The sequence below is a fragment of the Macaca fascicularis genome, chromosome 8 (genome assembly GCF_037993035.2).
Source record: "Macaca fascicularis isolate 582-1 chromosome 8, T2T-MFA8v1.1".
NCBI lineage: Eukaryota > Metazoa > Chordata > Mammalia > Primates > Cercopithecidae > Macaca > Macaca fascicularis.
The window spans coordinates 151,888,073-152,095,360 of NC_088382.1; the positions used below are offsets into that span (position 1 = coordinate 151,888,073).

Here is a 207,288-nt window from a genome sequence, read left to right on the forward strand (position 1 = left end):
AGGCTCTAGATGCTTACGTTAGAAAATAAGAAAGGCTGAAAACTCATGGGCCAAGCATCCAACTTTAGAGGGAAGAACTTTTCTTCCAAGATCAGGAACAAGACAAGGTTGCCCGCTCTCATCACTTCTCCTCAACACAGCACTGAAAGTCCTCACCAGTGTAATTAGGCAAGACGAAGAAGTAAAAGGCATCCAAATTGGAAAGGAAGAAGTTAAATTGTCTCTCTGTTTGCAGAGGACATGGTCTTACCAACAGAAAACCCTAAGGACTCTGCACAAAAATTATCAGAAGTAACAAATGAATTCAGAAAAGTTGCAGGATACAAAATCAACATACAAAAATCAGTAACATTTCTATACACTAACAATGAACTATCCACAAAAGAAGTCAAGAAAACCACCCCATTTACAATAGTATAAAAAGTTACTTAGGAATACATTTAAGGAAGGGGTGAAAGATATATACAATGAAAATTATAAAACCTTAATGAAGAAATCGAAGAAGACACAAATAAATGGAAAGATATACTGTGTTCACGGATTGGGAGAATTTATACTGTTACAATGTCTATACTATGCAAGGCAATATGCAAATCAAACATAATCCTATCAAAATTCCAACATTTTTCACAGAAATAGAAAAAAAATCTAAAATTTGTATGGAACCACAAAAGAACTCAAATAGCCAAAGCAATCCTAAGCAAACAGATGAAAGCTGGAGAGGTCACATTAAATAATCTCAAAATCCACAAAGCTATGGTAACCAAAAGAGCAGTCAGTGTACTGGCACAAAAACAGACATACACACCAATGAAACAGAAGAGAAGGCCCAGAAATAAATGCATACATTTGCGGTTAACTAATCTTTGGCAAAGTTGTCACCAATACATCACAGGGATATAACAGTCTCTGCAGTAAATGGTGCTAGGAAAACTGGGTATCTACACATAAAAGAATAAAAATGGATCTGCATCTCATGCCATATACAACAATCAACTCAAAATGGATGAAAGACTTAAATGTGAGACCTAAAACTGTAGAACTACTAGAAGAAAACATAGGGAGACTTTTTCTTTTTCTTAACACTGGTCTTGGCGAACATTTGTTAGATATGACCCCAACACCATGAGCTACAAAATCAAAAATAAACAAAAGGGATTGCATCAGACTAAAAAGCTTCTGTCCAGCAAGAGGAATAGTCAGCAGAGTGAAGAGACAACCTGCAGGATGGGAGGAAATATGTCCAAACCACACACCTGATAAGTGGCTAAAATTTAAAATCTATGAGGAACTCAGATAACTCAATAGCAAGAAAACAAATAACCTGATTTTTAAAGTGGGCAGAGGACCTGAATAGACATTTCTCAAAAGAGACATACAAAAAGCTAACAGGGCCAGGCGCGGTAGTTCACGCCTGTAATCCCAGCACTTTGGGAAGCCAAGGCGGGTGGGTCACCTGAGGTCAGGAGTTCGAGACCAGCCTGGCCAACATGGTGAAACCTCGTCTCTACTAAAAATACTAAAATTAGCCAGGCGTGGTGGAGGGCACCTGTAATCCCAGCTACTCAGGAGGCTGAGGCAGGAGAATTGCTTGAACCTGGGAGGTGGAGGTTGCAGTAAACTGAGATCGTGCCACTGCACTCCAGCCTGGGCAACAAGAGTGAAACTCTGTCTCCAAAACAAACAAAAAAAAAAGCTAACAGATATACGACAAGGTGCTCAACAGCACTATCCATCGGGAAAGTGCAAATTAAAACCAAAATGAAGTATCGCCTCACACCTGTTAGAATGGCTTTTCTGTACACATACACATATATGTATAAGATCAATGTCGGTGACAGCGTGGAGAAAACGGAACCCTTATGCAGTTGATGGGAATGTAAATTAGTGCAGCCATCATGGAAAACAGTACGGAGGTTCCTCAAAATATTAAAACTAGAACTACCATATGTTCCAGCAATCCCACTACTAGGTATATATTCAAAGGAAATAAAACCAGTATGTCAAAGGGGACATTGGCACACCCATGTTTATCGCCGCACTATTCACAATAGCCAGGACATGGAATCAGTCTAAGTGTCCATCCAAAGTCGGATAAAGAAAGTGTGGTACATATACACCAGGAAATACAATTCAGCTTTTTAAAGAAGGGAATCCTGTCATTTGTGACAACGTGGAGGCACCTGGAAGACATCGGGCTTAAGTGAAGTAAGCCAGGCACAGAGAGACAAATGCTGCATTATCTCACTTATACGTAAAATCTAAAAAAAAAAAAAAAAAAAAACCTGACTCACAGAAGCAGAGACGGGGATGGTGGTTAGCAGGGGCTGGGGGAGCAGTGGAGGAGGTGGGGAGATCTGGGTTAAACGGTACAAAGTTCCAAACAGACAAGAGTCATACGTTCTGGAGCTCTACCGTAGAGCATGGTAACTAGAGTGAATAATAATGTATAGTGTACTTAAACATTGCTAAGAGAATGTATTTTAAATGTTCTCATCACAAAATAAGTATGTCAAGGCATAGGTATGTGAATTCACTTGATTTAATTTTTCCACAATAATACTTATGTCAAAACATCACATTGAATACCATAAATATATGCAATTTGGCATTTGTCAATTTAAAAATATAAAAATAAGAAAAGGAGAGAGTAATCCCTAATGCAGTGTCTGAGACGGATATAACACTGATACCGAAATCAGACAAGGCCAGAACTGGGGAAACACAGAGACCAACAGAGATGCAAGAATCCTAAATGAAGTATTTTCACACTGGATTCATCCATCAGGGAACGTGGATGGTTGTTGCCCTTATTCTTACAGACGCTGGTCAAGTTGAGTTTACCCTAGAAATGAAAGGGTGGTTAATGTTAGAAATCTGTACCTGTCGGCCGGGCACGGTGGCTCACACCTGTAATCCCAGCACTTTGGGAGGCTGAGGTGGGCGGATCACGAGGTCAGGAGATCGAGACCATCCTGGCTAACATGGTGAAACCCCGTCTCTACTAAAAAATACAAAAAACTAGCCGGGCGAGGTGGCGGGCACCTGTAGTCCCAGCTACTCGGGAGGCTGAGGCAGGAGAATGGCACAAACCCGGGAGGTGGAGCTTGCAGTGAGCTGAGATCCGGCCACTGCACTCCAGCCTGGGCGACAGAGCGAGACTCCATCTCAAAAAAAAAAAAAAGAAAAGAAAAAGAAATCTGTACGTGTCATCCACCAGATTAAAGGAGAGAAACCAAGTAATTATCTCAATAGATGCAATAAAAGAAAAAGAATTTGATGAAACTGAACACCCGACCCAACCAGGATTAACAACAACAACAGAAACCTCTTAGCAAACCCTTAGCAGACTTCCGGTAACCTACAGATTATCAGAAGATTAAGATAAAGAGTATCTACAATAAACTTGAGATTAATATTCTTAATGGGGAAATGTTGGAAGCATTTATTTTAAAATTAGGAGCACAAGACGGGCGGCCACCCCCACGCCTAGTCTGCACTGAACTAGGGCTCCAGGCCACAAGGCAACAAGAAAGAGATTTTAAAGGGATCAGGATCTGGAGGGAAGACATTACACTGTCATGATTGGTAATAACAGAATTATCATCACAGGAAACCTAAAAAATTCTTAGGCAAATTATTAGAGATAATGAGAAATTAACACTTGGCTGACTATACACTCAATTTACAAAAATCACACACATTTCTATATATCAGTCACATCCAATTAGAAAATGTGGTTTTAAAATGAGACATCATTTATAGAAGCAAACAAAATATATGTTTAGGAATAAGTCAAAAAAAGAATGATACATAAAGAAAATCATCACTTAAATGTATTTTAAAACATTAAAGAGGGCGTCAGTAAACAGTGATACACTATGTTTGAAGACAAGAAGACTCACCATCGTGAAGATAAGATTGACCACATTGATCCACAGATTCCATGCAATGCCAATAAAAATGCTAACAGGGTTATCTATGGAACTCGACAAGGTGATTCCAAATATTGCATGGAAGAGCGAGGGCCACCGTCCCCAAGACACTCCTAGAACAAATCCGGGAGGTGGAGGCCAGCCCAACCAGGTCTCACTGTTTCATACAGAAGAGTAGCAACTAAGTCAGTGAGCGGGACGCAGGGAGAGAGACGCTCACGGCGGCCCACAGAGCAGAAAGGGAGCCTGGCACAGAACCTGCCACCCGCAGGGGAGCAGGGGGAGCAGGGCAGACCTGCAGGGGGCCTTACGGCACCCGCAGGGGGAGGCATCGGCCAGAGAGGAAATTTGCAACACGTGTAGACTCAGAGAGTGTTGGCATCGACGTCGGAGCCCACGCACGTGTGCGCAGACGCTCCACCATCATTACCACGGAAAAAAACCAACAATCCAATTTTGAAAATGGGCAAGAGGCATGAACAGACTTTTCGCAGTGAACAAAACACAAATATAAACACATGAAAAATTCCAGCCTCGTTAGTAATCAGGGAAATGCAAATTGAGACCACAATTAGTTACTATTTTATACCCAGCAGACTGGCAAAAATTGAGGAGTCTGACAATATCCGATACAAGACAGCCAGTGAGCGGATTGAGAGGAGCTCGTCTACTGCTGGTGAAAATGCGGTAACCACGTGGCTGGAAAGCAATTCAGTCTCAGCTGGCAGAGGGGAAGCACCCACATCCCTGAGACCCAGGGATCACACTCACTAGAGAGCCGGAGACACCCTTGTCGGAGCAGCAGCTGACACAAGTGTGCTCAGAGCAGTGCTGGTTTTTCACCAAAAACGCATCCACTGAGAGGAGAACGGATATAAATCATGATACAGTCACGCAATGTCATCTTCTGCATCAGTGAAAATTACGAACCGTAGCTATGCATAAGCACATGGATGAGTCTTCAAAACAAAGCTGGATGACAAAAGGCCAGTCTCGGAAGAATACTAATAGTGTGGCTCAATTTTTATGAGCTAAAAAATAAGCAAAACCAAACAATACATTGTTTAGTAGTGAATACATCTTACCAACGTTTCCTGCATAAAATAAGACAAAACCATTTAAAACTACGTAAAAGGAATGGAATGACAGACACGCCATTTGGGGACAAGATTAGGTTGGGGTGAGGGCAGAGGGTGCAATGGGGCAGAGCTGCTCCCTTGAGCAAGCAGTGGTCCTGTCGGTTCTGGGTTAGGAGGTGGTTCACAGAAACTCATTACATCACTATCCTTTATATCCTGAATACACGCTACACACAACCTTGTGTGGCTGTTGAATAACAGATCAGGAAAATCTCATGCAACAATACTGAGACAAGCTAGGAGTTTGTACAGACCACCTCTAACCCTCTCCACAATTCCGAAATTCCACTGCTCTAAGATCCGAACATGCTAATTCCACAATTCCAATTATCCGAAGACACGGCACAGTAGGGCACGGAGCTAAGGCCCTGACTTCCCAGCAGGAGAGTCCCTCACTCTTCGGTTCCACAGCCCCCGTCCCATAAGGGTCCCAAAGGGGGTGTCCACTTGCCAAGGGCACTCGGGTCCCGTCCTCAGTGGCCAGCCCTGGGAGGGCAGAGCAGCACCTTGTAGCCACCTCTACCCCCATGAAGGCAGGGCTGGGCTGAGGGTCCTCTCGAGGGCTCCACACTGTGCTGGTGGGCCAGGTCCCCTCTTCCAAGTTACACTAGGGCCCATTTCTTGGGCAGAACCACAGTGCTCCTGCTGCTGGCTCTCCCTGCCCCCACCAGCCTGCTCCCATCTGAGGACTCAGGAGCCAGCCTCCACACCTCTGCCCACCCCGTCCCTGGCATGCCCTCTCCTCCCCTGGGCACAATCCCAGCTTCATTCACTCATTCATCCCTGGAGAAGGAGGCAGCCTGGACTGCTTAAAAAGTTGGCTCTTGGACTTAGGGTCAAGCAGACGGGGTGCAAACCTGGCGTTGCCACCTGCAAGCGTAGCTTTGGGGAAGCCTCTTGGCTTCCCTGAGCCCTGGACCCCTTCTCTTCCCCACGGAGGCTGGGAAAATGCAGGGCTGACCGAGGACTTGGGAAGTAAGATGCACAGACACAGGAGAGCCGTCCAGGGCTGCAGAGGCTGGGCCTGAGCCCAAACGCCTGCTGTGCCTCTGCCTTCTGGGTGGCCAGACACACTCCTCCTTCCAGTCATCCCCACCAACCTGTGTTAGACCTGCCACGCATCAGCACCCTGAGAATGTGTGAGGCAGCGATGAGCAAAGACCGTCACGAAGGCTGCCTTCTGAAGTGGCCGCAGCAAGCACTGAGTCATTCCTTTGTCTCTCCAATCCTTCCCCTTCTCCATGAACACACGTTTGTGCCCACCAGGTACTGTGACCAGCTGTGGCCAGACGATACCCTGTACATGTAGCTCTCTCCTACTGGAGAAACCCCAGTGCTAGTCCTGAGCCAAATGTGACAGCAGAGCCCTGAGCCCGTGCAGGTGTGGGCTGCAGGGAGGAGCGGCAGACAGGTGCCCGCCCCGAGACTCCAGACCTATACAGCCAGCCCGGGAGAGCTGCGGGCATGAAACTTCAGCCCATGAGAAAGGCTGCCTGGGCTGAGCCCAGCAAAGCTGAAGGGGCCATGCTGCCCGAGGTTCGGGGCCCAGCCCCCGCCCTGGTGTGTCTAGAAGGTGGGACATGGAGTCAAAGAGATTATTCTCAAGGCTTCAGATGTAGTGTTGTCTGCCTGTTGGGTTTCGGACTCTTCCTCGGGACCAGTGACCCCTTTCTTCTTTCCTGTTTCTCTCATTCGAAGTAGAAATGTCTGCCCTGTATTTGGAAGTGAATAACTTGCTTGATTTCACAGCTCACAGTGGGGGGTGGGGGAATTGGCCTCAGCACAAATCATACCTTGAGTCTCGCCCACATGATATTCTTTTTTTTTTTTTTTTTTTTTTTTTTTTTGAGACGGAGTCTCACACTGTTGCCCAGGCTGGAGTGCAGTGGCGCGATCTCGGCTCACTGCAAGCTCCGCCTCCTGGGTTCACGCCATTCTCCTGCCTCAGCCTCCTGAGTAGCTGGGACTACAGGCGCCCGCCACCGTGCCCGGCTAATTTTTTGCATTTTTAGTAGAGACGGGGTTTCACTGTTGTCTCCATCTCCTGACCTTGTGATCCGCCCGCCTCGGCCTCCCAAAGTGCTGGGATTACAGGCTTGAGCCACCGCGCCCGGCCGCCCACATGATATTTTAAGAGCTGGGATCTCACCGTGTTGCCCAGGCTGGAGTGCGGTGGCTGTTCACAGGCGTGATCCCATGACTGATCAACACGAGAGTTCTGACCTGCTGTTTCCCACCTGGGCCGGTTCACCCCTCCTCAGGCAACCTGGTGGTCCCCCGCTGCCAGGAGATCACCATATAGATGCCAAACTTAATGTGGACACCTGAAGGGCTCAGACTTCCTGCACTCAAGTGATCCTCCTGCCTCAGCCTCCCGAGTAGCTGGGATTATAGGCACCCGCCATGCCCGGCACCCCTGTGGTGTTTGGATGGGACTTTAGACTTAAGACTTTAAGGTCGGTGCTGGACCGAGCTGATGTGGGGGCTACTGGAATGGAATGATGCTGTTTTACACGTGACAAGGACATGAATTTTGGGGACCAGGGACAGAATGCGAAGGTATGAATGGCCCCCTCCAAAATCTAGGTGTTACCACCATGACCATATCGAGAGGTGATGAGGCCTGGGGGCTGCTCCCTCGTGACAGGGACCAAGGCCCTTACGAGGCTTCACGCAGCCTCCTCCACCTCGCCCTCTGCCTTCTGCCACCTGAGGGTGTAGCCGGGAGACCCTGCCCAGACAACACGTGGCACCCGGACCCTGGACTCCCAGCCTCCAGTGCTGCGAGAAGTAAATCTCTGCTCCTTAGAAATTATAGTCTCAGGTATTCTGTTGAGCAGCATAAATGGATGAAGACACCCAAGTTCAGAAGAGGGCTCTGAGGGCACCCACATGGCAGCTCCAGGACAGCTCCCCACGGGAGGCAAAGGCACTGAGAAACGGGGCAAAGAGCCCCAGCCAGAAACTCAGCACCCACGGGGCTCCTGGTGTTCTCTCTCTCAGACTCATAAAGATTGCTCTTGCATCACTGATCTCTGTCTGGCTCCCAGGCGGAAAACGCAGCCACCAGACGCCAGGAAGTGCTTCCCAAATGCCGCCTTGTGGGACCAGCTCTGGACGGAGCAGGTTGCTGGCGCTGCAGATGGTCTCGAACCCGGGGACTCGTGGCACTGAGAATGGGCTCCCTAGGAGCAGGCCTGGGCTGGGATCTGGGTCTGGTTTACGGAGGTGGAGCTCCTGGGAAGCCTGGAGGGAGGGGAAGCAGGGCATCCTGGGCTCCAACAGTGTCTGCCCTGAGCCTGACCCACCGGGGCTCCATGTGGTAGGGGCTGCACAAACTGCACCAGTCATCCCCGACCTGGAGGCACAGAGGCCAGCCTCCCGCGGCCCTGTATCACTCGGTTGCAGGCTCCTGCCAGCCACGGATGGTTCCCGGGAGCAGGGGCAGCTGAGGGCCTCGTTCACAGGGCTGGGTGCTCAGCACGGAGGGCACTGCTGTGCCCACTACGCACGCCTCCTCCACCTTTAGAAGGGCCATGCCTTTGGAGGGAGCCAGCGTTGTGGCCTTGGGCAGGACATCCACCTCTCAAAGCCCAAGTCCCCATTCGTAATGCTACCTCCCCCACAGGAACTAAACCAAGGCAGACACTGGGCCCCCACCAGGCCACATATAGTCAGTCGCCCAACGCCCCTTCCTCATGGGGCCACACTACGACTCTGCCATTGTCTTGACCCTGATTTATAACATGAGGAAGGGGCTTAAGACCAGACGCCTAGATGTGCCCAGCAAACCCCAGGGACGTCATCTGGATGGGGTGAGGACGGTGGACCCAGGCCCCAGGGAAGTCATCCGGATGGGGCAAGGGCGGTGGACCCAGGCCTATGCCAGGCAGCTTCTCTCCCTGGAGGAGCGCTGTGTGCAGAGGGTGGGCTGGGCAGCCGGCGAGGAACAGGAAGGGCCACCGGGAAATCTGCTGAGGTCAGCATGTATGTGAGGTGGGCCTGGGGCCCAGCCCTGACCCAGGAGGAGGCGACAACTAGGAAGGGGGACAGCCGACCTGGAAAGTGGGGGTTGGATGGCGATTCCCAAGATCCCCGAGGAGGGTAGGTCCTGGGCAGAGGCCAAAGGAAGCAGGGAGGATGGGAGCCGAAACAGAGAGGACCGGACCGAGGCGGAAGCAGCGGTTTCAAGGACACGGTGGGTTGGATAATTGTTCACAAGCCTGTGCTGCCTTCTCAGGGCGCCTCTCCCTCCTCCAGGCAGGGTGCTGCACAGCAGGCCGCCGGCGTCAGGACCGGCTGGTGAGAAATGCTCTGGTCAGTGCGGTGGAGCAGCAGTGACATGTGCTGTTTCCAAGCAGACCCCTTCAGGCCAACCGTGGGGCTCCTCCTCGCTCTTCCTCTTGACCTAGAGCCCGTGATGTCTTCAAGAGAGCCGCCCTGTCAGCCGGGGTCCCAGAGTGGGGGCCAGGGGACTGCTGAGCTCTGCCGAAAACCTGCCGGGGGGCCCTGGGCAGCTCCAGAGACCTCTCTGGGCCTCCCACGCCCTTCTTCAGAGTGCACCGCATGAGGCCTGCAGGAGCGAGGCTGGCAGCACGGCAGTGTGCTGGAGTCATTAATGCAGGCAGGCCCTGAGCTAACGAAATCCACACGGCAGCCACTCACACTTCCAGCCATGTGCTCCTCTCGGATTTTTACAGCCATTCTCCTGCCAGCGGCAAGAGCATTTTGAGGGAAAAATGCAAATTTGGGGGACATGGGGGAGCTCTTCACCAGGCTAAAAATGGCGCTCTAATGAGGCCTCCTCCCCTGGAGTAGGAGCGAGTTAGAGCTGCTCAGGGTGCGAGGTTGGAGCAGTGGGTGCCAAGGCATAATCCCTGCTTATGCATAATCCCAGATTCCTTTCCAAGCAGTGGCGTGGGGGCGAGCCAGGGGAGAAGGAAAACAGCCGCAGCGCCCTGGGCTCCTCGGTGAGGCGGATGCTCGCCCGCCAGTGAAGGCATCTGGAGCAGGTTCCAGGCCCGATCGCAGATGCCCGCTGCTGCTTTTGTTTTCCTTCGGAGTGTTCTCATCTGTCTTGTTGATGGCAGCGTTAATGAACCCTCACTGGATGCACCTGAAGCAGCAGCTAGGGCCCAGGCGCTGGGGAGCGTGGAGCTGCGGCCCCAGGCACTTGGAGACATTGGGGAGGCAACACTGAGGGCACGGCAGCACAGGCAGCTGACCCCGAGGCTGGCCAGCCCCGCTTCCCAGACCTGCAGTCAAAGCCGCCTGCTCCAGGAGCTGCCGTGGTGATGGACGCAGTCCACGTGCAGAATGCCTCGAACACAGGAGCCAACCAACAAAGGGCTAGCCTTTCCCTGCCTGTGCCTCTCGGAGAGGGATGAGCGTGAATCACCACTGCCCCAGGCCCAAGGTCTGACCCAGTAAAGGCCAAGGAGACCCTGTGAGGGCGGCTCAGGCTCCCGGGAGCAGCCGGCTGTCATGGGAGCTACCCGTGGTGCTGGAGCTCAGAGCTGGGGTGCAGCCCGCCGGCTGGAGGGCTTTGCTGGAGATCATGTGCCCATTTAAAAGATGAGAATGCTGAGGCCCAGGGTCACCCGGCAGGCAAGTGAGGAGTTCCAGCCCAGGGCATTTGGGATCAGATCCAGACTCTCCCTACAGGCCCCCGTCGCCTTCCACCAGATTACCAGTCTCCAGAACCCCAGCCCCCCTGCAAGCCACAGCCTGCCCCCCGTGCCGCACACCACTGGCTCAGGCCATGTCAGAGCTTGAGATTCCCATCAGCTAGGGCTGAGAAGGGAGAAACTAAACCCTGCCCTGCCCCCCGTGCCGCACACCACTGGCTCAGGCCATGTCAGAACTTGAGATTCCCGTCAGCTAGGGCTGAGAAGGGAGAAACTAAACCCTGCCCTGCCCCCCGTGCCGCACACCACTGGCTCAGGCCATGTCAGAGCTTGAGATTCCTGTCAGCTAGGGCTGAGAAGGGAGAAACTAAACCCTGCCCCCCACCCCCCGCAAAACCCACAGTCAAGAAAGGAGACTTGGTTCCTCCTACTTCTGAGGGAAGTTGACAGAAAGGGCTGCAAAGCGTGGCCCTGCCGCTCACGCCCCTCCTGCGGGTCTCGACGCCTCCCATAAGCAGTGGGCCCATGAGCAGCTCAGGGCAGGGGCTGTCCTCCCGGTTAAGGTGGGGCAGGCACCTGTCCGTACGAGCGGCGCTGCCCTGGCACCCTCTGTCTTCTGAGAGCACCCATCAGGCCCTCGTCGTGTTCCTGCCTGGAGACAGGGCCCGGCTCACGAGAGGAGCCTTCGACCCCCTTCAGTGAGTGCTTCCTGCCAGGGCCCGGGCACCATGTACCCGCCGCCCGCGCTCTCTATCTGCAGAGCACGCACGTTGAGGGAGCTTGTTTGATGTCTGGGCGGTTTGTTTGGTTTAATTTTGTTGTTTTCCCTTTCTGCTGTCAAGAGGTAAACAGACGGCTGCTTCATCTTCCTAAGCAGGCCTGCATTCATAATGCACGGGTTGCGGGTGGGAGGAGGAAGGGCCGGGCCCGGGTACCAGGGCACCAGCTCTGTCCTGGCTCTGCCGCCTACTGGCTGTGTGTCTCAGGCCAAACCTTGGAACCTCTCTGAGCCTCTCTTTCCTGCATCTGTAAATGAGACTGGAGACCCCATCCTGCCCTGAGGTTTGAGGTGGTGCTGCCAGTGACAGTGCTCAGGGGAAGAAGCGGCAGCCACCTGTGCCCAGCACCCCGGCAGAAGCTACCCGCGTGGTGTCGCTTAATCTTCCTAAAGCTCCAGGTGAGGAAGAAACGGCTCAGAGACAACACGATTTGTCACAAGTCACACAGCAAGCAAGTAACACAGCCAGGAGCCAGGCCAGGGCACTTCCAAGCATTGCTCCTTCCCCAGCGGTGCCAACAGCACCTTGAGGGCCGCTGTTTAATTCCCACCATGCCTGCTGTCTCCGTTCCAGTGTGCGGCGGTTTGGAAGCAGGCTGCCACAGTGACCTCCGCCCCGAGCCCCCATCCTGGCTCCCCTGCGGACCTGGCAGGTCCTCCCCTCCCCACCCCTCAACCATTTACTCTGCACAATGGGACGCTGCTTCCTGGCCACTGCCCTAGTGGGGCAGATATGAGGCTCGGCTGAGTCACAGCACGGACACGCCTGCTCTCCGTCCGCTCTGGCCCAAGTGTGGGGATGCTCAGAGCAGGGCACAAGGTCCAGCCTCCGCCCTGTCCTGCCCACATCCCCTCCCCAGGCCTGTAGGAGGGCATCTGCCTGTTCACAGATTGGATGTGCCCACTCCCAGGTGCAGTATCTGGGGTAGAAACCGAATGGGCAGCCTGGCAAGGAGACTGGGCTCTGCCACGGGTGGGAGTGCGGAGGTGGACAGGCTGGCGACAGCCCAGGCCGGCACTAGGGGTACGGGAAGAGGGCCAGTAGCAGTGGATTCACAGCAGTGGTGACGGCAGTGCCTGCAGAAGCAGGGCCGCTGGGGCCACCTCCTGAGCACAGGCAACAAGCAGGGTACAGACCAGTGCACGTGCCACGTCTGCACCGGGTCACAGGGCCCAGTCCAAGAGAGGCACGGACAAGGTTCCGGGCATGAGGCCTTCCTGATCGTCACCGCCCCCCCAAGTCATCAGCCCCAGCGGCCGTTCTGGGCCCATTGCAAGTAGGACGGTCACCCCCTGGTCACCAGCCCCAGCGGCTGTTCTGGTCAGGGACCAATTGAAGGTAGGACAGTCACCCCCTGGTCACCAGCCCCAGCGGCCGTTCTGGGCAGGGACCACATTGCAGGTAGGACGGTCACCCGCTGGTCACCAGCCCCAGTGGTCATTCTGGGCAGGGACCCACTGCAGTAGGGCGGTCACCCCCTCGTCACCAGCTGGGCTCTGTGTTTGCCGCTGTCTCGAGGTCACTCTGCCCTGACATCACCAACTTCCTTGCAATGCCTCAGGCAGGATGGGTGACCTCGCTGAATCTCCATCGCTCTATCCCCACGTGGCAATGATGCCTCCCACAGGCCCCTGAGGCAGGTCAGTGGGAATGTGTGGCCAGCCTTTTCCCGGGGCCTGGTACGTGGCCCCTGCTGTGAGTCGCCACCCTCACGGACTCCCGAGCCCAGAACGGGACAGTGAGTGAAGGAGGTGGGAGGTGGAGCCCTCCAGTTCCCCCAATCCAGGGCTGCCCACTGATCCCTCCAAACCCCATCAGACCCAAGACTGGACTAGGACGGCGGCAGGGCTGAAAGAAGACGCCAAGCCTTTTCCGGAAGACAGAAATCAATTCCACGCAGAGGTATTCTTGGCTTTCGTTTAGAGAGCAATAAAACGCTCTGTGCCTCCCTTCCACCTTCTTTTTGGCAGAAGGCACCAGAGAGCCGTGGGCTCTGGCCCCAGGAGCCCGGCCGGCTGGAAGCCTGGCAGTGTGTTAAGGCTTTTTAATGAAACCGATCTGTATCTGTTTGCGGGAGGCAGCGTACAGCCAGCTGAGTTCTGCTGTGGCTTCCAGGAGTCGGAGGCTGCAGCTGGCTTCCCCAGTGCCCCGTGGGGCCACGCTTCCTGGCATGGAAGGCCTCCCTGTGCCCTGGCCTCGCCCTGCTGCCTGCTGCTGCCTGCAGAAGACGTCCCATCCACCAGCCCAGAGGAAGGGTCCAAGCCCACCTGGCCAACACTCCAAACCACCTGGAGCCCGCAGATGGACAGAAATGCTTCCTGAGTTCCCAGAAAGCGACGCACCTTTAAACAGCCCCTCTGTGCACGGCGGCGGCGGGGGCTCCCTGTGGGACCCGTCTTGCTTCACCTCTCATGTTCTTCCCAGAGCAGCCCCTTCTCTGGCTCCTCCCCCTCCCTCCAGCCCCCCTGGCAGAGAACACGCTTCCTCCCCCGCCATGCTGGCTGCGGGAGAGGTGTTCCGGGGTATGGGGAAGGGGGGGGTGTCAGAGAGGCCTGGACTCAAACCCTGGCCTCACCACCTGCCAGCTGTATGGGGGCAAGTCCCAGCCCCCGCCCCAGTTTCGGTCTCACATCTACAGAATGAGGACAACACAAGACAGTGCCTCGGGCGGTTGCTGGGCTGAGAACAGCTGAGGGGAGGAGAGTCTCTCACAGGGGTGGTGCCGCACCCGGGGCTCTGGTGCTGGAGCTGCACACCCCATGCCCTCCCCTGGCTGCCACTCCCTGGGCTGGTCCTGGACACTCACTCGCAGCCCAGCCTTGCGCTGACTGCCTGGGTGGTTTGAGGGGACAGACTTGCGCCACTCTTGAGGATCTTGAGGCCAGGTGGGGAAGGGAGATCCCTGTTGCATGACTGAGAACAGCAGGGGGCAGGAGGAGCGGTCTCGGAGACAGAGACTCCCAGCTGTTGAAGGGGAGTGAGGCAGGTGGGGCCTCTGTCCCCAGCCCCATGAGCCTGTCAGTAGGAACTCAGCACTCAAAGACAGAGGTCACTTTCTTCATCCCACTCTGCCAGTGCCCTACGCAGTGCCTAGTATGGAGAACTCAACACCATCACCCTAACACCTACCACCACCAAGAGCCACCACCAGCACCATCCCTACCAGACCAGCCACCACCATTATCACCACCATCACCACGATCACAGCACCATCACCATCACCACCACCACAGCACCATCAGCATCACCACAGCACCATCACCATCAGCATCACCACAGCACCATCACCATCACCATCACCACAGCACCATCACCATCACCATCACCACAGCACCATCACCATCACCACCACCACAGCACCATCAGCATCACCACAGCACCATCACCATCACCATCACCACAGCACCATCACCATCACCATCACCACAGCACCATCACCATCACCATCACCACAGCACCATCACCATCACCACCACCACAGCACCATCAGCATCACCACAGCACCATCACCATCACCATCACCACAGCACCATCACCATCACCATCACCACAGCACCACCATCACCACAGCACCATCACCATCACCATCACCACAGCACCATCACCATCACCATCACCACAGCACCATCACCATCACCATCACCACAGCACCATCACCATCACCATCACCACAGCACCATCACCATCACCACCACCATCACCACCACCATCACCACAGCACCATCACCATCACCATGGCACCGTCACCATCACCACCACCACAGCACCATCACCATCACCATAGCACCATCACCATCACCACAGCACCAACACCATCACCATCACCACAGCACCATCACCATCACCACAGCACCATCACCATCACCACCACCATCACCACCACCATCACAACAGCACCATCACCATCACCACAGCACCATCACCATCACCATCACCACAGCACCACCATCACCACAGCACCATCACCATCACCACAGCACCATCACCATCACCATGGCACCATCACAATCACCATCACCATCACCACAGCACCATCACCATCACCACAGCACCATCACCATCACTACCACCATAATTCCTACCACCACCAGTACCACCAGCATCAACCACCATCATTATCACCACTACCACCACCATCACCATCACCACCATCATCATGGCTATCACCACCACCATTACCATCAATCACCACCACTGTCACCATCACCACCACCATCATCACAACCATCACCACCACCATCACCACCATCACTATCACCACCACCATCATCACCATCACTATCACCATCACCATCACCATCATCACTATCACCACCACCATCACCACCACCACCACCACCACCATCACCATAATTCCTACCACCACTAGTACCACCAGCACCAACCACCATCATTATCACCACCACCACCACCATCACCACCATCATCATGTCTATCACCACCACCATTACCATAACAACCACCACCATCACCACCACCACCATCGCCATCACTGTAACCATCACCACCACCACAACCATCACCACCGTCACCACCATCACCACCACCATCGTTACCATCACTGTCATCACCATTACCACCACAATCAGCAGAAGTAACTGTGCCACATGATTTTGCAGGCAATCCTGAGGCATTCCTGGTATTATATTTTAGAGGACAGCACAATGAGGGGCAGAGATTAAGCAATTTGCTCGAAGTTGCACACAACTGGTCACTGGCAGAGCTGGGATTAGAACTGGGTTCTGCCTGACTCCAGGGACAATCTTCATTTGTTAAGCAAACAGTGGCAGCCACTGCTACTCAGCACAATTTCTGAAGTAGGGGCTTTTCTTGGTGAATGAGGACCAGGGTCAGGGGCTGCCTCAGGGGTCCTGGGGAACATTGTTGCTCTGAGCCACAGGTACTGGAAGGAAAACAGGCTCATTTGCATTCCATTTGCATACAGCTGCTGAAAAGGAGCCACAATTCCCCACCACTTTCAAACTGCTTTGTTCTGCCTTGAAAGGGACCTTCCCACGCACACATACCCATCCCCCAATCACCATAGACACAGACACCCTGACGTGGGGCGGTGTCCCTCATCACCTCTCTCCAAGGGAGGCAAGTCTCCACTTTTAGCACGGTGCCCACTTCAGGGGTGACCTTAGACAGGGAACTTCCTCTCCCTGACTGCAGCTCACCCAACTGGAGCAGCCCGGGGTTCCCAGACCCTCCCAACTGAGCATGCAAAGATGGAGGGGGCAGATTGGACAGAACAAGGTCCCCTGCAGGGCCGGTACTCAGGAGGGGCCCTCAGAGGGCAGGAGCCCCTGGGCCTTCTGCCTTCCTTCAGTTGGGACCCAGTCAACTGCAGAACTTGTGCTTTTGTTTTTTTTTTTTGAGACAGAGTCTCACTCTGTTGCCCAGGCTGGAGTGCAGTGGCGTGATCTAGGCTCACTGCAACCTCAAGTCATTCTCATGCCTCAGCCACCCAAGTAGCTGGGATCACGGGCATGTACCACCACACCCAGCTAATTTTTTTGTAGGTTTATTAGAGACAGGGTTTTGCTTTTTTTTTCATATTTTTAGTAGAGACAGTTTTGCCATGTTGGGCCATCACTGTATCAGTTGATCTCAAACTCCTGACCTCAAGTGATCCACCTACCTTGACCTCCCAAAGTGTGGGATTCCAAGTATGAACCACCACGCCCGGCCGGAATGCATGCCTTTCTGTTTCTCATCTCAGAGACCCCAGAACCCACCCAGCTCAGAGTCTGGAAGAGCCCCAGACGCAGGGCATGGCACCAGGACAGAGGGAGCCACAGGTGTGTGTGGGTCCAGCATCCCCGGGGCCCTGCTCCCACTGCCAGCCCGAGAGGCCTCTGAGCCACCGCCTTGCACCGTCCGGGGAGCTCAGGCGAGACATCCGGCCACCGTCATGCTGCAGCTGAGGCGTGGCGTAGCCCGCCTTGAACCCAGGCCTGTCTGACTCTGAAGTTGCTCCTGAGTCACCAAGGACACTCCCAGGTGAGGTGAGGAGGACGGGCACGTGGTCTGAGGACAGGCACATGGTCTGAGGATGCGCATGTGGTCTGAGGATAGGCACGTTGTCTGAGGTTGGGCAAGTGTTGTCTGAGGACAGGCACACTGAGGATGGGCACGTGGTCTGAGGACGGGCACGTGGTCTGAGGTTGGGCACGTGTTGTCTGAGGATGGGCACACTGTCTGAGGACGGAAACGTGGTCTGAGGACGGGCACACTGTCTGAGGATGGGCACGCGGTCTGAACACAGGCACGTGGTCTGAGGACAGGCACGTGGTCTGAGGACAGGGCCACGGGCGGCAGGGCGACAGCACCCCACCTCCCATGGCTGCTCTCTCTACCCTTCCCTCAGCTGTGAGCCTGGTATTTATTAAACGCGGCAGATTGATTTAAATCTTTGCCTAGGGTTATTTTTCTGCTCAGCATTCTCCCAGAGAAGGACTGGTCAAGTGGGCACAGCCAGAGCCTCTGTAGACAGGAAAGGGCACGGCCTCTGGGGCCCCAGGCCTGAGAGGGCCGAGTTCAGACCAGGTCACCCTCCCTGCACCCCATCCCCTACAGGCTACGCTTTACAGCGCCTGGAAACACAATTCACATTTACATTTCTCAGCAGACTGGGGAAAGAATCTATAACAATATGATCAGGAAAATGAGATTCTCCAGTGTTCTCTGCACCCAGGGACATTGCAGGCAGCTCAGGCCTCAGCAAAATCCAATTGCTGTTTATTTAACCCGCATGGCCTCCAAATTAAAAGGCAGCCTCCTTCGCCCCCGACACGGGCCCATCTCCCCCACAAGCAGCCGCTCACAGGGCTGCCAGCCCAGGACCGGCGCAGGCCCCTTCCCCTACCGTTCTGTGACTTCCCGCCGGCAAGGTGGCTGCTCCCGGCTCTCAGCATTAAAATCCCAAGTTGCTAAGAATGCAACTAAGGGGTTCTGGAAGGAGACTTGGTGGCATGCCTTCCCTCGGGGGCACCTAGAGGATGCCTCGCAGCAAACCCTGAAGGCCGTTGTGGCAAAGGAAACTTGGCCTTCAGGAACAGGACCGTGGTTCAGGGCCTGGTGCACCTTCCCAACCCAGCCCCGCCCTGCCCAGGTGCCCTCCAGCTGCAGAGACCCAGGACTCACCCTCTGCACTCCCCCCACCCGCCTCTGCTTGGGCCTGGCTTCCAGGCACAGTTAAGTGTCTCTTCCTCCAGGAAGCCTCCCTTGATTCCCCAGAGCCAATGGGCCTTCCTCAGGTCTCCACAGCCCCGAACCCAGAGCCTGCCACCTGGAAGGCACCTCAAAAAAGTGTGCAACATCTTACCCTGGTGCAAGCCCCTAATTTTACAGGGAAGAAAGTAAAAAAAGTCAAATCGTGATCTCAGGACAGCTAGCTCAGAGCCTGAGAGCCACAGAAATACATCTGTTTAGAGATGGAAAGAGAAAGGAAGGAGGGAGGAAAAGTGAGTCGGAAAGTTGAGGGCCAGATGAGCAAGCAGGTGCACTGGGGCCGGGACTGGCAGCCCACCCTCAAGGGACTCAGCCCTCCCTGTCCAGGTTCCCTCCGTCCTCCCTTGGGGCACACACTGGCCGGGGCCCACGGCCAGGGAGGCCAGGTGGGTTATCAGCTAACCTTGCCCTTTGCTGGCCTTGGATTAACTCAGAAGCCCAAACTCTTTAGCCACCATCTGACCCAGTCTCACTTCTCGGAACCTTGAGCCGTGTTCTCCTGGAAAGCTTCAGTGTGGCCAGAGACCTCCCTACATGTCTTCATCTCACCCCAACAGTTGGCTGAGTCCCCCGGGAAAGACCCTGACACCCCAGCCTCACCAGCTCCTGAGGGAAGCACAGAGGGCACGTGCACTCTGTGATCTGCCTTTACTGAGCACCTGTTGCATGCAGAGCTCTGCCTCAGGCACCAAAGCCCTGCCCATGGAGCTGATGTTCCGCAGGGATGGAGACCACAGGGCAGAGCCTCCGCAGCTGGGTCAGGGAGGGAAGGGAAGGTGAGGGTAGACCCTCTGATAAGCACGTATCTGAGACCTAAGGGGAACCAGCAAGGCAGGATGCAGAGAGGACAAGGAAGGCAAGGAGGGAGGGAGGAGAGAGGGAGGAGAGAGGGAAGGGGGAGGGAGGAGAGAGGGAAGGGGGAGGGAGGAGAGAGGGAAGGGGGAGGGAGGAGAGAGGGAAGGGGGAGGGAGGAGAGAGGGAAGGGGGAGGGAGGAGAGAGGGAAGGGGGAGGGAGGAGAGAGAGAGGAGGGAGGAAGGAAGGAGGGAAGCAGGAGGGAAGGAGAAAAGAGGGAGGAGGAGAGAGGGTGAGGGAGAGGAGAGGGAGGGAGGGAGGGGAGAGGGAGGGAGGGAGGAGAGAGGGAGAAAGGAGGAAGGGAGGAGGGAAGCAGAAGGAAGGGAGAAGAGAGAGGAGGAGGGAGGGAGGAGAGAGGGAGGGAGGAGAGAGGGAGGGAGGAGAGAGGGAGGGAGGAGAGAGGGAGGGAGGAGGGAGGAGAGAAGGAGGAGAAGAGAGGAGGAGGGAGGAAGGAAGGTGGGAGAGAGAAGAGAGGGAGGGAGGAGGGAGGGAGAGGGAGGAGAGGAGACAGGGAGGAGACAAAGGAGGGAGGAAGGAAGGAGGGAAGCAGGAGGGAGGAGGGAGGAAGGGAAGGAGGGAAGAGAGAGGGAGGAGGGAGGGAAGGAGGAGAGAGGTAGGAGGGAGGGAGGAGAGAGGGAAGGATGAGGGAGGAAGGAGAGGGGAAGGGAGGGGAGAGGGAGGAGGGAGAGAAGAAGAGAGGGAGGAGGGAGGGAAGGAGAGAGGGAAGGAGAGAGAGAGGATAGAGGGAGGAGGGATGGAGGAGAGAGGGAGGAGGGAGGGAAGGAGAGAGGGAGGATAGAGGGAGGAGAGATGGAGGGAGAGTGGTGAACACCTACTGAGAACTCAGCACACGCCGGGATGCTGGCACTCCCTGCTTTCTGTAGTTACTCGAAGATTGTAGCAGCTCCCACTGCACAGGTGCTGTGACACCTCAATGCACTGACCCAGGTGAGCCCCAGGATGTTCCTGGCGGAGGAAGGATCTGTGAAGGCGGCAATTCTCCTCGCCCCTCATCCTGGCCACAGCCCCGGGTTGGGGGTGCAGGGGGTTATCATTATTCCTATTCTCCTTTAATGATTGTGTTTTCCTGGCCTTCCTGCCAAACTATGAGCTCCGACAAGACAGGTCATGGGTACAGAGGAATCTGAGGCTGCCTTCATTGTACCCAGCAGAGCCTCCTCCAACATGCTGTGAATCTGTCCTTCAGACCTGCCCTTGGGGCACAGGTCACGGTGCCAGATTCTAGCCAAGTCCAACCTGGGCAGCGGGGCTGATGCCCAGGAGAGTCCTGCCGGCCACAGGTGCCCAGGGCATCTCCCCCATAGCCACTCCTTCCATCCCATGGCGGGGCCAGCCTGCTCCCAGCCCCATCAACTCTTGCCTGGCGTCCCTCTCACAGACTCATGAAGCCGTTCACGCCCACCTGCTCATAGTAAATAACGAGACAAGGCCCAGCCCTCCAGCCAGGCACTCAAGTCCCCTTCAGGCCTGCGGTGACTCCATGGTGGGAGAGCAGTTTCTCTACCTCGTCCTTCTCGTTCCAGGTGGCATGGCCATTTTTGGGCCTTCATTTGCTCACAAACTATAATCAGCCAAACTCCTTGAAAAACACGATCAGAATTTTGATTGGAATTGCATTGGGCCTATAGATTTGGGAATTGGCAGCTTTACAAGACCAACTCTTCTTATCCATGAACATGGTGTGTGTGTTCATTTATTTAGAATTTTTTTAATGTCTTGTAATTAAGCTTTATAATTTTCTCCACAAATATTGCCCTCATGTTTTGTTATTTTACAGATGGTATTTTTGTTGGTATTGTAAATGGTATGTTTTAAAATGCAGCTTACTTATTACTATGGTTTGGATGTGTGTGCCTGCCCAAATCCCATGTCAAACTGTCATCTCCGGTGTTGGAGGCCTGGTGGGAGGTGCCTGGATCATGGGGGCGGTTTCTCATGGTTTAATGCCATCTGCCTAGTGCTGTCATGGCGATAGTGAGTTCTCACAAGACGTGGTTGTTTAAAAGTGTGTGGCACCTCCCCCCCTCTCTTGCTCCTGCTCCAGGCATGTAAGACATGCTTACTTCCCCTTCGTCTTCCACCATGATTGTAAGTTTCCTGAGGCCTCCCCAGAAACAGAAGCCGCTATGCTTCCTGTTCAGCCTGCAGAACCGTGAGCCAATCATACCTCTTTGCTTTATAAATTACCCAGTCTCAGGTATTTCTTTACAGCAAAGCAAGAATGGACTAACACACTTATTGACTATGTATGGAAACGCATTTGATTGTAATAATATGTGGACTTTAGACAAGCCACCTCACAAACTCTCTTATAAATTCTGCTAATTTGTCCAGGAGTTCTCTTTATGAATAAAGACAGTCGTGTTTCCTCTTTTCCAGTCTTTATATATGATTGCATTTCCTTTCTAACTGAGGCAGCTAGCACCTCGACTTTCTCTGTTTTTAAAGGAGGGCACCTCATGTTTCACCATGAATGTTTGCTGTTGAGGTTTTGGTAGATAATCCTGGTCAGTTAAGAAAATTCTTGCCTTTTTATTTTGATAAGTTTTTAAAATATGAATGGGTATTCAAGTGTAACAAATACTTTCTCAGGATGTCTAGAAATGGCAATCACATGCTTTTTCTTATTTCTTCTGTTCCAGTGGGGTGAATTCTATTTATAGGTTTTCTATTGATTAAATGAATAAATAAGCAGTGTTAAATCCACTTGCAGCATAAATCCAACCCGGCGAGGATGGCGTATCTCTAAACACTTCTGGTTGCAGTTTGCTAGTGTTTTCTTTGGAATCACCACGGTTTAGTTCAAGGGGTGGACTGGACTCTAACATCCCCTTCTCACATGCTTGTTCCTCATAGTATGCATTTAGGAACTTCCCCTCTTTGTCTTTTTCCTTAAAAGGTTTGTATAAGACTGGATTTCTTCCTTGAAAATTCAGTAGAACATGCTTTAAAAATCATCTGGGTTTAGTGTCTTCACCATGGAAAGAATTTTTCCTTCTGATTCAATTTCTTTAAAGAATGACTGAGGCTATTTAGTCTTGAGTTGATGTTGGCAAATTGGACTTTTCTAGGAATCTGTCTATTTTTTAGCTGAGTTTCCCCATGTGTTGGCATAAGATGATTCATGGACTCCTCTTGTTATTTTGAAATGTCTGCTCTTTCTCTTCTGGACTGCTGTTGCTAGTAGTTCATCTATTTGAATGGTTTTTCCTAAGAACTGGCTTTGGACTTTGTAGAGTCTTCCATTAAAACTTTAACAAGTTAAAGTTAACTCTGCTCCTGTCTTTACAAGGTTCTTCCTTCTATTTCTTTGGGTTCATTCCGTTGTTCCTTTACTTAAAAAAAAAAAGTATTTTTAATGTCTATTTTAATTTTCAGCTTTCTTTGATAGTATAAGCATTGAAGTCTACTAAGTTTCACTTAAGTATCCCACAAATTTTGATATGCAGTATTTTCATTATTATCCAATCATGTCTTTGTACCTAGCTATTAATTTACATACCCCTTAATGATTTCTTCTTTGGCCTCTGAGTTATGTAGAACTGTTTTAAAATTTCCAAACATACAATGACCTTTTTATTTTTTGCCACCAAGATCTAATGACTGCATTTTTCTAACCACATTTTCTAATGATTGAAGTGTTCTATGCATTACTGATCCTTTGAAATGTTTTGACTCTTACTTTATGACCCAGTCCATGGTCAAAATCTGGAAATATTCTGGTTGTACCTGAGAAAATGAGCGCCCTCTATCTGTGTAGAAGAGGGTTCTGTAAGTATCTGTGAAGCTCAGTGTTGGTCGTCAAATTTTTAGGTTTCCTGCTGACGCTCCCCATCAATCTCTAAAACGATGTGCTGAAACCTTCCACTGTCCTGACAGATTCATTGATTTCCTTCTGTAATTCTACCCACTTTTGCTTTATGTATTTTACTAAGTGTATAAGGGTTTAGGATTTTTCATCCTCCTCATGAGCTGAACCTATTCTGGAGTGACTCCAGTATATCCTTAATAAATACTTTTTGTCTTAAAGTCCATTTGTCTAAAATTAACATTACTACTTAAGCTCTCTTCTGCATTGCTTTTGATTGGCAAATCTTCACACCTTTCCTTCCAATGCCCCATGGCCTTGTGTTGGAGTGTCTCTCTTGTCAATAGCAGAGGTGTTATTTTTTCCTCCAACTTGACAGTCCTTAACTCTGATGAGCCCTTTTCATCTGTCTGCATTTATTTTGCTCACTGGACAATTCCAAATGTTTATTTGTGTTCTCACCCTGTCCTGCATTTTTCTTCTGTATTATCTGCTTCTCCTTTTCTTTTTGTTGCTTTTTTCCCCTTCTCCTTTCTATTCAACATAGGTTTTTCTTTAACTGTATTCTTATTCCATTTTTACTGATTTGGAAGTTATATGCTCTAATACTCTTCTTTTAGGTTACCTTAGCCTTAAGTTTCTTATTTACTTTCTACTCGGTTTTTGTGTGTGTATAGTTCTATGAAATTTTATCATGTATGTAGATTCATGTCACCAGCACCATGTTCAAAATACAAAACTGTCCCATCACCACAAGGCTCTCCTGCAGCCTTATACAGCTGCACCCCACCCCATTCCACTTCCCTAACCCTTGACAACCAGCCACCGCTCTGCCCTCCATCCCTATAATCTCACCCTTTCGAGAATGTTACAGAAATGGAGTCACAAAGCATGGCCTTTTCGAGACTGGCTTTTTCACCAAGCACAATGCCCTTAAGAACCATCTGAGTTGCTGGCATTTCCGAGTGGGTTCCTTTTGTTCCTGGGTAGAGCTCCACTGTGTGGCTGTGGCAGTCTGTTCACCTGCTCACCTACTGAGAGGCACAGCAGGGCTTTTCCACTCTGGGGCTACTGCAGATAAAGACACGATGAACATTTGTGTGCAAGTGTTTGTGTGAACATGAGTTTTTATTTCTCTAGGATAAGTGACCAGGAGTGAAACTGTTGGGTTGTATAGTGTTATGTTTACGTTTTTAAGAAACTACAAAACTGTTTTTCAGAGTGGCTGTAACATTGGACATCCCCATCAGCAGTGCATGAGTGAGCCATTTCTCTGTATCCCTGTACCTCTTAGTCACTTTAGCGGCAGGCAGTGGCATCGCGGTGTGGGCTTAATGTGCATCTCCCTCATGGCTACTGCTGTGGGGCATCTTTTCATGAGCTTACTTGCTACCCGTATATCTACTTTGGTGAGTGTTGGATCAAATTGTTGTGCACTTTCTGATTGAATTGTTTTCTTTCTGTTGAAATTAGACAGCTTTTTATATATTCTGGATACATCCTTCATCAGATATGTGATTTGCAAATATATTCTACTAGTCAGTGGTTTCTCCTTTCATTCCCTTAACAGGATCTCTTGCAGAGCAGAAGTTTTCAATTTTGATGAAGGAACCCTTGAGCTTTTTTATGATGTACAGTTATTAGCACAGGCTAAAATTAATCAGTATTTAACTTCCCTGCAAATAATACAGAGAGCTCAGAATATTTGAACAATTCTTCACATTTAAGATACTATCATTGTCCAGTAGTTCTATCCTTTATAAAAATTCAATTCCACAAATTAGACATTCTAGTAATTATGGACTTTTTAAAACCTTAATGAGTATTTGGATTTACTTATATATTTATCAATTTCTTGGTTCACTATTCTTCTTGCATTACAGATACTCTTTCTTGGATTCCAGTCCTTCACCTTGAAGTCCTCGCAGTTTTTATTTGGATAGAATGTCTGTATTTTGCCTTTGTTCTCTTAAAGGTAGCCTTGTGGCCTTGTCGGTTGCAGAATTCTAAGTTGACACTGACTTTCTCTCAATACTTTGTAGATACTACCATTTTCTGGCTTCTTCTGTTGCCAAGGTAACATGAAACGTCAGCAAAATTGTCATCACTTCTCTCTTCTTTCAAATTGCTCAAGGCTTTCCCTTTCTTTGTTTTGTGCTGTTCTGCAGTTCATCCACAATGTGTCCAGGAAGGTCTTTCTTTCTTTTTTTTTTTTTTTTTTTTTTGAGACGGAGTCTCGCTCTGTCGCCAAGGCTGGAGTGCAGTGGCGCGATCTCGGCTCACTGCAAGCTCCGCCTCCTGGGTTCACGCCATTCCCCTGCCTCAGCCTCCCGAGTAGCTGGGACCACAGGCGCCCGCCACCATGCCCGGCTAATTTTTTGTATCTTTAGTAGAGCACGGGGTTTCACCGTGTTAGCCAGGATGGTCTCGAGCTCCTGACCTCATGATCCGCCCGCCTCGGCCTCCCAAAGTGCTGGGATTACAGGCGTGAGCCACCGCGCCCGGCCCAGGAAGGTATTTCATTTATGTATTCCGTATACATACGGAATACATGGTGCTTCCTGTGTCCATGGAATCACAGGTCACATCAACAACCTCTTCACACATTGCTTTCCTCCATTTCACTGATCCTCCTCTTCTGGGACTCCCAGATGACGTATGCTGCATCTCTGGTTCCACTATCCCCATCTCTTCATCTGTCATAGTTTCTATTATCTTACCTCTCTTTGCAATATTATTATTTCTTTAGAAATCTTCAAGTTTGCTATTATTAACTTCATCTATGTCGACTATGCTGCTTAACCCATCCGCAAAGTTCTTCATTTCTAAAAGCTATACTGATCTTTCACAGATTGGCCTAACCCCTTTTTAGAATCTTATTGCTCATTTTTGTGATTTCATCTTTTTATTTTAAAAACTATTTCACAGAAATCATATTCTGTCTGATTAATTCCAACAGCTGAAGTCTTTTTGGGTCTAAACTTGGTATTTTTGCTCTTGCTGGTTCTTCCTCCTGCTTTTTTCCCTCAACGGCTTGCCCCATTACAGACTAAGTGATTTCCAACTGGAGGCCCAAATGATTCTTCTTCTTATGTGGGTATCCCAAAGGCCTGACTAGGGGATCTTTTCTCCAGAACCTTCTGCTTGGATCCAGGATCCACAGGTAGACCTGGTGCTTATTTGGGCTCAGGGCGAGCCTGCCTTTCCTTAGCTTCCCACGCTGGCACGTTAGGCTGGGGAGGAGAGACGGAGTGAGGGGCAAGACCTTGGCTATCGGCTCATCCCTTAAGCCAGCAAAACATCTAAGACCATGGCTTTTTCCAAGTTAAGTTGTTGTATCATGGAACAGCCCTTCCATTGTCCAATCCACCATTCCTCAGGAGCAGATCTGCAGAAACTTCCTCGTTTCCTGAGATCCTCCAGGGCAGGCAAGCTGGCCATGCTCATTTGAGCCAGATGGATGAGGCACCTGAAAACCATCCTCACTCACCTGGAACGCAGCACCGCATAGGGAAGGGGCATGAACTTGGAATCCAGACACCTGGTTCAAGGCCTGCCTCTAGCACTCTCTGTGAACCTGGACATGACCCTGCAGCTTCACCACCACCCCTCCTCCACCACCATGGGCTCTCAGTCTGTCTGTAAAATGGGGGACCTAGTGAGGGGACCCGGGCTCCCTAGCTCTGACGGGAACCATCCCTGCCACTCCTCCAGCCTCTTTTCTAAAACATGCCTCAGAAGACCCTGTAGGCAAGCTCTGCCACAGAATGCCACATCCCGTTTCTCATCACAGACTCACCATCCTCCCAATCTCTCCTGGTAAACATTTGGGCTGCCTGGGGGATGGAATGCAAGAAGCACAGCCCCCGAGGTGAGCAGTGTGGGTGTGAATCCCGCTGAAATCCCATCCGGGACAGGTCGGCAACCTCGAGGTCCTCCTGGCTGCCTCTGTCTCACACGCTTGCTAAGAGCATTCCTTCCTCAAAAGCTCTGATCCTGACAGGCTCCCGTTGAAGCCAAGACCAGAGTCTCCTTCCTGGCAAACCTCAGGCCCCCCCCGGCCCACATCCAAGAGAAGGGGTTTCCAGGCCCAGGTCTGAGGGTGACACTCCTGGACCCTTCTGGTTCCCCTTTCATCCAGAAACACGCTGCCCTCAAGATCAGGCATGGCCTCTGCCCTCCCTGCGTGCCGCCTGCCATTCTGTACCCTGGCTGGATGACGGAGCCTTACGGACAGCCATCTGCTGTCCTGGCCATGCTCCTGCCTGGCCTCTTGGCATCTGAGCGGCTCTTAGGAAACTGTCCTAGAGTGCAAAGGGCACGCGTGCACTGTGGAGACACATGGACCAGGACTCGCCCATTCTGCCCCTAAGTTCTCGAGTCTCTGCTCCTCAGCCACAAAGCAGAGGTGGAGCCGGCTCTCCCTGCCCCTCACTGGCTGCAGTGATTACTGCCAAATCACCTTGGAGGCCTCTGCTGTCCATCCTGCAGGGAAGCCCCTGACACTCTAGACTGTGCAATCCCAGCTCTTTCAGTGCCCCAGCCTGGCAGATTGCACGCCAAGCATCCGGTCTCACACTGCTCACCTCGGGGGCTGTGCTTCTTGCATTCCATCCCCCAGCATCCAGTCCCTTCCGTTTTAGTAACAAAATCCCCATTTGGGGCTGAAGCTGTGTTTTCCAGCTTCTAAGGCAACGAAATGTGGGCATCTAACTCCCAATCAGTGGGCTGAGATGCAGGCAGAGATCTCCTTCAAGGGAGTATGTGTGACCTTCCTCCATTCCTTCCCTACACCCTGCTACCTGGAACACGAGTGTGACGGTGGGGAGTTCTGCAGCCATCCTGGGCCATGAGGGCCATGGCAGAGAAGGGAGCAGAAAGACAGCTGGACCTCTGAGGACTGTGGCCCTGCCTTGCCAGCTCCAGGTCACCGATGTCCGTGACACAGGAGCCATGACGCCTGTCCACTCTAAGACACACTATTCTCTGTTTCCTACCAAATGCAGTTATATCGATTTTTAACTGATACACAAAATAACTTTCATCAAATATGTATTGACTTGCTTAGTGTATGTTTTCTGTAGCACACGCTAAGCTCGGGAAGGAGAGGCCCCAAGTCTGACTTGGTTGCTTCTGTATCCTCAGCACTTAGTAAGGGCTCAGCCCAGAGGATACTCCCAGAAGATGCCTGGACTGACCAGGGTCAGGGCTGGGGCCAGAGCTTAGTGTGTAATTAGGATCAGGCTCAGTGTGTGATCAGAATCAGGGCCAGGTCTGTCACCAGGATCAGGGCTAAGTCAGTGACCAGCACCAATGCTCCATGTGTAACTGGGGTCAGGACATAGTCCAGGACCAGAATCAGGGCTCAGTGTGTGACCACGGTCAAGGCTCAACATGCAACTGCAGTCAGGACACGGTGGGGTGAAGGTTGGGGCTCAGCTAGGACCAGAGTAGAGGCTGTATCCAGGTTAAGACTGTAACGCAAGACAGAAAATACACACGACCATACGAGGCCACCGTTAGCCGTGCTGGGTATCTTTATTTATTGAACTTTATTTTTTGTAGAAGCAAGGTTTTGCTGTTGCCCAGGCTGGTCTCGGACTCCTAGCCTCAAGCGATCTTCCTGCCTCAGCCTCCCGAAGTGCTGTGATTACAGGCATAGCCGCTGTGCCCAGCCCATGGTGGGTATTTTTAGTGGACAAGAACTCAGAACGAAGATCTACAGAGGCTTCTTGGAGGTGGAGGGACTGAGGTCAGCTGGTTTTGCAGGATAAAGCCAGCTTTCCCGAGTGGAACCATCAGAGTGGAGGCCCCGCCTAGAACCAACAGCAGAACCATGTGCACCTACAGAGGGGGTAGCCTGGAGGGAGGTCAGGTGTGCGCGGAAGGCAGCTGGACATGTGGCTACACCTCAGGTTCTCTCACAGACAAGAGTTACTGACACACCGCTGGCTCCACGGAAAAATGCGGAGTGAGGAAAAGGCCCCTCCCTGCTCTCAGGGACGCTGTAGTCTTGACTCCTGGCTGTGCCAGAGCTTCCCCAGAAGCTGCTGGGACCAGCATGCTTCCCACTCAGGCCAGTCAGCCAGCATCTTGCTCCTGGGACAGGCTTTGGGCCCTGGGAGCCAGGCAGGGGCCGCAGAGGACGCGGCTGGAGGCCCCAGACCAGTCAAGGCCCAGGCTGGTCCCGCCTCCTGCTCCTGCTCGCTCCCAACAGCTGCCCAGGCTGGGGGGGCTGCAGACTGTGCCCTGCTGTGCAGGGACTGGAGATGGGGCAGCCCCGCCGAGGGATCTCCCAAGAGTCAAAGGAAGTCATGGAGGAAGAGGATCTGAAGATGCAGGGACGTGCCCGGACCCCCGCAGGGAGGCTGAAAGCAGCGGGGCCTGCCAGGCCCGAGGAGCAGGCTCCAACTCATGTACTCCTCGGCAGCCGCACTGCTGCTGCTTTGTTATTTCATGCTTATGTAAAAAAATACTTTTTGCAAGAAAAATCTACAAGTACAAAACATCATCCCAGCCCCATACAGTACCAAGTAATATATGGGCATAGATATATATATAGCTTTATGTATTTATAATAACATAGAAAATCGGAGAGAAATTATTCCAGGCTCATGGGATGCGGTTCCCCTGGGCCAGAATCAGGTAGGACACAGGAGCCCTGGCCTCCGAGTGTACACGCCCATGAAGGGGACAGGGGCTTTCAGGAGTCACGCCAGATCACAGTCGGGACCTTTTTAGAGCCTGGCCAAGCCACCCTTTCCAGAGCTCCGGTGAGCAGGGGGCCCCGAAGTGCATCTTCCCCACCTCCCCTGCCTCCAGCTGCCTGCTGGGGCGCTGGCTGCAGACTTCACAGCCACTGCCACACGGGGTTGGAGCCTCCAATAGCATCATCCCTGAGTAGACCTGGTCCACTGGGCCCCACAGGTCGGCTCTCTGCAGACTTTCCCTGCAGGTCACCACACTCCACAGGCAATGGCAAGGACGCAGCACCACAGGTACACAGCCCACGTCCTCTCATCCTTCTGGTCTCCTGGACTCGAGCTGTCCCGGCGCCCTGGAGACCCAGTCACTGCACCTCTCCCCTGCCTGGACTCAGCAGGGGAAAGACCGGAGGCCCTGCTCCTGCCCTCTGGCTCTGCTAGCACCCCCGACTAGCCCTATATCTCCTCCTCCACCTTCAAGATCATCCCTGAGAAGACCTCGAGCCCCGAGTGGGCACCCTGGGGGCTGTCCTGGGAGCCTCCAGCAGGCCCCTGGGCCACTCCACCGGCAGGACCAGCGTCCCGGAGTAAGGGTGAGGCTTCCCTGGCGGGGCGTGCTTCCACCAGCCTCTCGAGGGTCCGGTTGAGGGCCTCCACACCATCGGCCAGACGCTGGCTCTGCTCAGCCAGCTGCTGCAGCAGCAGGTTCTGCTGGGCCATGAGTGTGCTCTGCTGCTGGGCCCAGGAGGACAGCAGGGCACCCTGCCGCCGGTGGGAGTCCAGTAGTCGCTGCTCAAACACGGACGTTTCAGATGCTGCCACTGGGGTCCTCCTGGAGGGCAAGGGAGGTGCTGGCGCTGAAGAGGGCGGGGAAGGCTGGAAGGACCCCATGAGTGTGGTTGCTGGTGGGGTGGAGGCTGGGGAAGCAGGTGGGGAGGGTGAGGAGGTGGGTGCATGGAAGACTCCTCGTAAGTCCAGGGGGTCAGGTTCAGGTGGGCTGGGCCCTTCCAGGGTCCGCAGGGGCAGCCACAAGCAGCTGGGGGTCTCGTCCTCCTCATCGGCTAACAGGGAGACAGGGAAATGTCAGCCTGCATGTCCAAAACCCAGTGATCTGGGGGGTGAGCAGGGCGCAGGGACAGTGCCCACGTGAGGCCTCTGCACTCGGAGCTGTTTGGGTCTCACGATGCTCCATCTGCAGTGGGAGTTGCACCCGTTGTTTGAGAGATGAGGAAACAGACCCAGAGACGTGGGCACATTTACTCTAGTAGTGCTGGGACTGAAGCCACAGCCTGTCCAAGTGCAAAGCCTACGTGCCCACCCACCACAGCACCACTTGTATGCATCCTCCCACTGACTCCCTTGTGCTCCATCCGCTCGTCCGCCTGCCCTCTGGTCTACCCGCCATCCTGCTACCCAGTGTCTATTCCTCCACATGGACGGGCCTGCCTTGTCCACTCATCTATCTGTCCACCTATCTGTTCATCACTGTCCAGCCATCCCCCTCCAACCTCCTCTTCCTTCTATTCATCCATCCATCCGTCTACTCACCCATTTATCCATGCTGTCTGTCCATCCACCCAGCCACCTGCCCATCTGTATCTTCCTCCTTCCACCTATCCACTCTCCCATCTACACCTTCCTCCTTCCATCTACCCATCCACCTGCCCGTCTACACCTTCCTCCTTCCACCTAGTCACCCGCCCATCTACACCTTCCTCCTTCCATCCACCCAGCCACTCGCCCATCTACACCTTCCTCTTTCCATCCATTTACCCACCCATCTACACCTTCCTCCTTCCATCCACCTATCCACCCTCCCATCTACACCTTCCTCCATCTACCCATCCACCTGCCCGTCTACACCTTCCTCCTTCCACCTGGTCACCCGCCCATCTACACCTTCCTCCTTCCATCCACCCAGCCACTCGCCCGTCTACACCTTCCTCTTTCCATCCATTTACCCACCCATCTACACCTTCCTCCTTCCATCCACCTATCCACCCTCCCATCTACACCTTCCTCCTTCCATCCACCTATCCACCCGCCCATCTACACCTTCCTCCATCTACCCATCCACCTGCCCATCTACACCTTCCTCCTTCCACCCAGCCACCCACCCATCTACACCTTCCTCCTTCCATCCACCCAGCCACTCGCCCGTCTACACCTTCCTCTTTCCATCCATTCACCCGCCCGTCTACACCTTCCTCCTTCCACTCAGTCACCTGCCCATGTACACCTTCCTCCTTCCATCCACTTATTCACCCTCCCATCTACACCTTCCTCCTTCCATCCACCCAGCCACTCGCCCGTCTACACCTTCCTCTTTCCATCCATTCACCCGCCCGTCTACACCTTCCTCCTTCCACTCAGTCACCTGCCCATGTACACCTTCCTCCTTCCATCCACTTATTCACCCTCCCATCTACACCTTCCTCCTTCCATCCACCCACCCAGCTACACCTTCCTCCTTCCATCCACCCGCCTGTCTACACCTTCCTCCTTCCATCCACCTGCCCATCTACACCTTCCTCCTTCCATTCATCCACCCATCTACAACTTCCTCCTTCCATCCACCCGCCCATCTATACCTTCCCCTCCTTCCATCTACCCACCTGTCTACACCTTCCTCCTTCCATCCACCCGCCCATCTACACCTTCCTCCTTCCATCCACCCACCTGTCTACACCTTCCTCCTTCCATGCACCCGCCCATCTACACCTTCCTCCTTCCATCCACCCACCTGTCTACACCTTCCTCCTTCCATGCACCCGCCCATCTACACCTTCCTCCTTCCATCCACCCACCTGTCTACACCTTCCTCCTTCCATGCACCCGCCCATCTACACCTTCCTCCTTCCATCCATCCACACACGCATCCATTCTTCCAATCATCCGTCTGGCCATGCCCTTGTCCATCAGGTACCCATCCACCGGAGTGAATGTCCCCAGGAAGACAAGAGGGTCAAGCTTCCCTAGGGCAACACGGAGAGGCCTGAACGTGAGACACAGCAGATGTGGGCTCCAAGGCCAGCTCGGCTTGGTCTCAGCAGCTGTGCGGCCCTAGAAAACACCGTCCCTTCTGCAGGCCTCAAATTCGCAGTCTGCAAACCAAAGGCCTGGCTTCACAGTCTCTGGGTTTGGGGTCTCTGACCCTCCCAGCTCCCTGGGTGTGGAGAGTGGGTGAACAAACGTCCCTCCCTGACAAACCGTGGGGAGGGCCCCTTGCAGGCGGGAGCAGGACACTCTATGCAGAGGTGACTTCACAGACACCTTGTCCCTCCCTGACGCTCCCTGGTGAGTCCCCCGGGGGCAGGAGCAGGACAGTCTACACAAGGGTGACTTCATGGCCGCCTCCTGGGCCTGTGCCCTGCCCACCTCCTCTGCAGTGTGGAGGGTGCCTGCTCTGCCAGGACCAAGCCCACAGGCTCACTGGGAATGCAGCAGGGCGTCCACGGCACAGGTGGCTGGTCCAGTTGCCACCGCCCTCCTTTCCTCCTCCTCCTCCTCCTCTTCCTCACTGTCCCATCGTCCTCCTGCCGTCCCAGGCATCAGCGCTGCTTCTGACCAGGTGGTCCCAGGGTGCTCAGGAGGGGTCATCTTGCTGGCTGGCTGCTTTCCTCTTGAAACGAGGCCCTCTGCGTGGTGTGGCCCTGAGTTTCTGGCGAGTCCGCCTAGCCCATCACCAGAGCCTCCACCTTCTGCCTCCTGGAGGCCCCTGGGCCTAGCTGCCCTCAACGGCTAAAGGTGGCGGGCCAAGGGCCAAGGTCAAACAGCCCAGAGCTGGCGCCAGGAGACCCAGCCCCAGCCCTGCCTCTGACACCATCCTGCAGATGACCTTGGCACAGCTTCTCCAGGTCTTGTCTCCCGGCCTGGCGTTCACCAGCTGTCACCAGGGGCCAACCCTTAGTGACCCCGACCTGAGTCTGATGGCCCCCGACAGAAACAGGGAGGCCCGAAGTAGGCCCAGCCTCGCCGTTACCACACACTCCCCTGGCAGTGGTGCCCGGACTGGGCCCCATTAGGGAAGCTCAAGGCGGCCCTAGCCTTTCCCTTCATTCTCCACCCAGTCAGGCCCTTGCGTGGTTCCAGTCAGGACCTCTTTCCCTCTTGCACCCCGAGGCAACTGAGGACCCTCTGTGGGCACAGCCGTGATATCCCAGCGTCCTGGGGATGTGGCTCCTCTCTCATCACACCTGCCTGTGATGTCCTGGGCTCGTCAGACTCTCCCGGACCCCGGCCTCACACACTCCACCATCCCGTCTGCCAGTACTGCCCCTGCTTCGCCGTCAAGAGTATGTGCTCTCCTGGCCCCAGCTGGCCCAGGGCCTTCTGCGCTCCCACGGTGACCCATGCCACCCTCACCTTGCTGGACTTAATGTCCAGCCTGCCTGGCCCCTGGGACTCCTTGAGGAACAGGTTCTGGTCATCTCTGCCTGTCAGGGCCAGTGGGGAGCACCAGGCCACAATGGGGACAGAGACGGTGAGGGGAAGACAGTGGCTGGGCCTCCATCTCAGCTGGGCCACAGTCGCCAGCCAGCCTGATCTCTCAGGTCCTCCTGTGGTGACCACAAGTCAGCAACAAGGCCCAGTGAGTGGCTGGTCCTCAAGGCAGCTCCAAATCCCACTTCAAGAAAATAAAGGCCTGAGCTTTCTTGTTCTCTCTGAGCCACTGACATGCCCCAACCACAAAGTCCCCTCCGCAGTCCCCGGCCCCAGGATGGACACTGAGCCGCATGCCAGCATCAGCATGGGAGGTGGAGCGGGAAGGCCCCAAAGGCCCTCCCCCCGGCTGCACCCAGGATTCACGGGAGAGGGCGGCGTGGGGCACACAAGAGAGGAGACGGTGCCGACTGCTGTGGGCACCACGCAGACCACTACTGCCGCAACCCCGCCACTCCCAGAGCCCCCAGGGCACGGGTAGTGGACTGGTTCAGAGGAGGCCTGTGGACAGGCCTCTCCCAGGCACAGGGCAGGGCCTGGGCCCCTCCAGACAGACAGAGGGAGGGTTGGAGGACAGGGGACGGAGGCCGGGCCGGCCGGGCACTGTGGCCCTCACACGGACTTACTTGGTGCCGGCTGGCTCCAGCCAGGAGCTGGCGGGCTGCCTCCGCATGCGAGGACGCAGCCTCAAGGCTGGCTTCAATACTATCTGCAAATCAAGACAACAGAAGGCAATTACAGATGGAGGCCCAGCCGCCCCTGCCCTGAGGGCACCCCAGAAAGGCGAGCCCAGGGGAGCCTGAGCCCAGGGCCTCCAGAGGAGCGGAGGCTGCAGGGATGGGTGCTGGGCTGCCAGACTTGCCCTGAGGGCTCTGCGTGGTGTGGGCAGTGAGTAGCAATGACATTAGAACGGAAACCTGGAGGTGGCCCAGGGAAGGGGACTCCTCAGTGCCCACACCGGGTGGGGCAGGAAGAGCCCACCCCGGAAAGGGTGGGAGTGGCAAGGGGAGGTCAGGGCTGGGGTCAAGTCCTGCTCGGTCATGACCCTGACTGGGCAGGCCCCTCCACTGTGGCCACGGCCCTCTCTGAAGGGGCAGAGCCCCTGCCTTAATGTCTGTGGAGCTGTGACTGGGCTGATGGAGACTGGGTCTGCAAGCACAGGGCTCTGGTTGGCCACACACACTGGCCCTTGACTCAGCTCAGGGAGCTGATCAGAAAGTTGTGCCACCGTGCGGGGCTCACAGGAGCCGGCGCAAAGCCGAGCTAGGGCTGCAGCAGTGCCGCCCGGGGCAGCCACATTAGCAGGGCCCACAGGAGACACCAGACCAGGACCGGGGCAGCCCCAGGGATCCGGAAGATTCCACACCACCCCGCCAGCAGCAAAATGGCAGTACCAGGTGCTACACGCACCTAAGCCGTCCTTGCCCCACAAGGAATGCAGGGCTGGCTGTGGGCTCGCAGCAGTGAGCGGCGAAGGCATCGCCCCCCCGCAGGAGCAGGGCCTGAACACAGGTGCTCAACCTGGGCAGCCCCTGGTGCTCTGCATTCTCTTCCACCCAAGGGAAGGACACGTGCCACCTGGGCACCAGGACTGCGGGTGCAGCCCGGGTCTGCAACAGAGCCAGATGCAAACACAAGCACGGGCAAGCCTTCTTCCCGGAGGGAGGTTCCCTGCAAGGCCTGCCTCCAATGAGGCAGCTGGAGAAGAGCCTGGGAGGCAGGACACCTAAAGAAACTGTGCACCTGCAATGCCCACCTGGGCACGGGCCTGAGCTGACTGAGCCTTAGGAGTCTTAAGGCCTGGAATAGAGGAGCCGTTACAACCACAGGGACTGCTGCCAGGCACAGCATCGCCTCCGGCCTGGCAGAACTGGTTCTGAGGGAGGAGGGTCCTCAGAAAGACAAGGCCACTGCCCACCATCCCTACTTTCATCACGGAACTGTGGCTCCATCTCTGCAAGCCCCCCGGGCAGGAGGTAGAAGCCACGAGCCCTGCCTTCAGAAGCCCCCACCCAGGCCTCACAGGGATCATTGATCCCTTGGTCACCAGCTCCACCCCACCCTCTCCCCCAGCCCAGGGCCCTAGTGGAGCCGCAGGCACTCACAGACATGCCCTGATCGCCGCATCTGGGGGCTCCTGCCCCAGCCAGGGAGGGGAGAGCCAGGCTCCTGCACAGGAGCCAAAGCCCGGAGAGGGTGGGTATGGGTGACGCCCTCAGCCACTCCTGGAGCAGAGCACCCCTTTGCTCACATGCAAACAGCCCCCAAATGAAATCGGCTCTCTATGTCCTGCCACATTAGGGTCACAACCCTCTCGGCCAATGGAGGAGGAGAGGGAAGGAAGATGGGGCCAGAGGTGGGACAGATCCCCCTACAACTGCCACCCAGGAGGGACCAGCCTGCCAGGGAGGAGGTGCTAGCCTGGGCCCGGGCAATGCCCTGCTCACATGCAAAGGATCCACTTTACACCTGCAGGGGCAACAGCCTGGCCTCGCTTCTGTCGCTGAGAGGTGAATGTGGACACTGGAGAGCATTTGCCAGCAGAGACAGGAAGGCCATGGTGGTCTGGGCTAACACAGCTGGTGCTGGACAGGCCACGTGCCCTGGCTGGACACTTTCTCTGCCCCGTGACCACAGGCAGCCTCAGCCAAGCCCTGGATCCCACCCTTGGACTCAGTCGGTGCCCAATCCTGCTCTACACCAAGCCCTGGCCCTGGGGACTCTGATCGTAGTATGTGACCTGGAGACCCACCCTCAGAACGCGGCTGACGTCCTGCTGCTCCAGGGCTGCATGTGCGGGCCACAGACCCAGGGCGGTCCAGGGAGCATTCTTAGCCAGCGTGGCACTGCCCACATTCAAGACACATCACACAACCACTGCCCAGCTCCGCAGCCAGCAAACATCTCCCTTAGCGCCCAGGCTGCCAGGTGGGCACGCCATGTCCCGCCCCAGGGTGGTGTGCAGAGATGACAAGGGGAGGGAGGCTGCTCCTGTGCTCCTGGCGCTGTGCAGCCCTGTGTTGCTTGTGGGGTGAGGACAGGTTCGGTGCGTGGGCCCTGTGGTACTGAGCGACACTCCAATACTTCATCGGCCATCAGCCCTGGGCCCGGTGGCTTTGCCAGGTCTTGGGAGACTCCCGGTCTGTGGGGTCAGCCCTGCAGAGCCACAGGCCCTGGGCACCTGCCCCTCCCAACACAGGGGGTGCTCCACGGGGGCCCCTTGCAGATCCCCGAGATCCAAAAGTCCAAGGGATACCCAAGCACTAGACCAGGCCTCCAGGGGCCAAAGAGAGCAGCCTTTGGTGCCGCCCTTCCCAGACGCTCGCAGAGCAGGACACACACCTCAAAGGAAACTGCCTGCCCAGCGGCCTCAGGGCACAGGGACCCCTGTGGAAGACCCCCATGCACTGTGTCAAATTGCTGCCCCCAGCCCCACAGCCGTGATCAGCCCTGCAGGCCTGGCCCTGCCCAAGCCCCGGGCAGTGCTGCTGCAGAGCGGAAAGCATGGCCAGCTCAGGACACCTGGGCCTGCAGCTGGGATGCCCCTATCCTGCCATCAGGCTTGGCAGCCACTTCCCTCTCCCTGCCTCGGCGCCCACAAGGGGAAGTCCAGCCCTGTCCCAAGCACTCTCTCGCTCAGGAATTCAACACATGTCAGTTGCTGTCAGCAGCAGGGCAGGTCACTCAGAGCAGCCCACAGGCACCAAAGACTCCCGTGATGGAGGTGAGCCCAGCGTCCAGCGGACCTGGAGTGGCTGATCCATCAGGGGTCACAGAAGTTGAGGCTGGGCCTCAGTCTAGGGCAGGGAACCACAGGGTGAGCAAACCTGAGTTCCTGCAGCCTCCAGGGCTGGGGACTTGCAGAAAAGAACTAAGCACCCGGGCCACACCAGTGCTACCCCTGCTAGGCCCTTCCTTCTCAGTCCCATACCACATGTCCACCCTTGCTGTGAAGCACCCCCAAACCAGGTCTGCCTCTGCCCATAGAATCCTGGGCTGCAAGAACCTGCCCTGCAGGAGACAATGTGGCCTCCCTGGGGGTGGATGCAGCCACCCCTGGCCTGCACAGGCCTGAGAGGAGGACCCAGGTCCTCCTCCAGCCCCACCCCATCACGAGGCCCACTGACCAGGCCCATCCCCCAAGCCCCATCACAAGGCCCACAGCCCAGGCCCCTTGTCCAAGGCCGGCCACAGGGTTGGTGGCACCCTGGGTCTACATGCATCTCCCAACCAGCCCGGCCCACTCTGCCCATGGGTGTCCCAACCTCAGGCACCGCTGTGAGCAGGAGCAGCTGAGATGCCCCAGAACTCCAAGTTCTACCATGGCTGCCAGTGGGGGCATTTGAGGCCAGCCCCTGCCTGTCCAGTGAGGCTGAGTCCTTCTGTCTACTCTGTGGCCCTCAAGAAGGAGCTGGTCCTGCTTCCAGGGCTTCGTCCCCCAAGTCCTTCCAGCAGCTCCCAGGAAGGGGAGAGTCCAGCGCGGCTCTGCTTTGAAGGCTGGGCCACCATATGCGGAGGACGGCGAAGGAACTCCTGGCGCGGTGTCTTGAGGAGGAGAGGAGGTGCGGCGGGAGGAGGCACGGAGGCGGCAGGAGGAGGCACAGAGCCAGCATCACCCTCGGAGCCAGCGTCACCCTCAGAGCCAGGGGCAGCTGGGGGCTGCAGACAAGGCCCAGCCAGACAGAAATGCCTGGCTTCCGGTGGTCCCTGGAGTGGGCCCGTGGGCTCAGAAGGGGGCACAGCGTGTCCTGAGAGGCTAAGAGTCACTGGATAGCACCGCACGTGGGGCTTCCACGTGGGCCCAGAGGTAAGGGCCTGCAGAAGGAGGGGGAGGCCACTGCAGGCCAGAGCGAGGCACAGCATGGGGGAGAGGGTGGGGGAGAGTCAAGCTGGGGCCCAGGCTCCTCCCTGGCTCTGCCCAAACTCCTCAACAGTGACCAATGAATGGACAGGTCACCTCCTGCTCCCTGGGGGTTGTGGCAAGGGCCAATCGGCTGGAGGTGCATATGGGCAAACGATCCTCCGGCCTGCTGACTGACCTTGCCTTCTCATGGCAGCCATACCCTGGGGCTCCGGGGCTGGGGGAGAGTGGAGGGAAGCCCTTCTTCCCAGACACCCCTGTCTTCAGACCCTGGGGCCAGCCGGGCCCTGCTGCCCTGCCCGGGAAAGTGGGGCCTTCTCCCTGCTGGGACCCACTGGTTTGGAAGACCTGGCTGCCTAAGGACAGCTGTGCCCACTGCTGGACTGCATTCGGGAGGGGAGGGCTGCCTGTGGAGAAGAAGGCCAGGCTGGGACCCAGGGCCAAACAGGCCTCCTGGCCACAGGACATCAGGCAGGAATGGCAGAGGCCAAGATGGGGGCCTTGGAGGGCACCAGGGCACCCAGGGCTGCACCCGCTGCTGCTGCTCATCGGGGAGCTCTGCCCTCGCCTCTGTCCCCACCAGGCACTGGTCCCAGCGGCCACCTTGTGACCCCTCCCCACGGTAGTGCTCCTCACTCAACAGTGATGTGGAACTAGGCCCCAGCGTCCCATCTGGACACCCGGTGGGCGTGGCTCGAGGTGGCGCCTATGGTTGAGCCCCTTGGCGGCACATGCTTGGCAATGCCGGGAGGACCCTGAGCTGGGACCCCAGGCGTGAGCCGCAGCCCTTCCACTCCAGAGACAGGCAGAACCCCCCCGGCCCCAGCCCTTGGCTTCCCCACCTAAAAGAAGAGAGGCCAGGAGGGTGGTGGGCCATCTCCATGGGCCTCTGGGTCTCCCTCAGAGGGTCTCCCTCTTGGGAGCTGGTGCGGAGAGCTCACAGCCCACTTGCCGGCCCTGCTTGCCCCAGGGCAGGGTGGTCCCGGGGAGGCGGGCTGTAGGGAGGCCACTTACTTGGCAGGGGCTCCGTGGCTTGGCCCTCGCCCTGGGGACCGTGGGCAGAAAACGTCTCCGCCACCATGTGCTCCACCGGCGTGAGGACGAGGCCGGGGGCGGGGCCCCCCTCCGCCAGCTTCTTGCGCACAGCGCCTCGCAGGTCCCGCCACTTGTGCTTGAGGTCACCCAGGTCGCGGCGGCAGTAGCCCAGCGCGTTCACTGCCTGCAGGATGCGGCTCCACACGCGGTGCTTTCGGGCAGGCGTGCCCCGCAGTGCCCCAAACAGCAGCGGGTAGTGGCGCCTCACCCTCTGCACCAGCACCTCCGTCTCTTGGGGGCTGAAGTTGGGCTTGCGTGTCTTGGTGCGGGAGTGGGGGCCTGGCCGCAGGGGCGTGGAGCCCGGCCCGGCACCCGGCAGCAGGGCCACCGTGGCCGGCTTGGGGCTGCAGCTCTGCCGGCACATAGCTTTGCTGCTGCTGGACCCTGGAAAGGCACCAGAGGCTGAGCAGGGGGCAGAGACCTTGGGGAGAGCAGCCAGGTTCGGGGTCACAGGTCATCACAGGCCTGCATCTGTGCACAGCGGCCAGGCCTCGCGTCGGCACCCAGCACAGGCAGCCTGCATCCATTGTACTGGGCCCCTTGTGTCTCAGCCACTCTCTGGGCCTCCCGCCTGTCCACCCGGCAGGTGCCCTCTGGCCTCCCTGGAGCCCTGACCACGTGTGGTGGGTCAGCCCTGGTTTGTCCCTCTCCCCACGACTGCTCCCTTCCCTGAACTGCTGGCATGAGTGCCCCCTCAATGAACCCGTCACTGGGACTGGGTAGGCACCTGGAGTGGACAAAGCACTCCACACGCTCAGCATATCCCAGCCTGCGACAGCTGGCCAGGGGCAGAAGCGGCTACAGCCACCTCGGGAAGCTGACAGTGGGGAGAAGGCAGGAGGGCAGGGAGACAGGAGGGTCCTGGGGAGAGGAAGCAGTAAGAGACTGATAGGGCAGCCCAGCAGGCGCCATATGGGGCCACGGAGCAGCTGGTAGCCCGGGCTCCAAGGGGATGGAGGGGCGAGCCTGGCCCAGCCCCGCCCCAGGGAGCAGCAGGGTGCTTGAGCCTCAGTCCCTCTTCTCCTGGGGACACAGCACAGCACCCGGGAAGAGGACGCCAGCTGCATGAGGGTCTCCGGACACACTGCCAGTTGTCAGAGCAGGAGGGACCGGGAGGCTGGTCTCGGCACAGGCCCCAAGGTGAGGCCACAGCTTGGCCAGGGCACAGAGGGAGAGTAGGTGGGTGGGGCGGAGCCCAAGAGTCCTGGTGGGCAGCAAAATGCTTTAACCAAAGGCCTGTGGGCACCAGGGGCAGCCTGTGGGCACCAGGGGTAGCCTGGCTCTTCCTCAACTGAGGAAGAGAGACACCCAGCCAGAGCCGGGGGCCCCTGCCCTGCCAGCCTGGGAGCCAGGTCCTGGCAGCAGCAGGTCTGGACAGGGCGGGATCAATGGGTCAGAACCCTCGAGTGGGAGCGGGGAAGACACCAAAACACAGTAGGGGTGGGGTCCCTATGGGAGGGGGGCAAGGTCAGCATCCCCTCGAAGGCCCCTGCAAACCTCGAGCCCCACCATGGTTGGGGGCTGCACAGGCAGGCCAGGGCCACTGTGTGACTACAGCAGGAAGAGGACATGAGGAACCCTGGCTGTCCACGAGCACAGGAGGCTAGAGCACATGGAGTCAGAACCGGACGCGGTCATCCCGGGGTTAGGGTCAGGGTTAGGGGGACCCAGAGCTTTTAGACCTCATGGTGAGGATCTCTCTAGGGAGGTCCATGGGCAACCCATGGAGACAGAGGGCAACCAAGGCAGGTGGGGGCGCTGGGGAGCTGGCGGCCTGGGCGGAGTCACTGGGCACTGTGACCTCTGTCCCTTCTGTCTGGGAAAGCCCTTCCCTCGCCCTGGGTGAAGGTTCCTGAATGGAGCCTCCAGCCTCCCTGGCTCCATGCTCAGCCCCTTCATCCCGACCTCTTGCCTGTCAGGTCCTCAGCTGGCGGCCTCCAGCGGCAAACGGGTGGGGCTTCTCCGGGGACTCAGAGACAAGGGACAAGGCTGTGGGCCTCCCACTTCATGCCCCACATAGAGCCCGGCGCTAAGGTAGGGCCTGACCCTGGGCACCCGGGAGGCCCTGCTGCTTCACTTCCTTTTCCAGAGGACGCAGGGCTGAGGGCCCACAGTTCTGGCCGGGAGGTGTCCTGGCTTGTGGTGCATCCCATCTTCTCGTAGATGCAGGGAGTTCAGGACACCGTGCCCTGGCCGGGCCTGCACGTTCCCACGCCGCTCTCCCCACACCCTTCCCAGCACGGGCACATCCACAGCAGAACCAGAGCTCTGGCCTCCACATCTCTGCAATCTCACAACCCTACCCACCCCAGAACAGCCTCACTGTGGGGAGTCTCTGGGCAGAGGCCCAGGACGAAGGCGTGGAGGCCAGTATCTGTCAATGAGCGGAGCAGGGGCCAGTGTCTGTCAATGAGCAAGGTGAGAGCTAGTGTCTATGAATGAGCGGAGCAGGGACCAGTGTCTGTCAATGAGCAGAGGCGGGACCAGTGTCTGTCAATGAGAAGAGGCGGGGTCAGTGTCTGTCAATGAGAAGAGGCGGGGTCAGTGTCTGTCAATGAGAAGAGGCGGGGTCAGTGTCTGTCAATGAGAAGAGGCGGGGACAGTGTCTGTCAATGAGAAGAGGCGGGGTCAGTGTCTGTCAATGAGAAGAGGCGGGGTCAGTGTCTGTCAATGAGAAGAGGCGGGGTCAGTGTCTGTCAATGAGAAGAGGCGGGGTCAGTGTCTGTCAATGAGAAGAGGCGGGGTCAGTGTCTGTCAATGAGAAGAGGCGGGGTCAGTGTCTGTCAATGAGAAGAGGCGGGGTCAGTGTCTGTCAATGAGAAGAGGCGGGGTCAGTGTCTGTCAATGAGAAGAGGTGGGGACAGTGTCTGTCAATGAGAAGAGGTGGGGTCAGTGTCTGTCAATGAGAAGAGGCGGGGTCAGTGTCTGTCAATGAGAAGAGGCGGGGTCAGTGTCTGTCAATGAGAAGAGGCGGGGACAGTGTCTGTCAATGAGAAGAGGCGGGGTCAGTGTCTGTCAATGAGAAGAGGCGGGGTCAGTGTCTGTCAATGAGAAGAGGCGGGGTCAGTGTCTGTCAATGAGAAGAGGCGGGGTCAGTGTCTGTCAATGAGAAGAGGTGGGGACAGTGTCTGTCAATGAGAAGAGGTGGGGACAGTGTCTGTCAATGAGAAGAGGTGGGGTCAGTGTCTGTCAATGAGAAGAGGTGGGGTCAGTGTCTGTCAATGAGAAGAGGTGGGGATAGTGTCTGTCAATAAGCAAAGCGGGGGCCAGTGTCTGTCAATGAGCGGGGTGGGGGCCAGTGTCTGTCAATGAGCAGAGATGGGGCCAGTGTCTGTCAATGAGAAGAGGGGAGGCCACTGTCTGTCAATAAGCAGAGGCGGGACCAGTGTCTGTCAACGAGCAGAGGCGGAGCCAATGTCTGTTAACGAGCAAAGGTGGGACTAGCGTCTGTCAATGAGCAGAACCAGGGCTAGTGTCTGTCAACGAGCAGAGGCGGGGACAGTGTCAATGAGCAGAGGTGGGGCCAGTGTCTGTCAGTGAGGGGAGCAGGGACCAGTGTCTGTCAATGAGCCGGGCGGTGGGGGTACAGTGTCTGTCAATAAGCAGAGTATGGAGCCAGTGTCTGTCGATGAGCAGGGTGAAGGCTAGTGTCTGTCAATGAGTGGAGACCAGTGTCTGCCAATGAGCAGAGGCGAGACCAATGTCTGTCAATGAGCAGAGCAGGGCCAGTGTCTGTCAATCAGCAGAGTAGGGGCCAGTGTCTGTCAATGAGCAGAGTGGGTGGGCCACCCTGTGTGGGCCTCCCCATGCCCTTAGCCTTCCTGAGGGGCTGGAGGAGACAGGGCGGGTGGGGAGGGAGCAGAAGCTCAGACCTGGACTCCAACCTGGGCCTGGCTCCTCTTAGAGGCTGCTCCACCCACCCTTAGGTGAAGGGGTGAGGACTGGGGGCTGGCAGGCAGGCCCTCGGGGCAGCAGGTGGCCCGAGGCTGGGGCGGGTACCCACCGACAGCTTCTCCTTGCTCTGACACCATGGAGGCCAAGTCTTTGATGATCTGATTCACATCCAGCAAGTTGCTCTGTGGAAACAAGACAGCCACGTCAGGAGCAGGGCTGTGGGGCAGACACCAAGGGCACCTGAAAGTTCCCATGGAGCCTGGGGCAGACCCGGGCGGCACCTGCAGAACAAGGAACCAGAGAACAGCCGGGGACCAGCTGGTCTGTCCAATTCCTGTGAGAGAAGGCATGACTGGGCCCAGAAAGGGCAGGGGCAAGCCCAGGGTCACCCCAAAAGCCAGAGACAAGGCAGGGATCTGAGTGCTCCATCTCCTGACTCTTGAGGCCAAACCCCAAGCTCTCCAGGTGTCCCAGGGGCTGTGAGCTGCTTCCCTGGGTCTCAGGGCCTGTCTCCAGGATGTGCAGTCTAGCAAAGGATGGCATCCCAGCACCATAAAGGCCTGACCGCAGGAGAGCAGAGAATGTCTAGGGCAGATACGCCATCCCCACTTGCCTGAGGGCTCCTGGACAGAAGGTCTGCCTTTCCCTCTCTGTGTAGCAGCACTGAGCACGGGCCAGCACACAGGCACTGCTCAGCAAATCCTAAAGAAGTGGGATAGATGGACGAACAGGTTCAGAGAAGTGGACAAATGGGTGGATAGGTAGATGGAAGGATGACAGACAGATGGGTGCATAGGAGGGTGGACAAATGGAATGGTGGATGGGTGGGTGGATGAATAGATGGGTGGGTAGATGGATGTGTGGGTGGGTGGATGGATGGGTAGGTAGGTGGATAGGTGGTTGGACAGATGGGTGGGTGGGTGGGTGGGTGTGTGTGTGTATGGATGGATGGGTGGATGGGTGGATGGATGGATGGGTAGATGGATGGCTGGGTGGGTGGGTGGATGGATGGCTGGATGGGTGCATGGGTGGGTAGATGGGTGGATAGGCGGGTGGGTGGGTAAATGATGGATGGATGGATGAGGGATAGATGGATGATGGGTGGATAGATGAGTGGGCGAATGAATGGAAGAGTGAATGCACAATATGTGGACGGACGATGGACAGGTGGGTGGGTGGGTGAGTAGGTCAATGAGCTGCTAGGTGGATGGTTGCTCCACTGCTATCCAAGGACTGAGTGGCTCCACGAAACTAGTGAACACAGTAAGGAACAGAAACATGGGCCAGGAGGACTCTGGGGTATCCCTCCATCCCGGCATACTATGCTGGCCTCTTCCATCTTCCATACTGTCTACCTTCACCCTAACTCCTTTTGCCCAGTAAAGTGGCCCTGATGATCCTAAGGGATGTGGTCACGCCACTCTCAGAGCACACACTGGGGTTGTGCTTCAGGCAGGGCACATACCATCCCTTCACACCTGGCACCCACCCAGGGGCATCCTAGCATCCATCTAACAGAGCAGGGAGTGGGGGCTCAAGTGGTCCCATGGCCTCCAGGGCCTCTCAGAAAGGGGAAGAGTTGGGACTCAGACCCCTGCTCACTGACCAGATGCCCACTCCTTCCCTGACTGCCACGCTGCACCTAGGATGGCTCCTTAGTTGGCCTGATGCATGGCCCTGGGCAAGCCTGGTCACCTCAAGCCAGGTTTGCTCACTTAACACCTGAACAAAACCAACCCTCCTCACACAGTGCCTGGCACATGGCTGGATTCCAGCCAAGTCCCGGGGAAGCTCCTTCAGGCCTGCTGTGACCCCTGCCCTGGCACACCCATCCAGTCAGCAGCTCATTCCAGAGCTGGGATTCATTTCCATGAGGGTCATTTCACCCCACTGCAAAATGTTACAAGGGAATTCATTTTCTCTTTAGGAGTATTCTGGGAAATGAAACCATTAGCATGATCTTAAACTGACACATGGTATCAACCGCAATTCAATTATGGGGCTTAAATGTGCTACAGAGGCAGGCGGTCACTCTGCAGGGACTGGGCAGTGGCTGCGAAGGTAGCGAGAAGGTGGCCCAGGGGTCATGGCTTCGGTGTGCATCTGCGGCGGCAATGGGGGCAACAGCAAATGGAAGGATGGGCGTGGGTTGGCCCGAGCCGGTTTCCGTTCTCATCACCACCACCTTCTGCTGCAGTGAGGCCACCGGCTCTGGAGACCAAGCCTAGGCTCCATCCTACGACGGGGACAGCAAGGTCATGAAGCATGGCTCAGCCAGGCGGGTCCCCATCTCCATAAGCTTCCTAGTTACAGACCTGACCCCGTCAGAAGCCAGGCATGACCCCACCACCACCAACTTCGACCCTGGCCACTGAGCATACCCAGGCCTGGTGCACCCTGAGTCTGGTCTTGGTGCCTCATGGCCTTAGGGACTTGCAGGGGTCTTCCCAAGGGCTTCACAGGCAGAAGCATCTCCCCACACGGCGTGTGACTCACTTGTTATTGCCCCATTTGACAGGGAAGACGGAAACTGAGTCACTGAGAGGGTTAGTGACTGCCCAATGACACGCAGCTGGAAAATGCTAGAATCCGCATCCAACCCACATTGAGACAGCCTCCAACCCAAGTCACTACCACCACCAACACGGGGCGGCAACCAAGGCCGCCCTCCAGGACGTGGAACCCAGGACCCTGGCCAGATCTCAGGCACGGTGGGCCGCCCTCCAGGACGTGGAACCCAGGACCCCGGCCAGATCTCAGGGACGGTGGGCCGCCCTCCCGGACGTGGAACCCAGGACCCCGGCCAGATCTCAGGGACGGTGGGCCGCCCTCCAGGACGTGGAACCCAGGACCCCGGCCAGATCTCAGGGACGGTGGGCTTCCCTTGAGGACCTCCCATGCTGCAGCCACCAGCATGGGATGGGCCTCAAATGTGTGCACCAATGATTCAGCTTCCCACGAGCAGGAGCAGAGAAGGGCCGCACTGGCACGATGCTGTGTCCCTGGGGGGAAGCACGGCTCCAAGCCCCTGCCCTGGCCTGTGGGGAGGCAGCTTTGGTAAGAGATACCAGGCAGGGGTGTGGCTGAGCAAGGCCGAGTCCAGTGCCTTTCAGGGGCCTGGGACACCCAGCTGCTGGGGCAGGGTGGAAGACAGGCAGCTGTGAGTCCCTGAGGCTCCGCCTCATCGTTCCAGGCACGCCTCTGTGCGTACATGGCCACTGCACTGGGCGTTCCCTGATGACATCAGAGTCAACTTCCATAACCCCGAAAGCATGGGCTGGGACATGGTGTTCCCAAGATAGGCAGAGACGCTGTGGCACCCACAGGGCACAGATGGCCTGCGTTCTAGATTTTGGGGGCGGCGCCCAGAGACGCAGTGGCCGAAGTGATTTTCTGTCCCGTTGCCGACACTCACTGCCGCTGCCTGGCTTCACAGGGGGCTTTTGCTCCTCCAGGGCCCCAGGTCCTCCTGGGCAGAAGCGTTTTGTAGTCAGTGCTGGGGCTGAGGGTGGCTGACAGGAGCCGGCACTGGCAGGGCCACCTGCGATCCCCACCAACCTTACCAGAAACATGTCAGGCGCACAGACAGAGGAGACGGTGGGGGGCGTGTTCTCTGGGCTGGGGCTGCTGCCGGGGCTGCTGCCGGGGCTCCCGCCCACTCGTTGCTGGACTCAGAAGAGAAGCAGCAGGAACAGTGATAACTGCCCATTGGGATGAGCTAAGACACAGAATGTTAATCTGCACCACAGCACAGCCAGCTCGCGGGACACACAGACTCCAAGCCTTCAGTGAGAGGGACCATGGCTGCTGGCACCACGGGCTCATGCAGCCCAGCTTTAAGAGGCTCGGCCGGGCCGGCAGGGCTGGCAGGGCCTCAGGGCTGCATGCCGAAAGGTTCCCACTCCCTGACCTCTTAGGAGCAAACGCAGCATTTGTGTGAAGTCTGCTCGTTCTCATTTTACGTGCCCCTCTCTTTAAGACGCCTGGCACTCACACATCGACCTGGTCCCACTTCCCAGCAGACGGGTGAGCTGCCAGCCGGCCCAGCCCACTCGGAGGCACCTCGTGCCGAGGCGCTCAATGATGAGTGAACGTCGTTCACCTCGAACAAAGCGGGAAGCAAAGCCTGAACATAAGCTTGGGCTCCAGGCACGCAGCCACAGTTAAGAAACCCCTGACCCTTGTTTCTGGAAAATGGCTCACCACGGAGAACCACTGCCCACAGGCCCTGGGAAGGGCCAGCCGTACCCAGTCCTTCACTGTATAGAAGGGAAAGGATGCTGAAGTCGGGTAGCGAGCCTGGGGCCCTTCCCTGCTCCCCAGCCTGAGGCTGGAGACCACAGCTCCGCTATCCCTCCTGGCAACCGGGCCGGGATCTCACAGAACCCGAGAGAGCTGCTCAGGGCCCAGGCAGCCCCAGAAACCCAGGTCCTGCCACATCAGCCACATGGGCTGTGGGCTACGCACACACACTGTGCTGTCTCAGGATGGGGCAGGGTGCATCCTGGCCCTGAGGCCTGCCCTACAGGCCCCGGATGTGAAGGGATGGGCCACTTCCAGCACTTCCACCAGGCAGCCCCAAGCCCTCTGCATAGGAGCTTCCTGAAGGGAGCAGGAAGCCTGAGGCACTGCCTGCCTTTGTGTCTCTTCCTCCGTCACCATCACCAGAGCAGCCGGGACTTACTGGGGATTCTCCTTCGTCCTGGCCCAGTGCTGGTCTCAGAACGAACAGAGGAATAAAGAGCTGAACACACCCTGTGGCTGTGAGACAGCCAGGTAGGCACAGTGGGGCTGGGACCTGCAGCTGGGCCTGTCGCCGACAGTGCAGGCAGATCCCAAGGATGGGCCCAGAGAGGGCCCACCGTAAGAGCCAGAGGAGGGCCTCTCTGGCAGGCAGCTAGCATGGGTGGGACCCCTCAGGCACTGTGGGCCCTGGGCAGGCCCCAGCTGCTGAGAAGGAAGCTTGAGGCAGGCGCAGCTCCACCCCCAGGCACACCTGGGGGACTTGCCAGAGATCTGGGCTCCCCCATGGGCCTAGGTGGGAGCCAAGTTCTAGGCGGAAGCCCAGTCCTCAGTCCTGGGGTGACGGAGAGGCCAAGGCCAGGCCTGAGGAGGGTGGGGCTGGCACGAGGGGCTGGGGCTGCCCGGGATGCAGCCCTCCAGGGCAGCGGCAGTCCTGGTGCTGTTCTCTGGGGACAGGCAAGCTATGCCCTGGCACGGCAGCCAGAGAGCGGGAGAGCGGGGGAGAGACCCAGAACTTAGTAGATGGTTAAATCATGCAATTATTTTTCAGACTGCTTCTAAAACTAGAACTCATTAAAAGCTCTCATGGAATTTTCTTTCTCTTCTTTCACTGGCACAGTGGAAAAAGTCCCTTGCACGAGACATCATAAAACCTTGGTGTGTGTATGCCTGTGTGTTCCCTTCACTTTCCAGAACGAGAAGTCAAAACATCACTGCATTTTTCTCTATCACAGCATCTCTTCTTATAATCAGGATCTTGGCAACCATCCACCTACAAAGACGACTATTCCAGTTAATGGAGTTACCAAACCGTATGCATCTATTTGTCCACTCTCTCATTTACAGCTAGAGATCAGCTAAGTCAGTCACCTTCAGGCTGTGCAATGCCAACCGCAGGGCAGGTCTGCTGGGCTCTGCCTGGAGCCTTGGAGCCCCGCCTGGGCCATCTCCGCATCCCATCCTCCACCCTCCTAGGCCTGCCAGGTAGCCATGGCAACAGAGCAGCTGGCGTATTCTGAGCTCTGTACCTGGGTCAGGTGATGCCTGCTCAGGAGCTCCAGCAGGTGAGATGGGCTTGGCGAGGGGAGCCCAGTGCAGACACGGAGGGGCAGGTAGGCAGAGCTGGTGGGAAGCAGACGCCAGCTCTGGACCAATGCCCCGGTGAGCCTGCTGTACGCTGGCAGTGGACTGAAGGGCACGCGCCTGTTCCCTCCGACCTCTCCAGTCCAGGGAGACAAATCACTGCCCGCCGCCCACTGCTCAGGACTGGTGTCCTCAACTGGGGATTAAGTCACTGGCTCCTGGGGTGCTGGCTCTTTCCATGCCTGGCTCTGGACCAGCGGGTGGCCTCGGAGACAAATCCCACCATCCTCATCTCAGAAAGGCCAAGCAAGAGTCGGCTCTTGAGCATCGCGGTGAGGACAGCCTCGTGCTGGAGTTGGGCACCTGGGCTCGAATCCCAGCTCCGTGGCGTGTGAGCTGCGTGACCCTGGGCAAGCGATGGGCCTGCTCCAAGCCACCATCATCTCTGACAGAATCAGAACGTAGGAGTGTTCACTCTCACAGAGCTCTGGTGTGGGCTGAGACGTATATAAATAATGGCAGCAGGACCCTGTCGTTAAACACGGAGCCTCCACGGAGTCCCAGGAAAGAAACACACTCACCCAGCCCCCAACCCAGCCCTCCTCCACCCACCCCACCCAGCACCGCCACCCACCCATTTGTTCATTCAGCAGCCACTGGGTGCCAGGCAGCGTCAGGCCGGTGAGCTGCCGCAAACACAGACGTGACCAGAACAGGAACGCCGCTGCCTCCACGGGCTTCCGTTCGAGTGGCGAGATGAATCCTAACAAGAGAACCCCACAGTGTGTGGGGCGAGCGCAGGAGCAGCGGAGGTTAGAGGGCGCCCCTGGAGTCAGGGCCTGCAAGCGAAAGGGAGCCAGCGGCTCAGGCGTTGGGTGTCGGGTTCTCTGGGTCTTGGGCAACAGGAACGAGGAGCAGGGGTGGCTGGGCCTGCCCAGGGAACTGTGAGACGTGCGGTGAGGAGAGAGGGAAAGGACAGTCCGTTGGGAGTCCAGGGTCAGCTGCCTCTCCTGCGGACGGTCACAGCAATGCACGTCCCCCCCTCCCGCCCCCTCACCCCCTTCAAGCAGAACATGATAGAAGGGACACTAGAGGGTTTCTGAGGCTCGGCTTCCTTCTGGCTCTGCCGGGTTCCTGGCAGCATCCTCCAGGGCCCAGCCTCCATCCCGGGAGGAAACCAGGCCATGGAAAAGGCCAAGCGTGGAACTCCGGCCCAGAGCCCAGCCCACGTCCCAGCCAATAGCCAGAACACCAACACGAGACGGGCACATGAGCCTTCCCGAGAGACTCCACCCTCAGCTCTCCAGGCTAGTGGACAGGCAAAGCGTCTCAGCTCTGCCCCGCTGGAAGTTCTGACCCACAGAACCCCCAGCTTCCCTGTGGAAGTGACGCGAGGGGCGGAGAGGAGCGGAGGAGTGTGAGAACCAGTGGCGGGCGGGCAGTTGTGGCCCCCTTTTTCATGGGAGCTTTTGAAGATGGGCATGACTGCAACATGCTTGCTGATGGTCTGTGTCAGAATCGGAAGAGGGAGACGTGAGGGCCCAAGATGGGCGTGTGGAGGCGGCGGCAGGGGGAGGGCACAGCCAGGGCGGGAGCCACAGGCTAGCTGTGGAGCAAGCAGCTCACCCACCGCCCTGGAGAGGAGGCAGCCAGGCCCCAGGAGGCTGTCGACGTGCTCTTCTAAGGGCTTGTTTCTCCGTGGAATGAGAAGCAAGGTCAAGGTCATCAGTGGGGTGAGGACAGGGAAAGAGAGCAGACGTGAAACAAACCACGGGAAGACTGTTCCAGGCCCCCAGGATGCCACCTAAGCCCCAAAGCACATTGAGCATGGAGCCCTACTCCCGGCTGCACCAGACCCACCGAGGGCCCTTCAGAGCCCCCAAAGAGCCAGTTCCCAGCCCTATCCCAGACCAACGCGGGCAGAACACATTTCACCGGGTGCCCCGCCATGGTGGATCCACAGCCCCACACCACCACAGAAACACAGCCCTGTCGGTCGGGCTCTTCACGGGGTGCAAGCTCCACCTCCCCCACGCTCAGCACACAGCATGTGGGGGGCCACGGCTCGTCTTTCCTGCCCCAGAAAGCCCCAGGACCCCACATGAAGAAATCCCAGGACTCCAGCACTTCCTAGGCTTGAGTGCTTTCCGTCCTCAGAAGTCCCCAAGAAAATGCAGACCCCCTCCCTCGAGCAGCCGCACCGCAGGCCATCAGCAGCATCTGCTGCTGTTCTCAGTGGCACCAATACCCCGGCTGGCAGCAGTGTGAGGCTAACCCCTCAGTGGACAGTGAGCTGCTGAGCCAACAGCAAAGCCCAGGGTTCACCTGCTCACCCCAGAGCTCGGCTGCATTCCCGAGGGAGAGGGCTGGGACGCTTGAAGGAGGGAGGGGCAGGTGAAGATCCCCAGCATGGCAGGAGGGTGGGTGTGAGGCACATGGACAGCCACGGCCACACCTCCCGGCCCAGGTTCTTCCCAGGCCTGAGTTCTCACCAGGCAGTTCCACTCCACCGTGGCACTTTCACCCTGAGGCCAGCAAAGGCTGGTGTCATTGTGTCCATTTTACAGATAGGTAAACTGAGGCTCCAGGAAAGACCCGCCCAGGGTCATGTGGCCCAGTGGTATGGCTGTGCCTGAGCCTGGGATCCTGGACCACCTTGTATTTCTCCTTGGCTAGAAGACACCTCAGGCCTGCCGGCTCCCCTCCCCAGGGGACAAGGAAGCTTCCTGGAGACCTGGCTGTCATCCCTGCCACCAGTCTGCCAGTCACACAGCTCTGGCCACCTCGGATCGAGGGTCATCTCCTGCTAACTGGGTGCTATTGGTGTTCAGACGCCACCTGTTGGCTCTGCCCTGGAGCATCTGCCCACACACTGCAGGGATGCATTTCAGCCCCACGGGGTCCTCAGCAAGCAGGAAGTGGGGCTGCAGTGGGGGCAGCAAGCAGGAAGTGGGGCTGCAGTGGGGGCAGCAAGCAGGAAGTGGGGCTGTAGTGGGGGCAGCAAGCAGGAAGTGGGGCTGCAGTGGGGGTAGGAGAGCAGGGGCCACACTGGATTAGCTTTAGCACTCAGCTTCCCCTGGCCACTGTGGCCACCCTATTCTCCATCTTGGCCAAATAAAAAAGACCTAGGCCCCACCTGGAGGGGCAGGGACAGGGGTAGTGGCAGGGGCAGCCCACCCAGGGCGCAATGAGGAGAGGGAGTAAGGGAGGCTGGGGCGAGGAGGAAAGAGCGAACTGTTTCAGGGTCTGCAGAGGGCCAGGACCCCCTGGGGACCTCAGAGGATGCAGAGTGGCCAGAAGGAAAGTGGAGGGCAGTGTGAGGAAGGGCACTGGAGGTGAGAAACAGCGAACGCCAACAGGGTGCCCAGGGCCCCTGGGAGAATCGAAGGGCCCGAGTTTGCAGGGACAAGGAAGAATCAACCACCTCGCTAACACCTGGGGCAACAGCAAGGGCCCAAATACCACGCTGACGGCTGCCCTTGGTCCTTCATGCCCTCATTCACAGGGTCACATGGACTCCTGGTTTGCAAAGCACCTTGCAGCCACTACCTCAAGGGCCTTCTCATTCCCAACCATTTGGCAGGAGTCGGAGACCCAGGGCTCAGAGAGTGACCTGGGAGGCACCGGGCATGGTTCTGGCCTGGGCTCCTGGCGGCAGCTGGCAGTCTTGCTGTGTGGACGTGGGCACCCTGCCTCCTCTGGGAGTCCCGCAGCTCAGTGCAGAGGGTGGAGGCAGCTGTCCTGGAAGCCCGCTCTCTCCCAGCCAAGGCCAAGAGGAGGTGGGGCTGGTCAGCAGGGTCCATACAGGGTGGGCACAGCTGCGGGCGCTCAGAGGGCCTGGCTGGACAGGCAGACAGCTGAGGGCCAGCAGACAGCCCTACGGAGGAGCTGCTGCTGTGGGAACAGGCAATGGCTCCTGGACACGACCTAATTGGATGCCCAGACACCTCCTCGCCCACGCCTGGGCTCGCACTGCTGCTCAGACACAATTAAAGCTCACACTCCCGGTGATGAGATGGGAATGGCCTCTCCATCTTCTCCCCCATCCAGACAGGGTCGCTGGCCAGGAGGCTGCCAGCCGCCAGCACTCGCCTCCGCGGCACGTGGATGCCCGACACCCAGAGTCCTGGGAGGCTTTGGGGCTCCAGGCTGGGACCAGCACCAGGGCTGCCCAAGGCTGGAAGGCCAGAGCCGGGCTTCCTCAGCTCAGGCAGGGAGGGGAGCCCCAGGGAAGGGAGTACACAGTGGAGACAGGCAATGCTCTGGGACCCCTTGAGCCTTCTCCCATCCGAGCAACCCATATGCAGACTCAGCTCCCACATGTGACTGGCACGACCCCTCCTCACTACGACCCTCAGCTGGGAGATGGTGGGCAGCCCCAGGTGAAAGGTTCAAATGCCAGGGCTGCCAGGCCCTGCACCCTTCAGAGACAGATGGCACTTGGGTCAGAGTCAGACTGCCTGGGTTCCAGCCATGTGGCCTCCCCCACTGGGAAGTGGGCATAGCGTCCTCCCTGTAGGGAGCTTGTGCACTGAGCCGGCCCCAGGTCCTGCTCACTCTCGGGTGGCCGCTCTGCCCCTCTAACACTCCGTGTATGCAGTTGGAGCAGGGCCTGTCTGGCGGAGACTCCCGGCACCATGCAGAGGGCCAGGGCCCCATGGAGGCCAAGGACAGCTGCACTGCGGCCATTGAACAGGCCATGGAACACACAGGGGACAGGCCCCCCTCACTGGCAACCCTCAGCCTCCACCGGCCCCTGGGTGGCTCCACTTCTGCTCTCGGATGAACTTCACTGTATTTATCAACTCCATTCTCACACAGGAGAGAAAAAGGAAGATGCCCAACATAAACCAGCAAAGAGAAGCATGGCCTGGTGTGCTTCTGGCTGGGCCACCATCGCCCAGACTCGCGCTGGCAAAGAGAAACATGGCCTGGTGTGCTTCTGGCTGGGCCATCCATCGCCCAGACTCGGGCTGGGAATGTTCCGGGGCTGGCCTAGCCTCTCCCTGCACCTCCAACCCCCTGAACTCACCACACAGCCCTGCAGCATGGCTCTGCAGGACACCCTGTGTGCAGGGCTGAGATGCTACCTGTGGGACCTGAGTCCATCCTGGAGGCCAGCAGTGAGGGCTCAGGACAGGCCTAGCACTGGGGGCTGGCATGCTATCATCAGGGAAGGTCCGGCCACTGTCGTGGGAGGGGGGAGGTCACTCATGGGAGAGAGGTGGTGACTGCCATGGGGGAGGAGTGGTCATTGTGGGGGAGGGGGTGGTGACTGTCATGGGGCGGGAGGTGAGTCATGGGGGAGGGGGATGGTCATTGTTGGGGAGGGGGTGATGACTCTCATGGGAGAAGGGGGTGGTCATCGGGGAGGGGGTGGTCACTGTCGTAGGGGAGGAGTGGTGATGCATGGAGGAGGGGTGGTGACTGTCATGGGGGAGGGGTGGTCACTGTCATGGGGTAGGGGGTGGTCATGGGGGAAGGAGGTGGTCATTGTCATGGGGGAGGGGTGGTCATTGTCGTGGGGGAGGGGTGGTCATTGTCATGGGGGAGGGGTGGTCATTGTCGTGGGGGAGGGGTGGTCATTGTCGTGGGGGAGGGGTGGTCATTGTCATGGGGGAGGGGTGGTCATTGTCGTGGGGGAGGGGTGGTCACTGTCGTGGGGGAGGGGTGGTCATTGTCGTGGGGGAGGGGTGGTCACTGTCGTGGGGGAGGGGTGGTCATTGTCATGGGGGAGGGGTGGTCACTGTCGTAGGGGAGGAGTGGTGACGCATGGAGGAGGGGTGGTGACTGTCGTGGGGGAGGGGTGGTGACTGTCGTGGGGGAGGGGTGGTCATTGTCATGGGGGAGGGAGGTGGTCATTGTCATGGGGGAGGGGTGGTCATTGTCATGGGGGAGGGAGGTGGTCATTGTCGTGGGGGAGGGAGGTGGTCATTGTCATGGGGGAGCGGTGGTCATTGTCATGGGGGAGGGGTGGTCATTGTCATGGGGGAGGGAGGTGGTCATTGTCATGGGGGAGCGGTGGTCATTGTCGTGGGGGAGGGGGTGGTCACTGTCGTAGGGGAGGGGTGGTGACGCATGGAGGAGGGGTGGTGACTGTCGTGGGGGAGGGGTGGTCACTGTCGTGGGGGAGGGGTGGTCACTGTCATGGGGTAGGGGGTGGTCATGGGGGAGGGGTGGTCATTGTCATGGGGGAGGGGTGGTCATTGTCGTGGGGGAGGGGGTGGTCATGGGGGAGGGAGGTGGTCACTGTCGTGGGGGAGGGGTGGTCACTGTGATGGGGTAGGGGGTGGTCATGGGGGAGGGGTGGTCATTGTCGTGGGGGAGGGGTGGTCATTGTCGTGGGGGAGGGTGGTGACTGTCGTGGGGGAGGGGTGGTCACTGTGATGGGGTAGGGGGTGGTCATGGGGGAGGGAGGTGGTCATTGTCGTGGGGGAGGGGGTGGTCACTGTCGTGGGGGAGGGGTGGTGACTCATGGGGGAGGGATGGTCACTGTCATGGGGGAGGGATGTGGTCACTGTCATAGGGGAGGGAGGTGGTCACTGTCACGGGGGAGGGACATGGTCACTGTCATGGAGGAGGGAGGTGGTCACTATGGGGGAAGGGCAGTCACTGTCGTTGCAGGCACTGACCAGTTTGACACGTTGGTTCCACAAGTACCGGCAAGTTGCTGTGGAGCCCACTACTCCAGGCTCTGGGTATGGGGCTGACCCCAGGCAGGCAAGGGCCACTCACCGTCTGTCGGGGCAGGGACCAGCCAGAGACTCCCCATGGGAGGCGGACAGGGAGCTGGGGCAGTCGAGGGCAGTGCGGAGGGTCTCCCTGAGGAGGGCACGCCATGGAAGCGGCAATGCTCAGATCGGGGCAGGGTGCTCAGGGGCACATGGAAGCCAGCAGGGGTCCTCAGGGTGGGTCCCGGCGGTCCCGACAGGCTCCCCAGGATGGGGCAGGACACCCTAACTCAGAATCCGATGGCACCAGGCCTGGGGGGGCCACAGTGCCAAGGTCTCTGCCCAGAACTGAGGCTGGCCCACTCTCCACTGTCTCCTGCCCAGTCACTGTTGGGCCTCTCAAGCCAGCCACACAGCACCCCGCGGGTCCTCTGACGGGCTGTCACCTCCACAGGGCCTGCAGATGCCCCACAGGGCCTGCTACACTCTGCCTACGCCATCCCAGCTGGCTACACTCTGCCTACGGCCACACGGGCTGTCCCAGCTGGCAAGTCCCTGAGGACAGAGAGCGTCCTTCCACCTGCCCACTTCACAGACGAAATGACCAAGGCCAATAGGAGTTCAAGGTCACCCAGCCAGTGAGTGGACACGGGCCTAAAGCCCGGACAGCATATCCCCAGCCTGGCCCTTTGTTTTGTCCCAAGGACGATGCTGGGAGGAGGACAAAGGAAACGGATGCTGGGCGGGGCCATCTGTCCCAGTGGACAGGAGCCCCCAACACGACCCCGATCCGCACCCTGCCTGACAGGAGCCGCGGACACTCAAGGAAACCAGGAGCAAGGCGGAGGGTGGGCACCAGGAATGGCGCAACACTGGCCCACCGCTGTGACACTGCTTCCCCTCCCTGGGCCTCAGCTGCCCCACATGTTCACAACCCCACTAGCCACCTAGTCATTGAGGGCTGGCCGCGAAGGGGGCTCTCTCTCAGACCCCAAGTCTGCCCTAGGGGACTTCTGAACCTATAATATCTTGCAAATCCCAAAGCCCCCAGTGAATGTGGCAGGAGAGTTGAGCGGACGAGGGTGCCAGCTTCCACAGGAAAGGGCTGCAGCCAGCCGAGGTGCGTAACACGGTTCCACAAAACTCTGCCGCCCACCCCCCGAGCCCTGTGCAGGCTGCAAAGATGGCCCCAAAGCAATCGGGCCTGCAGGGCCTGGCACGTGGGACCTCCGCTGCGTCACAGCCTCTCACGCATCACGCTGGAGCTCCTGTCACCGGGACCTGCTGCAGACCCGGGGGAGGGCTTCCTAAAGGCTAATGACAATTTGCGTTTTGTTTTTCCCGTTTTCAGAGACCAAAGGGGGGGAGTGATGCAGTGAGATGTGCGGATGCCTTCCAAGAACGACTCCCACCCCGTCACCCTCCGTCCTGCGCCTGCTGTTTGCTGGCACAAGGATCCACATCCGCTGTGTCACCCCCATGCTGCAGACAAAAAAACTGAGGCTGGGAGGGCCAGGCTGGCCATGGGGCCTTCCCACTCCGCACCGCTCCTAGTCCCCCCTGCCACCCGCCCTCCACACAGTGCTGAGCTGTGAGGGGCCCCGAGGGCCACAGGCAAAGCCCGGGCCACCTGGGTCTTCTGGTCTAGACACAAGCCCAGGCTCTTGAGTGAATTCAGTTCAGCCCAGAGCACCAGCTTTTCTCCCGCCCTGACCCAGGCCTCTCCATCTCTGAGCTGGACGACTGCAGTGGCCTCCACGTGGGGCGCCCTTGCCCCAGGAAAGGCCGCTGCTCGGCCCACACTCACCACACAGAGCGCCAGAGGGAACCTGGGGACAGGACTGCTGGATGGACAGGCCCTCACACAGAGGATCACAGGAGGGGCAGCCAGCCCCAGCCTCCACTCCTCTGAACCCCATCCTGGGGTGGCTGCACCGGCACGAGCCCTCACCAGGCCCTGGGAGCGGGACTCCCAGGCCAGGACAAGGAGAAGCCAGCCCCTTGGGTAAAGGCGCCACACAGGAACCCCGAGACCCGTTCCATAGATGCTGCGGAGCGAGCTCCAGGAGGCTGGAGGTGGGCCAGTTCCACTGTGCAGGAGCCACGCCTCTCTCGGGATGCTGCCCTCTAATGGCCTCCTCACGCCCGCAGCCCTATGTGGGGGTTTGGGCTCTCTGGCAGAATGAGCTTCTGTGAACGGCCTCCACTCCTTGGACTTAATCAACAAGCAGTGCCTCCTCTCTCCTCACACCACTCTATGCCCCACAGGGAGGGCTGAGACTGGACCTTCCCAGGAGGATCTGATTCCAGTGCAAAGGGGAAGCAGGTCCATCTGCCTCTCTGGATGTGAAGCCTTCGGGGTAGTGCTTCTGGAAGAGCTCCTGAGCGCCCGTTTCTCTGCTTCTCTGGGAACAGTGGGCCTCGCTGCACCAGCAGAGAGGGATGGAAACCATCTCTGTGCTTCAGGCGGTTCTCTGGAGCATCTCAGCAGGAGCAAAGGGCTCGTTCAGCCCGAGAGAAGCCCCCAAAGCAGCCACAGGCCCAGAGCTGGCGCCTTCCTCTCTGGGGAGCCCGAGAACAGGAAAGGGTGAAGGGGAGGACACTCACAGAGGTGGCGGGGGCCCCGAACACAGGTCTTGAGAAATGGGCGCTCCTCCATCAGGCCAAAGTAGGGGGTTGCCACAGCAGAGGCAGGGAGGTGGGGGGGCCACAGAAGTAAGGGGCAAAGGGAGAAGGGGACTGAGCCCCAGCACTGTGGGGTATTCCCTTCCCTTGAGAGTGGATGGCCTGCTTCCTGGGAGAGCAGAACTAGCCACAGGTCCTAACCCAGTGACTTAGCTGACTTACTGCCAGGCCTCCACTTTTCTAGAAGAGTCAGCTCTTAGGCAGATATTTGCTCCAGAAACCCAGCCCCTGGGAGCTTCAGAGTGGGCAGGCCCTAGCACCTTCTGCAGATGAGGAGGCCAGAAGAAGGGAAGGATGTTCAAGGTCACACACAGAGGCTCGGATCCCAACAGAGCGTGTCCCCACCAAGCTGCCTGACTGATGTGTTCTATGTACACTCAGGCATCAAGGGAGAAGAGGCTCACTCACACATGCACGCACACACACACACATATGCATGCATGCACACACACACACACGCATGCACAATACATGCACGCACACACACATATGCATGCATGCACATGCATGCACAATACATGCATGCACACATGCATTCACACATGCATGCACTCATACATGCACTCATACATGCATGCATTCACACACATGTACACACACATGCATACATGCATGCACACACGCACTCACACATGCATGTACTCATACATGCACGCACACACACATTCACACATGCACGCACACACACATACATGCATGCACACACACATGCACTCACGTGCATCACACGCACTCACACAAGCATGCACTTATGCACACACTCACATGCATGAACACACGTGCACACACACATGTGCACACATGCAGACCCAGACTCAGGTGCCTCTTGGGATACTCTGTTTTAGCAACTGTCTCAAGGAGATTAACCATGGGCTAGAGATACATTTGGCAGCAGGTATTATACATGTGTAAACTTTAAAGAAATGAAGAATAAGCAGCATCCAATGTCCACACCCTACAGTTGCACCCCGACAGCACACCCCACCACCTGCTGGTAGTACCACCAAATTGCAGGTTCAGTTCTGAGCAATCTATTCAACCTTTCAAAAAAAAGTTACAGGGAACTGCATTAAGCACCAAATCATTTTCATTAGAGCTAAACAGCCTCCTGGAAGTCTAACCACACAGCAAAGGAAGTGACCATGGTGATTGAGAGGCTACCCCAGCATATACCCCGGCTCCTGGCCAGAGGGCTGTGCCCTATTAGGGAAACCCGGGAAGGAGGGAATGGGGATGGGGTTCCCAGACTCCCATCTCTCCCTTATTGGACCAGATGGCCAGAGAGAGGTGGTTAGAATGGGCAAGGCCATGGAGGCCTAGTTCCAAGGCCACCAGGCCGAGGGTAAGCAATGGTGCAGCAGGGCTGGCACCTGGGCTCCCCTGGTCCCTGGCCTCCGCATGTGGAGCGTGGAGAGTGAGCACGCTTGCCCAAGCCAGCCTCACCTCCATCTGCAGGATGGCCTCCTCTCGCAGTCGGATGGCCTCCAGGTCCTCCTCGGTGATGTCCGGGAGCAGCGCTTGCTCCTGGCCCTGCCACATGTTGTCACTCCCATTAAAGATCTTCTCATCATCAGCCAGCTCGGCAAACGGGGCCTGGGGACTCTGCTGATGACAGACAGACCTTGTTAGCACTGACCCCTCCCATTACTACCATGCCCCAGGCCCAGATCTTGTCAGTACTGACCTCCCCACCCCATTACCAGCACGCCCCAGGCCCAGACCTTGTTAGCACTGACACCCCCCATTATCACCACGCCCCAAGGCCAAGTCTCCCCATGGCTCCCAGCAGGCCACTCAGCTCTGTCTCAAGAGGAGATGAATCACAGATGCTAGGCCCTGGCCTCCCACGCCTCTGGGAGTTGCGGGCCCCCAGAGCTCTGGGCAGCGCCGTGCACACTGTGGGGGCAGGAGAGGAGCTGGGGCTACTGTGAGCAGTGGGCCAGGGTCACAGGTGAGTGGACACTGGTTCCCACCTTTTGGCACATGCCCCCCACTCTGATCATCCCAGGCCTGTCTGCAAGAAGAGCTCGTGAGCCCTATGACCCCCATGCCAAGCCAGGGCTACCCTGTCCTTGGCCAGATAGAGGACACGAGAGCAAAACGTGGCCCTGACCCCAGAGAGAACACAGTCTACCTCGTGTTCCCAGCTTTTGGGGGTCACAGGCCCCTTTGTAGACCCCCAGAAAAGTGCCCCTATGCACATAAACACAAATTCTACCTCTTCATTTTGGGGGCTGTGAGCCCAACACAGGCCCCATCAAGGAGCCAGTTCCCAAGCCAGGGACAGAGGCTGCAGCGTGGGGCTCAGAGATGAGGTGGGACTGCAGGCAGGGCACAGATGCACCCGGAGGAACCCACAGGAACCTGCCCTGCCGTGACAGCCTTGGGGAGCAAGCCTGAGAGGTTTTTGGAATTTGTTTTCATTCCTTGTTAATTTATTTGCCTCATTTTGAAATTCAACAAAATGGTGCTCTCTGAGGGCACGATCTAGGTCTGAGGTGGGGGCCTTCTACGGCCATGAGCCTGTCACTGGGCATCAATCTGGGCCTCCCTGGCACCGGTCACCTGGGAAAGACTGCAGACGTCAGTCCCTGGTGTCATCAGTCCCCTGCGCCAGGTCCCAAGTGGAGGTGTAGGGGCCTGGGAGCACCTGGCAGAGGGGAGGGTGGGCGGGAGGCAGGAAGGGTCCATGCTGCAGCCGCCACCTCCCGGTGCACACGATCATACTGAACTGAAAACGCGACAATAGTGGCAATCCCACCCCGCAGCCCTTCCTTCCCCTCCCGTCAGGAGGCCGCAGTGCCCCCCACCTGCCCTGCCCATGCCAGCGGGGCTGCCTTCACCTTAGGAAGGTGTGTGTGTGACTGTGCCTGTGTGATTGTGGGATGTGTGACCATGTGACATTGTGTGTGTGAGAGGGAAAAACGGAGATGGGAAAAGGCACCAAGAATGAGCAGAGCAGAAAACCGAGGGGGCGGCCTGGTCAGGCCCAGCCTCACCACGAACACCTGCTCCACTCAGCCACGCCCCCGATCTTCCTGGAAACCCTGCAGGGAGGAGGCGGGGCCTTCACAACAGCCGAGTACACCGAGGCAGAGCGAGGCAGGGAGCTGGCGCAGTGCTCAATCAGGGCAAGCCCGTGGGGCTCTGCAGCAGCGCCTGCTCTCAGACACACATCAAGCTTCGGAGCGCAAGGACAAGGCAACAGCGGTGGGGACGGCCGACAACGAACAGGGCCACGCTACCTTTACTTGCTCCTCATGCTCCTGAGGCACCATAATGACCCTCCCACTTACATCTGGGAGACTCAGGGAGTTCACAGCCACCTAAGCCACTCTGCAGCGAAGGGGCAATTCAGCAAACCTGGCCAGGCTGCTGCCTCCTGAAGCCCTCAGGAGCAGACCCATGGCAGCCTTGGTCTCGCCCCCAGATCCAGCTCCCCTCAGCTTCACACATGCTGTGCCCACACACACTCCCCGGCACAAATTCCGGGACCACCCTCCCTGCCCAGGCAGGTGCTCTCCCAGCTGACTTGCTCGGCCACTGGTCTTCGCCCAGTGGGTGTCACCACGTGTTTGGAGAGGAGGATCTGACAGAGGCGGGGACTGTGCCTGTCCTGATGCCTCTGGGCCTTCTGTGGCGGTGAGGCAGCGGGCATAGTGGCTGGGCCTGGATCGGAGCCCCTGCAGGGACAGGACTCTCAGGATGGGGCCACCCAGCTCACACCAGAGCCTGGGACTCAGTCACAGGCCCCCTCCCTTGCCTGTCCCCACCCATGTCTCCCCAGCCCTCTGTGGGGGACACAATCAAGGTCCCCTCCCAGGTCTGGGAAAGGCCCCCGCTAAGTATGGGGTCCCAGCCAGACTGCACCTCTGCTCATCAGGGCCCTCAGGCAGTGTGGACAGCTTTGCCAGTTCCTAGCCTCTGAGGGCACAGGGCCCTGCCTAGGTGTCATCCTAGGCATGAGATCTGGGTACAATGTGTGGAACTGACTGGGAATGGGAATCCAGGCTAGACCTGTGGGGTGCAGGCAGCCTCTCTGCTTCATCTCTCCCCACTGGACCCTGCCGGCCTCCACCGTGCCTAGCGACAGCACTGTCCACCAAGAGCAGCTGGCCATGCAGGCCAGTAGGCAAGGCATGGTGAAGGATCCTCTGGCAGCGCTAGGCATGGAGGGCAGCAGGGGTACAGCTGCCACCCCAACCCATCCCACTCACGTCCAGAGCTCTTGCCGTGCCCCTCCCGCGTGTGTGGGCATCTGGGGACATGGGCTGCAGGGCAGCCTGGCTCACGGGACCAGCTCTGTCGGCTCCCCGTGCTCGGGGACTATAACCTCAGTCGCCCTGCAAGGAAGCTGCAGAGGCTGAGACTTGCTCATCTTCTGCCCTTTCCCAAACTGAAAGCCACCTCACCACGCCGTGCAGCTCAGGGTGGGCACGTGCAGAGACCCCCAGCCAGAGGAAGTGTCCTGGGGAGGTTTCTCGCAGAGGAGAGGGGGTGCCCACCTCTGGAGCAGTCACTGGCCCTGCCTGGCTTCCCAGCAGGTGCTGCTCCCACAAACCGCCCAGGCTGGGTCACATTTATGTCCAGGGCCCAGTGAAGCGTCCCCACCTCCTGAGGCCCGAGAACCATCGGGACTGGGGCTGGAGCAGATGCACAGGTGACAACCAAGTACAGAGAGATGGACCCCGCCTGGGCACCGAACCAGTGGATCCACAAACAAGCACTTCATTGCGTTTCTGGCAGAAGCCACCCCAGGTGGGCGCGAGGCTAGGAGGGCTATGCTGGTGCGACTGCATCCAGGACGGGACGGCGGGGCTCCTCACTAGTCCCCACAGTTCTGCCTGACACGACTGACGACAATAGGAACAACAGCCACAGCACTGGCCACCTCTGGAGGGATGCGGCATGAGGTTAGGTGCTACTTCCTTTCTCCCATTTCCTCAGGCCCCTCCAGGGTGGGCATGGCCACCCTCGTCTAAAGGGGCAGCTTGTCCACATCCTGCAGGTGGGAAGATGAGGCTGCCCTAGGCAGGTTCTCCTTCGCAAGCCAGCTTCATCCCACACACCACCCTGACACGGGTAAAAGCTAGCACAGGCCTTTAAATAAATAAATACGTGGATAGATGAATATAAAATAAAAGATCTAAAAAATCTGTTGACAAGCGCAACTCGTCCAAGGTGGTAATTATCACCTCCCCTTCCTGGAGTGGGTGGGAGGAAGTGAGCAGTGCCTGGCGGTGGGAGCCCAGGGAGGCGCTGGCCTCGCGCCAAGCCCAGCAACCCCAACGCCTCCTTCCTAAGGCTCCAGCCCCTAGGCTTCCGGGGTGCTTGCATAAAGAGCCTGGGCTCAGGTTCCGGCCCCAGCACTGGTGCCGGCTGTGAGGCCCCAGGCGTGCCACGCACTTCTCTGGGCCTCACTGTCCTCATCTGTAGAATGGCAACAGTGGCACTCACAGCCCAGTGGTCTATGCCCCTCAAGCTCCACCCACACGGTCTGACCCCTCACGTCTGCAGAGCACAGCAGGCACGCACCTCACTCCACCAGGAGCCCCTGAGCACGAGGCTCTCCTGAGGCGCGAGGGCTCAGGAACACTACCCCTCACTTCCTGGGGGCCTGGGGAGGGTCCTCAGCTTCCCTGAGCCTCCAGCTTCACTTCCAGGGAATGGAGCTGACCTCACCACGTGCTAGTGTCGCCCAGAGAGCTCGAGGTGAAGCACGTGAGGCCGCAGCGTACAGCAGAGATGCTGCAAGATGCCGTACTCTGACTCAGGTGGGAAACCAGGTTGAGCTGTGCTTTTCCCAAGTGCTATAAGCTACAGGGCAGAGATGCTCCCCCAAGGGGAACACGGCCATACACGCCCCCGGAGAGCAGCATGAGGGTTGAGCACAGCCTCCCGCTTGCCAACAGTGACAGGCTCTACAACAGCCCCACTGACTAGGATCCCATGGCCTGGGTAAAGTCAAAGGCTCCAGGTAAACATAGTAAACTGTTGAGGTAAGAGGTCCCTGGGGCAGCCCAGCTGTGTCCGGGGATGGAGATGCAGGGACATGCCCTCGGCCCTGACAGCAAACAGCCACAGGCGAGGGGGCCGGAGGAAATGTGGTCCCTCCTACAATGAAATCCTCTAGGCCAGCTAATGTGGGCCAGTGAGACGCCTGGGTGGAGAAGGCACCACGGGACGTTCTGTGCGACGTTCCCTGGACTTGGGGGTTTCAATGACAGCTCCCCAGGAGCTGCGGGCAGAGGGTGCTGGGCACCAATGGAGACCTGCCTCGGATCTGTGCCTTGGGATTGCTGCCACCTCCCGCATGTGGAGAAGGGGGAAGCTCGGAAGGATGGGGAGGGTGCAGGGGCGGGAGGGGGGTGCAAACAGGGCTCCATGTGGACGCCCAGGAAGGCAGCCAGGCTGGGATGGGAGCCCCGTGGACGCCCAGGAAGGCGGCAGGGCTACGGTGTGAGCCGTGTGGATGCCCAGGAAGATGGCCCGGCTGGGGTGCAAGCCGTGTAGATGCCCAGGAATGTGGTAGGGCTGGGGTGCGAGCCATGTGGACGCCCAGGAAGGCGGCAGGGCTGGGGTGAGAGCCGTGTGGACGCCCAGGAAGGTGGCAGGGCTGGGGTACGAGCCGTGTGGACGCCCAGGAAGGTGGCAGGGCTGGGGTGCAGGCCAGAGGAGACCCCACAGGTGCTCGGTCTCCCTCACCTCTGCAGCGGGAGGATCGGGGGCCTGGTGCTGCTCTCCCCAGCAGTGCAGGACAAAAGCCAGGGGAGGAAGAGATGGCTTAGATGCCCGGGTGCCTCTGCGGCCTCCTCCTGAAAGGCTCACAAAGCGCTCCTTTATTCTCCGCACAAAGGCCCAATTTGGGTCTTGAGCTCCGAGGCTGGGATTAGGGATTTGCTGGCAAGGTGCTGGGGCCAGCGCAGAGGGGACGGCCCTGTGATAGTTTTCCAGCTCAAGAGGCAGACACACAAAGGAGGCTTTCTCCTCCCCACAGGGCTCAGGGCCTGGGTCCCTGTTCCGACAAGCAGGGAAGACACGCTCTAACGTGAGTGCTGGAGACAGGGCGCACGCGGTTTCCCGTGGGAAGAGACTCCGCTCTGCTGGCATTCAGAGAGCAGGGACCTGAGGCCGGCGCCCGGGGCTCTCGGAGGCTCTGGGAAGTAGACCACTTTCTCATGCACTCCGAACCAAGGGCGGGCAGGGGCCAGGGCGAGAGGCGCCCACACCGGGAGCAGCAGTGTCTTCTCAGGAACCCCCAGTAGTTCACTGTTTCCTCCAAGCAGCAACAGACTCTATGTTTATAACGTCAAATTTATCGATGTTTATAAAGTCCCTACGCTTTTCTTTTTTTAACATGTAGCTGGTGGAGTCTCTGGAGGCAAAGCCCAGGATGTCAGGACAGACATGGCTGTGGCAATGCTTCCCCGAGTCCCACATTAAATCAAAGGGAACTGGACCCAGAGACAAGGGGTGACCCCCAGCCCTTTACCCCAGACAGGGAGGCGTGTCTAGGGAATTTCCAGCCAGCCAGTGAGAGTGAAGCGCATCTTCACTTCTGCAGCCTGGCTGGGGACACACAAAGTCCTGGTGGAAATTTAGGCTGAGGTGGCCGGTGACGGCACAGAGACAGAGCGTGATCTGCCACTGGGGCCGTTCCCGACGCTGCCCCAGGTACTGGGGTGCTGCTCACTGGTTGAGCCCAAGCTGGGTTTGAGGCTGACCCTCGACCCAGCTGGAAACTACTGACCACAGCCAGGATCTCCAACTCCAGACAGGCTGAGCTGCCCACCGCACACCCAGGGGAGACAGGCAGGGGACAGGGAAGGCAGCCAGTGCCCCTCGCCCCTGCCAGGGCTGCCCAGCCTGTGAGCAGCAGCCCCCAAGTCCCCCCACGTCAGCCCAGCATCAACTTGGCAACAGGCCTTTTGCTGAACAGGGTTGCATATCATCTCATCATTTATAGTTTGCAAATTCCTAGAAATAATCTAACCTTCCGTGATTTCTCAGAAGCACTACTGGCCACTCCCCACCTTTTTAAAAGAAAATTATTCCAAAAGGCAATACGTCTATGTTTCAATGCCAGGTGCAAAGAGTATAGCTCTATGACTGCTTACAAAGGAAACATGTCCCAGCCAAGACACAGGACACTGGCCAGGACCCCCGAGGCCTCCCTCCAGCACCTGTCATCCCATGCCCCCAACAGAGGAGAACCCAGCTCCGACTTCTAACACTGTCCACTGGGGGGTGGTTCTGAGCACTACAGAAATGGTATCCCACAATCTATCCCCTTGGGTCTCAGGCTTCTTGGACTCAGCATTATGTCCAAGGCATCACCAGTGGGCGTGGTGGCCACAGTTCACTCTTTTGGTTGCTCTGCAGTCCTCGGTGGCATGAATTCAGCAGGTGCCGCTTCCCTGTGCTGGGGAAGACCGGGCGGGGTTCCAGGCTGCACCACTGTATGGGGTGCTGCTATGAGCATTCTCCCACATGACTTCTGTCAACACACACAGTTGTCCTGTCTCCACGGAGTGGCCGAGGACTCCCACAGACACCAGAATCTGTGGGTGCGCAAGTCCCTGATATAAAATGACTTGGTATTTTCATACAACCTACGTACATCCTCCCATATATTTAAATCACCTCTAGGTTGCCTATAATATTTAATATGATGTAAATGCTGTGTAGTAAATAGCATAGTTGCTCTACTGTATTGTTTCAGAAACGAGAAGAGAAGAGGCTGTACATGTTCAGAACAGCTGCCATTCTTTAAAAAATATTTTCAGTCTGTGATTGGTGGAATCCATGGATGTGAAACTCATGGATATGAAGGGCCCGCAGATATGCATGTCTGTTGGGCAGAACTGCAAGACCCTAGGTAAGAAAATGCTGGACTTGACAGATATTTCCCAACAGTGTTCAAAGTGGTGATGCAGAGGCACACCCCACCGGTAAGGGATGAGAGTGCAACGACCTGCATGCAGGCCCACACCCGGCTTTTGCAGGGGTTCTCACTCGTGTTTGCTCTAGTTATTTGTGTGGGTGTGGTGTGTGGTGATACACCGCCACGGGTTTCTTTGCCATTTTCCTGATAACTCATGTTGCCAAGTACACGTTCACAGGCTTATGAGCCACCTGGAATCCTCTTCTGAGGTGCCAGTGGAAGGCTGCTGCCCTTTTATTGTTTTTCGATAGAGCTGTCTGCCCTTTCCTTATTGATCTGTAAGATATCTTTATATATATTAAGGATGTAAGTCCTTTTCACACGTGTTGTGCACACACCCTCCCCTGTCCTGTGGGCTGCACTCTCTTAGTGGGGTATAATTTTAACAAAGTGTGTCGACCTTCTCCTTTGTGGGTGGCACTTGTGCGTCTGTGTAAGAAATACTTGCCCACCATGAAGGCATCAACGGAGCCTCCCATGGTGCCTTCTGGATGTGCTACTGCCTTATCTTTCACACGTGGGTCTGTGGTCTGGCTGGAAGTGCTTTCTGCACAGGGTGAGTTGTTTGTGAAGGGTCCTTTTTTCCAGTTCAAACATCCGAGTGATCCGTATCAAGCCCTGAACGAATCACCCACCTCCCGTGGCAGGGCAGTCCGCCTCGGCCGCAAACCCAGCCGCCACGTATCTGTGGTCTGTGTCCGGTCTTCACTCTGTCCCACGGGCTGATGTGTCCACAGGCTGGTGTGTCTAGCCTCGCACAAACACCACACTGTTTTTATTTCTGTGTTTTATAGTGTGTTCCAATACCTGACAGTATAAATCTCTTTCGTTGTTCTTCAAAATTGTCTTCACTATTTTGGGTCTTTCCTATTTCCATATACATTTTGGAATCAGCTTGACAGTTCACACACACACACACACACACTGAAAACCTGCTGGAACTTTACTGGGATTATATTGAGCCTACAGATCCACTGGGTGAGAGCTGACATCTCCGTAAACACAGCATCCCCTGCATGGTTCAGGTCATCCACTGGGTGACAGCTGACATCTGCGTAAACACAGTATCCCCTGCATGGTTCAGGTCATCCACTGGGTGACAGCTGACATCTCCGTAAACACAGTATCCCCTGCATGGTTCAGGTCATCTGTCATTTCTCTCAGTAATGTGGCATAGTTTTTAATGTAGAGGCCTTAACCGCTCTTCATAGAATTTTTTGAAGAAATTTATTGTAATAAATTATGATATCAGTTTTTAAATTTCCTCTCCAAACTGTCTTTTGCCAGCACACACAATGTCTTCTTGTCTACTGACCTGTCCTGCCGCATTCACTGATGAATTCTAACAGCACGCTGCAGATGCGTCCGGATTTTCCATGGACATAATCGTGCTGTCTATGAAACAGTTCCTTCTCAATCCTACTTTTTTTTTCATGCCATACTGCGTTGGATACGACTTCTGGCACAATGGGGAACAGAAACAATAGTACTAGATGCCCTCGTTTTATCCTCTATCTTAGGAGAAAAGATTTTAACATCTCCTCAGTAAGTATAACGTTAACTGTAGGGTTTTTGAAGATACCTTTTGGCAGATTAAAGGCATTCTTATCTATTCCTAGTTTGCCAGGATTTTTTTTAGCCTCCTTGAGTGTTGAATTTTATCAAGTGCTTTTCCTATCTGTTGAAATAACCTGTACAGATTTCCTCACTTCTTCTGTATTCCGTGGTGAATCATACCCAGACTCTGAATGCAAATCAGCCCTGCATCCCTACAATCAACCCCACTTTATAATGATGTATCATCCTTTTACACGTTGATTGATTGAAGTTACTAATATTTAGGATTTTTGTCTCTATGTTCGTAAGAGAGACTAGCATGTTATTTTCCTTCCTGGGATCCTCGTAAGAATCTGGAATCAAGCTACTGGGGCCTCGTGAGGCAGACAAGGTGTGTTCCTCCCCGCCGTATTCTCTGTGTGTGTGTGTAAACTGCTGCTAGCTACTGCTCAAATATGGGACCAAATTCACCCATACAGCTATTGAGGTCTAGAGTTTTCTTTGCGGGATATTTTTAAATTATGGATTTAATTTTTTAATAAATATTCAACATCCCAGATAAGTTTTCTTATGCCCTGCCTTCTAATTCACTAATCCTTTTTTCTGCTTTGTCTATGTGGAGAGTTAGCTAACCCACTAAATTCTTAATTTTAGTTATGGTATTGTTCAATACCAGAACTCCCTTTTTAAAATAAAATGTAAGTTCTCTGGTAAAAGTCTATACCATTTCCTATTTCCTTTCACATGTTAATAAAACGGATTGAGTGTCACTCATCTGGAACGCTTGGGACCAGAAGTGTTTCAGATTTTGAACTTGTTTTCAGATTTTTTATTTTTTTTCCCAGATTCTGGAATATCTGCATTGTACTTATTGGATGAACATTCCTCATCAAATATCCAAAAACCTAAATGTTCCAAAGAGCATTTCCTTTGTGCATCATGTTGGCACTCAAAAAGTTTCCGATTTTGGAGGATTTTGGATTTTGGAGTTTTAAGTTAGGGATGCTCAACCTGTAGGTATTTTAAGCTGAGTGTCCGACCAACCATTTGATTATCTGCATCACCTGTTGGTCAGTTTCTACTTCCTGTTTTTCCTTGGCTTTAGTCATTGGATCCTGGTCCCTGTGATGCCTAATGACTTTGGCTTAAATCCCAAACACTGTATGAAAAATTGCAGAGATTCTAGATGATGGAATTGTCCTCTATCTTTGGAGAGACCACATAGACATGATTCCTGGCTATGCTTTAGGTTTGGTTGGTCAGGGCTGGTCTGCTTCTGGTTTACCGTCATCTCTCATTGTCTCAAGCGGAACTTGTGTTTACAAGAGTCCCTCCTCCTGGGTGGGCCTTAAAATCCAACTTTTGTCTTCTTAGTACTCTGAGGGCACTCCGACTTCTGTTCAGCTTTTCCTGTGAAGTACTTGTTGCTTGGTGTCTTAGACTCTCACGTCACGCACACACCAGCGAGTGTGGATCAGCAAAAGCCTGCCTCCCGGGGAAAACCTGAGGGCTGCAATCCCCTCCAGGGTTTTATTCCTAAGGGTCCCGGGCTCTAATTTGTGACTCTCCAGCCCAGTAAGACCACTAAAGCTATAAGCCACCATGGCTGTTCAGTCTCGATAAGCTGAGACACAAGCTGCCAAATGTCCTGGGGGTGAGAAGGAAGTGATGATGAGCCTGAGTGATCTGGGAACACGTGCCTCCCTGGGCCTGGTTCCCAGCTGCTCTGACGCTTCCCCCATGTTGGATCCATGTGTCTCTGCATGTCTGTGTCTATCTGCGTGTCTCTGTGTGTCTGCATGTCTGTGTTTTTGTGTCTGTGTGTGTCTGCATGTCTGTTTTTGTGTCTGTGTGTGTCTGCATGTCTGTGTCTATCTGCATGTGTCTCTGCACATCTGTGTTTGTCTGTTTATCTGTGTCTCTGTGTCTGCATGTCTGCGTTTATCTGTGTGTCTGTGGGTCTATGTTTATCTGTCTCTGCATGTCTGTGTTTATCTGTGTCTCTTCGTGTCTGTGTATCTGTGTCTCTTCGTGTCTGCGCGTTTATCTGTCTGTGCATGTCTGTTTATCTGTCTCTTCGTGTCTGCGTGTTTATCTGACTGCGTGTCTATGTTTGTCTCAGTTTGTCTGTTTATCTGTGTCTCTTCGCGTCTGTGTGTCTGTGTTTATCTGTGTCTCTGCGTGTCTGTGTTTATCTGCATATGTGTCTGCATGTCTGTGTTCATCTGTGTCTCTTCATGTCTGTGTGTCCGTGTTTATCTGTGTCTGCATGTCTATGTTTATCTGTCTCTGCATGTCTATGCTTATCTGCATGTGTGTCTGTGTTTATCTGTGTCTCTGTTTATCTGCATGTTTGTCTGCGTGTCCGTGTTTATCTATGTGTCTGCGTGTCTATGTTTATCTGTGTCTCTAGGTGTTTATCTGCATGTGTGTCTGTGTTTATCTGTGTCTCTTCATGTCTGTGTGTCTGTGTATATCTGTGTGTCTGCATGTCTATGTTTATCTGTCTCTGCATGTCTATGCTTATCTGCATGTGTGTCTGTTTAGCTGTGTCTGTTTATCTACATGTGTCTGCGTGTCTGTGTTTATCTATGTGTCTGCGTGTCTATGTTTATCTGTGTCTCTAGGTGTTTATCTGCATGTGTCTGCATGTCTGTGTTTATCTGTGTCTCTGTGTTTATCTGCATCTCTGCATGTCTGTGTTTATCTGCATGTGTCTCTGCATGTATTTGTGTGTCTGTGTGTCTGTATTTCTCTGTCTCTGCATGTCTCTGCATGTCTGTGTCTCTGTTTATCTCTGTGAATCTGTGTTTATCTGTGCGTCTACATGTCTGTGTGCATCTATGTGTGCATTTTTCTGTGTGCATGTGCCTGTGGTTTTTCTGTTTTTGTTTTTGAGACAGAATCTCACTCTGTCACCCAGGCTGGAGTGCAGTGGCGTGATCTCCGCTCACTGGCACCTCGGCCCTGCCTCCTGGGTTCAAGCAATTCTCCTGCCTCGACCTCCCATGTAGCTGGGATTACAGGTGCGTGCCACCATGCCTGGCTAATTTTTGTATTTTTAGCAGAGATGGGGTTTCTCCATGTTGGCCAGGCTGGTCTTGAACTCCTGACCTCAGATAATCTGCCCACCTCAGCCTCCCAAAGTACTGGGATTACGGGCGTGAGCCACTGCACCCGGCCACGTGTGCGTGTGTTTTAACGCAGGTTTTACAGTGGCTCTCAGCAAGAGGGCTGGTCTGACCAGTGAGTCCTGCCCAGCACATGGAACCCTCCACAGTCATTCTTTGGGAGCTGAGCCCTTGTCAGGCACTGTGCCAGGGCCCAAAGGTCAAAATGCCCACGTTTTCAAGGCTGTGCCTCATGGCACCCCTCAGAGGAGACCCCTCCTTTGGCCCTCCCCGCCCTTCCATGGAGCACAGATGGCAGTGGATTCTGAGTGTCCCCTAACAGTCACTGACCCACGGTCACTACTTGGCACCCACCTGTTTACTGCCCCTCTGTGCCATGGGAAGCAGTGCTCTGGACTTTTCTGCAATTTTCTGTTGGAAAAAGGACAAGAGAAGAAACACAGGAAGAGCAAAAAAGGTGGGGAAGAGAGAAGAAATGATCAGCTGAGTGCAGGGTTCTGGACGATGGTGCAGCAAAATACGCCTGCCACTCCCAGAAGAGGCTGCCGGGGCCGGGGCTGAGCTCTGCCAGCGAGACGCTGGATGGCCTCTGTTCACGCATGGGAGCTCTCTGGGCCCCCGTTTTCTCACCTGTCAGAGTCGGGTGAAACCTGTTCTTCCTGCTTCCCCAGAGCTGACGTGGGTAAATGTCCTCTAGGACACAAGCCCTGAGGCACAGTCTGGATCCTGGCTGCCTAGAAACTGTGCAAGGATGACCCCCTTCTCTGCCTTTGGGGATGGGGCTGTACCAGGCCCACAGGGACAAGACAGCCATGAGGGTGCTCTGGGAACCGAGGCCCAGCCTACCTGGCCTGCAGGCCCCCGCGGCCCCCCTGCACCTCACCTTCTGCACCACTCCATAGTGCTGAATGGCATCCGAGAGCTGGGTTTTCAGCCGGTCCAGCTGAGGACGCTCCTGCTGCAGAAAGAGGGCACAGCTGGCACGACATGGGAGGTTTGGCCCTGCCCCAGCGGCCCCACCACCCTCACCTCCTCCCGCACTGATGTCCCACCTTCCCACACTCAGAATGGGGCTCGCCATCAACTACATCCCCCTGGTGTCACCGCTGTCTCCACAAGCACACCCAGGGTCCCCAGGGACACCAGCACCACAAAATCCAGCTCAGGGGTCAACACCACCTGCCGGAGCCAGGAGCTACTCAAGGCACATAAACCTGGCCCCGCACCACCTCCGCGAGAAGCACTGTGACTCCCCTTCCACAGCACAGGACACCGCGGCCCTGAGTCCCGAGTCACTTGTCTGTGACTCCTTCCTCTTCCACCACAGCACAGGACACCGCAGCCCTGAGTCCCGAGTGGCTTGTCTGTGGTCACATAGGTGGCGGGGTCACTGCCAGAACCATCCCCCTCCCCAGCATCTCGCCTGTACCTGGGCTCCCCATGGCCTCCAGGATCCAGGCCGTTTGCCACCACACCTCAGCGCCCACCAGGCACCTGCTCCAGAGCTGGAGCTGGAGAAACACTGAGCCAGGGTGGGGCTGGACAAGCAGCCCTGGGGTCAGCCCCATTGCTCTGGCTCACCGTGGGCGTCGCCCACCAGCAGGAGCACCAAGGAACCCACAGCTTCCTTCCAGCACCCACCCCATGGCTATCAGAAGATTGGAGAGAGCTAAGGCTCAGGTGGGCTGGTCTGGGGTAAACCTCTGATGACCGAGGGGCACTGGGAGCAGCCGATCACAGCCTTGACCTCTTCCCACGATCGAAGGTACTACATCTCATCGAAGCGTCCACGGCCCACAAAGTCAAAGATGTGGTAGGCACCGACTGCGCCCACCAAGCCGTGTGAAGGAGCCATTCACTTCACGAGGAAACGGCCTGTGCGGACCACCCGAGCCTGCTCTCACCCCACAGAAACACCTCTCAGAATCGCAACCCTCCACCATGTGGGGCCTTGCTCAGCACCTCCCATAAGAGGGCCCAGAGTGTATTCTCAGATGAATGAGTAAATGAGTAAGTGACTCAGGCACACCTGAGTCAGAGAATGAAGAACAAAGCTACAGAGGAAGAGGTCAGACACAGGAGTCAGTGCTGGCCATGATGCTGCTGACATCACCGCCCGAGGGCACAGGCCAGGGCAGCACCCAGTCCCCACAGAGTGGTCCCCGCAGGGCAGCCATGGCTATGAGGAGTGGCCCGAGCACAGAGACGCTCCAGGCCGCTCAGCACAAAGCTCCCAGCGCTCCTGTCATCTGCCTTTAGGGAGACTCCGGCCGCCCCATCACTGGACAGGGGACTGCTGCCTCTGTCACACGCTTTTTTAGTGTAACTAACTTTTGAACTAGCTCTACATTTTTAAGTACAAGTTTTATTACTGTATAATTGAGATCTGATAAAATTCACCCGCTTTTACGTGTCAAGTTCAGTAACTCTTAGTTGTACAGCCATCCCCACAACCCAGTTTTAGAACTTCCCCATCACGCCAGAAAGGGCCCCGCGCCTGCCTGCAGGCACCCCAAAACCAACTCCTGCTCCCAACCCCGACAACCGCTCGTCCACTTTTGGTCTCCAGAGATTGCATTTTCTGGATGTTTCACACAAACAGAACCACACACTGTGTGTTTTCTTGCATGGGGGCATGCGGTCTTTGAGCCCCACCACATTGTGGCCTGCCTAACTCTCCGTTCCTTCTCACTGCTGACCACACCCAACGCAGCACTGTCCACGTCACATGTATTTTCCACAGGGAAGGCGGCATGCGTTTCCCCTGCAGGACTGCTAATCCATGCTGCTGGCTCTGCAGCAGGTTGAACCTGCAACCCCAGCCCTCCCAAAGCAGTGAGAGCAGCTATGGGCAGCACCTACAGCAGGGGCAGGTTGGCGTCTCACTCACACTGTGCACATGAAGCAGGTACAACCAGCGGCTCACACTGTATGCATGAAGCAGGTACAGCCAGCAGCTCACACCGTGCACATGAAGCAGGTACAGCCAGCGGCTCACACTGTGTGCATGAAGCGGGTGCAGTATGAAGCGGGTGCAGCCAGCAGCTCACACCGTACTCAAGAAGCAGGTATGGCCAGCTGCTCACACTGTGCACATGAAGCAGGTGCAGCCAGCAGCTCACACCATACACATGAAGCAGGTGCAGCATGAAGCGGGTGCTGCCAGCGGCTCACACTGTACACACGAAGCAGGTGCAGCATGAAGCAGGTGAGGCCAGCGGCTCATACCATGTGCATGAAGCAGGTGCGACCAGTGGCTCACACCATACACATGAAGCAGGTGCAGCATGAAGCAGGTATGGCCAGTGGCTCACACTGTACACACAAAGCAGGTGCAGCATGAAGCAGGTGCAGCCAGCGGCTCACACTGGACACATGAAGCAGGTGCAGCATGAAGCAGGTATGGCCAGTGGCTCACACCGTATGCATGAAGCAGGTGCAGCATGAAGCAGGTGTGGGCCAGCGGGCTGCAGCTTGCTCACTCCTGCCCCGTAAAATCTTAGGGTTTGGCAGCATTTAATCTTTTGTGACAAGTACCCTCCAATCTTCAGTGACTGGGCACTGACCTGGTGTGGTGGAGCGGAGGGTGTCGGGATGGTTAGAAGTGGGGACAGGGCCAGGAGTGGTGGCTCACACCTGTAATCCCAGCACTTTAGGAGGCCAAGGTGGGTGGATCACTTGAGGCCGGGAGTTCAAGACATAGCCTGAGCTACATGGTGAAACCCCACCTCTACTGAAAACACAAAAGTTCACTGGGCATGGTGACGGGCACCTGTAATTTCAGGTACTCAGGAGGCTGAGGCATGAGAATCACTTGAACCTAGGGGGCAGAACTTGCAGTGAGCCGAGATCATACCACTGTACTCCAGCCTGGGAGACAGAGCAAGACTCCGTCTCAAAAAAAAAAAAAGAAGTGGGGACAGGGTGGAGATGAGGGAGGGAGCGGCCCTGGGGCAGCTGAGCCGGGACAGTGGTGATGGCTGTGGCAGTGGGTATGGTGATGGCCACTGCCACAGCCATATGTCTGGCCTGGGGCCCATGCGTCTGGTAAGGCACCAGGGAAGGTGAGGGGATAGGGAGGGTGTACACGAAGGTGGTCTTGAGTGGCGGATGCGGCAGACGGGCAGGGGAAGCAGGGCGGGGGAGAGGATGGTGAAACAAACAATGGCGGGCCATCAGCTTCCAGTAAGGCCTGGCCAGGAAGACCCAGGGTGCTCTTGTCCCCACTACTGGATAAGCCAAGGAGAGCAAGAGTGCGGGCAGCCACGCCAGCTCCCAGCAGGTGGTCGGCACACGGCTGCTACCCGAATGACTGAACGCAGGTTCTGAGCCGTGGAGCCACGTGAAGCTGGGTGCCAGGCCAGTCTGTGCCCATCCACACATATCAGCCTCCCTGTATCCTGCCTCGTGTGACGTCCCCGCTCCCATCACAGGCACAAGGGTCCGTTCCTCTCCTCCCCCCCAGCCCGAGCCCCCAGGAACGTACCGGGCAGGAGCTGCGCAGCAGCTCGGCCATCTGCTTCACGGTGGTGGCGCTGGCTGCGATGGTCTTGTTGGTCTCCTGCTGTGCTGTGTGCCTGGGGGCCAAGAAGGAGCCAGGAGCGAAGGCAGGGGAGGAAGGCAGCAGAGAGCAAGGGCCCAGAAGGGCGCAGCGAGCAGGGATGCACGGGCAGAGTGGGGGAGACAGAGACAGACGGACGGACAGGTGGAGAGAGGACCGAGAGACACACAGAGACAGAAAACAGCAAAGAGGAAACAAGAGTAGGGAAAGAGTAGCAAACAGAAAGAGGCAAAGGCTCAGAGAAAGAAGGGAACAGAGACAAGAGCAGCAGTGACTCCCACAGAGAAAGAGGAGGGGGCCCAACAGCCAGGACAGGGAGGGACAGGCAGACGCCCAGCAAGAGGCCGGTGGGGAGGGGAGGCGGGGGCAGAAAGGCAGGCGGAGAGAGACGGCGCAGGTAAGCTCTGGCTGGGATGGGTGGCAGCCGGGCCCCACCAATCAGCCACTGTGAGGACCACCTTCCTCCCCCGCTGCAACCACCCCCAAATACCCCACAGACAGGAGGCCCAGCCACGAGCCCCCCCTGCAGAAAGGCCCCTCTCGCGGTCAGCTCTCCTCAGAAAGCCAGCAGGAGAATCAAGGCAACAGCGCCACGGCCCAGGGAGGCCAGCGATCCTCACCCCCTGCACACATCTGAGGGGCCCCGGGTGAGACAGTTCTCACACCCAGGCCCAGTGAGACACAAGGAGGCCAGGACAGTCCCAGGTTACAGTTCCAAGCATGACCTCGAAAGCATCTGGGAAGACCAGCCCGTCTCCCACTAGGGGTTCGTCACCCCCATCCCTGGAGAGAGAAGCACCAGGGCAACCGTACCCCAGCCTGGCCGCAGGCACACACAGTAAGTGCAGGGAGGACCCTGGCCTGGTGGACACTGGGGAGCCACAGTGACCCTTTCAAGTACAGCCCACATGGCCCCTGCAGGCCCCTCAGGCACCACCTAGGGCCTGCACCAAGCAGGCCTCGGGGCCGACACATGGGAGCAAGCCTGGCACCACCGGCCCAGGCCAAGCCTACAGGAGCAGGGCCCATCTCCTGATATCCACCCTGGGTGGGCAGAGCCTGTGGCACACAGAGGAGTAAGAGCACCCCTCAGAACAGGCACCCAGCAGGCTAGAGAGGGTGTGGGCAAAGGAGGGCAAGGAGCCATAAGGTTACCGCAGACTGCGGGGAACCGCAGGGACAGGAGCTTTCTTCCCCGGGGCCTTGGTCAGCGCTGCCTCCTGCAGCTGGCCTCTGAGGCTTTGAAGAGCCTCCAGTGCCTCCAGCTCGCAAACTGCCTCTTCGGCCAACCACTGGCTTAACACTGTGAGAAGGATGCGGAAGCAGTGTGCCCCTCACCCCCGCTCCCACCAGTCCTCTCCTCACCCTGGGTTGCCACGCAGCCTCCTGTCCCTCTCCCTGGGCTTCCACTCCGCCTCCCGTCCCCGGCCCACTCGCCACTGCATCCCATCACATTTTGTACACAGCAGGCTCGAGTGATCCTGCTAAAGACGCTTCAGATCTTGCCAGTCCAAACCTCAGAGCTCACCAATGGTTCCACATCTCATTCTGGTCAAAGCCAAAGTCCCTCCAGCACTGCTCTAGGCCCACGTGGACGGCCTCCCCACGCCGCCCTCCTGCACCTGCAACTTCACCTCCCCACGCCGCCCTCCTGCACTTCCGACTTCACCTCCCCACGCCGCCCTCCTGCACCTGCGACTTCCCCTCCCCACGCTGCCCTCCTGCACCTCCGACTTCACCTCCCCACGCCGCCCTCCTGCACCTCCGACTTCACCTCCCCACGCCGCCCTCCTGCACCTGCGACTTCCCCTCCCCACGCTGCCCTCCTGCACCTCCGACTTCACCTCCCCCCACGCCGCCCTCCTGCACCTCCGACTTCACCTCCCCACGCCACCCCTGGGCTCTAGGCCCACATGGGCAGCCTCCTGCACCTCCGACTTCACCTCCCCACACAGCCCTCCTGCACCTCCGACTTCACCTCCCCACGCCGCCCTCCTGCACCTGCGACTTCCCCTCCCCACGCCACCCTCCTGCACCTCCGACTTCACCTCCCCACGCCGCCCTCCTGCACCTGCGACTTCCCCTCCCCACGCTGCCCTCCTGCACCTCCGACTTCACCTCCCCACGCCGCCCTCCTGCACCTCCGACTTCACCTCCCCACGCCGCCCTCCTGCACCTGCGACTTCCCCTCCCCACGCTGCCCTCCTGCACCTCCGACTTCACCTCCCCCCACGCCGCCCTCCTGCACCTCCGACTTCACCTCCCCACGCCGCCCTCCTGCACCTGCGACTTCACCTCCCCACGCCGCCCTCCTGCACCTCCGACTTCACCTCCCCACGCCGCCCTCCTGCACCTCCGACTTCACCTCCCCACGCCGCCCTCCTGCACCTCCGACTTCCCCTCCCCACGCCGCCCTCCTGCACCTGCGACTTCCCCTCCCCACGCCGCCCTCCTGCACCTCCGACTTCACCTCCCCACGCCGCCCTCCTGCACCTGCGACTTCCCCTCCCCACGCCGCCCTCCTGCACCTCCGACTTCCCCTCCCCACGCCGCCCTCCTGCACCTCCGACTTCCCCTCCCCACGCCGCCCTCCTGCACCTCCGACTTCACCTCCCCACGCCGCCCTCCTGCACCTCCGACTTCACCTCCCCACGCCGCCCTCCTGCACCTGCGACTTTCCCTGCCCACGCCGCCCTCCTGCACCTCCGACTTCACCTCCCCACGCCACCCCTGGGCTCTAGGCCCACATGGGCAGCCTCCTGCACCTCCGACTTCACGTCCCCACACCGCCCCGGGTTAACTTCACTCCTGGCCCACAGGTCTCTGCTGCTCCTGAATGAGCTGGACAAAACTCTGCCTTAACGCTTTCCTAGGCCAGATGCAGACAACGAAGCCCTGGTTGCTGACCCAGGAGCAGCTGTCTGGTCACCCTGCCACCATGGGCGACAGCCCCAGCACCAACACCTGCCCAGGTAACTCCCCTGGGAGGGCCAGGCAGGTCACGGCCCACACTGTTCTCTGCTCCGAGCTGACCTCTCCACTCCTCTAGACTCCCATGTGTCAGGGGCTCTCACTCACGCCCCCGCTGAAACATCCTCGTGGAGCCATTAGTGCTGGAATGAAGGCAGCCCGTTTCCTGTATGCGGTGGGTCAGGCTCTTCTCTTTCCAGGCAGGATCTCGTCTCATTTGCGCCTCTCTCACAAACTGTTAGCACCATGCAGGATCAAAGCGAACAAGGCCTCCTTACCCAACCTGGCAACCCCCCAGGCATCAGATCCCCCTGCCAAGTCCATCGTGGGAACAGGAGGTTGCCAGCCAGAAAACCCAAGACGTGATGAAGGGAGTGGGGAACGAGAGCCGCCAGTCAAGGAAGGGCAGCCAGGCGGAAGGGCACTGCAGAGGGGCCACCTTCCACGATGCTCGTCCCAGTAAAAGGCCCAGAGGAGACCTCTACTTACAGCCATGGTACCAGGTAGTACCTCCTACCTCAAACAAGCAGAAAACACATTTAAACAAACACACACACAAAGCTAAGGGATGCAGCTAAAACAGTACTTACAAGGAAATTACTGCTTTAAATTCTTGTATTAGAAAAGAGAAAACAACAAAATCAATGTCTAGAAAGTCCACCTAAAGAAGCCAGTAAATTAAACACAAAGGAAGTAGAACAGAGATAATAAAGGTTAAGTTCAACAATTAATAAAATAGCAAACAGACCAATAATAGAAACAATAAAATTTAAAAGCATTCAAAACATTACACAACTCTGCCTAGACAGGTCAAGAGGAAGAAAAACCACACTAGCAAATTACCAAGGTCAAGAACGAAAGACTGAACCTGACTGCAGATCCAGCATTAAAAGAACGTTAAGGAAATACAAAATCCTATATTTGACAACTAAGATGAAATAGAAAAATTCCTTAAAAGACATGAATTATATCAAAACTGACTCAAAAAGAAATAGAAAACCTAAATAGCTCTATAAGTATGGCAAGAATTCAATTTGTGCTTAAAAACATTGCTGCAAATATACAGGCGCAACAGGCTTCAAGATCAGTATCACGCAATCCCCTAGAAAATAGACAGGAGACACACATTGTATGAGGCTCGCACTACCCTGATAACAAAACCCAAACAGATCATCTAAAGGAAGGAAGCCCACATATCACTCACAAGCCCAGCAGCAAAAATCTTCAATACAATTTTAGAAAAATGAATTCAACTATATATGAAAGAGATGGTACACCATGACCAAGAGGCACTCACCCAGGGGATACGAGGTTGGTTCAACATTCAAACATTGGTGAGTGTAATTCTTGTATCAACAGAGCAAATTTAACAAGGAGAAAAACATCTTAATAAATTCTGCAGAAAAAGCATGTGACAAAATTCAACACTCACTCTAGACTAAAACTTCCTTGAGTTTAGTTCCTAGTTTCCTTAACTAGAAAAAAGAAGGAGACTCCCTCAACCTGATACAGAGAGTCTGTTAAATAAAAAACAAAACAAACATCTAGGATACTTACAGCAAAAGATGGAATGCTTCCCCCTAAGATGGGGAATGAGGCAGGTATGTGTGCTTTCACTACTTTTACTCCTCATATTATAAGTTTACCTAGGAATAAGGGGGAAAGACCTAAGAAGCATAAAGATTGAAAATGAAGAGTAAAACTGTCTTCAGTCACAGAGACGTGAACATCTATATAGAAAATCCTGGCCACGCGCAGTGGCTCACACCTGTAATCCCAGCACTTCAGGAGGCTGAGGTGGGTGGATCATGAGGGCAGGAGATCGAGACCATCCTGGCTAACACGGTGAAAGCCCGTCTCTACTAAAAATACAAAAAAAAAAAAAAAAATTAGCCGGGCGTGGTGGTGGGCGCCTGTAGTCCCAGTTACTTGGGAGGCTGAGGCAGGAGAATGGCATGAACCCAGGAGGAGGAGCTTGCAGTGAGCCAAGATCACACCACTGCACTCCAGCCTGGGCAACAGAGCGAGACTCCATCTCAAAAAAAAAAAAAAAAAAGAAAAGAAAATCCCAAGGAATCTACAAAGAAGCTCCAGAAGCTAATCAGCGAGTGAATCTACGCAGGTCACAGGATACAAGGAAGTACACAGAAGTCACATATTTCTATGGAGTCGCAGCCAACAAGAGGAGAAGAACACCAACAAGAGAAAGGCCAGCCTGGCTGTGTCCGTGGGCTGGACGACGACGTTGTTATGGAAGTCCAGCCTGGCCGTGCCTGTGGGTTGGGCGATGATAATGTTTTGAAAGGCCGGCCTTACCGTGTCCGTGGGTTGGACGACAATACTGTTATGAAAGGCCGGCCTGGCCGTGTCCGTGGGTTGGACGACAATACTGTTATGAAAGGCCGGCCTGGCCGTGTCCGTGGGCTGGACGACGATACTGTTATGAAAGGCCGGCCTGGCCGTGTCCGTGGGCTGGACGACGATATTGTTATGAAAGGCCGGCCTGGCCGTGTCCGTGGGCTGGACGATGATATTGTTATGAAAGGCCGGCCTGGCCGTGTCCGTGGGTTGGACGATAATACTGTTATGATAGGCCAGCCTGGCCGTGTCCATGGGCTGGACGATGATATTGTTATGAAAGGCCGGCCTGGCCGTGTCTATGGGCTGGACGATAATATTGTTATGAAAGGCCGGCCTGGCTGTGTCCATGGGCTGGACGACAATACTCTTACGAAAGGCCAGCCTGACCATGTCCATGGGCTGGATGACAATGTTGTTATGAAAGGCTGGCCTAGCCGTGTCCGTGGGCTGGATGATGATACTGTTATGAAAGGCCGGCCTGGCCGTGTCTGTGGGCTGTACGATAATATTGTTATGAAAGGCTGGCCTGGACGTGTCCATGGGCTGGATGACAATACTCTTATGAAAGGCCGGCCTGGCTGTGTCCATGGGCCGGATGACAATATTGTTAAGATACCAGTTCTTTAATTTACCCACAGATTCAAGGTAATCCCAAAAAATTGCAGAAAGCTTTTTTTAAAAGAAATAATAATTGACAAGCTGATTCTAAAATGTATATGGAGTTAGAAAGGGGCATGAGAGGAGGAGCAGCACAGGGGGCAGCACCGGGGCGGGCGGCTGAACGCCGTGGCATGGGGTGGGCGAGGGGAGGGGACAGCTCATGGCCACCTCCTGGGTCTCCAGAGTGGACAGTGAGTCATCAGGGACTCTCTGGAACTTCTGCCTCTCGCCGAAGTATGAGAGGCATCCTAAAGAGGCACTTTCAGACAGACTCCTGCTGGCACGGGGAGGCCTCCTCGGGGGCAATGGGGCAGCAAGGCTGAGTGTGGGTCCCACTGGAGGGGGCTCCTCCGGGAAATGGCGACTCCAATCTGAGGCCACTGCTCCAAAGGCCGAGGTGCCTCAGCAAGGGCAACAGAGCAACGCAGGACCAGCAGGGCACTTGGCCCAAGGACACGGGAGCTCACACTGTCAGAGCCAGGGAGTCGCCATCCTCACTAGAGAATGGACTGATGATGTCAGCACTCCCACTCGCCATCACCGGGCAGTTGCCACAACAGCAAATAGAGGGCACCTCCCGCTTGTGTCTCACTTCCCCATCCATCCTCACAGCCACCGAGGGAGGGGTCCCACTCCGTCACCGCGGCACGCATGGCTTGGGGAATAGCAGTGGATCGAGTGCAGGGACAGGGATGAGACTGCACCTGTCTTACGACCCCAACACCACAGTGAGGCCCATGCCAGTGAACCTGTGGCCCTCGCCTGCCCTGGACTGCTTCAGCCAGGAGCCAAGTGAGGCAGAGAAAGCTGGAAACGCTAGCTGTATGTTGAGAGAGAGCGAGCCCATCTCACATTCAATGTGGAGTACAGATGCAATGCCCGGAACCATAACACCCGTTTGTCGCCTCAAGAGAAGCTGGCCTGAGGTTGAATCTGATGCATCAGCAGAACCAAAAGAAACCAAGTGAACTGGAGCCTTCATCAAACTGCACCTGAAGCCCCGTGACCGCTTTACAAAACCCACGTATCCCCACAAAGCCAGCTCTGCACGGTTCTGCTGAGAGGCGAGGCAGGCGGCTACAGGGTGCAGGAAACCTGACCCAAGCATCCCCCTCCCAGCACTCCGGTGCGAGGCCTGCACAGCTGCCAGCTCGGTGGCTCCTGCACCACCAGCCAGGTGGTGCCGTTGCTGCCAGCAGTCAGGTGACTGAGGAGGCCGCCTGGGGGGTGTGTCACCTAAGGCCCATTTGCCCTAGCGCCCTGCCCTAGTCTGCCGGGGCCAGAACTGACCTGAGCACAGAGGCTCTCTCATTTGCTTGTCATTATTTAAGATGTCATTTAGAAGCACCTCTGTCCTGCCTATCTCATACCTGCTCATTTACTCCCATGACCACCCGTGTTTTACAGATGAGGACACAAGGCCCTGAGTCACAGCACCTACAGGCCGGAGCTGGTGAGCTGGAGTGGGCAGAGGTAGGGTCAGGACCAGCCCAGGTTCCCTGATAGCGGGCCCTGAGCTCTCCCAGCTGCCATGCCAGCTCCCAGATGACACACTTGCTCTGGAAGGCACCCTGCCACCCACTCCAGACCCAAGTGGTTAATCCGCGCTCCTGCCCCTCTGCCCGTGTTCCTAGTGACTGCAGTGCCCCTGCTGGTCCCTCGGCTGAGGGGGCTCGTGGGAAGAGCCTGTGGTTGGGCTGCTTTGATTTCCCGGTTCCTGCCCTTTCCCAGTAGGTGGACTGCCCCATCCTAGACCCGGCAACGCCCCAGGAGTGACTCCAATGTGGACCACGGCTCAGCTTCATGAGCAGGTGACACCCAAGTCAACACAATGCAGTGGTGTTGATGCACAGACCCAGGGACCGCCCACGGTGGAGGAGGTGACCACCAGGGCAAGCGGGCCAGCAAGACCTGGCATGAGAGCGCCTGGAAGTGAGGCGGGCAGAGTGGGCAGAAGTCTGAGGCCATGTGGCTGGAGCAGGTGGTGTGGCCATGAGACAGGTCTACAGTAGCGAGGGTCATGCTGGGCAGACCTGAAAGGCCACAGCCCAGACTCTGGGTTTTACTTTACTGGGAGGCAGGCCACTGGAGCCTCCTGAGCAGGAACCGATGTGATCAGATCCACACTTTTAAAGATCACTTTGAGCTCTACATATAGAATCCACTGTCAGGGGCAAGACCAGGGGTGGGGAGGCCAAGAGGAGAAAGTGCAGGAGCCCAGAGGCCAAGGCTGGGCCTGACCGGGACGTGGAAAGGAAGGTGAGAAGCGCGTGGACACGGGACAGCTCAAGAGGAGTGGACAGGCCAGCCCATGACCAGTGAGGGCAGGGGTAGGGTGGGGTCCTGGAGGTCCCTTCTTTGGCCTAGGACTGACAGGGAGACCCCAGGTCAGTCTAGAAGGACCCTAAGTTAGCAGGCGAGAAGGTGGCAGCGCTGGAGGGACACCTAGGGTTCCAATGCTCCACTGAGGAGGGATTCTGAGCTGTGAGATATGCAATACCACCAAGGGAGGGGAGGAGATCAGAGAGGAAAAGAGGCTGGAGCAGATGGATGAAGAACCAGCACCAATGAAGGCCAGGGCCCCAGAGAGCATGAGACAGATGACGAACCAGCACCAGTGAAGGCGAGGACCCCGGAGAGCATGAGACAGATGAGGAACCTGCAGCAGCGAACGCCAGGGCCCAGGAGAGCATGAGATGGATGAGGAACCAGCACCAGTGAAGGCGAGGGCACCGGAGAGCATGAGACAGATAAGGAACCTGCAGCAGCAAAGGCCAGGGCCCCGGAGAGCACGAGACAGATGAGGAACCTGCAGCAGCAAAGGCCAGGGCCCCGGAGAGCATGAGACGGATGAGGAACCTGCAGCAGCAAAGGCCAGGGCCCCGGAGAGCATGAGACGGATGAAGAACCTGCAGCAGCAAAGGCCCCAGAGAGCATGAGACGGATGAGGAACCTGCCAGGGCCCCGGAGAGCATGAGACGGATGAGGAACCAGCACCAGTGACGGCCCTGGAGAGCATGAGATGGATGAGGAAACAGCACCAGTGACAGCCCTGGAGAGCATGGGCTGCACAGGAGGAGAAAAATTCTAGAAGGAATCAACTCAACAGTAAAAAGAAAAATACCCAATCAGGACATGGGCAAAGGATCTGAATAGACATTTATTCCAAGAAGATATGCAAATCAAAAGATGCTTGAAGCTATCAATTATCAGGAAAATGCAAATGAGATCACCACAAGACCCCACTTCGCACCCACGAGGAGAGCCACATCCAAAAGACATATAACAACAAGTGCTGACAGTGAGGTGGGGAGATGGGAACCCTCCAGCACTGCTGGTGGGGGTGTAAAATGGGGCAGCTGCTTTGGAAAGTCCGGCAGTTCCTCAAAGGGTTAGACAAAGAGCCACCGTATAACCCAGCAAGTCCAGTCCTGGGGATCTATCCAAGATAGGTGAAAACCTACACCCACGCAAACACCTACACACCTACATTCACCACAGCTTTATTCATCATGGTCAAAATGAAGTCACCCAAATGCCCACCAGCTGGTGAATGGGTCCGTCCTTCCAGTGGGACAGAGGGGTGCAGTTCTGTACCAGCTGGCAAATGGGTCCATCCTTACAGCAGGAGAGGAGCACGGTTCTGTACCAGCTGGCGAATGGGTGCGTTCTCAGTGGGACTGAGGGGCACAGTTCTGCACAAGCTGGTGAATGGGTCCATCCTTACAGAGGGACAGAGGGGTGCAATTCTGCACCAGCTGGCAAATGGGTCTGTCTTTACATATGGAGGGCACTGTAAGCCCTCTCTGGCCCCCTCACAGAGCCCTCCATCGGGCACTGCAGGAGGTCAGCTCTTCACACCCTGCTGGCCACCCCTCTGCCACAGGGACTTGCCTTCAATCCGGTGGGATGGGGTGAACCGCACACATGGATCATGGCCCTGCCCTGCTTAAGCTCTCACTGTAGGAGGCGGGCTGTTAGGACTAAGCCCCTGAAAGAGCTGCCAAGCACGAGCCTGCGGTGCTGAATGAACGTCATCCAAGGCTCCTTGAGCCCTTCTGGTGCTGATTCTGACATAAAAATCCCGGGCCGGGAAGAAGAGCACACCTCACGTGGAGTAGCAGCCCAGCTCACCCAGACCCCACTCCCATCGCTGCATGCTGGGCAGCGGGCCAGCAGACCCTCAGCAGCCACCTCTAATGCACCCCCACTAGGGCCACTCAACCTACACCTTCACCACAACCAGGGAGGTGAGAGGGAGGCATCACTGCGTGCCCCAGGCAGATCAGAGAACACGCGTGCCCCAGGCAGATCAGAGAACACGCGTGCCCCAGGCAGATCAGAGAACACGCGTGCCCCAGGCAGATCAGAGAACACGCGTGCCCCAGGCAGATCAGCGAACCCCCGCATGCCCCAGGCAGATCAGAGAACACGCGTGCCCCAGGCAGATCAGAGAACACGCGTGCCCCAGGCAGATCAGAGAACACGCGTGCCCCAGGCAGATCAGAGAACACGCACGTCCCAGGCAGATCAGAGAACACGCGTGCCCCAGGCAGATCAGCGAACCCCCGCATGCCCCAGGCAGATCAGAGAACACGCGTGCCCCAGGCAGATCAGAGAACACGCGTGCCCCAGGCAGATCAGAGAACACGCGTGCCCCAGGCAGATCAGAGAACACGCACGTCCCAGGCAGATCAGAGAACACGCGTGCCCCAGGCAGATCAGAGAACACGCGTGCCCCAGGCAGATCAGAGAACACATGTGCCCCAGGCAGATCAGCAAACCCCCACGTGCCCCAGGCAGATCAGAGAACACGCGTGCCCCAGGCAGATCAGAGAACACGCGTGCCCCAGGCAGATCAGAGAACACGGCCCACAGGAACAAGTCCAAAAGCTCCAAGGGGAGCGGGTCCTCTGTGCCACTGTGGAAAGTAAAAAATGTCCCCTTCAAAGTTTCCCTTCTTACTAAAGAATAAATCGTAAGTGTTACAAATAATAGTTTTTTAAAAAAACTAACTTCCTTCAAGCCTCCTTGCTTTTATACTAATAACTCTTTGCCAAGTCCTATTCTATGTAGCTGTTAGATATAAGGGAATAAGTACATCCTATGTCCTTGTACTTTAACCAAGATACTTGTTCTAAACATGCTCAAACACGTCCCGGCTCACAGCCTACACGCCGTCCTTATTTGGAAATGTGACTACTTTTCTAAGTTCTTTCACAAGCAACTTCCTCTTTTCCTTTTGTTCTCCTTTGCCTTTACCTATTCAGGAAAGTTTTAAGCTGTTAGCCAATCAGGTCTAAAGGACCCAATGCATAAGGGATAAATATTCTTGCCTTTCTTTGTTCAACTGTGCTCTCGTGGCAGGATTGCTAACAGGCAGCACTCCTTCTGCAGAAAGTAAAATTGCCTTGCTGAGAAAATTCTTTGTCTGAACACTAGTTCTTCTTTTCGGCACCAAGGAACGAGTATTTCTGACAGCCACACACCATGGGGTGACCTGGCCCACACACCACCTCCACATGGTGACGGCCCCCAGGGTGGAAGGGAATAGAGCCCAGACAGGAGTGTGTGAGCCGAGCTGCCACTGAGCCCCGCCCACGGGATTGCAATGTGGCCACTGGACTCCAGTGTGGGGGTCTGTGACAGGGAGGCCTAGGGTGGGGTCTGCAGGCAGGTGACAGAAATGACCTGGCCACATCAGCCTTGCATGGGATGAGGGAAATGGGCCCTACCTGGCGAGGTTTTTCTGAAGCTGAATGTATTCAGGTGGAAGGACCACCCTCCCTCCTGAGACTAGGTCCCTCCTACACTGCAGGGCTGGAAAGCCTCTTCCCTGATGAAATGATGGCGGCCATGGATGAAGGTATATCCTTTAAATGTCCTTAGTTGGCGACTTCGTCAATGTGGAGGAAATACAGAACTGGCAATCATGTCGGTCTCAAAAGTTATTTTTAAACATTAACAGTCCATGATATGGGAGCATCCGAGGGGCCACAGAAGGCTCTAGATAAGCCATGACAAGCAGGCTAGGACCACAGCCGGCCACACAGGGAGGACTAGAAAAGTACTAAGGCAAGAGTGTCCAGACCTGACAGCTGAGGCTGGCCCAGGGGAGGGCCACGGTGCTGGGATACTCGGTCCTCAGACCAGGACAGTCTCCTCCCCCACGCTGGGGCCCTCTCTCCTCTCCAAGGCCCACAGCGGGTGGTGTCGGTCTTCGGCTAACCAGGCCGGGCGGCCCAGGATGCGCACATGAGGGCCAGGGTCCCGAAGTGCCCGTCCCACTTGGCCCTTGTGACCTAACCCAGGAGCCGGGCAGAGGCACAAAGACCTGAACACAGCAGTTTCACCGGGAACTCGGCTCACCACACTGAAGAGATGGGCGAGCCACAGACCTGGCCCAGGGTTACACGAGTTACGTGCATCCACACGGCCCTCTGAGAGGCTACGCGTTTCCTGAGCCCGAGGACCCCAGAGCCCGGGTGTGACCAGCAGGTCCAGAGTCCCTCGCTGAGCTCTGACTCTGCGAATATGCACGGGTGTGAGGAAGGCTGGCAAGGAACATTGACATGCTAACAGTGGTTCCCAGGCGTCCTGTGTCCAAATTCCTCATCACAAGCCTACGTCACTGTCACATCAGAAAACAGTAAGTTTCAGTTTCATAAAAGGGCTTTTAAAAAAAAAGGCTAAGAATAGAATTGCCCTGAACATCTGCAAAGGGTGCTCTGCAGCTGGAGCGTGAGGCTGTGTGGCAGGGCGCCTATGTATATTGAATGGAGCCACTGTGAGGAGGAGCAGAGACTCCAGCACCCTCCACCCTTGTGGGAGCCGTGGCCCTCCCAGTCTCCTCAGTTCTGGCCCTTTCAGGGCGCGAGGCTGGTGTGGCCACCAGCTCTGCACAGGGGAGTCTGAGGACAACATCCCAATGCAGTGGCCTGGGGCTGGCTGGGGTCCTTGGGGCTGCAGGCATCCTGCTCACTGCAGGGCGAGACACAGGCCAGCATGGGAGGTCACAGCAGCAAGTGCAGCGGGGACCAGATGGAGGGCAAAGGTATAGACTGCTAGGGTCCCCTCGGACCCCAGAGTGCCACTCTCACCACACCTGGGACAGATGCTCCCTTCCCTCCCCTCCCCAGCCCAGCCAGGGCTCAGGCTTAGCAGACAGCACTCAAGGCACCTCTCCCCATCCCAGACCAGCCCAACCCAGGGCAGGCTGCTAGGCACCCCTCAAGGAAAGTCCAGTGGGAGCCCGCCAAGGCTCAGCTCCCCGAAAGGGCAGAAGCAAGACAGGACGCCCCACTCCAACCTAGCCCATGGCTGTGCAAATGGCACATCGGTCTCACCTCCTGTGTCCACAGCTGAGCAGGCCCCAACAGGGAGCCTTCAGACGTGAAAGACACATTTGGAGCACGTTGGCAGGGAAAAGCGTGTGCCGGCAGGCATGCACCCCCCCACCTTAGCACACGCATGCGCGTGACTGGGGCATGCACAGGTGCACTGAGGCTTCCACGTCGGGGCTGGGTACACCTGCGTGCCCCGGGCACCTGCAGGCTGAGAGCCCAGTCTCAGGTTCACAGCACTGACTAGGCTTATCCGTAGGTGTGTGTGCATATATGCGCACACGTGTGCCCAGGCAGCTGTGGGCAGGCAGCTGTGTGGACAAAGCATGTGGGCACAGGACTACACTCCTGCCCCTGCCCCCCAACATGCACCATGCCCAGGCATGGAGATGCCGTGGCCCACACACTCACAGGCTGTCCCGAAGCTCCTGCGTGTCACTCGGTGTCCCTAAGGACTGAAGGCTCCGCTCCAAGGAGGTCACTGCCCGAGAGAAGAGGGACAGGGTGAGGGCAGAAGGAGCTTCCCTGCCCCTGCTACTCCACATGGGTGGCCCACTACAGCCAGGACAGGGTGAGCAGAGCCCAAGGACCAGTGCCTGAGCCAGGGCAGACCACCTAAGTGGCCTGGAGACCAGGGCACACACTGACCTCAGCATAAGGTCACACCAGCCAGGATCCCTCCCCAGCTGGTCTGCGACAGGCGCTCAGGCCCACGTGCAGTCAGGGGCTCTGAGGAGCTGCCTCCAGCAGTCTTGCCCTGGCTCTGGGGACAGCTTCTCTCCACCCTGCTCCCTCACCTCTCCCCTGGCCATCTGACACGTGGCTCTCGTCCCTGCTCTCAAAGATCTAAATGCAACAGCTTCGCTGGGAACTCTGCTCACCACACTGAAGAGATGGGAGAGTCACAGACCCAGCCCAGAGTTACACAAGTTATGTGCACCAACAGGGCCCTCTGAGAGGCTAAGGTGTCCCTAAGGACCGAAGGCTCTGCTCACTCCTGCAGTGACCTCCGGTCTGCAAGTCTGAGCGGCCCTGGGATGCTCCTTCCTCCACTGGGCTCCATCCAGATCACACAAACGGTGTTGACAAGGAGCAGCGTGGGGTCAGGGAGAGGAGCCAGCAGCGGGCAGGAGCAGCCGGCGGAAGCGGCACCCGGCCCTGACCCAGCGCTCACTCCTTCCCACCCAAGAAACCCGGGACTGCACCACAAGACAGCCTGAGGGGGGATGCCATGCACCAGCACCCTCGACTCCAACGTCGTGTCGGGGTCCAGGGCACCTGGATGGAGGGGCAGGCCCGGTCCAGACGCAGACTCACCACTGGAGTTGATTCGGAAGACGTTGGCCGACGTCTCCTGGAACAGCTCCTGGAGGTCACGCGGATCGACCTGGGTGGCTGGGAGAAGACAGGGAGGAGGAGAGAACACAGGCTGAGGGTGAAGCCTGCAGGCCCAGCTCTGCTAACCGCTCTGGGCAGTGCCCAGGGGCAGGGACCTGAGAGGCGGCAAAGTGGCCCTGAATCCCTCTCAGGGGTTCTTTGCGGCTTGGCCACCTTGGGGTCAGGACTGGACACCCATGCCTGCCTTCAAAGTACCCACGAGCTGGAAGAAAGGAGAGGAAGGCAGGGGGTGGTCCCTCAGAAAGGCTGCACCCTGAGCTCCCGTACACCGCAGCAGCTGGCGTGTGTGCCCGGCAGCTACGAGCACCTGCTCGTGGAGGCTCAGAGCAGCATCACTAAGAGTCAAAGCACAGCCCCGCTGACGAAGCAACAGACACGAGGTCCAGCTCTGCACCGCCAGCTCAGCATCGGAGACAGAAACACTGGTTTCCACACAATGCAGGTGAGCCCTGAGCGCAGCACACACGGAGATGAAAGCCAGTGGGAAAAGGCCACATGCTGCATGGTTCCACACATCTACCACGTCAGAACCAACCAATGCTCGGACAGAGCCGGGGCAGGGGCAGTGAGAGGGAGGAATGGGCATGACTGCTAATGGGTACGGGGGTCCTTTTGGGGGTGATGAAAACGTTTTAGAATTAGAAAGTGGTGACTATAGAATGCTGCATATTCTAACAGACACTGAACTGTACGCTTTAAGATGGTTAAGATGGTGAATTCTGAGTGACTGGGTTTTATCTCCGTTTTTAAAAATCTACAGAACATTGTGAGGACAGCAAGTCTTCATGAGGACATGGTGGATGGAACGCTTGCCCGCCGCACGGTGAGGATAAACGGCACGGCCACCACGGGAAAGGTCTGCATGCTGCAAACACTCGCATGAGGACATGGTGGATGGAACGCTCGCCCGCCGTGCAGTGAGGATAAACGGCACGGCCACCACGGGAAAGGTCTGCACGCTGCAAACACTCGCATGAGGCCATGGTGGATGGAACGCTCCCCCGCTGCACGGTGAGGATAAACGGCATGGCCACCACAGGAAGGGTCTGCACGCGGCAAGCACTCGCCCTCTGCCCGCCCCCTGGGCAGCATCTTGGGCATTTACACAGAGGGGCAGAGCGTACGTCGAAGCACATCAAAACACTCGTGGCCTGCCCACCCTCCAGCCAGCAGCCCCGGGGTTCACAGAGGAGCAGAGCACACATCCAGAGAAGCTCCTGAAGAGCGCTCCCAGCTCCCGGCAGCTTGACTGCTACCAGCCCCCACCCGAAGAGAGGGCTGGTGCCCAGGAGACACCAGGGAAGGGACGGCCACATGGGCCTGTGTGCAAGGAAACTCCAGGCATGCAACACGGTGAATCTCAGAAACACTGCTCAGACGACAGCACAAACGGGGTGCAGGTCCAGAATGACCAAGGCAATCCCCGGGGCCTCTGGGCTAGGCTGGGGAACTGGGGCAGGGCCGGAGGGACCCTCCTGGGTGAGGGCCTGCCCTGGGCCTGGACAGAGCTGTGGGTTACACATTACTGTCACAATGCCCAGGATGGCACATTTAGGAGCTGTGCGGTTCACTGTACATAAATGAAAGAGAAGTGAATGGCAAGTAAACAGCGTTCAGAAGGAAACGCACTGAGGGCCAAGTTCACTCTGAAATGCACGCAGGTGGAGGCACTAAAGGCGTGACTAAACCAGGTAGAGACTCCAGGCTGGCATCCAGGTGGCAGCTATGGGGGTGTCTGTGCAGTTCTTTCAACTTTCTCTGCAAGTTTACAATTTTCCACATTAAAATTTAGCAATAAAAGAGCATGGTTTGAGGTCTACAAACAGGTGTGAGGGCTAGAAGACACTAGGGGTGCTACGGGGACCCTCCCAACACCAACCCTGTGTGGACTGGCCTCAGGTGGCGCGGCCTGAAGGTACACAGCACCCCTGGCTGGACATCTGGGTTTCCGCCAGGACAAGGCCCAAGTCCGGCTCTGCTCGGGGTCACTGAGCTGCCTGGCCGGGGCAGGGCTGATCCTAGCACTCTCTCTGGGAGTGCGCAGGTCTGTCCACGGATGTTCTGTGCACCTCTGGCTCCCGGGCAAGTCCTGGCCCCCTGCATACTTTCCATCCGGCTACCTCCACCCTGCTCCAGCCCCAGGCCTCCGGGTCCAGCAGCCGCACTCAGGGCAAGGACTGGAGAAAGGAGGAACTGCCAGGCGGCCTCCAGGAGGGCGAGGCCTGAGGAACGGTCCCCCCATCACCCAGCACCCACCACCCCTCGATGTCACCATGGCCCAGCCTAGCAAGGTCAAGTCAGGGCCTCAGTTGCATTCGTGGAACAACGAGAGTGATGATGAGTTAAATCAAGTTTAGCCTAAAGGTGCCTCCTTACATATTTTCAGTGTGGCCTACAGGTTGATTTGTACATCTTGAATGATAACAACAGGCATTGTAAACGGACCGTGCCCTACACTTGTGCCAGTCACTGAATTTTGGCCAAACGTAGCCAACGGTTCGAACCATGTTCAAATAAGGCAAACACCAAGCTGTAACCGGTCTGTTTCCATGCCTCACTTCCGTTCTCTGTATGTCACTTCCTTTTTCTGTCCAAAATCTTTTACCCCATGGCTGTGCTGGAGTCTCTGAGCATACTCTGACTCGGGAGGCTGCTCAATTCATGAATTGTTCATTGCTCAACTAAACTCCTTTAAATTTAGTTCAGCTCAAGTTTTTCTTTTACCATGGAACAAGCTCTGGCAAGAGGAGCACGAGAACCCATCCTAGGGCCCAGGATCACCCTCCCCATTCACAGATGGGCAGGTGACCTGCTCAAGGTCACAGGCCAGTAAGGGGCACACACAGGGAGGGGGGCAGCAGGGGGGAGGGGACACAAAACAAACAAAAAGAATTTCCAGAAATAATGACCAAAAGTACTCAAATTTTATGAAACTATAAACTCGGAGATTCAAGAATTTCACCAATCCACAAGCCGAACAAATATATATATTTAAAATCCAAGGTATATTATAGGCAAACTGCAGAAAACCAGTGATAAAGAAACCTGAAAAGTGGCCCAGAGAAGAAACTGCACATTTCATGAGGAAGACAAAACATAAGAAAAGATTTGACCCTTTCGTCAGAAACTGTGGAAGCCGAAAGACAATGGAAGGATGTCTTCAAAGTGCTGGGAGGAAAAACTTGCAACTAGAATTCTACCCCCACTGGAAATAGATTTCTAACACAGGGGCAGATTTTGACAAGCCAAAGTGAAAAGAATCAGTTCCAATAGATGTGAAGTACAGGAAACGTTAGAAGTAGCTAGTTAGGGTGAAAGTAGCAGCAAGAAATCTGGATCTCCATGAAGAATTAAAGAACGCCAGAATGGTAAATAGAAAAAAGATACGTTCATTTATTTAAAACACTATTGATTGTGAAAGCAAAATCCACACCTACGCGCCAGGGTCATCATGTGTCGGAAACGACACATGGTCCCAAACGTACCAAAGCCACGCGAACGAGGAGGGGCCATCATGTGTCAGAAACGACAAGCGGTCCCGAACGTACCAAAGCCACGCGAACAAGGCGGGTTCATCATGTGTCGGAAACGACACGTGGTCCCGAACGTACCGAAGCCACGCGAACGAGGCGGGGTCACGCGTCGGAAACGACACGTGGTCCCAAACGTACCAAAGCCACGCGAACGAGGCGGGGTCATGCGTCGGAAACGACACGTGGTCCCAAACGTACCGAAGCCATGCGAACGAGGCGGGGTCGTCATGTGTCGGAAACGACACGTGCTCCCAAAAGTACCGAAGCCATGCGAACGAGGCGGGGTCATGCGTCGGAAACAACACGCAGTCCCAAACGTACTGAAGCCACGCGAACGAGGCGGGGCCATCATGTGTCGGAAACGACACGTGGTCTCGAATGTACCGAAGCCACGCGAACGAGGTGGGGCCATCATGTGTCAGAAACGACACACAGTCCCGAATGTACCGAAGCCACGCAAACGAGGTGGGGCCATCATGTGTCAGAAACGACACGTGGTCCCGAATGTATCGAAGCCACGCGAACGAGGTGGGGTTGTGTCGGAAACGACACGTGGTCCCGAATGTACCGAAGCCACGCGAACGAGGTGGGGTTGTGTCGGAAACGACACGTGGTCCCGAATGTACCGAAGCCACGCGAACAAGGTGGGGTTGTGTCGGAAACGACACGTGGTCCCGAATGTACCGAAGCCATGTGAACGAGGCGGGGTCATCATGTGTCGGAAACGACACACGGTCCCAAATGTACTGAAGCCACGCGAACGAGGCGGGGTCACGTGTCGGAAACGACACGTGCTCCCGAATGTACTGAAGCCACGCGAATGAGGCGGGGTCATGTGTCGGAAACGACACGTGGTCCCGAATGTACCGAAGCCATGTGAACGAGGCGGGGTCATCATGTGTCGGAAACGACACACGGTCCCAAATGTACTGAAGCCACGCGAACGAGGCGGGGTCACGTGTCGGAAACGACACGTGCTCCCGAATGTACTGAAGCCACGCGAATGAGGCGGGGTCATGTGTCGGAAACGACACGTGGTCTCGAATGTACCGAAGCCATGTGAACGAGGCGGGGTCATCATGTGTTGGAAACGACACGCGGTCCCGAATGTACTGAAGCCACGCGAACGAGGCGGAGTCACGTGTCGGAAACGACACGCGCTCCCGAATGTACTGAAGCCACGCGAACAAGGCGGGGTCATGTGTCGGAAACGACACGCAGTCCCAAATGTACCGAAGCCACGCGAATGAGGTGGGGTCATGTGTCGGAAATGACACGTGCTCCCGAATGTACTGAAGCCACGCGAACAAGGCGGGGTCATCATGTGTTGGAAATGACACGCAGTCCCGAATGTACTGAAGCCACGCGAACGAGGCGGGGTCATGTGTCAGAAACGACACGCAGTCCCGAATGTACCGAAGCCACATCAACAAGGTGGGCGCAGGACACAGCAGTGCATTCCCATACGGCCGATCCACCACACAGGAGGACACGATACAGTGCTATCTGAAGGCGGGCTGTGGAAAGTTAAAGATTTATGTTGTAAACTCTAAAGCACCCACTAAAAAAAGAAACAAACAGGAATCGCTCATAAGCCCACAGTGGAGATAACATGGAATGCTAAATAGCACTCAATTCTACTCCAAAAAAAAAGGAAGGCAGAGAAAGAAAAGAAAAAGGGGGGAATAAAAGGAAATGTGGAAAGCAAACATCAAGACAGTAGAGTTAAAGCCAAACATGAAGGCCTTACACTAATGACGCATGAGTTGAACAAGGCTCATCCACTCCAATAGCCATCAACACCTTGCAGCAATTTAAATGTAGATTTTAATTAATTAAAATTAAATAAAATGGTAAACTCAGTTACTTCCTGCACTAGCCACATTTCAAGTACCCAGGAGCCCCATGTGGCAAATGGCTGTCACACAAAAGAATGTAGATTACAGGGCCTTTTCATCATTACTGAAAATCCTACTGGACAGAGGCACTGCTTTAACCATTCCGACCAGAAGGCAGAGATTCTCCGATGAGAGTAAAAGCAAGATTCTGACCAGGCCTGGTGGCTCATGCCTGTAATCCCAACACTTTCGAGGCTAAGATAGGAGGATCACTTGAGCCTAGAAGTTCAAGATCAGCCTGGACCACACAGTGGGATCTCTTTCTACAAAAAGAATAAAAATTGGCCAGCTGTGGTGGGGCACATCCACAGTCTCAGCTACTTGAAATGCTGAGGTGGGAGGACTGCTTGAACCTGGGAGATCGAGGCTGCAGTGAGCCTTGATCACGCCACTACATTTTAGCATGGAAACAGGGCAAGAGACCCTGTCAAAAAAAAAAAAAAGGCAAGATCTTGCTATACAGTGCATACAAGAAGCCTACTTCATATATAAAATCAGATGAAATTATAAGTAAAAATTAGAAAAATACATCATGTAAACAGTAATCACAAGAAAGCTGGAATGGCTACACTAATATCAGAGTAAAATTCAGAACCACAAATATAATAGAAATAAAAGGACACTTTAAAAACAAACGGTCAACTGACTAAGATAAAACAATTCTAAGTATGTATGCACCTAGTATCACAGCTTGAAAATACATGAAGCAAAAACTGATAGAACTGGAAAGAAACACAGAAATCCACAATCACAGGCAGCGCGGTCGGCAGAGCAAGCAGACAGACGAGCACAGAGGCCACAGGAACTCCAACACCACCACCAACCAGCCTAACCCACACAACAGAGGAATACACATTCCTGCCAAACGCACGTGGAACATTCACTAAGACAGACTCTATTTTAGGCCATAAAGCAAGTCTTGACATAGTTATAATTGCTGAAATCATATAAAATACATTCTCTGAAGAGAGCAGAACTAGAAATCAGTAACAAAGGTATCTGTGAATGAACATCATCATCTGAAATTAAACAACACACTTCTAAATCATCATGTGTAACAGAAGAAGTCAAAGAGAAGTTAGAAAATAACTGAATGAAATAAAAACACAAGGTATTAAAATGTGTATCTGTAAAGCAATGCACAGAGGGAAGTATATAGCAATAGATACTTAGAAAAAAAGAGAAAGATCTCAAGTCAACAATCCAACAAGAGCATTAACTCAAAGTAAGCAGGAGAAAGAAATAATAAAGGTGAGCAGAAACCAATTCAATCAACATCAAATCAATAGAGAAACCTAAAGATAAAAAAATCTGGATCTTTCAAATGATTAATAAAATCAATCGATTTACATGTGAATAATACTGAGATGATAAAATTATTCAGACTAATCAAGAACAAAAGATTGAATATAAATCAGCAACATTAGAAATGAAGGAGGAGATATCACCATAGATCCTACAGACATCGAAAGGATATTAAGGGTATATTATGAGTAGCTTACTGCTAATTAATTTCTCAACTTAGAGGATGAGTTCCTTGAAAAATACAAAACAATCAAAGCTCACTTGAGAAGAAATAGACAGCGTGGATAGAACTGCAGCATTAAAGGAAGTGAATTTGTAGCTGAAAATCTTCCCACAACAAAAACTCCAAGCTCAGACAGGGTCACTGGCGAATTCTATCCCATATTCGCAGGAAGAGTAAGACCAACTCTACACAAATTCTTTCAGAAGACAGTAGAGGAGGAACTCTTCCCAGCTCACTGCAGGATGTATTTTACAGTGATAGTAATCAAGACAGTGTGGTATTAGCATGAGCAGAGACATACAGATCCGCTGCTGTGGTATTAGCATGAGCAGAGACATACAGATCCGCTGCTGTGGTATTAGCATGAGCAGAGACATACAGATCCGCTGCTGTGGTATTGGCATGAGCAGAGACAGACACATCCGCTGCTGTGGTATTAGCATGAGCAGAGACATACAGATCCGCTGCTGTGGTATTAGCATGAGCAGAAACATACAGATCCACTGCTGTGGTATTGGCATGAGCAGAGACAGACACATCCGCTGCTGTGGTATTAGCATGAGCAGAGACATACAGATCCGCTGCTGTGGTATTAGCATGAGCAGAAACATACAGATCCACTGCTGTGGTATTGGCATGAGCAGAGACAGACACATCCGCTGCTGTGGTATTAGCATGAGCAGAGACATACAGATCCGCTGCTGTGGTATTAGCATGAGCAGAAACATACAGATCCACTGCTGTGGTATTGGCATGAGCAGAGACATACATATCCACTGCTGTGGTATTAGCATGAGCAGAGACATACAGATCCACTGCTGTGGTATTGGCATGAGCAGAGACATACATATCCACTGCTGTGGTATTAGCATGAGCAGAGACATACAGATCCACTGCTGTGGTATTAGCATGAGCAGAGACATATAGATCCAGCTCTCCCCTGCTGCTCGGGGGAATTAAAACAGCACAGCCACCTTGGAAAACACATGGGTATATGTTTAAAAGTCACACCAGCCCTACGGTCAGCAATTCAACTTGTACGTAATAATCCCCCCACAACACAATGCAAACATTTGTCCATACAAAGATCCTACAGAAATGCTCACAGCCCCTTTCACTTTACAGTCAAAAGCCGGAGAACACAAAAGCATCCACCGATAGGTGGAAACGCAGGTTGTGGTATGTCCAAAGGCATGCCTGCCGCCCAGCAATAAAGAGGGGTGCACCACCCATTCCCGCAGCACACACTGGGCTGAGGAAGGCGGAAGAGTACATGCTACCTGGCTCCGCAACTGTGAGACAGAGATACCTGATCTTTGAGGGCAAAGCAAGCCATGGGGAGTGGGGTCGGGTAGGGGCTGGGGCTGGACTAGGGCTGGGCTGGGCTGGGCTGAGCCGGGGCTGGGGGCTGAGGCTGGAGGTGGGGGTGGGGGTGGGGGTGGGGATAGGGCTGAGGCTGGGGCTGGGGCTGGGGCTGGGGCTGGAGCTGGGGCTGAGGCTGGGAATGGGGGCTGGGGCTGGGGCTGGAGCTGGCTCTGGGGTTGGGGCTGGGGTTGGAGCTGGGCCTGGGGCTGCAGCTAGGGCTAGGGCTGGGGCTGGGCTGGAGCTGGGGCTGGTTGACCAGAAAAGGGCAGAGGGAACCCTCTGAGGTCACAGGAATGTTCTTTACCTCCCTGGGGTGGGAGTCAGGTGGGTGTGTTTTGTCCAAACGTGCAGTGAACTGTGCCTTTAAATGGACATGTAGCATTGTGTGTGAATTAAACTTCGAAGAAGTCATGTCCAGGTTCCAAATGGGGGTAAGACAGAAGCGCACAGCCAGAGCACCCTTCCTCCGCCTCCACCTCCGCCCAGCACCTCCCAGTCCGACCTCCTCAGCCTGGCCAGGTAACCTAACTTTGACCATCACCCTCCTGGCCAGAGGTCAGGCATGGCACTCAGGGCCTGCCAGACGAGCTTCCGCCCTCTGCACCGCACACCCAGGCCAGGGAGCTTTCCTCGGCACGCAGGCCGGGCTGCCCACTGTGAGCTCTGCATTTCTAGGCCAGGACTCAGCACAACCGTGCTTTCTGGAGACGCCTGTTGAGTCACAGCGTAACCTCAAGACTGAGGGAGCCGCAGGGAGTGCTGTCCTGTCACCAGGCAGGCTGCGGGGCCTCCCCCAAGCACTGCCTCTACTACTGCTGGGGGTCCACGGTCACGAGGCAGGGGCTGCCTCCTCCCACACCACCATTGCGCTCCTGTGACACCGTGCCCCGCCAACCACAGCACAGGCATCCTGCCGCTTCCAGCCCCCACTGGGCCAGCTCGTCACTACAGGCAGGACGTCACCTCCCGGTCTCAGGAAGTGCCCATTCCGACATATCCCAAGGCTGCTGCTGGAGCACAGGTTTGTTGGCTCCGGGAACCCTCAGAGGGACGGCCACCCAGCTGAAGACCCTGGCTTCACAGGCCGTTAGTAACAATCCCGTGACTCTGGCCGGGGACCTAAGGGAGGTCCAGAGAGGGCCCCCCTCATTCCTGTCCCCAAGACCCCAACAGTCCTGCCCCCAACACCCATTCCCAGGAGAAGGAGGAAAAATTCATTTCCCAGATTCCATCTTCACACCATCTGAGCAACTTCAATAACACTCCTTAAAACACGACAAAATGTCAGCAGCGCTTATCAGGACCTCTCTGCCGTCCCCGTCCCCACCCTCCAGCTCTGCTGTGAACAGGGATAACGGGACACCCTAAGACCACCAAAAGAAGGCAGGCATGCTCCCCTCCAGGGCTGCATCCCCCACATCTCACTGCAGGCCCCACTTACCTGCCCGCTGCAGACGAAGGCCTCTGACGAACACTCGGCCGTGATGGGGGATTACGAGGGTCTGGGGCCCCAGTTGCTCTTCACTGAACCAGGTCCCAAGGCAATGCACCCCAGCAAGAGGGGGTCCCCAGGGCAGGAGCTTGAGGAGGGCACCGACACAGCCATTCCACAGTCAGCACTGAGACCCTCTGGACACCCAACGCCCACCCCGAGCCTGCCTGGCTGCCTGGACCACCGGGCAAGCTGACGGGCTGCCAGGCTCTGCTGCCACCAGGCATGGCGCTGGCCAGGCAGTCGCCCAGTTGCCGGAGGGGGATGAGCTGAAGGATGAGGACCTGGCTCAGGTTCAGGCAGGAAAAAGCCCAATCAAGACAGTGCAGCCTGACTTGGCTTGAGATGAGCTGGGTGCCCCACATGCAACGCTAACCCCGTCCCACGGCTGCAGACAGGGCATGGTGTGTGCCCGAGTCCACATGCAGTGACCCCAGGGAAGAGAAGAACAGCCCAGGGCCGGCCCTCCGTCTGCCCTCTAGGAGCCACCATACACTGACCCTGTGGTGAGATGCCTTGACCCTGCTACCCTGCACGTGAGCTGCTGCCAGATTCTGCTAGCGTGACCTGGGCAGGGCACAAGTGGCCAGCCCACCTCTACCCTGGCAGCACCCTTCTTGCCCACTCATTTGGTGATGGACAGACGTGAGGAGAGAAGTAGTGGGACAGCAGTCTGAAGCCCTGGGAGGCCATCCCCGCTCTGGGCCTCTGCACATGCATGACGGTGCTTCAAAACCCACAGAACACTGCTGGGGGTCCTCAAGGAGAAATGGAGTACCCCAAAACCTTAGTGTGTGACTGACGAGGCTGACAATCACTTCCCCAGCTGGTCCTGAGCCAGCCCATGCTGAGGGAGAGAATCAGATGTGGCTCAAAGCGAAGTCACCGTTGACTAGGCCTGGCAGCTATGTGATGTGTGACGGCTCTAGTTACACTGGCCCAGGCGACCACGGAGATGGGTCTCTGCAGGCCAGGGAGAATCACAGGCCCGTGGACCCATACCATGGATGAGGCAGGGGAAGCCGGGGTGGGGAAGCAGCGGGTGTGTGCCAGGGCGCCACAGCCAGGACGGGCAGCTCACAGTGGCCAGAGCAAATGCTGTTTGGCTCCCACAGGGTGCTGAGAAACCGGAGTCAAGCACTGGTAAGATTCACCCCAGGGAGACAGGGTCACCTCTGAGGGCCTCGTGGAGAGGACATGTCTGAACCCCAGTTGCCAATGCCGGCAAAGCTGACAGCCAGGCTTTGTGCCAGCAGCCATGAGGCAGCCGGGGAAGCACAGGGCAGCTCCTGCCCACCTGGACAACCACTCCCGAGGGAGGTCTGTGGGAAAGGCAGGTGGCAGATGGGCACGTCAAAGGCAAGGCTCGCTCCCTACACCTGCTGAGTCTGGGCCCTCACCAGCCGAGAGCAGCGGCCCTGCCCCGCAGCGCCGTCCTCCTCTGTGACCAGCCCTCCTCTGGACAGCTGTGCCGAGGGTGCCTCTAACACATACGGCAACAGTCCTGCACCACGCAGGCAACTCCGCAGAGGACTGAGAGGGCTAGAGGCGCTTCCCAACAGGGGCTGATGATGCAGCCGGAGAGGTGGGGAGTCAACCAGCTCATTCTGGGGCAGGGTGGGGGCCAGACTGGCCGGTACAGGGCTGGGTTTGTGGCCAGGGTCGGGGCTTCATGCTCCTGGAAGGCAGATGGCATCAGGAAGGAGGCTGATGGCGCAGTGGTGGTGCTCAGGCCTTGGAAGATGGAGGCAGGCGAGCACCAGTCCAGAAGGAACACAGGGCCACATAAGAGAAGTGAGGTTTGCCGGGACCTCCTATGCACCAGCCCTGGCCGAGGCATGTCCCGTATTTCCTCGTGATGGCGGGAGCCCTACTTTGTCGAGGAGGAAGCGGAGGCTCCAAGTGTTACAGAGCAGACAGAGGCACATGGGGCATGGCTCTACTCACAGGAAACGTCCAGAACAGGCAAAGCCACAGGCAGACCGCAGCCTAGAGCTGCCAGGGCCGGGGGAGCTGAGGGTAGGGTGACTGCCTAGGGCTGGGGCTCCCTTTTGGGAGACGGAAATGCTCTGAAATTGAGACGGTGGCGGTGGCTGCGCGGCACTGGGAATGAATTAGCATCACCAAGTTGAAGACTTTAAAAGGGTGAAATGACAAACTTTGATATATGACTACTATGTCAATAAAGAAAGAAAATAATAAGGCTCTGGCACTCACCAAAGACCCCAGAGCTGGGAAAGACAGGGCCGGGTGGGTTTGTTCGAGCTCAGTCCCAAGGGAGCCATCCCGTCTTGACCTCAGCCTTCCCACGACTGTCAGGATCTGCAAGGACCTCTCTAGCCCTTTGCCTCAGACCGCAGTGCTGCATGACCCAGCCCACACGCAGGCAGGGCCTGCAGGCTGCCGGACTTCACAACCCACAGACGACGCCACGTGCCTAGACACCTCCCCGGGCCCAGAGGAGAAGCCACAACCCGGCATGGGGCTGGTGTCAGAGAAAGGGCAGTGTGTGCTGGCTTCTGCTGGCTTTTTTTCTTAATACACTTTAGGGACCCTGTTTCAAAGTCAAAGATGAGGTATGCTATTAGAGAAATGCCCCTCAGAGCCCACCTGGGTCAGAGAAGAGGTCTCACAAAACACTTTCACACTCCCCTAGACCCCTCCCTCCCTCCTCCAACGCCTCCCATCGTCCACACGCGGCTCCACCCTCTCAGGTGCAGAGCCCGACACGGGAGAGGGAGTTCAAGTGGCACAGTGGGGTCTGACCGAGGACAAGAACACTGAGAGTGCCCTCAAGTGCCCCCTCCCCAGCCTCCCTGCACCCGCCCCCCGAGGCCGGGCCGGGCAGTCTTCTGCAGGGTAACAATCCAGGCCCACATCTCCTGCCAAGGCAAGGGCAAAGGGACTCCTGTTCACAGGAAATAAAGGCTCGTCCTTGATGAGCGTGGAGAGGAGTAAAGCACAGGCAGTGGTGGAGAGGCCACTTGGGGCTGCAGGCACGTCCCAGGAGGGCCCTGGCAGGCTAGCAGGCACGCCAACATGGGGCCCTGGGGGCCTGACTCACTCTCCAACCCGAAGCAGAGCGTGTGCCTGCGGCACATCCGGGACACACAGCAGGGGCCAGAGGCCTTGGACATAGGCTGGGACAGCAGGAGGTAGAAGAGAATATGAAGCCATCCCACCACCTCCCCCGGGAGCACCTCCTCTTCTCCCACACCAGCGAGGTCACCCCCGTCGCTGTCACTGTCCATCAGCCACTCACTGCCCGGCAGGCTGCAACGAGCCCTCCTGCGGCCCAGGCCTTTTGCAGAGGAGAGGACCACGGGCTGTGCCTCTGACTTCGCCACCTCCTCCATCATCCCGTTCATTACCCAGTGCCCAGCACAGCCACCAGCTCACTCAGCACCCCCAGCCCTGGCAGCACCAGGAAACTCACCTGATCCCTGTGAGGAGGGCAGGAGGCCTTCTTCATGTCAAAGCCAGAGACAAGCAGCCCACAGCCCACGACAGCAGTGCTCTGTGTCACCCCAGTCCCAGGCTCTGCCGGCCGCCCACAATACGGGCTAACCCCACTGCGGGGGTGACTGAGCCACTGCAGCAGCTGCCAGAGAGGGGAGCACCTGTCCTCGGACACAGAGCAAGGGGGAGGCCCTGGGGCCATCTATCCCACTGACGGCCAGAGAGGGGCTCCCCCACGGCCCCCAACTGGGCCAAGAGGAAGGGCTGTCCCGTAAAGACTCTCCTCAAGCTGAAACAGTCAAGCCCGAGCAAGCTCCTGCAGCAAGGCCGGCTGGCTCGGTGCCGGGACCACCACTGCCTACTACCTCATCCCGGGGCTGGGCAGGAGGCTGCAGCACCCGTGACCAGAGATGCCTGCTGAGGTCTGCCAGTCCAGGTGGGGCTGGGAGCACTTGCTCAGATCTCTTCCAGACACTGTCAGCTCCACCACAGCCAGCACTGCTGTCCTCGCCACACACTCGCTCGGGTGTGGGGGCAGATCCCAGTCAGTGTCTTGAGGGGAACCTTGGCCCGCTGCAGCCCCGTGCTCTCGGGACCCATCTGGTCTCAGGCAGAGCCTATCCATAACCAGGCAGCTTCCACAGCAGGATGGAGGCCTCATCGCCCACAGCTGGAATCCAGCATGGGAACCAGGCTGCCGCCCTCCTCTTCCAGCTATCCTGCAGCAGTCAACAGGCCTCAGCGCACACCGTGCCTACGCCCAGCACCTGTCCCAGCACCTGTCTGGACCCACCACAGGAGCTCAGCACACCGTGCCTACGCCCAGCACCTGTCCCAGCACCTGTCTGGACCCACCACAGGAGCTCAGCACACCGTGCCTACGCCCAGCACCTGTCCCAGTACCTGTCTGGGCAACTGTCCGGGCATCTGTCCCAGCACCTGTCTGGGCCCACCACAGGAGCTCAGCACGCCGTGCCTACGCCCAGCACCTGTCCCAGTACCTGTCTGGGCCCACCACAGCAGGAGCTCAGATGCCCTGCCTATGCCCAGCACCTGTCTGGGCCCACCACAGCAGGAGCTCAGATGCCCTGCCTATGCCCAGCACCTGTCTGGGCCCACCACAGCAGGAGCTCAGATGCCCTGCCTATGCCCAGCACCTGTCTGGGCCCACAACAGCAGGAGCTGAGACGCTGGGCCCACGCTGACCTCTGCGGACCTCCCTCACCCATCAGACACCAACAGAGCAATGCTCTCCCTGGGAAAAGGGACTCTGCCGGAGCCTCAGCCTCGGGGTCCACAGAAGGCCCGCCCCAGCTCTGAGCAGACACTGCCTCCCAGGTCTCAACCTGCTCACCCTGACACCACGGGGCGGCACCAGCCTGTAGGAAGGCCTCTTCTGGGTGTTAAAAACAGTAACAGAGCAGCATGTTTCAAACCACGGCGCTGAAACCCAGGTCAGAAAACCAGTTTAGTAAGTTGCAGCTAGCTTTTTCTCTCCTGAGTAGCACAGGGCGCAGCAGGAGGAACACGGGCACGCGTGGCCGTGGGGAGCGTCAGCACAGCTAGAAAACCGATTCTCAGCGCATGTGTCTACCCCAGGCGGCAACAGCAAATGCCCTTCTCACCATGGCCGTGGTGCCAGCATGTGACTGGGCGACAGTGACAGAAGAACTCTGTCCTGCCCGTCTGCGAGCTCGGCTCCACTCTAGGATGGGGTGAGGGAGAGGCCAAGTCAACCACCAAGCCGGGAGACAAAATTTACTAATGCTCCCTTTACATGTAATATATGTTGGCTGAACGCACAGATGGGTGGGTGGATAGACGAGTGAAGAGTGCATGGGGCAAAGGATGAATGAACAAGAACACTCCAGATGAGACAGTGGTGACGGGGAGGGTAGGGGGAAGAGGAGGAGGGGAGGAGGGGAGGAGGAGGAGGAGGAAGAGAGGAGGAGAGGAAGGTGCTGTGGAGGAAGATGCAGGGTAACACGGCCAAGATGGGCCCCACCTTCCTGCTGGACAGAGTGGTGCCCTAGCGAGGTGAGCTGGGCACGGAACTCACCTCTGGGCGGCTCCAGACCGAAGCCCTCAGAGGGCAGGGCCTGGCAAGAGAAGGTCTTGGCCACCACCTGCTCCACAGGCGTGAGGGCCAGGGCCTGGGGCTTGCCGGAACCGGGGCTGGGGCCGTGGGCCGCCTTCCGGAGGTCGCCCAGCTTGCGCCGCACGACGGCTCGCAGGTCCCGCCACTTGTGCTTCAGGTCCACGACGTCACGGCGGCAGTAGCCCAGCGCGTTCACGGCCTGCAGGATGCGGCTCCACACACGGTACCTGCGAGTGGGCTCGGCTTTCAGCAGCCCCGTGCCGAACAGCAGCTGGTGGTGCTTGCTCACCTTGGACACCAGCACCTCGGTCTCCTGCGGGCAGAAGTTAGGCTTCCTCTTCTTGGCCCGGGTAGCGCTGGGCCCCACCATGCGGCCATGGGGCCCAGCGGCCAAGTCCTTCCTCGGGCCAGTGGTGGGTGATGAGGTGGGCGATGAGGTGGGCCCCGCCATGCGACCATGGGGCCCAGCGGCCAAGTCCTTCCTCGGGCCAGTGGTGGGTGATGTAGTGGGCGATGAGGTGGGCCCCACTATGCGGCCATGGGGCCCAGCGGCCAAGTCCTTCCTCGGGCCAGTGGTGGGTGACAAGGTGGGCGATGAGGTGGGCTCCGGCATCCGGCTGCCTTCAGGGGCAACCCCAGGCCCTGGAAAGGCACCAAAAGGTGGACGTTTAAGGCCCTGGGCCTGTGGAGGCAGCAGCTCCAGCAGCAGCTCCCTAGGGCACCTCCTCTTTGGTTTCTGCTTCAGGACATGGCTGCCTGGTCCTGGCCACCACCCCTCCCTGCTGGGTGTCCAGAGACCTGGGCCCACGATCCCCTAGCCCTGACACTGCCTCACCAGGTGCCGTCAGCAAGCACGTAGCTTCGGGGTCACAGTGCCCCATCTCCAAGACGGCACACCACTAGCCCTGCCTGCCCCTGCAGCCACCACAGGGGTGCGGGAGTCGGGCAGGCTAGGTTGTAGCCCTGGACCCTCTCCAGGGTCTCCTGCCCTCAGGCCAGGGCTGGGCTGCTCCTGGGGTCAGCCCTCGCTTGGGGACAGCCTTCCAGCTGACATTTTGGAAGGCTCCTGCCAACCTGCCCACAGCACAACTAAGAGCCCCTGAGCACCGGCCTCAGCTTCCCCTCCCGCACTTGGGCCGAGGCCGGTGGGGACGTGGTGGCCAGCCTCAGCTTCCCCTCCCGCACTTGGGCCGAGGCCGGTGGGGACGTGGTGGCCAGCCTCAGCTTCCCCTCCCGCACTTGGGCTGAGGCTGGTGGGGACGTGGTGGCCTGGTCGGCAGCCTCACCCCCCTGCCATCCTTTGCCTCCACCCTGCAAGGGAACAGGGCTGCGCTGGCAACAGTGGGAAGTCTCTGCGTCTTTGCCCACACACGAGCGTTTTCACTAACCCGACCAGCTTCCTGAAGGCAGGGACAGGGCCCGACACTGCAGGTTCCATGGTGCAGCACGTCTGAGCCCTCAGGGAGGAGCACTCAAGTGCAGGCCTCTCCCCAGGGTCCTGGCATCCCAGAAGCACCTGGAGGGGGCCTCTCCAGCAGGCGGGAAGCCCCCCAGGATACCCGCAGAGGTCACCGCACCTGTTCTTCCCCAAACCACACCAAGCGCCCTGCCACCCCTCGCCAGCCCACTGCACAAGAACGGTCGGGCTTGGGGGTGAGGAATCACATGAGCAGGTCCAAAGCCCCGCGCGGGAGCAGCCTTGCTCAGTCCTGACCCTACAGGGCTGGCCAGCTCTGGCCACCATGCAACTTCCACCCTGTGGCCTGTCTGGGCTGGCTGCACCCTTGGCCCTACTCAGGGGAAGGCCTGGTGGGGGGCAGGGAACACAAGCCCCTCACCTCCTGGCCCCAGCCTCCTCCCTGCAGCTCCTGCCTGCTGACCCCGCCCTCCTCCGCACCTGCATCTCCAAGCCACCTTCCCAGGACCCCCCAGACCCAGCGTCTGAGTGAAGTACCTCGCTTCCTGGCCCTTGGGACAATAGGCGTGCCCGCCGGCCCCAGATCACCTTCCCCGTCCTTCCCCACACAGGGGTTCTGCAGCTTGCTCTCTGGCGACGGGCAGGGGAAATGGCGGATTCCATACTCGGTCCAACATCTAGCGCACTCTACGGACAGCAAGGGACAGTCACGATTACCGTCAGCTCAGGGCGCTCCTGGCAGTGCCAGGCGCCCACGCACGGACAGCAGATGCCCAGGACCCGAGATGCTCCACTCAGGGCTCCTCCTCCAGGAAGCCCTCCCTGCCTGCTATATCCTCTGGATCATCTCCCTTCTGCTGAATGCCAGCAAGGAGTTCAGAACTTTAGGTGTTCCGGATTTTTCTCTGAACCAGTTCTGAAATGTGACTGCAGACTAGCAGACAACCCCCTGGGCCTGCAGGGGTAGCCACAGATTAAGCTCTGGACAGCTATTACCAGTCAGCAACAAAGTACAAAATGGGAAGTGCGGCTCCAGCATCGTTTAAGGCAATTCGAAACTGCTGCGACCTCTGCACTCAGAATCATTCTACTGCATTTTACAGAAGTGTCATCCGTAGCGTATGGGAGATGAAAAGCGAAGCCACCCTGCTGCCCCCACTCGGCTTTGCGGAGGCAGGGACCCGCGCTCCACCTCTTCCGGCTCCCAGCCCCCGCACGCGTTTGGGCCCTACACAGAACGCATCATCATTTTCTCTAATTCTTTCCGTTGTTCACAAAACATTTCAGGACACATTTCACCGAAATTCACTGATCCTCAGACGCACCTTATAAAAGCATTTTAACATCTCCAGAACCACGATGTGCCTTTCGATCCACAGCACCCCAAAGACACGCATGTGCGCCAGGCTGAGTGAGGCCTCCGAAGCCGGACCCGCGTGCCTGTCTGCAATCTGTTCTTCCCGGGACGTGTCCCAGTAGGTAACAAGGATGCTGCTGGCTCGGAAGCGCTTTCCGGCCACGTCCGTGGCCTCCAGGGCCAGGTCGGCACAATGGATCCCAGGGCTGCATCCCAGGGCTGCATCCCTGAGCCAAGCGCCTGAAGCAGCAGCTCTTGGAAAAGGCCCTTCATGCAACCCTCAGAGAAGTGACACTAGGGGCCGCCCTGGTGCACTCCCACCCGGGGTCCCTCTAGGGGGACCCTGTGGCCCAACGTGAGGGGAGGGAAGGACTTCCCCAAAGCCTCTCACCAGACCCGCAGGAGGTAGGAGAGGTCCCAAAGGCCACCTGGTCCATTCTCCTGCCCCCAGACAGCGCTGCCCAAACTACACAGGCAGAGACAGACCTATGGCCACACAGACTCAGGGAACGGCCTCCAGTGCCCAGCTCACTGCTCTGGACTGGGGCTCACTCACCCTCCAGCTCTGGGCCCGGTGGGGGGAAGAGGGAGAAGCCTGTGGAAGGACAGGAGGGCAGCTGCCTGGCTCATTTCAGGGCGGAGGTTTCCACAGGGCAGAGAAGTGCAGCAAAGTGGATCAGAATCAGAAGCTGACAACCCTCTCGGGAGCCAGGGAGGAGCAGCCAGCCTGGAGACAGACGCTGCCCTAGGAAAACCAGGCACCCACAAGAGGCACTGGCCAAGGTCTGGAGGGGCCCCAAGTCACAGAGGGAGGGGCCCCAAGTCACAGACGCCTCTCAGTGTTTGATGAGGTGAGCCTCCAGCATGCCCGCCCCCCCACTGCCAAAGAGAGCAGGGCCGGTCCCTCCAGCTCCCGGCAGGCCCCTCTCCTGGCATCCACACTATCCTCTCTCTGAACAGAGACACTCTCCAGGCCGGAAACCCCAGACAATGGCCTGTGAGGGGATCCAGGCACTTGGTAATTGAGCTCAGCCTCTGCTCAGAAAGGGGTCCCACAGGCCCCCAGAGAGACCACAGGCCCTGCTGTCACTCAAGAACACGCCATCACCTCACCACACTGAATCCCCTTACCCCAAGTCCAGGTCCTACCCACTGCACCCACGTTACTCCACACTGCTCCCCACGCCCCTCAAGACGCCAGTATGCTCTGCCCACCCCAGCCACATGAATCCAGACATGGCAGGGACAGGCCTGGGATTTTACTGTATGCTTTTGAATAGAATACCCACAAATTACAGAAAAAATGTAAATGCAGACAGTTATAAATAAAAAAATAAAGATCACAGCATCCAGATATAAACACGATGAACCCTGGAGGTGGGCGGCTGTCTTCCACAAGCAAACACTGCGTGTGTGGCTTTGCTTCTTCCACGCACCACATTCTCCACAAATCACAGCACATGCACAGGTCACTCGAGGGCCTTCGACAATGTGATGTTAATGCCCACATCGAATTTTATCCCAGCTGTAACACAATCGTTTCCCTAAAGCCAGGTACTTACAGCATTTCTGAGTCAGCACTCACACAAATCACACGTGCTGGACACCTCTGCCTGTGTGTCTATCTCCTGAGACAGAGTCCAAGAGGAAGTATGGCTGGGCTAAGAGAAGGAACACTCCTGGGTGTCCTGAAGCTGGCTGTTCCTGGCACCCACACCCACCCTCCCCCACAACCCTGTGGCCCCTGCTTCCGCCCCAGGCTGCCCCAAAGCTGGCTGCTCCCGGCACCCCACACCCACCCTCCCCTGCTCCCGCTACAGGCTGCCCCAAGGGGGCTGCTCCCAGCACCCCACGCCCACCCTCCCAGCAGCCTCTGCTCCCGCCCTAGGTTGCCACAAGCTGGCTGCTCCCAGCACCCCACACCCACCCTCCCCTGCTCCCACCCCAGGCTGCCAAGGGCGTGTTGACATTCTCTTCCCCCGCCAGGTTACTGTGAGGCTGACCACTGCAGGTGCGCTGAGGAGACAGCTACACTTCCTAGCTGCCCACAGACCTGGCCGGTTTGCATGGAGCTCTGGGGAGCTTTCTTCTGTGTATTTGAGTTATTTATGGGTTGACAACTCACTAGCTGGTTTTTCGCTGCCTCTGTCCAGATGACGTGACGATGACGCGAGGGCCCTAAGGTGCTGCCCAGTTAGGGTGGCAGGACTGCGGCACACAGCAGGGACTGGGCACATGCAGCTGACCCTACACCCATGGGCACTTCGTCCAGGCCCCACCGGCCTGCCTGGAAGGCCTTGCCCAGCTCTGAGGATCCTCGAAGGCCCCACCCACACAGAAAGCCAAGAGCTGAGGGGAGCAAAGGAGGCACTGAGCCAGGCTTGCCCCCGCACCCCAGAAGCAGCCCCGGCCACGACAGTTTTCAACAAACCCGGACGACCCTGGTGCTTTTCTTTCAGATGTGTAAGCGGGTTTGAAATCACTTTAAAAAGACAACCAGAAAAAAGCACATTTGAAAATGATGAAGTAAACTTCTAAGCAATTCCAAAACAAAGAAATCATAATGGAAAGTTATTTAGAACTGAACAAAAATTTAAAATACTATACATTTCAAAATGTGTGACATTCAACTAAAGTAGTTTCTTGGGAAATTTCTAATTTCAAATGCTTTTGTTAGAAACGAATATTTACCATATTCATGATGAATGTGGTAAATATTCAATCTGGGAGTCAGAAAAATAAAACAGCATCAACTTAAAGACAGGAGGGAAATGATGAAAGCACGAGCAGAAATCAATCACGATTTAAACTCGCACGCACAGAAGGCGGAAGCCAGGAGCCACGTCTCTGCAGAGACCTACACGACTGCCGGGTCTCTGTTGATACTGACTGTAAGAGGAAACAGAGAAGGTGCAAATACAGAATATCAGGAATGAGGAAGGGGACGTGGTTGAGGCTCTGAGGCTGTGAAAGAAGCAGCAGCCACCACCAGCCCTCAGCGGCCCTGCCCGAGCTTCACGGGTGTCGACGCATCATCCGCATGACCACCCGGCCGGAGGCCTCTTCTCGCCTCCCCTTCCCCACCCTTGCTCACAAAGCTCATGAGCAGCAGGGTGGGCAGGGCTGAGACCAAGGCAGGGAGGGCTGGCACGCTGTGACTGGCAGAGCTGGGACTGGGGCAGGCAGGGCAGGCAGGGCTGGGATCAGGGCAGGCAGGGCGGGCAGGGCTGGGACCAGGGCAGGCAGGGCGGGCAGGGCTGGGACCAGGGCAGGCAGGGCGGGCAGGGCTGGGACCTGGGCAGGCAGGGCGGACAGGGCTGGGACCAGGGCAGGCAGGGCGGGCAGGGCTGGGACCAGGGCAGGCAGGGCGGGCAGGGCTGGGACCAGGGCAGGCAGGGCGGGCAGGGCTGGGACCAGGGCAGGCAGGGCGGGCAGGGCTGGGACCAGGGCAGGCAGGGCGGGCAGGGCTGGGACCAGGGCAGGCAGGGCGGGCAGGGCTGGGACCAGGGCAGGCAGGGCGGGCAGGGCTGGGACCAGGGCAGGCAGGGCGGGCAGGGCTGGGACCTGGGCAGGCAGGGCGGGCAGGGCTGGGACCTGGGCAGGCCAGCTTCTGCATCTGCATCTTAACCATTACATGAGGGTGCCCCAGTGTCACAACTGACAGTAAAAGGCTATTGTGTACAATTTAATTTCAGTAAGTTGAACATTTAGATAAAACAGTAGAATTTCCAGAAAAATGCAACTTAGCAAAACTGACCCAAGAAGAAATAGAAAGCTTGAATAATGTTTTACAACTAGAGGAATTAACGGGCAGTCAGAAAATCTTTCCACAAAGGAAAACACTAGATCCGCATAGTTTAACAGCAAAATCCCAGAAACGTTCAAGGAATACATAATCCTGTTCTTCCACAAACTCACCAAGAATAGAACCACCGTCTCCATTCAACACTGCAGTAGAGGTTCCAGCCAGGAAAAGAAACACATAATAGGCGAAAGCACTGGAAAAGGAGCGAAAACGCTGTCATTATGCACAAACACCACCATCTACAGGGAAGGCTCAAAAGATTCCACAGACAAATCATTACAATAAAAAGGGTTTAGCAACATGGCTGGACACAAACCAGTACACAAAAGTCAATTACACCACACAGGAAAAGTCTGGTTTCTTCCACAAATAAACCTGGAGGGAAATAAAGAGACAGAGGGAAGCCAGAGACAAAGACACACTCGAAGGAGAAGCACGGGTCAGCCGTAGCACGGGATCTCGGGAGGCTCCAGGTTAAACAGCATCTCTGAAACAGACACTCCCAGAGGCCGTCGGCACTTCAACTGCAGGTTGGGTACGGCGGCCAAACGAGCTGTCACAGTGGAAATCTGGTCACACATAAAAGGAGTCCTTCTCTTTGGGGACACACTGAAATATTACCAGATGAGATGATCTGCTATCTGGGATTTACTCCAGAATGACACGGCAGGGGAGCAGCTTGGGGGCACATGTACGGCCACACTGGCCGCGAGCACCGAGGGGAAGCTGAGGTACACCGGGGCTGCGACGTGTCTGTGCCTACTTTGATGTGTTTGAAAATTTCCACATTTAGAAAATTTAAACATAAAATATCCAAAAATTAAATAAAATGTCTGAACTCTGTTTCTTAGAAAAAGACAACTGCGTGCACACACCAGCAAGAAGCATTTGGAAAATGTAATATTCGGAATGGTACCACTTACAACAGCAGGAAAAAAAAGTTTTTACTTTGTTGAAATGAATTTAAGAAAAGATACGTAAGATCTTTATAGAGAAAGTTATACGACTTCATTGAAAAACATTAAAGAAAACCCCATAAATATAAAGACATGTGTCTGTTCACCGACTGGATGGCTCAGAATGATAAAGAAGTCACGTCTCCCCACGCGGACGCAGGGATGCCAGGCAAACCCAGTCAAAGCTCCAGGGTGCAACAGGTGATCCTAAACCTTATGGTCAACATCGAACCGTCAAACATACCCGAGACACTTCTGTAGAAAAATGAGAAGGGCAATTTTTTCTAAAAAGGATTGAGAATTACAGTAAAGCTACAGAAATTAAGGTGGATTTTGGCACATGAAAAGCAAACTTGACCAGAGAACCCAAATGAAAACTTTATCACAGAGCTGTCAGCAGGTCTGCAGAAGAAAGGCAATTCAACAGTCCACACAATTTGTTCTTCAAACAGAGAAAAAACGACATCACAGTTTCCCCTCCACACTCATCCCACCTCAAACCATAAACAAAAATCAAAGGTCAATTAAAGTCTTAAATATGAAAAACAAATTGTTCAATCTTCAGAGGGAAGTAAAAGATGGCAGCAATATCATCTTGTGATGGAAGTTACTAAACAAAAAAGTGCAAGTCCCGAAGGGAATAATGGATCAACTCCAGGCTGCCCTGGCTGAGAGCTTCTGCTTCCCAGCAGGCCTCCCAGTGAGAAGCCGGTCCGGCCTGGGTCGGGCTGTGTAAACCCACCTGATGAGGCTTTCATCTCCAGAGCACAGGAGGGAAGCCTGCAAACCCATAAGCACAAGGCAAACCCAAGAGAAAAGCAGACAAACAGTGCTCCCTGGCAGGAAGACCCACATGCCCAATAAACACGAAAAGGGGATCCATCCCATTCATTATCAGAGAAACATCCATTCCAACCAGAGAGGACAAGCCACACCCACCAGGTTGGCAAGACGTCACAGTCCGACACCCCGGGGTACTGACAAGGACATGGAGCAAACAGGGCTCTGGGTGGGGCCCGCGTCAGCTCAGCTGCAGGTGGCCCGGCCCAGGAATGCCACCCCACCATGTGCCACCAGAGGCCCTGGCCACGGGCACAGGCTGTGAGGGAGGACACGGGAGCCAGCCTCAGCATCCCTGAGACGCAGGAGTGCACAGATGCCGCGGTGTGCTCACAGAACCCAACATGATACAGCACGAAATCGAAGGGGCCACAGCCACGTGAAACGTGGAGGCTCTCAGAACACGATGTGTAAAAGTAGCACAACACGGAGCCCCACAAATCGTCTGAGCCCAGGGAAGTTCAAAACCTGCACAGCTCAGCAACATACAGCTCAGGGATATGCACACACATAAGCAAAATTGTGAAGAACCGGCAAGATGCAGCACAGACACAGCTCAGTGCAAGGACGAAGGAGTGGGGAGGGTAAAGGAGCAGGGGCCTGGGGGTCAGGCTCACCACCTCCAAACCATTAGATCTGAACCTGTATCTATACCCCATGCACACGTATGCACACGCGCACACACGCGCAGTCTTGTGTCTACTCAGTGTCCCTCAGAACACATTTTTAAACATAATATAGATCAAGCAACTGACACTGTGCCCTGCCTAAGGCCCCGCGGGCTCCCCTGGCCCATGGAAGGAACCTCCATCCACACCGGCCTCCCAGGACACCCTCATTCAGGTCTTCTGGGGCTGCCTCCTCCAGGGTCCCCCTCTACTTTCCACTAAGCACCCCCTCCCCAAGGGCCCTCCCTCACCTCCTCAGCTCATGCGGCCCGCCCCTCTGGGCTGGCAGTCCCAGTCCCTGGGTCATTTCCTTCCTAGCACTCAAGAAAGAGGATCTCAGAACCATCCCAGTCAGAACACGGGCCCCCAAGGGCACAGGACTCACTTGTCTCTCTGCCTCCTGCCCAACTCTTGGCACACAGCAGACACTGGATCAATGGTCTGGGCGGGAAGGAGGAAAGGGAGGCAGAAGTGGGAGGAGACCAGACCAGCCCAGCACTCCCAGTGGGCAGGAAGGATGAGGTCATCCTAGAGGACCTGGCCTGAGAGGCACTAAGTGGTGATGGCAAGATGAGGAGGAGCACTCAGTGATGTCACCAATGGCCACATGCACCCCGTCCTCCCTGCTGCCATCCTATCCCAGCACACCCCGTCCTCCCTGTTGCCATTCTATCCCAGCATACCCCTGTCCTCCCTGCTGCCATCCTATCCCAACACACCCATCCTCCCTGCTGCCATCCTATCCCAACGCACCCGTCCTCCCTGCTGCCATCCTTATCCCAGCGCACCCGTCCTCCTGCTGCCATCCTATCCCAACACACCCATCCTCCCTGCTGCCATCCTATCCCAGCGCACCCGTCCTCCCTGCTGTCATCCTATCCCAACGCACCCGTCCTCCCTGTCATCCTATCCCAGCGCATCCATCCTCCCTGCTGTCATCCTATCCCAACACACCTGTCCTCCCTGCTGTCATCCTATCCCAGCGCGCCCCTGTCCTCCCTGCTGTCATCCTATCCCAGCGCACCCGTCCTCCCTGCTGCCATCCTATCCCAGCGCGCCCCTGTCCTCCCTGCTGTCATCCTATCCCAGCGCACCCGTCCTCCCTGCTGTCATCCTATCCCAACACACCTGTCCTCCCTGCTGTCATCCTATCCCAGCGCGCCCCTGTCCTCCCTGCTGCCATCCTATCCCAGCGCACCCGTCCTCCCTGCTGCCATCCTATCCCAGCGCGCCCCTGTCCTCCCTGCTGTCATCCTATCCCAACGCACCCGTCCTCCCTGCTGCCATCCTAACCCAGTGCACCCCTGTCTGAAATATGCTCTGCAATACCTAGAAATAAACCCCAGCTCTGCCCTGCACCAGCTGCACGGCCCTGGGGTGAGGTTTATGAGCCCCAGGGTCCTCAGCTTCCTCCTCTGTACGGAGTGCAAAGTGCCGCCTGCTCCACACCGTCATTAGGAAGGCCAGGTGAGATGCTGCATCCCCTCAGCCATTCTCCAAACACCCTGAGCACCACCCACCAGCAGCTTGGTTCTCTTGAGCGCCAGCTCCATGCCCAGCATGAACTGGGACACTCAGGTCTGCCCGCACGCAGGACAGCCACTCCTGATGCTTTCTTTCCAGGGGCCTGAATCGCCTGAGCTCAGCAGTCACACCCCATCTCAGGACACAGGCCACTTTCCTCAACAGAACAGAACTGGTGTATAGCCATCAGCATGACACAGTGGGGACCCTACCCACTGCCATCCCCTCCTCCCTGCCCCCACTGCCAGCTACTATCATTACCTAGGGGCTGATAGCCTTGTCTTGAAGGTCCCCCAAAAGGGCCACGGCTCCCCAGGCCACCTCCGCCAGCGATGGATCCGTACGACATCTTCTTACAGAGGGCAGGGCCAGCAGCCTCCACACTGAGCTGGAGGAAACAGAAAAACCAGGGGGAAGACGGGGAAGAGATGGGGATTAAAGCTCCAATTCAGGGTGCACAGGGGCCTCCTGACCCTCCCCAGCCCCGGGACCCTGGTTCCACTGTACTCATTCCCTAGGCTACTCCAGGCTTCTCACCAGCCCCCAAACAGCAACCCCCACAGAGCCGCTTCAAGGTGGCCTCTTGGTCCACAGGTCCCTGTAGGAACACAGAAACACAGCCTGAGGAAGGCGTGCCCCATGCCCTCCCAAAAGGGACCCCCAGCAAGGTGAGCCCTCTGACCGGCTCTTAAAGACCAACCCCCACCGCCGGCATCCCAGCTGGCTTCTGGGAGCACTGGGCCCCGGCAGGGCCCCCGCCAAGCAGGCAGGACCCCCGCCAAGCAGGCAGGACCCCCGCCATGCAGGCAGGACAGCATCCACTGCATGTGAGTCAGGCCCAGGCCAGGCTGAGAACCCGGCGCTCACACAGCCCGCCAGCATCTCCAGCTCCGTTGTCCTGAGCCACACTCCACAGTAGCGGGGCTGGGTGAGGCCCGGGGTGGCTCTGCCCTGGCTGAGTGTAATCTGTGCAGCTGGGCAAGAGCCACGGGGCCTCTCTGGGCCTCAGTTTCCTCATCTGTGAAGGGGAAGAAGAGGACCTGTGTCTTAGAGCTGTTGTGAGATGTAATCAGATACGCATTACGGTTGGTGAACAGTAAGCACTAAACATGTAACTCACGGCATTGGTGCCATCCTAGGGGCACTGGCTATCCCTGGCCTGGGGAGCTGGGCATCCTGCCCAAACCACTCCTCCCATGGGCTGCAGCTCCAGGGACTCAGAGCAAACGACCAGAGGACAACAGGAGCTCTCCTGCCCAGACACTGCCAGAGCGTCCTCCCTGTATACAGGGGTCCCTGTGCGGGCAGCTTCTGACTGGCCTAGACCCTAATGCTATCACTATGGAGCCTGCCAGCCAGGCCACACTCAGTTCTAAACACCTTAGGGCAAGAGCTCCACCCTCCCACATAAACACCTGAACCGTGAAGGCAGGTTTCAGAGCAAAGTGAGCCTCACGCCAGCTTGAGTACAGGCCCAAGTCCCTAGGGCTGGGGAAGGCGGTGTGACCGCCACGTTCCCTCTGAGCAAGATGCCTGCCTGTGCCATCCAGCCCCGCCCAGAGCAGGGCAGCACCAGGACACCATGGCCCCAGTGGGCCCCACTGCCCTGCTCAGAACAATCGGGACCCAAACAGCTCTGGTGGCTGCGGATCGCACCTACCAACACCCACCGCATTAGGAACTCAAACACACCCTTCTGAAACCGTAGTAATTCATTTTAAATAACAAAGCTCTTACTGTGAACACAGAGAACATATTTATTAAAAACCACTGCATTTTCCAAAACAAAACCCCTCAGGGACAGCGGTGCCGCCCTACAGGCGTAGCACCCTTCGGCCCAGCAGGACTGCCACACTCACAGCTGCTGCTGGTGCAAGCTGCGGCTGCACCGAGCTCCGCCCGGGGCACATGAAGACGTCCAGCCCCACGCAGGGAGGCGGCAGGCAGAGCGGTGCTCAGCCCCTCTCTCCACGGGTCTCAGGCCTCGCATGCCAGGTACCTGCCCAGTCCCCTCTCTCCACACTGCCTGGAATGGGGAGGTGGGCGGGAAGTTGGGTCTCAGGGGAAGACAGGAGGCAGGAGATGTCTGCTGCCCCAGGGGAGGGTGGGCTCCGAGGGCGGGTGGGATTCCAGGAGCCCCGAGTGAGAGGCAGGTCTCAACCCAGCGAGCAGAGAGCTCCGCACACGGGTCGGGGCCTCATCGGGAAAAGTTCAGATGTGGAAGACAGCCCAAGACACACGCGGGAAACACAGCGTGGAGGAAACAGACACTATCCAAGAGAAAACTTCAACACGGAACAGCGCGGCAGCCGGCACTTCCTTCACACTTGGCGCATGGCGACAACCACAGAGGCGCTTTACCGCTCGCACAGATCCATCCGCACAACCCTCTAAGCTGGGGCCACCATTGCCTTTACCTCGCAGCTGAGGAAACTGAGGCACGGAGAGGTGAGGTAACTTGCCCAAGGTCCCCCAACTGGTAACGGGTGGAGAAGGCTTCAGACCCGGGCAGTCTGGTTCCAACGCCTATGTTCTCTGTACGGCCCTCAAAGGAACGAGCCCAGATAACAAAGGCTGTGTTCACAGCCCCAGCACAGGAACGGGACGCCAAGAAAGGGACTTTCAGAGAACACAGAGGAGCACCGAGAAGTCAACACTGGGAGCAGCAGCGAAGAGCTCCGGAGAAGCGGCAGGCAGAGCAAGGGCCTCCAGAAACCGGAGCACGAAGACACGGGGAGTCCCTGCACAGGCACTTCTCCATCGGAGGAAGGGGAGCTTCAGAAAGAAGGACGGGAGAGCCAGGGGAAGAGAATGGTCAGGAACAGCATTCGCACTGATCCCAGCCAGAGCTCACTCAAGCTGGGTAGGGGCCCCTCACGCCCCGGGAGACCTCGGGACACCCAGACAAGGAGACTGTCCACAGGCAACCAAGTCCCACATCCAGCACCAGAGGCCACGGTGACTGGGGAGATCCCCACAGCTCCAGTGCGGGGAGAACTAGTGTGAGGGCCATAGGAGGCCATTTCCAATGCCCGGGGTCCCCAGACCACCCCTCCACACATGCTTTCTTGGGGAGGTACTCGAGGGTGAGCTTTGCCAGAACCAGGAACCGTGAGGAGGGAAGAAAGCCTGGACCGCCTGCAACCAGAGGAAGCTGAAGGGGACCCAGGGCAAAAGCTGTGCCCAGGCAAGGAGGGCAGCCCTCTGACAGGGCCCCAGGAGAACGTTCTAGAAAGACTTCTTCAAGAAGACAAAAGCCGAACTGCTGATGTGAAGGAACGTGAGACTGAGAGCTAGAGGAGGGCTTCAGGCTCCTAAGAAGTACAAAAAACACCAGGCAAACAAAGGCAGTTACAAACTCTAGGGAAAACCAAAGGTTGAGCAGAGAAGAAAATCATCCCGGTTTCCTATGACTGGGCTGATTCCAGCAGCACATGTGGTTCTAATTAGGAAAGCCCTGGTCTCCTTGAGAGTGTGACAGCACTGCAGCTACACCGGGAGGAGGGGAAGCAGGGAGTGTGTGCATACGTGTGTGCGTGCATACGTGTGTGCGTGCATACGTGTGTGCATGCCCCTGGGTGTGTGTGTGTGCATGTGTGTGCCTGTGTGTACCTGTGAGACAGCAGGTACTTGTGTGTGCAGACAGACCTGAATCCTCATCTTGCAAGCTGATAATGCGTAAACATTTAAAAAATCAACTAGCAATAGAGGTCTATTATTTAGAGATCAACATCAAAAGAATCTACTAGAAGAATCAGACATAGATGAGTTTGGGAAAGGGGATGGAGGGCGACTGGGGATGACTGTTTTTCTTAATTAACTTTGTACAACTCATTTAACTCATTTACTCTCTAAACTACATGCACGTGTAATTTTAAAGTATTAAACCTTAATTTGTAAAATTCCAATGAAACATCATCTAGAAAGACCTGTCTGGAATCAAGGGGAGGGCTGTTGGGGGGGGTATGCCTTCAGCAGACAAGAGCCAGGTGAGCATCCAGGGCTCTCCTTAAATCCCTGGGAGGTGACCCCAGAGCACCTAGCTTTGTCCCAGGTGGCCATACAGGCCACAGGGAGACACAGCTGATGCAGGGCATGGCCCAATCCTACAGATACACCCTTTGTGCCCCAGTGCCACCACACCAGCAGAGCAGGCCTGTCCTGGCCTCAGGACATGAACGTCCATGGAGGAGCCAGCACAAGCCGTCTTGGGCGAGGGTTGCTGCAGAGGCTTTCAGAGAACTCGGGGAGGGGTGCTCAAACCCCAGGTGGGGAGGGTCCAGCAGTCCCAAGAAAGTGGCTCAAGGGGGTCCTCAGCACAGGGTACTACTTGCCATCATCTAAAATGACGATGAGGCACTGAGGGGGGTCAGCCAGGCCTGACATGAGACTTGTGTTTGGGGAGCTCCCTCTGCTTCAGGATCGAGAGCAAGCTGCTGGGGGCATGTGAGGGGCTGGCAGGGCAGTGAGCAGGTGGCGGCAGGAACCAGGACCTGGGCAGGGAGGGAGGGAGGAGCTAGGGACTGGCACTGAACCCAGGCAGAGTCAAGGACAAGCCCCAAGTTCTGGCCCAGAAGGCATGCGGACAGTGCTTTGACTTCCTCGTGCCAGAAAGTGAGGGGCGCCGTGTGCAGGGATGAACACAGAGGGGCTCCCACAGGCAGGCAGATACCCAAAGCCCTGGAGGTGGGGCTAGATGCAGAAGGGGAGTCCACTGTGCAGGGACAGTTGTAAGGAAGAGAACTCCCAGGGAGAGAAGCCACCATGGAGAGAAGAGAGGGCCCCACAGATGACACAGGAGATGGGGACAAGTTGGGGGGATGTTAACCGGAGGTCACAAAAGCCACGGCGGAGGCTCCATGAGACTGCAAAGGGCAGCGGGGTCTGCTGAGTTTCAGGACAAGGAGGAACAGCCAGCGGCCATCACTGCAAAGGGCGGCAGGGTCTGCTGGGTTTCAGGACAAGGGGGAGCACAGGAAGCTTGAGGAGGGCTCATGAGAGGTAGGAGCACTCATGGGAGGAGGGAAGGGATTCAAGTCTGAAAGCGCTCAGCTGAATCAGAGCTGGAGCCCCCAGTGGGCACTGGAAGGCTGCCCAACTCCCCTCTGCTCTGGCCAGGCACGCGGAAGGGAGTGAAGATTCGTGAGCTGCTCAGCCACCACCAAAGAGACCACCTGACCAAATTCACAATTTCATTTCACTGCACACGGGAACATGAAACACCTCTGTGTCTGCTCAGTCAACTCAGAGACAAAGGCCAACCTGTGGGAGGGGCCACTGAGTCACCACAGGCAGAGGCAGCTGGCCTGGGAACACGTGTCTTCTGCCTACTAACGGCCTCACCCAGCCAGCCACTTTGGACCCCTGGGGACACCTGGAACCCAGTGGGTGCAAGCCCCCCATCGCTGGGAGACCACAAGGGGCCACAGGGTACTGAGCTGTACCAACCCAAACCCTCCAGGTGCCCCACGCTTCCACTTCCCTCCAGTGTCCGACTCAACCCCCATCCTGCGCTGGTCCAGCCCTCCCCAGTACTGCCCCAGCCAGCAGTGGCCCCTGTGCCCACACCGGCACCCAAGCTCTCTGGGAGCTGGGCCCTGTCCTGCCCCAGCCTTAGCTCTTGCTGCGCCCCTGCCCCACACCCTTGCTCTCTGGGGGTTCTGCCTGTTTCACCCAGGCTGCCTCCCACCTCCGTGCTTTTGCCCAGGCTGTGCCCTGGCTTCCCCCATGTTGCTCCTGCTCCTCCACCCCGCAGCCAGCTCATGCCCCCACCAGGCCAGCCAGGTGCTCCCGTCCTGACCTTCCTGCCCACACCTGACCTCAGAGCCCGATGCTGACCACACGTCAGGCCGAGCATCGCCACACTCCGTAAGACGTAGACGCCCACCTGTTCCCTGCCTAGGGGAGGCTGCACACCTGCTGGAGCCGTCCTCACCCAGGGCTGGCCCGCTCCAGTGCGTCATCACCCCAGCCCTGCCCTGACCTCAGCATGTCCCAGCAGGCCAGATCAGAAACCCTGTCTCCTGTCCCCAGTCAAGGACCCCCACAGGGTCGGTCCACCCTTCACTGAGGGGGAAAGAACGAGAAGCCCAGCCCTCACAGGTGCTGAGCCAGTGTCCTGAGACTCGGCACCACTCACGTCGCTGGATGCCATTCGAGTCCATGAGGAGGTGCTCCCATGCGTCCCATTCACAGGGGAGCCGGGGAAATCCCCAAAAGAGAATCTGACTGGCCCCCGGCCACCCAGAGCCTGCCTGCCTCACCTGCACCTGCTCAGCAGGCCCTGGCCAGGTGCCTCACTTTTGTGAGCAATGCTGATCCTCACGACACTGTGAGGCAGGGGTTATAACCCCATTCAAGAAGAGGACACTAAGGCCCGGGGTCAGCCAGCCATCAGTGCAGGGCATGAAACATGCCAGAAGGCCTCAGACCCCCTGGCCGCAGCATGCCACTCCTGTCCCAGCAGGAGCGCACTGCCAACCACAGCTGGCACAGCTGCCCTGCCAGGAGGAGGGGTCAGCGCCCAGGCATGCTGGCTCGCTCAGGTGGGACTTCACCCTGATACCACGAGAGCCTCCCAGGAGAGAGGTGGGTGCAGGGAAGGGCCGTGGCACACAAGCCAGGAAAGCAGCCGGGCACTGTGGGATGCAGCCTCGAAGGCCTGGGCACAGCAACAGAGGGAGCCAGGCCTTCCCAACCAAAACACTCTGCTGAGTTCAGGACATGGTGGTGCCCCCGAAGCCTCCAGGAGAAGGCAGGCCAGCATAAGGGCTGCACACGGGCAGGGGACCCAGCCAGGGCCAGCACTCAGAGGAGGGAGGGCTGGGCAGCCAGAGGCACGGCCAGGAGGGGATGTGGCAGAGAACAGGGACGAGGCTTGAGGGGGACATGGAGTCTCTTGGGGGAGTGTGGCAAGGGCAGAGCGGGCACTGGATGAGCCAGATGTGGCTGAGGGCCTGGGCAAGGGCTGCAGAAGCCATTCGCAGCCCAGCTGGGCGGAAGCTGGCAGCAGGGCCAGGCCGGAGGGGTGGGCAGAGGCTGCCAGGCTGTTTTGCCCAAGAATGGCCCGAGCCCCAGGGCTGCCTCAATGAGGCCAGACGGGGGCCACGGACAATGCCCCACTTGCTCCCAAGAAGGCTTCCTACCAAGCTGCTTCCGTGCCCGCCAAGGCCAGCCACCAGCCCCTCCGGCCTCGTGCCCCTCAGGCTGGCGCCGGCTCTTCCCAGGGCCCCCAGCCCCCATCAGCCTGAAGGGAGCCGTCTGTCCTTGCACTGCCCAGATCCTGTTTGCAGGGCGCCGGGGGAAGTGGCAGTGCCAGGGAACACCCACTTCAGGCGTGCCACCACCCTGGCAACTCAGCCTGCCCCTGGGACAAAGCACCCAGGCCCAGGAGGAGGGGAGGCCAGGCAGCAGGCCAACCCAACTGCCCACCAGACTCCCAGCCCCAACTGTGGGGCTGGGTCCCCAACTCCTGGGCTGTGGGGCCAGTGCGTGGGTCTTGAGCCCCTCAGTCAGACTCCCCAACAGGGCCTCTGAGGCAGGGGGCCGGGCCCCACACAGACAGAGGATATCCAGACTGGGCCGCCCTTCCCCCAGCAGGTGGGAACAGTGTTCTCCAGGCCGGGGCTTCCAGAACAGCCCCAGCCCCTTCGCCTGGCTTGAGAGCAGGTCGCTCGCAGGGCCAGGCCCCACAGAGGTCGCATCAGCTCTCCCGCCCTTGGTTTTTTCATCTGTCAAATGGACAGCAGTCCCTCCCTCACCTTCGGGCATGCGTTCTCCGAACCTCTGACCCGAGCACCATGGCGGGGACACAGCAGCTCCAGACCTGGCCTGCTCTCGAAGACTCTGTGCTCCAAACAGGGACAGACAGGAAAGTGGCATCATGCTTGTCCCATGGGGGAGGAAACGATGAGGGCAGCTGACTGGATGTGCCTGGTCAGTGGGGGCACCAGAGGCCCCTGATAACTCGGGCTGGAGGACATGAATGCAGGGACGGGCTCCTCGGGCGAGCCCAGGGCTGAGCCACCAGCTGGGACATGCAGCAACAGAGGCAACGGCAGGAAGTGGCGCTGCCTCCCAGGAGCGAGGGCACAGAAAGCAGCCCAGGGCCCACACCTGGACAAGGGGCCAGGGCAAGGGCGACCTGTGGCCTCCACGGTGCCCACCTGCAGACCCAGTGTGGCGGAGTGAATCCTGGGGCAGGCTCTGGCCCCAGCTGGGCTGCTCACGCACGGGCTTTCTGCAGCCCCCAGCCTCCCCTGTCCTCTGGGAAACAACACGGTGACGGGGGTGGAGCTGAACTCGCTCCCAGGGAGCTCAGGCTCGGGCTTGCCCTTGGCCAGTGGCGGGCATGCTGCCCTCACACTCCCTCAGTGAGCCTCAGGCGAGCTCCACAGACAAGGCTGGAAAAGACAGAGGGAGCTGCCAGTTCATAGGGAGCAGACGCCTAGATCAATGGCCAGACCGCGGCCAGCGCCCGCTGCAGACCGCCGGAGCCCTCGGCTGCGCCCCACCACAGGGAGAGACCACAACGGCGAGCGCCCGCTGCAGACCGCCGGAGCCCTCGGCCCCGCCCCACCACAGGAAGAGACCACAGCGCAAACCTCCGCTCCCCGAAGCCTGCCCTTTGGGGGAAACCATTTTCCTGGGCAAAATGAAACTGCAAAGTTCAAGAGGAGAAACTGAATGATGGATTAGGCGCCCTGATCGCCTGCAGCAGGAGAGCTTGCTGTGCAGGGCAGCTGCCCACTGGGAACCTCCACAGGTGGCCATGCTGCAGCTCCTCTGCCCGGCACGCAGCTTTCACCACACCTGTAACACAGCCTCTCCACAGGCAGCAATCAGACAGCGGCACAGGAAGGGGCAGTCCCAGGGAAAGAGAGCGCCTTATCTGGCATCCCACTCCCAGGCGGCAAGAGACAGGCCCAGGACCCCAGCGGAGCTGTGGCCTCAGGGGTTGCTGCTGGAGCTGTCCTCCCACCATGAATGAGCTGACTCCCTTGCTTGGCCTCAACAGACCCATGTTGACAGCAGTAGGTCACCTCCCTGCCCTGGATATTCTCGGCCTCTTTAGACTTCTCTGTATAATCCCTAAAAGCATTCAGTGTAAGGCAGAGAACACCGTCTGAGCCCACTTTCTGCTGCTGTAACAGAATGTCACACACAGGGGAGTCTGTAAAGAAAAGAGATGGCCTCAGCTCGCGGTTCTGAGGGCTGGGAAGTCCAAGACGCAGGGGCCTCCAGTGGAAGAGCACACAAGCACGTGAGGCCGAGAGCAAGCGGGGGCCGGCGCTTCCTCTCATCAGGAGCCCACCCCCAGATACGGCAGTGACCACGACCCAGTCACCTCTCAGGGATCCCACTCTTCATACCGTCACAATGGTGACCGGATTTCAGTGAGCTGTGGAGGGGACACTCACACCACAGCACAGTCCCAGTCCAGGAGCAGAAGACCTAGAAACGTCCCAGCTCAGCCTCTAGCTGGTTCTCTCTAGCCTGCTGTGCCCCAGCGAGTCCCAGCCCTTGAATCTGTTTCCTCATCTGTAAAATGGGACCAAGAAGGGAGATCTCAGAGGGTGGGCATGAAGACCAGTGAGATGAAACATGTGAGACATTCTCAGGTCCCAGGCAGGAACTCAAAGCCCAACTTTCAAGTCTCTGGACACTTGGGTCCCTGGCCCCACCCTAATGCATAGACACCTAGAAGGGGTCCTGGTCCCCCAGAAGCCCACAGCCACCATGCTATGCTCAAACAGACCAGTCTCCAAGCCACCAGCAAGGAAGAGGACCTTCTGTCATCTCCCCACGTGGCTGTGTGAGGGCTGTGGCTCCCTGTGCACTGGTATCTGCCAGGGATGGCCCTACAGGGAGAGCCATCCCAAGACCACATGGCCCAGAGGAAACAGCAGGGCGTGGTGAGGAAGCGGGGAGCCTCTGGATCCTGTTTCCTGGTTCCTCCAGCTCAGTGTGGAGGCTGCTGGCCCTGCCCTCTGTAAGAAAATGTCATACGGTTCCATCACCGGTGGAGGTGGCCTGGGGAGACGTGGTCTTTTCGGCAGGAACCAGAGAGGAGAGGGAGAAGAGATGTGGGTTAAAGCTCCAATTCAGGGTGCACAGGGGCCTCGTGCCCCTCCCCAGCCCCATGAGCCTGGCTCCACTGTACCCTTTGCCTAGGCCACCCTGAGCTTCTCACCGGCCCCTACAGAGCCCCTTCAATGTGGCCTCTTGGTCCACTGGTCCCTGTAGGAACATGAAAACACAATCTGAAGAAGGCGTTCCCAGGGAATCCTGAGCCGCCCAGCCTGCCACTCACCCTATGGGCCAGACACCACGAACTGGTCCCCACAGGAGCCTTCAAGCTGTGACTGATGTCCCCTGGACCACCCTCCCCTCTACTGCCCACTATGCACAGAATCCACCAAAATGGCACCCACCCATGAATGTGCCCTCAGGGTGCTCTGCAAGCCAACCGACCCAGAGACATCAGGGTGAAGACCACGCACGCCCTCGCATGAGACCGGGATGCCCAACAGATGGTGCCCTGCATCTGGCCACACCTGCTCGTGAGACCACAGTCTCGTGGAGATGTGTAGGACCTGTCTGGGGATCAAAGGGGACGATGAGTGATGACAGACAGCATGGTTCCAGGTGAGGAAGAAGAGTCACCTGTACCAGGAATCCTCTAAGTGAAACCTCAATTTTTAAAATGAGAAAACAAAACCTGGGGAGGGAAAATCACTTATCAAGGTCACAGGGACAAAGCAGATCTAGAATAAGGTGCCTGGCATCCCATGGCCGCAATGCTTTCTACTGCCCCACCTTCCACACTCAGGGTTCCCAGGTGCTCTCCCTGTACCAGCACTAGGGCCTGATGTCTGCCCTCACGGCAGTCTCCCCCCTGGACCACGAGCTACGGAGGAAGAGGAGCGTGTCCTCATCATCCTACCCCCCACACTGAGCACTCCCGCGCTCACTCGCCAAGCAGTGGTGCTCGATTAGAACTTGGAGGAGTCAGCGTGAATTCATAGTTTTTAAGATGCACAGAGAAATACAGATATAGATGTGTGTGGGTATATATAATCACACAGGCACACTCATTTACATAGCTGAGTGTGTACATGACAGACAGCTACTCCCTAGCTTTGTCCACTGAGAGGGCTGAGACACTACACACCCCCATAGCAATGGACACACCCAGCACAGAGCTCTTGCTTCCTAAATACCACTCTTCACCGACAGCAAGCAAGAGATATTAAGATGTCTTAGAGAAATGGCTGACTCCAGGGCTACAGCCAGGAAAGTATAAGTCTGGAGCACGGAGCATGCTGTTATGCAAAAGAGTAAGGAAAAGCTCAAATAAAGGGAGGGGCATCTCAAAAGGACACAAGAACCAGCTTGAAAAGGCTGTCCCTGGCCAAATGTGGACAATCTGAGCATTAAAATAAATAAGAACTGTATAACTCATTGAATAAAATAAAAATCCATCAGTTCACACAGTTACAGATGAATAAGTAGGAAAAAAACAAGAAGAGCTTTTCTTTAGAGTAGAAAGCCAGCTAATAACTGTGGAAGGAATGACGGAACCAGCAACCATCAGGATAATCATTCACTCTGGTAAAATGTCCAACGGATGTTAAAGCTAGTATGTGAAGGTTTGATGAATAGCGGCATATTTACATCATCGCAAAGGATCTTCCCTGAGATACTTACTAATTAAAAATGTAAGAAAATAATTTTACATAAGAGAAGGCTGGTAGACATCACCTTAATCAAATGATCTAAGTCAGCATCATCAGCCATGGGACAAGCCAGCACCACGTATCCCTCTTACACGATGCACAGAAGAACATCACTTCCGTGATCTTCCTGCCCAAAGTGTGTGACTGTGAGAAACGGCAGAGACACTCAGACTGAGAAGAACTCACCAGCCATCTTCAAAATGTCAATGTCCTCAAAGACAGGCAGACTGAGGTGTTGTTTGAAATAAAAGGAGGCTAAAGAGACAATCACTAAAACCAACACAGGATCTGGGATTTCATGGTACTAGAAAGGACGTTTTGCTAAAAAGAACACAATTCAAAAGGTTTTTCCTGTGAATACAAACACGACCTTTAGAATGGAGAAGCCTACTGTATCCATGTCAATGTCCTGATCTGGATCACTGTGCTGTAGCTATATACACTGTCTATTTGGGGATCAAGGAGCATCACGTCTGCAACTCACTATCAAGTAGTTCTGAGAAAAATCATACATATATATACACACACAAACAAAGAAAGACAGAGAGAAAGACAGAGAGAGGGGAAGAAAGAATAAACCAAATGAGGGACATGTTAACATTTGGGAAATTTGGGCAAAATATACACAACAAGTTTTCCTGTTAATCTGGTAACTTTTCTTTAAAATTACGTCCAAAAGTTCTAAATTAAACCTAAAATTAAAACTCACTGGAAATTATTTTTTAATCATAGGAATAACTGTAAAAGGTGCAAGCACTGAAAAGTGCAAAACATTACTAAAAGAAAGTGAAGAACATGGAAATGAGTGAAGGGACCTACCATGTTCATGGACAGGAACACTCAAGACTGTGCAGCTACAGCAGCTGACGGTTTTGCAGAGGAATTTGGCCAAACGTTTCCAATGTGCCATAAATTGTCCCAGGGCACTGAAAATGAAGGGAAACTTTCTGATTGCTTTTTTTTTTTTTTTTTAAGATGGAGTCTCGCTCTGTTACCCAGGATGGAGTGCGGTGGCGTGATCTCGGCTCACCACAAGCTCCATCTCCCGGGTTCACGCCACTCTCCTGCCTCAACCTCCCGAGTAGCTGGTACTACAGGTGCCCACCACCACGTCCGGCTAATTTTTTGTATTTTTAGTAGAGACGGGGTTTCACCGTGTTAGCCAGGATGGCCTCGATCTCCTGACCTCGTGATCTACCTGCCTCAGCCTCCCAATCTGATTGCTTTTATGAAGCATGTATGACCATGTCACCAAAACCTAATAAACCTAACCTAAAAACAAGAAAAAGAAAAAATTACAAATGAACATCTTATAAATATTTATGCAAAAATACTAAATAAAACACTAATAAATAAACCCAAAACCCCTCTGCTTGTTTTTCCCAGGAATGCAAGGCTAGTTCAACAAGAGGACACTCATCAGTGCACTACACCATATTAACCTAAGGAACCTATGGGGAAAAGCTGGTGAGTTTCTCCACAGATGTTAAAAACAGCATCAACAGAGTTCAATGCTCATTCCTGATGAAAACACAGAAGCTGTCTTATAATGATAAAGAACCTTTCATCCTAAATGAGCACCTTACTTAATAAAAAACACTAGGAACAATTCCCGAATATCAAGAAGGAAACAAAGGTGCCGGCTATCTCCAGTCCTATTCCACACTGTTCTGGTGGTGTCAGCCAATGCAGGTAAAACAAGAGATCAACAAGACATTAAAAACAAAGAAAGAAATGAAACACGATTCTCTCTGCTTGTAAATGATATGACAGTATACTTGGAAAACCCTAGCAAAACAATGTTAAAATCTGAACAATGAAAGACCTTGGTAAAGTATCAGGATATAAAATTAACATACAGAAATTCACAGCCTTCACATACACAGAAACCAGTCTGAGACGGTCATGGTAGGAAAAAACCCATTTACAACAGCAACAAAGAACACAGTATACCTAGGAATAAATTTAACATGAAATGGGAAAAATCTCTTCAAGGGGACTTTAAAGTATTTTAAAGTTCAGAAAACTAGAATTGATCAAATAGAAAGCTTTCCCTTGTTCTTCAATAGGATGATTGTATCACAAAGATGTCAGTTTTCCTATCGCAATAAAAATACCAACATGCGTTTTTATGGAGCTGGACGGGTTGACAGGCAGTTCATCACAGGCAGTTCATCTAGGAAAACAAAGACACAAGAATAACTGGGAAAACACTAGACAAAAAGGGCTCACACTTGCGGACTTTCAGAGTCCTAGAGAGTGAAGTCCTGACACACGTTACAACAGGAACGGATCCTGAAAGCACCGTGCGAGGCGGAAGGAGCCAGACACCAAAGACCACACATGTGTGATTCCACTGTCACGAGAGGCCGCAAGATGCAAATCCACCGAAACCGAAAGCAGACGGACGGATGCCGGGGTCGGGGAGGGGGACTAGGGAGTGACTGCTCATATATGTGGGCTTTCTTTTCAGGGTGATGGAGATATTCCGGCATTTGATAGTAATGAATGTACAACACTGTAAATAGACTAAAATTCACTGAATTATACGCTTCAAAAGGGTGAACTTTAGGATATGTGAATTACATCGCTATTATTAAAATGCTAGAAAGCCTCTATAATTAAAACTGTGCATGAAAATATAAATAGACCAATGGAATAAGGAAGAAAGTCTAAAAATAGACCCACGTACATATGGAAATTTAGTATATGATAAATGCGGCATCACAAATCAAAGAAGGACTTTTTCGTAAATGGTGCTGAGACATCTGCTTAGACATTTGGAAAAAAAAATTGGTTCATACCTCACATAATAAAAAGAATACACTCCAAATGGATCACGGCTATCAATGCAGAAAAGACAACACAATGAAAGCATGGGCAGAAGAATGAATTCTCCTTTAACCTCTATGTAGGGAAAAGTTTCCCAAGTAGGACTCAAAATCAAAATACTATAAAAGGAAAGACTGACGCAAGTCACAGCTTTTATAAAAGCAAGCAAACAAAAAAAATTCTGCATGGTTTAAAACAAACAAACAAAAAAAAAAACCACCCTAAGCAACGCAGAAAGACAACAGAAGTCAAGCAAAGACAAAATATTCGCAACATATGCCAGAGACAAAGGACGAATATTATCCTTAACATATAAAGAGCTCATAAAAACTTCAAGGAAACCAAAAAAAAAAAAAAGGGGGGGCAAAAGACACAAACAGGAAATTTACACACAGAGGATATAAAACTGGTGCTTAAACATATGAAAAGACTGTTCAAGCTGACTCACAACTAGAGAAATGCAATTTATACTGGTTCGGAGAGTTCCCCTTCTGCCTATGACTAGGAAGCTGGAAAGAGTGCTGCCCAAACCTAACAATACGAAAAGGCCTGGACTCATCAGACGGCTGAAGCATCAGGGCCATGGAGTAGCCTGAAACCGAAAGAAAGTGAGTCCCAGGAGAGAAGGTGGGAGCACTGGCTTCTGCAGCAGAGAAAGGACGGGAGACCCCAGGGGCCACCCAGGTAGGCAAAAAGAGTGAAGCCACCTGGGCGGCCACATGCTCTCACAAGCTCTTCTCCATGGGCTCAAGAGAAAGCCTAGCACAGGACAAGGCAGGACCCCTGGGGCGCAGGTGCCAGCAGACCGGCGGCCCTGCAGCTGAAAGACAGGACGCCCCTCTCCCCTGAAGAATAAAAGCCCAAGCCTATGGGTTAAGGGCAGCAATGGCTGAGCCCTGGGGCCCCACGGCATCCGTGAACACCCACAGTGGCTAAGAAAGGGTCAAAAAGCACTTCATATCTCCGGAGAAGGGGCAGGGCGCCTTCCTGGGCCCACCACAGGACTGCAGGAGAGGCAGAAAACACTCTCCTCTAAAGACCAGCAAAGGATTCAAGCAGAGTTTAACTGCCGCAGGGAGAGGGAAGGGTCTCCGTGAAACCCCCGCTCCTGAGACCAGGCCTGCCTGAGACGGAGGCTACAATGAGACAACCGTCACCCGGCTGCCAGGCTTCCAACAGCCAGCAAATGAACCTCCTGCTGCAGGAGGGGAAACAATGTGGGGAGAGACCACCTCTGTATCTGCAGCATGAGCACAGGAGGAAGCCCAACGCTGTGGAGAGTAGGGCAGGAACACCCACCCACCCCAAACACCAAGTAACTCCAGGGGAGTCTGTAACCGGGTCATATACTGAGGGTAAAAACAGCTGCAGCAAAACCCGAACCCAGGCCAACCCCTGACCAGCTGGACTCAACCCCACATAAATGGCCTAGTATAAGGGGAATGCCCGTTTCTGAGCATAAATATTACTTATCTCAGTCTGAAGTCCTATATCTGAAGTCAAAATCAATCCAATCAATCAAAAAGTACAAGACGCACAAAAACATTAGAAAAAGCAAACCACTGTCAAGTAACAACACAATTAGCAGAGCTGGACTGAGGAGACCTCAGAACCATCAGGGAATTTTAAATAACTATGGCTTCTATGTGAAAGGCCCCAGTAGAAAAGATGGACAAAATGCATGAGCAGTGGGGAAGTTCAGCAGGGAAATGAAAACTAACAGAGGGTCACAGGGAAATGCCAACAATTAGAAACACCAGACAGAAATGAAGAAGGCTTCTGCAGCTCTGCCATAGACTCAACACAGCCAGGAGGGAAAAGTCAGTCAACCTGAAATTACCCAAACCAAAACATAGAGAAAAAAGTGAAAAAGGAAAACAAAAGACAAGCACCTACCAGCCATTATCAAACTTCCTAGCAAATGTTTAACTGGAATCCCAGAAGGTGAAGAGAGAGAGAGCAGTGGCAGAGAACTTTCCAGAAAGAATGAAAGGCATTCGCTCTAGACTGAATGTGTCTTCCAAGGTTGGAATCTAACTCCCAACCTGAAGGTGTTAGGAGGAGGGGCCTTTAGGAGGTGACAAGATCATAGAGGTGGAGCACTCATGAATTGGATCAGTGCTCTTATAAATAAGACCCCAGAAAGACCCCTCACCCTTCCACCACACGAGGACACAGATAGAAGGCCCCATCTAGGAACTGGGACATAGGCCATCACAGGACCCAAATCTGCTGGCACCTTGATCCTGGACTTGCAGCCTTGAGAACTGTGAGAAACACATTTCTGTTGTCTAAGGTATTCCGCTATAGCAGCCTAAACAAACTGAGACAGTATCATCCCACAGACCCAAAAAGCCCAGAGAGGCCAGGCATGGTGGCTCATGCCTGTAATCACAGCACTTTGGAAGGCCAAGGCAGAAAGACCACTTGAGGCCAGAAGTTCAAGACCAGCCTGGCCAACAAAGTGAGACTCCATCTCTACAAAAAATAAAAATAAATTTAAACATTTGTTGGGCACAATGATATGTGCCCAGCTACTCAGCAGGCTGAGGCGGGAGGATCATTTGTGCCCAGGAGTTTAAGATTACAGTGAGCCAAGCACCACCGCACTCCAGCCTGGGGGAAAGAGTGAGATCCTGTCTCAAAAACAACCACCACCACAAAAAGCTCAGAGAACACTATGCAAAATAAATACTAAATAAAAAAGGTGAAAAACACGTAGAGATATCATACTGAACCTGATGAAAAACAAAGATTAAAAAATCTTGAAGCTGGCAAAGAAAGAATACAAACCGCATGCAAAGAAATGAAGAATTACAGCCGACTTTCCCTCAGAAACCATGCAAGCCGGAAGACAATGGAGTAACATCTTTAAAGCGCTGAGGGGAAAAACAACAACAACAACAACAACAACAACAAATCTGCCAGCCAGAATTCTATACCCAATGAAAATGTCTTCAAAAATGAAGTAGAGAAAAAAAGCTGCTGACCTAAGTACCTTTGGAAAACAGCATTCTGACTGGAAATGTCAGACTAAAGCAAAAGGAGCTGTATAAAAGCACTACACTTCTGTTGGCAAAGCTGTTTCTCACAGGCACAGGAGGACATCATTACAGATCCTACAGACATTCAAAGACTAATGAGGGAATATTACTAACAACTTTATGCCCATAAATTCAACAATCTAGATGAAATCAACAAATTCCTTGAAGGACACAACCCTGAACAGCCTTGTATCTATTAAATACACATTGAACTGGGAGTTAAAAACCTTCCATTAACAAACACTCCAGGCCTAGAGGCTTCAGAGCAAATTCTACCAAACATTTAAGGAAGTAATACTAAATACATAAACTCTTCCATGAATGGGGGAAAAAAAACCCTGCAGGAAGCAAAGGCAGGTGAGTGGCTGCCAGGGGCTAGGAGTGGGCATAGGGATGGACTGCAGGGGCAGGGGAAGACATCCTGGGTGGTGAAAACGTCCGGTATCTTAATGGTGGTGGTGCTGCACGACTGTATACATTCATAAAAATTCACTGCACACTTAAGAGAGTAAATTTTATTGTATATAAATTACACTTCAATAAGGCTGACATCACAAAAACAACCAGACAACACTCATTAACCATGACAGCAACTAGGATCACAGCCACCCTTGCGAGGAGGGACCGGGCTGGAAAGGAGCACAAAGGTGACTTGCGGGTGTTGGAAACACTCTGTTTCTGGATCGAGGTTGTGGTTCCAGGGATGGACACACCTGCAACAATTCGTCAGGCTGCATACTTAAGATAGGTGTCTCTTACCACACATGAGCTGAACGCCAACTCTAAAAAAATGAGTATGAACACAACATTTTTAGCCTAAGCTGAGGGTTGGCAAACAACCACCCACAGGCGCTCTGCCTCATCTGCAATAAAGCTTTGCTGGCACACAGCCACGCCCATTCATCCATGGGTTGTCTATGGGCTGCTTTTGTACCATGGGGCAGAGCCGGATAGCTGCAACGGACACTCTGAAGCCGGAGAACACCAACACATTTACAGTCTGCTCCTTTCCAGGAAATGCATGATGACCCTGGTTTGAGCAAATGGAAGAACAGGGCTGCCATCAACCAAGGAGACGAAGGCCGTGAGAGCAGGTGGTGGATTCTGAATTCCGCTTGGCAGACACTGGCCTTGAGAAGCCACTCACTGGAAACACAGTATGGGCAACTGAACACAGGATCTGATCTCAGGGGAGAGGCTCGACTGAAAGACCCGCCATGGGAGCCTCACTCTGCAGGTCCGCAGCCCGACAGACGCAGGATGGGCCCTGGGCATGTTCACTGCAGCCTGGGCTGCTGGGACCTGGCATCTGGCAGCAGAGCGGGAAGAGCCCCACAGCCGCTTGCTGAAAGAATGAGAGAAAACCAACGAAGGATGAGTGGGAGGGAGAAGGAAAGGGAAGCGCTGGACAGGCTGGGACACGGAGAATAACCATGAATTCAGCCTTACAGCAGACACAGGATGGCCCCCTCTTTAAGGGTGGGCCCACTGGCTTTGGATGGATGGGAAGAGAAACTGGGCCCCAGGGACAGACAGAGGCTGCGGGGTGGAAAGAGTGTGCTGCCTTCCCTCACCCCTCACGTGAGCAGCAGGGGGCAAAGGGGCTCCTGCCTGGGTGGCCCCTGGCACGTTCCCTAGCCTCTGTGCCCCTCTTCTGTGAAATGGCCTTAACAGCAATGCTGGAGGATGAGCTGAGCTCACATACGTAGAAGGGCCCAGAACATGCCCACGGCCCCCTCCTGAGAAGACCACCCCACCAGTGCCGTTTCCTTCCCTGCTGTGCCCCTCCCAGCAGACTCCCCCGGGCCTCCTCTGCGGCGTCTTGGCCAAGGCCCTGCCCCGACTTCTGGATGCTTTTTCTTGCTCCGCTCCCTCCCTCGGCCCCTCCATCCCACCCCTCAGCCTGTCCTAGGCCTCCCCCGTCACCTGTCTGCGGAGGCCCCTGAGTGGGTGCCTCTCTCTTGGACTGTGTCTGTGTCTCCCTCAGCCTCTGTCTCTGGGTGTCACGGAAGAAAAAGAGGAAGACATGCCTCGCAGGACCAGGCAGCAGGCACGTGAGCCCCGCCTGGAGCTGGGCGCAACTCCCTTAGGAAGAAAACCATCTGGTCTCTGAAGGCGCTGCAGGGTGCAACCTGGGCTACGGCCATGGGAGTGGGTTCAGGCCCAGCCGTGCTGCCACCTTCAAAGGGCAGTTGGGTGGTCTCAAAGGTCCAGCTGGGCCTCACATTGACTGGCGGCTGTGAGAGAGGAGGCTGGGAAAACTCCCACTGGGGAGGCCGGCAGCTGGATGGCAGGGCCGATCCAGACTCCCACCAATACCCCACCTGGCCCAAGAAACCAGGACACAGGCATCAAAGACAACATCAAGAGGAGTTCACTGTCGTCCTCCAGGAAGAAAACCCAGCAGGCCTACAACCTCCACAGGACCCTGAGACCACACCACCATCCCACAGCTGACGGATGCTGGCCCCTGCTCTCTGTGACGCCCAGGCCCCCACCCCTCCTTCTACCTCTGACACGGGGACCTGCCACAGGAGAGAGAAAGTGAGTCAGGCGAGGAGGGGCCGAGCACAGAAAACCACCAGAGACCCGCCTGCTGCCCATCGGGGCGAGACCCAGACCTCCGGGATCCAAGAAGACGGCCTTACCCACTCCAGGCAGAGGCAAGCGGGCACACACAGGAGAGGGAAGTAGGCAGGCAAGTGGGGAAGCGAGGAGAGGGACGGCCGGAGCTGCTGCCCATCGGGGCGAGAACCAGACCTACGGGATCAAAGAAGATGGCCTTACCCACTCCAGGCAGAGGCAAGCAGGCACACACAGGAGAGGGAGGCAGGCAGGCGAGGAGGGAAGCAGGGAGAGGGACGGCTCGGGAGGAAGGGCTCAGAGCACAGCCAGCGACACCCCCAGGGGATTAAAACATCGACAAGAAGAAATACCGCAGGCTTCAGGTAATACACTGTGTGTGTGGAGCAAAGGGGAAGTCTCCAGGAGGCCTCAGTGAGGAAAAAAATTAAAAGACTAAAGTCCAGGCCAGGCGACGTGGCTCATGCCTGTAATCTCAGCACTTTGGGAGCCCGAAGCAGCCAGATCACTTGAGGTCAGGAGTTTGAGACCAGCCTGGGCAACATGGTGAAACCCCATCTCTACTAAAAATACAAAAGTTAACCAGGCGTGGTGGCCCACACCTGTAATCCCAGCTACCGGGGAGGCTAAGGCAGGAGAATCACTAGAACCCGGAGAGGCAGAGGTTGCAGTGAGCTGAGATCGTGCCGTTGCATTCCAGCATGGGACAGAGGGAGACCCAGTCCCAAAAAACAAAAGAAAAAGAAAAAAAAAAAAAAAGACTAAAGTTCACTCACTGGGGACTTGGCTTCCAGGCAAATCACTTTAGAAGTGGGAAATGCAGCCGGGCGTGGTGGCTCAAGCCTGTAATCCCAGCACCTTGGGAGGCCAAGGCGGGTGGATCACGAGGTCAGGAGACCATCCTGGCTAACTCAGTGAAACCCCGTCTCTACTAAAAAATACAAAAAATCAGCCGGGTGTGGTGGCGGGTGCCTGTAGTCCCAGCTACTCGGGAGGCTGAGGCAGGAGAATGGCATGAACCCGGGAAGTGGAGCTTGCAGCCAGCGGAGATCGCGCCACTGCATTCTAACCTGGGCAACAGAGCAGGACTCCGTCTCAAAATAAAAAAAAAAAGGAGTGGGAAATGCATAAATTATGGCCCCTGGAGAGTTTTCTCAAACAAAGACCATCTGAAAAGGGGAGAGAGGCTCTGAGAAGGCTCTGGAAACTAGTGGGGGCAGGGAGGGGCTGGGGCGGAGGAAGGAGGGACTCAGCTTGGCCTGGGGAACAGGCGCCAGCCTCGGAGCTGCCCTGGGAAGACCCCACACACATCCGACGGCTGCTACCAAACCAATCCACATTTGACAGAACCTGCCAGGGACCCGGCACCAGGCAGGTGCCCAAGCACCATTAGTTCCTGTCCCCTTTCTCCAGAGAGGAGACAGGCTTGCTGGAAAGACAATACCCAAATTTAGGGTCACCACACCTCAACCACAGTACTCGACCACAGTACCCAAACAGAAGTGGACCTCCCACAGGGGTGGCCCCACTGGTCACAGTGTGCTCCGAGCCTGCCACGTGCCGGTCCTGTCCTGAACACTGGGGTATAGCAAGGGACAAAGCCACACATCTGCTTCTGGGTACCCATGACAATGGGGCAGTCTCCCAGCTGCTCCCGGCACCCACGGCAGACATCTGCATGTGGCCCCTTGAGAACAGGGGTGCACACCCAGGGCCTGGCCTGTGCTGGACAGACAGCAGCAGTGCAGCGGTGCCCTGGGGGAGGGCAGGTGGCAGGTGAGGAGCGCCACACATGGTGGTCAGAACAGTGCGGGTGTGTCCCTAAGTCTCTGCAGGGAAAGGAAACTGGGCTGGCAGAGGATGGGGCAGGCCCTGGCAGGACAGGCCCTGGGGCTAGGTGCCAGCTTCCTCGGCTCCAAGGGGACCCGCCAGGCAGGCCTGGCAGCAGCTGCCTGAATGCTCAGCCCACTGGGCAGCCTTCGGTGCACCTCCCAGTGAAGTCCGCCATCCAGCTCACCACAGTGCACACTGCATGCTCTCTCAAAGGTCTGACCCTTCAATTAGCAAAGCAAGTGGTTCAATGAAAACGAAAATCCTGCCTGTGATGCCACCAGCACTCAGCTGCTGGGCCAACCTTGCTGCACAGAGACCCCCAGTCATGGCAACTGAGGCCTAGAAGATGTGGCTTCCTAGCAGTAAGAGCCTGCTTGCTCCCAGGCCTGGCTGGCTCCCATGAGGCTCCGGCTTCCAGTACAGGCCCAGGCTGGGGTTCCAGCTGATAGAGATGTGTGGACACCTGCAGGTTGCAAGGAGAGAGGAAGAGGGTGGGCAAAAGCAGGGGGCAGGGCCTCCCAGCTCTGGCTGCCCCTCCAGGTCCATGGCTACAACAGGTCCCTGTGCTGGAGGCTTCACAGATTGGACCAGCCGCTATACACACCTGGAAAACATGGTCCCAGCAGAGGTGGCAGAGACTGCGGACTGCACCGTCCACTCCTCCCTGACCTGCGTGCAACCTCTGAGTCGCTCCATCTCTCTGAGTATATCCACATAATCCAAAGTGCGGGAGCAATTTGCACCCTGCAGGGCTACTGAGGGGGTGAGAAGGTGACAAGGGTGTGTCTCACTTAGGGAGACTCCACATGTGTCTTGGTGCCCTGTTTTCCCCTGAGGGGAACTTGAGAACCGCAAGGGTGACCCTGGAGCCCAGTGAACCCTGCTGTGGTCTGAATGTTCACGTCCTCTGCAAGTTCCCACTTTGAAATCCTGCCTCTAAAGCGACGGCATTAGCAGGTGAGGCATTTGGGTGGTGAACAGGTCATGAGGCAGAGCCCTCATTAGTGGGATGAGTGCCGTTGTCAAATGGACCTGAGAGCGCTCCAACCAACTCTCCACCATGTGTGGGCACAGTGAGAAGTCAGCAGCCTGCAACCCAGAAGAGGGCCCCCAGAACCACCCCCGCTGGCACTCTGATCTCAGACTTGCAGCCTTCAGAGTCATGAGAAATGAGTGTCTGTCACCAGCCAGTTCATGGCATTTGTTACACCAGCCCGAATGGACTGACAGGCTCCACGGCCTGGAGAAGGTGTCGGGCAGAGAGACTAGGCTAGCTGGAGGGCCCACCCAGACCCAGGACTCCCAGGGCCCGGGCACGGGGGCTGTAACCCAAGTGGCAGACTTGGGGCCCAGAGTGCAAGGGAAGCATGTGCTGAGCCACCAGTGGACACCCTGCAGACAGGCCAGCCCTTCCTCGCCCTTCCCCGGGGCCAACAGCTTCAGGCGGATCAGCAGAACCTGGGCAGAGCAGGGAGAGCCACACAGGACGCTGGGCTCAGGGAGAGCCACACAGGACGCTGGGCTCAGGAAGAGACGGAAGCACTCCTGAGGTCACACGGGAAGCAGAGGACAGCTACTGGCAGAGCCCCACACCTCAGGCCTGCCCTCCTGTCCTAGTCTCTCTGCTGTGCCCACCCTGCCACCTCCCCGTCAATGGGGGACGTGGCAGCATCCTCAGAGTGCATCCCTCCAAGAGCACGTCCCCTCACGTCCTCCACAGACACTCCTCATCCAGTGTCCCACAAACCAGTGGGTGACCTGGGACAAAACATACTCCAGCTCTTCATCTCATAAATCACCCAAGATCTATCCCAGACAGACTAAAGGGCTGCATCACTTAGAAATAAATCAAAAGCAAAAGATTAAGACAACCCCAAAGGAAACATCTACCAAATACAAAAGCAACGTTATCCACACACACACACGAACAGAGACTTGGCAGCATACTAAAAAAAAAAAAAAAAGCTTCTATAAGTTAAAATGCAACATAGGCAAAATTAAAAGGCAAAAGATAAAGTGAAAACATATTTGCAACAAATATGACAAAGGCTGCTACCCTTAATAAATAAGGCCCTCCTACACATTCATTTTTAAAACATTCAGACATAACATGAACTGAGTCAGGGCAGGGTGCAGGAAGGCAGGCGAGCGCCCTAGCAGCATGAGAAATAACCCAAGAATCACAGGAAGGCTGATCCCAGCCAGAGGACGCCAGCACCTGCCATTGGGTTAGTGCTGGTGCATAACTGGGGGCACGGCAGGGGCTCCAGCCTCAGATACAGCTTGTGGGGGTGTGAAGCAGCACAGTCCGCTGCAAAATGATGATGCAGAGGGACTCCCCCCTTCACTGTACCCCCAGAGCTCTGCTCCAAGGAATCCAGACAGAAACTACCAGAAGCTGGAAGCACTGTAAACAAAAATCAAGGAGCTAGAAATGTCCCAAAGACTCAGCAATAAATAAATAAACAAACTACGCTATGCATTTATATAATATGCAGCAACTCTAAGCAGGTTCTAAACATGTGTCTTCAGTGATGTGGGTAAGTGCTCAGAGATGCCTAAGTGAAAGGGCTGCATGTGTGTGCGTCACACAGCCATCCGACATGGGGATCCATGCGGTGAACGATGTGGTCCTTTCTGATAAAGACGAGGCAGTCCCCGATCCAGCCATGCCAGCCCCAAGCATTTACATGCTGGAAATGTGCAGCCCCAAGACCCCGTACGCCATGGTCAGAGCAGCCTTGTGCTGATCACCCCAACAGCCCAGGACAAGGGACAAACTCTGGTCTGTTCACACACGGGAACACCGCTCAGCATCCCAAGGGAGAAGTCACGCATGCCACACCCACAGTTCACTAAAGCAGCCAGGCCAAAGACAGTCATGTTGTGCGATGCCATTTACAGGAAATTCTAGAACAGCCAAACTCACATGTGGTGACAGAACTCAGAAAGGTATGGGAAGGGCACAAGGGACTCTCTTGGGGTGGAAGATCACCTTCGTGGCATGAGCAAAGGCAGCTGTCAAAACTCATCACACGGAACACTGGGGAGCTGTGTGTCCTACTGTGTGTTAATTATACACGCTCGAAATTTGTGTACTTGTGCAGCAAAAAGACTAAAAGGAGATCTATTACAATGCTGAGAGTAAAATTCTCCCAGATGTGACAGCAGGCATGAGCCTTCAATCCACCGCTCAGGGTAAGAAGCCAGTCCCAAAGCAACACGTGTTGTCCGAGGTCATTTACAGGAAATGCTCAGAACCCGCAAATCCACAGAGCCAGAAGACAGATTAGGGGTTGCCCAGTGGTAACAAGGAGACAACCCCAGTAGCTGCTTCTGGTGGGCCCCGGGGAGCCGGTAAGCTACTGCTCAGAGGTCCTTCAAGGCGCACGGGCGTGTCAGGTGCTCCAGCGGGTACGGGTGTGTTGCCCTTGGTCCCACTGCCACCTCTGAGTGTGAGCTCCTCTGCGGCCCTGGGTGGCCCACCCTTCACCACCCCAGGCCGGCCCAGGCAGACGCCCTTCCCAACACCAGGCTCTGTGGTCGCCAAGCTCACAGGGCACTCTGATAGCTCCCTGGATGCGGCTCTCATGCCAGCCTTGGGAGGACTAGGCTAGCAGCATCCCTTTGCAGAGGACCCTCAGAGCAAGAGACCAAGCCCGCAGCAGATCAGCACAGATCGGAGCAGCTCATGCACGTCCTCCTATCCCACTTCAGCGCCTCCGCAGCAGATGTAGCCTTAAGAGCATCAGTCTCCTCATCTGTATAGTGGGCATGCCTCAGCGGGCTGCTGCCAGCAAGGACAGACCGTCCACCACGGAGGGGGCACCACACCTCTGAGTAAGCCTCCCGGGGTTGCCTCTCCTCCTAACCACCAGACTCAAATGCCCCCAACCTCGCCCTCCCAGCGAGCAGCGGCTCTGCACTCGGGCCACACTCACGCCAGCCAGCAGGGGGATGAGCCGCACGCGGGCTGATGAGCTACGCTTGCCCAGAGGTGGGTGTCTGGGAAAAGGGAGAGTAGTTTCACAACTTCTAAAATAAACACGGCCAACACCACTCCCGCCGGGGCACGATGGGGAACGGGGCGGGGAGGCCCACTCGTCCTTACACCTTCATTTCCTCATTAAGTTTTCAGGGTTCAACGTGCCACAGGTACTTCCACACCCTTGAAAGCCCTTCTCTGCCTGACGGGGAGCGCCAGACCACACCAGAGAGAAGAGACCCCACCAGACAGACGCAGCCCCCAGTGCTCCGCCCAAGCCCCCAAGTCAGGTACGGGGCCCCAGCTCAGGGCTCCAGCTTTACAGGTGGGGCCAGAGGCTACCTCAGCCTCCAGGGCTCCAGGCTGCTGACGGAGGCCTGGCAGGGCCGGGGGATGCCCGAGTGCCACCCACCCAAATCTGGCTAGATCTACAGCCTTCAGCAGGCGCTTATCCTGAGCAGGGCTCTGTGGTCCCGGAGGGAAAGGAAGCATTCAGACCCCCTCTCCCCAGGGTCTGAAGCACCTTCCTGTGCTGCTGTCCCCAGCAGAGGAGAGAACTGACGCCGAGGGAGAGGGCAGGTGAACACGTGGGTCCCACACACTCCCCACTGCCAAATCTGCACTGGGAGTTCCAGGTCACTACAATAATAATAAGAGTGTGGAGGTGGGTGGACATCGAGGCCAAGCTTTGTCCAGGCGTACCATGTCACCAGGCACTGTCCTAAGCGCTGAACTCATTCCCATCTCCCAACAACTCCACAGGACAGAAACGGAGACACAGACGGAAGAACAAGGACAGTCTGCAGCACATCCATGGGGAGGCCGGGCCTTGCCCTCTGCAGGTGGATACAGGGCCCGGGGTCCCACCCACAGCCAACGGCCCCTTCCTCCTTCCAGGCACCACCGGACACAGCAGCAGCAGGCCACAGAGCAGGGAGAGCAAAGCTGGGACGCTCACCTGGGGCTCTGTGGGCCCAGGACAGGTCCACGGCATCGTGGAGCCTCCTTCGGGCTGAACTGCATGGAGGGCAGAGGGGACAGACCCTGAGGCGATGTGCCCTTGTCACGAAGCATCCTGACCCCACCCCCCACTCTGCCCTCACCTAGCCCAGGACACCCCACTTCTCACGGCAGCCCCCCATGGGGCTCCCCAGCCAGACTGTGGGCTCCCTGCAGAGCCCCCTCCCTCTGTCCCCTGCCCAGAGGACAGTCCTGCCTCCCTCAGGGGGAAACAGCAAGTGTGGAAACAAGCTGTGTGGTGAGGCTGAAATTTGGTAAAATACCCGTAACAGAAAAAAGACTGCAAGGAGAAAGTGCTCCAGGAAAGTCTGAGTGGCCACCAGGGATGGCCCACAGCGGATGCCACTGACATCATCTGCTGACAGGTGTGGTCTGAGTTTTCTACAAGGAACGAGTACTACTCTTAGGAAGGTGAGATAAAGTCGTTTTAAGAAATAATAAAGGGGGGCAAATGCTGCAAAATCTTCAATGCCCTTCCCTCCTCGCCCTCACCCCACACACATGCACCTGCACACATACCTTCATAGCTGGCCTCCCAGCGTCACCCACAGCAAGTCCCTGGCTCCAGCCTCAGTCCCAGCACTGCAGACTCGAAGCAGGCACACAGCTTCCCAGGCCTCAGCAGTCAATCAGGGCTGTGAGGGCCTTGCCCTGGCCCAAATGCTGGGCTCCAAATCATCTTCAGAGTCAGTGCCAGAAGCTGCTCCCCTGGGAATCCACCTGCCCTTGCTCCCTGACTCCTGGAGCACCAGGGAAACTCCTGTCTCCACAGCATCCACCCAGCCCAGGCCCCCGTGGGCCGTGGCAGCCCAAGGCCACATCTCAGCCACCTCCACGCGGCCAGCACCTGCCCACTGTGTGAAGGTCCCAGGATGAAGGGTTAAACCCCAGGGCCGGGCAGCAGGTGTCCAGGGAAGTGAGCTGCCCAACGCCTCCTGTCAGTGCCAGGGGAGCCTCTGGCCTCTCCCCTCCAGCACCCAGTGGGGCCTCCCCTTGCTACAACCTATCAGTGCCCCCCACCAAGCACAAAGGTGGAGGTCAGGGTGGGCTCACGGACGGTGGCACAGGCAGGAGTGTGTCCTGGAGCTCAGCGCCCTTGCTGGGAGACCCCAGAAGCAGAGGCAGGCGCCCAACAGTGCTGAGGGGTCTGGAGTGAGGCGGGAGAAGGGCAGCACCCAGGGGAGCCACACACCTAAACCAGGAGAAGCAGCGCGGGGCACACCATAGAGTCTTCCGGTTTCCTTCAGGGGGAGTGTCGGCCCCAGGCTGTGGGCAAGTCCCCAACCCCCGATGACCTGGGCAAGCACTGTCACCTGCCCGCAGCTCGGCGTCCTGGGCCAGCCCCTAACAGAGCAAAAGACAAGCCCTGCCCGCCTCGGCATCAGGAACAGGCAGCACCCGCGGGTGCTGCAGCTCATCCTGCGTGTGGGAGACACTGAGTCACGGCCACGGCTCATGCCCGCACCCACTCTCAGACGCTGCCCAGTCCTCCCCTCGGTGAGCAGGCCGCCACCTCCTCCTCTGATGGGTACCTGACACCCCCCCACACACAGGCCAGATGCTCGGTGGGGGAGGCCTGGCCATGCCCAGGCCCACGCGCCCCTGCCAGCATCAGCCCTGTGCAGCCTCCGCATGGAGTGGGGTCTCTGCGCATGTGCATCCGAGTGGCATGTGTGAGCGTGTGCGCTCGTGTGTGTGCCAGAGAGCCAGAGGAGGAGGAGGGCCCAGCTGGGGAGCTGCAGTTACATGAATCAGTGTTGTTATAGCAACTTCAACTCCATGTCAAGCAGAATGCCAGCCGGGCACCCCCAGGCACCTCGTAGACCACGCCCAGAATCAGCAGTGGAGAAGCACCAATCGCTAACGGCACAAATGGGTGGTCAGAACACTAGCAACACACATCCTTTCTCCCTCCCCCACCTGCAGGGCTGCCTCCACCCCAACCTCTACCATTCCCCAGGAGGCCGGCCTCTGCCCATTGCCCAGCTGCCTACACTGCCCACCAGTCCCTTCTCCCCAGGATGGCAGCAGCAAATAGCAAGATGCCAGTGCCTGAGTCATGTGGGCAGGGGGCAGGGAGCACCCCTGCATGCAGCTGCACGCAGCCCAGGAGTCATGCTGTGCCCTCAGGCTGGGACCTCCTGGCAGAGAGAAGGTCCAGCCATGGGGTGGCCAGGAGAAGCAGGGTCACCCACTGTCACCTTCAGGCCATAAGGAGGGGACCATGGGCCCCATCCACTCAGGCACATTTCACTCCAGAGGCTGTTCACTTCACCAGAGGCCAGCTTTCCAGGAGAGGAGGGGCCCGGCAGGCCCTGCCTAGAGCCAGTGGCCGTCACTTCAGTGAGCTCCCAAGTCCGTGAGGAAGGCACTTTTCTGTCCTTTCACAGATCACAGACTTGGAGATCAACCATGGAGTGGGCCCAGCCCTCGTCCAGGGTGGAGGCAACAGGCAGCAGGCAGTGAGGGCCTGAAGTGCAGGCTCTTCACCACTGTGCTGGAAGCACAGCCCCAGCGGAGCAGGCTCTGGGAGGAAAGGAGGGCAGAGGAGCAGGGAAGGGGCCTCAAGAGAAGATGGGGACCCTCTCTGGAGAAGGGCACAGGGAGCCACAACAGGGCAGGGAAGGGCTGGCCCTGGCCCTACCTGGGACCAAGAAGAGTCCCATCACGCAGGTGGCTTTCCTACAGGCAGCCTCAGAAACAGGGGTGGAGTCACAGGCCACAGGACCTAAGGCAGGGGAGATAGGAGGACCAGGGGTCAGTGTGAGTGGAGAACAACCCAGGGTCAGGCTGGTCAGCAGCAGCTGAGAGAGACCTGGAGAAAGACACGCCGGGGCAGGGCACAGAGGCTGGGTAGGACGTGTGGCCAGAGAACAGGATGCTGCCACTTCAAGGCCCAGAGACAAGGCACCACCCAGGACAGAATGCAAATACCCGACACCCATCCTCTGTGGGAGGCCCCAAGCACAACTGGCCAGGCACTGTCCATGGTGCTGAGAGCCACAGACCATGAGCTGCCCCCACAAGCCTAGTCCACATCCACCAAAGCCTCATGGGGTCTTCCCTCCCCCAGCCTCAAGCTCAGCCCTGCCATGGCTGGAGGCCCTACTGTCATGTCAGGGGACAGGAGTGTGGATGTGCCTTTGCTAAGTGCCCACTGTGTGCAGCCACCACAAGAGGCATTGGAACACTTCCTTTTTCAATGTTCACAACCCTAGGAGGTTATCAAGGTGAGAAAACTGACCTTGAGTGTAAGTATAGCTACATATATATTTTTCCTATTTCCTTCTAGAAATCACCTTAAAACAACAAGGAGAATGCCCCCACCACTGCTACCAAATTAACAAAAAGTTTGAAAATCCAAGCTTCACATTTAGAAAAAACAGGAAATAAATACAATCTGTAGGCCCAAAAGCACAAGGGAGGGCTATGACCAAGAACAGAGAGGGCAGGCAAGACCCACGCAGGAAGGAGTGAAGCAGTACTCGTGGTGGAAGGGGTGCAGTGCAGCACCTGCAGAAACACGCTCCCTGAGCATGGCCACTGACCCAGAACTCAAATGCCTTTCTTTGTCATAGCACCAGCAACAGAACCGGGTGAGAAGGGTTGGCGTCAGGAGCCTCCTGAACAGTCGACAGACCCAAGCAGCAGAGTAGGGACCACACATGGAGTCACCAAGAGAGCCACATGTGCAGTCCGCCTCCATGGTAGGGCTGCAAGAGAAGGATGGGGCTCTGGAAAGCTATTGCACCCCCTATATCCCCATCCTCTGCCTCTCTGAGAAGGGAGGTGTGAGGACTCTTACAAGGAGCTGGCCCAGAAAAAAACTAATGCATTCTAAAATGAAAAAAACCCAATAGCCAAAATAATCTTGAAAAAGAAAAACTTGGAAGGCTACATTCTTCCTGATTTCAAAACATGCTACAAAGCTACAGTAATCAAAACAGTATGGCAGGGCATGAAATCAGATATATAGACCCACAGAATAGAATAAAAAGCCCAGAAATAATCCCTGGTGTATATATGGTCACATGATCATCAACAAGCATGCTAAGACTATTCAATGGGAAAAGGATCATCTTTTCAACAAATTGTGCTGGAAAGACTGGATAGCCCCATGCAAATGAATGAAGTTGGATCCTCACCTTAAACCACACACAAAAATTATCATGAAATGTATCAAAGGCCTAAAAGTAAAAGCTACAATTATTAAAGTCTTACGAGAAAACATAATGGAAAATGTGCATGACATTGGATTTGGTTATGATTTCTTAGCTATGACTGAGTGAATATTTAAACACCAAAAGCAAAGACAAGAAAAGAAAAAAAATAGACGGGATTTTATCAAAATTAAAAACTTTTGTACATAAAAGTACACTACCAACAGAGTGCAGAGGCCCCTCATAACATGGGAGAAAATATGTGCAAGTCACGTGTCTGTTAAGGGATTAACATCCACAATAAGTAAAGAATTCCTACAACTCAACAACAACAAAAAATCTGATTTTAAAAGTATCACAAATGATAGAGACAAGAAAAGTGAATGAAATGAGGTGAAAGAGAAAGACAGAAAGGAAGGAAGAAAGGGAGGCACGTGGGGAGGGGAGGGAGGGAGGGAGGGAAGGAGGGAGGCGGGGAGGGGAGGGAGGGAGGAAATCACTTATAAAGGGAGGAAAAACCAGCCAGGCCACAGATTCCTCTGAAACAACATTCAAGGTCAGAAGACAATGCAGTGACACCTCCAAGACGCTGGAAAGATGGAGGCCCAAACCAAGGGCTCCAGCAACATTCAAACCATCCCACAAGCCAAGAAGCCACAGCTTTGAATATGCAGCACCTAGATGAAAATATGACCCACCACTGTGAAAAAAACAACTTTAAGACAAACCTCAGCCAATCAAAAGCTGACAGAGGAAACGCCATCAAAACGGCTGTCAATGAGCATGAACTATTAATATATTTACCAGTAGATTTAAGACTAAAACAAACGTGAGCTTGCGGTGACAGAACAGAATGCAGATATGCCCTGACTACGGAGTAATGACTCAACTGATGACACCTAGGAGGGGAATGAGAAAAGAGGGAGTGAGGTAAAACAATTAGCTCCTCACCTCATTAGCAAGAACTGGAGTCAAAGGATATCATTTAAAGCTGACATTTCAGTAACAGAAATACAAGTAGATTTAAGAATATAAAGGCAAACACTGAGAAAGGTACTATTGTCATTGAAAATTGGTGATGGGAGGAAGAAAATAAAATACATTCATTTTGTAATTACTCATAGAAGGTGTACTAGTTTCCAATTGCTGCCATATCAAATCACCACAAATGTAGCTGCTTAAAACAGACAAATTTGCTCTTTCACAGCTTCTGTAGGTCAGAAGTTTAGCTGGGCCATGTTCTTGCTTGGAGACTGGGAAAATAACTCGGATTGCAGGAAGAATCCAGGTCCCTGTGGCTACAGGACTGAGGTCCTGTTTCCTTCCTGGCAGGGGACCACCCTTAGCCCCTAAAGTCCTTGTATCTAGGGGCCAGCAAATCCTTCTCACTCTTGGGACCTCTCTAACATCCCCCTTCATCACATAGCTCTCATTTCTTGCCAGAGAAAGCTCTCTGCTTTTCAGGACTCAGATAATTCAGCCTTCCCAGGTAATCCAGGATAATCAATCTACTTTGAGATCCATACCCTTTAATCACATCTGCAAAGATCCTTTTGCCATGTAACATGACATGTTGACAGGTGTTAGGGATTAGAGTGTGGCTATCAGGGGAATGGGAGAACATTATTCTGGCTATCACAGAACATACCTAATAAATGGTCCCTCTCAACATAAAGTATTAGAGGCATTTACGAATTACATGAGATACTATAATATCTCATATAAACTCTCTTCAGTATAAGAACTCTTTAAAACTTTTAAAAAGGAAAGAATATGGACCACAGAGTAAAAGACTTAACAATACACGCACACACAAAGCACAACACAACTGAGGTCAAATATAGTTGATCTATCAATAAATGTACATTAACTTCACTAGGCAAGAAAAAAAAAGATTCTCTGATTGACTCACAAGGCAAAATCTAACTTCATGTGGTATAAGAGACACATTTAAAACAATGCAGTAGAGTTAAAATTTTGTAATGGGCAAAGGTATGCCAAGCAGATACAAACTCAAGAAAGCACTAGTCATGATCTTACAGTCAGACAAGTAGAAATGAGACAAAGAAGGGCACTTTGATCCTAATGCATGCACTTCAGAGTAAAAATATAATAGTTATAAATAGCTATGCAACAAATCACACAGCAGCCAACATTCACAGGAGCCACAAGGAGAAACAGACAGAAATGTATCAATGGTAGACATTAATTCACTCCTCTTGGTCCACAATAGAGCAAGAGACAAAAACTAAGCAAGCATTACACATGACCTAAATAACACAATTAAAGTGGTAAAAGTGAATGATATACACATCAAACCTCTGTAACCCAGAACAAAAAAACAATCCTCTTTTCAAGCCCCAGTGGAACAGTGATGAAAACTGACTCCAAATTAGGAAGGTAAGAAACCTCCTGAAACCCAAAAGTTCAAGAGGGGATACTCAATATTCTCTCACCGAAATGCAACTAAAACTGGAATACTAACAAAATCAGGAAATCAAAGACTTGCTACCTGGAAATTTTAAAACTTGCTCCTGAAAAACTCTTGAACCAAAAAGAAAATACAAACCAAAACTGCAGAACTTCTAAAGAGCAGTGATAAGGAAAATGTGTCTCATCAAAACTTGGGCATCAGCCCTTGAATACAAAATAAGTTTGAAAGAATAAAAAACGAACCAAGCATTCACACCAGACATTTAGTAAAAGGATACGATAAACTGAGGAAAAGTAGAAGGGATTATTAATTATTAGCAAAAACAAGGGAGTTTAAAAAGCAGAAAAATAAGGCAATTAATTTAATTTAAAAATTCAAAAGCTGAATCTTGGAAGAAAAAATAAAACAATGGAAACTTCACTAACCTAACCAAGAAAAACAAGAGGAGCAACTGAGATGGAAATAACCCCAGAAACCAAAGATATTAAAAGAGCCACAGAAGATCATTTTACTCAAGCCTGCATGAATAAATTTAACAAACTGGATGAAATTGATAATAGTTTGGGAAAATATTTACAAAACTGATCCCAAAAAGTTTAAACAGAATAATTTCCATAGGGAAAATAATAAAGACAAAATCATAAAAGAACTTTCTTCCTCAAAACAAAAAACAAACAAAAAAGCACCAGGCCCCAACAGTTTCACAGAGGAATCTAACCACTCTTTAGACACCAGGCAATTCAGTGCTATTAAACTATTCCAGAGAATGGCATAAGAAAGATAACTTCTACATTATGTTTATGAAGCAACTATAATATTGATATCACAACCAAAAAACTGTGCACATACAAAAGAAAACTACAGGCCAACCTTAATTATGAAGAGCAATACATAAAAATCAATTAGATACCAGCAAAAAGGGCATTCACCAGCACCTTGAAAGAATTATGTATCAGACCAAGTGAAGTATAATCAAGGAATTTAATTTCATTATTAGCAACTTCATTTGTATAATTCATTATATTAATATGTCTTCAGAAAAAAATCATATGGTCACCCCATAGATGATTGTTTTTAAAAAGCAACTGACAAAATTCAATAATGATTCTTGATTTTTTAAAAAAGAAAATACGAAATAAAATAGGAAGTACAGGTTCTTCATTAGCATACCTTTCTCAATCCAAAGCCATACTCTGCTTTATGGAGTAACAGCAGAGACATTCCTAATAGATGCTACTACAATCACCATTAGCTACCATCAGGCTGAAGGATCTAGTCCATAAAAATAGATAAGAGAAAGAAACCAGAGTATAAAATTGGAAAGGATAAGGTTAACCATCACTATCTGCAGTTCAACATGAACGGACACCTTGAAAACCCAAGATAATGAACTAAAAAAACAACAGAAAAAATCAGTAAGTTAGGAAAAAACTTTTTTTTTTTTTTTTTTTTGAGACGGAGTCTCACTCTGTCACCAAGGCTGGAGTGCAGTGGGACAATCTCAGCTCACTGCAACCTCCACCTCCCAGGTTCAAGTCATTCCCTTGTCTCAGCCTCCTGAGTAGCTGGGATTACAGGCACACACCACCACGCCCGGCTAATTTTTGTATTTTTTTAGTAGGGACGGGGTTTGGCCATGTTGGCCAGGCTGGTCTCAAACTCCTGACCTCAGGTGATTCGCCTGCCCTGGCCTCCCAAAGCACTGGGATTACAGGCATGAGCTGCTGTGCCTGGTCCAAAATTAATATTTAGAATACAATAGTATTCACACACATATGTGATAAATATAGAAGAAAATATTCCTTGGAACAACAATAAAAAGGATAAAATGTCTGAGGATAAAGAAAACCTGACTCAAAACATACCACAAAGCTATAGTAATCAAAACAGCATGGTGATGACATAGAAATAGACATACAGACTAATGAAACAGGATAGAGAGCCCAGAAATAAATCCACTCATTTATGGTCAAATGATTTTAGACAATGGTTCCAAGAATTCACAATGAGAAAAGGACAGTCTCTCAATAAATGATGCTGGGGAAACTGCTTCTCTAGATACAGAAGAATAACAGTCGACACATCTCACACTATGTACAAGATCAACTCAAAATAGATTAAAGACAACCGTTTAGTCCTAAAACTGTATAACAACTAGAAGAAAAGGGAGGAAAACCTCCACGATGTCAGTCTGGGCAATGACTTTTTGAATATGACCCCAAAAGCAAAGGCAATAAAAGTGGAAATAAATGGGGTTACAACAAACTAAAAAGCTTCTGCACAGCAAAGGAAACAATCAACACAGTGAACAGACAATCTATGGAGAGGGCGGAAATATTTGCAATCCATACATCTGACAGGTGTAAATATCCAAAATACAGTATATAAGGAACTCAACTCAATAGGAAGAAAACAAATAACCCCCATTAAAAAAAAGCCACAAAACTCCTGAAGAGTTATTTCACAAAAGACGATGTATGAATAGTGAGCAAGTACACAAAAAAAGGTGCTCAATGTCATTAACCATCACAGAAATATAAGTTAAAACCCAATGAGACATCACCTCACATCTGTTAGAATGGCTACCATCGAAAAGACAAAGATGGCCAGTGTTGGTGAAGATGTGGAGGAAAGGCAACCATTGCAGCCTGCTGGTGGGAATGTCAATTAGTACAACCACGATGGAAAACAGTGTGAGGCTCCTCCAAAAATTCAATAGAGAACTACCACCTCATTCAGCAATCCCACTGCTGGAAACATATTCAAAGGAAACAAGATCAGAATGTTGAAGAGAGACCTGCATGTCCATGTTCACTGCAGCACTATTCACAATAGCCAAGATAGGGAATCAACCTAAGTTCCATCACCAGATGAATGGATGGAGAAAATGTGGTACATTAACACAGTGGAATGTTATTCGGCCTTAAAAGAAAGAAATCCTGGCCGGGTGCGGTGGCTCACACCTGTAATCCCAGCACTTTGGGAGGCCGAGATGGGCGGGTCACAAGGTCAGGAGATAGAGACCATCCTGGCTAACACGGTGAAACCCCGTCTCTACTAAAAATCCAAAAAAAATTAGCTGGGCATGGTGGCGGGCACCTGTAGTCCCAGCTACTGGGGAGGCTGAGGCAGGAGAATGGCCTGAACCTGGGAGGTGGAGCTTGCAGTGAGTAGAGATTGTGCCACTGCACTCCAGCCTTCCAGCCTGAGCGACGAGCGAGATTCCATCTCAAAAAAAAAAAGAAAAGAAAAGAAAAGAAAGAAATCCTGTAAGCCATGATGTGAAGCAAATACGCCAGGCACAGAGATGCGAACACTGCATGTTCTCACTCACGTGGGGAGGCTAACAAAGTTGATCTCATGGCAGTAAAAGTAGAAGGAGGTTACCAGAGATGGAGGGAGGAGGAGATGCTGGCCAGTTAATACAAAATGTCAGCTACACAGGAGGATTCAGTTCAAGGGGCCTACTGTACAACATGGGGTCGAGAGTCAGTAACTTTCATGGACGTATGCACTGGCACACTCTGGAGGCTAATTTGGCAGTCTACGTCAAAATTACAAAAGTGTGTACCCTTTTGACCCAGCACTTGTTCTGAGCATTTATCCTGCACACATATCACACTTAAACATGTGCAAAGCAGCATATGAACTGGGCCATCCATTTTGTTACAGGAAAAGATCCAAAGTCACCTAAATGTCCATCCACAGAGGCCTACGAAATCAGTCCGAGCATATCCACACCACGGAATCCTCTGTGACTGTCACAGACAAGAAAGGAACCCTGGACTGGTTCCAAAAGATCTCCACATCACTTACCACACTAACACTTCGCCAAGGGATAGAGGGATCCGAGGTGCAGGAATGTGTCATATCATCATGACTTGTGAAAGGAAAAGCAAAACAGAAATGTTTATGTTTGCTTGGAATGTATAATGAAGCCATGGAAGGACAAACAGTCATTCTTCGCTTAACCATGGGGATACAATCTGAGGAATGTATCACGAGGCGATTTCCTCACTGTGCAAACATCACAGAGCATATCTACACACACCAAATGCTGGAGCCCAGTACACACCCAGGCCATGCGGTAAAGCCTGCTGCTCCAGACTATAAACCTGGACGGCAGGCAAATGGACTAAATGCAGTAGGCAACTGTAATACAACAGTCAGAATTTATGTGTCTATAACAGACGCCGTACACTGTGGGGACTCTGTGACAGACGCCGTACACTGCTGGGGACTCTGTGACAGACGCCGTACACTGCTGGGGACTCTGTGACAGACGCCGTACACTGCTGGGGACTCTGTGACAGACGCCGTACACTGCTGGGGACTCTGTGACAGACGCCGTACACTGCTGGGGACTCTGTGACAGACGCCGTACACTGCTGGGGACTCTGTGACAGACGCCGTACACTGCTGGGGACTCTGTGACAGACGCCGTACACTGCTGGGGACTCTGTGACAGACGCCGTACACTGCTGGGGACTCTGTGACAGACGCCGTACACTGCTGGGGACTCTGTGACAGACGCCGTACACTGCTGGGGACTCTGTGACAGACGCCGTACACTGCTGGGGACTCTGTGACAGACGCCGTGCACTGTGGGGACTCTGTGACAGACGCCGTACACTGTGGGGACTCTGTGACAGACGCCGTGCACTGCTGGGGACTTTGTGACAGACGCCGTACACTGCTGGGGACTTTGTGACAGACGCCGTACACTGTGGGGACTTTGTGACAGACGCCGTACACTGTGGGGACTTTATCACAGACGCCGTACACTGCCGGGGACTCTGTGACAGACGCCGTACACTGCCGGGGACTCTGTGACAGACGCCGTACACTGCCGGGGACTCTGTGACAGACGCCGTACACTGCCGGGGACTCTGTGACAGACGCCGTACACTGCTGGGGACTCTGTGACAGACGCCGTACACTGCGGGGGACTCTGTGACAGACGCCGTACACTGCGGGGGACTCTGTGACAGACGCCGTACACTGCTGGGGACTCTGTGACAGACGCCGTACACTGCTGGGGACTCTGTGACAGACGCCGTACACTGCTGGGGACTCTGTGACAGACGCCGTGCACTGTGGGGACTCTGTGACAGACGCCGTACACTGTGGGGACTCTGTGACAGACGCCGTGCACTGCTGGGGACTTTGTGACAGACGCCGTACACTGCTGGGGACTTTGTGACAGACGCCGTACACTGTGGGGACTTTGTGACAGACGCCGTACACTGTGGGGACTTTATCACAGACGCCGTACACTGCCGGGGACTCTGTGACAGACGCCGTACACTGCCGGGGACTCTGTGACAGACGCCGTACACTGCCGGGGACTCTGTGACAGACGCCGTACACTGCTGGGGACTCTGTGACAGACGCCGTACACTGCTGGGGACTCTGTGACAGACGCCGTACACTGCTGGGGACTTTGTGACAGACGCCGTACAGTGCTGGGGACTTTGTGACAGACGCCGTACACTGCGGGGGACTCTGTGACAGACGCCGTACACTGCGGGGGACTCTGTGACAGACGCCGTACACTGCTGGGGACTTTGTGACAGACGCCGTACAGTGCTGGGGACTTTGTGACAGATGCTGTACACTGTGGGGACTCTGTGACAGACGCCGTACACTGCTGGGGACTTTGTGACAGATGCTGTACACTGCTGGGGACTTTATAGGAGACACTGCACACCACGGGGGACTTTACAGTAGACGCTGTACACTGCGGGGGACCTTATAACAGACACTGTACACTTACGCGACACTATTTTTTTTTAAGTTTTGGTGGCTCACGCCCGTAATTCCAACATCCTGAGAGGGTTTCAAAGCAGGAGGACTGCTTGACGCCAGGAGTTCAAGACCAGCCTTGGCAACAAAGCAAGATCCCATCTCTGCAATCAATCAATCAATAAGCCGGGCATGGTAGCATGCACCTGTAGTCCCAGCTACTTGGGAGGTGGAGGCAGGAGAAATCACTTGAGTCCAGAAAGTCAGCTATGACTGCACCACAGTGCTGCAGCCTGGGTGACAGAATGAAACTCTGTCTCTTAAAAAAAAGTTTTTCTTTCTTCAATAATAAATTAACTTTAGCTTACTGTAACTTTTTTACTTTATAAGTGTTTAAACTTTTGCCTCTTTTGTAACAACACTTAGCTTAAGACACACAGATGTTATATAGCGGTACAAAAGTATTTTCCATCTTTGTATCTTTATCCTATAAGCTTTCTCCTGTTTTTAACTGTTTAAACTTGTTACAAAGACACACACACACACACACACACACACACACACACACACTAGCCTAGGCCTACAAAGGGTCAGGATGGTAATACCACTGTCCTCCCTCTCTACCTCTTGTCCCACAGGAGGGTCTGCAGGGGCAGTAACACACACGGAGCCGTCATCTCCTAGGATAACAATGTCTTCTGGATACTGACGGTGGCGGTGGCCTGCCTGGAGCAGCCGCTGTGGTGATGCGGGCTGCAGCGGGGAAGGTGTGGCAGGGGCTGTGCACTCAGTGGAGCCAGTGAGAGCCAGAAACAGAGGGGAGTCCGCCCAATTCTGAGTTGGTGGAGCAGAAGCCCCACACTCCTGGGCACGGCTCCACCCTGCCAGCCACGGCTGCAGACCCGGGCACCCCTGCACTCCTGGGGGCCTGGGAAGCCTCCCTGCCCCCGCGGGCTCAGAAGTGCCTGCTCCCGCCGCGTGGCCTCTCCCGGTTCTCAGTGCCTGCTCCTACCGCATGGCCTCTCCCGGTTCTCAGTGCCTGCTCCAACTCTGGAGCAAAGCTGAAGCCCAGCCTGAGCTCTGTAGCAACACGGCTGGTGTGTGTGCACTCAGAGAGGGGCTGACATGCCAGCCCCTGCCAACTCTGCCCCCTCTGGACTTTGGCCGCCAACAAGCATGAGAGGGAGGCTGAGGGGGAGCTGAAGGTGGCTCGGCACAGGCCTGCAAGTGTCCTCAGCACAAACAGCCTGGGCACCATGGACGGTGGCTGGAGGCAAACAGGCACCTGGGCAGAAAGCAGAAGGTCCCCAGTGAAGCCCCACCTTCAAGCCAGGGGCCGTGTGAAACCCGGGAGCCAGGCTGTCGGTCCCAGGTGAAGTCTGCAGCCTGGAGAAAGAACTCCTGGTGCTCACCCTGGGTCCACCAATGGCCACCCTGGACCAATCAGCATGCACTTCCTCCCTTCTGAGCCCACACAAACTCCAGACCCAGCCAGGCTCACACAGAGGTCACCACTACCAGCTGTGGGAAGGAGCTGCCACCGCAGGTCTCCTCTCCACTGAGAGCGGGACACTCATCAGGGTGACCTGCCTGCAGAAAGGACCAACCCACTGTGGCTCTCCTGAGAGCTGATCTGTCACTCAGTGAACCTCCTCTCCACCTTGTTCACCCTGCAGTTGTCTGTGTATCTCATTTGTCCTGGATGCAGGACAAGAACTTGGGACCCACCTAGTGGCATGACTAAAAGAGCCATAACACAAACGGGACAGAAACACACCTCCCCACTCGCAACATTGCAGGCGACAAAGAGGAGGGAAGAGCTGCAGCTCTTCAGGAAGCCCAGACCTAGAAATTCCTTGAGCCGGGGCTGTGGCACCCTCTTTGGGGCTCTGCAGTTCCTGGCGTCTCCAAGCTTCCAGCGCCACCACGTTCCCCTCATTCAGATGCGGGTGCTCACAGGGGAAGCCACTGCAGAACATCTGGTCCAGCCGCAGCCTTGCAAGGAGCCAGCACCTGTGCCAGCACCTGGGGTTGCATGCCCGGCTGCGCACAGTGGCCAGACCCATGCTTGCTCACCCACACACCCCTCACTAATCCACCCTTGGATTACTGGTTCACCCTTGGCAGGCGTAGGATCTGGGCTGGTAGCACAAGCTGAGCACAGCCTGCTGGGCTGAATGAGCGCAACAAGCCCAGCAGGTGTGAGCACTACTCAGGCAGAGGCACCGCCGTCCAAAGAGGTTTCCAGCTGTCTAAGTGACACCCCAAGGATCTCATGACAATACCTCCTGAAGGCCCTGCCTGAGGCTGTTTTGCAGTTAATTTTTTTTTTTTTTTTTTTTTGAGACAGAGTTTCACTCTTGTTGCCCAAGCTGGAGTGCAATAGTGCAATCTCAGCTTAGTGCAACCTCTGCCTCCCAGGTTCAAGTGATTATTCTGCTTCAGCCTCCCAAGTAACTGGGATTACAGATGCGCACCACCATGCCCGGCTCATTCTTGCATTTGTAGTAGACAGGATTTCGCCATGTTGGCCAGGCTGGTCTCAAACTCCTGACCTTAGGGGATCTGCCCACCTCGGCCTCCCGAAGTGCTGGGATTACAGGCGTGAGCCACCATACCCAGCCAACTTTTTTTTAGTAAGTAGGAGTATACTCTAAAATAATGATAAAAAGTATAATAAATACACAAAACAATAACGTAAGTGTTTATTATCAAGTATTATGTAGCATATGTGCTGAACTTTTAGATGACAGGCAGGGTAGCAGGTCTGCTTACACCAGCATCACCACACATGTGAGTAATGCATTACACTACAACATCATGACCATTAGGACATCACTAGGGGACAGGAATTTTTCGGCGCCAGTATAATCTTACAGGTCCACCCTTGTCTATACCATCCATCATTGACCAAAACATCCTTAGGCTTCACGTGACTGTATAAGAAACTCACAAGAGGCCAGGCATGGTGGCTCACACCTGTAATCCCAGCACTTTAGGAGGCCGAGGCAGGCAGATCACCTGAGGTCGGGAGTTGAGTTTGAGACCACCCTAGCCAACATGGTGAAACCCCGTCTCTACTAAAAATACAAAATTAGCTGGGCGTGGTGACACATGCCTGTAATCCCAGCTACTCAAGAGGCTGAAGCAGGAGAATTGCTTGAACCAGGGAGGCGGAGGTTGCGGTGAGCCGAGATCGCACCATTGCACTCCAGCCTGGGCAACAGCAGCGAAACTCCGACTCAAAAAAAAAGAAAAAGAAAAAAAAAAAGAAGAAGAAACTCACAAAAGTGGCTGCTGTGGAGATGAAGGCTTGGCCAGCCAGGGATAGGGGCACTTTCTACTGGATGCTTCCTGCCATGTTTTAACAGTCAAACTACTTAAACTATTCAAAACAGTAAAGTAGAAGGTCATGAGAATAACTTGTGGGCCACCCACACTGTGGAACAGGTCTCAGCAACAGGAAGAAACCATTCCAGGCCCCGCAGCGGCCCTGAGAACCGTCCGGGGAACGATGGCGAATGGGAAAAGCCAATCCCTGGCCACACACTGCAGGAGTCCACTTCTACAGCTCGCTTCAAATGACAACATTACGGAGACGGACAGAGGACTGGTGGCTCCCAGGAGTTAAGGAAGGGTTCGAGGCAGAAGCGAGGTAGGCTTCACTGGAAACGGGCTCCGACACAGGGCTCCTCTGAGTGATGATGCAAACCTCAGGCATGGCAGCCGTGTTGGCCAATCTGCTGGCTGCGCTGTTGTCCTCTTTCTGCACAAAGTTACCACTGGGGAAACTGGGTGAGCAGTGCATGGGATCCGTGTATTATTTCTTACAACTGTATGTGAATTTACAACAGTCATTAAATTTTTGTTTAATTTACAAAAAGACCCTGAGACGTCAAACGCCACGCCTGAAGGTGCGAAGTGAAAGAGCAGAGGCCACATTCTCCCTGGTCTGGCTCCCCCAAGCACCTGCCCCGTCCACTCCACCACCTCCTGGAGTGGAGGACCACAGGGAGGCAAAGCATCACACAGTCCACCCTCTCCTAACGCAGACAGGAGGAAAATCGGAGGAAAGCCCAGGCAGCAAAGGCAGCCAGTTCAAAGCCCAAGCTGCTTGGCTACATGGTCAGTGTGGCATCGCTCGTGCTGGTCACCTGAGACTTCCAGTTCTCCTCCCTCGGGAGTGTGGGGCACTTCCCGGCCTCTTGTGCTTGCAGCCGTGTGGTTCCTTCTGGCCAATGAACTGTTGAGTCCCCAACGGATATACACCTTTGTTGCTTCAGGCTACTAAAACCTAAGCTGAGGGATGTTCATTACAAAAGCAAAACCTTGCCTATATGGTTACATTCTCCACCCATCCAATCACAGCTCTGCCCACGCCGGCTGCCCGTCTTCGCTCCTTGCTGGGCTGGGAGCCCTCCCACCCCGGCTAAGGCAGAAGGCTGCAGGCTGCCCATGGGCCCCATGCTTATGCCTGCGCCTCCAGTGGCCTCCATACCCTCTTGCACAGGTTAAGGTGTCAAAATAACAGCTTTGGGGGCAGATACGCAGAAAGGCGGGAGGTACTCTACCTGTCGGACCACCCTGCTGGACTGAAGGAACCAGGGTGTGGGCACCCCACAGCAGCAGGGCAGGTGGACCGGACAGCTCAGACCTCTGACTCCCCATCTGTAAACTGGGGAGTGAAAGCAGCTCTAGAACTATTCTCAACTACAGAATCTTTTCTCCAAACACAACCGTACTCAGAAGATACCAAGTACAACAGGTCACATCAGAGCTGCTCTGGGTAAAGGGAGGGACGGTGATGGCAGTAGGGAAGACTAGAACCCCTGGGGTTCCAAGGAGCAAATGAGCTCACCTGGAAGTGCCCCACAATCCTGGGCCCATTTCCCGTGGGGCAGTGTCTACAGCCAGGCCCCACGGGATTCCTCCCACAGCTCTGCTCTGCACTTGCTTCTCAGTCTTGGGTCCTGGGCCCATTTCCCGTGGGGCAGTGTGGGAAGGACAGGCCACAGTGTCTACGGCCAGGCCCCACGGGATTCCTCCCACAGCTCTGCTCCGCACTTGCTTCTTGGTCTTGGGAAACCACATCACCTCTTGGGTTGGACAGAAAACGACTCCCACCTCCCTGCTCCAACCAGGGGCACCAGGGGCACCAGGGGCACCAGGCCACTGAGCTCTGAGCTGTGGGACAGTCCGCAGGGTCACCGCAGCACTCCTCACACCCCAGCCGCCAGCGCGCCCGTCCACGTCCCCGCGTGCCCTGCCAAGGCTCCTCAGCTGGCAGCATCCCAGGCTGCGCCTGTGCCGTGGGGACAGTGAAGCGCACTAAGAGTGCAGGGCCCTAGAAGCCAAGTCTCCATGAGGAGAGACGCGGGCAGGTGGCCCGGCCTCCCTTCCGTAAGATAGGGTGATGGTGTCACCTTGGAGGCTGCTCTGGGAAGTCAGGACCTGGCCGCCTGCAGGAAGCATCGCTGCTCCTGTCTCCCACCACTTCCTGCTCCTGGCAGGGGAGGGGGCGGCCCCATGCATCAGAGGCCGAGCAGCCTAAAGGTGAGGCTCAGCTCCTGCCATGGTTATCTTGTGCCCACTGTGCACGTTTCCCTGTGCTGGGACCACAGAGACAGAAAAGACAAGTCCCGGCCCCCGCGGAGGAAAGCTAACAACCGCAATGCAACAAGGCCGAGCCACGCGAGCCGCTTCCCAAAATCTGCAGCCCTCTCTCTCCTTGCCCTCCCCGGGAGGCACCAGGCCCTCAGGATGAGCGGATGGGGCTGACTCCTGACGGCGTCCCCGAGCGGAGACTTCAACAGCCCAGGAGGTCACCAGTCGGGGCCACTCCAGGCAGAGTGGCAGCCCCAGCAAAGACACCGGGGGCAGGCTGGGGGCAGCCTGAGAAGTCAGCACAGCAGGTTTCCCAGGGGCTGGAAAGCCCAGGGAGCACCGCAAATGCCAAGTGAGAGTGAGGCTGGAGCTGCCAGGAAGATCTGTCACCAGAGGGGGGCACGGCCAGAGCCACCCCTCAGCCAGATGCACCATTAAAGGGCCCAGGCTAGAGGGCTGTGACCAGCGAAAACGCCCAGGTACCAGGAAGCAGCAGAACCAACGGTCCTCCCTACTCGCAATTCCCGCCTCCGCGCCCACTCCCAGCACGCCACGCTCATCAGCACCTCCCCACAAGTGAGCAGCAGGGGGGAAGGAGGTCAGACTCCCAGCAATGAGTCCAGCTCCTCATTAGCACGGAGCGCAGCCAGCCCAGGAAGGAGACTGCTGTGCTGTGTTGTTTCTTTCTAATGCGGGGAGAGACTGATCCTGGGCTTCTGGTTTAAAAATATGTCCCCTTCCAAATACTTGGCTAGAATGGATCATGGGTCCGGATGGAGGACGGCCCAGGTGGCCCGCTCCGTCCAGGGCAGACGCCTGTGGCTCTCTTTGTCCACGGCTCTCTGACAGGAGCCTTGATGATCCATGCCCTCAGAACACTGGCCCTCATCTTCCCCAGACCACACTACACTCAATTCCTTCACCATCACCCCTCCAAGGCCCAGCTTCCCACTGGTACAGGTTCAGTCTGCACCCCTCAGATGACACCCAGGGTCAGGCTCAGGCGATAAACACACACACGCGTGCACGCACCTGGCCCCAAAGCCCTGGAAACACTTGACTCAACTAGACACCATCCACAGGCAACCACAGCCTCCAGGGGGCTCACGCCACCCCAACCTCCTAGCCTCAAGCCTTATAGGAACAAGAATCGTGAGCACCGCCCACCCTCCCTCTCCATCAGAAATCTCAACCTCCGTACCTGGATTCCTTCAAGCCTGCGAACCCTTGCCACACTCTGCTCTGGAACATCATCTCAAGACGGAACGGAGGGACAGGATTAGGTCTTTATTAGTGCAGTAATTGCCATTACTAATAACATCCTCTAACTCAAACAGGGAAATTTTGTTTGTAAAGCTGCTTCCAGCCTGGTCCTCCAGGAGAGCAGCAGAGCAGGATCGCCAGAAGGGCAGGACAGCAGAACGGTGAGCAGTGCCTCTGATTTCCACCTCTGATCAGAATCCTGGTCAGATCACCAGGGCTCAATTCATGGCTGGTGATTTACTACCCCCATGACTTCAGGTAAGTTTCCCAAGGCTGGGAGGTCACCTGATCTGAGGAGTAGGAAGAGCCTAGCAGGTGCCTGACAGATGCCCTGTGGTCAAGAGCAGGAGGTGTCATTATAATCAGGATCGAAGACAGCCTGACGCTCAGTTCTACTGTGCAAGCTGGCTGTGCTGTGGCTGACCGGGTAGAGCAAGCTCTCTGATGCGTGGGGCAGTGGCGAGGCAGCCCAAGGGTCTCACAGAAGAGAGGCAGCTCCAACTGCCCTGCAGCTGCCCTCCCTGACCCTCCACAGCCCCTCTGTGCACCTTGGGAATTCTTCCCTACACCCCTCGGGTGATGTCCCCAAGACGCCCGGAGATTCCAAGCCTCTGGGACAGATGTGATGTCACCCACCTCCCAGAAGGCTGCGGGATCAGACTAACGACACGGAAAGGCAGGGCTTCTGGAGGAGCCGAGTGACATGGGCGGGGCCCCACGGCTAAGATACAGCAATGCTGTGTCCCCACCTGGATGCTATATAGGTCAGGGCTGGGTTGTAGCCCTCACCTGGCAGCAAATTAAAGGCAGAAAACAAGGCACTCTTCCACTGTGGAAGAAAACAACAGTTGATCTGGCCAGAGCACTGGGCCAGGGGCTCCCAGGCCAGCGTGCGTGCCTGGCTCTGCTCACTCGCTTCCAAGCTGGGGAGGGCTCCCGCCTGCAGCCTGGAGCCCAGGGTTGCCAGGATAATGAGCAGCAGCTGCCACCAGTCCACCCAGCTGCATGGCCAGCCTGCAATCCATCAAGGGGGCCCACAGCGTGACCACCACAAGGCACTCAGCCACACAGCGCCAAGGCGTGGGGCCTGGCCCCTGCAGGCTCCAGTCACAGGCCCTAGGTGTGGCCTGGACCAGACCCCAAAGCACTGCTCCACCCAGCCCTGTCTCCAGACTTCTTCAGCAAACCTCAGCCTGGGCCGCAGGTTTCCTGCTCAGCACCAACAGCCACCAGAAAAGTCCAGGTCTCACCCTGCCTCTCAAGCCCCTCACAGGCTGACCCGAGTCAGACCTGCCCACTAGGAGTCTGGCACTGTCACCAGAGACAGCACCGGCCATGCGCTCTCCAACTCTCCCGCTCACTCCTTCTTGCCTTTGGTCTTTCGGTCGCCACTCCTCCACACACAGATGCCGCAAATGTTTAGACAGGGCTGAGCATCCCAGCAGAAAGCAGAGGAATCTGAGAGGAGGGCTGCTCAGGAGTCCACTACTATTGACAATGCACAAACCAGACTTTAAAGAACATAATGAATTATAGCTGGACTGGGCCACAAGGTCAAAATCTACTTGGAGCAAATCACACCATCCAAACAAACCCAGTAGCCACAGAAACGCCCGTGTGCATTAAAAAAGAAAGCTTGCAGCCAGACACCGTGACTCATGTTGGGAATCCCAGCACTTTGGGAGGCCGAGGTGGGAGGATGGCTTAAGGCCAGGAGTTCAAGACCAGCCTGGGCAACTGGGCAACATAGTGAGACACCCCTATCTTAAAAAAAGGGGAGCTGGGCACGGTGGTTCATGCCTGTAATCCCAGCACTTTGGGAGGCTGAGGCAGGTTGATCACCTGAAGGTCAGGAGTTTTGAGTCCAGCCTGGCCAACGTGGTGAAACCTGTCTCTACTAAAAATACAAAATATTAGCCAGGCATGGTGGCGGGCACCTGTAGTCCCAGCTACTTGGGAGGCTGAGGCAGGAGAATCACTTGAACCCGGGAGCTGGAGGTTGCAGTGAGCCGAGACTGCACCACTGCACCCCAGCCTGGCGACAGAGTGAGACTCCATCTCAAAAAAGAAATAAAAAGAAAAAGAAAAAGAAAAAGAAGAAGAAGATAGCCTAACCCCCACCTGTTCATACGGTCAAACACCACTCAGAGGGATAAAACGCCTAACAACCTCGGAAGAAATGTGTCTGTCTGGGTTGGATGAACGGCGTCCTAAAACCCAACAGTTGAGGGACTCACAGCAAGATCACCATTCTGCGCCTCAGTCTCTCCATCTGGGAAATGGGGATAACACACCCTCCTCCCAGGGTGACTGTGAGAATAAACTGAGCAATGAGCACAGGTCACTGGTCACCTGGCACCAGGAAGTGCTGTGACTAGCACCATTCACGTCATGACCTGCAGACACTCACCAACCCTTTTCAGGACTGTGGAAGGACGCATCCACGCCGTGTCGTAAATGCCTTGGTACAGCCATGGTTGAGGCGTGTGTGTCTTTCCTCCCCACCTGGAAGGTGACTCCCCAACTCCTCCCACCTGGAAGGTGACTCCCTGATTCCGTCTCAAGCTCCAGCATCATGACCTTCCACAGCTGCACTTTTCACCACATTCTGCTCAAAGCCTTACATGTCCAGTTTATTTATTCTTTAAACCTGCTGGGTGCCCATCCTACTCTCAGTGCTGGGCTGGGCACTCAGGACACAAGGGTGACATGGCAGAGGTCTAGGCCACAGGGGCTCACAGGCACACAGGAAAGACAAACACAGGAGTGCCACGGCATTCCAAACACAAGGCTCTGCATTGACAGGCACACCGGGGAGAAACGCCACAGACTGTGCAGGAAAAAGTACTGCACTGTCAGGGACGTGAAGCAGGGACTGAAGATGTGGCTGGAGCTGCTGGCAGAAGCCAAACCCAGGACCTCCCTCTGCAGGCCATGAGGAGCTGTGGAAGGGACTCAGGGACACCTGGCTGCCCACGAGCCCATGAGCCCCTAGACCAAGTGCCTAGGTCTAGGCTCTCGACCCATCATCTGCAGAGGGCCAGACTCAGGGGACATGTCCAGGGAAGGTTCCTAGATGGAGTCAGAGCAGCCACAGGCTGCCAGATGTTCATGGGGCCAGGCCAGTAGAGGAGGAGAGAAACAGAGGTGATCCAGCCAAAACTCAGCCTCCTCCGGGAACTCTTCTTGGATCTGCCAGCCTCCCACAGCCACCTGCATTCACGGCCTGCGCTGCCGCGTCCAAACATTTGTTCCACGACTTCTGCTGAGATCCTGTGACGTATAAGCTGGAACTGTATGAAAGCAGAGGTCCAGTCGGCTGAAGCACTTCAGTACTAACAAACTTCAGCTTTCTTTCAACTTAATACTATGTCCACACTGGGGGTATCCTAAGCAACAATCCCCATCCCAGTCTCACAGACACTAAAGATTAAACAGAAAACAAGCAGATGAGCGACAGTGACAAACAGGAAATACTGTAGGAAGGAGAGTGGTCAGAAAGGTGAGCTCAGACATGCCGGAAGCGGAGCTGCCACCAAGCCAGGAGCGAGCCAGGAACTAAAAGAGCAGGCAAGTGTGCAGCAGAGGAAGGAAAGGGCGCCAGGTGTGGCTGGAAAGGCACCTGGCAGGATGAGGGGCAGAGAAGCATGGATGGAGCATGGGTGGAGAAGCACGGGCGAGGCCCATTTTGAGCAGCACCCCGGCTCACAGAACTTCCTGTGATAAGCAGTGTTCCCTACCCGCGCTGTCCAACACAGCCGCCACCAGACACGCGTGGCTACTGAGTGTCTGACATGTGACCACAGGCACGGAGGACCTGAATCCTTCATGTTAAGGTCAATATAAACAGCCACACATGCCTGGGACTACCACACTGGACATCACAGATAGAGCTTCCAGAGCAGGAGGACTGCGCCATTAGGCAACAAACACGAGGTCCCTGGAGAGTTTCTGCGGGGGCAGCACAGATCAGCATCACCTGAAAGTCCCTGGTGGGGATGTCGCCGGCCCCAGTACCCAGGAAGCACCTTCTTACAACTTAGAGAAGGGACAGAAAGGCGTGGAGAGGCAAGCACACAGGGGCGGGGTCCCCAGCTCAGTCTCGAAGGCGGGCTCCGCCAGTTGAGTGGAAGGGCACCATCCCTTGCACCCAGCACGTAGGCGCCGGGGCGCTCCCCGGGACGGCACTGACCTCCAGATACAGGCACCGGCTGCCCGGGCCAGAGCCCACTGACCTGGGGTCTGGACAGCGCGCAAGGACCCGCCGAGGAGCGCACGTGCCCGCGGGCCGGTCCCCGAAACGCGTCGCTCTCGGGGGACCGCGGCTCCGGGTCCCTGGCGCCCCTCGGGTCCACCCCCGGCGCGGCCCCGCCCCCTCCCCTCCCCACTGGCGCGGCCCCGCCCCCCGCCGGGCCTCCCGCGAGCCCCACACTACGCCGCGACCCCCGCTGGGGTCCGGGCCCCGCGCCGGCCCCTGGCCGCCTCGCCCTCGCCGCCCCACGTCCGGCCCCCACCAGGCCCCGGCCCCACCGCTGCCGCCTCACCTGGGCCTCGGTGGCTCGCGGGCCGCTCCGTGCGCTCAAGGCGGGCGGGGCGGGCACCCAAACATCACGTGACGGCCCCTCCCGCCGCCGGCGTGCGCGGCCCCTCCCACACCAGCCAATGGCTGCCCGCCCCAGAGGCCCTCGCGCGGAGCCGGAAGCGGCGCGGACGGCGGACGGCTGGGCCAATAGGCCTCTGCGGGTGCGCGCGCGAGCTGGCTGTGCCCGCCTGCCTCGTGGTGGGCCTCCGTTTCCCCGTTGTGCACATGGGGATGACGGCGAAGGTGGAGGTCACGCGGAGGGCGGCGGCCCGGCGTTGAGGCGCTTCGGGAGCGGGCTCCGCCCTGCCCAGGCCGAGCCCGGACCTCACACTGGCCCCTAGAAGCTCGAGCTCCTGCGGGGCTGCAGGGGCGGCAGGTCTCGGCCAGGGGAGGGCCGAGCACCTGCGCTTCTCGGGCTGCGGGGACGGGCGTCGGGCCCCAGGTCAGGCTGCACGGTCTCCGCGTGGGGCAGTGCTCGGACGGGGACTGGCAGGTCCCGCGGGGACTCCAGACGCCCAGTGTCACCAGCGGGGAAACTGAGTCTCAAGACATCTGAGGGACCTTTCCCCGAGGTCGCAGGCCCTCCCGGGAGGAGCTGACGCGCAGAGTGAGGACCCTCTTGCGGAGACCCTCTTGGGACCTCTTTCCGCAGGGACCTGGGGCGCCTCCCTCTCCCTGCTCTGCCTGCGGGCACTGAGCTTCCGAACGACTCCCTCTCCCCGTGACCCACTGGAGAAGAGACCTGGGAGGAACCTGGGGACAATGGGTGTGTGTCCTTGGGCCGCCAGGGTCACCTTTCAGCCTGTTTCCTCGCAGAGCAAGAGTGATGAGTCCGTTGCCCCTCACCGGCCAGGGGAGGGTCTTTCACCGGCCAGGGGAGGGTCTTCCGCCGCCCTCACTTCATGATGCTTGCGCTGCTGGCGAGGCCCACGCCACAGCCCTGCGGGCAGCCCTGGGCTCCCTCGAAGAGCCTTGCTGAGTTCCTGGGAAGGAGGCGTGCCCTCCCCATCCCCCACTACCTCACTGACTGGGGTTCTCTGCAGCCCGGGATTGCGCACGTGTGCGCACACGGGTTCTGTGCACATTAGCACAAAAGTGTGCTTGTGGACACTGCGTGGTACTGTGTGTGCACACAGCGCACGTCTGTGAGCTGAGGGAGTGTCCCTGGACACCAGGTGCAAGTGCACAGGTGTGTGTATGCTGGCACAAGTGTGTGCCCCGGCGCGAGCATGGGAACAGTAGTATATGGCACAAATGTGTGTGTGCACACATGGGTGGGAGGGCAGAAGGGTACATGTCCACCAGCGTGCCTGTGCTCAGGCTGGCCTGTCCTGGGCCCACCCAGGCTCCTTGCCCTGGTGTGTTTGAGCCTCACCTGGCCCCCAGAAGGCAGTGGTGTGTGCCTATCTTGCAGCCCAGCCAGGATTTGGACAGGGCTTCACTATTCTGCCAGGACAGCTAGAGTGCAGGGAAGCCGGCTCCTATCCGGGGAGGATGCCCGTGACTGCTGACCCCCAGCTTCCACTTGAAGGGGAAGGTTCGCCAGGACCAATGCCTGTCAGAGCTGGCAGTCCAGACTGAGGATGCCGGGTGCCTGGTACGGCGTCCACCTCCCCCTGCATGGCTGGCACTGTCTGTCTGGCCACCACCTCACTCAGCCTCCTCTGACAGCTCCGTGTTCAGGAGTGGAAAGGAGGGAAAAGTGAAGCCCTCTTCCCCCCAGGGCAGACCACCTCCAGGAGCCACTTTCTTGACCATACAAGGCATATATGGGGATGTTTCTGTACTTGGACACTGCAGGGGAATAGTCTAGCGTGGGCAGGAACCACCAGAGGAGGGGCCCCATCCCTGTTGGTTCCTCCGAAATCTGGGCTGAGCCCGCCTGAGTGCCCCACAGCAAGTCAGGGAAGGCAGACCTCTCCGCGGAAGAGCCAGGAGCCCGCTCCCTCGGGCTGAGCCAATGGGTAGGGCAAGGAGGATGCTAAGGGATCCCCGGGAAGGGACGAGGGAAATAGCCAATAGCTGCCTGGGCCTAGGGCCGAGGCTCCCCTCCCTTGCCTCGTCTCTGCCCCTCCCTAGAAGAGTTCATCGCATGATCCTGGGCAGCTCTGGGCTCTCTCCTTCCTCCAGAGAAGCAGGACCCCAGTGAAGAGCTCTGGTCCCAGCCCTTGGCCAACTGGCAAGACCAGCAGGGTGAATAAGTGGAGTTGGTCCCTGCACGCTGAGTTCTGTTACCTAAGGGGGTGGGGGTTGCCTGGTTCTCAGCTGGCACCCCCCAGATTGGATCTACCATTCCAGGTCCCAGAGGGAATGTGGGCTACAAGGTTGGGGAGTGGTTCCAAGAAGGAACATTGAGGCAGCACCCACTAAAGCCAACCCCAGAAACACTCCCGCTTTGAATAGCAGCATGGACTTCTTGGGGTTTAAGCCGAATTTCCAGGTCATTGTCGACCTGTGGATTTGTTGTGCGTTTCCCTGCCCTCCCACCCTTCCTCTCTACCCTCTGCAGCCTAGCTCCAATGTCACCTGCTCAGGAGACCACCCCTTGCTCCCCTGCAGCCCCTGCCTGGACAGAAAAAGGCCTTTGTACCTCCTGCTCTGCTCCCAACACAGCTTCTGCTCCAGCAAAGCCCACAGGCACTCAGTCCTTAATTCCTGCACCCATCAACCCCGCCGAGCCGCCCTCACTGTCACCAAGGCTTCCTTTGTCCCTTAGCAACAGAACCCCGGTTTTGTTCAAGGCATCAATGTACCCAGCCTCACCAGCAGCTGGGGCCAGCTGTGAAACTGTTTGCCCAGGGGATGACCGCAGGAGGCACAATCGAGCCTCCTGGTCCTTTGGAAGGAGCAGCTGTGGCCGCCCACCTCACTGACAAGAGTCTTCCTTTCTCCTTGCTCCAGCCTGAAGTGTGGGCACGGCATCCCGAGGACAGCAGCCTTGTGGCCAGCAAGGGGCAGGGTCCCAAGCTGAGGATGGGAGCAGCTGCCTTGGTGCCCCGATGGCCACCATCAGACTCATGACCATCGGGAGAACAAGCCTCTGCTCCCTTTATGGGGCTGCCTCATTGGATTTCGTTAGGTTTTCTGTAGCTCAAGCCAGTGCCACTTTTGTTGTGGCTGATTTGGGCTCCTAAGCTCACGGGGTGGGACATCGTTCTATTAGTTGTGTCCTGCCCCCCAACAATGATGGTTCCTTGCGGGCAGGCCCCAAGGGCGCGTTGTGGCCCCACACACAGCAAGTGCCTCACACCTGGAACAGCCCGGAGGCGCTTGTGAGGAGTGAGGGCGCGGGAGCCACACTCTTAGGTGCCATTTTTCCACATGTCCCCATGCAGCCCAGGCTTCCAACCACATCTTAAAAAATAAAAAGATGGGGAGGAGAAGAAACTTTGGTCCTAACACCAAACCAAACCCTGTCTTGCTGTGTGATGTCCAACGTGAGGCACACCTTCTCTGGGCTTGTTTACCAAAGCCGCAATGCAGGGGCTGAGCGCTCATGAGGCTTGCCCAAGAGCGAGGTTGGTAAAGGGCTGAGCAGAACCAAGGGCATGGGGTGTGTGGGAGGGTGGCGATTCATTCCCTCGTCACCCACGCAGGGGCAGTGTCATGAGGGAGCACGTGGGAGTCTCCGGGAAGGGCCTGACACAGCCCCAGCATATGGCAGGGGTCTGACCATTCAAGACTCAGTCTGTGTCATCAGAGACCAGGCTCTTAGAAACCAACTCCAGCCTGATACACGTAACAGCCTCCCAAGGTGTTTAACGCAGAGCAGGAGTGATGAAAAGAAAAATGAAGTAAAAGAATAGAAAATCCATCAACAAGCATGTGGAGTGCTGTTCTTGCTAATGCATCGTCCAAGAAAGGACACTTGGCACCCTTCCTGGGAATGCTCCCCACCCCGCAGCCCCCGCCTGGCATCCCTGAGCCTGAGATCAGCAGGTGGGGACGAGGGGACCGGAGGAGTCTCCTCCCTGCAAGGGCGCGGTCCGCCCAGATTCCACAGCCACAGCGAGGCCTGCTGCTGGGTGCAGCTGCCCTTTCCTTCCCTGCCACAGTTCATCTCATCGGCAAAGCCCGTCTCCTCTTTCACTCATTCAACAAGCTTTACTTCCACGCCAGGCAACATGCTAGGATCTGGGGACACCGTCCAGTTTGATTTGGTGGCTGATGACAGAACAACCCAAATAACAGCAGCTTAACGATTGATGGTTGCTTTTAATGTGATACTTTTATGTCCAGGTAGGCAGTGGGACTGGGAAGGTGGCCTCACAATCATCAGGACCCCAGACCCCTTAGTCGGGTTACCCCATCAATCCCAAATAGGCGTTATGCCTCACGGTGCAAGGCGGCTGCTGAAGCTCCAGCCACCTTGTCTGCTTTCAGGCAGCAGGGAGGAAACGATGGCATACTCTTCCCAGCCTCGCAAACCGTGCTTTTACGGATGCTTCCTGGATTTTGCACACCCCACCTCTGCTTACAGCCCCCCTTGGCCACAGCTGGGTCTCTTGGGTACTTCGAGCTGCAAGGGAGGCTAGGACATGTCTCCACCCCAGGGGTTGTGTTCTCAGCTAAGAGCTGGGCTCTTGCACTAAGTAAGAAGGGAAGGAAGGGGTTGTCTGGCAGTCTCTGCAGCAGGACACAGCCCTGTGCACCACCTGGCAGGCAGGCCAATGTCGACAACCTGCAAATCACACACGTGTGTGCTGGGAACCTGGGCTGAGGCCGTGCAGGAGCGATGAGGGGCGTGGGGGCGCCCGGAGGGATGGGGATCAGGGAAGGCCCCTCAGTGAGGAGACCAAAATGGGCAAGTCTTGAGGGGTAGTGTTTCTGGGGGGTGAGCTGTGAGTACCATGGCGAGAGAGGAGCCAGCAACGTCCACGTCCCACTGTCCTCTGTTGACACATCCTGACCCCTCCAGCTGCTTAGGGTCGGGAGAAGTCAGACAGCCCATCTCCTGGCTCTTCCTCATTCCACAGGTGAGAAACCTGGTAGAGGAGAGGCAGGCACAGGGTCCCGACCAGCACCTGGCCACTCTGGGCCCAGCCCGTGTTCTCTGAGGCCCGGTCTCTGCCTCCTTGTTGTGGCACCTCCCCTCTCAACACGTTCAGCCTGTGATGGCTACAAAGTCATAGCCCTGTGGAGTCACTGGTGAGCCGAGGGAACTTGATTTTGTTCTTCTTCTTTTTTTTTTTTTTTTTAAAGACAGGTCCTTGCTGTGTTGCCCAGCTGGAGTGTAGTAGTGCAATCACAGCTCCCTGCAGCCCTGACCTCCCAGGCTCAAGCAATCCTCCCATCTCAGCTTGCCTAGTAGCTGGGACTACAGGCGCATGCTCATTTTTTTTTTCTTTTTTCTTTTTTCTTTCTTTCTTTTTTTTTTTTTTTTTTTTTTTTTTTGTATTTTTGTATTTGAGACAGGGTTTCGCCATGTTGCCCAAGCTGGTCTCAAACTCCTGGACTCAAGCAATTCACCTGCCTCAACCTTCCAAAGTGCTGGGATTATAGGCAGGAGCCACTGCACCCAGCCTCTGAAGGGACTTTGAAAATGGTGTCATTCACCACTTCTTTTTACAGTCAACAGCACCCGATTTGGTTCTGAATGTGTGGTTCTTTTGTGTCCGCTGTTTGGATTTAGACCTGGTACCCAAATGAGACCAGGACGCTTTAGGGGCAGTGAGCGTCCTAGACATGCACGCTGGCTCCTGGCTCATTGGTGGACGACTTAGAAACCATCAGGATTCGCTGGTGAGCGGCACTGAGGGCACGCACCCATGTGTGAGTGCCCGCGATGAGAGGTGTGAGCATGAACACCATGGTGGCTGTGGCGACGGCTGCTCCCTGAACGCTCCCCTCTTCTCCTCCTGACGCAGCCACACTTCCGGCCCCTCTTGCCATCTAAGGCCCACGTGGCTGGCCCCGCACGATGCTGGGTGCAGCACGCCCTGCCATCCTTCCCTGCACATCTGCCTGTGGCCGGGAGGTAGAGTCGCCCAGCAGCAGTGGAGCCACAGGAGGAAAGAAGCAGGTCCCAAAACTCTCGTTCTTGTCCTGGGGGTCACTGAGTCTAGTGGACAAGGGTTGAGTGAGAGGAAAAGGACAGAGGCGAAGGCACTGCCTACTGCAGGCCCTCAGCCTCCCCTTCCTGCATTCTAGACGTCCACCTGGGGCGTTTGAGGAAGGGGCATTGTCCCAGGAGAGAGGCCTCATCCCATTGTGGAGGGGGGATGGATGCGGAGCTTGTGCATGGATGAGGAAGACGAGCAAATGACGGGATCGTTTGAGTGTTGGGGAGGGAGAAGGCGGCCACCTCTACTGCCTTGAGAGGGCAGCCCTGGGCCTGTGGAGGGACAGGACATGCCCTCATCCCTCAGGCTGGGGGCAGGCAGAAAGAGCAGAAGACTGCACCCTGAACTTTAGGTTCCCCTGGGGGAGACCTGGTGAGCGCTCAGGGCAGGGCCGAGGGCAAATGCTCTCCCTTCTGGCCCTGCCTCTGCAGCTTCTCCGAGGAGCTGAGCCAAGCCATCCCCCGAGGGGCAGCAGCTGAAGAAGTCCCATGCCGGGACGCATTTCGCTAACGCAACCCACCTGTTATCCTATGAGCTGCTCTGCAAAGGCACATATTATTCTCTCGGTAATGAGGGTCTGCTTAGGGACAGATGTGCTTCGTCTCCCTCCTCCCTGCTCTGTGCTCCCTCCAGCTGAGCCACCAGAAGCTCCAGCCTCCCAGCCAACCCCTGGCGCCCCTTCAGCCTGGAGGCAGGGAGTGTGGTTTGACCCCTGGCTCCACCGTGTGCCTGCTGGGTGGCCCAGCCCATCAAACACCTGTCCAGAGCCTCAGCCTCCTCGTCAGTGCCATGCACACCAGAGTTCCCTGCTCCATGGAGCCAGCCTCCAAGTTGAGCCAACTCAACAAGGCTTGAGTTAGTCACTGCCAGGGAAACCTGGAACAGCCCCGAGCACAGGGCCTGGCCCTCTGGAAGCCCCGGAACATGTGGGCTCATGGGTTGTGTGTGGGTGAGCATTTGCCATTGACATATTGCATGGATGCCAAGCACCAGTGCCAGACATGGGAGCTAACAACACAGCATGATGCCCTCAGGGTATCTCGGAAGTTGAAGAGGTGGCAGACCAGCCAAAGGGGTCACCGCTGGGCCATGAGACTGTTGTTAGAAGGTGATAAGAGGAAACACTACATTCTGTCTGGGGTGTTGGAGAGGTTTCCCAGAGAGGGAGCATTTGGGCTGGGTGCTGATGGATGAGTAGGAGTTTGCCAGGCAGGAGCAATGTGGCTCTAACATGGCTGCTGGAGGAGGTTGCCACATCCACTTCCTGCATCACTTTCTACCCCAACTCCTATTCCAGACATGGCATGTGGGGACTTGCCCACGCCTCCTCCCTCCCTTGTCCCCCACCTCTCTTCACGTCTGCACACAAATGCAGTCCCAGAGATACTCACATACAGTCACAAACATTCTTATACTCACAGAAGCTGGTGTTGACTCCGCTGTGCTGAAATCAGCCTCCATCCCACCCAGAAACCCAAAACACCCCAGCTTCTGCGCACGGGGAGACACGGTAATGAGATGCTAACAAGCTAAGGTAAAAATCAGAGAGAACACTGTTTTGCAAAATCACAACAGTTTGTACTTCCAGGGGCTCCCTCCCCAGCAAGCGTGCTGCCAAAGCTCACGACAGTGCTGTGTGTGGGCTGAAAGCAACTGTAGGGGGTGGGGGGCACCTCCTGGGTTGTTGGTGGAAGCAGAAATGGTCCTAGAGGTTGCCAGGGTGTGCCCGGCCCCAGGTCCTGCCCTGCGGTACTCCTTTCTGCTTGGCTTGCACACCTGGTCTCCCTGGGAAACTGCCTGCTTGAGGCCTTCTGGGGCCATGCATCACGCCAGGCTTACATCTGAGCGCCTGCCCAGCGTCCCAGGCCTCTGACCACAGCAGCCGGTGGCCCTGGTTCTCCAGGCGCCCGCCTCCAGCTCCTGCGTTGGCACAGCCTGGGCCTCTGCCTGGAGGTAACCCGCTCGTCCTTTAAGGTTGCGCCTTTGCACACCCTCTACCACCAGCTCCAAGAAGCCTTCCTAACCCTTCAGCCCAGCTCCGGGGCCTCCTCTGAGCTCTGCAGGCCCAACCTTCCTGCCTGCCTGGTGCTGATGGTGTTGTCCTCCCACCCCCGAACGGAGGAACTCCTCCTTGCTGGCACCTGGCCGTGACTGCTCTTCATTGTATGTTTGTTGGATGAATGAATTAAATAGAAGGTGAATGAATGAATGATAGATTTAGAGCGACTGAGCTGGAAGGGGTCTTGGGGATCATCTGGAGTATTCTGGAGGAAACTGAGGCCCAGAGCAGGGAAGTGGCCCCCAAAGCCACCCAGCAGTGGGGGCAGAACTGAGTTCCTGGCTCCCCAGTCAGTGTGTTTCCCTCCCCACTGGATTGCAGGAAAATCCCCAGGGGCCAGAGTCCTGCCCTCATCGGGATGGCATCTCCCCTGCCCTTGGGGTCCCCACCACTCTCTGCAGTGCCATGATCCTTTCTGAACCAGAGACCCCAGTTTCCCTGTGGCTGAGAAATGGGCTCTGAAGAGCAGATGAGGTGCTGAGAGCAGGGCCAGGCATTCTCCCCTGTGACCCGGGGCCTGTGCTCCATCACTCTCCCCAGCTCCGTGGGACCTGGGTGCAGGGCTGGGAGGGGCCCAGCACCAGGACAGACAAGTACGTCTGGTCCTTGGGAGGTCATGGAAGTCAAGAGGAAAGTCATCGAGGCTGGATCTCGTCAGGGTGCTCCCTTGGGCTGCGTGCCAGGAGCTCCCAGAGCCTCGGGGGCCATGGGATGGTGGCCTCCAGTCCATGGGCAGCCCACGTTCCTGGGTGGAATCTTCCTGACTGCCCAGGTCCCTCCCTGTATTTTCATCAAGGTTGCAGGGAGAGAACTCGCTGGTATCATGAAGACAGATCAGCGATACGGACCCAACGCAGCTCCCCTGTGCCACGTGTGGAAGGGCCCAGGAAGAAGCGGTCACCACCCTGGACAAGCAACCAGCCCCTGGCAGGGCGGCCGTGCCCAGGTGATGCTCTGTGGTGACAGCAGGAGGCCAAGGGAGAGGGAGCCCGGCGGGCCCGGCCTGAGCAACATTGGGATTTTGCTGTTTTTCCCTTGTCCCATCTGGAAAATGAGTGCCGTGTCTTCAGCTCTGATTCCCAGTGTGGGGCACGTTCCCTGCGGGAGGACGGAGCTGAGTCTTCTGGCAGGGGGGCAAACCAGGTGGCCCCCCGCCCACCCCACATGGCCGCTCAGAGAAGCAACGCCATCGCAGGAGGGCTTGTTGCCTGCCCGCCCGGGAGTCCAGGGCCCTGCCGCTCGTCCCTGCTGGGGCCTGGCTCCAGACTCGCAGACCGAACCCATGGCACTGTCCCCATGAAGCCTGGGGTGGCCCTGGGGCATTACTGCCGCCTCCCTGGACCGCAGTTTCCCTGTAGGGGAAGCAGGGTGGCTGCGAGAGGCCCTTGAACCTGTCTTGCATTCACCAGGCTCCTGTACCGCCAGGTTCGGGGTGGGGGGTGCACCTGCTGCTTGGTGGGCCCTGGCCTGGAGCAGGGAGAAGCTCGGGGCCAAGCTCCCGGAAAGGGCAGCCAGGACAGTGCCAGGCATGACTCCAGTGGGGCAAGGGCTCCTGGCCTGGCCTGCGAGGGCTGCAGGGGGAGGGCAGGGCTGGGGGGACCTGTGGCTTCCTCCCAGGCTCCATCTCTCCATTGAGGCACAGGACACCTCCCCTTCCCCATGGCCATCTCCTGCCTTTCCTCCTCTATCCTGCCCCTCCTACCAAGCTCAGAGCATGCCCCCAAAACCTAAAGGTGTGATGGCCTCCTGGGGTGTTGGCAAAGCTGTAGAGTGAGATTCCTACCCTGCTGAGGTCCTCCCCTAAACGCATCCACCCTGCCCCACATGCACACACACCATACATTGACGCACACTCCTGCAATGCACACACGCAGACACACACACACAAAACACACATTCACACACTCCTGCAATGCACACACACAGACACACACACACTCACACACACCCCACACATTCACACACTCCTACAGTGCACACACGCAGACACACACACCCCACACACATTCACACATGCAGACACACACACCCCACACACATTCACACACACCCCTGCAATGCACATGCAGATACACACACTCACACATTCACACACACTCCTGCAATGCATATGCAGACACACACACACAGCATACATTCACACACCCCTGCAATGCACACACACAAGCAGACACACACACGGGCACACACACCACACATTCACACACACCCCTGCAATGCACACACACAGACACACACACACATGCACACACACCACACATTCACACACTCCTGAAATGCACACACATGCAGACACACACGCACACACCACTCGTTCACACTCCTTCATACACATGCACAGACATACAAAACATGCACATGCGTTCTCACACATACACGCACAGACATGTACACAGCACATGCAACACAGACACACGTTCTCACACACATGCACATGCTCCGTGAATAACACATGCAGACACACAGTGCATGCACATACGTATTCTCACACCCATGCAACACTCCGTTACACATATGCACACAAATATCCCATACACAGCTGATGAACACATGTGTGTTTTCATGCACATGCACACACTACTTCACATGCAGATTCACACACAGACACACGTTCCCACATGCATGTGCACACTCCCCACACACATGCACGCACCTCCCAGAGTACATGCACATACACTCCCTTACATGCAGACATGCATGTTTGCATATGCACACCCTCACACACAGACATGCATGTTCACACACAGGCGCGCACTCCATTACATGCACATATTATCACACATACACACGCTTCCTCACATTTACAGACACACATGTTTTCACATGCACACACTCCCTCACACAGATACAGATGTTCTCACACACATGAAGACACTACCTCACATGCACAGACACGCACATTATCACACATACACACACTCCCTCAAATCCACAGACTCAAGTTCTGACACACATGCACACACTCCCTCACAAAAGACACACATGTTCTCACATACATGCATACACCCCCTCACGTTCACAGACATGCATATTTATACATGCACACATTCACATGCACAGACATGCATGTTCACTCACATGCATACACCCTCACATGCACACACTCTTACACACAGACGTGCATGTTCTCACACACATGCACACACTTTCTCACATGGACAGAGGAGAGGAAGGGGCCTGCCTGCAGCCCCTTTTTCAATCAAGGAAGAACCAACTTCCAGCTGGACCTGTTAAGAAGGCTGAGGTGGGCCGGGCGCGGTGGCTCAAGCCTGTAATCCCAGCACTTTGGGAGGCCGAGACGGGAGGATCACAAGGTCAGGAGATCGAGACCATCCTGGCTAACACGGTGAAACCCCGTCTCTACTAAAATACAAAAAAAAAAAAAAAAATTAGCCGGGCGAGGTGGCGGGCGCCTGTACTCCCAGCTACTTGGGAGGCTGAGGCAGGAGAATGGCGTGAACCTGGGAGACGGGGCTTGCAGTGAGCTGAGATCCAGCCACTGCACTCCAGCCTGGGTAACAGAGCCAGACTCCGTCTCAAAAAACAAAAACAAAAACAAAAAAACAAAAAAAAAAAAGAAGGCTGAGGTGGGGGTGTTTCTGGGCCCTGGCGTGCTCAGAGAGGGGCCCTCCTGGAGCTGTGGGCGGTAGGACTGCCTTCAGGAGAGGAGGCGCCTCTGCAGCTCCATGTGACCCCACGATTCTCTGGCATGGAGGACTACCCCTCCCTTCCTCCCCCTAGTGTGTGTGGAGCTCACGGTGACAGAGGGGGCCTGGGGCAGGACTTCAGGTTGTGGGGACCCAGTGGGCAGGGGCTAATGGGGGGCACCCTCAGTGGCAGTGGCGGGGGACAGCAGCCGAGAGCCCTGAGCCTATCTGAGCAGCTGGGTGGTGGCCTGCCCCCCGGCCTGGCCTCACCCAGGCGAGACTCAGCTTCTAAAGGCACTGGGAGCTTCATCTCTGAGCATGGATGAAAATCTCAGCAAGCCTGGGTTCAAACCTCAGCTCTCCCTTGCTGTGTGACCTTGAACAAGTCACTCTACCTCTCTGGGCCTGACTTTCTCGTCCAAGAAACGGGCACTTGAGACTAACCATGTGGAAATAAGTCTGTGAAGCTTGGCACAGATGGGGGGCCATGTGTGTGGAATTTTGGGTTTCCAAGCCCCAACCTCAACCTGGGTGCCTCCTGTCCACCCTGCGAGGTTGGCCTCCAGGCCCCATCTTCCATCCATGCCTTGACAGAGGTGAGGAGACCTTCCCATCTGTGATGGGGACAGGGACCTTTCCTGTCTCATCCAGTGGCTGCTGGGAGGCGAGGGGCAGCAGGTGCTCTGATGAGCACTGTGGCATCATCCCCACCTATCCCCTCATTCTGGGCATGCAAAGCTGTGGTCTCAGACCATCCATGCACTCACTTAGTCCTTCACTCACCCCAAAAACGTTTATCAAGGACCTTGACCCAGGCGCTTGGGGGCAGCAGCAACCAAAACCAGCAAATCCCCTGCCCACCCCACCACCCGGAGCAGACACTGGGAGCCGACCGCACACAACCCACCCTGATTCTCACTCCCACCTCAGACAGGAAAACGGACAGCAGGGTCCCCAGCAGAGGAAAATATGCTATTCGTGCTTGGCACCGGAACTGAAAAGAAAGAAGGGGGATCCCAGACTATCCAGGCAAGGGGATGCAGGTCTATCCTGGGGGAAGCCGGGGACCCGCCGCCCCTCCGTTCGGTGCCCCTGCTGTGCGGATGGGCTGCTCACTGGCCTCCCCCTGGTGACGGTGGGCCAGCGCCGGGGGCGGGAGGTGCTGGGAATATTGACTGTATTTGGTGATCATTGCTGTATTTATAGGGCTCGATGGAGATAAAAATAAAGTGAGGAGGAGCCGCGTGAGTCACTGCAGTGCTTTGCAGCGTGGTCTCTGCCTCCCAGCTGGGTACAGAGCCTGGGGTGGGATGGGTAAGGGGACAGGGGCCAGGGACCCAGATGGGGCTGGGCCCAGGACAGGCGGACAGCTGGGTGTCAGTGGAGCCCTGTGCTCACTCCTGCGCCAGCAACCAGCACCCCACCGAGCTTGGATCCGGGTCTTCCCCAGTGCGGCCCGTCTGCCTCCCATCCCCAGGCCACTTGCGAGGCCGGAGTCAGGTTCAGCAGGGTCCCGGACCACCTGTGAAACCAGAGTCAGGTTCAGCAGGGCCCCGAGGTAGGAGGAGCTTCCAGGATCCTGAAACCCCAGGCAGGATTTGTCCTCCAGCCCTCCTCTGGAACTTCCCTGGCTTTAACTGGCCCTTTCCGGCATCCCACGGCACGGGTCCCCTCCACGTCACAGGGCTATTGTGAGGGTTTTGCACGCTGCCGAGGGCTGTGCCGATGTTGGGACGTGTGTGATCCTCCTTGTGTGGGCTCCCCCGTCCCATGTCCTCTTGAGAGCCTGGCTCTTCCCCCGGCTGCGTTCCGTCCTCTATTTCTGCTTTGAGTTCAGCTGTTGTAAGTCAAGCCCACATGAGCCTCAGGCTTCAGGTGGGCAAGGGAGCCAGGAACAGCCAACTGGACCCCCGCAGAGAGCTGCCCCGGCTAGCAGAAGCCTCAGGAGTGCTTGCTTTCCTGCTCCAAGCCTGTCCCCTGCCTGGCCTTGGACTTGGAGTAGCCTCCATGGAGACCCTGTTCCCACTGCTGAGAGTCACCCACTGCCAGCTCCTAGCTGGGTCCCTCTCAGGAAATGGCCTTTGACTGGAAGGAACTTCCTTGCTGCCCCCACCCAAGGGCAGGCTACACCCCGGGACTGGCTGACCCTGTCCTGGATCTCTTGCCCCAGGTTGGCACAGCTCTGCAGGGGTATCTCAGCTCCAGGCGCCGCTATGGGGCTGACCGAGGCCCCAGGACCACAGCGCCCAGTCCATTCTCCTGCTCGGCCTCCTGACAGGAACTGCCCCTACCAGCTTTCCCCAATAAATGTCCATCAGGCAAACGCCCACCTCAGAATCTGCTCCAGGCATAAGCCTGCTTTCCCATGGGGACCCCATTCTGTTTGAATTTGGTGGACCCTTCCTGATGCTCCTGAGACTGGGGCCTCCCAGCCTTTTCTGACACTTTCGGCAGGGGCCATTGTGTCGGTGGGCATGGGTCTTGAAGGCCTTGTGCCACTAGCTTGCCTGCCAGCAGCAGGGAGCTTGTTGGAGAGCTGGGGAGCAAGATGGGACCCCATGCCCCGCCCGCACAATCTGCTGGATCCACCCAGACCTGCAGCAGTCATTTCAGGGAGCGTACGGGGTCCTAGTTCCTCTTTTGTTTGAACAGGCTTGAGTTGGGCTCTGTTGCCCTCTGAGTGGAGATCTGCATCTAGCCTGGCTGTGGTGAGCTCTGGGAAGTAGGGCCTGCTTGGAAACTAAAGGGCTTCCTGGACCCTGAAGCTGAACACTGCTCAGGGTGTGCAAGCCACAGCGAGGTTGGAGAGTAGCTGCCAAGTGCTGTGCTTCTAGCCATCACAGCCCACCTCCCCTAGCTCCAGGAAGCAGTGCTGGGGTCTCTGGACATCCGCCAACCAGGGTCCCATGGTGAGGCTCTGTAGGAGGCCCCGAAGGAGGGATGAAGCCTGTAGGAGGGGACATGGCCATCGTCAGAGCTGCCTCGGCTCCCCTGGGTGGAGCAGGAGCCCCAGGAGGCCAGGTCTGTGCAGGGCAGAGTGGGGCAGAAGGACAGTGCCAAGGCACAGAGAGCAGGCTGGGCTTGGCCAGTGCTACACGTTGGCTGCATCGTGGCGGGCCCCCTGTCTCATTTACTCCTGTGGCGGGCCCTTCATCTGACACTGTGCCTGGCATGCAGGAGGAGTGTGACTCTACTCCTACTTTGTTGAGTGACTGAATGAGAGAAATGGCACAGCCCAGGAGAGAAGCCACAGCCAGCTGTCCCTGGGGCTTCCCTGCTCCCCCGCAGGCACGTGAATGCACTCCCAGTCAGGGTCAGCCCCTGAAGTTCCGGATGGGAGCACAGTGACACTTCGTTAGCATAAACCAGGGGAGGTCCCAGCTCCTCTCAAGCCCTGCAGCCAGACCTGCTCACCCCTCAGCCCCAGGGTCCCCCCTGCCCCAGTGAACCTCTTTCCGCCATGAGGCCCTGGGTGTCCTGCCCTGCCCGCTCAGGCAAAGTGGCCGTGGCATTGAGGTGGGAGTTGGGTGACACTGTACTGCAGCAATGGGCAGAGTCCTCGGAAACTTGCAGTCCATGCAGTGGTGCTGGTTCCCCTCATCTTATGGAGGGGGAGATTGAGGCTGGAAAGGGCAAAGTGACCGAGCCCCACCATAGACAGCCCAGGCCTCCTCAGAGGCCTCGAGACCCCCCAGGTTAGGCTGCTCAGAGCCCAGGTCCTGGCTTTTCTGGGCCACAGCCTCTGCCAGCCCTCATGCTCTTCCTGGAGGGTTGGGGTGGGACGTCCCAGGGCAGGGGTATGGATAGCACAAAATGCCAAGTCTAGGCAGAGGCATGGCCGCACCTGTGAGATGAGAGTGCAAGGCTGGGCAGAGGCGTGGCCACACCTGGGAGGTGAGAGTGGGGCTGTGAAGCAGAGAAAGGTGAGCCACATTGGGATGGAGTCAAGGAGACCTGGAAATTGGGGGCTAGGAGGTCAGGAGGGCGTGGGGCAAGTCCAGGCGCAGCAGCGGATGCAGCAGATATAGCAGGTGCAGCAGGGCCCTTGGGGCTAGAGGGGGGCACTGCGGGAGGAGAAGTGCAGAGCTCTGGTGTGCAGAGCAGGTGCAGAGCAGGTGGAAAAGGCTCTTCAGGCCGGGGAAGCCGTAGAACAGACACCTTGTTGGCTCCTGGGCCTGAGTCTCAGAGCTAGGCCTAGAGGCAGAGATGTGCTCAGTGTCACCAGGACTCTTTGCTGTCCCTGCCCTTTGGTCCATCCCCCTCCATGAAGGCCTATTCTCACTTCACCTTCCCTGGTAGCCTCACCACGGCTCTTGGGGTCTGGAAGCCTCTCTGAATCTCTGTCTTGTAGAGGGTGGGAGCCCCCCACTGTGGCGCATCTGGGCCCTGCCCTCACCACCATCCCAGCCAAAGGGTTTTCTGCTGGTGGAGCTTGCAGAGGATAATCCGGCCAAAGGGTTTGTTTATAGTGGTCTAGAGGCAAGAGAAGTCCCAGGAGAAACAGAGCCCTTGTGTCCAGTTCCTGCCTGAACTGGAATCCTGGCGAGGTTGGCAGGCACTGCCAACCCTGCAGCCTCAAACTATCCACAGGTGGAGAATCTGTGACTTTTCACTGTTTGGAAGATGGAAAAGGGATGGAGGGGACGAACTCTGCCCCCTTTTTCCTTTTCCTCCTGTTTGGGAACAGGTGGGAGCCCCTGGGCAGTGGAGGCAGTGGGGAGGAAGAGTCTGTGTAAAAGTACCCTGGGCTCTGGTTCTGGGTAAGATGGAGCACACACACGCCAGCTTCCTCCCCCACAGAATGAGGCTATAAACCTGGACAGGCAGCAGCTGCCTTTTGACTTTTGACTTTTGAGGACTCTCAAAAGTCAATGCTAGTGGGTGAACTGGGGAGGAAAATTTACATCTGAAGCAGTCCCAAGCCCATGGTAAGTCTCCTACATTCTCCCCACTGGTGTCCTCCAGCCTGGACTCAAGGCGACCTGAGTCTGGAAGTGGGCATCAGCACCAGCAGAGGGAGATGGAGGAAGCTCCTTCCGGCTCTGGCTCCTAACTCGGAAAGAGCGTGGGAGAGATTTCCATTTCTATTGTCGCTTTCTGTTATCTCACACCCCAGCCCCAGGCAACCCAGGTGCAGTGTCCTGCAGGCAGGGCAGCAGGGGGCCCCCAGGCATTTACAGACCCCAGGAGGGAAGCTTCCTCTCTAATCAGAGGAGCTGAGCTCTCAGGAAGATGGGGTGAACCTGATTTTTTTCTTTTTCCCTCTATCCTTGTCCCAATTGGCCCACACGGCCCACACGTGGGGAGTGCATGAAACAGTGTCTTAATGGAAACCTTCCTTTTGGCCAGAAGACCACAGGAGGAAATCCCAGTGAACAGAGGTATAAGGGAGGGCACTGAGGAAGCTTGGGAAGGGGACACCATCAAGTTGTTTATGATTGTCTAGGACCAGTGCCAAGCTGAGCACGCATGGACCCTAAACAGTCTACCACACACTTGGAGAAACCATGTGGGGTAGACACTGCCCAAGTTGCAGAATGGCCACAGTACAGATCTGAATAGCCCTGAAAGGCCTTAAATGCTGACCTAGCATAGAAATCACAGCCCATGAAAGACTGATCGGAACTTGCAGCTGGGGCCAGGTGTGCTGGCTCATGCCATAATCCTAACACTTTGGGAGGCCAAGACAGGAGAATCACTTGAAGTGAGGAGTTTGAGACCAGCCTGGGTCTCAAACCCAGAGTGAGATTTGATTTCCATAAGAATTTTTGAAAATTAGCCAGGCATGGTGATGCATACCTGTAGTCTTAGCTAGTTGGGAGGCAGAGGTGAGATTGTTTGAGCCCAGGAGATCAAGGTTACAGTAAGCTATGATCAGAACACTGCACTCCAGACTGGGCTGGGCCACAGAGCAAGACACTGTCTCAAGAAGAAGGAGGAGGAGGAGGAAGAGGAGGAGGAGGAGGAGGAGGAGGAGAAAGAGGAGGAGAAGGAAGGGGAGAAAAAGAAGGAGAAGGAGGAGACAGAGATGGAGAAGGAGAAGAACTACTTGCAGCCAGGAAGCTGGGGAGATTGCCTACTAAAACAGGAGTTATCTCCGTCTCCACAGGATTTAGACCAGATCCAAGGCCTTATACAATAATATTCAAATTTTCCAGGATATGATCCAAAGTGACTTGGCATATGAAGGACAGGAAAATGACAACTTGTGTTTTGCATAAAACAAAACAATAAACAGAAGCCAATTCAAGATGGCACAGTTGTTAGGATTCAAACAAAGACTTAAAAGCAGCTATTATAAAAATGATCCAACAAGTAAAGGCAAACACTCTTGAAATAAATGGAAACATAGTAAAGCTCAGCAAGAGGGGGAGGGAGACAAAGAAGACCCAAATAAAAACATTGGAACTGAAAAGTGCCTAACCAAAACAAAAATGCTTGTGGTACGAGCTCAATAGCAGGATGGCGATGACAGAAGAAATTAGTGAATGTGAACATGGGTCAATAGAAAGTACCCAATATAAACAACAGGAGATAAAAAGAGTGAAAGACCTGTGGGACCTGTGGAAGGATATCAAAGTCTAACATTCATGCAATCAGGGCCCACAGGGAGAGGAGAAAAGATTATAATACAGAAACAAATATTTGAAGAAATAATGGTTGCAAACTTCTCAAATTTAGTAAAAACAAGCCTACAGATACAAAAGATCAGTGAACCCCAAGCAGTATAAATCCAAAGAGATTTATTTCCAGACACATCAAATCAATCTGCTAAAATCTAAAGACAAAGAAAAAATCTTGAAAGCAGAAAAAAGTAATGAATTATTTATAAAGGGAAAAATTCTCCAAATGACTTTGGATGTCTCATCAGAAACCACAGAGGCTAGATGGAAGCAGAGGAAAATTTTCATGCTGGAAGGGAAGAACTGCAGCCTGGAATTCTATACCCAGTGAAAACAGCCTTCAGGAGTGAAGGCAAAATACAGACATTCTCAGACGAAGTGAAACTAAGTGAACTCTCTGTACTATTTTTGCAACTTCCTGTGAATCTATCATTATTTTGAAATAAAAAGTTAAGGGGGAAGAAAGGGCAAAGGACCTCAACAAAGTTCAAGAAAGGGGATATCTGGATGGTAAATAAGCACACGGAAACATATTCTACATCATTCATCATTAAGGAAATACAAATTCAAACCACAAGGAGATACTATTCCACACCTATTGGAATGGTTAAAATACGGGAGTGGTGGCTCACGCCTGTAATCCCAGCACTTTGAGAGGCCTAGGTGGGCAAATCACCTGAGGTCAGGAGTTCGAGACCAGCCTGGCCAACATGGAGAAACCCTGTCTGTACTAAAAATACAAAAATTAGCTGGTGGTGTGTACCTGTAGTCCTAGCTACTCAGGAGGCTGGGGCAGGAGAAAAGTTTGAATACAGGAGACGTAGGTGGCAGTGAGCCAAGATCATACCACTGCACTCCAGCCTGGGTGACAGAGCAAGACTCCACCTCAAACAAACAAACAAATAAATAAATAAATAAATGGCTAAAAAAAAAAATACTGACCCTACTAAGTGTTAGCAAGAACTCAAGGCAACTGGAACTGAGTCACATTACAATGGAAATGCAAAATGGCTCAGCCACTCTGGAGGACGGGCTGGCAGTTTCTTAGCAAGTTAGACATGCGTTTGCCACAGGGACCAGAAATCCCACTCGAGGTACTCACCTAAGTGAAGCAAAACATAGTCACAAAAACTTATATTCACACAAATGTTCATAGCACCTTTATTTGTAATAGCCCTAAATCAGAAAGTACCCAAATCTTTCAACAAGTGAGTGACTTAACAAGTTGTGATCCATCCAGACTGTGAAATAGAGCTCAGTGGTGAACAGAAACAGAAACGAACTTCTGGATATGCAACGACACGGTGGTTGCCAATGGTGTTATGCTGAGGGAGAGAAGCCAGTGTCCACAGGACACGTACGTGCCACTCCATGCACATGACATTCACAGGAAGGCAGATCTACAGCAATGGAGTTGCAGGAGGCAGGGAATGGGGGAGGTGCAACTGCAAGCAGAAGGCACAGGGCAGGGGAAGAAACTGTTCTGTATCCTCAAGGTGGTGATGGTTACACATAAACACAGGCCGGACACGGGGCGCACACATGCGATCACAGCACTATGGGAGGCCGAGGCAGGAGGATCACTTGAAGCCAGAAGTTTGAGACCAGCCTGAGCAATATAGCAAGACCCCATCTCTACAAAAAAAAAATGTAATTATAAACTCATAGAACACATGTGAATTAAATGTTTTTAATTGTCTTAGATGAAGGCCTCAGAGCCAGAGAAGGACGGGAACCCAGGGATGGCCAAGCTTCAGGAACATTCCTCAGGGGAGCATTTGGGGCAGGGGCTCTGATGTCATTATATGACATCATTGACAGTGACATGGGCCCAGTGGACTCAGCAGCCAGCCCTGAGCACCCCTGACAGCAGCATTTCTCCTGGCCTCTGCCTTCTCACTCTGCTCTGTGTTCCCTGTCGGGTTCTCTGAGAGCAGGGCCACCCTCCCCTTAGACTGGAAGCTCTCCAAAGTAAATGAGGCATGGGATCTGGGGTTTACTGAGCACCTACTCTCCACTGGCCCCTGCCAGGTCCTGGAATGGCACTCGTTTATCTGCACATGCTCAGGGTGGGGATGTTGGCCCCCGCTTTACAGATGAACGATTAGAGGCTGAGCCAGAGGGCGGGGGGGGGGGGGTCCAGGAGGGGCTGGGTTTGGATACAGGGCCATCTGAAGCCAGTGGTCACCCTCCCAGTGTACACCTCTGCCCTCAGGCCAGTTCTTTACCAACACTGTCCACCATCCGCCTGCATCCGCGTCGCCTGAGACGAGGACAGCCAGGGTGCCGGGCGGGAGCCTGAAACCAACGCAGGAGCTCCTCAGGTTCTCTGCAGGCCCCTGCATGGGGGGTAACTAGGGAGGGAACTGGCTTTGCACCCACAGGCACTCTGGGGCGGGAGGCCAGGACTCAGGTGCCTGCCTGCCAAGTGCTCCCGTGTAGCAGTCAAACTGGGTTGTGCTAAAAACTCGCTCCCTGCTGCCGCAGAGGACCTGTTAATTAATTAAATGACACTTCGGCTCCCTGCATGGCCGGTGAGTGAGAATGAGCACCCGTGGCTCTTAGGATCTGGGGCGAGGCAATGAGGGCAGGACTCAGCAGCGTGGGTGGGGTCAGGCTGCTGGGGGCTGGCTGGGCAGGGAAAGTGGGTGGGTGTGGAGACTGGGGACACCAGCCTGTGGACACCAGGCAGGCGCTGGCCTCAGGACCCTGGGCCTTCCTGCCCACTTTGTTCTCCCTCCTGTGTCCACAGCAGGCCACCCACTCTTTCATCTGGACAGCCCACGTTGGGCTGCTGTCACAGTGACACTGTCGGGTGGTCTGCAGAGCACAGGCCCCATGCCCACCAGGAGGTCTTCCCTGTCCTGGCCTGCCCTGCCTCCTTCCTCCCTGGAGCATCTGAAGAAGGGATCCCACAGCTCCCTCTGCATTTGTCCATCTCTGTGGCCACCCCTGCCCTGGGTCCAAGGTTTGTCTCCCCTGGCCAGACGGTGGGTTGACTGTAAGTAGGACAGTGTGCGAGTCATCTCAGAGTCCACGGCCTCAGGAGGCACCCATGGGCTGAAAGCTGACCACCAAGGGCAGGTCCTATGCTGGGTAGTCTGGCCTCTAATAGTCCAAATGTTCCTAGGAGGTGGCATCTGCAGCATGAGCTGCCAGTGGCCCCTGGGGAATAGAATCCTGGGTCTTTAGCTGGGTGAGTAGTTGCCAGAATAAAAACTTCACTTCCCAGCCTGCCTAATTTGTGATCGATGGGATGCGTAGGAAGTGATGTGTGCAACCTCCAGGAAGTGCCCTTAAGGAGCTGTGTAGGCTGCTCTTCTCCTGTGCTTCTTCCTGATGGACAGAAGGTGGGTGTGACAGCTGGAGCTCCAGCAGTCACCTTGGACCATGAGGTATAAGACACAGATGAGGAGGAACCGTGTGGGATGCAGTTGAGGGCCAGAGATGCTGACACCATCCTGCCCCATGGAGTGAGCCATCGTGAAGACCAAGTCAACACGTCGGGAAGAGGCAAAGTATGGAGAATCCGAGGAGCAGAGCTGCAGCCTCATCACACTTCACCGGAAACGCACAACAGCATCAGGTTTTCCATTTGCTTGGGCTAATCCACTCCCTTTGTGGTTTCAGCCGTCTTGAGTGGGGTTTTGTGTTATGGGTTTTTTCTGTTACAGGCCACTGAAAACTTCCCAACACACACAGCGGGAAAGCCATGTGTGTCAGCCGGCCTGTGAGCCCGGGGCACCCCGGCAGACTTCCTAGAGGAGGAGCCCCACTGGGAGAAAGGAGGAAAGGGTGCTCCATACCATGGGTGAGGACTTGGGGGACACGTCCTCAGACCAGGAGGAGAGCTGGTGTCCCCTGGACTAATAATGTAGCAGCCCCTTGGTCCCAATCCCAGGGCACTTTGTCAGGCTCCATTTGGCCCAATTTAAAATTCTCAGGCAGCACCTCACACCTTCCCTGGAACTGTGGAAGGCACAGCATGGCCTCTATGTACCCTTCAGATTTGGTTACCGCACCTCCCAGCTTTCCCAGGGCTGCCCTCCTCTGACCACATGCACATACATGTGTGCACAAACACGTGTGCACTTGCACATAGACACACGGGCTATGTGTGTACCTCTGTGGTTACATGCCAGTGCACATGCCTGCACCCCATGTGTATATTCACATGCACTGTGCACCCATGTGTACACTGTGTGCATGTAGTGTACATGTGCACGTGCGCTTATCCTCATAGCATGTCCATGCACACACACACGGTGTGCACTTGCATATGCATTCTGTATATATAAGTGGGTGCACACATGTACACAGAGTGTCTGCATGCTCTATGCTCCTACACACATGAGGAGCATGCGCAGAGCTGCACTTCAAGTGTACACACGAACACGTATGTACACGCATGTATAAGTCCATGTATACACGTGGTGCACACACATATACACATGAGAATGTACATACAGGCACACGCCAATATGCCCTACTCTCCATACAACTTAGTGGAGACAGAAGTGCAAGGGGCGTGGGGTGAGCCAGGGTCCAGCCAGACCTGAGGGAGACCAGCTGACACCACAAGAGAGGGCCGTGCCCTCCTCAGCCATCTGTGGCAGAGCTTGCGAGGCCCCCACCAGCCTTGAGTTTAGCTATGGCTGGGGGCAGAGGTCAGGAATCCAGCTCTGGGCCCCCATGCCCCAGGCTGTGCAGGACTTAAACCCGTCCCCAGGCCAACCCAGCACCACGCCCTTCCCCTCTGCAGGATGGGCCTCCCCTTTTCACTCCTACCTTGAATCCCCACCAAAGACTGAAGCTCCATTGCTCCAGGCCAGGGACAGGGATAGGGGCAGGAGACAGCCTTGTGTCTTTTACTCCTTTTATTTTTGGGAAACAACCTTCTCCACGTCTTCAGGATTTGGGGAGCTGCTGTTCTTCACGCCCTCTGAATCTGGGGCCAGCAGGTCGCCAACGGCTTCTGGTACGAAGGAGGTCAGCCCAGGGGGGATGAGTTACAATGAGTTACACAAGCCGTGGCCCCGTTCATGACCCACATCGCCTGCCTGACGCACTCCAGACGCTGCAGGGAGTGCAGGCTGGGGTGTGGCACTGGAGGGCGTGTACGTGGGCGTGTGCTGAGATTTCATTCCTTACACACACAGAGTCTGTGTGTGTACGAGCATATCCTCATCATACCCTTGGTGGCATGCCCCAGGCCCCCACAGATCCTGGCCAAGGATCTGGGCTCTGAGACATGGACCCACCCATGGCAGGGGCTAGATCCAGCAGCGCCTTCTGCCCAGGCCCATGGTGAGCCTGGCCCTGTGGAGGGACTCCTCCTCCGTCATTACCTGCGTCGTCTGTCCTCTCTCAGCCACCTCCACCTGCGTCACTGCCAGCCTGCCTCAGCACAGAGCCTGCGTTCCCTCCCACCCCCAGGCCCTAGGCTCTTCCCACGTGGGATATTCTGGCTGTGCGCGCGTGACCGTGACTGTGGGGACTGGCCCAGGGCTTTTCAGGGCTGGAGCTAGGATTGGAGCCTGCCCTGCCTCGGGGAAGACCCTTGTTCCATTTTTCCACGGCACCTCTGTGGCTCTCGTCACCGGACAACACTGGCACCAGGGCCGCCCCTCCTGACGGCCCCCTCGCCATCTTTCTGGGCACACTCCATCAGCACAGCGTCTTCACTGTCCTCCTGAAAAACCTCGTGCCACCCCCATCAGCTTTAGCACCACCTCCATAGCAGCCGTGGCCAGCACCGACGTCCTTTTCTGTCACCGTCAAGCCTCAAAACTGGGACCATGGGTAACGGCGTCATCCCATCCACCGTCTCTCTCTAGCTGCCAACCGCACCTTCATCAGACACGCCCAGCACCACCTTCCGGGTCAACAGTCCCACCCCTGCATATCAGAGGCCTTGCCCTCCCACAATGTCCACAGTCACCAGGCCGGGCTTGCACCTGTGAGGGGCCAGGACCCGTACCAGAGCCTGGTGAGGCTCCCTCGGCCACCCTCTGGGTCCTACAGGCCCATCCCAGCCACCCAGGGCTGAGTGGGCTCTGCAGTCCCCAAGGCCGGGGCCCACTCCGCTTCCCAGCATTTCCCCTCTGCTAATTTCCTAAATGAACACTAATGCAAATGGCTCAGGCTGGCCGGATTGGGTTTTTGTTGCCTGTTTATTTCTTTTTTTCCTCTTCGCTTCTAACTCCTTTTTCTACTCTCTAAATTGGTGCGGCGCGGGGAGTTCACAATTCACCTCCTCGCTCCCATTTCGGCGCGCACTCCTCTCTGCTTCCTTAATTATCTCATTTGTAATTTTTCATCTCCCCTCCCTTTCATCTCCTTCCAAACACCCCAACCAGTTAAAATAAATATGTATTTTTAATGTTGAGGCGCCTAATTTAATCTGGCAGGCAGTGTTCTGCAGTCACCGGCAGGCATCTCCGTCTGAGTCACGTCGTGGGCCACAAGGCTTCCCAGCCCCCCGCCTGTCCTGTCAGTGGGCTGTGTGGGGAGATAGATGGGGTGAGTGTTCCCAGGAGCCAGGCCTCAGATAGGGCACTAGGGAAAGCCTGAGGCATTCTGGTCTCAACCACCTTCCTCTCTCCAGGCTCTGTCTCAGGTGCATGGGGAGCACCTGGGGAAGGGGAGTGGCCTGAGGCTGGCCCGGGGGCAGAGAGCTCACTGCCTCGCAGGTCATGCTGTGCTGATCCTGGGCTACACCAGCTTATTTCCGACTTGCTCCTGATTCCCCTTTCCTGGGCTTGGTCATCAGGCAGACCCTTTGCACCACCCCAGGGACTGCTGCCACCACATGCATCCTCCACGGAGACCACATTTCTCCCACTGGGACACTCCTCCCGGCCCCACTGCAGCACCTTGGACCTGACCTAGAGCCTTGACCAAGAGCACCACATGAGGAAGTCAAAGGGTGAGGGGCTGCACCTGGCCTGTCACCTGTCCTGCTTGGGGACAAGGAGAGCTGAGAGGACAGGGAGTCAAGAGCCCATCCCTCTGTCCCCTGGTCATCCAAAGACCTCATCCCCAAACTAGCTAACTGCCTGCCTCCTAAGGGAAGCTTTGCATGACTGGTCTGTTCATCCATCCATCCATCCATCCATCCATCCATCCATGCATCCATATACCCATCTATCCATCTATCTATCTATCCATCCATCCATCCATGCATCCATCCACCCATCTATCCATCCATACATCCATCCATTCATCCATCCATCCATGCATCCACACACCCATCTATCCATCCATCCATCTATCCATCCATCCATTCATCCATCCACCCATCTATCCATTCATCTATCCATCCATACATACATGCACCCATCTATCCATCCATCCATCCATGCATCCACACACTCATCTATCCATCCATCCATCCATCTATTCATACACCCATCTATCCATCCATCTATCCATCCATCCATCCATCTATCCATCCATCCATCCATCCATCCATCTATTCATACACCCATCTATCCATCCATCCATCTATCCATCCATCCATCTATCCATCCATCCATCTATCTATCTATCCATCCATACATACATACATACATACACCCATCTATCCATCCATCCATTCATCCATCCACCCATCTGCCTATCCATCCATCCATCCATCCATCCATCCATCCATCCACCTATCTATCCATCCATCCATCCATCCATCCACCCATATATCCATCCATCCATCCATCCATCCACCCATATATCCATCCATCCATCTATCCATCCATCCATTCATCCATCCATCCATCCATCTATCCATCCATCCATACATACATACACCCATCTATCCATCCATTCATCCATCCACCCATCTGTCTATCCATCCATCCATCCATCCATCCATCCATCCATCCATCCACCTATCTATCCATCCATCCATCCATCCATCCATCCACCCATATATCCATCCATCCATCCATCCATCCATCCACCCATATATCCATCCATCCATCTATCCATCCATCCATTCATCCATCCATCCATCCATCTATCCATCCATACATACATACATACACCCATCTATCCATCCATCCATCCATCCATTCATCCATCCACCCATCTGTCTATCCATCCATCCATCCATCCATCCATCCATCCACCTATCTATCCATCCATCCATCCATTCATCCATCCATCCACCCATCCGTCCATCCATCCCTTTAGTCATTCATTTACTCAGAGTTCACCTGGCTGAGAGAGGTGCTCTAGGGATTCAGAAATGAGGCTTATAAGAAGGGGGATTCCAACGTCAGGAAGTCCCAGGGTGCTTGGGGCTGGAGGCAGGGGAACAGAGAAAAGCCTCAGGCCTCAGCGTGGCCATCTGTCCCACCGGCCATGGCAGCTGCCCTGACTGGTGTGCCTAACATGGCCCCTGCACATGGACTTGCACCAGACCAGGCCCTGCCTGCACTGCCTCAGCATTCTGCTGCCACTCCCAGTGCCTATGGGCCTCAGGGTCTACAGGCCCCACCAGGCCCTTTTCCAACCTTTGTCCCTGTCCCTCTCCATTTCCTTGGCCAATGGAATATCTGCCAACAGGAAATACAAATGAAAACTGCAACAAAATGCCCGTCCACACCGCTGGGCAGGACTGGCTAAAATAACACGTGTGACGCATGCACTGCTGATGGAGAATCCACGCTGGTAAAGCTCAGGCTGCACGTGGCCTCGGCCCGGCACTTCTGTTCCCCCATAGACACCCTGGAGAGTGGTGCCCCACGTACACAAGGAGGCTCCTGTGCAGCTTGCTCTAGGGAGACACAGCATGTGAGCCTGGCAGACACAGGCCAGGCCCTGCAACCTGTGTTTCACCTGTGACAACCCACTTAATACACGGAACAGCTGGGGAAGTTGAAATCCTGGGAATGGCGTTCAGGGACAGAAGAATGGTTGGAAGGACCAAGGCATGTGTAAGAGCCGGGAGGCACAGAGCTGCAGGCCTCACTGTGAATTAACCTCACACACAGCATTGAGCACAAAACGCAAAGTACTGAAGAGAGTGTGACTTGGGGGGCCATTTACGAGTTTAGGACCCAGGGGAGCCCCTCTGTGCACTATCTGAAAGGATGTATGGAAGGGAGAGGTGAAGAAAGGGACTTGGGAACCAGAGGCTCCACTGCAGCAGGAAGAAGGGGGAGGCCTGTGGGTCAGGGAAAGTCAGGTGGAAGACGGCAGCATCTGGCTTTGTTCCCCTAAAACCAGAAGAGATCGGAGGCAAATATGGCAGTGCGCTAAGAGGCATTGGAGCTGGGTACCGGGCTGGCTGCCAGTTATGTTGTCCCCATACACTTCAGTGTAGTGGAAATATTACAGAAATGTTTAAAAGAAGAAATACTCAGTAACTAAGCACCATGGGGGTGTAAAATACTGATAGCTCCTGGAGCCTTGCTTGCAGGGGTACAAATTACCCTAAAGTGGAAAGGGACTAATAGAGTATCATAGGCTCCTTGGCCATCCAGTGGTAGAGCTGGGAGTGGACTGTCCTTGGAATCCCTGAAAGCATCCCAGGATGCTGGTTCCCAAGGCTCTCATCTCTCCACGTGGAAGCCCTGCAGGAGGGAGCACAGGTCCCACCTTTCCTCTCCATGCCGCTCTGACCCTCTGCCTGCCACCAGGAAAGACTCAGCTGGCTGATTCTCAGGAAGGGGTGCCGGACAGCCACAGTTCCCTCCTTGGGACTACACAACCTACGGCTGGCTGACATCCTTTGAGGTCCCTGCAGAGCCTTGCCTGGCATTCGAGGCCATGTAGGTGCATTGGAGTGAGCAGGATTGTGGGATCAGGAGACAAGCCCCCCAGGCTGGATCCGCCCTGCCTGGCCATGTGATCCGGGGCCTTGTGTGCCAGTTTGTGTGCATATATGCATGTGAATATGTTTGCATTTGGAGTCTCTGTTTTTGTGTGCTTTTGTGTATGTGTACCTATGCTTGTGCACCCATGCACACCTCGGGCGGAGATCCTCTGGGGGACAGAGACCCTGAGGGCCCCACAGAGCTGTCAGCTTCCTGGGCCTAGCTCCAGGTGAGGACAGAGGGGAGCAGGAGGAGGTGGCTAGCCCTGGGTCATGTGCTGTGGAGGAGTGGGTTGAGGGCTGTGGTGTGATGGTGGAGTCTTGAGGTAGAAGGAGCTGCTCTACCTTGTCTGACTATCACCTCTATGTCTAGACCCATTCATACACCCACTCATCAAATAGTAGCTGAGTGAAGCAGCCCTGGGCCCAGCCCTGAGCTAGGACTTGGATAAATACAAAAATACAAATACAGCAGGCCATGCCACCGCATTCTGCTGGGACAGAGACTGCACACCAGAAGGTGCTGCCTAGGAGAGGGGGCTGAATAGGATGCAGGGAGAGCTCAGAGGGGCCAGGATTCCCCCACACCCTCCCAGAGCTTCAGACTGAAAAACATGGTGGGTTGACCACAGGAAGAATGGCATGGGCACTGAGTGAGCCAGTTACCGGGCTCTAAAGACATCTAGGAGAGAGTCACGCAGATTCTGGTTCTTGGCTCCATGGGTCATCCAAACCCCAGAGGTCCATTTTCTTCAACATCATTGCAATTATTGTCATCACTACCATCCCCTGAAGCACCACCACCACTACCACCTTTGCCATTAGTGCCAACACCATTATTACCACCTTCACTATGACCACCACCATCATCATCATCGCTACCTTCACCCCCAACACCACTACCATCACCACCATCACCTTCACCATCACCCCCCATAACCACTACCATTCCCATCACCCCCTCATCAACACCACTATCCCCATCACCTCCACCGACCCCACCACCACCATCATCACCATCATCATCATAATCACCATAATCACAACCACTACCATCACCACCACCACCATGAACACTACCACCACCATTAGCATCACCAAAACCATCACCACCACTATCACCATCATCACCTCCAGGATGACCATCATCACGACCAAGACTACCATCACCATCACCATAACCATAACCATTATCACCACCATCACTACCACCACTCCCATCACCCCCCACTCCCATTACCATGATTACAATTGCCACCATCACCACAGCCACCATCACTACAACAACCACCATCACTGCCCACCACCATCACCATCACCATCATCACAATTGCCACTATCACCATCACCACCATTACTACAACCACCACCATCACCATCATCACCATCACCATCATCACTACCATTACTATCACCATTTCCACTATCACTGTTACCACTATCACCATCATCACCACCACCACCATTATCACCATCATCACTACCACCACCATCACCACCACCATCACCATCATTACCACCATCAGCATCATCGCTACAACTACCACCATTATCATAATCACCACCATCACCCCATTACCACAACCATCACCATCACCACCACCTCAACCTCCACCATCACCACCATTAGCATCACCACTACCACTGCCATCACTATAATCATCACTGTCACCACCACCACCATCACCATCATTAACACCACCACCATTATCACCATTACCATCATCACTACCATTACTATCATCACCATTTCCACCATCACTGTTACCACTATCACCATCATCACCACAATTATCACCATCATCACTACCACCACCACCATCACTGTCATCACTATTGCCACCATCACCACAACCACCATCACTATGACAATCACCATCACCCCCACCCCCATCACCATAACCATCACCATTATCACCACCATCACTACCACCACCACCACCATCACCCCCTACTCCCATCACCATTATCACAATTGCCACCATCACCACAACCATCATCACTATGACAACCATCACCTCCCACCACCATCACCATCGCCATTATCACAAATGCCACTATCACCATCACCATCATTACTACAACCACCACCACCATCTCCATCATTACTACCATTACTATCATCACCATTTCCACTATTTCTATTACCATCATCACCACCACCACCACCATTATCACCATTATCACTACCACCACCATTATCATTACCACACCATCATCATCATTACCACCATCAACATTATCACTACAACCACCACCATTATCATAATCACCACCATCACCCCACTACCACAACCATCACCATCACCACCACCTCCACCATCACCAACATTAGCATCACCACTACCACTACCATCACTATAATCACCACCATCACCACCACCACCATCACCATCATTAACACCACCACCACCATCACCATCACCGTCATCACCCCATTACCATCATCACCATCACTATCACCACTATCACCATCATCACCACCACCACCACTATCACTGTAATCACTAACATCACCATCACTATCACCACCATCACTCCCACCACCACTATCATCATCGCCACCATCCCTGCCATCACCCCACCACCACCATCATAACCACAACCATTACTGCCACCTCCACCACCACCATCATCACCATCACCACCATTATCATCACTACCACCACTATCACCATCATCACAACTACCACCATTACTATCTTCACCACTATCATTATCATCACCGTCACCATCATTACAGCCACCATCACCACCACAACCACCACCATCACTATCACTACCATTACCATCACCACCGCTATCACCATCACCATCATCACCACCATCATCTTCCCAATTAGGCTATGAGCAGAGGACTGTGTAAGTCCAGTTGAGGGTAGGTGGCGAAATGACAAAGGCTACTGGGCAGTTTGGTCTGGAAAAACAGAAGAAAGTTTGTCAGGTTACTTGCTTGCCATGTGATCTTGTGCATCAGCTTGCTATTTTGGAACCCCAGTTTCCCTACCTTTAAGAGGGGAATTATGCTCGCTAACCTCTCTGCTTTTCAATGTTGTTTGAGAGTGAGATAATTTGAAGTATGTGAAGGTGTGTGTGCACTGTAAAGTGCTGAGCAAATGTTACGCATTATGATCATCATGTGAAGCCCATTCCCAATAGTGACCCCCTCCCCAACCCTCCTCTCAGCAACCACACATTTGTCAGGTCTTGGGAGGGCCACAGTTCCAGGAACAGACCCCAGGAGCTGAAGATTGATTCCACCTTTGACTGGAATGCAAACACTATGCAAATGAACATGCAAATTCCCTGTTCTTTTGGGAGATCCCAGCCTGGTTCTCTGGGGCACGCTGCCCTGCCGCTGGCTTTTAACATGGGGAGACTGAGTTGGGGAAATCAGAGGGAAAAGGCATTGACACATCAGTACCTGACTGAACTCACCTGGCCAATGCTGCTGCCCTGTCTCTGTTTTGCAAAGTATCAGCTGTGCCTTTACAGAGGCCCAAGCCTCCCTCATTGTCTCCCCTGTCAGCATCTGACTCCCTCCGCCCTGACAGCTCCCAGCCACTCACTCCCTGTCTTCTCTCCTCCCTCCCTTTATCCAGCTCTTCCCGGGCACTCTTGCAGGCTCTGGACACACTCTCCACCTGTGGTGGGAACTCTGGTTTTGAGGAGAGACACAAGAGGAGATGATCCCCCCACCAGGGTCTCCCCACCAAGGTCCCATCCCACGGGCCCAGGCCACAGCGTGTCAATACGCAGAGTGACGTGGGGACACTGAGGCAGGGGCTGCCCTCACCTTGGGGAAAGGGAGGCTTTCTCCCTAGGGCAATGTGGTCCAGGCAGCCCAAAGAGAGAGGCTTTCCTGGACAAAGGACTCAGCAGAACAAGGAGTAGGAGGACAAGAGAGAGCCTGGCAGGGGTGGTGACCAGCAGGGTTTGGGGATGAGTCAGGGGGGCCAGCAGCCAGGTAGACCAGGACAGGCCTCATGAGTGGGGAGGGGCTTGGGCTTCATGGGAAGAAAAGAAAGCCACCGAAGCCTCTGAAGTCCTGGACTGGCAGGTCACAGCCACCCTCAGGAAAGATAGCCTGGGGCAAGGCGCACTGGAGGTGAGGAGGCCAGCGGCCCCTTCACAGCCCTCAAGAATTGACTAGTTTCCCCGGAACCCACAAGAGTCTGGAGCAGGCAATGGCTGGCTCACACCCACATGTCACAGCTCCCGGGAGCCCTCCAGCATGCTCTGCCCCGCACAGGCTGAGGATGCCTCCCAGGGGCATGTGGGTGGCCAGGCTGCCTCCTGGGCCTCATCCACAGAGTGATGGGTGAGAGGGTCCTCTGGGGCTTTCTAGGAGGGATTTAACAGTCCTGCTGCACCCTGGCTCTTCTGTGCCTTCAGGTGGGGCAGGGTTCGGTGTGCACATCCCTTTCGGGGGGACAGGGTTCCAGAGTCCAAGCCCAGGCCCTGTGCCGATCTCCAGGGCCCTCTCTGCTGGGGCTGGCACAGGAGCCAAGAGCCTGAAACTGGCCCCCGCGTCACCTGGGCCCCATGTAGAGGCTCCTGGTTACTGTAGTGTCAGCTGTGGCCAGCTGGGGGCACCCACCTTCTGCCTGTGGGTGGGGGACCTGGGCCGGAGAAGTCCACCCATTGGGTGGCCAGGAGCAATCACACTGCCTCGGACAGCCCCAGATCTCAGTCTGGGTGCAGACGGCGCCCATCCATGAAGTCACCTGTGATGGAATCTGTGTCAAGTCCCAAGTTCATCTTCCTTTTTAAAAAAAAAAAAATTAATCTGCATTTGGAGGAGCTGGCTGTGTTGAGGCCACCTGCAGGGCCACTGAGGTCCCTGTTCCAATAGGATGTTAGAGCCAAGTTTCTGCTGGTGCTGGGCGGGTGGGGCGTGCGGAAGGGCTCAGGGACCCTCCCTTGGGATACTGAGGCACAGTACACTTGGGCACATGCAGTCCCATGCACACATCCTCACAGTGCACTCACACGTATGCTTACACTCCCGCTCTCACACACACGTACACTCACACTCATGCTCACACATCCACTCACACACATATGTGCATTCACACACACGTGCACTCATACACGTGCTCACACACACAGTGTGCACACATACACATACACACACGCTCACACATGCACTATCAGGCACACACACAGTGCACTCACACATGTTCTCATGCATCTACTCATACACATGTGCACTCACACACATGCTCACATACCCACTCACACTCACACGTGCACCTTCACACTCACATGTGCATTCACACACACATATGCACCATCATGCACACACAGTGCACTCACATACACACATCCACTCTCACACACACGTGCACCAACACATGCTCACATGTGCACTCTCACACACACGTGCACTCACACACTCACATGTGCACTCACACACTCACACATCCACTCTCACACACACGTGCACCAACATATGCTCACATGAGCACTCTCACACACACGCGCACTTTCACACACATTCACTATCATGCACACACTCACATGTGCACTCACAGTCACATGCACATACTTGCACACACGTGTACACTCACACACTCACACATGCACTTTCACACACACATGTGCAGTCTTGCACACGCATTCCTCTCACTGCCTGCTCCAGAAATACCCCAGGTCTTTCTTTTGCCTCCAGTCTTCTGTGTGAGTTGGGGCGGGCAGGCCAGGGCTGCCGTAGCAATAACACCACAGATATGCAACAGGTTAAACTGCATAGATGTTTTGTGTTGCTCATCAGGGTCGTTGTGATGGCAGGATGGTCTCTACCCCACAACAACCAGGACCCAGGCTCCTCATCTGTGACCCCACCAGCCCCCAGGCAGCAGCGGGTGCATGGAGCAGGTTGGGAAGTTTCTGGAAGCTCAGTCTTCATGGCCCCACACTCCATCAGCTGGGACCAGTCACATGGCCTCACCTAAGCACAGGGGCACTGGAAAACAAGAGTGGCCTGTACCCAGGAGGCAGAGGGGGTCAAAGTGGTGTCACCTCCTCTCTTCTACCTTCCTGGGCACACAGTCCCTCAGGGTGACTTCATGCCCCCACCTTGATGCCTCCTCAACTCCTACCTCTGCCCAGACCCCTGTCCCAAGCACCCCAAAGATGCCCACGACCCACCCTTGCCCAGCACCTGCCTCTTAGCTGGTCTCACTGCTTTGCTCCCAGTCCAGAGTGGTCTGTCGGGTTGTGGATCTGACCATCGCCCTCTCTACTTCAAACCCTTCAGGGGCTCCCAGGCTTAGGATAAAGACTGTACTCCCCAGCCAGGCACTCACACCTTCCAAGGCAGCCCCACCCGCCTCCTATTCCCTTCTCGCCCAAGGCCTCTTCTCCAGTTAGCGCTGCCTTGCAGCAAGTCAGCCCGTGACCTCCAGCCTGAGAACACGAGGTTGTGGTGTTCGTGGAGTTTGTGGGTCAGGACTTCCAACAGGCCTGGGGGATGGCTTGTCTCCAGGGACTCAGCTGCAGCTAGGGACCAGTGCAGCTAGTGACCAGTGTGGCTAGGGACCAGCTGTGGCTGGTGACCAGCTGTGGCTAGTGACCAGTGTAGTTAGTGACCAGTATGGCTAGGGACAAGTGCAGCTGGTGACCAGTGTGGCTAGTGACCAGTGTGGTTAGTGACCAGTGCAGGTAGTGACCAGTGCAGCTAGGGACCAGTGCAGCTAGTGACCAGTGTGGTCTCTCCAAGTGGCCTGGGCTTCCTCAACACATGGTGAGCTCTGGGTCGCACTTTGTTTCAACAGACTACAATTTAGAGCAGTGTTAGTCTTACTGTTGATCTGAAAATATGATACTCTCTCCCTCTCCCCACACAGGTTCCCCTATTTTTTACAGCTTGCGTCAGTGTGGTTCATTTGTTACAAGTGATGAGCCAATAATACAACATGATCACTAAAGTCCACAGTTCACATTAGGCTTCATTCTGGGTATTGCACCTTCTGTGGATTTTGACCAATGTGTGTGACACGTGTCTACCTTTATACCAGCACCCAGAGGAGCTTCACTGCCTTAAAAAACCCTGTGCTCTGCCCATTCACCTCTCCCTCCCCACTACCCCAGGGACCACTGATGTGTTTACTGTTGCACAGTCTTCCATTTTCCGGAATGTCGTAGAGCTGGAGTCATGCAGTATGTAGCCTTTCTGAGCAGCTTCTTTCACTTAGTTAGATGCATTTAAGCTGCCTCCATGTATTTTCATGGTTTGATAGCTCATTTGTTTAGCACTGAATATTCCCCTACGTGGATGTATCACAGTTTGCTCATCCACTCACCTGTTGACAGGCGTGCTGGTCGCTTTCAAGTTTCAGCAGCCATGAATAAGTCTGCTATGAATATCCACATGGGGGGTTTCCTGTGGACCTCGCTTTTCAATTCATGTGAGTAAATGGCAAGGAGCATGATTGCCAGATTATAAGGTAAGAGCATGTTTAGTTTTGTAAGAGACCGCCGAACCGTCTTCCCCAGTGGCTGGCTCAGCGTGCGCTCCCAACAGCAACGCGTGAGAGCTCCTGATGCTCCACATCCTCGCCGGCATTTGGTGCTGTTGGTGTTCCGGGTTTTGGCCACCTGAAGAGTGTGGCTTTAATTTGCATTTCCCTAATGATATATGCTATTGAATGTTTTTTCTTGCACTTCTGTGCTATCTTGTATCTTTGGTGGTGTCTGTTCAGATCTTCCGCCCGTTTTTAAATTGGGTGGTTTGTTTTCTTATTGTTTAGTTCTAAGGGTTCTTCGGATGTTTTCATTATGTCTTTTATTGGGTGTGTCTTTTCCAAATATTTTCTCCTAGCCTGTGGCTTCTCTCTTGATTCTCTCGACAGTGTCTTTTGCAGAGCAGTTTTTAATTTTAATGAAGTCAAATTTTTACATGGCAGCTCTGGACTCCAAAAGTAAGTCCTCTAGCGACCAGGTGGGAGCTAAAGAACCTAGGCCAGGCAACGTCACCTCTGGCCGGGCAGTCCCAAGACCACCCAGATTCACGGGAAGGAGAGGCAGACCCCACCCTGGGTGGAGTAGCGTCAGCATCGTGGGAGCTATCATTGCACTCGTTTCTGAAAAGCCCAATCTGCCACATTTCCAGCTACCCAAACCCTGGACAACTCCTGCCCTTCTGACAAGCACCTTCTTGTCCCCTAGAAAAAAGGGTTTCAGGGTGCCCTGGTCTGCTGGCATGGGGGTGGTCTTTGGGGGTTGCCTGCATGCCATTGCCCCCTGAACCTGGCTGACTTTTCCAGCAGGGACCCCCCACCCAGGGGATGACCACGATTGATCTGAGCCAGAGAAGCAACCCTTGTTTCCTTTCCCATGATTGGTCAGCTTGGAACATGTGATCCCCTTCTGACCAATGAGATGCAAGAGGGAGACTGGGTAGGGGGAGACCTGTTCCCTGCCTTGCTTTCCTAGGGCTGCTGTGGCCGAGTAGCAGGCTCAGAAATTCACCCCCATTGCTCTGGCGGCCCTGAGCCCAAGATCCAGGTGTCAGCAGAGTTGGCTCCTTCTGGAGGCTCTGAGGAAGGATGTGTTCCCTGTCTTCTCACTTCTGGAGGTTGCTGGCAATCTTCTGTGATCTGTGGCTTCAGATGCATCATTTCACCCTCTGCCTCCATCTCCACGTGGCCTCCCTGAGCGTCTGTCTCTCTACATGGCCTTCCTGAGCATCTGTCTCTCCACGTGGTCTCCCTGAGTGTCTGTCTCTCCATGTGGTCTCCCTGAGCATCTGTCTCTCCACGTGGTCTCCCTGAGTGTCTGTGTCTCCACGAGGCCTCCCTGAGCATTTGTCCTTCCACATGTCCTCCATGAGTGTCTGTGTCTCCACGTGGCCTCCCTGAGCGTCTGTCTCTCTACATGGCCTTCCTGAGCATCTGTCTCTCCACGTGGTCTCCCTGAGCATCTGTCTCTCCACGTGGTCTCCCTGAGTGTCTGTGTCTCCACGTGGCCTCCCTGAGCGTCTGTCTCTCCACATGGCCTCCCTGAGTGTCTGTCACTCCACGTGGCACCCCGATTACCTGTCACTCCATGTGGTTCCCCGATTACCTGTCTTCCACGTGGCTTCCTTGAGTGTCCATCTCTCTGTGTGGCTTCCCCGTGTGCCTATCTCTCCATGTGGCCTCCCTGAGTGTCTGTCACTCTGTGTGGCCTCCCTGAGTGTCTCTCCACATGGCCTCCCCGAGTTACCTGTCTTTGAGTGTCTTTGTCTCCACGAGGCCTCCCTGAGCATCTGTCTCTCTGCATGGCCTCCCTGAGTGTCCATCTCTCCATGTGGCTTCCCTGAGTGTTGGTCTCTCTACGTGGCCTCCCTGAGTGTCTGTCACTCCATGTGGCCTCCCTGACTGTCTCTCCAAATGGCTTCCCTGAGTGTCTGTGTCTCCACATGGCCTCCCTGAGTTACATGTCTCTGAGTGTCTGTCTCCATGAGGCCTCCCTGAGTGTCTATGTTTCCACGTGGCCTCCCTGAGTGTCTATGTTTCCACGTGGCCTCCCTGAGTGTCTATGTTTCCACGTGGCCTCCCTGAGTGTCTATGTTTCCACGTGGCCTCCCTGAGTGTCTATGTTTCCACGTGGCCTCCCTGAGTGTCTATGTTTCCACGTGGCCTCCCTGAGTGTCTATGTTTCCACGTGGCCTCCCTGAGTGTCTATGTTTCCACGTGGCCTCCCTGAGTGTCTATGTTTCCACGTGGCCTCCCTGAGTGTCTATGTTTCCACGTGGCTTCCCTGAGTGTCTATGTTTCCACGTGGCTTCCCTGAGTGTCTATGTTTCCACGTGGCTTCCCTGAGTGTCT

At 55.5% G+C, this 207,288-nt stretch overlaps 1 protein-coding gene across 50 annotated transcripts; it reads right to left on the minus strand.

Annotated features, from left to right (window-relative positions):
• Positions 1–28,912: 28,912 nt before the first annotated feature.
• On the minus strand, positions 28,913–169,290 carry TSNARE1 (t-SNARE domain containing 1). Of its 50 annotated transcripts, XM_074000105.1 has the most exons (16): positions 169,228–169,290; positions 137,187–137,401; positions 118,704–118,830; positions 117,304–117,359; positions 109,830–109,979; positions 107,837–108,517; positions 92,422–92,499; positions 91,516–91,585; positions 77,696–77,786; positions 74,093–74,167; positions 73,564–73,620; positions 61,021–61,182; positions 44,505–44,577; positions 40,421–40,885; positions 35,172–35,254; positions 28,913–31,163 (listed from the first exon to the last, which is right to left on the minus strand). In XM_074000105.1, the coding sequence occupies exons 6-16, from the start codon at positions 108,486–108,488 to the stop codon at positions 30,585–30,587; spliced, it is 2,385 nt and encodes a 794-aa protein (XP_073856206.1). In that variant the 5' UTR covers positions 108,489–108,517; positions 109,830–109,979; positions 117,304–117,359; positions 118,704–118,830; positions 137,187–137,401; positions 169,228–169,290; the 3' UTR covers positions 28,913–30,584. The 50 variants fall into 50 exon arrangements, with proteins under 50 accessions (XP_073856206.1, XP_073856182.1, XP_065375762.1 ...); XM_074000081.1 differs by lacking the exon at positions 117,304–117,359 and having other exon boundaries at positions 61,021–61,179; XM_065519690.2 differs by lacking the exon at positions 117,304–117,359.
• Between the last annotated feature and the right edge of the window lie 37,998 nt (positions 169,291–207,288).

Coding starts and splice junctions, on each gene's coding strand:
- TSNARE1 (XM_074000072.1), bottom strand. Junction 40,886..44,504: donor AGAGCAAGGAGAAGCTGTCG/GTGGGTACCCGC, acceptor GTGCCTTTCCAG/GGTCCAGCAGCAGCAAAGCT. Junction 31,164..35,171: donor CTGGAGCCAGCCGGCACCAA/GTAAGTCCGTGT, acceptor TCTCCCTGTTAG/CCGATGAGGAGGACGAGACC.